Here is a 288,358-nt window from a genome sequence, read left to right as displayed (position 1 = left end):
CCCAAAGGAAATGAAATTGGCAAACAAAAAAAGCTGTCTGCGCATTAATGTTTATTGCAGCTCAATTCACAATAGCTAAGACCTGTTACCAACCCAAATGCCCATCAACAGTAGACTGGATAAAGAAATTATGGGACATGTACTCTATAGAATACTATACAGCAGTCAAAAACAACGAAACCCAGTCATTTGCAACAAGATGGAGGAATTTGGAAAACATCATGTTGAGTGAATTAAGCCAGTCCCATAGGGACAAATATCATATGTTCTCCCTTATTGGCGACAGCTAACTGAGCACCAAAGGGGAAACTTCTTGAAATGAAATGGACACTGTGAGAAACAGTGACTTGATCAGCTCTTGTCCTGACGGTTGATGTACAATGTAATACTTTATCCATTTTAGTATTTTTTTTTCTAGTACCATTGGTTGAACTCTGTAATTAACACACAATTATTCTTAGGTGTTTAAATTTAACTGAAAAGTGATCCCTGTTAGGAATTTGGAAAACATTATGCTGAGTGAAATAGCCAATCCCAAAGGGACAAATACCACATGTTCTCCTTGATAGGTGACAACTAACTGAGCACCAAAAAGGAAAACTGTTAAAGTGAAATGAACACTATGAGAAACGGTGACTTGATCAGCCCTTGCCCTGACTGTTGATGAGCAACTTGATATGTTATCCCTCTTATCGTTTGTTTGTTTGTTTGTTTGTTCTACTTAATACTTTTGGTTGAATACTGTAATCAATACACAATTCTTCTTAAGTGCTGAAACTTAACTGAAAAGTGATCACTGTTAAATGTAAGAGTGGGAGTAAGAGAGGGAAGAGATGTGCAATTCGGGACATGCTCAAACTGACTTATCTCAAACGGTAGAGTTAGAAACATACCAAGGGATTCCAATTCAATCCCATCAAGGTGGCATGTACCAATGCCATCTCACTAGTCCCAGTGATCAATTTCTGTTCACAATTGATCATAATGGTAGAACTAAGAACCAAAGGGATCACATAAACATGACTAGTGTCTGCAAATACTAGCTGATAGAATAAAAAAGGGAGAGAACGATCCAACATGGGAAGTGAGATACACAGCAGACCCATAGAATGGCAGATGTCCTAAACAGCACTCTGGCCTCAGAATCATCCGTTAAGGCATGTGGATCTGGCTGAAATGCCCATGAGAGTATTTTAGGCATGGAAAGCCAAGACACTCTGGGGGAAAAAAAAAAAAAAACTAAATAAAAGATCTCCATGAATGAGGTCCCAGTGGAAAGAACGGGTCATCAAAGAAGGAGGTACCTTTCTCTGAAGGGAGGAGAGAACTTCCACTTTGACCATGGCCTTGTCTAAATATGATCAGAGTCGGTGAGCTCAGGGGGCTTCCATAGCTTTGGCAGCTCATGACAAGAGCCTAGGGTGATTACTGATGCCATAAACAAGAGTGTCAATTTGTTAAGTCAACAACAGGAGTCACTGTGCACTTACTCCTCATGTAGGATCTTTGGCCTTAGTGTGCTGTACATTGAGATTTAATGCTATAACTAGTACTCAAACAGTATTTTTCACTTTATGTTTCTGTGTGGGAGCAAACTGTTGAAATCTTTACTTAATGTATGCTAAACTGATCTTCTGTATATAAAGAGAATTGAAAATGAATCATGATGTGAATGGAAGGGGAGATGGAGTGGGAAAGGGGAGGGTTGCGGGTGGGAGGAACGTTATGGGGGGAAGCCATTGTAATCCATAAATCGTACTTTGGAAATTTATATTCATTAAATAAAAAATTTTTAAAAATCCAAAAAAAAAGAAATGAAAGAATGAAAAAAAAAAAGAACCATTGTAGGAACTGGTGGAATCCTTAGGAACTGGTGGAATCCTTATTAGTCAACATTCTCCAGAGACCCAAAAATAATAGAATGTGTTTATGTGTGTGTGTGGAGACAGAGATTAAGAGAGAGGGAAAAGGAGGGAGAGAGAGAAAAAGAGAGAGAGAGAGAGAGATTTTATTGCTATTTGCTCAAGAAATTGTGATCACTAGAAAATCTGCAGTCTTTAGGGCAGGCAAGAATCAGAAAATTCCTGAAAAAACTGATGCTGCTGTCTTTAATACAAAAGTAGTCCAGAAGCACAATTCCTTTTAGTTCAAGTGACCTCAGATTTTTCTCTAAGGTTTACAGCTCATAGGATGAGCCCCTCCAGTATTATAGAGGGTAATCTGTTCTAGTCAAAGTCTAATGATTTAAATATTAATCACACTTGAGATTTACCATCACAGAAACATCTAGACTGATGTTTGACCAAAACACTGACTGTCCACCAGAATATAGTTAACACTAAAATTAATCATCATACCCGTTTAGAGATTCTGTTTAGAATGTTTAGTGTGCAAGTTATTGAGATGATAAATCAGTGATGAAGTAAAGCAGGCATGATTGAGTTGGAGAAGCTGGCTGGCAATGTGGTGACAACTTTTTTATTATTATTTTTTAATTTAATATTGAAGTTTTTGATTTTTTTTAATTTTACAATTTAACAAATTTTTAACATTTTTCATATTCATTTCTATATATCATATACATACACATATGTGCTATTTTTCTTGAAAACAGAGATATTAATATCACAAAATGTTGTGCCGGTGCCATGGCTCGCTTGGTTAATCCTCCACCTGCAGTGCTGGCATCCCATGTGAGCGCCGGATTCTAGTCCCGGTTGCTCTTCTTCCAGTCCAGCTCTCTGCTGTGGCCCAGCAGTGCAGTGGAGGATGGCCCAAGTGCTTGGGCCCCTGTGCCCACATGGGAGACGAGGAGGAAGCTTCTGGCTCCTGGGTTCGGATCGCCGCAGCTCCAGCCATGGCAGCCATTTGGGGAGTGAACCAATGGAAGGAAGACCTTTCTTTCTGTCTCTCTCTCTCTCACTGTCTGTAACTCTACCTGTCAAATAAATTAAAAAATTTTAAAGAAGAATTATAAAAAAATCACAAAATATGGGACTCATGACAATGATCATAAAGTGAGGATAGAAGGGTATGTTGTCATATGCATAGTTTAATTTAGTATAGACAATATTTATAATTTATATCAAATAATATGATACCCACATTCTAATTCTTTCTGTATATTAACTACCACATATGAGAGAAACATGATATTTGTGTTTCCAACAACCAATCTTATAAAGATTTGATGAGCTGAGAGGCTGCACTGGAGGTGTCTGAAATTGAAGAAAAGAGGCTGGATCTTTTAACCATTCTTTCCACTAATCATGTGACCCTGTTTGTGCAATAGTAACTGTGGGTGAGATCACTTTTCCTGTAACCAAAAGCAATTGTCCTTGATGAATGCAGATGTAAACATGGAAAATAAAAAGAATTTTCCCAACAGATAGTACATAAAGGTAAACGTTATGGAGAATCAAATTTCAAAACACAATATAAACTATAAAAGACAAAGGAAAATCTATTCAATGATTACATTGAAAAGAAAAGATGAAATTTTAAAAAACCTATTCCTAAGGAATGATTGTAGTCAAAATCTATAGAATCCATGTTTTTTTATATGATAGTCATCATTTAGCAATCTGTTTTTGGAAAACTTAGTCTGAAATGAAGGAGATACATTTTTTTATAATTTTGTGTTTCTAATTAACCTATTGTATCCACTAGGAATGTGGGAGACGTTTTAAATGATGAGCACTGCACTGGAAATTGTTTCAGGAATAACATTGCAATTAATTATAGTTATATTCCCTTAACATAATGTTTATGTGCAGCTGCTGACCATAATAGCAAGTTGGACAGATTCCTTGTCATCCCACACATTTCAGTCTCTTTAGAAAAGAAGTAGCAATGATATTTTCTGTTCCCTACATAGAAAATAGCAATGCTTCATCACAATTCCCTTTAATCATCATTGAAACATAAGGAGAAAAAAAGCTGGTGAAAAAAAAGATCAATGAATAACATCCAGTTAGAGAAAATTGAAGTCCACAAATATTCTTTCAGTGAATTTCTTTGAGTAAATATACTTTTCAAGTATTCACAATATAGAAATAGAATCAATATTCCGGAATTATCATATAACTCGGCCATTGAAAGTTTAGCCACACATTAGTTCTGGCTTGCAGTGAAGAGTTGTAATGTGGAGCACTTAAAGATATTTATAAGAACTCTAAGTTATTTAAGCAATCATTTTTTATAGCCAAATTCCTCACAATGAAGAGTCTCAGAAAAAGTGAGGTCCTTCCTCTAAAAGCGCTTTGGTTGCAGTTTTAGCATAATGGTTTTCTTTCATATGGATGTGCTTTCTAGATATACTTAGTTCACTATGAGTAAAGCATGCTGTAAACATATGTACAGTACTTATATTCTCTTTTTCTGTCCCTTACTTTCTACTATACGTCTTTATCATACTAACTCCCACTTTCAAGACATTTGCATTTTTAGCTATATGAATGAGTGAATGAATGATTAAGTGAATGAAAAATATGTATGTGTGTCAGATTTTGGTTAGTTTAATTAAATTATCTGATACATGTTACTTATGAAAGAAGAAAGTTTATTTGGGCACATAATTTTGAAGGTTCAAAGTCAAAGACTGAGTGGTTTCCTTGGTGAGTGTCTGCTAGGATAGTGGGTGGTAGAAGGAGAGAGTATCACACGGCAAGCCAGGAAGTAGAGAAAAAGGGAGCATGCTTCCTTAAATAACCCACTCTTGAGAACTATCTTCTGAGGGCAAGCCTTCAATGACTGAAATACTTCTATTACACTCAATTCCCAGCTATTATAATTGGATCAAGTCTCTACCCTTAATCTTTCAATTATTAGCATTAATCCATTACCCATTAATGTAAGACCTGGAGGTTTACATATCTGCCTCATGAGCCAAATTATAGTCAAATTATCATAGAATGAATGACTAATACATTTAGAATTTTGAGTGATCTTTGATTCTTCTTCTGGGTAGATTTAAATTTCAATAGAATAAAATATTGTAAACTTTATTGTGTAACAGTCAGAAGACACAGTGAGGAATTATATTAGAAAAAAATAGGTTATTGTCTTCTCCGTACCCCTTAAATAAAATGCACAATCAACTATCTATTAAGAGTTGAGGCCTACCTATGTGAAACAGAATACCCCCAATTTCTCAAATTTTTATGTTTTTGTTTAGCATTTAAGTGCAAACCACAGTATATAGAACTTTCTCTCATTGTCACTCATATTTATTTCAAACTCAGAAACGGAAGGATTACTCTGAAACAAAAGTATTGAGTAGAAAACCATCTATTTTCCATGTACTAAGAAGAGCAGAAACAAATTTAAGTCAGGATCTAGATCTTTTAAGAAATTTTACTATGGCATTGAAATATTCCCATTCATAAGGTTTGGCTTGACTTTATTTTATCACTTCTTGAAGTTCATTATATTACTTCTAGATTTATTATTTTTCAGAATAATTGAGTTATGCAGTCAGAACTCTAAATATATATATATATATAATATACATCACTCTATATTGAATTTTTCATGATCAATAAGCACATTCAGAGAAACATCTGATGTTTTGTATTCTGTTATACTTCACCTCGGTGGTATAATGTTATAAAACTTGTGTTCTTCATACTATTGAACACTCTTAATTACCCTGACATAAATTCTTCTATTGCTTGAAAAACTTCACATACAAACATGCACGCATGCACACATAAACACACAAGGGTACTTCAGAAAGTTTGTGGAAAATTTAGTTTGGTCAAAATTTTTGGAATCCATGCATAGTTTCTGTTCATAGTATGCATTTTCCATGAACTTGTTGATGTTCCTCCATACATATATACATAGAACTGGAACTGTTTTAAGTTGTATTTTTCCTTTATACACAATCAGCTGACTGTGTCACCTTAGCTATATTTTACTTATGTCTGTACATTCTCTTCTGTGTATGACTCTAGGTTAAATTTGATCATCAAAGAAATCTGACTGGTAAAACAGCAGCCACAAAACTAGTGGATGGCAACTACATTTATCCTTAGTTTTCCCCCTTCCACATCATTCTCTAATTCCAAACTGCTGGTATTATTGGTGAACAACAATTCAAGTTCACCGTTAGATATTTTGCAGAAAACTCACATAGTGAGTATGAAGATACAGCCAACAAATACAATAAACTTCTATAATGGTTTCCTTCACATTACCATTCCAGGAGCTATTGCTTCTTTTAATATTCCTTCATTTTATTTATTTTATGTGTTTGAGAAGTAGAGAAAGAGAAATCAAAAGAGAGCCCATATTAGCTGCTTCAATACTCCAATCAGCTCACCAGCTGTGGCTGGCAAGGCCAAAGCAAGCAGCACTGAACTCACCTTAGTGGCATGAACAGAATTACTTGAACCATTGCCTGCTGCCACTAGGGTGCACATTAGAAGGAACTAGTATCAGAAATAGGGACTGGACTTGATCCAGACTCTCATATGTGGGATGTCAGAGTTCCAACTGGCATCCCAGCCTGTAGGCAGTTGCCCACCCCAGCTGAAGCTTCTTGCAAGTTCCAAGCCTCTGAGGCTTTGCTCAGATCCTGCTCAGGGATTTAATTCTCTAGCATTTTTTTTTTTTACATGGAACTGAGTTTCAATTAAAAATTATCTTCCACTTAATATCCTGAGAAATTCACATTGTTTTATCTCATTCATTGAACTTTGACAGATTGAACCATTAACTAACATGAAGATTTGTTAAATATTAGTTAATATTTATTTCATTTCACATATTGAATATTACTTTCAAGGAGAACAGGAAGGAAAAGCAAGAACTTGTCAGGATTACCAGCCATCAGGGAAATGAAAATGAAAACCACAGGAGTGGTCATTTCACTCCAGTGAAAATTACCGTTATGCAAAAATAAAAAACAAATGCTGGAGAGATTGTGATGAAAAGAGTACCCTAATACACTGTTGGTGGGAATGCAGATTGTTCAAACCATTATAGAAAACTGTATGGTGATTCCTCAGAAAAGTAAAAATAGGTCTACTGTATGACCTGTCTTTCCCACTCCTGGGAATGTATACAAAGCTAATGAAGTACCTGCACTCCCATGCTTATATCAACTCAATTTGCAACATCAAAGATATGGAATAAACCTGGATATCTATCAACTGATGATGGGATACAGGAATTGTGGCAAATATATGAAATGGAATTCTCTTAATTATCCTGGAAAATGTAATTAAAATTGAGTTGGAATTTTTGAAATCCATGCATAGTTATTGTTCATAATGTGTTTGGCATCATCTTTAAAACTATGTGCCTGTATACTACATTTCTCATGCTAAAAATTTTCTCCAAGATGAATTTTTTAAAGATTAATTTATTTATTTGAAAGAGTTACACAGAAAGAGTAGATGCAGAGAGAGAAAGAGAGAGAGAGAGAGGTCTTCCATCCGATGGTTCACTCCCCAATTGACCACAATGGCCAGAGCTGCACATTTCTAAAGCCAGGAGCCAGGATTTTCTTCTGGGTCTCCCATGCGGGTGCAGGGGACTTGGGCCATCTTCTACTGCTTTCCCAGGCCATAGCAGAGAGCTGGATTGGAAGTGGAGCAGCCGAGTCTCAAACCGGTGCCCATCTAGGGTGCCGGCGCTTCAGGCCAGGGCATTAACCTTCTGTACCACAGTGCTGACACCCCCCAAAGTGAATTTTAAAACTCTATTCATCTTCTCTCTTTTCAATATCTATTATGTATGTGATCAGAGCTCCTTTTCTGAATGTTTTGAATGAATGATTAAGAGATATGTAGCTAAAATGCAAATAAATCCTCTAAGATAAAAAAAGATGCTTTGCCCACATCTTAAATATCACATGGATGGTTTTTAAGACAGCCATTCATACATTTTTTAAGGATCATTGGGAAATCACTGGAATCACATTTATAAACTATACTTACTAAGGTTTACCCTCTATGTATTCTATAGTACATTATAAATTAACTATGTTTTAAAATATTTGTGACTTTATTTCCAAAAGTAATTTGGCAAATTTTAATAAAATATTAAATTTTTTGGTCTGAAGGCACAGGATTTAAAATTAATGAAAACAGGCATTTCTGATTATATATGTAGATCATAAGCATTGTATGTTTTCCTATTTTCACTCATATTTGACGAAAAACAACACATTGTTATTATCAGTGTTGTAATGATAAATATTGAGCTTTTGCTTTATATTCAGTATCTTAATTTCCATAACTGAAAATTTGTAAGAAAAATATTCATTACCTACTCCTGTCAATTAGTTTTCAAATATTTTGTTTAAAAATATCATCTGTTAAACTGATTACTCTTGTGAGTATTTTATTTTTTTATAAATTTTTATTTTTTTGGATCCCAGAAATAATTTAACCCAATCCCAGACAATGCTGCATTGTCATTAATCTGTCGAAAAGGACTTCAGTTCCTACTACACATTCTTGAGTATAAATAATTATTTAGGGAATATATTCTGTCACCCAGTGCAGTGCTGAAGGATGTCGTTCTGCCAGACAACAAAATGAAGTAACATATCTTGGCCAACTCTGAAAGCAGAAAGAGATTCAAAAGTTTTGAACACATTTTATTATTTTAGAATACTTGACACCTGTCATTTTTGTATTATTTCTTTTCTTGTAGAAAAGAAAAAATTTCTTTTGTATCTGACAGCTTTTCTCAAGGTCAGTGGAGTGATTCTTTTTACAGTAAAACCTCACATATGAGAAGTCTTTAAGATGTTCATGAAGAATGTGTATTTTGAAAAATTATGGTTCAATTTTTGCACTAAAATGTTATTTTATTCCACTTTTGCACAAGCTTTTTGAATCATTCTCATATTTTTATTTCTAAAGGCAAAAAATAAAAAAAAATAAAATGGATTTTTAACTTTAATGTATATACCCAGAAATTTGATGTCAGACCTACTACATAGATCCACTTCTCAGTACACCTTAATTCTATTGCCCATAACTTTATTTAGTAATGACAATGATATCAGTAAATAGACCAGGGTAAAGAGAATTGAGCAAGGCTTGGAATTTCTGGAACTGTTTTCTAATGAAACTGTAAAGGTAGAGAGTAGCTTAAAGACATTTAGGCTGACATCAAAGCTTGAGTCCCAGAAAAGTCCTCTACAAAATGGCCTAGCTGTGGAAAACTATGTAACGATCTCTGAGATGGCACCAGGGTGAGGACCAGCTAAAGGAATGGAGGTACAAAGAGTGAAGTGAGAAGAAACATAATACATGGATTATGTTCAGGCCAGAGAAACACAAGTCTTCACGCAGACAAAATCCATGTCTGCAGGGTGGGAGGGAGCTTCATTTGATGTCAAATTTTTAGAAAAGCTACCTTATGGTTTGACCTTAATTCATACATATTTGCATAAAAAATAAGTGTCAATAATCTGTTTTGGATTTATGTTTTTATTAGGGCTTGGTTAATAAACTTAATTCTGTTCCCAAGTGACATATCTGTAATGACGTAAGATCCAAGGAATAAAATTATGAAAATGATGACTATTGGCTGCGCCGCAGATCAATAGGCTAATCCTCCGCCTTGCGGTGCCGGCACACCAGGTTCTAGTCCCGGTCGGAGCACCGGATTTTGTCCTGGTTGCCCTTCTTCCAGGCCAGCTCTCTGCTGTGGCCCAGGAGTGCAGTGGAGGATGGCTCAAGTGCTTGGGCCCTGCACCCCATGGGAGACCAGGAGAAGCACCTGGCTCCTGCCATAGGATCAGCGCGGTGCGCTGGAGGCAGTGCGCCAGCCGTGGCGGCCATTGGAGGGTGAACCAACGGCAAAAGAAAGACCTTTCTCTCTGTCTCTCTCTCTCACTGTCCACTCTGCCTGTCAAAAAAAATTTTTTAAATAATTAAAAAAAGAAAAAAGAAAATGATGACTATTAATTTTTCAGATTTTTTTCTACTATTAAGTTTAGAAAAAAAATCTAATTTTCTACCAATGAAATATGATTGCCACTTATAAGTAGTGAATAATAAGGCCCACCTGGTACTTTTATATATTAAGAAATATTTATTGGCCTTAAGATACATCCTCAAATGATGAAGGCATGATACATTTTTAATTTTTATAAACTTTAATTGAATAGAAACAAAAACACTTTTGTAAAATGCAGCGTATTAATCAACTTTTTATCACTAAATTAAATAGCTGAGGCAACTTCATAAAGAGAAAAGGCTTGTTTACCTCATAGTTTGGAGGTGCAAGTTCTGTAAACGTGGTGGATTAACAGTGGTGGAATGTGCACAGTAAAATAACCACACAGAGCCAGCAACCAGAGAAGACTGGGCTCCAACTCAGCTTTACTAATACTTTGCCACTGGAGAGTGATCTCCTAAGGACACACCTCGGATGACATCAGAACCTCCAACTAAGCCCCACATCCCCATAGTTTCACCACCTCCCAACAGAACCATTGTGGGGTCCAGACTTTTTAACACATAGGCCCGTGGGGGCTACTGATTCTGTCACATTCACATTCAAACCACAGAAGGCAGAAAAACAAATACATTAAAAGGGATTGATCTAAAACGATGATGTGCTTTAATAATTCAATCATTTAATCTGGTTAGGAATCTTTTATCTTGTGGTTTCTCAAAAATGTGTTGCTATAAACATTAATAGAATAAATATGGCTAGTATATTCAAAAATAAGAAGATATATTATGAATGGAATTCTTAGTGCCTTTCGAAGTTTGTGATTAAGAACTTACTCCATATCCAAATTACATGTAAGTGATCACTTAGACAATGTGAACATGACCATCACAAGGGTACAGTATTTATACTATAAAAATTGAAACTTGTTAAGAAGAAATCAATTACTGTGTGTGTATGTGTGTGTTAGATTTTAAAATTTGTTCAGTGTATGTTACTGAATACTTACCTGCGTAGCACTCAAATTAAATAGAGAGATTAAAGTCATAAAAATATTAGCATTCTTTAAAATCTGTTAAATATTGTACTTGTTGCTGCATAGGTGTAGGCATGTAAAACTACTTGCATTTTTTTAAAAGGTTTATTTATTTACTTGAAAGGCAGAGTTACAGATAGGCAGAGGCAAAGAGAGGGAGAGAGTTCTTCAGTCACTGGTTCGCTCCCCAGATGACTGGCAATGGCTGGAGCTGTGCCGATCCAAAGCCAGGAGCCAAGAGCTTCTTCTGGGTCTCGCACAGGAGTGCAGGGGCCCAAGGACTTGGGCCTCTTCAGCTGCTTTCCCAGGCCATAGCAGAGAGTTGGATGGGAAATGGAACAGCGAGGACTTGAACTGGTGCCCATATGGGATGCTGGCACTGCAGGCGGTGGCTTTACCCGTACCTACCTACCCCACTACTTTCATTTTAGTATTTATAATTGTCTACTGAAATGGAAAGCAAAAGGTTTATCAATTTGTCTAAAAAGTTGTGTTGAAAATGGATGGTTTTTGAGTTAAGAGGATAAAGAATGCACCTAATAGCCTTGTAGCAAAGGCTAGTGAAAATGGGAAGATAATTATGTCACAGCAAGCATCAGCTGTTTTCTTGATTTGCTTGGTATTTGTAATCTAAAGTTCAATTCAGACCTATTTGCTGTTTTCTTTTTTTAAAAGATTTATTTTATTTATTTGAAAGACAGTGTTACAGAGAGGTTGAGTTAGAGAGACAGAGAGAGGTCTTCCATTCCACTGGTTCACTCCCCAAATGACTGCAACAGCCAGAGCTGAGCTGATCCGAAGCCAGGAGCTTCTTCCAAGTCTCCCACGTGGGTGCAGGGGCCCAAGGACTTGGGCCATCTTCTACTGCTTTTCCAGGCCATAGCAGAGAGCTGGATTGGAAGTGGAGCAGCCAGGACTCGAACCGGTGCCCATATAGGATGCTGGCACTGCAGGCCACGGCTTTAACCTGCTGTGCTACAGCACCAGCCCCTGCTATTGTTTTCTAAATGCAATATGAATAAAATTTATTTTTAAACTTTGCTAGCTAGCATTGGGGGAACATTTAGGAAGCCAGAAAAGAAAGGTAAAATGGAGAATTCCTTTGCAGAACTTCTGGATAATTTCCCTCAGCGTTGGCTTTCTTTTCATGGCCTCACAGTCTGTTGGTTCCTTCCTGCTTTGCCCTATGAATTATAAGCACTTTTATCTGAAGTTGTCAGCCCAGTCCTTCACAGATAACTTCCAAACTAGTCAGACTTATCTATAGGGAGGAGCAGGGAGTGGCCTGGAGCACTAATAGATTTCTCAAGGGGCACTCAGAATACAGTGATAGTATAGAGGAATAATATAGAGGAAGTGAATCCTGTCAAATATGCTCCAATTAAATTGTACAGACTTGCCCCAGGAACAGCTTCTTTCTGTTAGGAATTTAGTAATGTTTGGTGACTTTATTCCTCAGGCTAATACTGGATTTTTTTTTCCAATATGCCAGAAGAAAGTAGATTTAGAACATATTTTTCCCTGTCGTGTCAAGATTCAGAAATTCATTGCCAACAGGAGTCATTTTGTACTCAAGCAAGCTTTCGTTAGTAAATGATCCTCAGAAGAGAAAGCTCAAATTTTTTCTTTAGCTTCAAGAGAGCTAGAGTCATTATACTGATTGAGTCATCTTCTTTGATATTACAGACCCCTTACTAGTGAGGGACTGCAGTCAAATTTATTTAAAATGACAAGTTTTACTCTAATGACTTTAAAATATCAAAATATACATAGAAGTTCTAACCTGAAACAATAACTGCTCCTAGAATTTCCAAAGATTTAAGTGAATTTCTCCTTACAGTTAAAAATGATTTAAAACTGTCTTTTAAACATGGGATCTTTCTTGTCTTTCATTTGCTCAGGATTTCATGTTGAAAGGAAAGCTAGTTTTCATCAAGCTTTTTCCCCTCCTTTCACTGCAAGCCAGTAGATGTTATACTATGTATCAATTGCAAAATTCGTTCATCTTAAAATACAGCTGATATGAAATATAACTTATTTTCTTAACTTCATCCAATGGCCCTAATAGAAATTGCAAACCAGATTTTATCAGAATGACATAATTTGGTAATGACCTTATAAAATCAAGAATTTACAAGAATCAATAATTCAGTTCAGATAAATATCAGAGTTCCAGTAACATGTTAAAACATTCTTGAAAGATGCTTAAACATTTAAATCATAGAAAGAATGCTTATGAAAACTTTTTGGTCCTCATTAGGGATGTCCTCTCTGTTCCATGTAGGCTGACACTGGGGCCAGATTTTCATGATGACTTCTTCACTCAGATATCTGTGCCTCCATTAGAATGACTGGGATAGCTGATAACAATGAGGCTTCTCTAACTCTTTCCTTCTTGCCCCACACATGGCCTCTCCACGAAACTAGCTTGAGCTTCCACTAGCACTGGTAAGCAATTTCTTACATGCTGCTATGCTTACTCTATGAGCCCAAATATGTACACTATAAAACTTTTTTAATGCTTGATCTAAAAGCCCCAGCCTGCCTTTCCTCTGAATTCAGTTGATCATAGCAGTCACGGGGCGGGGTAGGGGGGTAGGGGTGTGTGCTGACTTTCAAACACAGATTGAGTAGACTTCACCTCCTGATTGGGAAACATGTGGATCCCATGCAAAAGACCATGTGGAAGGTAATTACTGTTGTGCAATTTTAGGAACCGTAACCTGCCAAACCTTTGTGGGTCATTTTTTATGGAAGATGAAAATTTACTTCAGAACAAGAAAGTTAGGAAGACAAATGTGATTAGCAGACAAAGCTTCCATTGTTGGACATGAAATTGAGAGCACAACTTTGAATATATCATTAAGATTTCTTATATATATATTCATTCATATATGCATACACATATATGTATATATTTCATTTAATATATGAAATATTCAGTGGCAATTATTTTTAAAGGCTTTATTTATTTGGAAGGTAGAGTTATAGACAATGAGAAGGAGAGACAAAGATCTTCCATCTGCTGTTTTGAAAGTTAGAGTTACAGTGAGAGAAAGAAACAAAGAGAGGTCTTGCATCTGCTGGTTCACTCCCCAAATGACTATAACAGCTGGAGCTGGGCCAGTCTGAAGCCATGAGCCAGGAGCTTCTTCCTGGTCTCCCACGCAGGTGGAGGGGCCCAAGTGCTTGGGCCATCTTCTTCTGCTTTCCCAGGCCATATAGCAGAGAGCTGGATTGAAAGAGGAACAGCCAGGACTAGACCCAGAACCGATATGGGATGCCAGCACCACAGGCAGAGGATTAACCTACTGTGCCATAGCACTGACCCCATCAGTGGCGATTTTAAACAAGTGAGATCAAGATCCTGAAACTTCAAATAATTTTAACAGGTGATGAGACATTACTTTACCAGTATCATTTCTAAGACAAAATGAAATCAAAACAATTTCTACCAAGAAGTAGAACTGGTCCAGTCAAATCAAAAATGAACTGGTCAGCAGCAAAAGTCATGGCAAAAGATATTTGGGATACTCAATGTATTTTGTTTATCAGTTTTCAAGAGGGTCAAATCTGGTCACATTTGCTTATTATGAGAATCTTTTGAGAATGTTAGCCAAACTTTTAACAGAAACCTTCACTATAGTCCTTCTCTACACAATGATATTCTGCTACCCCTGCTCATTTCTCTCATCACACAAGGGCAGTTGTGTACAACGGGCAGTTATTAGGCGTCTACCTTTCAGTCATGATTTGGCTCTTTCTGGCTTCCTTTGTTTCCCGATCTTACAGAGTCTTGAAAGGTCTCCAATTTTTTTAGGTTAATAATGAAAAAAACTACTACATTTTCATTATTAAATTCTAAGGAGCCTGGTTCTTTAGGTATGAACTAAATGGCTAATATTATTACTTACAAAATATCTTTAACTTGATGAAGATTATGTTGAAAACTAATGTTTATATATTTTTATTTAATTTTTTCCACAAATATTTTGAAGTTCGTGTGTGTGTGTGTGTGTGTGTGTGTCAGAGAGAGAAAGAGAGAGAGAGAAAGAAAGGGAGAGAGAGAGAGAATTTGGAAATCTGAAAAGCAGAAGTGAGACAGAGCTCATCTTGCTGTACTTCTGTTTGTTCCTGCTGATTGTGTGGCATAAAGATTTGGGGAGGTTGCAGTAGCTGTCCTGTTCACAATCACTGACCCTGTTGGGATTGAGAGTCACAATAGTGATCCCTAGACGACAAGAGTGGGAATATTGGATTGAAGTGAAGAGTTCCAGTGATAGCCTCCTGATTCCAACTTTCTGTACAGAAAAACACCCTTAGAGGTTAACTGTTTTATGGATTCATTCTAGAATCCACTCTTCTAGTCCTCTTAATAATATCAGCAGCTAATACCTCAGTAGTAAATTTCTGTATGCTAAGATAGCTGGAATAATGTATTTTTCAGCAACCAAATTATTGAGACAGCCGGCATTTGGCAGATATCAATAGGGAATGGGCCAGCACCACTGCTAAATAGGCTAATCCTCCGCCTACGGCACCAGCACACCAGGTTCTAGTCCCAGTCGGGGCGCCGGACTCTGTCCCGGTTGCCCCTCTTCCAGCCCAGATCTCTGCTGTGGCCCGGGAGTGCAGTGGAGGATGGCCCAAGTGCTTGGGCCCTGCACCCGCATGGGAGAACAAGAGAAGCACCTGGCTCCTGCCATCAGATCAGCACAGTGCACCAGCCGCAGCGCGCTGGCCGCGGCAGCCATTGGAGGGTGAACCAACGGCAAAGGAAGACCTTTCTCTCTCTCTCTCTCACTGTCCACTCTGCCTGTCAAAATAAATAAATAAATAAATAAATAAATAAATAAATAAAATAGGGAATGGAGTTCTCTTAAGAATAGCCAGCCTGAAATGGCAGCACAGTGCCCAGTAGGGCATCCATCTTGTGGAGTAAGACAAAAACTAAAATTTGAAAAGAAAGCATTAGGAGCCTTTGTAGGGGAGGTCACCAGATTTACTTTTTAACAGCTCTGAGATACTATGAGAAGGTATGCAGAAACATTTGTTAAGGGAATATACAAACTACATCACCATCAGTTTTTGTTATAAAGGTTCTGCCTTTCTTGAATTAATTCTGAGAAGTGGGTGAAGAGTGTGGCAATGAGGCTTTATTCTGAAGATTTTGAAAGATATCGTCCTTATTGAAGTACTGGTAACACAATAAATTTGGTGTAAAGTCTATACTTGATAAATTGTTACATAAATGTACAGATGGAAATCATTACCAAGATCAAAATGATGAATGTATCCACCATATACAACAGATATTTTACCTTTTTGGGATCTGTTCTTCATGCCCTTCTCTATCTACTGTATCCTCCCTGTCAGCACCACTAACAACTAATCTGCTGTCCGTCACTATAGAAGAGTTTCCATTTCTAACTTTCTTATGTTAGAATCAGGCAGCACTTACTAATTCTCCTTGTTCTTCCACTCAGAATTATTTTGAAATTCATCAAGTTATTGCATGTGTCATTAGCTCATTTATTTCTTCTGTTGAGTAGTATTCCATTGTGCAGATATATAGTACTGTAGCAGCATAATTCACTTATTAATTCATATGTTGTATTTGGGTGATTTCCAGTTGCAGCTATCATCAATAATGTTGCTATGAATATTCCTGTCCAAGTCTTTGTATATGCATACACTTTCATTTCTCTAGTTGAATGACTGGATCATATAGTAGCTATTTGCAATCCTATACAGTTTACAACTTTTGCATTTCTATTAATTTCACTTGTACAGGTATATAAAATGAAATCTGCTAAAAGTAAGGCAAGATATTTCCATGTATGTGCTCATGCACATGCAAAATATGTATGTCTTTGTTTTGTTTTGTTTTGTTTTGACAGGCAGAGTTAGAGAGAGAGAGAGAGAGAGAGAGAGAAAAGTCTTCCTTCTGTTGGTTCACCCCTCAATGGCCACCACGGCCCACGCACTGTGCTGATCCGAAGCCAGGAGCCAGGTGCTTCCTCCTGGTCTCACATGCAGGTGCAGGGCCTAAGGACCTGGGCCATCCTCCACTGCACTCCTGGGCCACAGCAGAGAGCTGGACTGGAAGAGGAGCAACTGGGACAGAATCCGGTGCCCCAACTGGGACTAGAACCCAGGGTGCCAGCACCACAGGTGGAGGATTAGCCAAGTGAGCCACAGCACCGGCCAATGTCTTTATGATTAATCCTGCACATATTTTGCACAGATTTACCAATGTCTGTATACAATTTATTTGGTGATAAAGGTAAATTTATTATAATTTGATTTTATTTTATTGAGATTCTTATTAAACATTCTAGTTTAAAGCATTTCTATAGTTTTCTATAGTAGATGTATCATTTGTGATTCTATTTTTAAAAAAAGCTTACTTATGGCTTACTATACAGTGGCATATGAGAATTGGTACCAAACTGTCACTATGTTCACCTTCTTATCATATTTGCTTGGGTTCCCTGAATGGAAGACTTTGTTAGAGGTGGAACACATACATTACTGGCTATAGAATAGAGACTTAGGCATAAAAAAAATGGAAGGCTAAGAAAGAGCTTGTTGCTAGTATTCATTATTTAATGTAGCTCTGGTGGCCTATTTCCTTATTTTCAAAACAGATTTTTTAAATTATCACATTTTCACAGGAACTTCATTTTGTAGAGTTTAAATGGCTTTACTAGCTTCTTTAAAGATAAAAACAAGAGGCTGGCGCTGTGGCATTGCAGGTAAAGCTGCTGCCTGCAGTGCCAGCATCCCATTTGGGCACTGGTTCAAAATTCAGCTGCTCTACTTCCTATCCAGCTCTCTGCTGTGGCCTGGCAAAACAGTGGAAAATGGCCCAAGTCCTTGGGCTCCTGCACCATGTGGAAGACTCAGAGGAAGTTTCTGCCTGGGTCCTGGCTTCAGATCAGCGCAGCTCTGGCCATTTTAGCTACCTGGGGAGTGAACCAGTGGATTTAAGACCTTTCTCTCTCTATCTGCCTCTGCCTCTCCCTCTCTATAACTTGCCTTTCAAATAAATAAGTTAATGAAAAAATACTCCACACTTACTTTTAATCACTTTTGCAGATATTTAAAATTATTGAAAAAATTTAATCCTGTCATTAGGATGTCATTATATTAATATTTCAGTTATTTCAGTTGCTATTACCATATGATTTGGTTTTTTAAATATTAAACAATGAACATTAAACAAGGATAGGATGAAAACATCACAAAGGAGAAAATTAGTGTTTCTCCTTCTACCTTAAATAACAACACTGTCAAATACTTTTAATGAAAAACATTTAATCTCATGTAAAACAAAAGTAAAAATATTCTAAAAAATGCAGGGTATCAGTGGTACATTTTGATCATGCAGAAGCTTTTCTGCTTTTTATTTTTATTTTTTTATTTTTATTTTTTGACAGGCAGAGTGGACAGTGAGACAGAGAGACAGAGAGAAAGGTCTTCCTTTGCCGTTGGTTCACTCTCCACTGGCCGCCGCGGCCAGCGTGCAGCGGCCGGCGCACCGCGCTGATCCGATGGCAGGAGCCAGGTGCTTCTCCTGGTCTCCCATGGGGTGCAGGGACCAAGGACTTGGGCCATCCTCCACTGTACTCCCAGGCCACAGCAGAGAGCTGGCCTGGAAGAGAGGCAACCGGGACAGAATGCGGCGCCCCGACTGGGACTAGAACCGGGTGTGCCGGCGCCGCAAGGTGGAGGATTAGCCTAGTGAGCCATGGCGCCAGCGCTTTTCTGCTTTTAACATGATTTCTCAACTACTGAATTTGCTTACTACATCCGAATCGACAGTGTAACAGTACATTTACTTTATTGATTCGTTTCAGAGTTATGCTAAAGGAACACATGTGCCTTTTTCTTGGAGTAACTTTGTTGTGTTCTATTTACCAAAACCCTGGAGAACATACCTAAAAAGCACGGCACACTTGAGCAGTGTGCTGTTCTGTCATGAGTGGCAGGCACTGACACCTAGACCACTTTCCTCATCCTACTTACATAAAAGTAAGGGTCTATGAGATTTGACCCACCTGCTTGAAGTTTAGGTATCTCATTAGCACAAATAACAATAATAATGCCTTTGTCTACATTATAACAATAATCCAAGAATCTACTAAATGAGATCACTGAAGTCAAAGTGCTTGTTTTACTTCAGACTACTATAAAATATATTATGATTTAAGCACGAGGTCTGGATTTATGTATGGTTTCCTGCTTCAGCAAAGGCAAGGGTAAAGCTCCAATTTGATTTTTAGAATTGAATTATATGTACAGATAGAGATATAATATGGCATTCTCAGTACATCTCTTTTATTAGCTCTTTATTATAGTTGTCAGTTTTATCTTGATGTCCAGTAATAAATGTAATTTTTAAGAGACGTGCAATAGGAAGGAGCTTTATTATTACCAACAATTTTGCTTCACTCATTTTACTATCATTGTCCTTGCTCTAACTCTGATTCTGGGGCTTTGGTAATGTTTTCTAATCACAAAGTATTCTAAATGCAAAGAGCATTGTCTTGTTGCTGAAGAAGTTTGATAAAGAGAATATTGCATTTCATGACGAATTACAGAACAAGCCAACATTAAAGTTCAATCATTAGGAGAATATTGAGTTCATATTGGAAAACCTTAGATATTCAGAAAACTCAATGATATTGTTCACTTTTCACTCAGATTATGATATTAAGTAAGATTTTACTTACATTTAAAAAAATCAGGTATGTTAGGTATATAACTCAAGAAGAGTGAGCAAAATGCTTGTATTTTGCATATTTTTTGTGATATAATTTACCTAAAAACATTCTCATTAAAATATTACTGACAATAATTGTACATATTTATGGGTTACAATACATCATTCCAGTATGTATATAAAATGTGTAAAACTATATCTTGATTTATTTCCAAGTGCCTTCAAAGATCAATATGTTTTTAAAAAGTGTAAATTCATATCTAAATTCAAAAGAAAGTAGCAAAGTAGCTTACATTCAGGAAGAGAAAGGGAAAGAGGGAAGAACTGTGGGAGGGAGGAAGGTAGGGAGTCAGGCAGGAAAGGGAAGGGAGGGGAGGGGAGGGGAGGGGAGGGGAGGGAAGGAAGAGTATTCTGTCAGTCATTTATTCTTATTTGAAATAAATAGGCTTTAGTTAATAGTGCAAATAGGGATAAGAAAAAGATTTGAAACCATATGATCTGGGAGTTCAATCTGGGATAAATTTTAAGTTCAGGACTTTTGAAGCAGGCAGGCATACAGGTAAAATTGATTAGATTTCTGAGCTGGAAGACCACGCCTTCACCACACCCCTGTGTGACTTCAGGCTCTATCTGATACCTTCACCATGCCCCTGTGTGACCTCATCTCCCTACCTTGGCTTCCAGGCCTAGATGCTCCTCCACATGGCTGGTTCCTGGTGCTCGGTATAAACCTGTATTTATCTCTCTCTCTCAAATAAAGCTCTCTGCCTCTGCTTTGCTACCGGTGATAAGTGGTGGATAGCAGCTCAAGGTGCTCGCTGCACATGGCTTTTGGCCTGCTCTCTGTGTGGTATGGATGCTACCCTGGTTTCCAGACTTTCCCCTCTCTCCAACCTGAACTAAAACCCTCACTTTCTTAGATACCTCTCACACTAAATAAAAGCTTAAAACGTACCGTGCTGCCTCATTTATCTGTGCCGGTATTTAGAATTTTTCTCTAGGTATTAGGCAAGAACCCTCTTGGGCTCACTAATATTGGGGATTTATTAGTAAGCATATGGTGAAATTGTATGGCACCCCAAATTCCGGTAGCACATGTGGCACACCAGATAGCACTTCTGGGACTTTAAGGGGCCACATTTTTGTGTAAATTTAAGGGGGTCATGTCCGATTTCACTTTCAAAGAGTTTCAATTATTTAAGTTGTAGAATAGAAAAAAAAAAAGTGCAAAGTGTGATGGCATCAGTTGATTATTTGGGTAAAGATTAATGTATTTTCATGCAGGAAGGTATTTGATGCAGCACTTAAAATGCAACTTGTGATTCCTACAAAGCACATCAGAGTGCCTGGCTTTGAATCCTGGTTCCACTCCTAATTAAAGTTCCCTGCTAATGTGCACCCTGAGAGGCAGCTGGTGATGGCTTAAGTACTTGGCTCTCTGTGATTAACCGGGAGACCCAGACTGAGTTCCTGCTTAGGCTTGGCCCAGCCTCAGCAATTGCAGACTTTGGGTAGTAAACCACCAAATGAGAAATATTCTCTCGCTCGCTGGCTCTCTCTCTCTCTCTCTTTCCCTCTCCCTCTCTCCCTCTCTCCCTCTCCCTCTCTCTCTCTCTCCCCCTTCCCTCTTTCCCCCTCTCCCTCTCCTGCCTCTCATTCCCTCTCTGCCTTTCAAATAAAATAAAATAAAATAAAATAAAATAAATACAATGTTTGAATAAACTAAATAACAGTAAGTCTATTCTGAGGTGAACCTGAAATTGGTTTTAATGTTGCCTTAATAGTCTGTAAGACCTCAAATCAAGAAACCAACAAAAATAATATTTCAAGTAGGTAACATGCCTGGAATACCTGATAGTAACAAATTACAGGCTTCTCAAGAAAGCTACACTATTAACTAACACTAGTACTAGGAAATATGCCAGCCTGAAAAAGCATTAAAAATACATACAAATAAGCTGAATAAAGCCACAAGAACTGTAAATAAAATAATTAGGAGACACATAAGCACTATATGTGTATGTGTATATTTAGTTATTAAAGATGCGTTATATGGGACTGGTGCTGTGGCACAATGGGTAAAGCTGCTGCCTGCAGTACCAACATCCCATATGGGTGTGGGTTCAAGTCCTGGCTCTTCTAGTTCCAATCCAGTTCACTGATAATGTGCCTAGGAAAGCAGCAGAAGATGGCCTGAGTCCTTGGGCCCCTGCACCCATGTGGGAGACCCAGAAAAAGCTCCAGGCTCCTGGCTTCCGGTCACCCCAGCTCCAGTCGTTGCAGCAATCTGGGGAGTGAATCATTGTATGGAAGACCTCTCTCTGCCTCTGCCTCTCTATAACTCTTCCTTTCAAATAAATAGATAGATCTTTTAAAAAGTAAAGATACATTTGAAAAGAAGAGCAAAATCAATCTATTCGCTGGAATTTTAGCTGAGGATAAGACTTTTCATAAAGGATTTGAAAATATCACTACAATTTAAAACACAAAATTAGAAATCAACAGGAAAAAATGCAAACATAGAATAAAAATAAATGCTATCAAAAATAGTTCTACTCTTGAAAACACATCCAGAAATATATATACGTATATTTGATGTTCCTCTCCCAACCCCACTCTGTCACATATGTGTGTGTGTATAATCTGAGTATATATAAAATCTCCAGATCTTAAGTGGAAGATTAGGTAAAACAAAAAAATAATGAGTAAGTTAGAAAATAAATTTGAATAATTAATACTTGATTTGTATGCAGAGATAAATTGAAACTCTGAAAGTGATTTTGATTCATAGTTAGAAATTAGAAACAGCGAGATTATTAAGTACTATTATAAAAGATGTTAGGAGAAGGAATTTGAGATATTAGAAATAAATCAGAAATATAATATTAAAAATTCTAGGGTATGTGAAACACATAAATCTTCAGAGGAAGTGATCCTAGCGTATATAAAGTTGTATAAATGGTAGAAATATATACCAAGAGACATATTGCAAAAAATAGAATATCAGATATAAATAAAAAGATCTTAAAAATAGAAATAATATAGCTATTGCTCATTAACAACAAGTTCACTTAGATAAACTCCACAAGTCACAAATAGAACCTCCAAGATATCATCACATGTCTTTTATGTTTTAAGGAGAGAGTAATTATTGACTGAGAATTTTTTCACTGGAATTGTTCAGTATTGTAGTATTTCCAGACTACCTTCTAATCCTCTCAAAGCAATTGAAAGATTTTTGCTACCAGTGGATTCACACTCTAAGTCCTTTTGAAGATTATTTGTTAAAACAAGATAATTGAACTTCAGATTTAGATGACAGAGAAAAATGGAAGCAGAGAATCATGTTAAGTATGGAAAATATAAGTATTCATAAATTCTCTAACAATAATACTATTAATGATTAATTTAACAGGTTGGTTGTAGAGTAATAATTGAGAATCAGTGACATTTAAAATTCAAATGGGTGATTAAATTTCGAGATGCCAGAGTTTTTAAAAACATTTATAAGCAGGGTAAAGTTATTGATATAGGTGAAGTTTTTTATGTTTTAAGGGCAAAAAGATAATAAAAATTTGATGAATAACTATAAAAGAAACAACGCAGGAAACCAACATAAAAATTAATTTGCACAAAATAAGTTGAGGGACAAATTCATACAAAAAAACTAGAGGATATATTTATATATTTATTATATTAGAAAATGCTTTCAAAATTTTTAACAAGTTGTAAAACTCTACAAATGAAAGATCAAACTTGAAAATTAAAAATTATAAATTACATGCAAATATTAAAGGAATGCTATATAGTCATATTAATAGTAGGAAAAATTAAATTAGATTATAAATATTTATAGGAAAAAGTTTGCAAAATGAAATTATATTTTAATCCAACAAGAAACACAAGGATTCTAAAGGATTTTTCATTTAATATTATATTTCAAATTATTGGAAAAACAGAATCTTACAAATGTAGTCAAATGAATTTTTCCACACTTTTCTTGGTGGAATATAAAGTTTTAGAAAATAGGGAAACTGTGCTTATTTTATTAGAGGATGGAAGGCTTTCTTAAGTAGAAGGAACATATAAAACAAAAATAAATAATAATAAATGGCTTGAAAATAAGATTTTCTATACAATAATGTAATCATATACAAGCTGAGAAATAAATCATTTCACAGAAATTATTAATAATTTTATTCCAAAGCATAGAGTCCATCTAGTTTTACCAAATCTGTACAATAATGTTGTCAATATCCTACCTATTTCTATGAGCAAGTTACAGGGATAAAATAATTTCAGAGAAAATAAACTGTATGTATCTGATAGAGTAATTTGAAATACAAAGAAAATTATAGAGGAAAACAGCTTAATAATGGTAAATATTATATTGGCACAAACTTAATTCTTTAAATCAGTGATAAAATGTCATCAATAATAACAACAAAAGTGTAAGTTATCTGAGAATAAAGTCAGTAATACATGTGCATGACATTTGTGAAAAACTTTTAGTTGAATTAAAATGAAACAGATTAAAATGATCCATGGGAAAAAGATACAATATGATAAATCACTCTTTAGACTCACTGTATTTGTCCATCTTTCAGAAATCTCAGCATGTGTGTGTGTGTGTGTGTTTTGCTAATATTTGTCTTAGAAACCAGCAAGCAAACAAGTTCTTGAAAGAACAAAGGGCTAAACTATTGTTTTTAGTAAAGTTCTTCAAGTACCTCCACAGTAAGGATTCCTGTATAAATACTTAAAAAAAAAAATACATGCAGAAATTGCTAAGATGATGAGGAAAACAGGCCACAGACAAGGAGGGAAGCTAGCACGTCTGATTTCAGATAAAGTGTAGTAATGAGTACATTCAGGTTGGGTCCATTGGGAAATTCTGGAGTTAAACTGCTTGCAATTATTTTATTTCTTTTCAAGATAATCTATGTGGTCTCCTATGTATCTGCACTTTCTGAGTCTTTGGTTAGGGGCTGCTTCATGTTTCCTTTTATGAACAAAGTTGGACTTCAGCAATGCAAAGATGCTTGGAATGAAAAGCACACTGTAACTGAAGATATATATATATGAAATAGTTTTTAAAAGAAACTCCAAGATTAAATTCCACTAGTCAAAATAACTGTTAAAGAAGCATATGGCGGGTTTTTATTGTAAGTTACAAATAATTATTAAAGTAGTACAAATAATACCATGCAATATTTGTGCAAGAAAGGAAAAAATAGGCCAGAGGACCAGAAGCAAATAAATTAATATTGGGAAATTTAATATGTAAGAAAAATGGCTTTACAGAATCTGTAGAAACACAATATACTTTTGATTAAATGATGTTGAGAGAAATAAGTTCCATAAAGATCAAAATGAGGTTAGATGTCACTTTCATAATTATTTAGACATGGATCAAGCCATAAAATGGGAAATATAACAGAACTACTCTAGAAGACAATATATAATTTTTAGAATATTTCTAGGGTCGGTGCCGTGGCTCACTTGGTTAATCCTCCACCTGTGGTGCCAGCATCCCATATGGGTGCCGGGTTCTAGTCCTGGTTTCTCCTCTTCCAATCCAACTCTCTACTGTGGCCTGGGAGGGCAGTGGAGGATGGAACAAGTGCTTGGGACCCTGCACCCGCATGGGAGACCGGGAAGAATCACCTGGCTCCCGGCTTCAGAACAGCGCAGCACCGGCCTTTGTGGCCATTTGGGGAGTGAACCAACGGAAGGGAGGCCTTTTTCTCTTTCTCTCTCTCTCTCTCTCTCTTTCTCTCACTGTAACTCTACCTGTCAAATATATTAAAAAAATGAAAATAAAATAAAAATAAATAAAAAGTTACAAATCAGGGGCCAGCATTGTGGCTTAATAAAAAAAAAGAATATTTCTATAAATTAGAGTGGTATTTTTTGACTGTAAGAACAGACATTATAGTTACATCATTACATAGTGATTACAAATACACGTGTTTGTGTGTGTGTGTGTGTGTGTGAAGTTTGGGAGACTTATGTCAGCCTATGAGGTTATTATGTCTACCCAAAATACATATGTAACATTTTATAAGAGTTTCTTCAAAGACTAATAAACTTGCAAAACCAAGTTAAATTGACCATAATTTAGTATTTTTACACTTAAATTCATTATGAGCCCAAATAAAAATATGCATGGTCAAAACTTATTTCAAAATATCTCTTTTATAATGGGAAACTTTCTTTTTACTTAAAAGAAACATTACACTTTTGCATAAAATAATAAAATATATCCATGCATGAAAATTTTAAAGTTACTTTTTTAAAAAATATAACTGCATAATTTCTCTAACCTTTGACTTGAATGGTAAATAGAATTTTCCTTTAGATCATGCATGATCAAATAGGCAGTTATGGAAATGTGCCATCCCAAGGAGCAGGAAAAGATCATTTGATTTTTTTTATATCTAATTTGATTTTAGTGACATGTAATCATCTTAAAAGCTAAGACCCATGCATCAATCAGCCTTTCTTTAGCTTTCTTTTTTTTATTTTTTATTTTTTTATTTTTATTTTTTGACAGGCAGAGTGGACAGTGAGAGGATTAGCCTAGTGAGCCACTGCACTGGCCTTCTTTGGCTTTCACTGTGATAGTGTAATCTATTGAAACAAAGTAATTAAGGGATCTAAACAGAAGGAAAACAGTTTCTTCATCCATTTACTGTTTTCTATATAATATATAACAATATTTATGCTTACTAACTTTTGACAAAATAAATTTTAATCTAAAGCCACCATTTGTTTTATTCTTGTTATTAAAAAGTCTTAGATCAGTGATAACATGGGGTAATAATACTATAGTATTTACCAAGTATTAATATTATGCCAGATATGTTTGTAATAGCTTAAACATATAAATCCTCATAACAGTGGAATAGATAGGAAGAAATATTCACGTTTACAGGTAAAGATACTTGGCAGATATACAAATTCTCCTGTGTATTATGTATGCATTTTTCTCTCCTCTCAGTGGGTGAGTTATGGTGGCTTCAGCAACCCAGGGAGAATCAAACCCATTGCAATCAAACAATAAAAACTTGCACTGAGTTTAGTGCCACTTAAAAAAAAAAGCAAGAAATTTATCCAAGATCACACATCTAAAGGATTCATGATTCAGTCCCAAGGCAATCTGGCTTCTGTGCTTTTTCACTTAAATGTAACAGGATACTTACTACTTCTAGATAAGAAAGCCAAGAATCAGTCTCAGGAATCCAAATTGTCAAACCCCCTTTTATACATTTTACACTATATTGCCAGAAATCTGCTTCCCATCATGGCAGAATAAATTGTTTCTGACCAGCACTTCCACTGCAAATTTGAACCAAGATGCTTCTCAGAACCAGTTTAAATGTTTTGGGAAGTCACAAAAACAATAAGGAATTGGAGAGCAAGAAAGAGGAGAAAATACAAGGCAGAATGATAAGGACATTGGGGTCATCAACTTTTGAGGTATGTGCAGATTCAAAGGTATGATGCCTGAAAGGGTTTTCATAAAATTTTGTTATAGCCAGAACTATGTAAAAGTAAACAGGGCCAGTGCCGCGGCTCACTAGGCTAATCCTCCACCTTGCGGCAGCGGCACACTGGGTTCTAGTCCCGATAGGGGCACCGGATTCTGTCCCGGTTGCTCCTCTCCCAGGCCAGCTCTCTGCTGTGGCCAGGGAGTGCAGTGGAGGATGGCCCAAGTGCTTGGGCCCTGCACCCCATGGGAGACCAGGATAAGTACCTGGCTCCTGCCATCGGATCAGCGCAGTGCACCGGCCACAGCGCGCCGGCCGCGGCAGTCATTGGAGGGTGAACCAACGGCAAAGGAAGACCTTTCTCTCTGTCTGTCTCTCTCTCTCTCACTGTCCACTCTGCCTGTCAAAAAAAAAAAAAAAAAAAAAAAAGTAAACAGGTTGTTCAGGAACATAGGGTAGCCTTCTTTACAATTGTTTATGATTTGGAAAGTGGGGGACCTTAAAGTAAGGAGTAGGAACATCTGAGTGAGTACATTGAGATATTTTATATCCTCAGTTTCCAAGGAACATGTAAACTTCATAGGCCCTGTATGTGAATAGAAGCTAAAAGTAAATTTTGACTACCATATAGTCCAGATATGGGCAGGCCTAGAATATGCAGGAAGTATTTCTACTTCTTTTCTTTTTTTTTAAAGGTTTTATTGCCTTCTCCCCCCAATAATCCTAACCAGCAAGCATCTGAGACCAGCAGAGGTGATAACTGAGGATAATGGGAATCTTTCTGGAATGAATGTGAGAAGAGAGAAATGATAAATATTAGTTGCTCTCCCAAGACCGACTTCTGTGATATTAGACCAAACAAACCTGGAGGAACTTTTTCCAGAAGGAAATTTTAATCTAAGAAAGTAGATATGAGTTGCAAAACAGGTGGACTGCAGGTGGATGTCACCGTATGCAGTCCAGATTCTCCTAGACCTCTTTGTGGCTGAGACATTAAATCCAAACTGAGTCTGGGGGCTATTGGTAACTTCCGTTTGAGTCAGTGAGAATATCTGTCAGTCTAAGAGCATTACCTTAACAGACATCATGGTCCCCTTCTAGTTGGTGTGAGAGGTGAGCTATAAGGCCTATCTCAATTCAGATATCTTTGAAATGCCCTCCCACATTGCTGTTGTAACTGAATCACAGTTCAAATTTCTCTCTTTCTCCTAAGATTCCTCCTGGGTTCCCCCACAGTTGATATTCTTAACAGTGTTCCAAAATAATGTCAGAGTGAACAACACTGCCACATAACTTAACCCACAGTGGAAAACCTTCCACTGAGAAAATAATTAATATCTGGTAAATAGATAATAAGTCATATGGAGAAACATGAATATATTTGTGGCAGAATACATGCAGATAGTAGAGAATTAGCATTTGATACTTTTTAAAGATTAATTAAGAAACGGGATGGGGAAGAGAGAGAAAAAAAGAGATCTTCCAAACATTGATTCACTCCATAATCGGCTACAGTGTCCAGGATTGGACAGACCCACATCAAGGATCTGGAACTGTATCCAGGTTTCCCATGGGGATGGCAGGGCCCCACACCATTAGGCCATCATCCATTGTCTTGCCAGGTGCATTAGCAGGGAGAAGGATTGGAAGTGGAGCAGCTGAGACTCCAGCTGCCAGTCTAAGAAGGAATGCCAACATCCCAGGTGGCAGCTTAAGCCACTGTTGCATAGTGCCAAGTGATATTTAACTGGGCGTTTTGTTGGGGTGTGCATTGCAAGTGAAAGGAGAGACAGGGCGTAGTGACTGCTCCTCTGAAGAGTGTGCCGGAATGCTCTGGGTGCTGCCCCAGCATACATCAGCCATGTGTGCAGCACATGCGCGTGTTCTAACATTACTTGTACCATTACTTGATAATCTTCAGAACATGATTGTCAAGACATTGATGGGACACTTGTGACTTGGTTTACTGGAAATAAAAGCCTGGGAACGTAGCAGCATGTTACTCCTGGCAGTCTTGTCATTCCTGGCTCGTCCTTGAAGTATGATAAGGAGTTTTCTTTGAAGCAATACCTAATAATAACCCACACCTTCTGCTTACTGCATCCGCATTCCATTTAGGAAGATGTGCCTTCACAAGCCTGCTTAGGCAGAAGCAGGAGTGCAGCCATGGTCAATATTCAGGAGGCCGTGGTCGCACTGCAGTATCTTCACTTAAGCGATATCCTCTACAATTTGGAAAGAATGACTGGTTACCCCAGAGTTTCAGAAAGTTGGGTATCAGATCATACTCTATTTAATGTGAATCAAGAAGAAAGCAGAAATTGGGGAATTAATGAAATGACTAATTTTGGATATTATGAGTTTACTTGTTTTGAGACCTCTCAGCATGATTAGCAGTGTGTAGATGAGAACTCAACCCATGGAATTAGAAGGAATCATTTCAGAGGAATGTTTTATGAAATGAAGCAAACAGATTAGAGCCAAAGTAATGCAGACCTTGAAAAATAAGCAGAGGAATAGGGATCTGCTAAGGAGAGTGCATAAAAATAAATGTTGTGATAGAATAAAATGTGAGGAGGATGGGACTTTGGCATAAAGTTAAAAGGATATAGCTTCAAAGAGAGAAATGTTTCAAGATGATACTGTTAAGTGACAAAATAAGAAACAAACTGAGGATTCTCCACATTGTTTTAGCAACACATTTTAAAAAATTAGTAACTTTTTTGGAAAATTTTTGAAATATTTAGAAAACTATTGTTTGATGATACATAAAGAACTGAGAGAAGAGACTTAATGAAATAGTATGGATAATCCTAGTGAAAGCTAAAATTATTAACATAGTTTAGCATTGCTGAGGATAAATAAGTAACAGGAAGTTTTGGAGACTTGGAAAATAAAAGACGATCTACAAAACAAAGTCTCAGAGGAGGCAGGAGTAGGGGGATTCAGATCAGAAAATTAGCATTGGGGATTAGGAGATATACTTCCCCAGTTCTCACATTGCTCAAAGGAAAATGTGTAGATGAAATTACAATTTCACTAGTGATTTCATTGTATGACTCGGTTTACTCTTATAAGCTACGTAAGATATGAACATTATGAAGAATTTCTGAGGTGGGTGACTTGGCACAGCTGGATAACGTACTGATTAGGATCCCTGTATCCATATTGGAGTGTCAGAGTTCTAGCTAATTTGCTTCTGATTCATCTCCCTGTAATGCATTTCAGAAGCAATGGATTATGGCTCAAGTACTTGAATTCCTGCTACCTGCTTGAGATATCAGGATGGGATTCCTGGCTCATGGCTTTGGCCTGACCATGCCCAAACTTGTGATCATTTGGGGAGTGAACTAGAGGATGAAAGATCTCGGTGTGTGTGTGTGTGTGTGTGTGTCTCTTCTTTCTCTGTGTGTCATTCTACTTTCAAATAAATATAAAATCTTAAAAAATAATATCTAATATGCTATAATGATGCATTATGTGCAACTACTTGAGTTTCCAAAATATTTCTGAAGAAATTAATAAGTTAACCTTGAGTTTAATTCCATATTGAGGATTCATTTTGAGAATATATTGACTTTAATTACAGAATTCCATTGAGTTTATTACAAGTAAAGAATTATCAAGGGAAAAACAAAGTCTTCTATGTGAAGGAGGAAAAAAAAGCAAAAAGCAATCTAACAGTGAAAGAATTTTATACCACTTACTATAAACTTAATACAATGCTAGAGGTAGAAAGTAGAATAAAATACAGACACAATGATTAAAATTAAACAAGAGGTTCTATTCAATGTGAAAAAGTAAAAGTTAAATAAAAAGTCAAAGAGATTATGGGAATTGATACAATTTTTTGTAAATGACTTCAGCTTGGGGCAGCCTCAACTATTGTGGGCATTCCGGGAGTGAACCAGCACATGAAAGACCTCTGTTTCTCTCTCTGTTTATGTATCTCTCTGCTCTTCAAACAAATGAAAATAACGACATTTTGTAAATTTAATAAAACTTTAAAAATTAAAATAAATGAGTGTGAGGATTCAGATGTTAACATCTAGTTAATATACAATGCTATATGTTGTGCACTGGAATAAGAAATGTTAATATTTGGTGTTCATATAACTAAGTTTCTTTTTCTTCAGTAGACTCAAAATATTTCAACAATTTTGATTTATTTAAATAATTTACTAAGTCAATTCGTTAAAAATAAATTCAGAGTGATAAAAAGTATGCTTTTCAAATACATTGTTATGAATTATTAATAAAACAGTTAATATATACATTTAATTTACTTAATTTGCTCATTAAAGAGATTTCCATCCTCTAACATTAGACATTTCTTGCGAAACTTATTAACATTTGCTTATCTTTCAAAACAGATGATAATGGTATTTTAAAGTTCCTCTATTTAATTTATACCCCAATTTACACATCTTTGTATAACAAAGCCAAGTCCCTATCCTAATGGAGGGATGATAAGTTAGTGGAATAGCCAGGCGAAATACAGAAGATTAAAACGTAAAAACATAAGGAAAAAGATACAACAAAAACGTAATTTTAGGAGAGCTAGGTAAGCAGGAGAGAGATGTGATTGGAGGATGGTCAGGAGAGGCCTTTCTAGGCACTGACAGTGGAGCAGGGGGCTGAGTGATCAGAACAGAGGTATTCTGTGAGACCATGTGGAAGGACTTCCAGGAGGGAGGGCTGAATGTGGATGAGTCTAACTTGGTCTGACAACCAAGAAGATCACTATAGTCAGAGTCGGGGGTGCAAAAAGAAGAGGAACAGATGCAGTTGAGAGACAAAGGCCAGAAGATGATATACGAACTTTGGGTACAGCATAAGAGAAAAATAATTAGCTTCCACCTCTTATTTGATGGCAAATATTTTTCTTTTTGCAGTTTTCCTTTCTCACTTAAAAAAATAATTTTCATCAGGTTTTCCATTTTTCCTACTAGCTGGAGTACTAAATGAAAACGATTTATCAAAATAACTCCACAGTGAATATTTATCCCATATTTTCTCACTTAAAAACATGGTTTTATGAACTCAATATATCCTAATATAAAGTTAACTAGGTAATACTGAAAACAATTAAAATAAAAGGAAAAATTCCTCAGAGAAAATATCATGGTTTTTTTTTAAAGATTCTCATATCTTGTCCCTGATAGCCAAGGATCCAGTTATTTTATTTTCCTAGCAATATTGAAGACATTTTGGTAATCATAGATTTTTGTTGTAACTCTTGATTTCTTAAGTCTTTATATATGTTGTTTTACTGAGTTGAATATTACCCTCCTAAAATGCATGTCTACCCGAGTCCTTGTGAATAAGACTTTATTTGGAAATAGGGTCTTTATGCAATCAAATTCAGACAAGGTCCTCCTAGGTAAGTGTGGGTCCTAAATCCACTATGACTGGTGTCCTTATAAGGGAAATTTAGACCAGAGTATCACACAGAGAAGATGGTCATGGGAAAATGGAGGAAATAATTGGATGGATACAGCCCCAAATTGAGGAATACCAAGAACTACCAGCAACTTCTAGAAACAGTAAGAGGCAATGAAGGATTTTCCTTTAGAGCCTATAGAGAGAGTGAGAATATTTTTCTCCTGATGCCTCGATTTCAGACACCCAGCCTTCTGAGCTCTGAGAAACAAATTTCTGTTGTTTTGAGCCATCAATTTTGTGATAATTCGTTACTATTACCCTAGGGAATGAAAACAATCCTTTATACAAAGAGATATTTGAAAATACCCATGTTTTGGTTTTTACTCATATAACTCTGCATTTCACTGTCTTTAACTATTCTTTTAATATTAGAAAGTACCATTTGGAGTTGTGCCTGTGGTGTGTGTGTGTGCGTGTGTGTGTGTGTGTGCACAGTCTATAAACTAGGATATATGGTCTTCTTAAATATTGCTAAAATCATCACATATTCAACTGTGTGGACAGCTATGCATTTTTTCAGATTTCTTTTATTTATTTGAAAAACAGTGTTACAGAGAGAGGTGGAGCCAGAGAGAGAAGTCTTCTATCCTCTGATTCACCCCCAAAATGACTGCAACTGCCAGAGCTGAGCTGATCCAAAGCCAGGAGCTTCTTCCAGGTCTCCTCTGGGGGTACATGCACTGAAGGACTTGGGCCATCTTCTACTGCTTTTCCAGGCCATAGCAGAGAGCTGGATCAGAAGTGGAGCTGTCAGGTCTCAAACTGGTACCCATGTGGGATGTGGGCGCTGCAGGCTGGGCCTTTAACCCACTGCCCCACAGTGCTGGCCCCAGCTGTGCATTTTGAAATCTATGACATGTCACCAACTTTCCCATTCTTCTCAAAGATATTTTGTGTATTCTCTCTTTCATTATGCAAAAATGACCCTTCCATATGGTGATATATCATACCCAAGAAACACCTAATATAATACAATTTGTTTTTTGTTTGTTTTGTTTTTTAATAAGCCTCCTTCTGCTATTTCATTACTAGATGAGAAATAACACCAGGTTATTCTTTATAAGGAAGTTTTCCAAAAGTACAAGTATGAACACGTTAGTATGAGATGGTGAAGTCCTCATTCCCTTCCTCTTTTCTTTCCATTGAGTCTGAGCTAGATGGCCTTAGAGTCCTCAGTTTCCCTATTAGTCATTCCTGACTCTGGGCCCATGACTGCTCCTTTCTACTTTAGAGCACTTGTAATTAAAAATTCTTTCTGTTATCTTTTGAGGTATAAATCTTTTAAATATCTTCTTGCCAATCTTAAAACCCTGGATAGTCTTTCGCAAGAATTGGGGCTCACTCTTTGAACCCTAATCATAAAAGATTATAGAGTCCTTGCTGTCAGCTGCCTTTATCCTAGTTACAAAGCAGCCTCCTGTCATGAACATGTTAAAGTTCACGTTTTCTTTGGCTGACGCCAATTAGCAAACACAAATACCCTGTGATTCCCCAAACCCAGCTCTTAAACTTCTCCAATTATTTATTTCAGCACAGTTGAGTGCAGGCTGAGTTCTGGCCTAAATGCTATAGCACAATGGCCTTCAATAAAATCTCCCTGGTCTGTTTGACTTCTGCATTGAGAAGCCCATTTCATTGTATGTTCACAGCAATACCACTACTTCCTGGTCCCAACTTCTTTTCCAGTTAACAAACTTTCCTTTTTAATAATGTTACATTGAAATCAAAGTGTCCTAAATAGTGAGGAAGTATATTCTTATCACAAAGTCCACAAAAAAAGTAGTATTCATGATGAACCAACAGTTCAGTTGTGTAATCACAGTGTATAGGTATTTCTGGGTCTCAATATGAGGTCCAAAATGTTGGATCACTGATAAGGTTATATGAAGTCTTGGTTGCACAATGGTTCACTCCAAAAACTGAGGCTGAATACTCCTTTTTTAATGGGATGACAGAAAAAAAAAGAGAGAGAGAGACATGGAAGAGATTGAGATTTCCTTGTACCTGACTTGAAAATTGAGAACTAGCAAACTTTCAGCTACTTTCTGATGATACCTTTTGCTTATGTTTGGACATAATTTGATCATATGCATAAAACAAATACTGGCAGCCACATCAACATTATGTTATGATCATAGAATGAAATGGCTGTTAATATTTAAAAATAATGTCTGCTATATTATATCCCTAGATTTATAAATTATGTCTTAATCCAATTTTTAAAATTTAAATGAAGTTTAAAATTGTGATTTTTTTAATTCCTAAAGATTACTTGTATGCCTTTTTCCACAATATTCATATATTTCATTCTGAAAATGCTGTTTGAAAATAACAATGTACTGCTATACTTTGCTGGGTGCCTTATTTTTGAAGTTCTTCACTTCTGTCATTTTACTGGAAATATTGATTTGGTGTTTTATTTGATAAACTTTTAACATAATTGAATAACTTTAATTTTTTGTTTATTATGAATATGTTCCACAATTCTTCAAGCATGAAATTAATTAAAATGATTGTCATAATCATAAACTTGAATGTTGTTTACAAGGCAAATGGATATTTAACATTGGATTCATTGTCGCAGGACAATAACTATAAGGAAAAAAATTGATGACACATTAAAATCTTTATGATGTATCTGGCCATCACATCATGCTGAAAATACATATATTCAAATTAAGATATTAAATTTATATTAAAATTCAGTTTAAATGGTGAATAAATTTTGTTAGATTAAATCAGATGTTTTAAGTTTGATGTAAATGTTGATTATTATTTTGAATTTCCTATTTGCTCTTCTTTGTTATAGGATAATAACCTACGGATATAAATCTGTGGGTTTAGTCTCATAGAAAATACAGTTTTACGGTTACTAACCATGTAGTTTCTTCTGTACCACCAAATTAAGATATCTCCAGAGAGACAATCTAAGGATTCATATAGACAGGGGTTACATCATTTGCTTTAAAATTATATGATAGTGTTCTATTGTTTTCTTTAAATTTGAGAACAATCCATTTTAAATTTCTTAAAACTAGCATCACTGAGTATAATCCCATTCTTTGTTCATTTCTTATAGAATTTCTCAATCATGTGAGAAATTTTTTAACTCACTGCAAACAGTTGATCTGTTGTTGGCATCATTAATATCTGTACATCACTGATGACTGTTAGATCACCTGTAAACTTGTTGGCTTAATTCCAGTATATGTTAATGAGACTTACAACTGAAGTAAGAGAAAGATAGCAGGGGTGGGTGTTCATTCTATCTCACGTAGTTGTAACTTCCACCATTTAGCAGATATTTCTAATAGTTCAATTTAAAAAACATCAAAGATAAAATATATTTTAAATATGTAAATTGTCTATCTACTTGGAAGATATTTTAATTAGGCCTTCATAGTTTAATCAACTTTATTTATATACAATTAACATACAATAAACTATACAATTTTAGGTATCCATTTAAATGAATTTTGACAAGTTCAGACACCACAATTGAAATATGATGTTTTGTATTACTTACAAAAATTTTCACTATTCCTTTGAAATCTATCTTCTGGACCACTGTCCCATTTATTTTATTTTATGCAAACATAAAGTGAGTTGCATCTTCTAGATTTCCATAAAAATGAACAAAAGATTGTACCTTTTTGTGTCTGTGTCTGATTTCTTTTATTCTACATAATTACTTTGAGATTTATCCATGTTGAAGCATGAAACAGTTACCTTTTTTGTATCTGAATATCAAAAATTACAAATATGCTGCAATTTTTTATCTATGTATCTGCTGTTAAACTTTTGCGATGATAGTTTTATGAATTTTGTCACACAGTCTTTTTGTTTATATTTTCATATATCTAATTTTAATTTCATATTTCTAATTTTAATTTCATATATCTATTTAGATATATCATATATCTAAAAATAATTTATTTTTCAGAAAACCCATAGCAGTTTAAAATTATAGTCCCCAGAATTTTATTTTTACTTTGCATCTATCATCTATCTATCATCTATGTATCAATCCATTCATCCATCTACTATCTGTATCTATTTGTTTTTTAATTTTAATTAAGCTATAAAATTTCATGTATTTCATGTATACAGATTTAGAATTATAGTGATACTTCCCATGCTACCCTCTCTCCCACCCATGCTCCAACCCTTCCTCCTCCGTCTCCTATTCCCTCTCTGAATTTTTTACAATGATATACTTTCAATTTATTTTATACTCATAAGATCACCCCTACACCAAGTAAAGAGTTCAACAAATAGTAAGGAAAAAACAAACCTCTGTTGCTCAACAGAAGAGACAAGGGCAGTAAACAAGCATCAGATCTCATCAATCTCGTCATCTTCACATTCTAATATTAAAATGTTGCTGTGTTCCTATGGGGAACTCATGTTGTCTTCCTTGTTCTTGCTTCTTAAATTTCTGTGTTCATTTTTAGGCATTTGTGGAAATACTTGCTGGTTTTCTCCTTTGATGGATTTTATTTTTGAGCTATGCCTCTGTGGCTTAGGAGAGTCTTTCAGTGAATACCCAGAGACGTGTGCTGGGTATGGCCTGGAGCTCTGCTCAGTGCCCCAGGGTGGGCCTGTGCTATATTGAGAAGCTAGGAGCATCTCACAGTCATAACTGGGTGCCCAGCCCCCTGTCAGTACTCCCAGCCAAATCAAAGTCATTGGTAAACGTGGACTTTTCCCTCTGGTAATATCCCTAGATCACATATGTGCACAAGAGGGGCTGCAGCCACTATTCATTTCAAAAAGATGACTTCTCTCTGTCCATTGCTGGCTGCATACCCTCAAGCTGCTGCAGATGCTACTGGTGTCAAGATGGTGCCTTGTCCCCACCAGTTGCTGCTGCTGATGTCAAAATTGGGATCCCTCCCAGCCAGTTGCCATGCACCATTGTGGAGTGGTGGTGAGAGAAACTTTCCCTTTTTTCCTGGTTTAGGAGGGTACTCTGTTTCCATTAGGGCTCCAACCTAGGCTCAAAGAAACATACTCTGCCAGGCTGTCGTTCAGCTTTGAGCCCCTGCACCCATATGGGAGACCAGGAAGAAGCTCCTGGCTTCTGGCTTCGTATTGGCTCAGCTCCGGCCATTGTGGCCATTTTGGAAGTGACCAAGTGGATGGAAAATCTCTCTGTGTCTCTGTAACTCTGTCTTTCAAATACATAAAATATATCTTTGTAAAAAGATTATTCATGGGGCCAGCACTATGGCGCAGTAGGTTAATCCTTTTAGTCACATAATCTTAACTGTTGCTGTTTTAATGTAACTTTGCCTAACCTTTATTCATTCTTTTTATTTATTTAATTAATTTTTAAAATACTTTTTCTTTCTTTTTTTGTCATTTTATTTTATTGTTTTAAACTTTTATTTAATGAATATAAATTTCCAAAGTACGGCTTATGGATTACAATGGCTTCCCCCACATAACGTCCCTCCAGCCCGCAACCCTCCCCCTTTCCCATTCCCTCTCCCCTTCCATTCACATGAGGATTCATTTTCAATTCTCTTTATATACAGAAGATCAGTTTAGCATACATTAAGTAAAGATTTCAACAGTTTGCTCCCACACAGAAACATAAAGTGAAAAATAATAGATGATTTTTTAAATGATGATGAAATCAGATCAGACCTATTGTCATGTTTAATCCCAGTGAGAGTCAATTTGGGAATTGCTAATTTCTTCTCTTTTTTTTTAACAGAAGATCAGTTTAGTATACATTAAGTAAAGATTTCAACAGTTTGCACCCCCATAGAAACACAAAGTGAAATATACTGTTTGAGTACTCGTTATAGCATTAAGCCTCAATGTACAGCACATTAAGGACAGAGATCCTACATGAGGAGTAAGTGCACAGTGACTCCTGTTGTTGACTTTACAAATTGGCACTCCTGTTTATGGCATCAGTAGTCTCCCTATGCACCAGTCATGAGTTTCCAAGGCTATGGAAGCCCCTTGAGTTCTCTGACTCTTATCTTGTTTAGACAAGGTCATATTCAAAGTGGAGGTTCTCTCCTCCCTTCAGAGAAAGGTACCTCCTTCTTTGAAGACCTGTTCTTTCCACTGGGATCTCACTCACAGAGATCTTTCATTTAGTTTTTTTTTTTTTTTTTTCAGCCAGATCGGAATTCTGTAATTAATACACAGTTATTTTTAAGTGTTGAAATTTAACTGAAATGTGATCCCTGTTAAACATAAGAGTGGGAATAAGAGAGGGAAGAGATGTGCAATTCGGGACATGCTCAAGCTGACTTGCCCCAAATGGTAGAGTTAGAAACATACCAGGGGACTCCAATTTAATCCCATCCAGGTGGCATGTACCAATGCCATCTCACTAGTCCCAGTGATCAATTTCAGTTCACAATTGATCATAATGAAAGGACTAAGAGTCAAAGGGAGCACATAAACAAGTCTAGTACCTGCTAATACTAAGCGATAGAATAAATAAAGGGGAGAGTGATCCAACATGGGAAGCGAGACACTCAGCAGACTCATAGAATGGCAGATGTCCTAAACAGCACTCTGGCCTCAGAATTTTTAAAATACTTAAGATAAACAAATTCCATGTATTTTATTATATACCAATTTAGGAACATAATAATACTTTATTCAGTCTTCAAGCTAAATAAACTTGGAATTAAGAGGAGACTATTGTGTCTCATAAACTTGGTTTGAAATCTAATCACAATGCTAATGCTGGTGGTCAGACATAGTGGATGTTGCAATCATAAATACAACCAATGATCCATTAATCATGAGTGTATTGAATATTCACTAAATGCCATAAATGGCACTGCAAAATTAATTATGCTTCAGATGATCACATTCTAATGGCTTGTTGTGAGAAGCAAATAAGACAGTTGAGAAATTTAATATGGGGCTGGTGCTATGACATAGCAGGTTAAGCTACTGCTTGCAATGCCGGCATCCCATATATGTTCCCATATAGGTGTCGGCTGTTCCGCTTCCAATTTAGTTCCCTGCTAATGTGCCTGGGAAAGCAGTGAATGGTCCAAATGCTTGAGCCCTGCATTCATGTGAGAGACCTGGAAGAAGCTCCTGGCTTTAGCCTGCAGAGTCCCCAGCTTTTGTGACTATTTGGGGAGTGTTCCAGCAGATGAAAGATCCATCTCTCTCCCACTCAATCTCTCACTATATATAACTCTGCCTTTCAAATAAATAAAAATAATCTTTTAAAAAAGAAACTTAATGTATTAAAATTGAAAAAGATGTTTAAAAAGATGATGAGAAAAGCTAATACAGAAAATTCATAGTGCAGACAAGCTCACAGTGGTATACAAAATAAATGTACGTGTCCCTTACTTTCATGGAACACAAGTGAATATGGCTGAATATAAAAGTGGGAAAATTTGCAAATTCTGAATCTACAACTGCATCCAAAGGAGATCTTCTAGACTGTGTTGTTGACCACATGTGCAAAGTGGGGGAGGCTGGGTTTTATTCATTATTTAAACCGTTTTTTCCACTTTCAAACTGTTACATTACCGAGTTCTCACACATTCATCTGTTTAGAATTTTTAGTTAATTTTCACTTAATTTTACTAAATCATAAATAGCACTGATACATACATTTCTAATCCTGCTTTGCAATTAAAAATAAATTTATTTTTAAAACTCATTAAATATGAATGATCTGATTTCTATATGATAAACATTGTGCTAAGTATCAGAAAACTAAAAATGGGGAAAAGGTCCACTGTTCTTAATTTTTTCAACTAGGAATTCAAATTAAACAGAAACTTTCTCTTTTCAATTCTTTAATTATGAATTTTTAAATATTTATTTATTTATTTGAAAGGCTGAGCAACAGCACCATGGAATTATAGACAGAGAGAGACAGAGACAAAGAGAGTCAGAGATCTTCCATCCACTGCACTGGTTCACCACCAAATGGGGCCAAAGGTAGGGCTTGGCCAGGCAGAAGCCAGGAGCCAGGAACTCCATCAGTGTAGGGTCCTAAGTAATTGGGCCATTATCAGCTGCCTGTTCAGGCACATTAGCAGGACTCGGAATTGGAGGCAGAGCAGCCAGTACTCCAACCAGCATTCTGATACGTGATGGCAGCGTCCAAAACAATTACTTAATCCACTGTGCCATAACACTAGCTTCAGAAAAATGCCTTTTCAATAATGAATTGCTGAACCTTTGCTTGTGACTATTTGACAATTATGATTAACATTAATATAACATGAAAAATTATGAATCCTAAATATTAAAATGTATTAACACATGAAAGTTTTGAGTCACATGGTAAACTTTGCTAATGCAAAGTAATCATACTGTTAGGATAAACTTTAAAGCCATAAAGTAGGCTAAAATCCCAAGTATAGGTCAATACATTTTATATGAAATTCTGTCACTGAAAGAAATAAATGCCGCATACTATTTTAGAATTGTTTTTAAGCGTTTTCTGAAACTATCTACTTGCTAAGAAAGAAATAAAAGTCAAATGCAAAAGATAACCATAATGTATTCATGTCCTTCAGCACTCAGTAGATAAATCATTCTTATTCAAATGAAATCCTTGACTTATTTTTTTTCTGCTTCTATGTTCAAGAGATATGCTAAGGGTATATGAATTCTCAGAGAACACTCTGTTTCTTCAATTTTTTTCCCCTCTGAGGATGAAGAATGAAACTAATGGGAAGAATGCAACCTAAAATGAAACCTCAAAGGATAATTCATTGAAAAATGATGCAGGACATGGACTGTTTGGCAGAGAATTTTCACGTCTTGTTATTTCTATCCATAAACTCCTGTGGGATTTTTCTCCTTATCATACAGAATGTTCAATGTACTAACTAACTGTAAACTTAAGGAGAATTGAGACATTTTATAACTCCCCTATTACTGAAGAAATGTTATTTTCCTCTAAATTGGCTTAACAGTAATTGCCCAGGGACCAGTTTGAGGTATCAGGAAAAAAATTAACGAGAACTGATACCATGTACAAGTATATAGCTAAGACAGAATTATTCATCGTCAAAATGGAGACAAATTTAGTGGAAGCCAGGTATGGAAAGAGTCAAATGTGCCTTAGCATAATAAGGGTAGTGCTATTTTAATTTTAGAAACTGTGACAAGATTCTTAATAACAAAAGAAATATGCTTTTAGAATGAGTTATCGCTAGAAAAAATAGCAAGTCAAAATAGAATTAATCTCACCTTGTCAGTGTATATTTGCTTTTTAAGTAATTACTGATATCAATATAGTTCTTATTGCATTGACAACTAAAATAGCATTATAACATATACAACTAGCTGAAGCAAACATTCCGCCTCCAAGTCTGGAAACAAAGACAGAACGGTTCTCCCTGGCACCAGGTCAATTTCTGAGCGAGTTACCTTTGCAAGACAAAGGAGGTGAAACCATTTCCGCCATCCTATCCTGAGTGAAATCCCTGAAGGAGCAGAAACATCAAAGTGAGATTCTTGAGGAGCAGATCGCAAGAGTGCAGAGAGGAATTTAAGTCTATTAATACAATCTTTGACATGTGTCCATTTTATACTTGCACTAGTCATAATTTTTCCTTTCAGTAAATTACGGTGTGTTTTCTAAATCATTCGCAAGTACCTGAAAGCTCCAATATGATGTATTTCCAGAGAAGTGTACTTCATATCTGCTGGAATTCACTAATACCTTTTCGCAGCTCTCAGAGTAAAGCCTATTTGGTTTCATTTTCTCCATTTTCTTTTTCTTTCCCTTATCTACCGGAGGGTCTCATTTAATCAGTTCTGACAAGGATACTATTAAGGAAATGAACTGACTTTATAAGTGGAACCAATGCCTACAAAGTCCTCAAGAAAATTGATTTGATGTCTAGCTTGCAGGGATTCTGTCTATGCTAAAGCCATGGCAGGCCAAGAACTTCAACAGATGTTTAAAACCTCAATAAGAAATGAATTCACTCATATATATGGGTTCTAAAGTTAAAATCTGATTGGGAGATCATCAAAGGTATTTTCCTCCTATAAGGATAGAAGTGGTGATTGCAGAAAATAATTACAAAAATAACTGTTTATTTAAATTTAGTTTTCTCATATATATATATATAGAGAGAGAGAGAGAGAGAAGAGAATAGTTCTTTTACTATATCTAGGAAAATAAATAAGCAAACCTAATTAGAACAGACCTTTTGTAGTCATAATCATAGATTATTTATGAGTACATGTGGCTAGATTTCCAGGACACTCATCAGAACCTGGGGTTAGGCTAAGGAGTTTGCTATTTATGTACAATGTTATACTGGACTTGATCTTTTCATAGATTTACTAGGTAAGGAATTATCTCATTTTCTTATAGAAGCAGAATTAACTGGTCATTATTTGTTACAGAAGTAAATAATTTGTCTCCATTGGGAAAGATAACCCCCCAAATCATAATTTATTGTTCAGTTGTTATCTAACCAGTTTTGCATCTACTCTAATATTATTTTTATAAAATTCCATTTTTAAACACCTTATGAATATTCAGCTCTTAAATGCATGTAAAACTAGTTTTTAACATATCAGTAATTCCATTAGTTAATAAAATAATTGACACATAAAATATATATTAGTATAATATACATATTTGAAAATAGTCAATGGAAATTTGAGAAAAATGATGAAAACGAAATACTTCTTAAAGTAGTAAAAACAGTGTAGGCAATAGTGTCCTGAAATAGAAATAAATGGCTTAGTATGGTAGACTGAAATATCCTACACAAAATATATAAAGTGAGATATTTTTTAGTTTATGAGGTAAACTTTAAATTCAGATAGTTCAACATAAACAACCTATATGAAACATAAAATTATGAAATTATAAAAAAGTACACAATTTGACAAAAAACAGTTTGCTTCTACTGAGAATGTGCATGCTGGTGACTGATCAGACTGGGTGTATGCAGATCACATTGGTTCAGAATAGCTTTGGCTTTGAAAACTTTCTACTTCTATTGCCCCTAAATGGCACTTGTCTGACTGATTAAACCTGATCATTCATTATTCAACAACAATTTCCACAAGAAGTAGAGTTCTGGTACATGGTGAATATGGTCAGGATACCATTGCTCTTTGATCTAGGGGTATAAAATCATACAATTCTTGATCTAGTGTTATAAAAGGGATTCTACTTAAGGTCACATTTTCAACTGGAACCTAGAGAAAAGGCTACAGATTTCAAAGATGGTAATTTTTTCTTCCAGTGCATTAAATTATTTGGAACCTACTGACCATTAGATTTGTAAATGATCATTTAAATGACTATCTTTGATAGTCTATTTTTGATATTTTTTCATATTTATTCTTGGATCCTATTAAGATCCAATAGATTGTTATAATTTCACAATAAATATTTACTTTAAATGAATAGCTATTTGCTTTAAAAATTTTAATTTTTTGCATATATTTTTAAGAAAAAAGTATTCTCAAAGAAGCATGTATTTAGGACAGATAAATTTGTTAGACTTCACTAAAATTCACAGAGGAAAATGATTATATACACTATATTGACATGTCTTAATTATCATTTTAATAAGCAATAATTTGTTACTGCTTTAAATAGCAGAGAGACTCTGTTAATAATACTTTGAAAAGTGTTTTATGGAATGAAGAGAAACCACTGCCTTCATACCTACATATTTTTTCATGTATTTCATATATTTTCAATTTAACATGGTCAATTGATATGATTTTTTTTTTTTTTTTTGACAGGCAGAGTGGACAGTGAGAGAGAGAGAGAGAGAGAAAGGTCTTCCTTTGCCGTTGGTTCACCCTCCAATGGCCGCCGCGGCCGGCACATTGTGCTGATCCGATGGCAGGAGCCAGGTACTTATCTTGGTCTCCTATGCAGGTGCAGGGCCCAAGGACTTGGGCCATCCTCCACTGCACTCCCTGACAACAGCAGAGAGCTGGCCTGGAAGAGGGGCAACCGGGACAGAATCTGGAGCCCCGACCGGGACTAGAACCCGGTGTGCCGGCACCGCAAGGCAGAGGATTAGCCTAGTGAGCCGCGGCGCCAGCCCCAATTGATATGATTAACAATTGCTTCAACTGGGGCCAACGTTGTGACACTGTGGGTTAAGCCACTGCTTGCACCACCGGCATCCCAGATGGGCACTGATTCAAGCCCTGTCTGCTGCACGTTCCATCAAACTCCCTGCTAATGAGCCTGGGAAAGCAGCAGAGGATGGCCTAAGTATTTGGGCCCCTACATCCATGTGGAAGCCCGGATGAAGCTCCTTGTCTCTGGCTTGGCCTAGCCCAACTCTGACTGTCACGGACATCTGGGGAGTGGACCTGCAGATGGAAGATATCTTTATCTCTCTCCCACTCTGTCTCTCTCTCTTCCTCTCTTTGTAATACTGCCTTTCAAATAATAAATCTTTTAAAAAATAATTTCTACCAATCAATTGCATTGGTGTCTGTTTCAATATTGCAGAAGCACAGTGCTGTGGCATAGAAGGTTAAGCCTCCACCTGCAGTGCCCACATGGGCACCAGTTCCAATCTTGGCTACTCCACTTCTGATCTAGTTCCCTTCTAATGTGCCTGAGAAATCAGTGGAGGATGGCCAAGTACTTGGGCCCCGCACCCATGTGAGAGACTTGAAAGACCTGGCTTCTGCCTGGCCCAGCCCTGGGTGTTTTGCCCATTTGGGGAGTGAACCTGAGGTTGGAAGATATCTCTGTCTCTGTCTCTCTATCTCCTTATCTCTCTGTATTTCTAACTTTCAAATAAATAAAATCTTAAAAAATTATTTTAACAGCTTGTGCAAATACAAAGAAAAAGTGTTAATTTTATTAATTGTTAAAGTTAATTAAGGGATATTCCTCAGTCTCACACTTCACTTTTTAAAATTCAGTACTAGCCTTGGGGGTCTAAAACACCATTAATAGTTGACTTACTATTAGATTCTCCTAGCTGGAGAATCATGGGTCAGACCATAGGATTCTGGATCAAACCTAATCTCTTCTGTATAAAACTATTCTTTTGAAAAAAAAATATAGTATGGTGCATAACATGACTCATCATAAAACCTCAAATCTGTGTGACCTCATCCATGAGTCATAAAGTAGGGGCTCACAGTGTCACAATGCTAAGCTTTATGTGTATCACGTGGAAGTACTATTCTAGAAGATCCTGAATTCTAAGGTAGTTGGCTATATGATCAGATTCCAAGGATACACATAGCAAATATTTTTGCAAGATTTGTTTATTTGAAAGACAGAATGATAGAGAGAGGGAGACAGAGAGAGAAACAAAGACAGAGAGATCTTTCATCTGCTGGTTCAATCTCCAAATGGCTGCTACAGCCCAGGCTGGGACAGGCCAAATCTAGGAACCTAGAATTCCACCTGGGTGTCTCACGTGGGTGGGAGGGGCCCAGGTACGTAGAGCCATCTTCCATTGCCTTTCCAGGCAGATGAACAGGAAGAAGGATTGGAGGCAACTTAGCTGGGACTTGAACTGGCACTCTGACATGGTATGCCAACATCACAAGTGGTGGCTTAAACCATTGCACTACAATGCAATTGCTCCAATTCAAATATTTTGTTCTGTCTTTCCCCATCCCTATCTGTTGCCTCATTTGCTGTTTCTTAGGACCACCAAATATGGGAAATAAATTTTAGGCTGGATTTCTAAATGGTTTTTCACAATATGTTCTCACCAACCAGAATTACACTGCTGAAACCTCCATCCTCCATAGGAGTCACATCCAATGGCAGCAGAAAGGAAAAATCCTCCCAGTTAAGCAAAAGATGAAGGGGTACATTTGATGATTGATTGTGCCTCATTGCAGAGATAGCTGGAGGAATAATTTGAAACTGATTTGTGAGCAATTTAATAGCATAGAAACAGTTTAGTACAAAAATCAGAAAGAAAAAAATATTAAAAAGGAAGATGAGAAAGAGAAAAAATTGACCATTAATAATCACACACAGTGGAAGGGCGTTAGTATCTAATGTGAGTGCTCCCACAGGCATCCATTACAGAGAATGATCTGGATAATTTGTTAGTGACTCCAATTGTAGGTGCTATTCAAGCTGTGATCTCTTTATTGGAACAGATTAGCAGAACAAGGCACTGAATATTTGGCTACTGATGTGGAGAGAAGAAAATAGTCTGCTTTCTCTTATTTCCTTCCACCTCCCTTATGTCAATTAGCTAGGGCACCCCATGCAGGCATTTTTTTTTTTTTTTTTTTTGACAGGCAGAGCAGACAGTGAGAGAGAGAGACAGAGAGAAAGGTCTTCCTTCTTCGTTGGTTCACCCCCCAGTGGCCGCTGTGGCCAGCGCACTGCGGCTGGCACACCATGCTGATCCGAAGCTAGGAGCCAGGTGCTTCTCCTGGTCATGCGGGTGCAGGGCCCAAGTACTTGGGCCATCCTCCACTGCACTCCCGGGCCACAGCAGAGAGCTGGACTGGAAGAGGGGAAACCGAGACAGAATCCGGCGCCCCGACTGGGACTAGAACCCAGTGTGCCGGCACCGCAGGCGGAGGATTAGCCTAATGAGCTGTGGCGCTGGCCCATGTAGGCATTTTTAAACTTTCTGGTCAGCAGTCAGGCTACCTTTAGTATCTTTAACCCAAGTTTTACCATTATTCACTCTCCTCCATAATTATTACTCATGGACCTTCATCTCTTTCTGCACCCCATAGGCCCTGTGCAAATCTGCTACATTGCTGGCAGCTGTTTAGAATGGTGTGCTGAACGGAGCAAGTATCTCAGATTCCATTTCCCAAACTCATCCATTAACACTGAAAAACTGTACTCCTGACCAAAGGTAAATAAACTCCACTCTCTTTTCAAACAGAGAGAAAGGTCGATAGGTGGAATTGGTCACAAAGTTGCTGGAAGTACAAGGTCAACCAAGGAGTGAGAGAAGGACTACAGGAGTAGAAAAGCAGGGAATAAAGAAATCAGTCTGGCCCTGGTTCCTATAATTGTTTTCTGACATGTGGGTTTATTCTGGTTCCCACTGACCAAGGAAGAAGCAGAGCCGTTTCAGTGGTTCCAGGCTTGTTTGGGTTGCTCCCTATGGACAGGATCATAATTAAATACAACATCATTTTTACTGCAGTTTAGGTGTTGATTTGCATGTTCTGTTTCTTGAGTATCCTTTCTTCCTGTCGGGTTCTCTACCAGCAATGCCTCTTGCTACACTGTGGACTTTTCTAATGGCTGTGCAATAGATTTGCTATTTCCATTTCACTGAATGAAAATCTCAGACTGCTTTCTGTGCTTCTGTCCAGACCTGATTGAAACAATAATAATTAAATCGCTGAGCCACTAATGATATGTAACTTTAGTGAGGGCTTGTTAACTACTGACCACATGTTCTTGCTGTTTTATTGCCTTGCAAATACATCAACGTGCCATGAGAATCATCTTTCAGTTAAATTCCACTTTAGAGGCCTGGTTACCTGGCTCAGTATATCCATGCCATAACATGAATTCTTATGATTCTTTCTAATAACTGTGTTAAAAAAAATCTGGGTCAGATTTAGCTGGAAATTTAAATATGCTGAATCTGATGGGAAATTAGTGTCTCTCCAAGAGAAAGCTGTGCCCCAAAAGGTAAATTGAGTTTACAATATGTATTCTACAGTAGTATTAATTTCTTGGTTTCTCAGACATTTCTGTAAACTGAGACTCATTGTCAAATTTATAGCCCAATTTAATGCTAATTCGGAGATTGTCCTCCTTTTCATTTTTGTTGTCTTTTCTATAAGCATGATTTTATAACTTATAACTTAAGAGTAAACAGGATGAAATGATTATATAAGCCAGAACTTCAGTAGCACTGAATTGGCATTACAATAAGCAATAAATCAAGTAGGTTTCCTTCTGTGAAAGCAAGGGTAATATAAACGGCATACACCCTTGATAAGAAGAGAAAGAAAACTGCTGCTGCAAGCAGAGCCATAATCTTTAATTTATACAAAAACAACAAGAAGTAAATGATCTATTTTTCTTTATATATGCTTATTGTATATATTCTCCTCACTAAGTAATTTTATTATACATTCCTATCTTTGAGATTCCAACATGTGACAGAATCAAAAAGCTAAAAATCTGATCTGGAAGAGCTGGTATAATTGATTTAGAAGCAGTAATTGGAAAATGTTTAAATGTCAAGATTTAAAGTTGTTAAGTAAATTTTATTTTAATTTTATTTCAAATACATACAAACCAGGTCAGGAAAAATTCATGCCTATTTTTTTTTTAATTTTTATATTTGGGAAAGCAATATTTGAATTTAGATTACTACTCAGTCATTCCCCTAACTCAGCAGATGCCCACCAGCCTTTTCATGGAAATAGAGTTTTGCTTAGGTGGAGAGCGACACAATGCTGGATGATGACTGAGTCTTTTTGGCTCTTCTTCCTAGTCACAATGTTGTATTCCATCCCTCAACCTCATTGCAAATCAGTGTGACCATGTGACTATGTACTAGTTGCATGGAAGCAGTATGGATAACTTCTAGCCCTAGCCCAGGTCCCCTTATACTTTTTCAGTTGCAGATCAAGGATCTATAAGTGTCTTGTGTCCCTGAATTACTACCTCTATAAGGGAGACGACTGTTTCAGAATTAATACAGGGAAAAAAGTTCTGCTCTGACAAGGCATTGGGACACTTCTTTATTATTATTAATATCACCATAAACAGTAACAGGGATCAGAGAAATCAATTAACACATTTTAAAATAATTTGAAGTAATAAAGTACAGAAAAGGCTTGGGCATTTTAAAGTTTATTCTACCTAGCTTAAAATTTCTGTAAGTAATTTCAGTCTCATGATAATGACCTCAAAAAATGACCTATAACTTAACATCAGGTGCTTTCAAAAATGGTCATTTAGCTGATTACTCAGCCTGCCTGTCTAGCCAGCATCTTACCGGTCAGGAATGCTTTTTACTTTTTTCCATCAACTGACTTTCCTTTATCTATTATCACTCAAGAATGAGAAAAAACATGTTTTTTCATCCAATTTATGACATAGCAACTAAAGCTTCTGATATATTTTTTGAAGTTTAATTTATAGGAAAATAGTTTTTTTATTAATAAAATACCTCCAAAGGAACATTATAGAATCTTTTTTTTTTTTTTTTGACAGGCAGAGTTAGACAGTGAGAGAGAGAGAGACAGAGAGAAAGTTCCTCCCTCTGTTGGTTCACCCCCCAAATGGCCGCCGCACCCGGCATGCTGCACTGATCCAAAGCCAAGCACTTGGGCCATCCTCCCCTGCCCTCCCAGGCCACAGCAGAGAGCCGGACTGGAAGAGGAGCAACCGGGATACATATGTAAGACTCTATCTATCTATCCTTCTATCTATAGTTTTGATTATATATTACATTGGATATTTTCATTCATTTTAGGTCTAATATACTTCATAATATTGACAGGTCTTTAAATGACACTTCAAGAAGTCATAACATTTGAAAAGAGAGTCTCAATTCTGTTTTTAAAAATCGATCCAAATGCTTTGCTGAAAGAAAATGCACAAAAGTCCTGAAAGCACTTAATTATATGAAGCTACTTGTTTGCATTTGGTTATTCAAGGTAGGAGTTGATGGAATAAACAACATATTTGATGTGTTCTTTTAGCTTTGTGAGGCAAAATGGCACACTTGACCTTATATTTCAAAGAAAAAGACTGATTTGTTATAAAATCTTAGAGTCAACCAATTGGATTTTGTTAAGTATAAAATATTTTCATTTAGTTTAATATTTTGCTTTTTACAAAGAAAAATACCTAAGCATATGATAACTCCATGGGAAAAAGAAACCTGACACAATTCACAATTTCAAACATAAGGAAGAGACAACTGGGAACATTTTCATAGAGGCCATGGACCATTTATCTACTTGCTTTCACTCACTCAGAAATTTCAAGGTTTATTTTGAACAGATGCTGGAGGACTCAATATTAAATAAAGCACTCAGAAATCAGTTTCCTCTGATGTGTTAAGAGTTTTGACTTTCAATAATGCTTAGTATTTCAGTTTATCTCTGGATGGAAAAGCCAAAGTTGAATCAAAACCTGCAAAAGAATTTGATTAAACCTAAGATGTCAGTCCCAACAGATGAAGCCACTTTTGCTCAGGGAAGTCATTGGTGTACAGAACAGTTGCTATACAGAGGTTACATTAGCAAGAGGCCATGGGAGCAATCATCTTGACTACATGGTTTGAATTGACAATAAAAGATCTTAATATGCTGATGGTTTGTTAACTTAATTTAGTAGATAATGGTTATATTTTACTTGCTGCTGAATTATCAAACCTGTAACCAGATGCAAAGAAGAATGAATAAGGAAGTTTAAAAAGTCATATTTAAAAGTTCAGAACAAGCATGACTTTTTTATTTGCTTATCTTTATGGTTCAAATAAAATAAAAGAACTTTCCTAAGACAAAATCTTCAGGGATCTTACCACTGTGATCTCATAAAACTAAGTTATATCATCATACCTCCAAATTTATGGGTGGATCTCCTGTGCACATTTAAATCAACTAAATCTACATAGATCTAAGAATCAAGCTCATTATTATTATAGCAAAGGCACAAATAGGAAGCCAATACAAAATAGTCTAAATAAAGAGATAGATGGGGGGCCAGCACTGTCCCATAGCAGGTAAAGCCACCACCTGCAGTGCTGGCATCCTATATGGGCAACAATTTGATTCCCGATTGCTCCACTTCTGATCTGGCTCTCTGCTATGGCCTGGGAAAGCACTGGAAGATGGCCCAGGTTCTTGGGCTCCTGCACACACATGAGAGACCCAGAAGAAGCTCCTGGCTCCTGGCTTTAGATCGGCAGAGCGCCAGCTGTTGCAGCCATCTCTGGAGTGAACCAGCAGGCTGAAGACCTCTCTCTTTCTCTTTCTCTTTCTTTTTCTCTCTCTCTCTCTACCTCTCTACCTCTCTGTAACTCTGCCTTTCAAATAAATAAATGAATATTTAAAGAGAGAGAGAGAGATGGCTTATGTCAGCAGATGCTGCTGAAAATATAGCATACTCATTTTTAGAAACTGTTTAAGAAAAAAGAAGCTTCTGTCTTTTCCAGAATAGAAAATATTTTCAATTAAAGAAAAAAAAAGACAGTTTCTTTATATACAGGTGTGTGGATACATTTTATAAACTTTTTAAACAGCAAGTCAATTAAGATCATTTAAAAAGTGACATTAAGAAAGAAATCAGAAAGCAAGATTAACATGTAATAAAAATATCCCATATCACCTTTTGAAAGACATTAATATAGAGTGTATGTATTATATAAAAACAAGCATTTCCATAATAGGTTTATGAAGTTTGTCTTCAATACATGCAGACCATTTTAAATACATGCATACATGTATACATTTTGTCCTGATCTGACTGTAATATTTAGTATATTCCGAGAAGCTTTGTCAATGATAAAAATGTTTGGGTGAATGAACCAAAGAATCAATCATGCTGTATTTAAAGTGCCATTCTGGAAAATCCACTCATAAGCCTTTACAGTAATTCTGATACAATCTATAAACAATGTAATATAATTTGTTTAGACAATAAAGAAGTAAGCCCTTTCTATGGAGTGACTATTACTTAGAGGATCTGATAGCTAAGCCCTTAAGGGTTACCAGGAAGCTCTCTGGTCTTTGTTCTCTTTCTGTCCAGACAGAATTACTCTTCATACTTTCTAATACTTTCTTTCCTTTTCTGTCCTACATTATTAAAGTTGGTTTTAAACATGTCTGAGCTTAAATAATGAGACAATGTGAAAGAAATTATTCTCTCTGATAATTCTGAAACTAATGTAACTGATAACTTGGCATTTACAAAGATAGCAGAAAATTGTTTATCTCAGATCTGAAACTTGGAATGATAAATTTCTAGTGTAAGAGTGTCAAGCAACAAAAACTTACTTCTTTATCCCTTTGAAACTTTTCATTATGGGAAATCTCAAAGACATTCAGAAGTTGAAAGCATAGGATAGTGACTTTGATTTAGCCAGATTTCAGCTTCAACAAATGTCCATTTTATTTTGTTTCTGTTCCTACCATTGTTTTGTATCAAATAAAAATCTAAAAAAAAAAAACATTATCAACATAATTCCTTTGTATTCTCATACATCTAGTTAAAGTTCACAACTTATATTTGCATAAATTAGATTTTGAAATCAAATAAGGCCTATTATATTGCCTTAGATTAAAATATCTTCAGGCTGTCATTGTGGTGCAGTGAGTTAAGCCACCACCTGTGATGCCCACATCCCATATCAGAGCACCATTTTGAGTCCAAGCTACACTTATATCAATCAATCTTCCTGGTATTCTGCCCGAAAAAGCATCAGAAGATGGCCTTAGTGGGGCCAGCACTGTGGTATAGTGGATTAAGCCATTGCCTGCAATGCTGGCATCTATATGGGTGTGGTTTGATTCCCAGCTTGTCCACTTCTGATCCAGCTCCCTGCTAATAATGTGCCTGGGAAAGCAGAAGGTAGTCCATGTGTGGTAGACCCAGAAAAAGCTCCTGGTTCATGGTTTAGCCCTGCCCCAGCCATTGAGGCCATTTGGAGAGTGAACCAAGGAATGGAAGATCTCTCTCTTTCTCCCTCTCTCTGTAACTCTGACTCTCAAATAAATAAATCTTACAAAGAAAAAGGATGGCCCCCACATATGGGTCCCTGCCACTCAGGTAGGAAACACTGATGGAGCTCCAGCCATGTGGCTTAGCCTGGCCCAGCTCTAGCTGTCGTGGCAATTTGGAGAGTCAATCAGCAAATGGAAGATGTCTTTCTCTCTATGTGTCTCTCTGCCTCTCAAATAAGTACAGTAAATATCTTAAAAAATTAAAATTTCTTAAATTGTAGATACTACATCCCTTTCATTTCTTGCTACATTGAATTGAAGAAACAGCTTTAGTAATTCCTCATTTTCAGATGTCTCCCAGGGAGACAGCTCTCCATCTCCCCACACATACTGCATTAGCAGATATTATCAGAATAATTACAAATCACCATGGAATCAGCATGCACAGTTGCTGATAGGAGTAATTCCTAGATATAGCTCAGAGGAGAGAAATCAGTGGTGTTCACTCTGTCCTTCAACCTACAATTTTAAACACCTGAAAGTGAACAGAGGTAAAAAAACTATCATCTACTATTTGATATAATTCAATTATCATAGCATAAATATTAAATTTATTTTTTATTGTAGGCACAGTCATTGAACTCCAGTAAGATAGAAGTCATAAAAATGCCATGATTTGGTATCTTTAAGAGTTTTTCCTACCAATGGCAAATTCCTATCCATATAAAATACAAAACAAATACATTGACTGTATTAATGGGAAATTCTTGAACTGTTGTGTTTTATTGTGAAAATTTGTAGAATTGCAAGATCAAACATTACATCCTAAAGCCACACACACCATCACTATATTTTAAAACATGTAGAAAAAAATTTTAAATAACTTTGAAAAATTAACATTATATTTATAAATTCATTTTTAGAGAGCTGGATCAGAAGAGAAGCACCTGGGACTTGATCCGGTGCCCATATGGGATGTGAGCACTGCAGGGGGTGGTTTTGCCCCATAGGCCACAGTGCCAGCTCCTAGTCTCTTAATTTTTCGGTTTTTATTTTGTTAAACATGAAACAATTTGACAAATTAGGTTGTTCTGTCAGATACTGATCAACACTTCCAATAATGTATTCATTTCATACAAATTAAAGGTAAAAGTTTATTCCAATTGTATAATAATTATTACTACTATAATTCTCATTACTGGTATTACCCCGTTTATATAGATAGATAGATAGATAGATAGATAGATAGATAGATAGATATAGGTAGATAGATAGATAGATAAAAACCTGCACAATTTTACAAAAGTATTAAATGGCAAGTCAGCATTTCAACCCATTTTGAATTCCAGGTCCATATATTGACCATTGTATGGTCTCTCCATTCCACATTGTTTCCTGTTTTAATACATAAAAGTAAATAAAAAAATGGTTATTTATAAAGAACATCCTAAATTTCATGAAACATAAATCTTTCCTAAAAGGAATTACTAACATGAGTTTACTATTTAGATTTCAGGTCAATTTTAATCCACTTACATCCATATAAATCTGCATGAATAATCTGTGGTATGTTCTTCTATAGATATATTTTCATGGACGTAAAATACATGCTGTTTTGATTTCTTTGTAGCTTTGTTTTAATCAGTCATATTAATTTTATCTATCTCTGGTTACATTTAAATAATTCTTCTTAATTGGCATACCGTATTCCAGCCATTGAGTGTAGCATGATTGATTACTCTGTCTCCTGTTTTTGACTAGTAGATAGAATGCTGAAGTATTCATCCTTTGACATAGTTTTCTGCATATATGTGGAGAAGTTACTCTTACTAACATATTTCTGAGATGGTATTACCGAAATGCAGTACACACTTGTAATTTAATTAGACACTACATTTTTTTCCATAAAGATATTCATGAAATGTAATAAGAATTCTAAAGTAATCCAAGAGATTTATGTCTTGTTGTACCCAGGCTTTGTATATTTCCCTCTTGGGTTTGACAATGACTTGAAACCTCTCTCTAAACTACGGGATATGGCCGATGTGACAGGCTATCATTCCTGTGATGTTAGGCTAATTTGAAAAGGTGGAAGTATTTCTAAACATTTTTAGACCTCTACGCAGTTGAATGTGATCTATTCAAGGAGGAGATAATTCCTGCAGAGGTCGATGTAAACATTATACTATGTAGATGATCAGATTCTAAAAGCAAAGCCTTGAAACAGCAGAGATCTGCTCTGTTTTCATATAGTCTTTGGAAGAGGCAGTTGCCTGAATTCTACAGTAGCACAGACATAAGTGATGCCAACATGTTATCCATTTTGAGCCTCCACTTGCAAATGAACACAGCTGACGTCTTGATTTCAATCTTGTGAAACCATGAACAAAAAATTCAGGTAGGTCACTGTTATATTTAGACTTTCAAACCATTGATACTGTGAGAAAATAAGTGTATGCTTTTGTCTGTGAGTTTATGAAGATCAGCCCAAATAATGATAGAAAATTAATATACTTCAATTTCTGCTGCAGAACAGGAATTTTCAAATTTTACTATACCTTATGAGGAGCTGATTGTTCTATTTGTTTAAATTATTGCTAATCATGTAAGTAATGATGCATTATTTTAATTACCATTACTCAGAATATTAAACAAATTGAGAACTTTTTTAAATGTCAATTATTCATTTATATTTCTCATTTTGTAAATTTTTTCCTTGTTGTTGGATCAGTTGTTTTATTCTGATTGATTTGGATGAATTTTACATATTCTGAAAATATATAATTTCTATATAAGATTCACATGCCATCTCAGAGTTTGTCACTTTATACACTTTATTTATACATTCCTTTGAAATGAATCTGCTTGTATGTATTTGTATGTGTATATTAGTAATCTCATGTGTATATTTGTGTGTGTTATTTCATTTTATTTATTTTATATTTATTTGAAAGTCACAGAGGGAGAGAGAGAGAGAGAGAGAGATTTTCTATACGCTGATTCAATCCCCAAATAGCCTCAATGGCCAGGAGTTTCATCCGGGTCTCCCAAGTGAGTGCAGGAGTCCAGGCTCTTGAGCTATCTTCTTCTGCTTTCCCAGGCAGATTAATACTGAACTCAATCAGAAGTGCAGCATCTGGGACTTGAACCAGTGCCGATATGGGATGCCAGCTCTGTGAACTGCAGATTAACCCACCATGCCACAGTGCCAGCCCCACTTTCATTTCATTTCTAACAATGTTTTGAATTCTTATATATTACCATGGTATGACGAGATTTTCCTGTAGAATTTCAAGAATTTTGAGCCTTAATATTAGTATTACTATTTTGCTTTAAACCATTTGAGGATGTGTATTTATTTATTGTTTAAGTTACCCATGTAATATAAAGTAGAAATCTAGTATTCCCAATATTTATTTGATTATAAAAACAGTAATGCATATTATATACAGATGTCATATACATGTAAAAATTATTTCATAATAGATTATATTTGTCATTTTGTGGTTCCGAGAAAGAATTTAAATACTAAACTTAAAAGTGTAGAATATGTAGTGTATTGGCCGGCGCCGCAGCTCAATAGGCTAATTCTCCACCTGCGGCGCCGGCACACTGGGTTCTAGTCCCGGGCAGGGCACTGGATTCTGTCCCGGTTGCCCATCTTCCAGTCCAGCTCTCTGCTGTGGCCCAGGAGTGCAGTGGAGGATGGCCCAAGTGCTTGGGCCCTGCACCCGCATGGGAGACCAGGAGAAGCACCTGGATCCTGGCTTTGGATCAGCGCGATGCGCCGGCCGCAGCGGCCATTGGAGAGTGAATCAAAGGTAAGGGAAGACCTTTCTCTCTGTCTCTCTCTCTCACTTTCCACTCTGCCTGTCAAAAAAAAAAAAAAAAAAAAAAAGAATATATAGTGTGTACCACATAAGAGAGTTCAACATACAAAGCTCCTTTTATTTCTTAGTATACTGGCTATATTTTCATACAACACTATTTTAAAATTAGCTATAAAAGCTCCACAACTTGAACATCTGTGCTTTTATTGACCACTAAGATAGCATCCTTGTATTTCTTGCTTCCTACTTCCTGATTTAAAATTAATAAATCATACAATAGTTTACCCATATAAAGTGACTTTTAGAGAAAAATTCTTCTTGGATTATACTAACTAAAGAAGTTATTGCATGATGTAGGAAAGTACGTATGGTAAGTAACCAGTAAATAATGCGTATTTAAATATTCTTAGGAAAAAAGGCCCTTTTCTCTAAATCCAAGACAAACTGAGGTTTGACACTGAGACAATCTTATCATTTCTGTAGAGCAAGTCACACACAAGTAAGCATTCATTCTGCACCTTTGTCTTCTCTTTCTTCTTAACTGATTTTGTTCTCCGTGTTCTCAACTGGAAAATAGAATGGTCTGACACAGTGGAAATAAAGTGCAAACTATAAATTGACTCATGAAAAGTATTCAATAAAAAGTCATGTGCTTTAATTCTCTTGGAAAATGTTAAAATATCATATTACATATTTATGTACCATATTGGTTGATGCATGTAGTTGATATTTAGTTTTTAGCCTTATATCTGTTAGAACTAGGTTGCAATTTTAATTTCTGCAATTCTGAAAAATAATTCTTTGATAAGTATATTAACCAGGATTTCCCAGAGAGAATGAAAAGGTTATAGTTATGTAGATATATAAGTAAGGATATATTATAGAATATAGCTCACATAATTATAAAGAATGAGTAGTCCCACTATTGGCCATCTTAAAGTTAGAGAACCAGGAAAGTTTAGCCCAAATTCAAAGGTTTGAGAACCAGGGCACTGATGTATACCTCTCTGTCCAAGGCCAACAACCTGAGAACCCAGGGTTCTGCTGATGAAGGTCCAGGAGGCCAAAGGTTGGAGAACCTGAAGTTGTGATATCTAAGGAGAGAAGGATTTCCCATCTCCATAAAATGGAAAGAGAGAGCAGATTCATATGTTCTCTGTTTGTTGTTGTTGTTGTTGTTGTTGTTCAGGATGGTTTTGAACTGACTGGATGCCACTCACCCATATTGGATAAGGGTGCATATTCCTTACTCAGTCCACTGATTCAAATGTCAATCTTTTCTGGAAACATTCAGAAAGAATGCTTTACCAGTGAGGTGGACATCTGTTTTCCGAGTCAAGTTGGCACATGAAATTAATCACCACAAAAACATAGTAACATGAAAGCAATCTTACGCATCTTATTGTGGTAACACAAACACATATGCAGTTATAAGTTGGAATTCAGCCAGAAGATAAAGTGGATGGTTTCCAAATGAAAATTTGCAAATTTTGCCTATACTAGTTTTAAGAGATAATAAACCATGCAGAGAGCTCCATTTCTTTCCAGTAGTAGCAAGAGAAAATAAAATGAGAAGATGGATGGCAGAATGAAGTCAATTTTTTTGTTTTTATTTATTTTTAAATATTTATTTGATTAAAAGGAATAATGTTAGATAAAGAGAAAGAAACAGAAAGATATTCCATCCACTAATTCACTCTCCTAATAGTGACAACAGCCAGGGATAGGCTAAGCTGAAGTCAAGAGCCAGGAATTCCACCAGTGTCTGCTACGTGAATGACAAGAATTTAAGTTCTTGAACCATCATCTGTTGCTTCCCAGTTAGGGAACCGGATCAGAAGCATAGTAGCCAGGACTGCAAATGACAGCTTTATACGGTTTATGAATGTCCCAAGAGGTAGCTTAACCTGCTGTGCAATAACACATGCCCAGGAGTCAGATTTTTAGTTGGGCCCTGCTATGCTTTGCCATTGAGCTCTGCAGGATCCAGCTAACTTCGTGTAATTATGTGTACTCTTAAAGAAGGTAGAAGACATATATTAAATTTATCAGTGATGGTCAACTCAATAAATAATTTCTTGCCTCTGGAAATAAAAAGGACTTAGTCTAGCAAATTAGCTATACAGTTATGGGGAGCTAAAAGATGAAACAGGGAAAATACTAAACCTAGTGTTAGCAGTTTCAAGAAATTGTCATCACATTTATTGTCGACAAAATGAAAACTAACCTAAGAGCTCAGAAAAGAGTGCTGGAGAATGACTCACAAAGGAAGAATATCTTTGAGCAGGTTTCTGATGTTGATTCCAAAGGCCAAAACAATCTGGAAGCTGAAATCAGCTGGTGTTTCATTGTGAAAACAGGGCTGCTGGGCACACTGTGTCTATGAGGGCAATGCTAGCATAGATAGTAGGTACAAGGGTACACAGAAGTTCCATCTAATTGCTCTCTAGATGGAATTTTTCTGTAGTCAACTCTTGTTGCCAAGATCTAATGAAAAGCAAACTAGCAAAGAAGAATCTTAATGATGATTTTCAAACAGATTTCTGATGAATTGTTTGGAATTGAAAGATAAAAGCTAAATAAGCGGCATGATCAGCATCCATCCACACTTTACTAAACATTATTTATTTTATATAAAAATAATATGCTTTTCCTCAGTGAGACCCTTTGTCCTCTACATAAGCAAAATCACTGTCATCCTTCAACACAAAAGAGAGAAAGTATCGTTCCCACTTAAAGGCACATAATTAAGGTATATTTGAGGCATCCTGTTTTGTCTTTTATTTTAGCCATAATTCTCTTGGAATATTATTTCAGGTTAAGTACTAAATATAGAGTTATTTACAAAAAAATTACTACCTAAAAATAATGAGAAAGATGAGGAAGAAGTAAAACAAAATTAGTTGATGGTAGTTAAAACAAAGAACATTATAAGCAAGAAAGAAAATATAGCCATTATATTCCTCATTTTTGTAATTGGGCTCAATATTTGCTGTAGCTTCTTTCACTGTCCATTTTATATATTTTTTTTCCTTAGTAAAACCTCGTATGATTGGCATTCACTAGCAGAGAACGGATGGTCCAGTTCCCTAAGGAGTCCTATTTATTGTGCTCTGTAAAATTGCATGAACATTTAAGAGTGAGCCCTGGTCCTGTTATATATTTCCCCTTCTCACCTCAATTATGTATGAGCAACATCATATCATCATATCACCTTGATTATTGGATCAATAATTCCAGCCATAAACATTATCTCCTTTTTTGGCTACTGGTTCTGTGAAATAAGAAAAAAAAAAAAAAAAAAAAAAACCCAGATATCAATCTCCAATTGTTCTCTCCCTCTTACCCTCTCTCCCTCTTTCCCTCCCTCCTTCCCTCCCTCCCTTCCTTTTTTCCTTCCTTCCTTCTCTTTTTCTTTTTTATAAAAATATTTATTTATTTATTTGATTTATTTGAAAGGCTGAGTTACAGAGAGAGAGATTCCATCTGCTGCTTCAACTCCCTAAATGGCCACAATGGCTGGAGCTGCCTTTATCTGAAGCCAGGAGCCAAGACTTTCTTCTGGCTCTCCCACAGGGGTGCAGGGGCTCAAGCACTTGGGCCATCATGTGCTGCTTCCCCAGGAGCATTAGCAGGGAGCTGGATTGAAAGTGGAACAGCCAGGATTCCAACCAGTATCCAGAAGGTGGCTTAACTTGCTGCGCCACAGCACTGGCCCTGCTATCTCTATTTCTGATGTCATTTAGTTTGGAATCACTTGATGGAGGCATTCTTCTTATTAGGAATTAAGATTTCTAAACCAGTGGAGCCCAGTTATGGAGACAGGAAGCAAAAATTCTTCAGGGAATTCTATGTTAATAATGAGAAAAATATAATCAATCTATTGTTTCTCTTAAGTCCAAGCATTCTAGTTATGACAAAATATTGTAAACATCTATGCAATATACATCATTTCAACCTTAGAGATTATTCTACATATTATTAGGTCAGTTGCTTCTGTATAATGAGCTGCATGGTGAGACTATTATAACCCTCAGGAATGAACACATTGTCATATACCTTTTCAGTGCAATGCATTCCTACAATTAAAAAATATTGGATTGGGTACCATGGCACTGAATAAGGTTTGTAACTCTTCAGATGATGGTGTTAACAGACTACTGGGGAAGGGAAGGAAATCTGTATGTAACAGAAGGGTCAATTACAATGAGAATAGATCATTTGCCTTTTAAAGGAGGGCAACAATGCCCTTTTGTTTTGCTATCATGTGAGTGAATTCTAGCCTCTGGAAGAATGCTATATGAGAGGTTCAATAAATGGTGCCTACTTTTTTCAAGTTTTTCTATCAGTAATTGTGATAGTTACATTAGCCTTAGCAAGAAAAAACCCACAATGTTGTGCCCGTGCTTAGCCTTCATCCGTGTTGCCATTGCAATCATGCAATCAATGAACTAAAGATAATTTTTGGTGTACCTAGAATGTATCATTTTGTCCCTTGATTTTTATGAGCTGACTCTTCTTTTGATATACTTTGATAATCATTCATATTTGACACAAATACCTTTACTCTTGTACATTTTCTAAGAAGTGCATCTATGTACTTCTTTTTCTGGCCCTATTATTCATCAGTGCTCCAATATAATTCTTTCTAAGATGATGACCATCTAGTAAATTAGATGCTGACCATCTAGTAAATATTTCAATTATAATGTTAATCATCCAAGGAAAGTTTCACTGATGCTGGCATATTGACCTAGAATCAAATAGGTCCATTGTTGTGAAATGAGAAGAAGGAAATAATTTAGCAAGAATAGATCAGTGAGAGCTGTATGCATCTATAATTCATTTTCATCATGAAGAAGTAGTCGCACCTGCTCATTTGTACTTATTTCCACTTAATGATTAGTTACACTTGTCATGGCAAATTTTATCACACATTGGATCAGATATAATAAAATTTCTAATCATAAATTTGTTGGTTTTTGGGAGTAGATGTTGTGGCTCAAAGGGTTAAGTCTATGCTTGGGACACCATGTCTCTATTGGAGTGCCTGGGATCAACCATTGCTTCCATTTCCAATCCACTTTCCTGCTAATGCACCTGGGAGGCATCAGATGATGGTTCACATGCTTGGGTTCCTGCCACCTGCATGCAAGAGCTGGATAGAGATACTAGTTCCTGGCTCTGACTGACCCAGCCATGACTGTTGTGGACTCAAATAGTCCACAACTATCGAATGAAGACCCCCACCCCTCGACTCCATGTCTCTCTCTTTCTCACAAACATACACACACTCTGTCTTTCAAACAAATACCTTTTTAAAAAGCTTACAAATTCTATGATCAATACCTTTTTTATAGATAACAGTAATATGATAAGAGCTGTTTCTCACAACTGGAAGAAAAGGGCATGACATTTCTCTACCACTCTAAGATTTTACAATGGATCTATACAGCTTTCTCTTTTTCAGAAATGCTTACATTATATTTAGATCTGCTTGGTTATAAGACAAAAAATACCATAATAGGTTTTATAGGAGCATAAAATTGGTGCAGAACATTTACTTGCACCAAGCCCTAGCCAAAAGGGCAACTTTATGGTTACCTCATTAATAAGCCATACAAATGCACTCAAATGTGATTTCATTATTTCCAAGGTGGAAAAAAAGTTCCATTCAGTGTGTTTCCTCTTTTTCTGTAATAGTTCAGTAACAAAAGTAGCAAACTGTTTTTCCAGCCTCTATCCCACCTGTGTAAAGCAGCTGGACAGAAATGCTACCAAAAAAGTTTTTGAAACACATTTGATACTCCAATGTATCTCATAAGCGTGCTACTTCTTTTCCTTGCTTGGCCCAGTCAGCATGGTGGCATGAATTTAACTGTCCACTGTGATTGCTTACAGGTTATAATTAAGATTTTGGTGTACTTACTCAGTGATACTCAAAGCATTTCTCATGTTCTTGTACTGATTTAGAGTTTCTGGCTCACAATGTATTAAGTACATAAATTGAATGTAGGCTTTCACTTATCTCAATACAGACAGACATACTTTCATGGACTAGTCTAGTATTTGAAAAGATAATGCACAAGAGTAAGAAAGCTTTGAGGCCAGCACTGTGGCACAGTAGGATAATCCTCCACCTGCAGCGCCAACATCCAATATGGGCACCAGTTCTAGTCCTGGCTGCCCCTCTTCTTATCCAAATCTCTGCTATGGCCTGGAATAGCAGTAGTACATGGCCCAAGTCCTTGGGCCCCTGCACCCACCTGGGAGAAGCACCTGGCTCCTGGCTTTGGATCGGTGCAACTCTGGCTGCTGTGGCCATTTGGGGAGTGAACCAACGGAAGGAAGACCTTTCTCTCTGTCTCTCTCACTATCTGCAATCTACCTGTCAAATAAATAAACAAAATTAAAAAAAAGAATAGGAAAGCTATCCTAGCTCCAATTTGTGCATTGTGTCACTCAGATACTAGCAAACCATTTATGGTATTAAACACAATTTGGTATAAACAAGAAGGGTCATTTGCCAGATCAATACCTGCAAACCAAGAGTTGGACCCCATTTGCTCCAGGTGAAACCATTTATCTGGAAAAGCATTTTCTACTGGGTCTGCCATCTGTTTATGATTATTATAATCCATAATTTATTACTATAATTCATCAACCTTTTGAAAAAGAAAATAGGCAAAATAAATTTGAATGTGATAGTAATCCTCCTCTCTGCATCTTTCAAGTCTTTATTTGTGGCCCTAATTTCTGCAATTTCTTAAGATGTGTGCTATGATTTTATGCATTCACCATGCTGGTAAGAGTTATTTACAGCATGCTTCATACTATGGTAGTTTAGATGAAGATTTAATTTATTATACATATCAGGAGGATGCAATGATTACATTTTCTTAGATGTGTAAATTTAATTTGGCAAAAACATAAAGTAAATAAAATTGTCATTTAATTCATATGTTCATAGGCCAATGGTGAGAGTCTGGATGCCTTAGGCTATGTCTATTCCAACTATGCACTCAAAAATTTATAAAATAAGGCCCAATTGTTGTGGGGCAGTGGTTAAGCCTCTGCTTGGAAGGTCTATATCCCAATTGAAGTGCATAGATTCAAATCCTAGTTCATCTCTCTTTCTCTCTCTTCCTGTCCTTCGAAATACTATAGAGAGTACTGGGTTTGGTTCTTTAGAAATATCATTATATTAAAGTTAGTGTCTATTAATCTTAAAACATTCTGAATATTTCCCACTTGCCATTATTCTGTCAGATTTGTAAAAGTTTTCAGTTCCTTTTAGGATAATGTGCTCATAATTACAGTATATATCTCAGTTTTGGAGGCTTTTTCCATAAGGAAATCTACCTGCTTCTTGCATCCAAGGATTACAGAACTTTGACTAAGCTAAGGTCCATAAATTTCTTGAGAGGCTGTTAATCTCCAATGTAGCAATATAAGGTTTCACTCAACCAAAGGACATTTCACAAAAAATATATGTCAAGTGATTCTTGAGTATATTGACCTCATAGGTTGTTGCTAGTAATCCATCATTGAGTACTGTGAAGATGTTGTTAGCTTTCTGATTACTATTTCACTCCTGTTCCTTTTTGTGTTTAATCTTACTTTGTCTCTGATTATTAAGTACTCATGTTTAGATTCTGAAGCTATGGTAATAATGCCATGCAATCCACATTTTCCAACTCAGTGAGGCCATTCCCAACGTCAGCCACAGCAAAGTTTATGAGAATGATGTTGCTCCTCATTAATGCACCTAAGCTTGAATAAAGGTGAGGATATTCTTTATCTATTACAGAATGTATTATTCAGAGCGGTGTAGTGTGGGGAGCAGGGCCTGTCTCCCGCAACATGGCGAAATAAGTACTGAGACTACCGAGACTAGACTAGACCACTGAGACTATTAAGACTAACTCTATGCATCTGATCTCCCATCATATGGCGCTGAGAGAGAGTAAACAAATCTTACACAGCTGCTTCGTTAATTAGCTGATTCCTGACGCAACCCCTTAAAAGGGGGAGAGAGACAACATGCGCGGCCACGCCCCCCTGAGATAGCCAGTCGGAGAGCTCGCCGGTGCCGCTCCTCCACGGAGGTGGGGGAGCAGCAGCAAACCCGGGAAGGGCGGGGGAAAGAAAACAGCGCAGGGTCTGGTGTGTTCCTCTGCGAGTGGTGGAGCGACAGTGTAGCAGCAGCATGTGGTAAATACACTCCAGTATTATTCCTGTCTCACTAAAGCTTTGGATTTCCTCCTGTCTATTATTCTAGGCCATTTTTAGAATCTCATCCTAATTGAATCTAAGCTAGCACAATTTAAAGTCAAGCTTCAATCAATGTCTCAAACTGAGTCAAAATCCAACAATGCCAGCTAGCCTCTTAAATACAAAATCATTAAGTAGAGCCAAATCAATAAAGTCAACTACCCTTACATGAACGTTCTTAGAATCTATTCAGGTAATGTTCACCAGGTTTCACAAAATTCCCATTAGGTGATATTAATTTTTAAAATGCTCTGTTGATTTGCAGCATAAATTTTCTATACAGGTTCAGAAATCTGAAGTTGTTTCTCTGGTCTACACAGGAATTGACCATTCAAAAGGAAACATAGAGGGTGGTCTCACAAATCTAATATCATCCCTTCCTTTTAAACAATGAAATTTGCAAAGTTTTGACATTTTCAATTATTATTTTTCCTTTTTTCTCTCTTCTTTATGCCATCACAAGAGATCTCTGAAACTCTTTATTTTTGTTCATTCTTATTTCTTTGCGTTTTTAGGTTAATATTTCACCAGTTCTTATCTTGTGCTGAGCTTCTCTAGCAATAAGTATTAAATGTGTGATTGCAATTTCTAAACTATAGTTTCTATTTGGTGCTTTTTTAAAATTTTTATCTACTTGCTGTTCATTATTGTCATACTTTAATATGATTTTCATAGCATATTTTCTTTATGAACATATTTATGTCTTTGATTGTTAATATTTAAGCTTTAGTGATTGTTTTATTCCCCTAAATGAGTCACTTTCTTGTTTCTTTGCCTGTCTTAAAATTTTGCTGTTGTCATTGAAAACTTGACACTTTAGATAACATTTAGCAAATCTGAATTATGATGGCTGTGACGGGTGTTGCTGGTATTTGTAAATTTGTTCAATGACTTACAGGTTAATTCAGTCATATGCCCCTCCTGTTGTATGAGGCCAGGATGTAGCTGCTAGTCTTTTTAGATTTTCTTTTTTAAATTCTTATTTTTGTTTTTAAGCCTAAGGACCGTATTTGGTATAGTATAATTTAGTGATTGGAAAATATTTGGTCACAGGGTGTACTTCAGCGTATGGAGCCAGTGAGACTTCCACTCTTTGCAGTGTCTCAGTTGCTGCTCATTCAGGGGCTCTTGTGTGTACAGTGACTTTTAGGTGACTGGCGCCCTCTCCAGTCTCTCTGGAGCACAGGTGTTCTTACTTGCATATTTGCTCAGACTTTCAGAGCACTATGGATGTCCATTAATTTATTTTGGCTTGCCTAAATGTATACTCTGAAATTTACAAATGCTTGATTGAATGATGAGCATATTAGACAGCTGGGAAGTTGGCCTTCCAGATTGTTTGCACTAGGACTTCTGTTTTTTGCAAAGTTCCTTTCAATAAGGCCAGTCCTCCAGGCAACAAAACTGTCAGTTCATGTGGTTTGCACAGCCCTCATGTAACTGCTCTACAACACATCTCAACTGGATGATGGCAGGATACTCTACTAAAGTATCAAGGAACCCCACTCTTCTTACTGAGATTCAGCAGTATACCTCAGGTAACTATTAGTGAATTTGCTATATACCTTGGCTCTCTCCTTTGATGACTTTCTCCAGTTGATTATTATTTTTTGAGGAAAAGAAGTGTTGACATTCTGGAGGTTCTACTCATCTAGTTAATGCTTAATATACATAGTATAAATTTCAGTTGTAGAGGTGTAACAGTGATCTTTTTATGTCTTTTATGTTTCAATTGAACATTTTGACATGTAGGATGCAGTTATGATAAGTGTTTTAACATCCTTGCATTTGAGTATAAATTTGGGGTCAGGTTTGATTGATTCTTTCTCCTATTACATGCCATTTTTTCTATATTTCATGAAATTTTTAATGTAAAAATTCATGAATATTACCTTTGTGTCTGTTGTATAGGTTTTAATCTTATGTAAATTGTTGAAAATTTTTCCTGAGGTATAGTTAATTTACTTGGAAATATCTTGATACTTTCAGGTGTTGCTTTTGATATTTGATTTGAACTGGAATCATGCTCATTCTGGGACTAATTGCCTTTCAGTCTTAAAATAAGACAGCTCACTGTCCATCATTATTACTATTCTGTGATTTAGAATTCATTTCTAGCTCTGAGTGCCAGACACTGCCGGCATTAATGGATATTCATATGTGTTCCCTTGATAATCTACTCTACTGACTTGGTCTCTCCAAAATAAAAGCTCTGTGTCCTCATCTCCAGGAGTACATCAGACATTATATGAATTTCTCTACCCTGAACAATGAATTTGAAGTCTTCTAAGGATAATTAGCTGGGCTGTGCAAATGGGCTTTACATTCCATAAGGATCATGGTACTTCGTTGCCTTTGTCCAGTGTGTCAAAAATTATTTACTTTATCTTGCCCATTTTTGTTTGTACTCTGTGGGAGTAAGAAGGTCCTTTAATCATTTTCAAATCCAAAATACTTTTATTATATAAAGTTAATTTTGATAGATAAGGAATCTATTGAACACAAATTACACAAAGAGTGATGAAACAGTGTCAGCTAAAAAATGTTGACCTCTTCTTTTAAAACAGACCATATAATAATTCTCTTAATATACACATAGTTGTTCAGGCCCAAATTATCTATTAGACACAGTGCCCTGGCCTAAAGTGTCTTAGGTGTTAGAATCAGATGTGGAGCCAGGACTCAAACCCTGGTACTTCAGTACGCAATGTGGGTGTCGTAAGTATCATTTTTTTTTTAATAACATCTTAACTATTGTACCACACATCCACTCCAGTTTCTCCACTTTAAAAAAAGATTTATTTATTTATTTATTTATTTATTTGAAAGTCAGAGTTACAGAGAGAAAGGCAAAGAGATCTTCCATTCTCTGGTTCACTCCCCAAATGGCTGCAACAAGCAGAGCTGGACTAGGCCAAACCCAAGAACAGGAGATTCATCTGGGTCTCCCATGTGGGTGGCAGGGCTTCAAATACTTGGGCCATCTTCCCCTGCTTTCCCCAAGCCATTAACATGTTGCTGGATTAGAAGTGGATTACCTGGCACACGAACCAGTGCCCAAAAGGGATGCAAGGCGTTGAAGGAATCTGCTTTACCCACTGTTCACAACATTGGCCGCTAGATCTCTACTCTTTATATTTGAAAGGCAGAGTTACAGAGAGAGAGGGAGAAAGAGAAAAAGACATCTTCCATCCACTGGTTCACTCTCCAAATGGCCACAATAGCTGAGACTGGGTCAAGCCAAAACCAGAAACTTCATCTGGGTCTCCTACAGGGGGGGAAGGGGCCTAAGCACTTGAATCATCCTCTGCTATTTTCACTGGTGCATTAGTAGGGAGCTAGATAAAAAAAAAAGTAGAGCATCTAGGACTAGAACTGATACCCATGTGGGATGCTGGCCTTGTAGGTAGCGGCTTAATGTGCTACACCACAATGCTGGCCCCAATTTCTCCACTCTTGAAACAAGTATACCACACTTTTTTTTTTTTTAATGTTCAGCAGATGAGTAATATGATTTATACTGTTTAAAAAATGAAACTCTGAAGTTCTTTTTTTTTAAAGATTTATTTATTTGTTTGAAAGTCAGTGTTAGAGAAGGAGAGGCAGAGAGAGAGAGACAGAGACAGAGAGAGAGAGAGAGAGAGAGAGGTCTTCCATCCACTAGTTCACTCCCCAGTTAGCCCCAAAGGCTGGAGCTGCACCGATCCAGAGCCAGGAGCTGCTTCCGGGTCTCCCAATTGAGTGCAGGGGCCCAAGGACTTGGGCCACCTTCTACTGTTTTTCCAGGCCATAGCAGTGAGCCCGATCAGAAGTGGAGCAGCTGGGAGTAGAACCGGTGCCCATATGGGATGCTGGGTACTGCAAGCGGCAGCTTTGCCTGCTATGCTACAATACTGGCCCCAACTCTGCAGTTCTTGTTACATATCTGCCATTTTAAATAATATTCACACCTGTATTTCCTTTCCATGAACAAAGATAGAAGCATCCTTTCTCCTAATTAAGATGTGTGTCTCCTTGGCTGAATTCAATCAGGTTTTAAGGAACAACTATAGTAATGCTTATGAAACAGTAATTTTTTCTGTTTACTAGTTGTTGAATATTTAATGGAAGGTTAATTTTATGATTATAAAAGTATGTCATTTTAAAAATTAGAAGACTAAGAAAGGAAGAATAAGAAAGTTAGGCGGAAGGGTAGGGTGGGAAGCAGCATTTTGCTACTAAATTTGTATATATGAAATTTGTAAATCTTAGATAAATAAAATTAAAAAAATTAATGAGCATGCAAATTACTGGGGACTCTGCTAAGAATACTGATCTAAGATGAACTGTCAGACTCTATATCTGGTGAGTTTTTTGATGATACTGATATTTCTAGGCCACAGAACATGTTTTATGTAAAAATAACCTAACAAATTTCACCCTATAAATTACATGTTTTCTTCGTAACTCTTTTTTCTAAATTATTTTACATGTGAATTTCAGCTCAAGTCATCATCTTATACCTTGATAAAAAAGAAGTCCCTAGCTTCAGGGCAATTCTGTTTATTGTGATCTGTTTCCTCTCTTCTGCAAGCATTGTATAAATATGGTCTAAAATTAGCCTTCAGATTCCTTTCTTCCAAGTTATTTGTTTATGGTTTTGCAGTCTTTTTTTCATCTGCATGATTTTTCTAAAACAGGTAACCATCAACAGTTTTGAAAAGTTTAACTCAATGGATAATTTTCATTCTTTTTCTTATTTTTGTAACCTATGGTCATAAAGTTGCTGACTCTGACTCTTTCTGAATATTTTCTGCATTTTCCCTGATTTTATTTTGACCATGCTAATTGTTTTCCTCTCTCTCTGGTGATTTCCTTTCCTGTGCTGATTTTCTTGTGTTTAGCCCTTAGCATCTCTTCCCACTCTGAGCATCACTCCTAGCTGATGGACATAGCATGTCTTCAGAATCTATAGGTTGATTTTTCCCATATATTTATCTGTAGTCAATTTTCTTTACCTGAAAGCTGTAAATTAAATTGCTTATTCAAGAAAGACATTTTGAGACTTTCTAAAAATATACAACTTAACAAGTTCCAAATTGATCTCATCTTTTCTTGAGTTCATCCCTCAGTGATTTTATTTCACTGTTATTTCTATCCCAGAGGATGCCTACTTCATCTACAGTTACACAACCACAACTCCCTTTATGTACACATAGAAATCCTATAAATCATCAAATCCCATTGACTCTGTCTGCTAATTATCTGTTAAATGAATCCATTTCTGCCAGTATCAACCACCATTAGTACGTTTGCATCACCATTGCCATTTTTCATTTGGATTCCCACAACTGTTCCAAACTCTTCTAACTGCTGCTTTTTTGGTCCCATAATAGATATATATTTCTTAGTGAAGACATAAAAATGGTTCTAAAATGTAAATATCTCCATTCCATTTGTCTACCTAATAGTGTTTAAGAGTTTCCATTACCCTCAGGAAGAGGTCCAAACATTTTTATGTGCCATATATAAGCTTTCCTTTATAAACTTACCCACACTTATCTTTTTGGTTTTTATAGACCACTATTACTTTGTGTTAAAAGTATAGTGACTTTCTTCCTACTTCCCAATTGTGTCATTCTTTATCTTCTTTATAGTAATTATTTGTGTTCTCTACCAATAACTTTCTTTAATTCTCTTATGTCTATCACAGATTCCTTTCAACTTCAAGAGCCTTTGAGATTCTGATACAAACATTGTGTTGCATTGGCAATTCCTCACATGCTCTTCCATGTGACAAAGAATATACCTATTATAGTCTGTTTCACAATAATTTTCTTATATTACTTGAACTCCTACCTCTTGTAAGCTTTTTGAGGACAGAGATTAATATACCTTTTAAATAAAACCAGCAAACATAGAGATATACACATAATAAACATAGATTAAATGAAAAACATGACAAAAGGAAAGACCTTTTATTATTTAATTTAATGTTATATAATATCTATTGCGTTTATAGTTGAGTAGAAAACATTCAGCTAATGTGACTAGGTTACAATCAGTAGAGTCAAACGTAGAGTAGTTTAAACTTACTTTATATATTGGGATGTTTTTTCTTAACAAAAGTCAATTCACAATTGATCATAATGATAGGACTAAGAACCAAAGGGATCACATAAACAAGACTAGTATCTGCAAATACTAGCTGATAGAATAAAAAAGGGAGAGAATGATCCAACATGGGAAGTGAGATACACAGCAGACCCATAGAATGGCAGATGTCCTAAACAGCACTCTGGCCTCAGAATCAGCCCTTAAGGCATGCGGATCCGGCTGAAAAGCCCATGAGAGTATTTCAGGCATGGAAAGCCAAGACATTCTGGAAAAAACAAACAAACAAACAAACAAACAAACAAACAAAAAACCTAAATGAAAGATCTCCGCAAGTGAGATCCGAGTGGAAAGAACGGGTCATCAAAGAAGGAGGTACCTTTCTCTGAAGGGAGGAGAGAACTTCCACTTTGACCATGGCCTTGTCTAAATATGATCAGAGTCAGTGAACTCAGGGGGCTTCCATAGCCTTGGCAGCTCATGACAAGAGCCTAGGGTGATTACTGATGCCATAAACAAGAGTGTCAATTTGTTAAGTCAACAACAGGAGTCACTGTGCACTTACTCCTCATGTAGGATCTTTGTCCTTAGTGTGCTGTACATTGAGATTTAATGCTATAACTAGTACTCAAACAGTATTTTTCACTTTATGTTTCTGTGTGGGAGCAAACTGTTGAAATCTTTACTTAATGTATGCTAAACTGATCTTCTGTATATAAAGAGAATGGAAATTGAATCATGATGTGAATGGAAGGGGAAAGGGAGTGGGAAAGGGGAGGGTTGCGGGTGGGAGGGACGTTATGGGGGGAAGCCATTGTAATCCATAAGCTGCACTTTGGAAATTTATATTCATTAAATAAAAGTTAAAAAAAAAAAAAGATAATTGAACATGAAAAAAAAAAAGTCAATTCAGCTTGAACTAACTACATTATCACACTTTCCTATATTCAAGAAATTACCTTTCATGTAAATTCTTTGGGTGAATTATCATCAGTACAAAATTAATATATTTCTGGGTAAATAGTACCCTACGCTCCTTCCTTTGCCTCCCATTCAACCCTCACCGTGTCTTGTCTTCCTTCATTTCCTCTTCTCCTCTTCTTGCTCCTCCTGATCCTCAACCTCCTTTTTCTTTTCTTCTTCTACCCACTCCTCTTCCTCAGACTTTTCTATCTCCTTTTCTATTCCTTTTCCTTTCCTCTCTTTTCCTTCTTCTACTCCAACACCTCCTTTTCTTTGCTCTTCATCTTTCTCTTGTCCTTTTCTTCTCCTGTAATCCCTCCTCTTTTTGCTCTTCTCCTCCTTCATTTTCTCTTTGCTTCCTTTATCCTTTCCTCCCTTTCAGGTATTCTCCCCTATCCTTCTTCACCCCCCTTTCCATTTTATTCTTTTCCTTAGGTAAATACCTTTCCTTCATGGTTTAGGGTTACAGGGTTACACCTCTCTACTCAGACTCAAGACCCAATACAGATGTTTTATCAAAACTTTCACTTTACAGATCGGTATGTTTAACTTTCATTTGAAGGGCAGATGTTGGAATTTGTTGTACCAGAGCATAGGATTATGACTGTTGTTTTCCATGTAGTGATTTATCAATGACTGCTTTTTATGCTAATGTCTCCATTTATTCTAGTTGTTTTATTAAGGTTGAGCGGCATAATGTTTAAGAATACTGTTTTTGATACTCTGTTTATACAGTAAGCAGTTCATTTCACTATTGCATTTTGACAGTAATCTCTCCTCTACTTCTTTATATAATTTACTAGAGATTTTAGTTTTTCTGTGTGATGGTAGTATTTAGTCTAAATTTTGGGTGTTATGGATTTGTGCTGTTTGTGTACTTGTTTTTTTCTGTCATTATAGTATGCCTGTTTGTGTCAGTCATAGTGAACTAGAATTCATAGGAATATTTACAAAATATAAAAATGTCCATGGGAGGGCTGGCGCCATGGCGCACTGGGTTGATCCTCTGACTGCAGTGCCGGCATCCCATATGGGTACCAGTTCTAGTCCTGGTTGCTCTTTTTCCAGTCCAGCTCTCTGCTGTGACCCGAGAAGGCAGTGGAGGATGGCCCATGTGCTTGGGCCCCTGCACCCACATGGGGGACCGGAAGGAAGCATCTGGCTCCTGACTTCAGATTGACGCAGCTCGGGCTGTTGTAGCCACTTGGGGAGTGAACCAATGGAAGGAAGACCTTTCTCTCTGTCTCTCACACTGTCTGTAACTCTGCCTGTCAAATAAATAAATAAAATCTTAAAAAAAAAAAAGTGCATGGGTATTAAATATATCTGAGTTGATATATAATCAATACATATTCTCCTCTTGGTCATGATTTTACTGTGATTTTAAATTCATATAAATGATTTTTGATGTCTCTAATAATAAATTTTAGAGGATTCAGTTAAGTTCTTTCTATAGAGAAAGCAGATTTAAAATGAAGTGATGTGAGCTAATTTTCATTTGAATCTAAAAATGCAGAGGTACCGTATTAGATCCTTTGACTTTAAAATAACATACAATTAATTTATTGCAATTTTACTTGGATTTGACAACATAAAGGATGTTTTGAGAAATCATAGAAATTAATAAATAGACTAAATCAGTTTGATTAGTGAAAATAGGTTGATGAAAAATTGAATGACATGAGAATCATTACTGTTGATTATACATGCAGAGTTTGGATCTCTTTGAAAAGTTAAGAAAGCTCTATATGTAAGTAAATAAAGAGTAGAAATGTGATTTTTCCTCTGATGTGTCCTGGGATATATTGAATTACTTAAAATCCATGAATACTCTCTTATGTACCCAGCCAAAGGAGGAGGACTTTTAAAGTGAAGTTTTCACAAGACTTTTAAGGTAAGTATATATTATTAAACTAGTCCTTTTAATATTTTAACCTAAGGGAAAACTGTTTATGCATTTTAAGATGTCAATTTTCTTTAAAAGATAATATTTGTTTATTTGAAAGGCAGAGTTACAGAGAGAGGAGAGGGGAAAGAGATCTTATATTTAGATAACTTAGTGGAATGATAACTCAGCATATCCTTTAGAGTTCATATTTTTCCCTAGATATAATTGATTAAAAACATTTTAATTTTTAAAAGTGATATGTACAGGGGGCCAGCTCTGTGGTGTAGCTGGTAAAGCCACTGCCTGCAGTGCTGGCATCCCAGATGGGCACCAGTTCAAGTCCTGGCTGCTCCACTTCCAATCCAGCTCTCTGCTATGGCCTGGGAAAGCAGTATAAGATGGCCCAGCTCCTTGAGCCCCTGCACCCATGAGGGAGATCTGGATAAAGCTTCTGGCTCCTGGCTTCAGCCTGGCTCAGTCCTGGCCCTTATGGCCACTTGGGGAGTGAAAAAGATGATGGAAGACATTCTCTCTCTCTCTTTCTCTCTCTCCCTCTCACCCTCTTACCCTTCTTCTCTTCCTCTCTCCCTCCCTCCCTCCCTCCTCTCTGTAACTCCCTCTTTGAAATAAAATAAATCTAAATAAAAATATTCTAAATAAAAATAATCTAAACAAAACCTTCTGATAATTTTAATGAAACACTGCTATATTAATAGAGAGCTTCTTTTGGATCTGTGTCTTCATTACTGGACCTCATTTTCAAAGTGAAATGGAGAACAGTCCTCAGTTCTTAGCACATGGTACCTGGTGCGCCACTACATATTTCATGTCCTTCCTTGTTTTATGATGACATCCAGGTTGTTTCTACTCCTACCCCACAAAGAAATGACACACAACAAACATTCTTGAATGTGAGTACTGCAAATGTTTTTTTAATTTCCTTTTTTATTTGGATAAATATAACACACTTCATGTATTTCATATAAACTGTTTCAAGAGCATAATAATACTTGCACTGTACCCTCCCTCCCTCCTTCACTGCCACCATCTCTCCTCCTCCTTATTTTTCTTTTAACTTTTATAATGACCTAGTTTCAATTTTCTTTAAAATCGCAATTTTAACTCTTCACTAAATAAAGAATTCAACAAGCAGTAAGTAGAAAAACAGTTATTCCTCAAGCCTAAGGACAAGGGCTATAAACAATAATCAAATCTCAAAATGTCAATTTTACTCATCTGTGGGGAGCAATCCGGACTAGACTAGGTTGCTCGAATTAGGACTTGTTCTGTGCATCTGCTCTCCCACAATATGTCGCTGGGAGAGAAGTAAACAGCTTCCGCACAGCTGCCTCCAGTTCAACCAATTAACTGTAGGACTTGCTCCTGATTGGAGAGCAGCGTACTCAGCCGAGTTGGGATTGGCGGAGGAGGACTATAAAGGAGGAGAGAGACGGCATGCACCAGGAACATCTATGGGGAACATCTAAGGGAACCCGTGCAGCCCCCCAGAGAGCCGGCCGGCGGTGTGCCGCTCCCCTGCGGAAGTGGGGAATGCGGCCAGGGGGAACTGCCCTTCCACGGAGGTGGAAGGGATAGTAGCCAACCCGGGAAGAACCAGCAGAAAACCCGGGGAGGGCCGAGCAGACGAAAGAACAGCGCAGGGTTCAGTGTTGCTCCTCCACGAAGAGGGGGAGCGACATAATGGTGCCGTGACTCGGATATGAAGCCTAGGCAGGGTTTAGTGTCGTTCCTCCATGAAGAGGGGGAGCGACATAATGGTGCCGTGACTCGGATAGGAAACCTAGCTTGGATAGGAAACCTAGGATGGATAGCAAACTTAGGAGGGAAGAAACGGGAAGAATTGGGAAAATATCGGAGAGAGAGACTAGCAAACAGCCTAGGGAAAATACCGGAGAGAGAGACTAGCAAACAGCCTAGGGAAAAGCCGGACGAAAAGGGTGCCGGAAGAAGCTATTGAAAGCCTAGGCATAGACTCGGATACGGACTACGGGGGGAAGCTGGGAGGAATCTCTAAGGTCGAAAGCGAAAGTGAAAGCTAGAACAAACAGACTCGGACGCGGACTGTGGGGAGAGGCCAGGAGAAATGAGGGAGGAATATCGTTGGAGGAAAGCTTGGGGAAACATACCGGGTAGAGAAAAATGTTAGGGAAATTGAAGCCGCGGGGGGCAGGCCAAGGCGGAAACGAAAGCCACTTTGGGATTCTCAAGTTAGCCCGGGAATAGGGGGCGAAAAGTTAAAACCAGAAGCTGAGACGTAAGCCAGATTGGGATCCGTCTGATTAGCCCGGGGAGCAAAGGACGGGAAGCCAAATCGTGGGGCGGAGACGTACGCTGGGTTGAATTCGCCAGGCTAGCCCGGGGAACTTAGATTGAATCCTAGTGGCGGAGACGCAAGCTACGCTGTGTTACTCGCGGAAGCCGCCGCGTGCAGAGAGAGCACGGGGCGTGAATAGATAGGGAACGCTGGCGTAGGCCGTGGTTCAGACGCGAAAGGGTTAAGCGTGGAGACCGCGGAGCGCGCGAAGCCGGGAAGCCGCGCAAAGCCGGGAAGCTGCGCAGATGAGAGAGGCGCGCGGGCTGAAGCGGCGCAGAGCCGGGAACCCGCCGGCGGGGCGAGGTGCCGGGAAGCTGCGGGGATAAGAGAAACAGAAGTTTGGAAGTGAAGTAAAAGAGAAATGGGAATGCTGGAAGATAGAAGTGAAATGGGAGAAATAGGAATGCCCGGAGATAGAGAAATAGAGAGAAATAAGGCCTCCCCTCAACATGCCAATTAGGAGGCTTGGATTCGGTCTGCCTGATTTAAGGCGGTAAGCGCCAGCAAAGCTCGACCAGAGTATGAGCTGCAGGTCACCGAAGATAGGCACGAACCAACACTAATAAGTCTCCCCCACAATAAGGCAATGAGAAGGCTTGGATTCGGTTTGCCTGATAGGTTTTGTAAGCCCCTGCGGGCAGAGCAGAGCATGCGCTGCAGGGCACCGAACACAGGCATGCATCAGCGCCTAAAAACCTCCTCACAATGGCGAAGAGAGGACCCGGATTCGGTTTTCCTGATTGATAGGACTTGTAAGAGCCTGTGGCAACTCTAGCAAGTAGAGCAGAGTGTGTGCCGCGGGACACCGAAGACAGGCGCGTATCAACGCTAAAAAATAAAAAGAAAGGGGGATCTGTGGGGAGCAATCCGGACTAGACTAGGTTGCTCGAATTAGGACTTGTTCTGTGCATCTGCTCTCCCACAATATGTCGCTGGGAGAGAAGTAAACAGCTTCCGCACAGCTGCCTCCAGTTCAACCAATTAACTGTAGGACTTGCTCCTGATTGGAGAGCAGCGTACTCAGCCGAGTTGGGATTGGCGGAGGAGGACTATAAAGGAGGAGAGAGACGGCATGCACCAGGAACATCTATGGGGAACATCTAAGGGAACCCGTGCAGCCCCCCAGAGAGCCGGCCGGCGGTGTGCCGCTCCCCTGCGGAAGTGGGGAATGCGGCCAGGGGGAACTGCCCTTCCACGGAGGTGGAAGGGATAGTAGCCAACCCGGGAAGAACCAGCAGAAAACCCGGGGAGGGCCGAGCAGACGAAAGAACAGCGCAGGGTTCAGTGTTGCTCCTCCACGAAGAGGGGGAGCGACACTCATCTACATTACTTTTTCTATTCTGCATATTAATATACACACTTAGATGTAGGATTTCTGTGTACATGGGTTATACATATACTTATTTCCACAAAATATTGCTTGTTGTCCATTAAAAAATCAAATAATTTGCCCTACTATAATACCTATAGTGTAAAGTTATTTTCTTCTCACATTCATTGTAACACATTAAAATGAATTTTTCCAAGATTTATCATTTTATAAATATAATGTACTGAGTGTTTTCTCAGGCTTTCAATAGTCAGACTATTTCAGAGAAAATTTACTATTTCATTCTCCTATGGAATAGCCTGTATTTTCATATATAAAATAAGTCTTTTAAAAATATTCTTTAATTGTCTATATTTTTTTTCAATCACATTTATCATTTTAGATATCAGGATCTAATAGTGAGTATGATATCAGATAGTATATTTCGTGTTTTTTCACATGTAACACAATAATGTTTAGTAAATAACATGTCATTCCCATTACTTATTCCCTAAATTTCTTTGTTGTCCATCAATTCACCATAGAAATACGGCTTTAGTTTTGTTCAGTCTGAATCTATTAGTCCCATGATGTTTTATTATATTATACTTTAAAATATTAAAACAGCAAGTGAATACTCTTGCCTGGCTATACATTTGTTTAAGTGCCTAATTTGCTTGTACATCTATACACCTATGTAAATCATATATTGAATTTGAAACTTTCCTTACAAATTAAAATTAAGGGTTTAGCAAACATGCTGCCTGCCACTCTGCCTTCTTTTAATTGCATTGACTTGAGTTGTGGCTGTTCCACTTTTGATCCGATTGGGCCCTTCCATTTATGTGGGTGTTCAGGATGGAGTTGCTGTCTCCTGGCTTCAGCCTGGCCCAGACTCGGCCATTGCAGCCATTTGGGAAGTGAACCAGCAGATGAAGACCACCCCCCACCCCGCCTCTGTCTCTCTGCCTTTCAAATAAATAAATAGATCTTTAAACATATTAAAAAATGAAATTTTCTCATTTTATTGAATTGACAAATTTGAGGGGGACATTTAGTATTTTATTTAAAAATTATTAATATGAAAATAGGATTTATACATTCCATAGATACAGTTCCGAGAAGACAACCACACTTCCCTCAGTCTCCTACTCCCACCCTGCTCTGCTTCCTTCCATTCCCTTTCTTCATCAGTTTTTGCAAACCCATCATTTTAATCCACTATATATTCACAGGCTTAATTTGCCTCTAATCATTATATTCGACAAGTATAAATAGGAAGATGACAATTCCACAGGAATATAAACAAGAGCTAAAAACAACAGACATATCCCAAAAATGACCATTTCATTCCCATACATTTTTTGATATTTTATTTTAGCTACTATTTTAGCTACCACATATCAGAGACAACATACAATATTTGTCTTTTGAGACTGGCTTATTTCACTAAGTATGATGGTTTCCATTTTTATCCATTTTGTTGTGAAATAAAGCATTTCGTTTTTTATGGCTGAATAGTATTCCACAGTGTATATAGCACATTTTCTTTATCAAGTCATCAGTTGATGGAAATCTAGGTTGTTTCCATATCTTAGCTATTGCTAATTGAGATGCAATAAACATGTGTGTACAAAAATAACTCTTTCATATGCTGATTCCATTTCACTTGAGTGAATTCCAAGGAGTGGAATGGCTAGGTCAAATGGTAAGCCTATCTTTAGATCTCTGAGGTATCTCCACGTGTCTTCCATAATGGTTGTGTTAGTTTACATTCATACCTAACATGGTTTAGTATACCTCTTTCCCCACATCCTAGCTAGCATTTGTTGTTTCTTGATTTTTGAATGAGAGCTCTCCTAACTGGGGTAAGGTGATACCTCATTTTGATTTTTGTTTCATTTCCCTTGTGGCTCGTGATCCTGAGCATCTTTAATGTGTCTGTTGGCCATTTGTATTTATATTCCTGTTTATAGGGATTAAATATTTCTGTATTCAAATACTGATTTATGTAATTATATGCATTCTCAATTTTTCTACTTAGATATCGTATGCCTTCTTTTAGTTTGAATAGTATGTATTTTAGGTTTAAACTACTGCTTTGAATAGTATTTTCTATGATGTAGAGATAAATGTTGCTATTGATTTTTAAATTATAGATTTATACCTGACAGTAATGTTGAATTCTTTTGATTATGATAATCTTTTTGTTTTTATGGTATTTTTATGTCAGCAGTTCTGTTATATACAGATATTGGTATTTTGATTCTTTCTCTTCCAATTTCTTTTTCACTTAAAACACTGGGACATCAAGCATATGCCATGTCTTTGTCTTTTAAAGTGCAATGATAAATTTTTGCAGCAATATGTTTTGTCAGAGATGAATTGTCAGGTTTTCTGTCAAGAAAAACAAACAGGAAAAAAAGCACACTCAAAAAAAATTGGCAGCTTGTATTATCTGTTTTCTGTATACGTAATTCCTCTATTCGCTAATGAGGCCTCTTACACTGCCATTTAGCTATTTGTTTTTCTCTGGTTTCTCCATCATTCCCACTTCTGCAGAACCCGTCATCACCAAATACAATGGAGACATTTTGGGATTCGTTCAACTGGATCTTTTAATTTTCATTTCTTTCATTAACAAGTAAGATTTCTGATAGTGTTTAGAATACCTTCTTGATGCCTTTTAAAAAATAAATCCTCAATTTGCACATTCAGAAATCTACCAACAATAGATGCTGGAGAGGATGTGGGGAAAAAGGGACACTAACCCACTGTTGGTGGGAATGCAAACTGGTTAAGCCACTATGGAAGTCAGTCTGGAGATTCCTCAGAAACCTGAATATAACCCTACCATTCAACCCAGCCATCCAACTCCTTGGAATTTACCCAAAGGAAATGAAATTGGCAAACAAACAAGCTGTCTGCACCTTAATGTTTATTGCAGCTCGATTCACAATAGCTAAGACCTGGAACCAACCCAAATGCCCATCAACAGTAGACTGGATAAAGAAATTATGGGACATGTACTCTATCGAATACTATACAGCAGTCAAAAACAATGAAACCCGGTCATTTGCAACAAGATAGAGGAATTTGGAAAACATCATGCTGAGTGAATTAAGCCAGTCCCAAAGGGACAAATATCATATGTTCTCCCTGATTGGCGACAACTAACTGAGCACCAAAGGGGAAACTTGTTGAAATGAAATGGACACTATGAGAAACAGTGACTTGATCAGCTCTTGTCCTGAAGGTTGATGTACAATGTAATACTTTATCCATTTTAGTATTTTTTTGTTCTAGTACTATTGGTTGAACTCTGTAATTAACACACAATTATTCTTAGGTGTTTAAATTTTAACTGAAAAGTGATCCCTGTTAGGAATTTGGAAAACATTATGCTGAGTAAAATAAGCCAATCCCAAAGGGACAAATACCACTTGTTCTCCTTGATAGGTGACAACTAACTGAGCACCAAAAAGGAAACCTGTTACAGTGAAATGAACACTATGAGAAACGGTGACTTGATCAGCCCTCACCCTGACTGTTGATGAGCAACTTGATATGTTATCTCTCTTAGTATTTTTTTGTTTGTTTGTTCTACTTAATACTTTTGGTTGAATACTATAATCAATACACAATTCTTCTTAAGTGCTGAAACTTAACTGAAAAGTGATCACTGTTAAATATATATAGAGTGGGAATAAGAGAGGGAAGAGATGTGCAATTCGGGACATGCTCAAGCTGACTTACCTCAAACGGTAGAGTTAGAAACATACCAGGGGATACCAATTCAATCCCATCCAGGTGGCATGTACCAATGCCATCTCACTAGTCCCAGTGATCAATTTCTGTTCACAATTGATCATAATGATAGGACTAAGAACCAAATGGATCACATAAACAAGACTAGTGTCTGAAAATACTAGCTGATAGAATAAAAAAGGGAGAGAATGCTCCAACATGGGAAGTGAGATACACAGCAGACCTATAGAATGGCAGATGTCCTAAACAGCACTCTTGCCTCATAATCAGCCCTTAAGGCATGCGGATCTGGCTGGAAAGCCCATGAGAGTATTTCAGGCATGGAAAGCCAAGACACTCTGGAAAAAAAAAAAAAAAAAAAAAAACAAAAACAAAAACAAACAAACAAAAAAAAAAAACAAACTAAATGAAAGATCTCCACGAGTGAGATCCCAGTGGAAAGAACGGGTCATCAAAGAAGGAGGTACCTTTCTCTGAAGGGAGGAGAGAACTTCCACTTTGACCATGGCCTTGTCTAAAAATTATCAGAGTCAGTGAACTCAGGGGGCTTCCATAGCCTTGGCAGCTCATGACAAGAGCCTAGGGTGATTACTGATGCCATAAACAAGAGTGTCAATTTGTTAAGTCAACAGCAGGAGTCACTGTGCACTTACTCCTCATGTAGGATCTTTGTCCTTAGTGTGCTGTACGTTGAGATTTCATGCTATAACTAGTACTCAAACAGTATTTTTCACTTTATGTTTCTGTGTGGGAGCAAACTGTTGAAATCTTTACTTAATGTATGCTAATCTGATCTTCTGTATACAAAGAGAAATGAAAATGAATCTTGATGTGAATGGAAGGGGAGAGGGAGTGGGAAAGGGGAGGGTTGCGGGTTGGAGGGACGTTATGGGGGGAAGCCATTGTAATCTATAAGCTGTACTTTGGAAATTTATATTCATTAAATAAAAATTTAAAAAAATAAATAAATAAATCCTATTTGTTTACTTTCATGTTATTTGAAATGCAAAAGGACAGAGGTGGAGGGAGGGGTGAGAGCTCTTCTGTCTTTGGTTTACAACTCAAATGCTGGTTACAGCCAGGGATAGTTCAGGACAAAGCCAGGAGCCAGTATTTCTATTGCGATCTCCCACATGAGTGGCAGGGACTTGTGCCATCATCTGCTACATTACAAGGTGCACATTAGAAGGAAACTGGAATGGGAAGTAGAGCTGGGACTGGAACACAGACACTCTAATATGAGATGAGGGTATACTGAGTGGCAACTACATCACTGCACCAAAGGTTCACCCCTTTGATACCTGTAGTCACTACTATTTTAACTAATGGAACTGGCTTATGAAAAAATTTGTTGGTTTGTAGACTATTAATCTGAAGAAACATTATTTCAAAATCTTCTCCAATAACACATTTCTTTGAGAGCTGGTTTATAACTTAATTATGCTTCTAATAATTGAGTTTTTTTATTGTTTTAAGTTTCCATTAAGTGGGACCTCTATATCACTTGTGTTTGCAATTGAGTAATTCATTGCTTAGCTCATATATTTGGGATAGAATCACATGCTAGAGATGCTTATTAGAAGTACCAGTCTTGCCTGAAATTTATGTAAGTTAGAATGATCTAATCTTTTGGGAAGAGCTGTGCTGTTTAGTTTTCCCTGTTTTGCTTGAAAATTTGATTTATATCCTTATTTCCTGAGACTTTCCACATACTTTACTGGAAAAAATAAATACAGAAACTCAAGGAGGAAACTCTCTATGCTTTACTGAGATTTTGAAGCAAATTTGTATTCCTAGTGTAGATGATTTGTAACATTTAAAAAGTGGTAACATCACCATCATTATGTATTTAAAAATAGTTTGCAAGTTTTTAATATGGTACATATACTTTTTTTTAATCTTTCATAAGAAGTGTAGTATGCTTTATCTAAGAAAGCATAGCATAGTTTTGGCAACTCAAGACATTGCTAGGTATTGGTCTCTCAAGACAATAATTCAACTTTCATATTGTTTTCAAAGTAGAATATTGTATTTAAGTGCTATCATTAATATGAATTTTGGACACTAAAATTATTTATGAGAAAGGATGGAGCTCTCAATTATACATCTATGTTTTTAATGGAGATTTACTTCTTAAAATGTAAGTGAGTATCCAGGTTTAATTCACTTTCTACACATAACTAGCTGGTTCTTTTAAAACTTAAGATTGAAATGTGCTCCCAGAATATAGAAGTCATGGTTTAGATTTCTTATGAAATATAATGATTTTGACATTTCTATTTGAGATAAAAATAATGATTGTGTGTCATGAATATTTCCTATAATGTACATGGTTATGTCAGAGGAGAAAAACACCTGAAATAATCTCTAAATAGAAGCTTTTGGAAAAATAACTTTCTCTCCTGGAATTTAATACTAGATAGATTTTAATAGCAGCAAGAATCAATCACAACTATATAGTCATTAGAAGATAATAGTAATTTGCTATTTCTGTTTAATATATTGATTCTTTAATTATATTTGTTTAGCAATATAGTTTTCCTATTAAGAATTTGTTTCCCAGTGGAAAGAACAGGTCTTCAAAGAAGGAGGTACCTTTCTCTGAAGGGAGGAGAGAACCTCCACTTTGACTATGACCTTGTCTAAACAAGATAAGAATCGGAGAACTCAGAGGGATTCCATAGCCTTGGAAACTCATGACCGGAGCATAGGGAGACTACTGATGCCATAGACACGAGTGTCAATTGGTAAAGTCAACAACAGGAGTCACTGTGCACTTACTCCTCATGTAGGATCTCTGTCCTTAATGTGCTGTGTATTGAGATTTAATGCTATAACGAGTACTCAAACAATATATTTCACTTTGTGTTTTTATGGGGGTGCAAACTGTTGAAATCTTTACTTAATGTATACTAAACTGATCCTCTGTAAAAAAAAAAAAAAAAAAAAAAAAAAAAAAAAAAAGAAATTGTCAACTCCCAACTTGACTCTCACTGGGATTAAACATGACAATAGGTCTGATCTGATTTCATCATCATTTAAAAAAAATCATCTATTATTTTTCACTTTATGTTTCTGTGTGGGAGCAAACTGTTGAAATCCTTATTTAATGTATATTAAGATAATCAAAAATGAATCTTGATGTGAATGGAAGGGGAGAGGGAGTGGGAAAGGGAAGGGTAGTGGGTGGGAGGGACGGTATGTGGGGGAAGCCATTGTAATCCATAAATCGTACTTTGGAAATTTATATTCATTAAATAAAAGTTAAAAAAAAGAATTTGTTAATTATTCCAGAATATTTAATTTTGTTTCAAAAACAAAATTTTCTGAAATGTTCTGATACAACTTAAGGCATTTTACTATGGTCTACTGTTTAGAAGTAATGAGCACATTTATATGAGAAAGTGATACTAACAATTGATTAATGATAGCAAATGTAAGTAATAATGAACATCATTTTCTCCTTCATACGTATTCATAGAAGGGAATGATGATTAAAATACATACAGGCAGAAATAATTACATGCTTATCTGACTATATAGAAACTCTGAAAAAAGTGATTAAGGGATTATAAACAAATGCTTAAGAACACAGGATCCATCTAATTCAGAAAAAATATCTTTCCTTTGAGAATTTTATTGCTCCTTTTTGGTCACATTTCTGGCTACATAGCTCATTACTTTCACATTTTATTTCCAGGAATCTGGTATTTTTGATTCCTAAAATGTTTTGTGCTCTCTTAGATTAAAAATTTCCAGGATATCCCTTGAAAATTATCTATACAGTGTAATCTATTGTGGAAGTAGGTGAGTGCTAAGCAGATTCTTCTGAGGACTTGTAAGACATGCATTGCAATGGCTAACAAAATCTCACTGCTTCCGGGTACAACTAAGTACAATTCTAACTACCACTGTATGAGTATGTTCTGTTATTATTTTAAATTCTCCCCTGGTTCTTTTCTAGTTCTTTCCTAATCTCTCAATATCTCATATTTAAAAACACTGCTAAAATGTGAACAAGTTTAATTGTATTTAAATTCTTAGACTGAAACTTTTTTCCATTCCTGAGATTCCATTCCTGAGAGGCTATTTCTTTTGTAGTCTTAGTGCTTGGAGCTGTTTTTTGTTTGTTTTGTTTTGTTTTGTTTTTGAATAGTGTGCATCTGGCATGGTCTGCTTCTCCCACTGCTAGGTCACTGTTTTTCTACCTCCATGTTGAACCATTATTCCTTCAAGTTCCATGAAGTTAAAATTTCTCACCTTTGCACATTCTTACTACCATCTGAAAACCTCCTACCAGAATATTTAATAACAGAACAAGAGAATTATTTTCCAAACTCCAAATTATGCTATTAAAACACAAAAACTACGTTTTTCAAGATAATACAGTAAAAGTTGTCAATCCTTGATTCTTCAGTTTTCTTAACACCAAAATAATTTACTGTATCATTTCATGAACACCTCCTGTGCCTCGTCAGCTGCAAGTAACTGCTAGAATGCTGAAATTACTATCCAGTTAACACACTTTTTGATGAGAGCTTTCCATACCTCAGCTAGTTCTTGCAAGAATTCCCTATAATCACAATAACATACAAAATATAGCAATTTTTGTTTAGTCATAATTCTAAGTGTTTTGTGATATTTATTTTTCCAATTTCCATCATTGAGATAGATATTATTATGGCCATTTCAAACTCCGGGAACTGAAGCTCTGGAGATTAAATCACTATATTAGTAAAATACAGAGCCAAATTCCAAACCAATGGAGCAATGTTTAGTATTTCTGCCCTCAATTGCTACACTTACATCTGGAGAGTTATCAGTGTTTATCATCTTTTCATTCTAAATTATTCTATAGTTAATATCTTTGCAGTTTGGCTTTTACCTATATATTTCTATCAAAAGACTGACAGAAATTAGAACACGGCATCTATCAAATTGCATTTTCTTTGCAAGCCCCCAGATTGTACAGTGTTTCTGAAAAAAAAAAAAAAAACTTACAAAGTGAGACAGATTATTCATCCATAACTACTCTCAACCTGACACATTAGTCCTCCCATATTCCCTTATCCAATTTTTTCTCCCATTTTCCCCACTACTTAAAATAGACTTCATTCCATTCTTATATTTTAATTCTTCCTTTCCTTCTTTGTTTTGTCAATTGAACTTTTTTCACTAATTGAAAGCTTGCCAAACATATATAAATATTCTTACATTTTTTTCCTTTATTGCACTTATTTCAACACAGCTTTAAATGTTAATGAATGCCCAGAATTCATATCTTATTTTAGATATTTAATAAGTTAAATTTGTTTAGATTAGTGATATAAAGCAAATCTATCATTTTCCATAATTTTACACACAATAAAATTTTTAACTTTGCAGAAAACTGAGTTAATAATATAGAAAAACAAAGTAAAGTTAGTTAATGGTAGTCAATTATGCTTTTTGATTTACCTAATGACAGTCAATGATAACAAAAGGCAACAAATTGACTAATTATATTTAATACTTAGTTGAAATGTTGTTTTATGAACAAATGAATTTTTCATGTCTTTTCAACCTTTTTATTTGTTAAGGGTTGTATTCTTTATGACACATATTTTATAAGCATCTTTCCTTCAGATTTGCCTGCTTTTTTTGCTGTGTGTGATCATATAAATATATACAAGCTAAAAATTACAATTTTGCATTAATGTTTTCCTTTCTTATTTATTCCACTACTTTTACTAATAAATTCATCATCATTCATGGTGCAGCTATTCATCTATCTACTAATTTTCAAAACTGTAATTTAATTTTTGTAGAATATTAAAGGTTACCATGCATAAAATATCATTCATTAAATGTTGCTCTTCATTTTATTTTTAGTTGACATCATTTAGCATGTTTATGTAAAAAATATAGTCTGTTCAGGAATTCTATTCTTTTAATTTATTCATTCATATTACTTTCAACTTGAGAAAAGTTCTTCACTATACATCTTGATATTTATTCTTGTGATATTCGAGAAACAATTTCCTTATCAGGTATATAATTTGCAGACATTTTCTCTCATTTGATTATTTTTATAGTCCTTGTCTATTCTCCTACACAACAATGGTCTTTCTCCCTTCTACTTGTTGAATTCCTTATTTACTGTATGGTTAAGCCTGTGGGTATAAATTAAATTGAAAATATATTTATTATTGCAAAAATTAAAGGAAAAATAAGTAAGATGATGGAGGTATGAAATATCATTATGGGCTTGAAATTATATATATGGAATACAGAAAATCTGTTCTCTTTATAGAAATAAAATTATTTTCTCTCTTTATGCATTATTCTTAATGTCACATTTGAAGCATAAAAGTTTTCATTTTGATGAATTCCAGTGTACTTACCTTTAGAAATAGTTTATTATTTTTTTATTCGAAGAGTCAGAGAGAGAGATTTTCTACCTGCTGTTTTACTTCCCAAATATCCTTAACATCCAGGACTGTGAGAGTTAGGAGCCCAAACTCCATCAAGTTCTCCAACATGGATGGCAGGAATTGAAGGAATTGGGCTGTCATCTGTTGCCTTCTCAGGGGCATTAGCAAGAAATTATATCAGAGGTGGAGCAACTGAGACTCAAATCGGCACTGTGATTTGGGGTGTGGAAATTGCAAGCAGCAGCTTAACCTGCTGCACCATAACAGCCCCATAACTACCTTTTATTTTAAAAACTTCTATGCTAGAAATAGTCAATATTGAAATTAAGTAAAATACAATTAAGAAAAAATATGACAGAATATGTATAATACTTGCATACAAAACCTATGGAACAATGTGGCAAAATTTTGGGCACCTAAGTAAGTGTAAAGATGTTTCCTCTTCATGGACTGAAGGGCTCAGTGTCGTTAAAATGACAGCTTTTCCCAAAGTTATAGAGATAATCTTGGGGCCAATGCTGTAGCATAGCAGGCTGAGCCTCCACCTGTGGTGCCAACATCTCATAATGGTACCAGTTTGAGTCCTGTCCCACTCTCTGCTATGGCCTGGAAAAGCAGAGGTAGATACTCCAAGACCTTGGGCCCCTGCATCCGTGTGGGAGACTGGGAAGAAGCTCCTGGCTCCTGCCTTCGGATCGGCCCAACTCCAGACATTTTGGTCATTTGGGGAGTGAACAAATAGGTGAAAGACCTTTCTATCTATCTCTCCCTTTCTCTGTAAATCTACCTCTCAAATTAATCAATAAAATCTTAAAAAGAAAATCTTTAATTTTTAAGATAAATAACTAGGATATAAATATTCACAGCCTTTTCATAGAAATTGATATACTGATTCTAAAATTTTTAGACCAATTAAGGAAACAAATTTGCTCAAATAAAAAAAAAATTAGCTTGAAGGAAGAGAACCAAATGGTGTACTTACATTGCTTGATGTGAAGACATGCTATAAAACTACAGTAATAAAGAGAAAATAATAACATAATTCTTGATATATAGTTCAATGGAATGGAAAAGCAGGCCAGTGAATAAGTTGGCAGTGTATATAACAATTGATTTTGATAAGAGAGAAAAGGAACTTAGTGAAGAAGAGCACGTTTTAATTGTGGTGCCAAAACAATTGAATATCCATATGCAAAGAAATGAAACTTTCTTGATTCATGTTATAAACTTACATGAAATTAAATAAAAATACAACATGGACATAGAAGTGAAACCCAAAATTTCTGCATGAAAACTAATAATGGAATTTTCTGACTCATATTTAGTCAATAACTGTTTAAATATTATAACACCATCACAATGCATGCAGGAAAAATGATCCACTGAAGTTTATCAGTATTTAGAACATCTGTTCTGAAAAGATGTGCCAAAAGAATAAAAAGCTAAGCCAAAAATAAAGAACAATATTTTACAACCCATGTAAGAAGTAAAGTATTATTAATCAGAATATATGAAGAACCCTTAAAATTTAGCAAAAGAAAAATCATAAATTTTAAAAAGGAAAATAATTTTTTAAAGATTTTGTTTGAAAGGCCTATCATTTGCTGGTCACTCCCCAAATGATCACAACAGCTGGGGCTTGGACAGGCTGATGCCAGGCCCTGGAACTCCACCGAGTTTCTCATGTGGGTGGCAGGTCCCAACCACTGGGCTATTTGCTGCTGCTTTTCCAGGCACAGTAGCAGGGAGCTGGATTTGAAACAGAGCACAGATGCTCATATGGGATACTGTGTTGCAGGCAGTGGCTTTACCTGCTATGCAAAATTCCAGCGCTAAGAAGCAGGAGCCACTTTGTAATTTTAAAGTTGAAAATAGCCTTATGAATTGTTTAAGACCAACTTTCTCACAATAGTTATAAGAAATCCAGGAAGATTAGGAAACTTGCTTAAAGTTATACAAATAGTTAATGACAGAAATGTTCCTCAAAACAGCTTTTTTACTCAGTCCAGGAACATATCTCTTATCTCTTCTCTCAGTATTTGGTAGTCTTGACCTTGTTTAGAAAAATATTTTTGGGTATTTTGCACATATATGTGTGTGAAAATGTACAGTCTGCAAATAAATTTTAAAAATACTCTATCATTCATCTTTTGGAAAACATTAATTAAAGCTGTGATAATATACCCAGGGAAACCTATCAGATTGGCAAATGTAACTTGTCTATAATGCTGCTAGGTATGTAAAATATGCACTTATTTTTCAAATCACTTGAAAATTTCTTAAAAAGATAAATGTACATTTCCCATTTACTACATCAATATGGGAGCCCATGAATTGACTCTCCTGAAGAATGTAACCTCGCCATCATTAGACATCACTTGCTGAGTGAAATCTTAGTCTTTTTTTGTCTATTATATGCCAGCAGGTCAGGAAATACAATTAAAACTTCTCCAAGGTAACCGAACTTTACCACGCAAAAGCAACTGTCATGTTTCTATTATCAGTCTTTGCATCTTCAGTGAGCGTGTGTTCATAAATCTTTTTCAGGGTTTTAGAAATACATTTGTCATATTTTCCCAGTGTTTTTATATGCTTCCTGACAGACACTTAGTACGTCATATTACAAGAAATAGAGAACACTGTCAAAGTTTATCATTTTTTTAGCTAATTCACTTTGGCAGGCCCGTTATGAATGCATATAACATTTAATCTTATTTTACATATTTATGTTTAAGTTCATCAATTTCTTCTCATATATATATGTATGTATGTAGATATATCAATCTAATACTTTTTACTGCAGTTGTCAGAATATTATAGTATGTCCTAAATAGTTTTTAGAGAAACACTGTGATTTATCTGTTCTGAAATTATAACTATACCCAATTTCCAAAAAATTATTAGTTTACCTTAAAATAGCTATCCTGTGGTCTTTCTGTATGATTCTCAATGAAGTTTCTTTACATTAATATTCATGTGCTTGTTTTTTGTTGTTTGTTTAAAATACAACAAATAAATACCCAATTTGAGAGTTACTTTAAATTTTATGATAGGAAGGCAGAATTTTATCAAAACCACATAACTTTGTAAACCTATTTGTAAAGTTGACAAGTGATTTGAAGGGAAAAATCTAATTGCACTGCAAAAGTAAGAATAATTCACAAGTCATGAGATTTACGGCATGCAACATGAAGTAAACAAACTTTACGTGTCGAGAATACTTCACAAAATTGTAAGCATTTTCTTGAAAGCTAAATTTTCCTTAGATGATATGAAAGTTGTTCATCTTAAAGTAGTTAACTTGAAAGCATAAGTGTTCCATGAGTTACGGAACACCTCAAAAAGCTTATGGAAAATGTGTGTTATTGAAAAACTATGTGTAGACTTCAAAATTTTTTGCACTAAAACATTTTATATGAACATTTTGAAGTAGTCTTACACATAATACCATGTGTATACATTAAAGTTGGGGAAAAAAGGACATTCATTGTATCCTGAGTGCTACTGTATTTAAGAAAAATTTACCCCATATTTTTTTCCATTCTATTCTTTTAGGGTATGTAATTTTTTTTCTGCACATAAGAAAGCTAATAGCAAAGTAAAATACACTTAAAATATAGAAATCATGATCACTTTGTTTTATATTTAAACTAGAGCAGACTAAATGATATCGTTGCTTAGGGTAAAGGGAAAACAGCTGCTGTAAGTTGATTAGCTTGTCCTTCTTACTGAAGCCTTAATTAGGGCACCGCTAATTAATGTAGTGTTCTTCCAGAGGGCTAAATAGAATTGTTCTGAATTATTTGATTTTTAACCTGAAAGGATATGCCATGATCTCTACCCTTTTAAGAACTTAAGAGGTTCAAATTTTCAAATTCAGCATCTTTTAAATATATTCAGAAGATGTATAAATGCAAATTTCCAGTTTAAAAATTACTCTGCTTTCCCTTAGCTCAGATATATTTTGCTTTAATGACTAAAGTACATTCTTAGTAGTGATACTCTTTTTAGTGTTTGTAACCTCTGAGTACATGTAAATATATTGAAATTGGATAATACATAGCATGCGTTTGCATTAAAATATATAAATATGTTAAATAAATCATAGAAGATCGAGTTAAATTCATTTTTTTCTTTTATTTATTTGAAAGTCAGAGTTACACAAAGAGAGGCTAGGCAGAGAGAGCGAGCGAGCAAGTGAGAGAGAGGTCTTCCTTCCGTTGGTTCACCCCCTAAATGGCCACTATGGCTGGAGCTACGCTGATCCAAAGCTGGGAGTCAGATGCTTCCTCCTGGTCTCCCATGCAGGTGCAGGGGCCCAAGCTCTTGGGCCATCCTCCACTGCCTTCCCGGGCCACAGCAGAGAGCTGGACTGGAAGAGGAGCAACCAGGACTAGAACCAGGTGCCCATATGGGATGCCGGCACCGCAGGTGGATGATGAACCAAGTGAGCTACAGCATCAGCCCCTAAATTCATTTTTTAAAAGATTTATTTATTTATTTATTTGAAAGTCAGAGTTTCACAGAGAGAAAAGGAGAGGCAGAGCTAGAATGAGAGCGAGAGAGAGAGGTCTTCCATCTGCCAGAGCTGGGCCGATCCAAAGCCAGGAGCCCGGAGCTTCCTCTTAGGTCTCCCACATGGGTGCAGGGGCCCAAGGACTTGAGCTATCTTCTACTGCTGTGCCAAGCCATAGCAGAGAGCTGGATTGGAAGTTGAGCAGCCAGCACTCAAACTGGCTCCCATATGGTTTGCTAGCACTGCAGGTGGCCACTTTACCCGCTATGCCACAGCATCAAGTTAAATTCTAATTAAAGTTATTTTTTTTTAAATTTAGGTAGAAAATTGTAAAAAGTATTTTACCCATTATTTAAAAGTAGAAACATTATTTCTACATATTCTCTAATGAAACATTTAATAGGAAAGGAATCATATGTGCCTACATGCATCAGATTCACTATTCTTGGAATTCCATAGTCTTTCATAAAATATGGCATTTACAGTTAGGAGAAAATAAACTTTACTTTCAAAGGCTATATCTAGGTTTTTTTAAAGATGTGTTTATTTATTTGAAAGGCTGAATTATATAGAGAAGCAAAGAGAAAGAGGGAGGTCTTCCATCTGCTGGCTTACTCCCTAAATGGCCACAATGGCTGGAGCTGAGCCAATTCCAAGGCAGGAGCCTGGAGCTTCCTCTGGGTCTCCCATGAAGGTGCAGGGCCCAAGGACTTGGGCCATCCTCCACTGCTTTCCCAGGCCACAGCAGAGAGCTGAATCAGAACTGAAACAGCTAAGACTCAAACCAGCACCCATATTGGATGCTGGCATTGCAAGCAGTAACTTTACCTGCTACGCCACAGCACCAGCCCAGGAATATCTTTTTTCATCCTTTCATTTGTGTGTCTCTTTACCAGTGACATGAAATAGGAGCATATCAAGGATGTTTTGTGTGTGTGTGTGTTTAAAATCCATTCGGCCTGTCTTCATTTCTTCATTGAGGCAGTTGGTCCACTTATATTCAAGGATGCTATTGATGAGTAATAATTCGTCTCAATCTTTTTTTTGTTTGTTTTATCTCTTTGGTTTATTATGAATATTCTTTTTATATGGATTTGTAGTTTCCCATGTTTTCATGACTGTAGTTATGTGTTTTTGTTTCTTACTGCAAACTATTTCCCTTAGGTATCTTTTCATAGGCCAGTCTGGTGATGATGAATTCCTTTAGTTTTTGCTCATTTGTGTAAGATTTATTTCTCCCCTTTTATAAGGGATAGTTTTGCTGGGTGTAGCATTCCTGGTCGTCAATTATTTCAGAACTCCAAATGTCTCATTTCATTCTCTCCAGGGCTATTATATTTATGCAGGAAAAAAAATAATAAAACTTTGCTATTAATCAAATGGGGGTCTCCTTTAAGGTTACTTGAAATCTTTCTCATGCAGTTTCTTCTCACCTTACTTTGCTTTTCACATTTACCTCACCTTTCTCTTGTTTGTAATTTTGTCAGTTTTACTGTTTTGAGAAGCATCTTTTCTCATTACAGTTATTTCCCCACTGGGCTCCCTGTACTTGAAAGTCTATACATTTCAACAGATTGGGACATTTATCAGCTATTAGTCCATTGAATAAATTCTCTGTGCCATAAGTCCTCCATTTTCTCTCAGGAATTTCCATGATTATTTTTTCATTTAATGACATTCCAATGATATCAGACATTATTTTCATTTTTAAAATTCTCTATAATTTTTTTTGCTTGATAAGAATATTTCAAATATTATTTCTTATGCTTCATATAGGGTGCTGTTGACACTCTCAACTGTTTTTACTTGGTTTATTGAGCTCCTCATTCCCTAAATTTCCATTAGATTCTTTTTTTCCAGATCTCTGTCTCTTTGCTGAATTTCTCATTCATATTGTGCATTGATTCCCTAATTTTGTTTGTCTGTATTCTCTTGTGTATCTTTGCATATTCTTATAATTCTTCTTTGCAGTTCTTCCTCAAGCACTTAATCAACCTACCTTTCTTTGAGTTTAACACTAATGAATTATTGTATTCCTTTTCAACTGTCATATTGATTTGCCATTTCTCACTTTCTATGTCCCTGTGTTGATGCTTGTGCATCCAAAATATCAGTTGTCTCTAGCACTTTTAAAGAAAGATTTTATGGATTGAAGACCTCATCCTCCAGATACATGGATTTGATAAACTAAATCTGTGATATGAAACATATCCCGGCCGGCGCCGCGGCTCAGTGGGCTAATCCTCCACCTAGCAGCGCCGGCACACCGGGTTCTAGTCCCAGTTGGGGCGCCGGATTCTGTCCTGGTTGCCCTTCTTCCCGGCCAGCTCTCTGCTGTGGCCTGGGAGGGCAGTGCAGGATGGCCCAAGTGCTTGGGCCCCGCACCCCATGGGAGACCAGGAGAAGCACCTGGCTCCTGGCTTTGGATCAGCGCGGTACACCGGCCGCAGTGTGCCGGCAGTGGCGGCCATTGGAGGGTGAACCAATGGCAAAAGGAAGACCTTTCTCTCTGTCTCTCTCTCTCACTGTCCACTCTGCCTGTCAAAAAAAAAAAAAAAAAAGAAAAAAAGAAAAAAAAAGAAACATATCCCTGTGTCTTCTTTCTTTTTTTTTTTTTTTTTTTTTTTTTTTAATATGGCAGGTAGAGTTGTAGACAGTGAGAGAGAGAGAGACAGAGAGAAAGGTCTTCCCTCCGTTGGTTTACCCCCAAAATGACCGCTAGGGCCTGAACTGCACAGATCTGAAGCTAGGAGCCAGGTGCTTCCTCCTGGTCTCCCATGTGGGTACAGGGCCCAAGCACTTGGGCCATCCTCTACTGCCTTCCCAGGCCACAGAAGAGAGCTGGACTGGAAGAGGAGCAACCGGGACTAGAATCTGGCGCCCATATGGGATGCCAGCACCACAGGTGGATGATTAACCAAGTGAGTCACGGCGCTGGCCCCTCTCGTTTCTTTTTTTTTTTTTAAAGATATATTTATTTATTTGAAAGAGTTACACACACAGAGAGAAGGAGAAGCTGAGAGAGCGAGGTCTTCCACCAGCTGGTTCACTCCCCAATTGGCTGCAAAGGCCGGAGCTGTGCCAGTCTGAAGCCAGGAGCCAGGATCTTCCTTTGGGTCTTCCCACATGGGTGCAGGATCCCAGGGACTTAAGCCATCTTCTACTGCGTTCTCAGGTCATAGCAGAGAGCTGGATCAGAAGTGGAGCAGCTGGGACTCAAACTGGTACCCATATCGGATGCTGGCACTGCAGGCGGCAGCTTTACCTGCTATGCTACAGTGCCGGCCCCTTCTTTCAGTGTAATTAATGACAACTTGTTAAGGAAATAGAAGCGCCTCCTAGTTCCAGCATTATTAAGTATGTACCATTGACAAAGGCCAGGTGCATGGTATTGCCAGAGTGAAGACAGGTAGAAGTATGTGCATCTGCCCATGGTCATATACTTCACTCTGGCAAATACTCATCCAGATGTGAAAAAGGAACTGTTTTTGGTTTTTTGTTTGTTTAATGACTCATCTTAAAGTGTTTCATGGTGAATGTCCACTGATATATGTTCTCATTTAACAAAAGGTTATCCTTCTGCCTGAGAATGAAGTGTTTTTAAATGTCAAATAGGATTGATAATTTGATGTCAAATATTCTAGACCATCCCCAAGTTTCTATTTGTTCTATTGGCTACTAAAGGCAGGATATTAAAGTCACAAAGCAAGTGTAATTCGTTTTTAATAAATGTTTAAAATATTTAAAAAAATTTAACCCATTTTAAAGTGTGTAAATGTTTCAGATTTATACTTAGTCTTAGAAATGTTCACTCTGTTATATCATATTGCTATTTATCTCTGGATCTCCCACATGGACCATCCTTTACTGCTTTCCAAAGCCATAGCAGAGAGCTGGATTGGAAGTGGAGCAGCCGGGACTTGAACCCGCCCCTATATGGGACGCAGGCAGTGGCCTTATCTGCTAAGCCACAGCACCAGCCCCAGGCTATGTCGAGTACTAATCAGTTGTCTACTTTTACTATAAATTATTTAATACTATTAAATGCCTGACACAATGAACCAATTTTATCAATGTTTGCTGAATGAATAAATAAGGATAATAAATGTCTTTTACAGCACTCTCAGCAGGAGTGAGTGTGTGTGTGTGTGTAAATTCTATGAATGTCTCTTTGCTATCTTTTTATCTGGCTGGATATTAATTTTATGAAAGGCACTAAAATATAGTTTATCTTATGGTAAATACTGTTGATATCATTAATGAATTTGACCATGATCTTATAGCAGATACAGTTTTAGAGTTAGAACTATCATAATTATATGCTTTTGTAGAACCTTTCTTGTGAAATTCATATAATTCGGTCATGATATTTTACCTACCCTCACAAATGTTCCTATAAAGCTTTATGAACAACTTATTTGAAAGCCATAAAAAACACAAAATAACATTTATGAAAGTGTACATTATACCTCATAGCCTTAAGACAACGCATATATATCCATATTATAAGAAACTGGAACATAATTTTAAAGTTCCAGTTCCATTGAACTGATGGAAACATTTACATTGCTATAATTATTCAAGAGTATCTCCTATGAATAGACTCACAGAGCAATGAGGGTGAAAATAGACTTATAATGTGTACAGGATATGGCTTTGTAAAACTATTCTGTATGGAGTCCCAGTAAACAAATTGAATTATATGAACTTATTTCTCACAATGGAAATAGGATTATGTATTATATATTCTGTATTAGATACCAATTATACCATCATTGTTAAAAAGAACTTCATTATGTACAACATAGTATACTTGCATGACTTTTGAAATACTTGAAAATGTCAAATAATAAGCTATGTCTATCCCATAACCGAATAACAATTTAGTGTGATGTGGTATGATATAAAAAAGCCTCCTGGTTATTTTATCTTCTCAAAACATTGTCTAATATTTGATGGGAATTGATTAATTGTAGACAATAATAGAATTAGAATTCACCCCTTCATTGATATGCATGTTGTAAACACAGCAACTTTGAGGATAATATGGAGAAACAAGATTCTTTTAGGAAATAAATATATGCAAATAGTGGCTTTGAAAGGGTTTAATTAAGAAGTTGTTTACACAGTGGTGGGCTGGGTTAAGGAAAACAAACAAAAAATAGTTACTCAGAATCTCCCATTTCTACCTTTAGAATTGAAGGGAGCAGTAAGAGAATTTGCAATGACTTGTAGTTAATCTGGCCACCAGGTGATATGTCTTTGATTGGAAAAACACAACAGTTGGGGCACTCTGTCTCAAAAGGGGTAGAGTTTGTGGATGGCAATGACTAAAATGCCTTGTGAAGGTCACATAGCCTCCCTATCATGTTCTTACTGTATTTCTTTATTGTTTGACCCAGTTGAAAACCATAGATAAGGATCGGCTTTTTATGTAAATCATGGAGGTCTTGGAGCATAACATACAGTGAGGAAGAGTGCCATAGGAATCATTTGGAGAATATTTCAGTAAAACGTAGCATTGGTTAGTTATGTTCAAACTCTTTATCTTTTTGGACCAAAAGTGTGTATAGCAAGTTAAGCTGCCACCAGTAATGTGGACATTCCATATGCATGCCAGTTCGAGTCCTGAATGCTCCACTTCCAATCCAGCTCCCTGCTAGTGCACCTGTGAAAACAGCAGAAGATTGTACATATGCTTGGGGCCCTGCATCTATGTGGGAGTCACAGATGGTGTTCCAGGCTCCTGATTTTGATGTGGCCTAGCCCCGACAGTAGCAGCCATTTAGGGAGTGAAGCAGCAGATGAAAGATTCTCTCTCTCTCTCATTCTCCTCCCTCTCTCCTCTCCTCTTCTCTCTCTCTCTCTCTCTCTCTCTCTCTCTCTCTGTCTTTCCTTCTCGTAATGCTGCCTTTCAGATTAATCTTTTACAATTGTATTGTTTTCCTTTTTTAAGCAACAAAATAAAAAATAATACATGGAAATTAATGTTTATGTTTTGGACATTTTTGCGTCACATGGACTAGAGATCTACTCTTTTGCCTGTCTCTTTTATCTTTGTGATATCAAACTGGACAGTCTGAAAATAATGGAAACATTATTCTTCAAGAAATTCAGTTGAAAAGTTATCTTGAAAAAAAGATTTTTTTTATGGTTCTTCCTCCACAATTGCTTAGGACATAGTGGATCAAGGAGAATATATTCACAAGCATGATTCTTTTGATAAAGCAGCGTATACCAGAAGCTACAGCTTTCCTTGCCTGTTTCTCTTTACTGTCACATCCAATGCTCTACTGTAGAACATTGGATTGAGTGTATTGTTCTAAAAGAAATGCAAAACCCAGATTAATGTGGGAATCATGATATAAAAAATTAAAAAAAAAAAACAGAAAAGCATAGTGCTGAACAGATAAGTGTTACCTTATCACAGAAGCACTTTGGCATGATGTGTAAAATTCCAACAATTATTTCTTCTTAAGTTTAAATTATATGAGAATAATATTTTCTTTTTTTTTTTATTTTTTTTATTTTTTTATTTATTTTTTTTTTTTGACAGGCAGAGTGGACAGTGAGAGAGACAGAGAGAGAAAGGTCTTCCTTTGCCGCTGGTTCACCCTCCAATGGCCGCCGCTGCAGCCGGCGCACCGCGCTGATCCTGGCAGGAGCCAGGAGCCAGGTGCTTTTCCTGGTCTCCCATGGGGTGCAGGGCCCAAGCACCTGGGCCATCCTCCACTGCACTCCCTGGCCATAGCAGAGAGCTGGCCTGGAAGAGGGGCAACCGGGACAGAATCCGGCGCCCCAACCGGGACTAGAACCCGGTGTGCCGGCGCCGCAAGGTGGAGGATTAGCCTATTGAGCCACGGCGCCGGCTATAATATTTTCCTTAAAATAAGAGCCAATAGTTAGGTAAAGCATCTCAAAAAAGGTACAATAAGGCTTTAGATTTAATGCATGATGTAACCGAATACAAGAAAGAAAAAAAAAAAAAAAAAACAGAAATACACAGGAGAATAATAAAGAAGTGTTGGAGTAAGAGGTTAAGCCCCAGGCTGGCAATGTAGCATTGTGGGCTGAACCTCTGCCTGCGGTACCAGCACCCCACGTTGATACTGGTGTGAGTCCCGACTGCTTCTCTTCTGATCCAGCTCTCTGTATGGCCTGGGGAAGTGGAAGAAGATGGTCTAAGTTCTTGGGCCCCTGCACCCGAGTGGGAGATTTGTAGGAAGCTCCTGTCCCCTGGCTTCAGATCGGCGCAGTTCTGGCCACTATGGCCATTTGGGGACTGAACCAGTGGATGGAAGACTTTCCTCTCTGTTTCTCCCTCTCTTTGTCTGTAATTCTACCTCTCAAATAAAATAAAAAATCTTTTTTTAAACATTTATTTTATTTATTTGAAAGACAGAGTTACAGAGAGATGTAGAGCCAGAGAGAGAGAGAGAGAGAGAGAGAGGGAGAGAGAGGTCCTCCAACCATCAGTTCACTCCCCAAATGGCTGCAACGGCCAGAGCTTAAACTGATCTGAAGCCAGGAGCCAGGAGCTTCTTCCACGTCTCCCACGTGGGTGCAGGGACCCAAGGACTCTTGGACCATCTTCTGCTTTCCCAGGCCATAGCTGGATCGGAAGTGAAGCAGCCAGAAATCTAACCAGTGCCCATATGGGATTCCAATGCTGCAGGCCAGGGCTTAACCCGCTGTGCCACAGCGCCAGCCCCAAGAAATAAATCTTAAAGAAAAAAAAAAGAGGTTAAGACCAAGGCCTTTGAAGTCAGACTTCTTAAACTGAAATACCAAATTTGCCACTTGCCAGTCCTCTAATCTTAAACAAGTTACTTAATTTCCCTGTGTCTGTGTTCTCTTATTTTATTATGTGGAAAATAAAAACACTACTTAGTAGGGTTGCTTTGAAAATTAATTAGATTAATATATTTCAGGGCTTCAAATATTATCTTATGAGCTAGTGCTGCGGTGGAGCAGGTTAAACCATTGCCTGCAGTGCTGCCATTCTGAGTGAGGGCTAGTTCACACACGGGCTGCTCCATTTCCAATCTAGCTCCCTGCTGGTGTGCCTGGGAAAGCAGTGAAAGATGCTTGAGCCCCCGCCTCCATGTTGGAGAACTGGATGAAGTTACTGGCTCTGACTTTGGACAGAACTAGTGACTACCATTGTGGCCATTCGGGGAGTTAACCAGTGGGTGCAAGACCTCTCTCTCTCTCTAACTCTGCCTTTCAAATAAATAAGATAAATCTGTTAAAAATGAACCTATGTATGGCAAATTAAATGTGCTATTTATATTGTATTATAGATATAAGTGCTAAATTGAAGATGCAAAAAAATGAAACTAAAAATACCTAAAATGCTCCATATAAGGAGACCAACAAATAAATAAAACTCAGGGAATGTAGAACTAATGAGCTTTTCTTTTCAAAAATTTTACAATGACAAAAAACAACCTTCCAAAATGAGTCAAAATATTTTTATGGGATAAATAATTTCACATTAGAAATGCATTTGGGGTTCTGATAAAATTTAGATGAATACTGACCTAAATGAAGATAATTACATCCATTAATCCCTTAGGAAAATATGTTTCTCTCTCTCGCTGTCCACTCTGCCTGTCAAAAAATAAAAAAAAATTAAAAAAATGCTAAATATTACAAAGAAATTATTTAATAACTATCAAAACTAAGGAAGAGGGAATGGAAAATATTAGAAGTATGTTTACTTCTCCCTGTTTTGAACCTGTGACTCAACAATTATTTCAGCTACTTGTTTAATAAAAATCTGTGGAACCTGTGGAATTATTCATGTACATGTGGAAATAACTCTAAGTATTTGAAATACAGCACTGAGCAAGATAGACAAAACTCAAAATTTCATTTCAAGAAGTATATTTTCCAAAGGGAAAGATAAAATAAACAAATTCATAAGCAGGAAAACATCATCTTACGTTAATTGTATAAAGAGAAATAAAACAACTAGTGAATTGATCTTATAAAACAAAGCAGAATTAAACAAAGAGAGGTCAAGGATACATAGATACTGCATAAGATTGACAAATCTCTTACGGTCTTAGATAATGATTTTTTTTAATAAAAATATTTTATTTACTTGAAAGGCAGAATTACAGAGAGAAAGAGACAGAGAGGGAGAGATCTTCATCTGATGGTTCACTCCCAAAATGCCTGCAATGGCAGAAGCTGGACCAGGCTGGACCCAAGATATTTGTCCAGGTCTCCTACGAGGTTATAGGGGCCCAAGGACTTGGACCTTCTTCCACTGCTTTCCCAGAGGCAATAGCAAGGAGCTAGAATGGAAGTGGAGCAGCAGGGACTCAACCAGTGCCCATTTGGGATGCTGACAGGTTAACTTGCTGTACCACAGTGCTAGCCTGGAGAATGATAATCCTACCTCTGGCCCACCATAAGTACATCAACAAGGACAATAGTAATTTTAATGTTGTTAAATCTATTTTGGAGGCAGCGCCGTGGCTCCCTTGGCTAATCCTCCGCCTGCAGTGCCAGCACCCCAGGTTCTAGTCCCAGTTGGGGCACTGGATTCTGTCCTGGTTGCTCCTCTTCCAATCCAGGTCTCTTCTGTGGCCCGGGAGGGCAGTGGAGGATGGCCCAAGTGCTTGGGCCCTGCACCCGAATGGGAGACCAGGAGGAAGCACCAGGCTCCTGGCTTCGGATCTGCACAGTTCCAGCCGAAGCGGCCATTTTGAGGATGAACCAATGGAAAAGGAAGACCTTTCTCTCTGTCTCTCTCTCTCTCTCTCACTGTCTAACTCTGCCTGAAAAAAAAAATCTCCTTTGGAGATCTCAGCTGAGATCTGAAGACAAAACCTGTTGTTCTTTTACCTTTTATAATAGAAATATTTTAAAATAGCTGAATGTAAAACTGTGGTTTATTTCATACAATAAGGTTTAAACAGTCCTAAAGGTAGAGAGACACAGGATGCAGCTCCAGGTCTGGGCTTGAATCTCATCCAGGTGTTTTCAATCACATGGGAACAGTGCTGGAAGGATAATGCATGCATGTTGGTTCACCCAAAATAGGAGGCAGAAATTAATGACTCCCCTTGGTTAAATGTGAAAGAAGTAAATAGGGAAGTAAGAGAATAATTTGGGGTTTCAGACTCATTACTATCTAGTACAGAAGGTTCCTCTTTTTGACAAATATTTGAAAGCAAAATATTTTTACCTACTACCAATTATATATACACAGATATATTTAGAAGAATATTATATGCATGCAGTTTTTCTGAATTACTAGAATTGAAGTAAAATATAAATAAAATTAAGTCACATAGCAAAGAACAGATAATTATCAAAAATTGAAAGGAAAGCATAAAAAATGATAGAATTAGGCAAACCTTGATTTTTATGTAAATTTGCTAACACAGTGAAAAGCAACACAATGTATTTTGCCTGTCATTCTTTAGTGTCCATATAAATCAAAAGACCAAGAATATTTCAAAGTTCAGAAATGGCTTTGGTTTTAAAGTTTTTTTTTTTTTTTAAGATTTATGTATTTATTTGAAAGTTAGTGAGAGAACTTTCATGTACTAGTTTACTCACCTGGTGGCCAAGTGGCTGGGGCTGGGACTGGGCCAGGCTGGAACCAGGAGCAAAGAGCTTCTTCCAGGTCTCCCACCTGGGAGGCAGGGGCCCAAAACACTGGGCCATCTTCTGTAGGTGTTCCTAGGCCATTAGCAGGGAGCCAGATTGGATATGAAGTAGCCAAGACATGAACCAGGACCTAGATGGGATGCCAGCATTGAAGGCACTGGCTTTACCCACTATACTGCAACATTGGCCCTTGGTTCTATAGTTTTTTGTCATTTGCATCTATCATACTTTTTGTTTACAAAATTATTTTACAGTATTGTTTTGAATGAGATCATTATTCACTTAGCATTTAAGAATTTTATACAGATTTACGTGTATAAATTTATTTCATATTTCTTATTCTATCTCCATTTTGCTAATATGAGAAACCTTATGTATACATTTCCCTCTTGAATATACTTCTGGATAGTTTCTGGGTTTTGGCTGTGATATTTATGGACATACATGCTGTTATGCATGTGCATTAGCTCTGAGTGAACATTGAAAAGAAAAATACTAGTTTAGTGGACTCTGTAGCTTTACTTCTATCCTCAGAGATATTCAAAGACTTGATGAATGAATCCTTCATTAAACATTAATAGAAGCAATATATAAACCAATTTATGATGTATGAATTTCAAGTAGAAATTCCTGTGTACAGACCCATGGAACTCAAGATTGTTTCACTGAGTAATGACACTAATATTGGAGAGACATAACTGAATAGAGAAATAGGAACTAGTTCAATAATCTTGAGTGATATTTGAAACTAGGTAGGTATATAAGCTATTCAGACAGGAAGGATGATGATTTTCCTAAATTGAGTAATTTGTTTTGTGTGCATCTGTATTTTATCAGGGAGGAGTTTATAGGAGCATATACTACATCTAGAAATCTTTAGAACTCCTGTATTATTGCTGTACCTGATGCAGTTCCAACCCTAAGTCTTTTATTTAAAAATTCTGATTCAATCAGATTATTTTGTATGCATATTTTTGTTTTATGGGAGCATTTTATAGCAGCTGTACTGTATTATTTTTAAAAATTAAGTTTGCAAACACATCCACATACCTCAGGGTTTCTGGCCTAGACTATTGCAAAAACCTTCTAACTGGTCTTTATTCAATTATGAGAATATGTCTGATAGTCTTTCATTTACCTTGCTGTTTGAAAGATCTTTGGACATCAATACTTATAGCTATTATCAGTAGAATAGAATTAAAATACTATGTTTGCAAATGGAATTATAAAATTCTTACTATTTCAGGAAATGTCTCTGTGTAATTTCTCTGGTGAAAAAAGAAAATAAAGGAAGGAATGGACAAGAAGGGGGAATATTAAATGGCTAGGAGAAGTTAAGGAAAAGAGAAGACTTGGAAGATAAACTGCTGTGGATTTTTTTAAAGATTCATTTATGCATTTGAAATTCAGAGTTACAGAGAGCGAGGGAGAGACAGAGAGAGATTTTCCATCTGCTGGTTCACTCCCCAAAAGACCAGAACAGACAGGGCAAAGCCAGACCCATGCCAGGAGCTTCTTCCAGGTCTCCCATGTAGGTGTAGGGGCCTAAATATTTGGATCATCTTCTGCTGCCTTCCTAGGCACTACACCAGGGAGCTGGATGGGAAGTCAAATAGCTGAGGCTTGAACAAGTACCCATATGAGATGCAGGCATCACAGGCGGTGACTTAACCTTCCATGCCACAATGCCAAACCTCATTATAGATATTTTAAAAGATGTATTTATTTGAAAGGCAGGGCAACAGAGAGTGTGTGCCCAAGAGAGAGATCTTTCATCTACTAATTCAATCCTCAGTGGCTGTAACAATCAGGGCTGTGCCATGCGTTATCCAGTAGCCAGACATACCATCTCCTACATGGATGGCAGTAGTCCAGACACTTGGGCCATCTTTTGCTGCCTTCCCAGACACATTAGCAGGAGGCTGGATAAGAAATGAAGTAGCCAGGACTGGAACCAGCTCTCTGATGCCCGCATCACAAGCAAAAGTTTAACATGCTGTGCCACAACACCAGCCCTCCCAAAACCATGAATTTTATGATGCATGATGAGCATTATGTTTATAAACCAAAACTGCATACCATTTAAATGACAGAAAACTATTTAGAAATCATAGGAATTTGACAGAGAAAACAATGGAGAAAAACAGGAGGATGTCTTAAACACTCTTCTATCAGTTTGTACATAAACAATTTTCGAAATCAACTGAAAGTATGCCCTGTTTCCATATAAGCGGCAAAGGCAAACCATGCTCTTAGTCACGCAGTGTTGATAATATGGAATTTCTCTGAAAGTACAGAGTGGCTTCCTAAAACAATGTGGCATGTTGGCCAATTACTGTAGGAATAAATAGCTATTTCAAAACCAGAGTTGTTGATACTGGCAGTGTCCTTTGTCTCCAGATGGATAACACCAAACCAGTCTGCCCATCAGATTAATTCATTTCATGATCTGAGGTAACATTTTATGATTTTTCATCCTGAAAAGCACATCAAAATGCAATTTGACTTTAAAAATGAAATGATTTTCAGAAGTCATTCCTTTTTCTGTATTTATAGGTGCATTTGTTTTTGTTTTATGTATGCTGATGCTTGATCCTTAAAACTTCCAGTTCTTATCATTGACGCATGATTTCCATAGATTGTGATGCTGGGTTCCAAGGTTTGAATTTGGAACCAATGTGAACATTTGCGCTGCAAGCCTGAGTACTTCTCATCTGCTCTGGCCTGACTTGGCATCTGCAGAGCCTCTTGCACAGTTGAAGCATTCCATCCATCTGTTTCTATTTTTAACTGTATATGATTACAACAAATCATGCCTGCCTCATTCATCTCTCTATTTCTATCACCCATGATTTATTTGACTTTTATCCCTGTGTCTTTCCTGATTTTATTGTACCTGTACACACTTTTGAAAATTCACTGAAAGTCTTGTTTAGATGCAGTCAGTTCTACATGTAGCTAGACATTTATTCAGGTTCATGCTTTTAAATAGCCTCATGAATGAGGGGCAAAGGTATGATTTTAACAATTGAATTTCAGGGATGTGAAAATTGTGTTATTTCTTTGAGAGAAAAAAGCTGTATTTGTATGTAACACACTGTGAATATTTAGTGTTGAACAGGTTTTGTTTTAAAGATTAATTTTTTTTGAAAGTCAGAGTTACAGGAGAGAGGGAGATTCAGAGAGAGAGAGAGAAAAAGAGAGAGATCTTCCATCCACTGTCATTCCCCAGATGGCTGCAACAGCCAGGGCTGGGCCAAGCTAAAGCCAGGAACAAGAATCTTCTTCCAGGTCTCCCACCTGGGTAGCAGGGGCCCAAACACTTGGACCATCTTTCACTGCTTTCCCAGTCACGTTAGCAGGGAACTGGATTGGAAATATAGCATTGCAGGTAGCTGCCCTACCCATTGCACCACAATGCCAGCACCAAAATTGAGTTTTGTTTCATGAAACAAACTCAGTGAAGCTGAGTCATCTATTTCAGAGTTCTGTGGGCACATTAATTGACATATTAACACATTTTACTAAATAAAACAGCAAAACTTAAAATAACTTCATGCCCCCCTAATCTAATGTCTAAGTTATTTGTATGAGAATACATAAACTCCTTTAATATTGAAGGCAATTCTAGCTCATATCCTTATCCACTCTAAAAATCAAACACATTAACTGAGAATCATAAAATTAATTTTTCTATGAGGTATCATTATTAGCAATGATAATGCAAAGAAATAAGTTTTATTGAGCTCCACACAGGCCAGCCACATATTTCGCATGCTTTAATTAATTTAACATTCATAACAACTTAATTAAGTAGGTACTATTATCAAACTATTTTAATAAAACATGGTATGTCACATGGAGAAGTCATATAATTAACAAAATGTCAGGAAATTGCAAGCTTGTGCATTAAAATGTAAAATGAAATAGAAAAAAGGGAAGGCTTTGTAATACGAATTTCCAAAAGAGCCTTAGAGGCCTTTTTTGAACAATACTGAGTTGACTGGGCAAAAAATGGGAAAGGATGAGCTATCATTATCTCTTCATTAAACCAGGTCTATGGGACCTTGGCCAAAGTCACATAATGAGGTAGTAATAAAGAAAAGTTGTTCTGACCTTTTTCCTTGTTATACTTTGTTCTGAAAGTTTGCTACTACTCTTTCTATAGAAGCCTGTTTATAATCAGATAAATATCTTTTTTGAAAACACATGAAATAATTCCTTTTTTGTCATGTTTGTTTATATGATGGAGTATAATTTTACTCTTTTTCAATGAATAAATTTTTCACCAGTTATATTCATTTTATCAATACATAGGGGAAAGCAGAAAATGATCATATTTCCAAAGAGGGTGGCAGTGCTAAAAGTTGGATGATAAACAAGTAATATTCAGCCAGGAAAACTCTATTATCTTGAAGATATTAGCAATTATAAAGCATTTTAAATAAATTCACTGTTGAATACATAAAATATACATTTTGATATTTTTAAATATTTATGTATTTATTTGAAAGCCAGAGTTCACACAGAGAGAGAAGGAGAGGCAGAAAGAGAGAGAGGGGTCTTTCATCCACTGGTTCGTGCCCCAGTTGGCTGCAACAGCCAGAGTTGTGCTGATCCAAAGCAAGGAATTAGGAGCTTCTTCTGAGTCTCCCACACAGATGCAGGGGTCCAAGAACTTGGGCCATCTTCTGCTGCCTTCCCAGGCCATACCAGAGAGCTGGATCAGAAGAGCAGCTGGGACTCAAACCATATGAGCCCTGTGCGGCAGCTCAATAGGCTAATCCTCCGCCTTCAGTGCCGGCACACAGGGTTCTAGTCCCGGTCGGGGCGCCGGATTCTGTCCTGGTTGCCCCTCTTGCAGTCCAGCTCTCTGCTGTGGCCCGGGAGTGCAGTGGAGGATGGCCCAAGTACTTGGGCCCTGCACCTGCATGGGAGATCAGGAGAAGCACCTAGCTCCTGGCTTCAGATCAGCGCAGTGCGCCAGCAGCAGCGCGCCGGCCGCGGCAGCCATTGGAGGGTGAACCAACGGCAAAGGAAGACCTTTCTCTTTGTCTGTCTCTCTCACTGTCCACTCTGCCTGTTGAAAAAAAAAAAAAAAACATATATGGGATGCCAACACTGCAGGTGGTGGCTTTACCCACTATGCCATAGCACCTCAAATGTAGGTGATTAAAAATGAAATTCACATATTGCACACTTAAAAATCCTATTGAACACTGGCGTATTAAACAGGAATAGAGTTTTTTTGTTTGTTTGTTTGTTGTTTTTTTTTGTTTTTTTTTTTTTTTTTAAGGGAAGGGGTTTATTGGGGGAAACTCAACAGACCAGAGGGAAGGGGCAAATAGGGAAAAAGAGGGTGAAGGAGAATGTAAGAGAGAGAGCGAGAGAGAAAGATCAAGAGGCAGAGAGATCCGGAGACAGAGAGAAAGAGAGACATGTGTTCAGGAACAGGTCCTCTTAAAACTTTGCCAGGGGGTGGGCAGGGAAGTAAGAGCAGCAAATCTCATTAGGATGAGAGTGGAGCTTGACGGCAGTGGTTGGGCCATTTGGCCACCTGACTTTCAGCAATGGTGGCAAAGGCTAGAGACTAGGAGGGTGTCCGGGGTGTAGATCGTGCCATAGATAAGACTGTGCCATTTTACTAACATTCACCCTTTTTGTTTTTTATAAAGCAAGAGTTGTATGGGATTACATTAGCCCGACATGTCCAAGAAGGGTAGAGGGACGATGATCTGTCTTTAGAGCTACTTCCTGCTGAAGTGGGGTGACGAGGTACTCTTCGCTGGCATGGGGCGATGTCTCAAGCTGCTATCTCCTGGGTGGGGAGCTGAGTATATCCCTGTAGCAGCATTTAGTTGACCGCCTGGCTGGTGAAGGCCTTGATTCATTCCATTATCACCTCCTGTAAACACTTAAACAGATACGATAGTATAAAAGAATAGCAACCAATGGCCCTGGGAGTGGCATTAACCAAATAATGAGAGGATTTCATAGAGGAGAGGAAATTAGGGAGGGACTCTGGACCCTTATGAAGACTGTTTGATGGTCATGGTTTAAAGCTGACCCCAACCAAAACTGGGAGAAAGGACTGCTTGTCTCTTGTGGGTAGAGGGGTTTGAAAATTCATAATCATTCACTACACATCGCTTACACTCACTAGGATATCAAATATGAAAAAAGCATAAAACATAATTCAGTATAATCTGCCTATTTTTCTATTCAGCCTGTGTATTAAGTCCATTTAGACTTAGTGTACAGGGGCCCAGTCCTCGGCTGTTCATTATTAGAGGTAATGGAGATGAACCCCCTTCTCCAGCAGCTCCCATTCTAATACTTGTTTGAGTATTTCTCTTTAGTTTACATGTTAGACTGCCTCAATCTGTTTATGTTTCTGAAAGGAATTTCAGCATCTATTAATGCAATCATCTGTGTATAATTTTGAATAAAGCAAATTCTATTTTGAATAAAAGCAAAGTCTAATTGTTTGGACATAATACTAATACTCACTTTTGATATTTTCACTGTACTTCTTCAAAAACAATCTTAAGCTCATATTATTTGAATTTAAAAATATGACAAAAACATTTCTTCTGCTGTCTGTTCTCAGTCTATTCCTTCTATTTTGATAATCCAAACCTCTCACAGGAAGTATGTAAATTCTGGTGTTAGCAAAGTTCTGACTAATTATGCACATCCTTTCATTACAATTATGAATAAAGATTACTTTGTTTTGTAACAGTTTGAAAAAATTAAGCTAGCCAGATACCAAAACCTAGCTTGTTCAAAGCTCAAATGAGATACCAAAATTAAAATGATTTCTGCACATAAAGAAATCAGATAATATATATTTAGATTTGAACTCATAAAAAAGTCTTAAAAATGCATGCATTCATTCATTCATTCATAATAAATATTTGTCACACATTAACCGTGCACCTGGAACACATGTAGAAGCTGAGATACATCAGTGAAACTATCAAAAACAAAAACAGAGACCAGCGTTTTGGCATAGAGAATTAAGCTGCCTCCTACAAGGCTGGCATCCCATATGAACACTGACTTAGTCCCAGCTGTCCAACTTCTGATCCAGCTCCCTGCTAATGTGCCTGGGAAAGCAGCATGGGCTAGTGCATCTATGTGGGAGATCTGGAAGAAGCTCCTGGCTCCTAGTTTCAGCCTTGCCCAGCCCTGGCTTTTGTGGTTATTTAGGGAGTGAACCAGCCGATGGAAGATCTTTCTCTCTGTCTCTATCTCTCTCTGTCTATCTCTCTCTAATTCTGACTTTCAAATATATAAAAATAAATCTTAAAAAATGAAGATTGTTTTCCTATCAGAGAATAATAAACAAAAAGTATATATCAAATATTAAATCTGGGAAATAAATAAATTGTATAGTGTGTGAGAAGATAGTGAGTAGTACAGAAAAAAATGCAACAAAAAATGAATAAAGATAATCTGAATTTTTAACTCTGGTAGATGAGTGGTACAAGCTATTTATTAAATTTTTTGGACTTTATTTAATAAGATATTTGAGGGGCCAGCGCCGTGGTGCACTAGGTTGATCCTCTGCCTGTGGCGCCGGCATCCCATATGGGTGCTGGTTCTAGTCCTGGCTGCTCCTCTTCCAGTCCAGCTCCTCCTCTTCCAGTCCTCCTCTTTGCAATACCCTGGGAAGGCAGCGGAGGATGGCCTAAGCCCTTGGGCCCCTGCACCCACATGGGAGACTAGAAGGAGGCACCTGGCTTCTGCCTTCTGATCAGCGTAGCTCTGGCCATTGCGACCATTTGTGGAATAAATAAGCAGAGGGAAGACTTTTCTCTCTGTCTCTCTATCTCACTGTCTGTAACTCTACCTGTCAAATAAATAAATAAAAATCTTAAAAAAAAGATATTTGAAAAAAACATATGAAGTATTTTGGAGATTTGATTACAGTGTATCTAGGAATAGTTTGATCATAACTCTGCAATGAGAGCATACATGTTGTACTCAAGAATATTAATGCATCAAGTGCTAAGGAAACAAAAAAAATAGCAAGAGAACTCAGAATATAAGTGACAAATCCTATGGGATTTGATAAATCATTGCAATCACACAGGGAGGTACCAAAAATGAAATTTGGAGGTATTTTGAGATTTGAGATAAAAGAGTAATTACTTTGACATATTTGAGCAGCAATCTGTGTCTGTGATCGGTATGAAAGCAGTGGTTACTATTGGAGACTGTTTGAGGAAAGAGGATAGAAGCTGTTAGTTGCGATAGGAAAAAGTAGTGTGAATCCATGCTTTGCAGCCTGACAAAGTAGAAGAGGATCCATCAACTAAGATGGACTTTAATGGAAATCAAGTTTTCTACATGAAGAATTTGACACTTTTATTACATATCCAGAGGTGATTTCAAGTAAATATAGTTTTTTAATTTATTCATTAAAAATTTTGGAATTAACTTATGATAATGGTGCATTTTTAAGGGGTACAGTAACAATACTTCAATACAAAGAGAGGTTTAAGTAAGAGATATAAAGATGAAAGTTTTAGGTATATAGAATAGTACTTCAAAAATTTTGCAGTATGGTGGTATTAAAAGATAAGTTTAGTGGAAAAACATTTTTTAAAAATCATGCATAGCTATTAAATAGTATGTATTTTTTGTAAACTTTTTGTGACTGCTCATCTTTATGTGTATGAAATTATTACATAGGACCCATAAATATGTATAATTTTTATGTACCAGTTAACAATAAACATTAAAAATCTCATCCAATGTTAAGTACTTATCTGAAAGCTTTACCATTTTAAGAATTTCATATGCATTTCCAAATCTTCTATAGAGCAGCATAAAGTGCAACATAGTGTAAATACTTCTTTAGAAAATAGGTAAGTGCAAAATATTAAGCATCAAACAAGACACTATTAATAAATAATTTAGCATGGTCCAAGAGAGTGATGCTAGCATGATGATGAGATAGCAAGTACCAGCTCTTGTCCTCACATAGAAATTCTGATTTAATATCTTCATGAGCTCACTATGTTATAAGAAAATATCGATAGAAACTAAATTTTATTAGGAAAATGATACAGGAGTGAAATGAGAATATCAATAAAAAAGAAGAAAAATTAGGAAAGTAGGAAGGAAGAAAGGGAGTAAGGGAGGGAGGAAGGAAATAGGGAAGGAAATAGGTGGGAAGGAAACAGAAATTCTTGAGCTAAAAAATGCCATAACTGAAATAAAAATTTTAGGAGAGTGTTTCATATATATATACATATGTATATATATGCATATATATATATACATATATATATATACACATAGTACAGCAGTATTGGTCCTGAATTCCCAATTCTGAAAGTACTATCTGGATTATTGAAATTCAAATAGCTCCAAATAGATTGGACATAAATGTGTCTTTCCTGGGAAGAATATAACCAATAGATTTAAAAAAAATCAGTAACAATTGACTTGTTGGTATTGGTGTTGTGGCATTGTGAGTAGACTCACCCCCTGTGATGCCATCATCCTATATTAGTGCTGGTTCATGTTCCAGCTACTCCAGCTCTCTGCTGGTGGCCTGGGAAAAATAATGGAATATGGCATAATTTTTTGGGTCCCTTCCACCTATGTGGGAAAACTGGATGAAGCTTCTGGTTTCAGTCTGGCCCAGCTCTGGCTGTTGCAGCCTTTTAGGGAGTGAACCAGTGGATCAAAGACATCTCTTTCTCTCCTTCTGTGTCTTTCCTCCTGCCTCTGTAACTTTGACTTTCAATTAAATAAATAAATCTTTTAATAAATTGGCTTTTCATATGCAAAAGAATCCCTACTATCAGTAGTTTCGTAGGAGAAACTTCCCAAGCCAGAAGAGAGTGGGATGACACAAAGTGCTGAAAGACGACAACAAATCAATTTCAGTTCACAATTGATCACACTGATAGGTCTAAGAGTCAAAGGGATCACACAAACAAGACTAGTGTCTGCTAATACTAGCTGATAGAATAAAAAAGGGAGAGAACGATCCATCATGGGAAGCTGGATACACAGCAGACTCATAGAATGGCAGATGTCCTAAATAGCCCTCTGGCCTCAGAATCAGCCCTTAAGGCATTCGGATCTGGCTGAAGAGCCCATGAGAATATTTTAGGCGTGGAAAGCCAAGACACCCTGGGGGAAAAAAAAAAAAAAAAAAAAAAAAAAAAAAAAAAACTAAATGGAAGATCTCCATGAGTGAGATCCCAGTGGAAAGAATGGGTCATCAAAGAAGGAGGTACCTTTCTCTGAAGGGAGGAGAGAACTTCCACTTTGACCATGGCCTTGTCTAAATATGATCAGAGTCAGTGAACTCAGGGGGCTTCCATAGCCTTGGCAACTCATGACTAGAGCCTAGGGAGATTACTGACACCATAAACAAGAGTGTCAAATTGTTAAGTCAACAACAGGAGTCACTGTGTACTTACTTCTCATGTGGGATCTATCCTTAGTGTGTTGTCCAATGTGAAGTAATGCTATAACTAGTACTGAAACAGTATTTTACACTTTGTGTTTCTGTGTGGGTGCAAACTGATGAAATCTTTACTTAATATATATTGTATTGATTTTCTGTGTATAAAGATAATTAAAAATGAATCTTGATGTGAATGGAATGGGAGAGGAAGAGGGAGATGGGAGGGGTGTGAGTGGGAAGGAAATTATGGGGGGGGGGAGCCATTGTAATCCATTAACTGTACTTTAAAAATTTATATTTACTAAATAAAAAATTGAAAAAAATGGATGCACAATCTAAAACACAATTTTTTTTAAAAAATTAAAAAGCTTTTACTTTGAATTGAAAGAGAAAAGACTCAAATTAGTGAAATTTTAAATGAAAGAGGAGATGTTAAAGCTGGTGTCAAAGAAATGAAAAGAATCAGGAGAGATATTAATGAACAATAACACACAAGGATTAGGATTGCATAGGAAAAATAGATAGATTCCTGGAAACATGAAATCTAGCTATCCTGAATCATAAGATATACAAAGTATGAACACACCAATAACAATTAATGTGATAGAATTAGTAATCTGTAATCTCCCCACAAACAATACCAAGGACCAGATGAATTTATTGATTAATTCTACAAAACATTTAAAGAATAGTTAATAACAATGCTGCTGAATTCTTTCAAAAATTTTGAAAAGGAGAGAGCACAGAAAATTTGTTTTATGTGGCTAGGATTACCCTCATGCCAAAGCAGCCAAGTACAGCATACAAACAAAAAAGAAAGCTAGAAGCCAGTTTTCCTGGTGAACAAAGATGTACGGATCCTCAGCAAATACCAGGAAACTGAATTTAACTTCATATTAAAAGAATATGCATTGTGTCCTAGTGCAGTTTATCCTTGGGATGCAAAGATGGTTGCCCATATACATGTCAATTAATGTAATACAACATTTTAACAAAATGAATTATAAAAATCCCACGAGTATCTCAATAGGGGCAGAAAAAGAATTTTACCAATTTTAACACTCTTCTATGATAAAGCCTCTAAGCAAACTAGAATTAGAACAGAACTAATTCAACATAATTAAAGCCAAATCTCACAGCTGATATCACACTCATTGTTGATAATCTAAATGATTTTCCTCTAAGATCCGCATTAACACAAAGACATCCAACACTTGCAATTTGTATTCAACATAGCATGTGAATTATTCAGTTTTCTGTTACTACAAAAAAAACAGGGATTGAGTAATTTACAAATATAAGAGGTTTATTTTAGCTAACAGTTCTGAAAGTCTAAGGGTATGACACTGGCTAGTGGTTCGCTCTGATGAAAACCCCATTGGCTATAAATCTCATGACAATTACATCACAATGGTAGGAATGCACTGGTGCTTTTTAGGGATGATTATAAATGAAAAGGTGCCTAACAACGTTAATAATGAGACTAATCCACACCAGACCACAAGGAGTTAACCATTGTGTCCGTTAGAATGGCTATTACTAAAGAACAACTGACTACCTACTTTCCCATTAAAAAAAATTATTTGCTTCTCCTAATGCTTTTGGTGCTTATCAGCATGTTCAGATTTAGGTCTTCCTTCACTCACCTGATCTCTTTCACAGTCAGTTCAATAATGAGAAATTCTATTATTCCTGATAACCATAAGTCACATAAAATCAAAGCAAAACAGAAAATAAATATAGGAAAATGGAGTATGACTAAATTAAAGGGTTCAAAAAAAACCCTAAAACTTCTGTATCTTACTATGGGTAAAAATGACAGTAGAGTAACTTTAAAATATTTATTACAAAAATACAAATTGTGATTGTTTAGACTTTCCATTGCTTTTATTCTGCTTGGCTTTGGGATTTATAACTTGCAGAAATTGTAAATGCATCATGCAACGCGAAGTGTCTGATGTCCAGGTGCTGGTGAAGACTAGAATGTTATCCCCACAGAAGCCACTCTGTAGGACTCTATGAAACATACTAATAATGTCTGTATTTACACACACCTTCTTGTATTACAAGTTGAGCTCTGAGCCAGCCACAGGAAAAAAAATGTGAATACAAATCTTGCTAATATTGAGGAAGTTATTCTATAGCTTTGATTACAGAAAAGTAAACAAGCTATTCACATCTGGTCAGTGAAGGCAATGACATGGTAAAATAAAGTTCATGAACTCTGGCAGCCTAGATAAAGAAAAACCAACCCATGCAAGAGTTGGGGAATAATTGTCAAAGTATATACTATGCTAGAGGGTCTGGAGCAAAATAAACTTTAAATGTAAAGGCTCTTGAATTGATCTTTTAGTAAAAGTGGCCTGTGACAATTGTTGAAAGAATTGAGTATCTAGTATATTTTAGGAAATGAGCAGGCGAATATGTGTGTGTTGATATGGTGTGTTAAGTAACTGTCATTAACTGAAATCCAGAGGAGTTGAGAAATCTACCTACGATATACCCATGGCAAGATAGGAATTTAAAAATCTGGATTTAACTTAATCCAATGTTTGGGTTTCTCTACTACATCAGAGATTCTTTATGGTTGATGCTCTCCAACCCATAGCTCCAAGTAAATCTGGCAACAGAGGGAGATATTTTGGATTGTAACAGTTGAAAGAAGCATGTTACTGGCATTTAACTGATAGAGGCTAAGGATGCCACTAAACAGTAAAAAATGCACAGACTTGTCCTCACAACATTTTCCCAATGTCAAATGCTGATAGCACCAATATTGAGAAATTATGTACTACATTATGCAAAGCAGAAATAGCTGAAAATGTTATATTAAAGCATAAGAGATGATATTCTGAAGAGAAGTGAGAGAATCAAAATTTGTAGTTGAGTATCATATCATAGAATCTAAAATTTATCCTAATAGCCAATGTTTTTAGAGAAAATTTTAAGTTTATTATGCTTTTCTTGTGAATTCTGTTCAACTTACCTAAATAATTAGAATTGGCCATATTTCTGCTGTTAAAATGACACTGTCATCAAGAAACACATAATAAAAACAGTCGCATACATAGCATCAATTTAAAATGAATGCCAACATAGGAATTGAATGCTGAAATTGTTCCTGATAATTAACAACATTAAATACTTTATACATAGTAAAAGAAAGTGTCTTGGTATTTCTATACTCTCATAGTTAACATGTCAATTCCCATTCATGTAATGCAAAACCTTGGAAGCAATTCCACTTGTAAGTTCTCCACTTTCTTAGGAGAAATTTATAGAAGGACAGTGAGCTAAGATTTAACTATTCATTTCGATGCTACCAGAACACTTTGTCAGGATGGGGAAAGAGAGAAGGAAAAACAGAAACAAGGGAAATGAGGATAATAAAAATCTCAATCTGATTGTTACATACTGATCCCCCCCTCAAAAGAAAAGAAAAGAAAAACCAAAAATGGCCAATGAATCAGCCCTTAACGAAACATAGACTGACCTCTGAGACACTTCAACTGGCACCACATTAGCACATGGGAAGTTAAGAGAGTTGGCTTTTGGTAAGAAAAAGGAAAGTAAAAACAATGCATTCCTATAAATATAATAAATAGTCATCATTTTTCAAGAACAACTAATAGTATTCCCATAAAGAATGTTATATATTTGACCCTTATATCCTGTGATGATAATGACTATTATACCTTTATTATATAATTATAGTTTTTTGCTCAGGAATGCATTTCTTGATTTAAAGCAAATGCCTAGAGTCACAAAGAATTCAATACCTTAAGAAATCATAAATAAAAATGAAGATTGTGGGAAGGAATGAATGAGCAGAGCATAGAGGATTTTTAAAGCAGTGGAACTACTCACTATTATACAATAACATTGGATACCCATCATTACAAATTGACTGAAACAACAAACATACAACACCAAGAATGAACCACAAAGTAAACTGTGGATGCTTTGTTGTAATAATATGCTAATTCCTTGATATGTTCCCATGGTAGGCTCATCAGTTGCAATGAGTACACTGGGCTGATGGGAGATGTTGATAGTAGAGGAGGCTAAGAATGTGTGATGGTAGTGAATCTATGGGAGATCTTTGTATCGTCCTCTTAATTTTGCTGTGAACTTAAAATCTGCCTAAAATTAGTCTTAAAAATGGGTTAATCACCCAACTAATGAAATTATTCTCCCTTTCTTTTTCCTCCTACACCCCTATTTACCTTTCTTTTCAAGATTTATTTGAGAGTCAGAGTTACAAAGAGGGAGAGATAGACTGACTGATGGATTGATTGATCTTCTAGCCACTGGTTTACTCCCCAGATGGCCACAATGTCTGGGGCTGGGCCAGATGAAAGCTAGGAGCCAGGAACTTCTTCTGAGTGGGTGGCAGGCACCCAGGTACTTGGGCCATCTTCCACTGATTTTCCCTGGCCATTAGCAGAGAGCTGAGCAGAAATGGAGCAGCCAGCATCCCTTATGGGGTTTCAGCACTGGAGGCATCGGCTTTACTCCTTATAGCACAATGCTGCTGCCCCTCCCCCCATTTATCTTTCAACCAAAAATCTACTGGTGATCAAATACAAGTTACTGGGAGTTAAGGTTTCATCCAGTAATAATCTAATTTATTTAGTATTGACAAATATATAAATATTTCAGTAAATTTAGTATTTTTTCTATTTCCGATTATTATCTTATAGATGCATCTCCAAAATGTGTATAACCTTAATGGTACATGTATTTATTTTTATTCAAACTTTGAAGAGTCAATTCTCCCAAGTTATTTTTTGAGCAAGAATAGGTAAATCCATAGACTGCAAATTTTCTAATTAGGAGTTAATGTATGTCTATTTCACATGTGTAAGTTAAGCATTTTCCCATTAATCTTGTATTCTTATTTAAAGATCTCAGTGAACTGTAATGAACAAAAAATGTCAGATGCCCTTACCTTTTTTAAATGATTTTTTAATTAATTAATTAATTAATTAATTTTTTTGACAGGCAGAGTTAGTGAGAGAGAGAAAGGTCTTCCTTCCATTTTTTTTTAACTTTTATTTAATGAATGTAAATTTCAAAAGTACAGAATATGGGTTACAATGGCTTCCCCCCATAACGTCCCTCCCACCTGAAACCTTCCCCTTTCCCACTCCCTCTCCCCTTCCATTCACATCAAGATTCATTTTTGATTCTCTTTATATAAAGAAGATCAGTTTAGCATACATTAAGTAAAGATTTCAACAGTTTGCTCCCACACAGAAACATAAAGTGAAAAATACTGTTTGAGTACTAGTTATAGCATTAAATCTCAATATACAGCACACTAAGGACAAAGATCCTACATGAGGAGTAAGTGCACAGTGACTCCTGTTGTTGACTTAACAAATTGACACTCTTGTTTATGGCATCAGTAATCACCCTAGGCTCTTGTCATGAGCTGCCAAGGCTATGGAAGCCCCCTGAGTTCACCGACTCTGATCATATTTAGACAAGGCCATGGTCAAAGTGGAAGTTCTCTCCTCCCTTCAGAGAAAGGTACCTCCTTCTTTGATGACCCAACATGGGAAGTGAGATACACAGCAGACCCATAGAATGGCAGATGTCCTAAACAGCACTCTGGCCTCAGAATCAGCCCTTAAGGCATGCAGATCCGGCTGAAATGCCCATGAGAGTATTTCAGGCATGGAAAGCCAGGACACTCTGGGGGAAAAAAAAAATGAAAGATCTCCGCGAGTGAGATCCCAGTGGAAAGAATGGGTCATCAAAGGTCTTCCTTCCATTGGTTCACCCCCCCCCCCCCAAATGGACACTACAGCCAGCGCATTGCGTCTGTCTGAAACCAGGAGCCAGGTGCTTCTTCCTGGTCCCCCATGCAGGTGCAGGGCCCAAGCACTTGGGCCATCCTCCACTGCCTTCCCAGGCCCCAGCAGAGAGCTGGACTGGAAGAGGTGCAACCGGGACAGAATCCGGTGCCCCAACCAGGACTAGAACCCCAGGTACCAGCACTGTAGGCGGAGGATTAGCCTAGTGAGCCGTGGCGCTTGCCAGATGCCCTTACTTTTACAATAAGTTGTTTCTTAAGGATATAATAGTAATACATCTACTAATCACCTGGATTATTTATCAAACATTCCAATTTCAAGAATAATAAAAATTCCCCTAAAACATTAAATATAGAAAACCTCTGAAACATAAAATAGGTGTAAAATTGTGGTTTTTAAACCTTAGCATTATAATAGAGTGCAATATCACAACTAAAAACAGAAATGGGATGTCACAATAACATTTCAGTTATTAATGGACATATAAAGTGAAGAACAGCGTTTAAAATATCTATTTACTTTGAGTGCTAAGAGTTTGGGGTTTAAGCACAACCATTTGACATAGCAGATAAGATGTTGTTTGAGATGCCTGCATATGGAATACTTGGGTTTGACTTCTGGTTTCAACTCCCGATTGCAGCTTCCTGGTGATGTACACCGTGGGAGCAAAAAGGTGAGGGTCCCTATCACGTGGGAAATCTGGATTGAATACTTGGCTTCCTGTTTGCACCTGGCATGGACCTGGCTCCTCTGGTTATTTGGGCAGTGAACAAGTGAATGGGAGATCTGTGTGTGCCTAACTTTCAAATAAATTTCAAAAATCAAAGAAAAAGAATTTGGGATTTGTAACACTCATGAATATATATCACATCTTTGAAATGGGGATGGAAAAAATAAAATAATTCATGCTGAAAGGGCAGACAACTTTGTGCACCTAGAACTACAGCTGAGGGAGATTAAAGCACAATAACAGGACATGCCCCCAAATATCCAGGGGGTAAATACTGGTCTATGGGGAAATGCAGGGTTAAGAGTCAAGTTTTTTTGCAGAACTCACTCCTCAACTGACAGCCATATCTGTGGAAACAGCTGTAAATAATAACAGAGAGGTGGAGACAGATGTTCGCTGAGACTCCATGCAAAGAGAAGATTAAAAGCAAAGCAAAGAACAGATACTGAAAAAACATTTCTGCAAACCAGCTGCACTCTCAGCAGAAGATATTGCTGGAAGAATTTGAAACCTCTTGTGTGTGATGGTAAAAATTGCAAAACAAAACAAAACAAAATATAAAAACTCCACTCTGCATTTAAAACATAAAGCAGTGTATGTGTGATCTTTCTGTAGTAATCTGGATAATTTGTCCTACTGGATTGCATTTACTTCCTGCTTCTTCACAATCTCAAATGTTTTAGGTTTATATGATTAATGTGTTTCAGTTGACAGCCTTTGGAATGTGAGTCTATGTGCTATGAGAATCTCAGTCGTAAACAGTGTTTTGATGCAATCTATAACCATCAACTCGAGGTGTTGACCCCTTTTGTTTTTCTCATCTCCATTGTGTATACTAGCAGCACTGAAACAAATCAATAGTCTTCTTGGATCCATCATTCTCCTTCTGTAAATTCCATCTAAGTGGAATTCTAGGCAATTCTTTTAAGTGGAATTGCTTCCTGGATTTACAATATTAAACACATCAAACTTAAAACTCTTTCTAAAAAGACACCCTTAAGCAAATGAAAAGACAATTCAAAAGCAGTGAGAATATATTTGGCAAATAACCTTAACCTGTGACAAAAATCTTGCATACATGATAACTTTGTATTTTGCACTTTTCGGGGGGGTTTGAGATTTTGAGATAGAATTTACATTACCATTTGATATATTTACTCTTTGTATTTTATGATTTTCATGTATTTGAAAGAGGGGGGAGAGAGAGAAAGAGAGAGAGAAAGAGAAAGAGGAAGAGGAAGAAGAAGAGGAAAAGAATGAGAATCGTCCATCCACTAGTTCAATCCCCAAATGCTGAGGCTGGGTCGGGCTGAAGCCAGGAGACTAGATCTCAATCCAGGTCTCACAGGTTTGTGGCAGGGACCCAAATACATGAGCCATCAGCTTCTGTCTGTCGGGCTGCAGATTAGTTTGAAGCTGGAATGAGAAGAGCTGGGACCCAAGCCCACATCCTCTGATGTGGAATATGGGCAACCCATGGGGCATCTTAACCAGTGCCAAATGCCAGCCCCATTTTCTGTTTTCTAGTTCATGTTTCCAGTGTTGTAAATTTATTTTTGAGCATTGCATTGTCTGTGTCCTACAGACATTAAAATACTTTATTTCATTTTCATTCAGTTCAATATATTCTTTAACAATTGTTTTGAGACTTCATTTTTGACTTGTACATTTTTTAGAAATTTGTTGTTTAGTTTATGAGTGTTTGGGGATTTTTCTGTTATCCTTCTATTATTTATTTCTAGTTCAATTCCATTGTGGCTGGAGAACACATTCAGTATGATTTGAATTCTTATAAATATGTTGCAATTCTATTTATGGTTTATCTTAGTGAATATTCCTTGAATATTGAGAAAAGTGTTTTCTGTTCTTGTTAGATAGAATATTTTATACATGTCACTTTGGCCTGATTGTTAGATATAATAATTTATTTTATATCATTTCTGATTTTCTTGGAAGTTAAATCAATTGCTGAGAGAGAACAATTCAATTCTAGCTGTATTTGTGTATTTGTTTGCTTTTTGTTCTATGTTTTTTTCATGTTTTGTGGTTCAGTTTGCTGGTAAATGTACATCTTGAATGCTAGCTATTACTAAGGGATTGAACTTTTGTCATTATATGTTTTTATCTCATTTATGTATTTATTCATTTATTTAATTTGAAACATAGGAAGGTAGACAGAGGTCTCCCATATATACTCGTTCAGTACCCAAATGCGAATTCAACCCTCCACATGTGTGTCAGGGATCCAACTATTTGATCCATTATCTCCTGCTTCCCTGGATATGCATTAGCAAAAAGATGGAAGGGACAACTGAGCCAAGACTCAACCAGGCACTTTGATATGGGATGCGGCTGCTCCAAGGTAGCTTAACCACGCCACCAAATACCTGCTCTCATTACATATTTTTCTTTATCTTTGAAACTTTTCTTTATGTCTACTTAATCTTTTGTAAATATAACTACTCTTGTTTCTTTTAATTTTTGTTGTCATGGTATTATTTTTTTCTATCCTTTGTTACTATATTTGAGTGTTTCTTGGTAACAGCATCTGGTATGCTCTCCATTTTTATGTATATCTGTTTACCTATATCTTTTTTTTTTTTTTTTTTTTGACAGGCAGAGTGGACAGTGAGAGAGAGAGACAGAGAGAAAGGTCTTCCTTTGCCGTTGGTTCACTCTCCAATGGCCGCCGTGGCCGGCGCGCTGCAGCCGGTGCACAGCACTGATCCGAAGACAGGAGCCAGGTGCTTCCTCCTGGTCTCCCATGGGGTGCAGGGCCCAAGCACTTGGGCCATCCTCCACTGCACTCCCTGGCCACAGCAGAGAGCTGGCCTGGAAGAGGGGCAACCGGGACAGAATCCGGTGCCCCGATCAGGACTAGAACTTGGTGTGCCGGCGCTGCAAGGCGGAGGATTAGCCTAGTGAGCCGCGGCGCCGCCAGCCTATATCTGTTTTTAATCATAGATTTAGAACGTTACATCTAGAGTAATTGTATGTTCAGCTTTAAGATTAAATTCATGTTTCTTATTTATTTGCTCTGTGTATTTCTCTGATTAGCTTTCTGCCTTTCTGTGGAGAATATGACTGACTGTGTGATTTCATCTAGGTATATCATTAGTTTTGATAGTATATCTCTGCTAGTTTTTGTGTGCATGTGTGTGCACAGTTTTTCTGGTATTATCAACAATTTATCAGTATGAAGTTAGCCTTAAAAACTTGCCGCCTTTCATGTCCTTTATCTGCTTAACGTACATATTGTTCTTAAATGATTTTTTTTCTACAGGCATTTGTAAGAATATCAAGTGTGTGATAATCTTTGCCTCAACAGTCAAACATAACCTAGAAGGCTTAATGAACAAAGATCTATGATATTTACATATAACTTTAACCTTATCATATTCTTTCTTCTTTTCTTCTTTTTGATGCTCTTCTTCTATCATGTCTTTTCTATTGGTAGAAATTTCTCTGACCATTCATTTCAGGTAGATCCACTCATGATAAGTTCTCTTAGTTTTATATTCTCAGAAAATGTCTTTATTTCCTATCCTTTTTTGAAGGATCTTTCCACCAGATATACAGTTTCCTGACAGTTCTTTTTTTCTAGCATGTATAAGAAATGATACTTCCAACTGGTACCTGTGCTGTCTGATGCCAATTCTACTGCCTTTCAAACTGCTTGTCCCTGCTGTATATGCGTGTGTTTTTCTCACTGTTTTCAGATTTCTCCATGTTTTTAGTTTTCAAAAACTTGAAAGTAATGTGGAGTTTTTTTTTTTTTTTTTTTTTTTGCTTTCTCATTGGTTGGATGTCTTTTAACGCATTGACTCTTTTTAAAGATTTGTTTGTTTATTTGATAGTCAGAGTTACATAGAGAGAGAAGGAGAGGCAGAGAGAGAGAGAGAGAGAGAGAGAGGTCTTCTATCTGATGGTTCACTCCACAAATGGCCACAATGGCTGGAGCTGCGCACATTTGAAGCCAGGAGCCAGGAGCTTCTTCCAGGTCTCCCATGCAGGTGCAGGGGCCCAAGGACTTGGGTCATCTTCTGCTTTCTCAGGCCACAGCAGAGGCTGGATTGGAAGTGAAGCAGCCAGGACTCGAACCAGTGCCCATTTGGGATGCCAGAACTGTGGGTGGCAGCTTGATCCAGTATGCCACAGCATGGGCCCCAACTTACTGATTATTTACATTCATGTCTTAAGCAAAATTTTGGAAGTTTCAGTTATTATTTATATGAGTACTTTTCAATTCTTGTCACTTTCTCCCCTCCTCTGAAATTCCAGTGGTATGAATATTTAAAGTTTTGTTATACTCTGACAGGTTCCTGAAATTCTGTTCATTATATTTTTCAATTTTCTTCCTTCATTTAATTAGATAATTTTTGTTGTTCTAACTCTAGTTTAGTGCTTTTTCTGTCTGTCCCAGAGTTCTTATGTTGGGAACATTCATGGTTCTGAAAGTTTTATTGTTCTTTTTTTCAGTTACTGTGTTTTCCAATTCTAAAATTTCCAATGTTTCTTTGTTTTTTAAACCATCTTAAATGTTCTTGTTTGTTTAACATTATTTCTGAGTTGTTGTTCAGGTAAATATTTCTAGATCTGTAACCTTGTTATGTTCATATATTGTGTTTTTTTTTTTTTTTTTAAATTGACACATAGGGCCAGTGCTGTAGTGTGGTAGGTTAGGCACCTGCCTGTAGCACTGACATTCCATATAAGCACCAGTTTGAGTACTGGCTGCTCCATTTCCAATTCAGCTCTCTTTTATTCCCTAGTAAATCAGTAGAAGATGGACGGCTCAAGTCCTTAGGCCCCTGAACCTACATGGGACACTTGGAAGAAGCTCCTGGCCCCTGACTTTATATTGCTCCAGCTGAGGCTGTTATGGCCAGCTGGGGAGTGAACCACTGGATGGAAGACCTCTCTGTCTCTTCCACTTTCTCTCTGTAACTCTGCCTCTCAAGTAAATAAATGAATCTTTAAAAAAAATTGACACAAAAATACTGTACAGACTTATAGTATACCATTTTCTGTTTTGAAATAATTTATGCTTTTTAAAAAGATTTAAATATTTATTTGAAAGAGACTTACATAGAGGGAGAGAGGAAGAGAGAGGAAGAGGGAGGAACAGGGAGAGAGGGACAGACGGAGAGAGGGGGAGAGGGACAGATTGATCTTCTATCAGCTGGTTCACTCCCCAAATGGCTGCAATGACTGGGGCTGGGCGAAGCCCAAGCCAGGTACCTGAAACCTCATCAGATCTCCCATGTGGTGGCAGGGGCTCAAATACTTGGGTCATCTTCTGTTGTATTCCCAGTATCATTAACAGGGATCTGGATCAGAAGTGGAGTAGCTAGGACTCAAACTGGTGTCCATATAGGCTGCCAGCTTGGCTGTCAGTGGCTTAATCCATTGTGCCACAAAGCTGGCCCCAACATACTTAGAGGTTATGTAGTGTTCAAATCAGGGTAACCATATCTATGTCTTCAAATATTTATATTTTGAAAGTAAAAGTATTAAAATTCCTTTCTTCTAGCTATTTTGAAATATATAGTACCTTATTACTATTGATAGTCACCCTACTGTGTAATATAACACCAGAAATTACTGTTTTATTCTAACTGTAACTTAATATCTGTTGACCAACCATTGCACCTATTCACTCAGCTTCTATGAAATCCACATTTTTAGATTCCACATATGATGTAGATCATGCAGTATTTTTGTTTCTGTGTCTAGCTGATTTTACTTAACATAATGACCTCTACTTCTATCCCTGTTGTCCCAAATGACAACACTTCATTCATTTTTTAAGAAGGAATATTATTCTATTGTGTTATACTCTGCATTTTGTTTATCTCTCCACCTGGGTATGTTTTCCTACATTGTTTTCATTTCTTGGCTGTTTTGAAGAGTGCTGCAATAAACATGAGAGTGCAAGTATCTCTTCAACATGTTGATTTCCTTCCTTTATATTTAGATCCAGTTGTGAGATTGCTGAATCATATAATAACTTTAATTTTAGTTTTTTTTTTAGTGAATTCCATACTGTTTTTCACAGTGGTAAAATAATTTGCTTCCCAGTAGTAATTCTATGTGGGTCCCTTTTCTCTACAACCTCAGCAGCACTTGCTATTTTTATCTTCAGTAATAGCCATTCTGAGTGGAGTGCGGAACTGGGTAACGATTTCCCTCATGATTAGTTATATTGACAATTTTGTATGCTTATTGGCCATTTATATTGCCATTATATATTTTTTTAATTTTTAATATTTAATTTTAATTTTTAATTATCTTTAACAAACACAGTTTGATTTGTGAATATAATTCCAGGAACATAATGATATTCTCTTACTACCTCCCTCTCCCTCCCTCCCTTCTCCTACTTCTCCCTTTATTTGTCTGTTTTTTTTTTGTTTTGTTTTTTTGATAACATTTTAAAATTATATTACAGTAAAAAGGCTTAATACTTCACAAAATAAGAAGTTTACAAGTTAAAAGCAAAAATATCTTAGTTAATAGGAATATAGACAATGGCCATAAAAAAACAATTGGATGGAAAAATGACCATTTCACCCATACACAATACATTTTAGAGAATCACAGAAGTGGAATTATTGTAGTATAGAATTCTTAACCACTGGTTTCACAAAGGTATAAAACAAAGTTTAACAAAAGTATATTTACAGCAGTACTGATAGAGAAATGTCTATTTGAATACATTGGCCATTTCTAAATTTGAATATTTAGTTGCTTTTTTATTCCATTTTGTTTGCTATTGTTCTCTAGTGTGCACATCATTTGGTGTCCTAACGCAAATATTTAAATCACAAAGTCTTATTGGTACTAAAAGAGTAGAAACTATCCAATTAAGCTTCTGAAGGCAGAACTTTTGGGAAGTGGTTAGATTACATTAGTTTGTTAGAAAGGAGCCAATAATTGAATGCTAATGGCTTTCAAAGGAGAGACCTCATAGTTAAGTGTGTTCCCTCTGTTTCTCTGCTTGTTGGATTGTGATGTGATCTTTCCAAAGAACATGTTCTGCCATGTACCACCCTCATCAGAATGACCATTGGAGTCCCCAGTCATGGACTGGAACCTTCGGTGAGCTGAAAAACGTTTCTTCTTTCATAAGTATTTTTATAACAATAAAATGTTTACTAACACAAATTTTTTTCACATATTTTGGATAATAATCCTCCCTTCTGTGATGACTAGTTTACAAATATTGTCTCTCATTTTGTAGGTTTTTCACTTAGCTCTCTAGATTATTTCTCTTGCTGTGAACCTGCACAGTTCAGTTAAATCTCATTGGTTGATGTTTTGCTTTTGTTCTTTGTTCTTTATGAATCTTACCAAAAACTTGTTTCCATTACTGAAGTACTGAAACATTTATTCAATATTTTCTTTTAGTAGCTTCATAGTTTTAGGTCTTAAAGTCTGTTATCCATTTAGAGATGATTTTCATATACCATGAAATATGAGAATCCTGTTTCATCCTATTGAAAATTGGATTTTCAAATGGGAAAATTTTCCCATTCATTGAGGAGAGAGTATCATTTTTGCATGTATGTTTTTGTTGCAATTGTTGAATATCTGGTGGTTGTAGAAGTATAGATTTATTTCTAGGCTCTCTATTGCATTCTATTAGTCTGTGTGTCTGTTTTTCATCCCAATACCATGTTATTTTGATTATTACAGCTTTGTAGTTTTTTTAATGTGAGGTTTTAAGACATCTCTTGCTTTGTTTTTTTGTTCCAGATTGCTTTGGTTACTCAAGTTTTTAATAGTTCAATATGAATTTTAGGATTTTTTCTCTAGTTCTTTGAAGAATGTTATTCACATTTTGAAAGGGATTGTATTTGATCCACCTATTGCTTTGCAATATATGGACATTTTAACAATGTCAATTCTTTCAATCCAAGAATGGGCTATCATTCAAATAGTTATGTCCTCTTCAATTTCATTCATCAATTGTTTTATACATTTTATTGTAGAAATCTTTTATCTTTTTGACTACTTTTTAAGAGTCCTATGTGGTACTAAAATATGAATGTTTTCTGATTTCTTTCTCAGAAAATTTGGTATTGGCATATAGAAACACTACTGAATTTTTGTACGTTGATCTGCGATCAATGACATTGCTGAATTCATTTATTAGTTCTAATATTTTGGTGAAACTTTCAGTTTTCTATGTATTAGATAATGTCATATACAAACAGTGAGGATTTGATGTCCTCTTATTAACTTTGGATCTCCTTTATTACTTCTCTTTCCTGATTATTCTGATTAGGGACATCTTGAATAAAAATGGTAGATGTGAGCATTTTTGTCTTGTTCCACATCTTAAAGAAAGAGCTTTCTGCTTTCTCTCATTCAGTATGATCCAGGAGTAGGCTTTTTATGTGTATTCTTAATTATGTTGTACTATGTTCCTTCTGTAATTTGTCTAGGACTTTAACATGAAGAGCTATTGACTGTTGGTAGCTGCCAGATTTTTAGATTCACTGGCCCCACCCTGAATTGCAAGCAAACATACTGTGTTTACTTCCTTGTCTAGTCCCTCAGCAGACGCAGTCTTATACTGTGACACCCATGGTTTGAGCTGGAGTGGTCAAGGAAGTCCGTCGGTTACCTGGCTGACTTGCATCCAGAGGATGTGAATCCAGGTAGTGGCATGGGATTCTGGATAAAGATACTCAGCCTTGCTTGGTGTGGGTTTCCTGTGGTGGGTTTGATACTCAGTTTCATGTCTAAGGCCTGGATTTATCTCCCTTTCCCTCTGGCAAGCAGGTTTTGCTCTGTCTGCTGCATTGCTTGCAATGGGGGAGTGCTGATACGGGTAACTCTTTCTTGTTTTCTTTAATGATTCATATTATTATGCTAAAATAAGGTGCTATGATGAGCCACCTTGTTTCCTTAGCTCTTCTGATAGCAATTCCCTATGCTAATAGGTGAAAAAAAATGATGTTTCTATAGAAAAATAATCTCTGGAAGATTTTCCTTGTCATCTTGCTTTGCCTCTCTGATTCTTATTTGTGTCTTTACTGAGACATTCCATATTTCATTTGTTTCAATGTGTTTGTAAAAGTTTATTTAAGCATTTTTATGATGATGGCTTTAAATTTTATGATCTGATAATTGTTATCTACTGCTTACCAGTTTTATTTGGTCTGAATCTTTCTAGTTCAGAGTATGATAAATTATTTTATATAAAAATGTGGATATTTGAGGTATTATGTCTTGTGTACCTTGTTGAAATCATCTGCTAGAGCGAGTTTCCTCTGATAGCACTTCAGCAGTGGAACTGACTGAGGTGTGACTTTGTTATGGCCAAAGTCCATATTCCGTGTCCGTCCTCTGGTGACACCTGGTGGTGGGGGCATGTTATTATGTTATAATACATGTATTTCTGTTTATCCCCAGTTCCTGGCAACGTTTTTAAAACCTTGTAGTAATAACTGAGAGACTGGAGTGTAAGTTGTTATTCACAATGAGTTTTTGATCACACTGAAGTTTATACTAATGAAAGGCCCTGGGGTGCAGCCCCTTAGAAATGATCAAGATGGGACGTGGCCACCAAAAGACCTAGTAAATGAAAGGTTTGAAAGCTTATTCTCACCCAGAGAAGCTCATTCTCGTCAATATCCAGAAAGAATGGAGGAGCTGGAGACGCTCTTGTGATGTTTAACTTATATCAGTTAAAGGGATTCTAGATAGGGATAAGTCATTCACCTTCCCTGTACAGTAAGAATGTATTGATAAAGGGTCTTATGGACATTTTAGAGTTGTAACTCTTACAGAAAGTAAAGGGGAGGTTTCCCCTGGCTTGCTACTAACTCTGTGATAGAAACTACTGATGAGAGTGGAATAATCTTATTTTCAGAAAGGCAGCTCACCAATGCTTATTTCCTCTTATGCTAGAACTGAGAAAGAGGAACTACATTGGAAATATTTCCTTCTCTATCACAAGTTCAAAAAGTTAGGTATAACGGTTGTTCATTTTTGTAAAGAAAGATGCAAAAGCTTCCCACAGCTAATGCTATTATAAAATTCATTCCTCTACAACATGCCTAATTTCTTGGAATCACTACGGTGACTACCAGAATGACATAATTGATATTAGAAATGAATTTAATATTTGTTTAGAGACTTCTACTCAGTGCTGCTAATATTAGTATAATTCTACATTTATAGTCGTATATTCTACTACACATACAGATTCACACACACGCATTCAAGTTGATTCTTTCTAAAACCTTTTTTAGAAACTAGCTTAATGTAATTATTATTTTCCCTGAAGTAGATTCATTGAGAAGTCTGTTTAAATTTAGAAATATATTTAAAAAGATGGTCCATGAAGATTGAAATATGAGCTGAATAGTGGCATAAACTACATTGTTTCTAAATCAAAAGCAAAAGGCAAAAATAAATTTGTCATTCTGTGTTGTCAACAATTAGAAAACACTTAAGTATTTAATTTTCATATCTGAAGTAATGTATCTGGGTAGACACTGATGGATGTTACACAGAGTGAGAAAGCAATGGAATCATGAACGGTTATTGACTTCAGATATCCATTACTGTGGATATCAAGTTGAAACTTAGTTGCTTTGTACAGATGGATACATTATAAATTTTCCATGTTTTGGTTTGTTTTCCTTCAAACAATTAAGATTCTTGGAGGTTTTATTCCTTTTTCACACTGAGGAATTTCTTTATATTTTCTAAAAAGTGTCTTTCATAGAACAGAAGTAATGCAATTAGTAGTGTAGAACCAGCGGTTGCAGACATTGGTAAAATCACATTGGGAAGAGAGTTTCAACTGGAGAAGGAAATATTGAGAACAGCTCTGAGACAGTAAATTAGCAGTAATCACTGAATAAGTGAGCATATAGATTGTCAAAGCATGCATAACAGAAAAAATGGGATATATTTTGGAAAGGTACCGTTTTCTATAAGAAGGAGTCAATCTGGAAATGTAGACATTCTCTGGAAGTATGACAGGGAAAGGAATTAGCAGAGCAAATGGTAGAAGTTAAAAGTGCAACAGATGGGATTCCAAGATGGCAGAATGCAGAACAGCACACTGCTCTAGGCTAGAGGTAAACAGTAAAAAAAAAAAAAAAAAAAGGAATATCAGAAATGAAGAATATAATATGTTAAATAAAAAATATAGTGGAAAGCCCCTTAACATCAAGTGCAACAGAAAGAAGAGAAAGACTAAATCTGAAATTTGTCAGACCCTCTCCCAGATAGTTCACTGTCATGCTTATATAAGTTCACATATTACTGGAAGAGAAGTCAAAAATAAGATATTTTAAAAGGGAGACAAAAATGGCAGGAAACTTTTAAACAGAGAGATGATATAAATCAGGGAATAAAAGGCAGTATATTTCATCAGATTGGAATTCTCATTCATAACCTATGTTACATTTAAATGTTAATATAAAATTATTATCCAATATAGTTAACTAATTCTCCTGATAGCATTAGAAACATTTAATTATAAGTGATAAATATCACATGAAATTTTTGTTTATGTTTATTCATTTATTTAAATATATATTAAAATGAACATTTTCCAGTGATTATAAACCCGGGGTTTAGTTTTCATACTTACTTACATGTAATTTATTTAATTGGTTATTTTATCTGTAATGATTAGCAAATATTAACTAAATGAACTATTATTAAGATAATTGCCTTTTCGTTACATGTTTTGTAAATAATTTGCATCTATAGTTTATTTTACTTTATGGCATGTTTATATTATACTTATGTTTATCATTATAAATCTATACTTGTGAAAAATAATTGCACCATTTGTAAACATATATTCTCTTATATGGTGTACCGTTTTGACTATCTTAAATAATTCATTTGTATGACATTTATTTTGTTATTGAATATGAAAATAAGAATCTAGCCTTTTTGTTTAAAGCTGATCAAGGATTTGCTCTAACAACATTTTCCTGTGTTACACATAGACTTTATGACACTGTCTCTCAGGGGGCATTATCATAATTAACAGCTTATAAATACTCACTGCTTTTTTACTACAATAAAAAATGCTTTTTTCAAGTCAATTCAGGAGGAAAATGGCCCATGTCCCAGTAGAAGATATTCTAGGGCCTTGGTAATCAATTCACGTTAATCTTAAAGTACACACTAATACATGTAAACTATTTCATTTGTTCATGATTGATTAAAAAATCCAGAAATAAAAACAAGGAAACAAAGAATCCATAGAACCAAATATATGGCTTCCTTCTCCTAAAAGTTCATCATTTCAGCATATTTTTAAATTACGATAGCAACTATATCTTTGTTGTCTCTGTGAGTGTGTGTGTGTGTGTGTGTTTGTATGTGTGATCTTCACTTTTCCCCCAGGCACCTCATTAATGTATTTGAAATATTCTTAAGATGTATAATTGCAAGTAGATGAAAAAGTTGTCCAAAGTGACAACTTGGTAACAAAAAAGAAAATTAAATTTTCTCCCACATATTTTCAATTAGAATATCTGTCTTGAGGATCACTTACTGGAGTTACGGTTAGAGTCTTGGCTATGCTGTATCCTATCTAGCTTCCTGTGAGTATTCCTGGGAAGGCAGTAGAAGATAGCCCAAGCACTTGGGCCACTGCCTCTCACGTGGGAGACCAGTATGGTGTTCTAGGCTCCTGGCTTCAGCCTGAGCCAGTTTAGGCTATTGTGACCATTTAGGAAATGAACCAGCATTCAGGCTCTTTATCCCCACATCTGTTGTTCCTTCTCTCTGTCAGCCTGTCTTTCAAATAATTTTAATGGTAGGAGCAATATTATTTACCTTGTGTATGGCAATAGCAATAATTTGACCACATAATTAAACAGAAAATACTCTTTTTCCTGCTCTTGGTTCTGAATGTGTCAAGGTTTGCTTTGCTTTACTTTAGAAATGAAATGTGTATACAGAGATAATATGTTCAAAACAAAAGAAAACAAATATCAGGCATTGGACATAGAGGTTAAGACACCATTTGGGAGACCAATATCCCATGTAACAGTATCAACATTAGAGCTCTGGCTCTACTCCCAATTCCAGCTTCCTGTTGAAAGAAGTAGTTAATAGCTAAAGTAATATGTTGGCTGGCGCCACAGCTCAATAGGCTAATCCTCTGCTTGCTGTGCTGGCACACCGGGTTCTAGTCTCGGTCAGGGCACCGAATTCAGTCCTGGTTGCTCCTCTTCCAGTCCAGCTCTCTGGTGTGGCCTGGGAGTGCAGTGGAGCATGGCCCAAGTTCTTGGGCCCTGCACCAGCATGGGAGACCAGGAGAAGCACCCAACTCCTGGCTTCTGATCAGTGCAGTGCGCCGGCCACAGCAGCCATTGGGGAGTGAACCAATAGAAATGGAAGACTTTTCTTTCTGTCTCTCTCTCTCACTGTCCACTCTGCCTGTAAAAAAAAAAAAAAAAAGTGATATGTTCCCTGACACTCATGTGGAAGACCAAGATTGAGTTTTAGGCTCCTGGATTTAGCCTGGCCCCAGCACTAAAAGTTGCAGGCATTTGGGGAATGATCTAGTGAACGGGAGCTATTCATTCTTTCTATCATCTCTCTCTCTCTCTCTCTCTCTCTCAAATGAAGAAATGTAGTGCTTTAACTATACGAATTTTCCAGGTATGAAGTGTAACTCAATGCTAAAATGAATAGTGCTGAATATTTTTTAATTTTAATTTTTATCAGTATAAAGCAACAGAATACAAGCAGTTCATAGATACAATTCTAATAATATGTTGATACTTCCCTCCCTCCCTCTCTTTCTCCTTTCTTTTTGCCTTTCTTTATCTAACTTATGTGATACTTCTAATTCACATTACACTAACATTATTGTTCAATAGTTAAACAAATTAAAAACAGCAAGACTATTTTTACCAGATATATAGACAATGGCTATAAACAATTGTCAAGTCTGAAGATTTTAACTTACTTCATATCTATTGAGTTTTTCTTTTTGTACTCCATAGAAGAGCCACTACAAATTAGAGAAAAGATATGACATTTGTCATCTTAGGTATGGCTTATTTCACTAAGCCTAATGGTCTCCAAATGCATCCATTTTGTTGTGAAAGACAGGATTTCATTCTTTTTTATGACTGAGTAGTATTCTATAGTGTATATATACCATAATTTCTTTATCCAGTTATCAGTTGATAGAAATATGGATTGATTCCATAGCTTAGCTATTGTGAATTGAGCTGTAACAAACATGGGTGTACAGATAATACTTTAATATGCCGATTTTAATTCACATGGGTAAATTTCAGAAGTAGGATTGTCTGTTCGTATGGTGTATCTATTTTCTGTGGTATCTCCAGGCTGTCTTCCATGATGATTGCTTCATTTTACATTCCATCATCAATGTATTAAGATAACTTTTTCTCTCCACATAGTCTCCAGCTTTTTTTTATATTGTTGCATGATAGCCATTCTAACTGGGGTGAGGTAATAACTCATTATGGTTTTGTTTGTATTTATCTAATGGCTAGTGATTCCTAGCATGTTTTTTCATATATCAATTGGTCATTTGAATTTCATTTTTTTTTCTTTTTTTTAAAGATGTGTTTATTGGCCGGCACCATAGCTCAATAGGCTAATCCTCTGCCTGTGGCACCGGCACCCTGGGTTCTAGTCCTGGTCGAAGCACCGGATTCTGTCCCAGTTGCCCCTCTTCCAGTCCAGCTCTCTGCTGTGGCCCAGGAGTGCAGTGGAGGATTGCTCAAGTTCTTGAGCCCTGCACCGCATGGGAGACCAGGAGAAGCACCTGGCTCCTGGCTTCGGTTCAGCGTGGTGCACTGGCTGCATTGCGCCAGCTGCAGCAGCCATTGGAGGGTAAACCTATGGTAAAGGAAGACCTTTCTCTCTGTCTCTCTCTCACTGTCCACTCTGCCTGTCAAAAAAAAAGATGTGTTTATTTTACTTGAAAGACAGAGTTAGAGGAGAGGAAGATATATATGTATATATATATATATATATATACATACATATCAACATTAGAGCATCTATATATATATATATATATATATAGAGAGAGAGAGAGAGAGAGAGAGAGAGATCCAAAGCCAGGAGCCAGGAACCAGGAGCCTCCCTGGGTCTCCAACGTGCTTATAGGGGCCCAAGGGCCTGGGCCATCCTCTACTGCTTTCCCAGGCCACAGCAGACAGCTGGATTGGAAGTGGAGCAGCCAGGACTTGAACCAGTGCCCATATGGGATGCCAGCAGTGCAGGTGGTAGCTTTACCCGCTATGCCACAGCACTGGTCCCTGAATTTCATCTTTTGAAATCAATGCCTGTTAATGTCCTTTGCCCATTTCTTAACTGGATTGTTTGCTTTGTCATTGTTAAATTTCTTGAGTTCCTTGCATATTCTATAATTTATCCTTTATCAGTTGCGTAGTTTTCAAATATTTTCTCCTATTCCATTGCTTGCCTCTTTACTTTGTTTAGTGTTTCCTTTGTTGTGCAGAAGCTTCATAGCTTGATGTAATCCCATTTTTCTATTTTTTTGCCTTTATTGCCCATGCTTCTGGGTTTTATCCAAGAAGTCTTTGCCTATGTCAATGTCTTGCAACATTTCTCATATGTTTTCTTCTAGTAAATTGATGATATCAGGACTGAAGTTTAGATCCTGCATCCATTGTAAGTTGATTATTGTATAAAGTGTAATGTGATAGTCTTGTTTTTATGATTTTGCATATGGAGATCCAATTTTCCCAATACTATTTGTTGAAGACACTGTCCTTTCTCTAGGTATTGATTTTAGCTTGTCAAAGGTTAGTTGATTATAGACTCACATATTAATTTTAGGGGTTTCTATTCTGTTCTATTGGTCCACATGTATATTTTTTATTATAGTAACACTGTAGTGTGTCTTGAATTCTGGTATTGTGATTTCTGGCTTTTTTGTATTGTTTAGGATTCCTTTTGCTATGCAGGATCTCTTGTGTCTGAGAAGAATGATTTTGGTATTTTTATTGGGATTGAATTGAATCTATAAATTGTTTTGAGTAGCATATATGCCTTTAGTATTGCGTATGAAATATATTCATAAATATGTACCAAGAAATATACATTTGAAACTTTAAAATCTATTGATTATTCCTTATGTATCTTTTTCCATTATACTTATTTTAGTTTCCTATGCAACAAAAGAAATAAAATGATTTTAAAATAATTAAGTAATAATACTTACGTCTTTGAGTTTATAGTGATTATTTACCAAACGAAAATTCATTACATATTTGCAAGTCCTTTCAAATATTTGATGAACTTCATATTTGTACATATGGAAAGCTAAAGATAAAAGCTAAATGTTTCCTCAGCAAACATTAATGTTGACATTAATTTTTTATTCTGTTATAGTTTTTTATATGGCCTTATCTGTAAGAATGTACTTATCACCTTTTTCACCCTAAATATTTTTATAAATTATTTTGTTTCAGCTCAAGTTATGGTGCAGCTCGTAGGCTAGCAGGTAGGAGAACAGAAGTAACTGCATATTCCAATGTGCAAAAACAAAGAAAAAAAATTTTAAAAGCTTTTTATGCAAGTTCTAGCAAGATATTCTTCCATTAGTAACTGTGGCTTCTTTTTGCTCATACTGCAGTATAGATTCATTGCTTGGATTTATAACCTTACAAGCATAGAAGCATTTGACGAAATTATGGTTTGCATTTATACATTTCACATGAACATACTTGATCCAAGAATAGCAAGTCTTGCACATTCTTATAGATTCACATTTACTTATATTCCCTATAAAATTTCCTGCAGTTGGTGTTAATGGAAATGCCAGATATCTTCTTTTAAACAGACATGTTTATAAATAGAGTAGAAGTAGACATAGATACAGATGTCTGAATTAAAATAATTTTCCAACAGGTAGATTAAGATTTGGAAATAAGATTTAAAGAATATATTGATTAATTTATGTATTCATCCTGTATTCAATTGTGAATATTTCACTGTTAATTACTAAAAATAGTGAATAAAACAAATATTGTGCCTGGATACATTGTACTTTCTAATTCATTTTCTATGAACTTTTGTTGACAATGTGTAGTTTCTCATGAACTCAGAGAGATTTACAACTATGAGATGATATGACCACATGTAAGGGAACTTCAGAATGTTCATGGAAAATAGGATTATATAATGAATTTATTTTGGTGCAAAGTCAACTTTGGAATCCATACATACTCTTGCAAAATATGCATTTTCTAGTATTATGAAAAAATTATTAAATAAGCTAAACACTAACATAAACTCATTTTAATTTCATTTTCCACAAGGATGACTTTCTGAAATATTCTCATTTGAAAGACTCTATAACACCAAGAAAGAAGTAGCTGAGCAGAGTTAAACCACAGCACAATGTGATAGAAAACAGCAGGTAATTATATGGTTTGAGAAAGGGCTAAAAAATTTGGCATCAGGAGAGACCAAAGAAGGTGTAGATAAAAGTAAATCATGACATGGATTTTATGTCCCAGAGAAAATTGAACATTATTATATATGCAATTTGTTGCCCTGATTAGTGTCTTAATAGATGATAAATGCAATGGCATTTTAGAAGAGAAACATTTCAAAAAGTTCAGGATCAAAGTAGATAGAGTTTAAGATGTAATTCGAATCATTGATGGAAGTGATATTAAAGGCTGAAACACTGCAGAGAAAAATAGACGGATGTGGTGGCTGAAGAGAAAAATAAGTCAGCTGTTTTCAGTTTCAGGATGATGCAGAAATGGTGCCTGGTTTTAGAGACTGGGTGGATGGTAGAGATAACTTGAGAAATGGCAATTTTTGCGGTAGGGAATTTGTTTTCAATACAGAAGGATTGCATTGTCAGGGTAAATGATTCTAGAAATATGTGAGCACTCAACTTGAAACCACAGATTTGGTGGGCTGGATCGGTGATAGGGTATTGTGGAAAGGAAAGATGTTGGCCAGTGTTTACAAAGTTACAGTCAGATAGGAAGGACAAATTTGTGGTGTCCTATTATACAGCATGGTGATTATAGTTAATAATAGTATATTGTTTAACTCCAAATAACTAGAGAGTTATAAATGTTCTTATCACAAAGAAATGATGGATATTGTAGGTGATGGAGATTCTAATTACCCTCATTTGAACCTCTACAATGTGTAGATGTAGACATCACATCATACCCTATAAATACACACAATTATTATTTGTCAATTGAAAACTTTTGAAGAGCCAACTATTTTGTGAATACTGACTGGGAATGTTTTCATGGAGATGATAATATAACCATATGAATATATTAAATGGTTTTATCTGTTTCTGCTATGTACATGTGTTGCAATATGCTGAACCCCATAAAATTACATAGTGATTTTACATAGTGATCAAAGGTGTTTTTTAAAGATTTATTTATTTATTTGAAAGAGTTACACAGAGAGAGAAGAAAAGGCAGAGGCAGAGACAGAGAGAGAGAGAGAGAGAGAGAGGTCTTCCACCCACTGGTTCACTTCCCAATTGGCTGCAATGGCTGGAGCTGTGCCTATCTGAAGCCTGGGGCCAGGAGCTTCTTCTTGGTCTCCAATGTGGGTGAAGGGGCCCAAGGGCTTGGCCATCCTCTACTGCTTTCCCAGGCCAAAGCAGAGAGCTGGATTGGAAGTGGAGCAGCTGGGACTTGAAATGACGCCCATATGGGATGCTGGCACTGCAGGCGGCAGCTTTACCTGCTATGCCTTAGCACCAGCCTCCAAAAGTGGTTTTTAAAAATAAAGAAAACTAAATGGTGCGTCAATAACAAATAACCTTATAGGTAAAAGGCTCAAGGTGAGTTGTTTTCTAAGCCGCAGAAAGGGGAAGTGGGAGAAGAGACAACAAATAAAACAATTACTGACAGTGTCTCAGAGCCTTGCAGTGGGGAAATCAACTCAAAGGACCAAATGAGAAAATTAGGCCAAGTAAGATGATAGCCACAATAATGCAGCACAACTCCCAATTGAAATGTTAGTAATATTGTTAGTAACCCTTGCATGAACACAAGCAGAGACTGGAAATCAAACTGAAATAGACTGAGGAGAAATTAAGAGGTATTGATGTGGTCAGATAGATTTTTGAAACTTATTTTGAGAGTATTCAATATAAACACAAAGAAATTGGGAGTCGGATGGAGGAATGCTCTCTGTTGTTATTCCATTGAAAGTAGAGAGATTAGAGATTGTTTACACACAAAGAAAAATAAATGTAATATTTTCCCACATGTTTAGTTTCCACAATGTGTACAGCATAAACTAGGGGTACCTGTATGTATGAGTATTTCCAAATTCAGCTGCCCAATATGACAATCTCTATTCTACTGTGTCAATAAACTCACTAACACAAAAACACACACACAAATACACACACAGAGACTGATGTATATTGCTTGATACTTCAATTTTTTTCTGTCTGCCCATTTTGGGAGGAGTCAGGTGTTGCAAGTATAGTTCCTTCCTTTGTGTGTGTGTGTGTGTGTAAAGATTTATTTATCCATTGAAAGTCAGAGTTACAGAATTGGAGAGAGGGAGGGAGGGAGACATAAATAGAATGAGAGAGAGAGATCCTTCATCCACTGGTTTAATCCCAAGACTCACAAAAAGCAGGGCTGAACCAGGCCAAAGTCAATAGCCAGGAGCTTCATCCAGGTCTCTCACTTCTTTGACAGGGACACGGTCATTGGCCAGTCTTCCTGCTTCTTTTCACAGGCCACCAGCAGGGAGGGAGTTATATCAAAAAAGGAGCTGCATGACATCAGAGGTGTGGCATTCCTGATATGTCATAACGCCAAGCCTGAGTGTGTATGTGTTTGTGTGTGTTACTGAAAGTGAGAGCGTGAGCTATGGGTGGGTGAGTAGATGCATTTGAACGTGTGTAGCAAGTGTTTGTGAGAATAGATATTAACAAGCATATTTGAGTGTGAGAAGCAAGGAATGAGTGAAAGGCTAAGAGAGAAAGTTTCAATAGAAGACAGAATGAATAAGAGTTAGAAATGAGGAGGGGAGTCAGACTGAGAAAGAATGATAAACTAGCATGTATGTCAATGTACATGAATGTGTGTGAGTGAGAATGGGTATGTAAGTAACATAAATGTGAATGTGTCTCTGTGATTGTATGAAGTGTGTGAGATGTGAGGATTCTTGTGTCTGAAGGTGTATGTGACTGCGATGCTGTGTCAGCAGGTGAGAGAACCAGGTGAACCAGGAGAACATGATGTCTGCTGTCATCAAACTAGAATTATAGTTGGAAAACAATGAACAAAAATACAAATAAGCTGTTATGATTTATGAGATTAATCAAGTAAATTTTTTAAAATATGGAAAATAGGAAAAAGGGGACTGTTTATTGAAGAGGAACTGAAGGTTTCCTGTAAGTAGTCATACTTAGACTGGCCTACTAGAAATTTTCACATTATCTTGCTTCTTACAGTTTCTCAAAAATTCATTGTATTTTAAAACAGCTTTTTTTCTGTTGGTTCTCATTTTATGACAGAAATTTTAGATTTACCCATATGTGACTAACAATATCCATAACCAATCCTGCAGTTTAAAGCCTGTCCCTTTGTAGGAATGCTTGAACTGCACCATCATGATTGCCTGGGAATTTGTTACACAGAATGAGAAGTCTAAGGAGTAGTGACTTAGAAAACATGAGAATTCAGAATTTGTCTTTTGCTTCTGAAACAAATTAATACCCTTAGAATAATGATTTCCAATAGAAATAAAATTTGAGATGAAGATAAATTTTCTTACAGTCACAGAAAAAGTAATTTAAATAAATATGTAATTGTTTTAATTGCTTTTTTTTAACTTTTATTTAATGAATATAAATTTCCAAAGTACAGCTTATGGATTACAATGGCTTCCCCCCCCATAACGTCCCTCCCACCTGCAACCCTCCCCTTTCCCACTCCCTCTCCCCTTCCATTCACATCAAGATTCATTTTCGATTCTCTTTATATACAGAAGATCAGTTTAGCATACATTAAGTAAAGATTTCAACAGTTTGCTCCCACACAGAAACATAAAGTGAAAAATACTGTTTGAGTACTAGTTATAGCATTAAATCTCAATGTACAGCACACTAAGGACAAAGATCCTACATGGGGAGTAAGTGCACAGTGACTCCTGTTGTTGACTTAACAAATTGACACTCTTGTTTATGGCATCAGTAATCACCCTAGGCTCTAGTCATGAGTTGCCAAGGCTATGGAAGCCCCCTGAGTTCACCGACTCTGATCATATTTAGACCAGGCCATGGTCAAAGTGGAAGTTCTCTCCTCCCTTCAGAGAAAGGTACCTCCTTCTTTGATGACCCATTCTTTCCACTGGGATCTCACTCGTGGAGATCTTTCATTTAGGTTTTTTTTTTTTTTTTCCCCAGAGTGTCTTGGCTTTTCACGCCTGAAATACTCTCATAGGCATTTCAGCCAGATCCGCATGCCTTAAGGGCTGATTATGAGGCCAGAGTGCTTTTTTTAAAGAAGATTTATTTAGGGGTCAGCGCCATGGCTCACTTGGTTAATCCTCCACCTGTGGCACCAGCATCCCATATGGGCACCGTGTTCTAGTCCCAGTTGCTCCTCTTCCAGTCCAGCTCTCTGCTGTGGCCTGGGAAGGCAGTGGAGGATGGTCCAAGTGCTTAGGCCCTGCACCTGCATGGAAAACCAGGAGGAAGTATCTGGCTCCTGGCTTCGGATTGGCGCAGCGCCGGCTGTAGTGTCCATTTGGGGGGTGAACCAACGGAGGAAGACCTTTCTCTATTTCTCTCTCTCTCATTGTCTAACTCATATGTCTATAAAAAAAGATTTATTTATTCATTGTTACAGAGACAGAGGAGGAAGAGACAGAGAGAGAGAGTCCATTTGGGGGGTGAACCAATGGAGGAAGACCTTTCTCTATTTCTCTCTCTCTCATTGTCTAACTCATATGTCTATAAAAAAAGATTTATTTATTCACTGTTACAGAGACAGAGGAGGAAGAGACAGAGAGAGAGAGAGAGAGAGAGAGAGAGAGAGAGATCTTACATCTACTGGAGAGAGAGAGAGAGGGATCTTACATCTACTGGTCCACTCCCCAGATGCAAAGGCCAAGGATGGGCCAGGTTGAAGCCAAGAGTCAACAACTTCATCCCTTCATCCTGGTGTCATGTGAGGGTGGCTGGGGTCCAAACACTTGGACCATCTTCTGCTGCTTTTCAGGCCATTAGGAAGGAGCTGGATTGGTCACAGTTGGGATACAAATCAGTGCCATATGGGAGGCCAGATTCCCAGACAGTGGCTTTACCACCTATGCCACAACAGTGGCCCCATGTTCTAGCACTTTTTAAAAGCACATACAATTGGCCGGCGCAGCAACTCAATAAGCTAATCCTCTGCCTGCGGCACCCACACACCAGGTTCTAGTCCCAGTTGGGGAGCCAGTTCTCTCCCGCTTGCTCTTCTTCCAGCACGGTGCGCTGGCCACAGCGGCCATTGAGGGGTGAACAAACGGAAAAGGAAGACCTTTTTCTCTCTCTCTGTCTCTCTCTCTCTCTCACTGTCTAACTCTGCCTGTCAAAAATAAAAAAAAAATAAAAAAGCACATAAAATTAGTTGGTAAAGTCACCACCTGCTGTGGCATCTGATAAGGGCACTGATTTGAGTCCCTGCTGCTCCACCTCCAATCTAGCTCTCTGCTAATGTGTCTGGGAAAGCAGCAGAAGATGGCCCAAGTCCATGGGCCCCTGTACCCACATGGGAGGCCTAGATGACGCTTCTGACTCCTGGCTTCAGCTAGGCCCAGCCCTGGCCATTGCAGCCATTTGGGGAGTGATCCAACAGATGGAAAGTCTCTCCTTGTCTTTTTCTTTGTCTGCTTCTTCCTCTCTGTATCTTTTAAAATAAATAAATAAATAAATCAAAATAGCACATGTAATCTAAACAGGTAATCAATATAAAACTATAAAAAGATGTACATTCTTTTTACAGCACTAAATCCTTGAAACCAGTGTACATTTTGCAATTATACAATTATAGAATATATAAAATAGAATATAAATTACAATGGGCAATTCTTGATCTGTATTTTGCACTGCTTCAGATTTTCAATTTAAGTCATTTCCTAATGAAGAAATCAAAAAATGCAGTTCCTCAGTTGCATTGGCAAACCTTTAGGCACTCAGTGATCACATGTAGCTAGTGACTATACTAAGAGTGCTCTGCCACAATACTTTCTTACGTTGATCAGACGACAGTTCTGAATTTCCTGTGCTTTCTTACTGTGTCAAGATTCCTTGACTTCAATTGAAGAAGCCATCCTCTGGAAAATTCAATGGGTATAGACAAAAATAGCTAACCAGAAGCCTACCGTGTAGCTGAAGGACTAAGAAAGGAGGAAGAGGAAATGACAGAACATTGTTAGGTTAATAATCCTAAAAAAAACTCCTCTGGAAATATGGTGTCCCCACACCAGCCTCACAGGCAGAGGCTCAGCAGATAGCTTGAACTTCAGTTACACAGAATTCAATGCCTGCAGCTGAGTGGCTGATTTCAGATTTTTCTATTCATGGTTGGCACCCTTACCAAAAAGATGATTGTCAGTGATATCTACCACAACTCAGAATTTTTTTTTAATATATTCTTTTCTTTTCTTTTTTTTTTACAAGCAGAGTGGATAGTGAGAGAGAGAGACAGAGAGAAAGGTCTTCCTTTTTGCTGTTGGTTCACCCTCCAATGGCAGCTGAGGCCAGTGCTCTGCGGCCGGCGCACCGCACTAATCCGAGGCCAGGAGCCAGGTACTTCTCCTGGTCTCCCATGGGGTGCAGGACCCAAGAACTTGGGCCATCCTCCACTGCACTCCCGGGCCATAGCAGAGAGCTGGCCTGGAAGAGGGGCAACCGGGACAGAATTCGGCGCCCTGAACAGGACTAGAACCCGGTGTGCTGGAGCTGCAGGTGGAGGATTAGCCTATTGAGCCGTGGCACTGGCCCAGAATGTTTTTTGTTCTTCCACAAGTATTAATTTTATTAAAGTTATGGTACCAATTATTTTCTCAAAAGTTTTGAATGTGTAATAAAGATAATCTATTTTAGCTTGAAAGATAAATATTCTTTTAAGGAACTCTTAATGTAATTTATTTGTCTTTAGAAATTGATATAGAAATCAAAAGATTTCATGCAAGTTGAAAACTGTAAACAAATTTGTTTATCTGTTCATTTACACATTTTACACGCATTATTTTATTTTTAAGTAATTTATTATTATATTAGATTATCTGGGTCACAGCCCGTGCATGATAATTAATACAACACAATTCTCATAATAATGTGATACTATTAAAAAGAAAAGAAATGCATCCACTCAAAAATGCTTTTTTGCCTCTTTGTTACTATACCAGGAGTTCCTCTATGTGCTTGAACTTAAGCAAAATAGACAAAAACAAGCAATCAAATAAATCAAACAAAACACTTGCCCTATGGGCACTATGAATAAAAGATAATGTAAAGAAATTACCTGGAATCCTACAAGAAGGTAAATCCTAATTGAGGAAAAAGGTAGATTACTGTATGGAGATTATGGCTGAAGAATATGTGTAATATAAGGATACTTCAAAAAGTAGTAAAATGCATCTTATCAAAAAACTATGCATGAATTTCAAGTTTTGGCATAAAATAAACTGGTCTTTAAGTTCTACTTCCCATAACCTTTCTGAAGTATCACTCTAATTTCACTGTATTGAACTATTCCTGTATTTTTGACTACAAGGTGGTCAAAGTAAATATCAAATTGATCCTTGACAAGATATTTGAATTACGTGAGAAAAAATGAAAACTTTCGGTGAAATTTCTGATGTAAGTTGACTAACATTACTTCGTAAAACATCTTAATGCCCAACACAAACATATGCAAATTAAACTGTAGCATGGTGAAATTAGAATTTTCTCTCTTGCTAGAAATGTTAACCTACCTTACACACATATACATATATTTGATATAAATATGTAATATTATATGAAGGTGCTTCAATAAATTCATAGAAGTTAGAATTAACAGGTAAGTTGATTTTGGTGCAAAATACAATTTGAAATATATTCCAATGGGGAATCTTCGAAAAGTTCCTGGAAAATATACTATTAAAATTTCTGAATATACTCACCAATAGAATTCTAAGAGAAAAAAATACAAATTTTTGTAATAGTGCCAAACATTATGGAAGTACATTTTATATTTACCTAACTTGAACTGGATTTGAATATTCATTATGGATTTTATGATGAGCAAATCGCAGCTGCCAAATGCAAGCCAAAGCATACAAACAAAATATAGCTTTGGGACTCTTAGTTGGATCTGTGTAGTAAATGATGTGTTAATTGATATGAGCTAGATTAAAATATTCTCCACTTTTAAAAAAAAAAACCTAAAATACCTAAAGAATTAAAAAAAAAGCATGAATTGATTGAGCAATCTCTTTATGTTTAAGTAAATATGTTATTTTGAAAAACATTAAAACATTTAAATTTATAGATGTAATATGCTTGAAAACTGGACAAATAATCAGAGTTATAGTTTGATGCCAAGTTTGAAGTTTAGTGTCAGAGATGTAAAAGAGGATCTCAAAATATTGAAACCAAATTTAAGAGAAAAAAATTCATTGATTTTAGTAGAAAATATATATAGACTAATAACAACTTGAAATTGTTGTAGGCTGAATCAGAGATACAAGCATACTATTTTTGTATTGTTTCTAGTATATTTTATTATCTATGTAGCACATTCATCAATGAAACACTACATGTTCAATATATTCCAAGGGTATAATAAAGCATACTAAAGCTTTTTGGTTCAAGGTTTCAGGTATGCTGCATCAGGCTGTGAGGGCTATTCAAGCTGTGATTCAGTTTGTATTACCAATCAAAAGAAGTATTTATGAGCTCCTTCCCAATCAATTAGCATTTAGGCATTGCTTAATTCAACACATCACCTAGAGATCTCATTCATTCCAAAACATTGAGTGTAAGATTTCTTTGCAAATACTCCAAATTTTATCAGTAAACTGTCATTTCTTTTGATATCTTAAACTCACTTTAACTGCTGGGGATTTCTATGTTGCTCTCCTCAAATCAATTCAAATGCATTTTTTTTAAAGACACACATTAATGCATACCTACATATGCACACTAAAAATTAATTGTAATTTCCATCTCATCTATATTCCCTCAGTTTTGCTTCAGCATTATGCAAGGTAACCTTATTTCAATTTCTCTTTGTAAATAGAAACTATAAACAGTTTTCCTCACACATAACTTTCTCCCAATCTAAATAATTCACAGTTCTGCAGAGTGATCAATCTTTATAAACTTTCTGCAGCAGTTTTCCAGCGATTGTTTTTTTGTTTTGCCCTCAGCAAACTCGTTGCATCTGCTGTGACTTCTGTGCTTCCTTTGTGCCTGTTTTACAAGTAATCTTATTTAAGACTCATTTTAAATTAAACTTTTTATTACACCTTTTTATTGACTACCAAATGTGAAAGTAATTTCCCTTTACTCTAGAATCATAGAAAATGAAAAATAAGCAGTTCATTTTATTTGCACTTTTTAAGCCTCTGAAATTGGCAAGATTTAAATAGAACATATGGAAGAATGGTTGCTCATCACACTGTTGCAGCTATTCTGTGTCATAGAAGATGAAAACTCCGGTTGTTTCTCTGAGTTTTAAAAGAATCTGCACATCCAACTTCAAAGTGAATTATACAGTCAAATGGGTTCCCAGGTAGACTAAAAGATGCTTAATATTCAAACCAATAATCACAAACAATTACTTTAATGGCAGTAAGAAAAACTGTTTTCCTAATAATAACATTTCCTTTTTTCCCCTCATATCTTAATTAGCACTTTATAAGTGCATTTATTTTGTGATTTCTGAAGCAGGCAACTTGTTGGAGAAAGTGCATATGAAGCAACCTTGATATTTATGTAATAAATTTAAATCAACCTTTTCAAGTGAATTGCATGCTAATGTGCAATATTCAGATTCAGAAATACAACTTATTGTGATTATGTCTGGATTGTGATAAGAAGTGATTTTATTAATATGCTACATTTTAGAGCATTAGTAGATTTGCAGAAAATTGAGTGTTGAATCCACAGAATTCTCACATAGCATCTCCTCACACTTCTATTGACAGCCTGAAATACTAGAATTATTAGAAATAATAGAACACTACTTTTTAAAAGATTTTATAGAATGTTATTTATTATGGGCCTCAACAAATGGGTAAAGTCAGGCATCTACTCTTACAGCACCAAACTAGCTTCATTGCCTTAAAAGATGTCAGCGCTCCACTCGTTTTTCTGTTTATCCTCCTGTCTGAGACTTTGTGCTTTTTGATCAAAATCTCCCAATTTCCCCACCCCTAAGGCTCTGGTAACTGCCATTCTGCTCTCTGCTTCTATGAGTTTGATGGCTTAAGATTCCACATATTGAATCATTCATTTATCTGCTAGTGGACAATTAAGTTTTTAGTATTCTTTGTGTATTTTGAATGCATGATCCTTCACAGGCATGTGTTTTGCAGATGTTTATCTGTGACTTATCTTTCTTTCACAGAGCAAAATACTTTAAATTTAATGAGTTACATATTGTCTGTTATGTCTTCCATGTGTCACACTTTCAGTATTGTATCAAAAAAGACACCACGGAAACCAAGGGCACATAATGTTCTCCAAGTTGCCTTCTAGAAATTTTATTGTTTTGGGTTTTACATTTAGTTCTATGATATACTTTGAATTATTTGTAGAGTGATAAAGTGTCTGACTTTATTTTTAGTATTTTATAAGTACATTCTTATAATTTATGTATATTATTCCTGAAGGTACTTTTTCACTTGAATTTCAAGTTGTTACAACACTATTTGTTGAAAAAGCTATACTTTCTCTATTTAGTTCTCTTGATATTTTCTAATCTTAGTTAACTATGTTTCTGTAGGTCTCCATCACTGATCACTATTCTTTTCATTGATGTTTGTTCTTTTCAGATACTATACTATCTTCATTACTGTAACTCTATAGTAAGTCTTGAGGTAGAGTAATTTAAATAATTTTACTTTTCCTTTTTAAGTGTTGTGTTCTATATCTGGCATTTTGTCCAGAGTACTCCAAAAGCAGCTCAAAATAGATTAAAACCCTAAATGAATTACCTGCCACTGTGAAAGTCCTTGGTCTTAGCAGTGATTTCTTGGAAATGACACTATTCACAAGTAACTAAAGCAAACTTAGCCAAGGGATACTATGTTAAAAAAGAAAGCTTTTTCAAACTAAAGCAGCAACCAGTACAGTGAAAAGGCCACCGTCCGAGTGACTGAAAATATTTAGTATATTGTAAATCTAAAATAGAGTCAATATGCAAAACATGTTCCTACAACTGAATAGCAACACACACACACACACCACAAATAACCCACGTGAAAACAGCAATAGACTAGACTAGCCATTTCTCTAAGAAAGTAATAATAATGGCCAACAATAATCCCAAAAGTCATTCCTTATCTCTAATCAGCAGAAAAAATGCAAATTTATTTTTTAAAAGATTTATTTATTTATTTGAAAGTCAGAGTTACACAGAGAGAGGAGAGGCAGAGAGAGACAGAGAGAGGTCTTTCATCTGCTGGTTCACTTCCCAACTGGCTGCAACGGTCTGGAGCTGTGCCGATCTGAAGCCAGGAGCCAGGATACTCTTCCAGGTCTCCTGCGCAGGTTCAGGGGCACAAGGACTCTGGCCATCTTCCACTGCTATCCCAGGCCATAGCAGAGAGCTGGATCGGAAGTGGAGTATCTGGGTCTTGAACTGGCACCCATATGGGATGCCGGCGCTTCAGGCCAAGGCTTTAACCCACTGTGCCACAGCGCTGGCCCTGCAAATTTAAATTATAACATAATATTGCTTCACACATGTTAAAATGATTATTTTTTTGTCTGTTCTACTTAATATGACTGGTTTAATTCTGTAATTAATACACAGTTATTCTTAAGTGTTGAAATTTAACTGAAATGTGATCCTTGTTAAACATAAGAGTGGGAATAAGAGAGGGAAGAGATGTACAATTTGGGACATGCTCAAGCTGACTTGCCCCAAATGGTAGAGTTAGAAACATACCAGGGGACTCCAATTTATTCCCATCAAGGTGACATGTACCAATGCCATCTCACTAGTCCAAGTGATCAATTTCTGTTCACAATTGATCATAATGAAAGGACTAAGAGTCAAACGGAGCACATAAACAAGTCTAGTACCTGCTAATACTAACCGATAGAATAAATAAAGGGGAGAGTGATCCAACATGGGAAGCGAGATACTCAGCAGACTCATAGAATGGCAGATGTCCTAAACAGCACTCTGGCCTCAGAATCAGCCCTAAAGGCACTCGGATCTGGCTGAAAAGCCCATGAGAGTATTTCAGGCATGGAAAGCCAAGACACTCTGGCAAAAAAAAAAAACAAAAACAAAAACAAAAACAAAAAAACAAACAAACACAAAAACACCTAAATGAAAGATCTCTCTGAGTGAGATCCCAGTGGAAAAAACAGGTCATCAAAGAAGGAGGTACCTTTCTCTGAAGGGAGGAGAGAACCTCCACTTTGACTATGACCTTGTCTAAACAAGATAAGAGTCAGAGAACTCAGAGGGCTTCCATAGCCTTGGAAACTCATGACTGGAGCATGGGGAGATTACTGATGCCATAAACAGGAGTGTCAATTGGTAAAGTCAACAACAGGAGTCACCGTGCACTTACTCCTCATGTAGGATCTCTGTCCTTAATGTGCTATACATTGAGACTTAATGCTATAATGAGTACTCAAACAGTATATTTTACTTTGTGTTTCTATGGGGGTGCAAACTGTTGAAATCTTTACTTAATGTATACTAAACTGATCTTCTGTAAAAAAAAAAAAAAAAAAAAAAAAGAAGAAGAAGAAATTATCAATTCCCAACTTGACTCTCACTGGGATTAAACATGACAATAGGTCTGATCTGATTTCATCATCATTTAAAAAATCATCTATTATTTTTCACTTTATGTTTCTGTGTGGGAGCAAACTGTTGAAATCTTTACTTAATGTATGCTAAACTGATCTTCTGTATATAAAGAGAATCGAAAATGAATCTTGATGTGAATGGAAGGGGAGAGGGAGTGGGAAAGGGGAGGGTTGCGGGTAGGAGGGACGTTATGGGGGGGAAGCCATTGTAATCCATAAGCCGTACTTTGGAAATTTATATTCATTAAATAAAAGTTAAAAAATGATTATTATAACAAAAATTTTTTATCAAAATAACCTTTATTACCAACACATGAAAATGAAATGGTACAATAAGTCACACATTGCTATCAATCTTTTGAAAGTTTCATACGTTTACTTGGTATAAAGTCCTTATTTGCAAATCCCAGTTGAGCTATTCTAGTCACATTTTTATGTCGTCTGGTTATATTCATTAACAATCCATTTTGGGAAGATGGGTAATTTAATTTTTTTTAATTTTTAATTATTTTTTAACAGATTGGATGTGATATGTTGATACAGTTTAAGAACATAATGATATTTCCTTCCTCCCTACCCCCTTCTTTTCCTTCCACTCTCTTTCTTTCATCCTTCCCTTTATTTTTTTAGTTATTGAGGTAACATATTTTAAATTATATTACAGTAAAAAGGGTTATACTTTATCAAATAAAGAACTAATAACAAAAACAAAATATCAAGTGTTGTTAACAGTTTGTTTTACTTGAAACATTTAAGTTCTATTGCTGGAAGAGTCAAATGATACAGCTACTAGGGAATACTATATGGGGTCTCCTCAAAAATTCAAAATAGAATCACCTTAGGGCCCAGCAATCACACTTCCATATATTTGGTTAAAATATTTGAAATTATGATCAAAAGGAGAATGATAATCATGGTATTATTCACAGGTAGAGAAGATATGGAAATAAATGTCCACTGATGTATCATTTATTTGTATTATTTATTATTATGGATGTACAATAGAATATTATTCAGCCTTTTAAGTAAGGAGGTTCTTCCATCTTTGATAACATGAAAGACATTATCATTATTGAAATTAGGCGATCAGATAACAATAAATTCTATATTATGTCATTTAGCTAAAGTGTCTGAAATAATCAACACATATAAGCAAGGAGTAGAATGGTGGGAAAGAAAAAAGGAGTACAATGTGTAAGTTCTAGAAATCTCCAGAAAACATACCATGCCCATAGTTAATAATGTTGAATTGTGCATTTAGAAATTACTAAAGGGCTGATTTCCTATTAAATATTCTTACCACAAAAATATATATGTAATGAAACACAATTTATTTTACCACAGAGTTTGGGTAACGCTGTTCCAAGTTTCTTTCGCTTAATAGATTTATCTCATACAGTTTCCATTATGTACATTCTAATATGGAAATCCTGACACTAATAAAATGCTTGCATTTGCCTTTTTTTTAATGTGTAAAATGTTGAATTACTTTTGGCCATGCATTATTTTAAAAGCTGGCAAAATAAGTGAGCATGGTTTCTACATCAGTCTGTCTATCTGAAAGCTGTTTCCCTTGTTAATATGTACATTAATGGGAGGTGGCAGAAAGCACATAAGATATTCTTATGGTACAGTGGTGTTGTTATAAGTCAGCTACAAAAACTATCATGAGCTGGTGTCGCTCCCCCTCTTCGTGGAGGAACGACACTAAACCCTGCCTAGGCTTCATATCCGAGTCACGGCACCATTATGTCGCTCCCCGTCTTCGTGGAGGAACGACACTGAACCCTGCGCTGTTCTTTTTGTCTGCTCGGCCCTCCCCGGGTTTGCTGCTGGTTCTTCCCGGGTTGGCTACTATCCCTTCCACCTCCGTGGAAGGGCAGTTCCCCCTGGCCACATTCCCCACTTCCGCAGGGGAGCGGCACACCGCCGGCCGGCTCTCTCGGGGGCTGCACAGGTGTTCCTTCAGCTAGATGTTCCCCATAGATGTTCCTGGTGCGTGCCGTCTCTCTCCTCCTTTATAGTCCTCTTCCGCCAATCCTAACTCGGCTGCCCACACGCCGAGTACGCTGCTCTCCAATCAGGAGCAAGTCCTACAGTTTATTGGTTGAACTGGAGGCAGCTGTGTAGAAGCTGTTTTCTCCTCTCCCAGCGCCATATTGTAGGAGAGCAGATGCATAGAATAAGTCTTAATTCCAGTAACAGTCTAGTCCGAGCTGCTCCCCACAGCTGGGATGAAAGAGGAGCAGCTGGCACATGAACCGACACCCATATGTGATGTCAGCATTTCAGGTGGTGGCTTAACATGATAGGCAAACAATGCCGGCTCCATAACTTATTCAATACAATAACACTTTAGGAAATTTCTTATAATATTCAGATTTCATTGAACTTTTGATTAGTATTCTCTTTGGATATTTACATATATATATATATTAATCTGAGTTCCCACATATAAGGGAGAACATGCAGTATTTGTCTTTCTGTGTCCAGCTTATTACAACAACAAAATCAAAAAGCAAAACAAAATATGAGAAAGAAGTACATGTGTGTATCAATATTGTTGTGAATATAGTTTCGTCAAATGTTTTCTATGTCTTTGTCAAACCAATGGTTGAGAATGATATACTACTGTAATTGTTTTTTTTTTTAACTTTTATTTAATGAATATAAATTTCCAAAGTACAGAATATTGATTACAATGACTTCCCCCCCAGAACGTCCCTCCCACCCGCAACCCTCCCCTTATCCACTCCCTCTCCCCTTCCATTCATGTCAAGATTCATTTTCGATTCTCTTTATATACAGAAGATCAGTTTAGCATACATTAAGTAAAGATTTCAACAGTTTGCTCTCACACAGAAACATAAAGTGAAAAATACTGTTTGAGTACTAGTTCTAGCATTAAATCTCAATGTACAGCACACTAAGGACAAAGATCCTACATGAGGAATAAGTGCACAGTGACTCCTGTTGTTGACTTAACAAATTGACACTCTTGTTTATGGCATCAGTAATCACCCTAGGCTCTTGTCATGAGCTGCCAAGGCTATGGAAGCCCCCTGGGTTCACCGACTCTGATCATATTTAGACAAGGCCATGGTCAAAGTGGAGGTTATCTCCTCCCTTCAGAGAAAGGTACCTCCTTCTTTGAAGACCTGTTCTTTCCACTGGGATCTCACTCACAGACATCTTTCATTTAGGTTTTTTTTTTTTTTTTTTTTTCCCCAGAGTGTGTCTTGGCTTTCCATGCCTGAAATACTCTCATGTTTTAAAACTTTCAATGAATGAGTGAAATTCTCATATTTTTATTTGATTTTTGTTTATAGCCCTTGCTTATATTCGTGCTCAACTAGAATCTTTTTACTTATACTCATTGAAATCTTTTTTTAAAGATTTATTTATTTGAGAGGCAGAGTTACAGAAAGAGATAGGGAGAGAGAGAGAGCTCTTCCATCTGCTAGCAGTTCACTCTACAAATGGCCACAAAGGCCTGACTTGGGCTGATCATGAACCAGGAGCCAGGAGTTTCTTCTGGGTCTCCCATGTGGGTGCAGGAGCCCAAGCACTTGGGCCATCTTCCACTGCTTTCCCAGTCATTATCAGAGAGCTGGATGGGAAGAGGAGCAGCCGGGACTAGAATCTTTGCTCATGTGGGATGGCAGCACCGCAGGCGGAGGCTTAACCTACCATGCCAAAGTGCTGGCCGCTCACTGAAGTCTTTATTTACTGGAGCATTAAGCCTTTGCTTATAATGTAATTAAAATATATTATATCAAAAATTAAAAAACAAAAAGAATAAAGGAGGGAGGGAGGGAGGGAGGAAGGAAGGTGGGAAAGAGGGAGGAGGGGGGGAGGAAAGGAGCAAAAAAGGGTGAGGGAGAGGCAAGGATGATAGGAGTGAGGGAGGGAAGAAGGAAATACTGTATCCTTGGAATTTTATTTGCGAACTACATGGAATCTCATCTCTGTATTTCTATCGCATAAACATGACAAAAATAAAGTATTAAAAACATTTTGTGCATATCATACATACTAGACTTCATCTTTCTTCCTTTTTTTTTTTTTTCTTAACATATCCTCCACTATCCTCAATGATAGAGTTCAGATCTTTATTATCTTTGGAAAGAGGTTTCTAGATATATGTTTCACATCTATTGTTTATACAGCTTTAGGTGAAATCTTGAAAGTAACTCATATTGATCTACTAATATCAATGTGAAATGACTATAAAAGAAAAACACTCTATACATTTCTAAATTTTAACATTTTAGTTATAATATGCTAAATATTGAAATTAATTTAGTTCACAAAGAAAATGTTCAATTTTCCCTGATGGAAAGATGGTTTAGGAAATGTTTGCAAATAATGAAATTTATCAAGAAAAAAAGAGAAGCTACTCAGCTTTTCGGTGATTGGAGAATGAATTAGTTATTCTGAAATGTTATCAAAAATGATTTCATAGTGTAAAAAAGAGAATTCTGTAACATGCATCTATTTAAAGTAACTTCTTGGTGTGTGATATGAAAGGCCACCACAAAAAGGCCAAACACCAGAGTAAAGGAAAAATTTATTGTTGAAGGACAAGGCTCCCTCTCTGTGCACAAGAGAAGCAGCAGCCCATACAAGGAGAATAGGTGTTATATAGATTAGCAGAGGAAGTAAGAACAGTAAATTCCATTGGGTAGGGTGAAGGCAATGCATATGGTTAAGCCATTTGGTCACCTGATTTCTGGTAAATCAGGCTGGACTTAGGAAACTGAAACTTACTGTACAAGATGGTACCTCAGATAGGACTTGCCAGTTTCACTAACACGATATGTAAAGTCTGCTCTTTCCTGTCTTGGTTTATACATTTGAAAATATTTATTGAATTATGAAGAATAAACTCCTAGTGTATTTTTTTAAGATTTGTTTATTTATTTGAAAGTCAGAGTTACACAAAGAAAGGAGAGGCGGAGACAGAGAGAGTGGTCTTCCATCCGATGGGTCACTCCCTAATTGGCCACAACGGCCAGAGTTGAGCCAATCCAAAGCCAGGAGCCAGGAGCTTCTTCTGGGTCTCCCACGTGGGTCCAGGGGACCAAGCACTTGGGCCATCCTCCATTGCTTTCCCAGTCCACAGCAGAGAGCTGGATTGGAAGTGGAGCAGCCAGGACTAGAACTGGCGCGCCCATATGGGATGCTGGGCGCTTCAGGCCAGGGCGTTAACCCACTGCTCCAGCATGCTGGTCCCTCCTAGTGTATTTTTCTCTTAAGTTTCACTTAGGAGAAAAAACATGGCAAGCATATTTTTACTATTTCTGGGTTCACTTTAGACTGTTGATTTTCCATACAACAGTCTTACACTTCTGATCATATTTTAAACTGATATGAGAAAATGATATTGAAAATACAATTTATTAAAGGTAATACATATCTATGACTGTATTCATCACATATAATGGAGTAACAAGTGTATTCTAAATCTTTGGGATCTGAAGTTGTGTAAGATGTGTACTATTCGATATGAGTTTGAAAAAATTAATCAGGAAAATGCAATGTGATTGAAATAGTGTATGCTAAATATAAATGCATTCATCATTTCACTAGTTTTTGTGGATTGGGTTTTTAGACAAGGAGGTTACTGGCATTATTCTGGTCATAGTCTCTTACAGGATTACAGATAGTGGCTGGAGCTACAATGCATCAGGGCTTGCCAATATCTCCTTCTCTATTCTTGTAGCCTTGTGGATCCTGTGCATCTTTTTCTGCATGGGCTAGTTTCGCATTCCTCACCACAGGGGAGTTTCAGGAAAATAGTTTGTTTACATACCTGTTTGAGTTTCCAAATGAAAGTGACCCACTGAATGGCAGCACATAGAATCATCCTTTTTACCATAGGCATTTATTCATGCATATATGCATATGTACATATATATATATATGTTTGTATACACACAGAGAAAGATATGTAAATTCACACATATTAAGACATTTACAAGTTGAAGGCAAAAATTTTAGAGGAAATAGAACCATAGTCAAGTCTTAGGAAGTTTTTATACTCATTCCCTTCTTTGCAATTTTTTTAAAATATGAGATAACTGAAAATTTATATTCAGTTAGCTGTAAGAAACAATAGACATCCATGTATGCTGCATTCAATTATCCTGAAAGGTAATGTCATGCAAAACATTTGTAAAGTATCACACTCAGTATATAGGCATTGATGCAGCCAATATGTAGAACATTTCCATAAGGCAAAGATCCCTTATGCTGTCCTTTTGTAATCATAACAATGTGACTCCTGCCATCACCCCTTTCTTTGCCCCTGGCAACCACTAATCTATTCTCTATTTCTGTGATTGAATTATTCCAAGAATGACAAATAAATGCAATTATATAATATGCAAGCATTAATAATGTTAATAATGACTTATTTTTAGCTTAATTATCTGTAATTTCATTGAGATCATTAGCTATATCAATGTTTCCTTTAATTTTATTATTGAATAGTATTCTTTCTGGAGATGTACTACAGTTTTTTGAAATACTCACCCATTAAAGAACATGTGAGTTTTTTCCAATATTTAACTATTATGAATAAAGCTGCTCTAAAACTCCATTAAAGGTTTTTGTGTGAAAATCAGTCTTAATTTACCTAGGAGAGATGCTCAAGAATACATTTTCTGTACATGCTTTATTAAATATACACCCAGTATTTCACATTTTTGAGTAGTTGAAAATTGTGCTGCATTTAACATTTTACTGTCCAAATATTTATTCCTATAATATGGAAATACAACCGATTTTTACATGTTGTTTTGCAGCCTCACACCTTATGAACTCACTTGTCAGCCTTATAAATGTTGTACATACATTGGTTATTCTACATAGATAATCATTTCACCTCTAAACAATTTTTTTTCTTTTCTTTCACACATGTAAGAACTTTATTATCTGTCCTACCTAATTGTGGTAATTAGAACTTCCAACACTACCTTAAATAAGAATGCAGAGATTGCATGTTACCTATCTGATTTTAGGAGGGATTCTCTGTCTTTTATCATTAAATACAAAATGAGCACATGTTTCTGGTAGATATTCTTTATCAAGTTTAGGATATAACCCATGATTCCATTCCTTTTTCCTGTTGCTATCATGGATTTTTATAGTATCTTGCATTATCAGTATAGATTTAAATGAAAAAATGTGTGTTTTCTTTTTTAAGATCCTATTATGATGAACTACACTGATTTATTTTAGAATATTGAAACTTGTTTGTCTCCTTTGATAAATAACCCTTGCCCACATTAAATATTTCAAAGTATTTGTGATAAAATGAATCTGATAATATTTTATTAAGACTTTTAGAGTCCAAATTAATGGGAAATATTGGTTCATGGTTTAACCATACAAACATCGCATTGAATTTTATATCTGTTTTCTGTTTTTAATAATTTATTATTTATATAAAATGAACAAACTTCATGTATTTCATATATAAAGATTTAGGAGCATAATACTTCTCACCTTACCCTTCCTCCTGCCCACACTCCCACTCTTTGTTCTCCTTCCTTATTTTTTCTTTTGATTTTTACAAAGAAATACTTTTAGTTTCTTTTATAATAATAAGCTTAGCCCTCCACTAAGTAAAGAATTCAACAGATAGTAAGATGAAAAAACATTATGCCTCAACAGTGGAGACAAAGTCTGCAAAAAATAATCAAAGCTTAAAATGTCAAATTCACTCACTTACATTACATATTTTTGTACTCAGTTACCACAGATTCAGGAAAACCTGATATTTGTCTTTTTGGAACTGGCTTATTTCACTAAGTGTAATGGTTTTCAGTTGCATCTACTTTATTGCAAAAGATAGGATTTCATTCTTTTAACAGCTGAGTAGTATTCCATAGTGTATATATACCACATTTTCTTTATCCAGTCCTCAGTTGATGGACATCTAGGTTGATTCCATATCTTAGCTATTGTGAATTGAGCTACAATAAACATGGGGGTACAAATGTCTTTTAATATGCTGATTTCATTTCATTTGGGTAAATTTCCAGGAGTGGCATGGCTAGATTATATGGTAGATCTATTTTCAGAGTTCTGAGATATCTCCATACTTTCTTCCACAATGTCTGCACAAGTGCCTATTCAAGTCCTTTGCCCATTTCTTAACTGGATCATTTGTTGTTGAGTTTCTTGAGCTATTTATAGTTTCTGGATATTAATTTCTTATCAGTTATATAGTTTGCAGATTTGTGTCCCATTCTGTCAATTACCTTTTCATTTTGTCAAGTATTTCCTTTGTAGTATGGAAGCTGCTTAGTTTGATGTAATCCCATTAGTCTATTTTTACTTTCATTGCCTGTGTTTCTGGGGTCTTTTCCAAGAAGTCTTTGCCTATGCAAATGTCTTGCACAGTTTTCCCCCAACGTTCTCTAGTGATTTAATGGTATCAGGTCATAGATTCAGATGATTGATCCATTTTGAGTTGATTTTATATAAAGCGTAAGGTAGGGGTCTTTTTCCATACTTCTGCATATGGAAATCCAGTTTTCACAGCACCATTTGTTGAAGAGACTGTCCTTTATCCAAGGATGGATTTTAGCTCATTTTTCAAATATTAGTTGGTTTTAAATGTTGTATTATAGGAATTCTGTTCTATTTCATTGGTCTAAACGTCTATGTGCAACTACCAGACTGTTTTGATTATTACTGCTCTATAGCACACTTTGCTGCCTCCAACTTTGATTTTGTTGTTTAAGATTTCTTCAGATATTTGGAGGTCTCTTGTGTTTCTGTATGAATGTTAGTACCATCTTTTTCTAGATCTGTGTGAATATCATTGGCATTTTGATTGAGATTGCATTTAATCGCTAAATTACTTTCAGTAGTTTGGACATTTTGATGATATTAATTCTTCTAATCAAAGACCATGGAAGATTTTTCCATTTTTTGTGTCTTATATTTCTTTCTTTAATGTTTTGTAATTTTCATTGATCTTACAAGTTCTTTCTCAGCCAAGGCATTTTCTGTAATATAAAGGCTATTGATATGTGTGTGCTGATTTTATATACTGTAACTTTACCAAACTCTCTATGAGTTCCAATAGTCTCCTACTGGAGTATTTTACTTCCCTCATATATCAGATCATGCTATCTGGAAATAGGGATATTTTGATTTTTTCCTTTCCAATTTGTATTCTTCGATTTCTTTTTCTTGCCAAATGCTCTAGCTAAAACGTCCAGAAGTATATTGAATAGCAATGGTCAAAGTGGTCATCCTTGCCTTATTCCAGATCTTAGTGGAAATGCTTCCATTTCCCCCATTCAATATGTTGTTAGCTATGGGTTGCTTCTATATTGCCTTATTGTTTTGAGGGATGTTACTTCTATACCCAATGTGCTTATGGTTTTTTGTTATGAAAGGTTGTCATATTTTAGCTAATGCTTTTTCTGCATCTATTGAAATAATTATACTGCTTTTATTCTTCCTTTTGTTGACGTGATGTATCACATTTATGATTTGCATATGTTGAGCCATCCCTGTATACTCATATGGTCTGGGTGAATGATCTTTCTGATGTGTTGTTGAATTCAGTTAACTAATGTTTTGTTGAGGATTTTTGCATCTATATTCATCAGTGATATTTATAGTTCTCTTTCTTTGTAATTTCTTTATATGCTTTTGTACTTAAGGTGATGCTGACCTCATAGAAGATTGGGAAAATTGCTTCATTTTCAATTGTTTTGAATAGTTTGAGAAGAATTAGAAACAATTCTTTAAAAGTTTGGTAGAATTCAGCAATGATACCATTCAGTCTTGTGCTTTTCTTTTTTGGGAGGATGTTTATTAGTGATTCAATCTCCATCTTTATTATTGATCTGTTTAGGTTTTCTAAAAAAACCTAAACCTGCATGACTCAATTTTGGCAGACTGTATGTGTCCAAGAATGTATCCACTTATTTTAGATTTTCCAATTTGTTGGCATTTAGCTGTTTGTAGTCATTCCTGATGATTATTTTATTGTTGTGGTATCATTGTTACATTTCCTTTTTTCATCCCTGGTTTTATTGATTTGGGTCTTCTCCCTCTTTCTTTTGCTTAGTTGGTCCAATGGTGCAACAAATTTTTTGTGTTTTTTTTTTTTTTCAAAAAAGGCTTTTCATATCACTAATGTTTTTTGGTATGTTGTTTTTCTAGGTCCTACAGATGCTTTGACAGCTCATTCATTTGATTTATTTCCAAATTCTTGATATAAGAACTAATTTAGATAAACCTCCCTCTTAACACTGATTTAGCTGTGTCCCATAAGTTTTGATATGCTGTATTGTCATCTTAGTTCATTTCCAGCAAATTTTAGTTTTGCTTTTGATTTCTTCTGTGCCCCACTGTTCATTCAGGAGTATATAGTTCAGTCTCCATGTGTTTACATATATTCTAGAGTTTGTTTTTTTTTAAAGATGTATTTATTTGAGAGATTCTTAAGTTGTTAATTTCCAGCTTCAAACCACTGGGTCAGAAAGATATCTGATATAATTTCATTTTGTTTGAGTTTACTGAGATGTTGTACCTTACAGTCTATCCTAGAGAAAGGAACATGCACTGATGAAAGAATATGTATTCCTCAACTGTGGGATGAAATATTCTGTGAATATCAATTACTTCTATTTGGTCCTAAGTATAATTTAGCTGTGTTGTTTCTTTGTTGATTTTCTGTCTAATTGACCTGTCAATTGATTGAACCTAGGCACTCTCCTATGGGTTGTAGGCATCTCAATCAACGTCATAACCACCAGGTTCACACTTCCACACTTTTAGTTTCCTGTTGATGTGATCCAACAAAGCTTTGTTGTTTTATTAATACAGCTCTTGTATTTTAGAAGAAAAAAGTCCATGTGATTGTTGTTTATGTCTTTTATTTCTTTGCTGAGAATTTATTTAGTTATTTGCTTTCAATTTGGGTGTCCTATTTTTATTTTGTGTTTCATGTGGAGTTCTAATTTCTCATTAATGCATGATTTTCATTGTTGATTTTAAATTTTTGTGTTATTTAAAAGCACATCAGTTCTGTTCAGTGTTGGAACATATGGAGTATCTTTTTTTTCCTGTGATGTTCAGTCTTTCTGGATCTTGGTATGATGAGAGACTTTCAATTGTATCCTTAAAATTTTCATATCAATTATGAGACTCGGAGTCTTGTAAACCTCATTTTTCAGCAGATATTTCTGATACTACTTTTTTTAAACTTTTATTTAATGAATATAAATTTCCAAAGTATAGCTTATGGATTACAATGGCTTTCCCCTCCCCCATAACTTCCCTCCCACCCGCAACCCTCCCCTTTCACGCTCTCCCTCCCCTTCCATTCACATCAAGATTCATTTTCAATTCTCTATATACAGAAGGTCAATTTAGTATATATTAAGTAAAGATTTCAACAGTTTGCACCCACATAGGAACACAAAGTGAAAAACACTGTTTGAGTACTAGATATGTCATTAAATCACAATATACAGCACATTAAGGACAGAGATCCTACATGAGGAGTAAGTGCACAGTGACTCCTTTTGTTGACTTAACTAATTGACACTCTTGTTTATGGCATCAGTAATCACCCTAGGCTCTTGTCATGAGTTGCCAAGGCTATGAAAGCCTTTTGGGTTCACCAACTCTTATCTTATTTAAACAAGGTCATAGACAAAGTGGAAGTTCTCTCCTCCCTTCAGAGAAAGGTACCTCCTTCTTTGATGACCTGTTCTATCCACTGGGATCTCACTCATGGAGATCTTTCATTTAGGTCATTTTTTTTCCCAGAGTGTCTTGGCTTTCCATGCCTTAAATACTCTCATGGGCATTTCAGCCAGATCCGCGTGCCTTAAGGGCTGATTCTGAGACCAGAGTGCTGTTTAGGACATCTACCACTCTATGAGTCTACTGTGTATCCCGCTTTCCATGTTGGATCGTTCTCTCCCTTTTTTATTCTATAGGTTAGTATTTTCAGACACTAGTCTTGTTTATGTGATCCCTTTGACTCTTAGTCCTATCATTATGATCAATTGTGAACAGAAATTGATCACTTGGACTAGTGAGATGGCATTGGTACATGCCACTTTGATGGGATTGAATTGGAATCCCTTGGTATGATTCTAACTCTACCGTTTGGGGCAAGTCCGATTGAGCATTTCCCAAATTGTACATCTCTTCCCTCTCTTATTCCCACTCTTATATTTAACAGGGATCACTTTTTCAGTTAAGTATCAACACTTAAAAATAACTCTGTATTAATTACAGAATTCAACCAATAGTATTAAGTAGAACAAACAAACAAAAATACTAGGAGGGATAAAGTATTAAGTTGTTCATTAACAGTCAGGGCTATGCTGATCGAGTCACCGTTTCTCATAGTGTCCATTTCACTTCAACAGGTTTCCTTTTTGGTGCTCGGTTAATTGTCACCAATTAGGGAGAAGATATGATATTTGTCCCTTTGGGACTGGCTTATTTCACTCAGCATGTGTTCCAGATTCCTCCATTTTGTTGCAAATGACTGGATTTCATTGTTTTTGACTGCTGTATAGTATTCTAAAGAGTACATATCCCATAATTTCTTTATCCAGTCTACTGTTGATGGTCATTTGGGTTGGTTCCAGGTCTTAGCTATTGTGAATAGAGCAGCAATAAACATTAAGGTACAGACAGCTTGTTTGCCAATTTAATTTCCTTTGGGTAAATTCCAAGGAGTGGGATGGCTGGGTTGAATGGTAGGGTTATATTCAGGTTTCTGAGGAATCTCCAGACTGACTTCCATAGTGGCTTAACCAAATTGCATTCCCACCAACAGTGGGTTAGTGTCCCTTTTTCCCCACATCCTCTCCAGCATCCATTGTTGGTAGATTTCTGAATGTGAGCCATTCTCACCAGGGTGAGGTGAAACCTCATTGTGGTTTTGATTTGCATTTCCCTGATTGCTAGTGAACTTGAACATTTTTTCATGTGCTTGTTGGCCATTTGCATTTCCTCTTTTGAAAAATGTCTATTGAGGTCCTTGGCCCATCTCTTAAGTGGGTTGTTAGTTTTGTTGTTTTGGAGTTTCTTGATCTCTTTGTAGGTTCTTGTTATTAATCCTTCATCTGTAGCATAGTTTGCAAATATTTTTTCCCATTCTGTCGGTTGCCTCTTCACTCATCTGACTGTTTCTTTTGCAGTACAGAAACTTCTCAATTTGATGCAATCCCAATGGTTAATTTCGGCTTTGACTGTACAGTGCCACCTTGCCGGTGATAGAGGCAAATAGAAGCCTGTGTTCCCAACTCCATTTGTATTGATATCTTAAGTCCAGAGGGTTTTTCATTACTGTTGCTCTAAGGTTGGATACTGCTCCCCTCATGGTGTCACTAAAACTGTTTTAGGGTTATCTGATTGTCACTGACAGGTGACAGTCCTGACATTCCACTTTATGTCTTTTGATGCTGATCCATCTGGGAAGGGGATGGATGTCTTCTTATTGTCCAGTGAAGAGGAATGTTCAGGTTCTGCAATCACACCATCTCCACTTACAGTACAGAAGTCAGAATGAAAGGCTCAGCTCTCCATTTGGTCTTCTGTGATACCATTAAGCAGATAGGTGAGGTCATGACCAGTCTTTTCAGTGATCCTTATTTGGAGTAGAGCAGCTATTATCTGAATACTTCCTGTCCCATGAGGTTACCCTGTTCCTGGCCATTTACAAAAAAGCAGCAGGTTGTTGTTGGGACATTTTTATGTCTAGATATATCCATATGTCCACATTGCCAAATTCTGCAGTTCCAAGTCCTTGAAATCTGAGAGAAAAACAACACCTTGGAATTTACCTGTATGCAATTCCTTGGGTCCTGAGTTCCCCCGTAAATCTTTTCCAAGGTTTTCTGCTCACTATTCCTAGAAAAATAATTCATTCAGTCCCATTTTTGAACATATTGGAAATAAATAAAAAAGTTGTGTTATATTGTTTCCTTTAGTACTCCTTTGTTTTAAAAGACAGTTTGGAATAATTTATCACAGCTTTTGTGTGGCATTGTTTTTTGCTAACTGGCCTCAAACAGGAAAAGAATTTCTGGTAACACATTTGCTAATGAAAAAGGAAGTGATTCCACTGTTTCACCTTGAGTCAATTGAGTACATCTTTCCAGGAGATACAAAAACAAAGAAGCACATTTCTAAGCCAAAGATTGTATGGCTTTCTCTAAAATTGGATGTGTTCAGATAATTAAATATTATAATGGAATAGTTAACTACCATCGTTCAACAAAAGATCCTCTGACATGTATTTTCCTTAAAAGCGTAAAACAAAGCATTATTTTGTGTTTCTGGAGCAATAACCAAACTCTAAGGGAATTTGCTTTGGATCCAAAACAATGATCACATTCAGTAAAAATCATTGGAATTTTATGTCAAGCAGTCCTAAATGGAGAAGTCAAAATTAAATAGTTCATATAATTTTTACACATGCTTTTCCAAAATTTATTTATTTATTTGAAAGACAGAGTGATAGAGAGGCAATCTATCTCTATCTCACCTCTCTCTCTCTCTGTCTCACACACACACATACACACACACACACTTATACACACGTATACACACACACACGCAGAGAGAGAAAGAGAGAGAGAGAGAGAGAGAGAGAGAGAGAGAGAGAGAGAGATCTTTAATCTGCTAGTTCACTCTTCAAATGGCTGCAACAGGTTAGGTTTTGTTAAGCTGAAGTCAGGGGCCAGAAACTCCATCCTGGTCTCCTACATGGATAGCAATGGCCCAAGAACTTGGCCAATTTTCAACTGCCTCCCTAGGTACATTAGCAGGAAGCTGGATCAAATGAGAGGAAGCTGGATCAAATGAGGGCTATCTGGAACTGGAACTGGAACTGGCACTCTGAAGTGGAAGCAGACATGGCTAGTGATGACTTAATCCCCTCCACCATGATGTTGACCTCTCTTAAATATTCTTGACACCCTAAATTGAGGCTATCTTCATCTCCTTAGACAGTAGTTTTTTAGTGAATACATGTCAGTTTGAAGATGATTTTAGATATGCAAAATGGGAACTCTCATGCTATTTTGCAATGGTTTTATTGAGGTATACGTGATGTGCATGTACAAGAAACTGCACAGTTTTAGTAGGCAAAATTGGATGAATTTGGGCATTTGCTAACAGCTGTCATCTGGTCACTACAATCAAGGTAATGGGCATACCAATCCCTTCTCAGAGTGTCCTTGTTTCCCATTGTTTCTTGTTTGCTCATTTTTTGTTGTTGTTGTTCACTTGCTGATTTTGAGGTAAGAACACTTAATATGAGATAACTCTGTAAACCACATGTTAAGTGCATAATACCATGTTGTTCTGTTGTGGGGTGCACAGATTAAAAAGACAGCGGGACTTTTGAGGTCAAATTAGGAGTCTTCATTAGCCAGCAGGCAACTGCCCTCTCACGGAGCAAGTCTGGAGAAGACAGCCCCAAGGTGCAGTGGCGGGGGTTTTTAAAGACAGAAACTACATGCTGATGTCCTTGGCCATTATCAAGCCAGCAAGCAGAGTACAGAAGCCAGAAATACGCCAGTTACAGCCAGATAGGCAGACTGCTATCTATAACTTGTTTCTCTCAAAGGAACGGTCCCTGCTCTGAAGCAACCAAGCCAAGTTAACCTATAACCACGCGGACAGGCTATGTCCTGTGGTAAAACCTTAAACTTAAAGCCACCCTGTCACAGTCCACTGTCGGTACTATGCTATGTAGCACATCTCTAGAATGCATTCCTCTAACCAGACTGAAACATACCCATTGAAAAATAACCCATTTCCTCCACTCCTTCAACTCTGTCTCTGTACGTTTGACTCTTGTAAGTACTTCATATAAGTAGAATCATGTAATACTTATTTTCTGTGTATGGCTTATTTCACTAAATGTAACTCCCTGCAAACTGATTTATGTTGTCAAAAGGCACTTTCATTTTCTTAAACAGTTTTCAAAATTGAGCATTTGATCCTTCTCCAAAAACAGGATATTTTCTTAAGATATTTGAGATAAATTAAAGTTTTTTAAGGAAAAATATCTCCAGACAGAAAGAGAGACATAAATAGACACAAACAGAGATAATTCATCCACTGGTTTTCTCCTCAAATGCTTACAACAACTGGCGATGGACCATGCCAAGGTCAGGAGCTCAGAATTCCATCTGCGTATCCCACACAGGGCCAAGGGAACCAAAAACTCAACTACAAATCCATAATTTCAGTGAACTTGGCAACATCAACAGCAAAGCTTTCATTGTATGATATTAGTATGAAGGAACATTTTATATTAATTCCTATATTACTGTTACACATTCACCAGATATTCACTAAGCATCTCCTCTTTACTGTGTTGGTATTATCAACATTACAGATGATCTATTTTAATATATTAATCTTTACAAATAATCATTAAATTTAACATAGCTACTAAATAATATATCGTTGATTCTCAACATTTATATAATTTGTTTTCTTTGTTGACTGGTAAGCAAGAAGTCAGTGTGTTTACATATTTGCTCATCTGTCAAATTACATGAAAACATAAATCCTTGTCACATTTGGTAGAGTGTTATGAGTACTTCAAAAGGTAATATTTATGTAAAACTTGATCAATTTCATAATTGCAAAATGCAATTGCCCTAGATAAAACTCTTCTTCTTGGATTTGTATGTTCCAAAATATTAGTGAGATTATCTACATTTTTTTATTTGAGTTTGCATAATTTTTATTCTGAAGAAAGGATGAAGATAATTTATATGGGTTTAAGATTTTCAGATTTCATACATCTTTTATTTGCCAAAAGAAAGCCTGCAGTTCAGTAGGATGTGAGAAATGATCAAAACAAGCTAAGTGCCAAAATCATGTGGAACAAAATTGTTCCCATTAGACTTGCTATGTAGACACAGATTTAAGCTAGTCAGTCTGAATTTTGTGGAGAACCCTGCAAGGGTGCAGTGCTAAAAACATACAGACTCAAATTCCTTCCCAATAGGACAGATACCACAAATGTTTTGAAAAATAAAAACAGAGCAATTTGCAACACTATGAAAGCTATGAATTCAATGAATATGTTAGCCTATTACTTCATGATTTTGTTAACTCATTGTTAGTATGGTACTATGAATTATCTGATACTAAATTTTTCAGGTACTTCACTGATTAGTACACATGTGCCCCAATTTATCTGTTTTTCATTTAGAAGCTAGAACTTTCAATTTAACTTTGAAATATAATTTTGAACTTCTTACTTAAAGTGACTGAGTAAAATGTAGTAGGTTAAACTGGTGTATGACCGAGAACAAGTGACATCTGCTGTTTTATTTCCATAATTACTGAATTGTTATCATTTTTATTCATTTCCTTTAAACAACATTTCATTTCAGAATAGCTTTGCATTTACAAAAGTGAAAACTGTAAGATAACAATACTAGGAATTCCATATATCCCACACCCCATTTCCCTTACTAACATCTCATATTTAGTGTGGTAACTATAATTCTAGGAATTGTCCTTTAAGTTCAAAGGTGATAGGATTTCATTTTCTCTTTTACATTTTGCTACTTTCTTTAATAATAATAAATTTAGTGGAGGTTGTTAATCCACTAAATATCCTTCTTTCCCTTTAAGATGATGCTAGATTGAAGACTAACAGTATTTGAAATTGTTACAAACATTATTTTGAGACTCTGAAACATTTTCTTCTACTATATAACATTTCTATTTGACATTTTATTTTCCATGGATATCTTCAAAGTTAATGACATAATTAAATATTTTAAAATTTCTTCTGGATTAAAAAAGCAAGCACATTGTTCCATTTATCTTTATACACAATGAATGTATGCATTCTTATTAGTGATGCAGTTAACAAGTACATTGGTCCTTGTCATTTGAAATTCCTTCCTTCTTCATTTTTTTCCCAAAAGAATGGGCCTGTATAATGGCCTTATTCTTGTCCTCAGAGCCTGACATCATATGGGTGTGACTTTTTTGCATGTGTATATGTTTAACATAAATGAACTCAATTTGATTTGCATAGGTAATAGTTATTGATAGGTTTTGGGGAAAAATTAAGTAATTAAAAAGCACTGAGTTATATAAATTACTTTAAATCATTCAGTGAATATTACTGTGCACAACGTGAAGAATCGTGCTTTATTAAAAAATTTGAAATTTGAAGCATATGTAAGATATGTAGGTAAACAAAGTGACTCAGGTAGAGGGCAAATAACCTTCAAAGCTTTTAAATTTGCCTATTTACAATTGGGAATAGAACATAGAAACCTTAAAAATATTCTAGTAATGTTAGTGAGTAAAATATGTAAAATTTTACTAATAATGTTTGAGAATACTTAAGCAGCAGCTATTGTACAATTTATTTAATAAAATCAATTCACTTTCCATCTTAAGGAAATAATACTCTGTGTGTGTATGTGTGTGTGTATGTCTGTTTTACAGTGTGTGTGTGCCTTTACAATAAACACTATTAAAACGCTGCAATAAATATACACAATTGTTGTTGATAAAAAGTGTTTATAAATATTTAAGGAGATGGGAATGCTAACTAACCTGATTTTATCTTAACACATTGATTATGTGTGTCAAACTGTCACATTTTACTCCAAATGTATATGCAATAATATTTTTAAACACCTAATCCAGAAAACCTTACTCAACCAAAAAAGCAAAAGAAGTTCTTGTTCTTGGAGAGACAGTGCATGTGATTTGCTAAACAAGCAAACAAACAAGAAAACACTGTTACTGAAGCTCAGATAGTGAGGGTGATTATGAGGGAGATTTGAGTTTAAGATAAATAAGATGTCAGGAGTAGTATCTCAGGTTTTAGGATATTGATTTCTTTCTTTTTTCTTTTCTTTTTTTTTTTTTTTTTTTTTTTTTTGACAGGCAGAGTGGACAGTGAGAGAGACAGACAGAGAGAAAGGTCTTCCTTTGGCATTGGTTCACCCTCCAATGGCCACCGCGGCCAGCGTGCTACGGCCAGCACATCGCACTGATCCGAAGCCAGGAGCCAGGTGCTTCTGGTCTCCCATGGGGTGCAGGGCCCAAGCACTTGGGCCATCCTCCACTGCACTCCCGGGCCACAGCAGAGAGCTGGCCTGGAAGAGGGGCAACCAGGACAGAATCCAGCGCCCCGACCAGGACTAGAACCCGGTGTGCAGGCGCCGCAAGGCGGAGGATTAGCCTAGTGAGCCGCGGCGCCGGTCAGGACATTGATTTCTGTAATGAAAAAAGTATAAGAGATTTTATTTGAAAATAAATAGTACTTATTAGAAAGGACTTGTGTGGATGTTGAAAGCTCAGTTAGAGCCACTAGAACAGTTCAGCCAAGTAACATTGATATTTGAGAGGAAGAAACTGTAGGTGTTTACCATTGACTGAATAGTGTGTAAATAGGGAATAGCAAGGAAGAGGAAGATAATGAGGATGGATGCCACTTTTTTTTATAACTCACATGAAATTCACCAAAGACTTCTGTTAACTTTGCATGAAGATCCATCTAGAATGTACCTAATTGCAGTTCTGTACCGCTACTATCTTATTAAAAGCTCCATGATTTGTTGATTCCTCTTACTTCCCTTTTAAAATATTCCCCAAACATACTAATATGAACAATCTTTTAAAATATAAAGTAGATTACATTCTTCCTCTCTTCAAGGTGTTAAAATGACTTCTCATTTTATTCAAATTTAAAAAAGAAATATGTTTACAACGTACAAGGCATTGTTTTTAGACAACTACTTTAACCCATATCTTTCACCTCACACTTTGATTTCCTCCACTACAACTGCAGTAATGGTTTATTCCTTGCCCATGCAATATGGTTCTTACCTCATGGGGCCAAGTTGCTGAAGCAGCTGATCCTTAGACACCATTAGCATTGGTAAGTAGGGAAATAATGATGGACCAATATGTCACATGGTCAATAGTGACATCAAAGAGATGGGAAACACAGACATTTGTCTTTGTAGGGAGAGATATCTAATGTGATGAAAATAATATAAACTATCCAGACTCTAGGTATTGCTTTAGAATCTTAATTGTTGGCATTCCCTTTTATATCTTAAAGATGCGTCTACTTATTTGAAAAGCAGGGTGGCAGAAAGAGAAGAGACGGAAATAAAGAGAGCTCTTCCTTCCACTGGTTCACTCTCCCAATGGTCATTACAGCCATTTTTGTGCCAAGCTGAAGCCAAGAGCCAGGAATTCCATCCTGGTCTCCCACATGTTGACAAGAGCACAACACTTGGGCCATCTTCTACAGCCTTTCCAGGATTACCAGCAGGTAACTGGACAGAAACAAGATTTGCCAGGACTCAAAAAAGCTCTCTGATATGCAATGTGGTCCCCCTACAAGTAATGACTTATCATGCTGCACTACAACGCTGGCCCCAATCTGCAATGTATCTTATATCAATTTTAGTAATAGAACCCTTAAATATTATTAATCATTAAAAAACCTTAGTGGTTTTACATTCCTTTATTAATCTTAATCATTGTTAGTTATTTTGCTATTTTTTCTTTCATATTTCAGGAAAGACATTAAGTTTTAATATTTTGGCTGTTTTTTCTCACACCTCTCAGTACTTACTTATAATTCATATTTTTATATTTTAGCTGTAGGGCCAGAATTTAATTAATACAATCCCCTAAACATATTCATGTGATGGTTTTGATAGCAAAACATCACTAGATAATGTGATGCACACTCACAAACTTCAATTTGCTAATGTAAGGCATAAGTATTGATTTATCACCAACATTGAGTTTTCCTTTCCTGAAAAGTGGACTCTAAACTAGAGTAGGATTAAATTCTATTTCATGCTAGAAAAGCCCATTCCAAATTAAGAAATGTATAGAGGAGGAAATACTAGCTCTCCCAAAGAATCTCCCATAGAAAGCATGAGAAGAGGATAAATTATTACTAAAACTATCATAGATACTAATTTCTAGATATAATTTGGTAATTCATGCTTTAAAACTTGTGAACACCAGGCGTGAAGGATATTTTTGTAGAAACTTAAAATACACAGATAGAATTACATATAAAGAATATCTCTGTGAGCTAGAAATGGAACAGAAATGCAAAGCAATGAACTACATTGAAGTCTCAGCGTTTTGTATTTCAAGTCCTGAAGAATCATTAATGGAAATGTGGTTGTTGAGATAGAAAGGAAATCACCATGATTTGTAAACATATCATAACATGACTTTAATGGACACATGTAAATGTTTTAAGTTAAACAACAGGAAGGACTCTTAGGTGACGAATGAGGGACAGAATTCATTTATTCACAATCTTAGCAAAGGTCTTTAGAGTTTGAGGGAAGAGAAGTAGGAGCTCACAACACTACCTGGCTTTCTGGGATGGAGTCATAAACCCACAGAATTCATGATGAGTTTTGGCGTCCTGTCAGTGTGCCTTTTGGGAAATAATGCTTCAGAGAGATTTGAAACCTCATGCCAAAATATGAGCCCAGAGTGGGTGGCAACAGTAAACCTGATGAGAATTTAAGACAGAGGGAGAGTGAAAGCAGGAAACAAAGAAGCAATTCCATAATTTGAAAAAATTTCCGGGGCCGGTGCCATGGCTCACTTGGTTAATCCTCCGCCTGTGGCACCGGCATCTCATATGGGTGCCAGGTTCTAGTCCCGGTTGCTCCTCTTCCAGTCCAGCTCTCTGCTGTGGCCTGGGAGGGCAGTGGAGGATGGCCCAAGTGCTTGGGCCCCTGCACCCCCATGGGAGACCAGGAAGAAGCACCTGGCTCCTTTCTTCAGATCAGCACAGCGCCAGCTGCAGCAGCCATTCAGGAAGTGAACTAATAGAGGGAAGGCCTTTCTGTCTGTCTCTCTCTCTCACTGTCTACAACTCTACCTGTCAAATAAAAAAAAGGCAAATTCCCATCAAAAATGAGCTTATAGATCAAATTGAGAATGCTCATAAAGAAGCCCAATGCTAAAAAAATAGAAAATATAATCAACAATCAGAAAATTGATTTTTGATCTTTTTAGAAGAAATTCAGTGTAAATGTCAATCTAACAAAACATTTTTAAGATACAAATGTTAAGAATGCCTTAAAGTGGGGTCAGCATTGTGCGACAGTGGGTTAAGTCACAACCTGCAATGCCAGCATCCCACATTGGAACGCCAATTCACAACCTGGCAGCTCCACTTCCAATCAAGCTCCTTGCTAATGCTCATGGGCAAGCAGCAGAGGATGGTCCAAGTGCTTGTGACCCTGTCACCACATGGGATACCCATTTGTTATGGCCATCTGTGGAATGAATCAGCGGTTGGAAGATTTTCTCTCCTATCTCTCTGTCACTCTGCCTTTCAAATAAGTAAAAATAAAGCTTTAAAATAATTGGTACATTAGGCCGGCACTGCAGCTCACTAGGCTAATCCTCCTCCTTGCGGCACCGGCACACTGGGTTCTAGTCCCGGTCAGGACGCCAGATTCTATCCTGGTTGCCCCTCTACCAGGCCAGCTCTCTGCTGTGGCCAGGGAGTGCAGTGGAGGATGGCCCAAGTGCTTGGGCCCTGCACCCCATGGGAGACCAGGAGAAGTACCTGGCTCCTGCCATCGGATCAGCGTGGTGGGCTGGCCGCAGCCTGCTGGCCACGGCGGCCATTGGAGGGTGAACCAATGCCAAAGGAAGACCTTTCTCTCTGTCTGTCTCTCTCACTGTCCACTCTGCCTGTCAAAAAAAAATAATTGGTACATTAATAAAAATTTATAATAATAATATATTATTAATTGCATCAAATATAGTAAAATAGTGACTCATTGAATTTAATTTTAAATGTGAAACCAGAGTTTCTATGATTTATGCAAGCATGAACAGATGGTGAAAGGCTGAACTTGGATTAGACTCCTATTGCCGTATAATTCTCTGAACCACAAAGTTTAGGCTATATAAGCATCATACACAAAGCCAAAATTTAAAATGGAAATTCCCAGCTTCACTTCTCAGAGATGCTTATTTTGTATATCATTGTTTTGTAAAGTACATTATAACACGTACATCATGTGCTTCTGAGGCAGTTATAGTCCACTTTGAGAAACACTGAACAGATAAATGTCAAATTACAATCCTGTTTACTATAACGTTCTTTTCTTCTTTGTGTATTTGTGATGACCAAGAACTGTATTTTGCAATCCTACTTATGTATTAAATTCTGAGAGTATTACAGGGGTTCTGGTTTTGAAGTAAAATGAAATATGCAGACATAACCTTGCCTTACCCAAGGAATGTTGCTATTAAACTTGAGAATAATAAAATTTAAAGTTATTCAAGGATTCTGAAAAGTAAATAGTAATAAGCAGAATAGGAAAGAAGGCTAGAATATGAAAATTAGACTGAATTTACATTTCCCTTTTCTTTCTCCTGTGTAGAAGGAGTTTGCTTCAAAGGTTACATACTGTTTGATTCCTTTTGTATGACCTTGAAACAATAGAACTGTGTCAAGAGATAACAGATCAGTGGTTGTCATGAATTAAAAGGATATTTCTATAGCAGATAGCACAAAGTACTTTTTGGGGCTAGGTTATGAAACTTTTGTTTCCAGAATATGGCTGAGTTTTAACAAATCTATAAACATTACAACTCACAGAAATGTGCAAATAAAATTGGTATTTTTATTGCATTATCAATTAAAATAACAGAGTAAAATAATACTGATGCTCATTCTGTATCCAAAATAGTTTTTCCATTTGATTTAGGGATAGAGGTAATTTTTAAAAGGACCATATGCAATTTCAATAAGAAGGCAAGGATGGGAATTGCTGGGTGTATCTCTATTTTTTTTTTTTAATTTTATACCCATCATTCTTTTTTGCAAAAGTTGATTTAACTCTTCTGGAATTCAGTTACTTTTTTCATTCTTCATTTAATCTCTTGGAGAGTTATATGCTACAGTATTCTAAGATTTCCTTATCTGAACTACTTTAAAGGGTAAAATTTGACACTTTATTGCCTTTCCCAATTTGACTTTTTTTCCTGTCATGCATATTAACTACTATGCTTTTTAGTAATATGAAATCATAGGAGCTTCAGTTAAGTGCTCATGTTTTCTGCCATCACATAGCTGATTCATGGAATTAGAGCTGTAACACCTGTAAATGCTCAATACACTATCCCTTAGATTTTCCACTAAACTAGATATAAAACTAAAGTTCTTAAGAAAAAGTGAAAGAATTAATTGTCTACTTTTCTGGAATACACATTATGAGATCACTGAAAATTTTAATAAGGAGTCCAAGTAAGATAATTGTAAGAAAGAGATATTTAATTATCCTTCAATTCAGAATGTTTCATTATGCCGATGTCAACTTGGGGAATTTTTGTAATTTCACATTTCTTATCTAATGATTTAGAGATTCCTAGTTTGGGACATAAGGATTTGTGTTTTTCAAAACCCACAAGTGATGATGATTGATGCCAATTTTGGAAATTAATGACCTATATACCTCCATTCAAAATGTTGTTAAAGCTCTTAACTTTAACTTTTTATCTAATCACCCACAAAATTACACATTAGTATCATATTGTGTTGATAGTGCTGTTTGTACATTTCTATCATTAATTGCATTTTATGTGCTATGCCCTAGATGAAGACAATGCATGAAATTATTTCATGTCTACAGTTCACCACCATTATGTCCTAAATATCATCCATTAGGAACACTTGATGAGCCTACAGTGAAGAGGATTTATATGACTTCCTCAAGACCACAACCTACTAACTAGGTTGTTTTGACTCTTATGTTTATGAGTTAACTCACAAATCTCCTATGTTTTACATGATCAATACCACATGTCAATTTAAAAGGGGTTTATTTAACAAATTGGCAGTATCTCCTGACCATATTTCACTAAATATAGCTCTTCTAAAAGTGTTGCCTATAAGTATAAGAAGCCATGATAGCCAATGATATTATAAAACTCACTGTATATTTCTTCACATAAAGGCTGAAGAAGCAATGTGGAATATGAACAACCTGAACGAAAACATCCCTAGGAAATCATTCAGAAATGTATACTCCAGACTAAGGTATTTTTATATGTTTGTCTTTCACATATGATAATTATAGGGAACATATATATAGTTCTATATAATTATAGTGAACATATTGTAAATAAACATATAGAATATATTTAAAAGGAATTTAATACATGTTTAAATGCAAACTCATTATTAATATTATAATTAACCCAGTAATAATTTGTAATTAACTACAATAAGTTACTTTCATAATCAGCAATAATGGACAAATATTTACAAGTCTTTTCAACCTGGTACTGCTACTTTCCTTTTACAATTATGTAATATTATTGAGATGATAGCTTTGCATACTTCGGTTTGACATTTTTTCTAATTCTGAGAATATTTGGCTGTAGGTAATAAAATCAGAACAAAAACAAAGCAAGCACAGTGTCATAGTGAATGGTTGAGAAAGTGTTACAAACTCCTTTTTTCAGGTGGTTATAACTATTTTTAGAAAACATAACAAATTATAATAGCTCTGAATCAACTATAGGGTTCTATAAACTTATTTCATCTTTAAATTAATTAGATGAATTAGAACCCTTTCAATGCTGTACTTAAGTTTCTCTAAATAATGTTTGAAGCTGAAAATTTGACAAAAATGAAGACAAATCTTTTTATCTTAAAAATAACTTATTAAGATATTTTGCCCTTGAAAGAAAAACATGTAACTGAAACAGTGAGATATTTGCAGCTGAACAATTTGCCAATATTTTAACATCAGATTCTATTACTCTATTTCACATATACAATTGTATGGGATGTAAAATAAAAATCCTGTTCCAACAAATCACCATCTGGGTCAAAGGATAAATCTCAGAATTTTTATCCCAACGTAAATATAGCTTTTGTGACAATAGTAACTAACACTGTTCCCAGACCTTGAAGCATAGACTGATACATATTCAAAGATATCACAAATTGAATTAGACCAATATACATACAAGAACAAAAGGATTCTCTAGATCATACTAATTTTACAATACTGTGTATCAGTTCATTTCACTGATATATCTTTAAATTGATTGAGAAATGTTTTGTTGATATTGCAAGTGCAAAAAAATTACTCATAATATTCTTTAATATTCTTTTGCTTTTATTTCTTTGTTTTTGTATCTTGTTGGTTTATAAACAAGATATAAGATCAGCTACTATTATTAGATTTATTCGGAAGCACATTCACACTTTTTTCATATATTGAATATTTTATTATGAAATATTTAAAGTTAGTGAATTAACATTTCCTTTTTTACTTTGATCACACTAAATTTTAGGAAAACAAGATGATTTGAGATCAATTCCTAAGGAATATTTTATTATATTTCATATATCAAAAAACCTTGTTGGATTAGTGCCTTTGTACATAAATTCAAGCCAACTCATTGTGTTTGATGTTAAAGTTACATGTAGGAGCTGGCGCAGTTGCTCACTTGGTTAGTCTTCTGCCAGTGGCACCAGCATCCTATATGGGTGCCAGGTTCTAGTCCCAGTTGCTCCTCTTCCAGTCCAGCTCTCTGCTGTGGCCCGGGAGGGCAGTGGAGGATGGCCCAACTGCTTGAGCCCCTGTAGCTGCATGGGAGGCCAGGAAGAAGCACCTGACTCCTGGCTTCGGGTCGGCGCAGCGCTGACTGTGGCGGCTATTTGGGGGGGTGAACCAACAGAAGTAAGACCTTAAAAAAAGTTATGTGTAATATGTAAGAAAAACAGAAATTCTTATCTTTAAACAATAGTATGGTAAATGGAGACATGGTTTGTAATAAATTTTAAAATTAATATTCATTTAAAAGTGAAGTTAGGAATCCTCTCTTACATCTGTTTTTTGATGGCAATTGGTTTAGCAATTTTTTAAGCTTTTTTTCCTCTATCACTTTGAATTTTATATAACTGTTCTTTTTTTTTAATTTTTTTTTTTTTTTTTGACAGGCAGAGTGGACAGTGAGAAAGAGAGACAGAGAGAGAAAGGTCTTCCTTTGCAGTTGGTTCACCCTCCAATGGCCACCATGGCCGGTGCGCTGCAGCCAGCGCACCACGCTGATCCGATGGCAGGAGCCAGGTACTTCTCCTGGTCTCCCATGGGGTGCAGGGCCCAAGGACTTGGGCCATCCTCCACTGCCTTCCCGGGCCATAGCAGAGAACTGGCCTGGAAGAGGGGCAACCGGGACAGAATCCGGCGCTCCGACCGGGACTAGAACCTGGTGTGCCGGCACCGCAAGGCAGAGGATTAGCCTAGTGAGCCGCGGCGCCGGCCAGAATTTTATAGAACTGTTCTTAAAAGCTATGCTTTGAGATTCGATGATTGTTTACAGCCCTTGTCTCTACTATTGAGGAACAGTTTTCTTTTTTTCTTACTATTTGTTGAATTCTTTAAGTAGTGTAGGGTTACTCTTATGAGTATAAAATAACTGAAAGTGAGTCATTATAAAAATTAAGAGAGGGAATAAGAAAAGAATGGAAAGGAAGAGTAGGACCATGGGCAGGAGGGGAGGGAGGGTAGTGCGTTCACTATGTTCCTAAATCTGTATATATGAAACACAGGAAATTTGTATACCATAAATAAAATTATTGGGGAATAAAAAAGTTATGTAAGGCTCTTGTCCAATTTAGGGGCCAGAAACTTTTTTCTCAAGGAACAGCGACCATCTCTTTGAAATATTGACATCAACAAAGATTTTTTTCCTTACTTTCTGTGTTAAAGGGTAAGAATCTACCTTCATTTTGCTCTAAAATTATCCCCTGTCATAAAGATATGTGAAGTTTATTTACCTTTTGATAAAGTCAATTAGCTGCCACAGATGGTCACTCCTATTAAAAGGCAAATCTACGATAATGATGATGAAGGATATGTGACAAATAGGGCTGCCAAGTCCTCTTACTTGAAAACTAGTTACTGTTTATCTTGGTAGTATGTATGTAATGGATTGTATCTGTTTGACTATAAAAATGTGAGATTTTTTTCCTGTTTTTGCATTGTCTTAGTGATTGTGATATGTATCACATTCTGGCTTAAGGCTTACTTACATATGTGATAATAAAATAGTTTTCTTTCTTTCTTATTATATGGAGACTTTTTCAGAGTTGGGAATAAATCTTATTTATAATTACATGGTACCAGCAATTCCCAGACACATGCATACACATTCATACACACACATGTACATATCCCAGTCCTGGTTTCCTCTTATGGACAGGACCTTCTGAAGAAATCATAAGTTGATATGTTTGTTAATATTCAGTTGTTTAAAAGTGTCTATTGTAAGATGAGCAAATCCCATTTATTTTGGGTATGGAAATTTAAGATATGATCTCTGCTCCCAAGACACTTGATTATATTGAATGCGTTCTGAAATTTGGGTGTATAATATACAATTAATATACAATCCTGTGTGATGTTTTACATTTATCTGTTTCTAGGGAATCAAAATATTTTATTTTATGTTTGTAATTTTTGTAATTTGCTTTACCTACAATTCTACAATTGGGCAATGCATTCCATCAAGTACAACCAGTATTTACCCCAAAATTTCATCATTGATTGATGGTTCTAAATCCATCTATATCTAAACTGATTAGGGTAGATTTTAGTTATTGTTTCCAGACATTTGTTCTATCATTTCATGAAGCTAAGTACATTATTCATGGGCTCTCTGAGATTTGAATCTGTAAAATCACTCCCTTTCTGCATTAGGTAGTTTGAATGTATCATTTTTTCTTAAAATAAAACAATGCTAAGATAAAGTTTAAAAGCATCACATTAGAATGATTCATGGATACATTGGATGATATATAACTAACTGTAAAGAAGGTACAAAGTGCAGTGGATAATGCTATGGCCATTAGATAGAAACCAGACAACATAACCAAGTTGCATAAATAGTGAGGAGTATATACAGGAGATACAAGGGAGGTTTTAGGAAATCAATCAGTTTATGCTGTCTACTACAGAAATCACATTGGACAAATCTTGTCTTCAGTCAGGAAGAACTACAGGTTTTTGTTTGGTATTCAACATATGAATAGATTCAGTTCACACATATTCTTGAACCACTTTGGAATATTAATTGGATAATTGACTCATTCAACGTTACCCTTGGTTGTCTTTGTATTAGAAAGTCATATTTTGATTGCTTTATCATTGAAGTCCAATGATATACATACACAAAAATCATAACACCATTTACACCAAGAATGTGACCTGCACAATGCAATCAGTTAGTAAAAATGATCAAGAATGTTAAATCAGAAGTTCAGGATTTAACAACTACCACGTTTATGTTTAAACGACAATTGAGAAGATATTTCATTTGTAAAACAAAGATTTATGTCATTGTAAGATAATATTTTGACTATGTAGCTATTTTGAAGTATCCATATTAATATAATGGATGTACTAAAGAGAGAAATGGGTTGCAATAATGTTAATATTTGAAGATACAATTAGTACCCTTTCTGATTCACCTCTTCATTATAATAGAACCAATTAACAGTAAGCAACATTTTATATGAAACAGTTATATAGGGAGAAGTAGGAGAAGTAGGTATAAGAAGAAAAAATTAAATTGGATAAAGATAATTCAACTTTATTGTCATAGAAGCAGTATTTAATGAACGCAAAGACTCAGGTACAATGAAAGCATTTCCTGGAATATTCGGCCACTGTGAAAGACTTTGATGAATAGCAGAAGCCCAGGGGGTTCTTTTTATGGGCAAGATAACCTAGCTATTGCAACTCTCTGGGGCATTGTGTCCTAATGTATTGTTGATAGTGAGGCTGGGAGCATTCTGAGATGGTGTTCCTGTGGAAGATTAAGAATTAAGATATTGAATTACTGGAATAGGTATTTGGATTTAGGAAAACAAAAGTTTAAGTGAAGTCACTAACATACTTTGAACTCTTTAAATGTTTACAATAATGATTAAGTGTGTAAAATGGAAATGCAAATTAACTCAGAAATTTTAATGTAGATAAATATAAATTTAGGAAAGAAGGAGAACAATGTGCTCTATTCCAGGCATGAGAATTTTTCAAATAATATGTTGTCTAAAAAAAGCAGCATTGTTTCTTTAAACTTTTAATCAGGAGAAAGTCTGAAAAATGATAATGACTCTTACCTCTACCCAATTTAAAATCTTCATAAATGATAGAAATAATATGTTTTGTTCATATTTGTAGAATACTTCATGTAGTTACTAGAAATGATTAAAGAAGCTCCAAGTACAAGAAAAAATATAATTTAGGATAAGCATTATGTTTGCTATACTTTAGCACATTATGTGAAATTTTTGACTAATTATAAAAATATGAGATTATTTTCTAAATAAATATGATCCCTATTTATAAAATTTTGAGGGGTTGCATTTTTGAATTTAAGAAAATGCACTTAGTTGCTTATTTTAATTTAGTTATAGTAAAGTGTTTATACTATTTAAACAAAAACCTAGTATTTATACTGACAAAAATAAACATTTGAAAATGTTAAAAATTTAATGACTTTATAATATTTATTATTGTATACCTTTGAGACTCATTACTATCTCACTAAAAACATTTGTAGAGTTTATAAATAGTAGTAGTATTTTGATGCATTATTGACATCTAAAAATATTGAATTATAGCTTGACTTCATTTTCCTTTTGCTACATTGTGCAGGGAAACACCCACAATAATAAAACTATTTTTGCAGTGTGTATATCAATCAAATAGTAGAGGTAAATTGTAGTTTTGTAAATAGAGTTCCATATCAATATTTGTGGATACTATAGGCCACACCTTGCATTACATCGATCGATTACACCAAATGTGATTTTGGGGAAAGTGCTTTATGATCTATGGATTTTTTTTTTGAGATTAAACTCATGACATGATTAGAGTAATGAACTGTGGTCCCTACCTTTATAGTGATATTAGGACTGTGAACTGGAGCCCTCTTCCCTTTTCTCAACTATTTATTTGTTTGTTTATAATGCATCATCTTCATCTACATCTTTGGTAAGAGCTCAGTAAATCATACTATGAACAGCACAGAGCCTTCCTTGTGGCAACTTTTTGCCTGAGTTTGCCATACATTGAATTCAATTGCCAAGACCTATCTATTTTCAGATGGTGCAAAACTAGTGGATCAATCAAAAAATAAAAGTAACACCACCTTTGTATATTTCACAGGGGGTTAAAATATTTGTACACTTATCATATTTTAAAAACTTTCATGAAGATAACTTGTATTTTCTTTAAGATTCTTTGATTATCAGCAAAAGTATAACATTAAACATACTACTACATTTGGAAATATCATATTTATTCAACATCCTATGTTTATATTTACTCTTTCTGAGTGTGCTTTCCAAAAACAAAATAATTTTAAATAATTGTAGATTTGAAGCAAATTGTTAAATAATGCAAAATACACATTCCTATTTATTCTTCACTCAGTTTTCTCCAATGGATATAACATAGTTTTTAAACTGTTACCTGGGGGAAGGCCATGGAAGCCCTGGGGTTCTTGTCTTCACTCAAGAAAGAATTCAGGCATGAGACAGAGAGCAGAGTGATAAGGCGTTACTGGGGATAGGGCATCCCTCAGGATGGAAGGGACAGATAGAGAGCACACCCAGTCCAGTCACTCAGAATGGAGGAGCGCCAGGTTACCTGGTTGAATGCAGAGCACACCTGGGCAGACCAGGCAGGTGACTCAGCTGAGAGGCAGAGAGCTGACCCCACAGTGCCTTTGGACTCCCTAGGTTTTAAGGGAGTCTGTTTACCCCTCTCCTCCAGGACAAAGGATGGAGAGTCCTGGCTAAAGGGTTTGTTGGGTGAAAATTAGCAAATTCTTCCCAGATTTGCTGGCACCCAGGCAGAGTAGGGGAGCTTCCCTTAGGGCTTCTGAAAAGGTTTTATTGCCCCATGTTGTCAGGTAACCCATTTGGTCCTGAGGAGAGAATTCTCCTGGAGGCTTTCCCTGGGGGAAGGGCTGGGACCACCTGGGAGGTTATCAGGGTCTGAGCAGGACTTTGAAGTGTAAGATACTGGGCTTCTGGAGCTTCCACAGTAGGTGCTAGTCCTCAGGCCTTTCTCATACACAGATTGGCTCAATTTCTGACTTCCTATCTAACTAAACCAGTAAGTTAATATAAACAAAATACTTTTAAATATACTACAGTGCTCATTTGATTTTATCATTTTTATATGAAATAGTTTCTGTTGGTATAGTGCTATGCAATTTTATCCTATATACCAATGTTTCTCTGTGTAAGTATGTGTGTGTGCAAGTGAAGGAGATGTGTATAACCAACATCACCATCAGTACAAAGGAAATTCCTCATGATATTTTATTTTTGCACCTCTCATCTATGTTCCCTGGACACTGGAACTCTAGTCTGCATCTCTGTAGTTGAGTCATTTGGAGAAAGTTATAAAAATGAAATTGTATGGTATATAACTTTAGAGATTGTATTTTTCATCCAAGTTGTTGCATTTATCAAAAACATACTTTTCTCTCAATTAAGATTTAGTTCCATGAATGTACAAATTTGTTCACCTATTCATCTATGGAAATACATGCAGTTTAGTTCCAGTTTTTTTTTTTTTTGCTGTTGTTAAAGACAAAGCTGCTGGAAACACATATAGGTATATGCATGAATATTTTTCTCCCTTTATCCATCTGTTACCAGAGAACTGCAGGGTCCTTGTCTCCGCGCAAGAAAGAATTCAGGCATGAGACAGAGAATAAGTGGAATGCAAATAGCAAGGCTTATTAAGGCAGGGACATCCATAAAAACTGATGGGCACCTCTCCAGACAGAATCTGAGAGAGAGTGCACAGTCGCTCAGACTGGGGGAGAGCGGGGTTACATGGTTGAGTGGAGAGAGTACACCTGGCCAGGCCAGGCAGGCGGCTCAGCATAGAGGCAAAAGGCTGAGCACACAGTATGGTTGAGGCCAGGGGTTCTTAAGGTGATGGGTCTTGCATCCCCACCTCTGCTCCTCCTGGAACACAGGACTTTTTGGATGTAAATACGAAAAATTCCTATTTGAGTTTTCCCCCTGAAGTTATCAGACAGGAGGAAACCTGGCTGGCATCACCCTGGGAAGGATGGGCAGGACCCCCTGGAAGATCAGTAGGATGTTTGAAGTGAAGATACTGGGCTGTACCTGGAAGGTTATTGGGATGACTTTGAGCTGCATATGCTGGACTTAGATGTCAACTCTTTAGGCCTTTGTCACACACACATAAGCTCATTCTGACTTCTTACCTAACACATCCTAAGGCAAATGCTCAAGAATGTTATTGCTAGCTCATATTATAATTTGATGCGTGCTTAGAGACTTTTTTTTTAAGAAACACAATCTTTTTTTTTTTTTAAAGATTTATTTATTTAATTGAAAGGCCAACTTACATAGAGGCAGAGGCAGAGAGAAGTCTTCCATCCACTGGTTCATTCCCCAAATGGCCGCAATGGCCGGAGTTGCTCCAATCTGAAGCCAGGAGCCACAAGTTTCTTCCAGGTCTCCCATGTGAATACAGGGGCCCAAGGACTTGGGCCATCTTCTACTGCTTTCCCAGGCCATAGCAGAGAACTGGATCAGAAGTGGAGCAACCAGGACTCAAACCGGCACTCAAATGGAATGCTGACACTGTAGGCGGCAGTTTACCTACTACCACACAGCGCTGGCCCCTTATAGTAAATTTATATAAAATGACTACCAGTGGGGACTATGAGAGATCAAATTCCTCTGTACCTTCATTATCATTTTGCATTTATGTTATTTTTTATGGTTTCTCTACAGAGTTACCCAAAACTTAGTATTTTAAAATAGCACAAATTTGGGAGCCAGCTTTTTAGTATAGCAGGTTAAGCCAAAGACATTCACATTCCCAGATGGGCACCGGTTTGAGACCTGTCTACTCCACTTCCAATCCAGCTTCCTGCTAATGCTCCTGGGAAAGCAGCAGAAGACAGCTCAAGAATTTGGGCCCCTGCAGCCATGAGGTAGAGCCAAAAGAAGTTCCTAACTCCTGACTTCTGTCTGGCCCAGCTCTGGCTATAGCAGCCATTTGGGGAGTGAACCAAGGGATGGAAGATCTCTTTCTCTGTCTCTCTCTCTGTCTCTCTGCCTTGTAAATAAATAAATAAATCTTAAAAAAAAAACCACAATAGCACAAATTTGTCTTCCTGCAGATCTTTGGTGCAGAAGTCTGTGTCTCAGGTGTTTCTCAGGGTCGGACTACTGCATTCCATCCTGGAGGCTCTAGGAGAGAATCTGTTTTGTTTTTGACTTTGCCTTTTTAGTATCTAAGAGACTACCCTCACACCTTTGATTTGGCTGCTCTTCCTGCATCTTCAAAGACAGCAGTATCTCAGGCCTCTGACACTTATTCTTTCATCACATTTCTCCGTCTTACCCAGAACTGAATGATTTTCCACTTTAAAGACTCATAATAATATTGCACTGATACACATAATGCAGGCTAATCATCCCACCTCCAGGCCCATACCCTCAGTCTCATCTATGAAGTTCCCTACCCATGTGAAGTAATATATTATTATTATTATTATTATTATTTAATTTGACAGGTAAAGTTATAGACAGTGAGAGAGAGAGACAGAGAGAAAGGTTTTCCTTCTGTTGGTTTACCCCCTAAATGGCTGCCATGGCCTGCGCTGTGCCAATCCGAAGCTGGGAGCCAGGTGCTTCTTCCTGGTCTCCCATCCGGATGCAGGGGCCCAAGCACTTGGGCCATCCTCCACTGCCCTCCCAGGCCACAGCAGAGAGCTGGACTGGAAGAGGAGCCATTGGGACTAGAACCCGGTGCTCATATGGGATACCGGCGCTGCAGGTGGAGGATTAACAAAGTGAGCCACGGCACCGGCCCCATGAAGTAATAGATTATTTACAGGTTCAAGAGATCAAGACCTGAACATCTTTGAGGGCTGTTATTGCACTTATTAGACTTTTGTATCTTTTTTAAGGATCTGTTCTTATTAGATCCATAACTATTAGATTATTATCTAATAATTAAATTATTAGATCAATAATCAATAAAAATCTAGCTTTAAAATGCATTTCCTAAAGAGCTAAGGCTGCTAAATATATCTTATATACTAATTTAATATCCATATATAATCTGTGGTAAAATTTCTGTTCATGTTTTTTGCTGATTTTCTATTTGGGTAGTTTGTTTTTATACAGTTGTGTTTTCACAATCCCTTACATATTTCAGGTTGTTTTTTGTTAGAAAAAAAAAAGCTTTCTTCAAGGTAGTTACTTGTCATCAGCCATTCACAGTGCTATTTAAAAAATGAATAGATCATAATTTTAATGCATTATTATTATTATGTCATGGGTAAGATGCCTATGGCTATTCCTAGATCTTAAAATTATTCACCTGTATCATCTTTTAAAAGTCTTACTGATCTATGCTTTAGATTGAAATTTATGGCTCATTTTGAAGTAAATTTTCATGGTGTTTAGTTAAGGACAAGATTCTTTTTTATTTTTAACTGGTGGATATCCAATTGTTCCAGAATAGTTTGTTAAAAAGAAAACCCTTCCACTGAATTGTTTTTAACAATTTTCAAAATTCAGGGAGTGATTTTTGCTTGACCCACCAATTATAGTTTAAAATCTCATGATTATAGTTTATTACATTCATTTCTAGTCTACATGCTAAATTATTCTTTTTAATTTTTCCCCCAGAAACTTTTTATTTAAGGAAGACAAACTTCATGCATTTCATAAATACAACTTTAGGAACATGGTGATTCTTCCCACCATACCCACCCTCAGACACATACCCCCACCCTGCTTCCTCCTCTCTCTCCTATTCCCATTCTTATTATTTAGTAAGATCTATTTTCAGTTAACTTTATACACATGATTAACTTTATACTAAGTGGAGAGTTCAACAAACAGTATAAAAAAAACTGTTCCTCAGATGGGGGCTGTTCAAAGTCATTTCATGGTAAAGTGTCTATTTCATTTCTGTAGATCACATAAAAAGTGCTGCATTAGTTATCACAGGTAATGGAGAACATACGGTATTTGTCCTTTTGGGACTGGCTTATTTTACTAAGTATGATGTTTTCCAGCTTCATCCATTTTGTTGCAAATGACAGGCTTTCATTTTTTTTTTTTTTACTGCTGTTTGGTATTCCATGGTATACATATCCCATAATTTCTTTATCTAGTCTTCAGTTGAAAGACATTTGGTTTGATTCCACATCTTAGTTATTGTGAATTGAGCTTCAGTAAATGTGGGTATTGATAACTTTTTCATATGTTGATTTCATTTCCTTTGGGGAAAATCCCAGGAGTGGGCTGGCTGGGTCACATGGTAGATCTATATTCAGAATTCTGAGGTGTCTCCATTCTGCCCCAACACATTTTCTGTTTTCATTATTTTTAACCTGTAGAAAATCTTTTAGCCATTCTTTAGGATAGACCTACTAATGACAAACTTTTTTTTATATTTATTTATTTACTTAAAGTCAGAGTTAGAGAGAGAGAGAGAGAGAGAGAGAGAGAGAAATCTTCTATCACTGATTCGCTTCCCAAATGGCCAGGACTGGGACAGACTGAATCTAGGAGGCTAGACACACATCCGGGTCTGCCACATGGGTTCAGTGGCCCAAGTACTTGGCCATCCTCTGCTGCTTTTCCAGGCAGATTAACAGGGACCTGGATTGGTGGTGGAGCAGCTGGTACTTGAACTGACACCCATATGAGATGCCAAGATCAGAAGCTGGACAGCTTAAATTGCTATGCCACAATGCAGCCACAAATATTTTGAATTTTATACAGTTATTTATTCCTTCATGCAATTTTATATGCTATGTTATTAATAATAAATAATCATAATTGTTTATTATTGTGGGAAGTGTGATTTTAATTTTATGCATATTTTAAATTTTATTCATATTATATAGAAGATTATTTTATGACTTATACAAAGAAAATAGCCTCCTCACTATTTTAAAGTTTATTTTATTATCTCCTGATTGAAAAGCATGGAGCTACTTCAAAAAAAAGTTGCTGGGAGAAAGGAATTAAATATGTTTAATTCTGGGACTAGCCTTGTTGTTCAGTGAGTTAAGTCACTGCTTGAGAGGCTGGAATTCCTTGGCAAAATGCTGGTTGGGTCCCAGATGAACTACTTCTTACCTAACTTCCTGATAATGCGCCTACACAGGCAGCGGAAGATGGTCCAAGAACTTGGATCCTTCTAGTAGTCTAGGAGACGAGGGTGGAGTTATGGCTCCGCTCCATCCCAGTCCCAGCTGTTTCAGACATTTGGGGAATGAAACAGTAGATGGAAGATCTCTCTTGCTCTCTGTCTCTGTCTCAGGCTCTCTCTATCACTCTGTCTTTCAAATAAATAATGAAAATATCTACTTTGTTTCAAAACACTTTGAAATTCATGAATTTTCATAAAAAGTATTTTATGGACCTTTTTGAAAACTTTGTAGGCATAGAATTCATATTATTTTGAATTGTAATAAAATAAATTCTATTTGTGTGAGGTTTTTAAAGTACCCTCATGTTAATGGTGATATTTAATGCAAAAAAATGTGCCTTCTCTTTGAATTAGAGAAACTTCCTAAGTATTATTGCATACACAAGGAGTTCATTAGCTTGTACTGTCACCAAATAATCAGCTGCAATCAGGAGATGCTCAGAAAAAAAAAATTGTTTATTTACTTGAGACAAGTAAAGGAGAGAGTGGGAAGGTATAGCTCCCTAATGAAACCACTTCTTCAAGAAACAAGTTTCCAGGAATTTTATAGCAAGGTTTAGGAGAGCATCCAGGATATGGGAAAGAGAAAATAGGAAAGTGCTTGCTGCTTACACTATACAATGTAATATTAAAAATTTGACTCATACTAGTCTATTTCAGCATTCCTTGTTGGTTTTGGTTTGACTTCTTCTTCATACAATGTAGTAAGATAAGTTTTTCTGGAACAACCTCAGAAAAAACTAGCTCAAGTGAATAAAGTTTTAGAGTCTCTAACTCTATTCCAGTGTGTCCCTGTTGCCTTATTCCTTCAATCTTGGTTTCAACATTCCAGACTAAGTCTTTCTATGAAGAATGCAGTTTCAATGTGTATATTTTTATTTCACTGTGGCTGTTAGGCAGTTGGCTAGATATGTAAGTATTAAATAAATAAATAAAGCAAGTTAAAATAGTAGGTGTTGGGGCCAAAGCTGTGGCATAGCAGGTAAAGCTTTCGCCCATGGTGTCAACATACTATATGGGCACTGGTTCAAGTCCTGCTGCTCCACTTCCAATCCAGTTCTCTGCTATGGCCTGGGAAAGCAGCAGAAGATGTACCAGGAGCTTGGGCCCCTAAACCCATGTAGGAGACCTGGAAGAAGCTCCAGGCTCCTGGCTTCGGTTCAGCTCAGCTCTGGCCATTGCAGTCATTTGGGGAGTGAACCAGAGGTTGTAAGACTTCTCTTTCACTCTCTCTCTCTCTCTGGCTCTACCTCTCTCTATAACTCTGCCTTTCAAATAAATAAAAAAATAAGCATTTTTTAAAAAAAGATTAGGTGTTAATTTTGTTGAGTTTCACTAACTAGTAGTGACTTGCTTCCAGCTACAAAATACTATTAAAAAGGACAAAGCTGGCAAGTGTTTTGCTTACAGCATGTTGGTTTAAAAATTAAAATGACAAGTATCTTGCCTATGACAAGATACTGCCCTCAATCTATTAGGCATACTAAAGCATTTACAAAACCTTGAATACATTTCATTGCTCCTTTAGGATGAAATACTTACCTTGGTTAAAAGCCCATAACATCTGTTATATTATTAAAGTCAATCGATATATGTAGGTATTTTATCACCTAGATTTTGAAATGTGTGATTGTATATCACAATTTACAGAAAAATTAGTGGAAGCATGCCACCTTCAATGTTTATTTCATTTTCAAAAGTGTTCATAAGTATGGGCAGACAAACATATGTACAGTAAGATTAACTCCAGAAGTTTTAAATCCCTGTTAATAATTTATTTAAATTGCAAATTTTTCTACTTTACTTTTTTGATTTGACTTTGGAGGTATCTCTTCTCCAACTCTTTGTGTATGGGGATATTTATTTAAAGAAATAGACAAATCTATAATCTCCAGGTTGCTCTCTATGTAAGTTGTATATTATATTGCATTAATTATTCTGTTTTTATTTATTATTTCATTTTCTTTCCCTTTCTTATTCTATATGAAATAGTATAGAAGTATATCCAGATCTCTAGGAAAAAATTCACTGAAATCTCAGAAGTAAATATATTTATACCATGTGTTACAGTTTTTAGCAAGGACTTCTGTATGACTTTTCATTTTAAAGTCAATGACATTTGCTACTTAAATAGAATTAATCTGTAAAATACACATCTAAGTTTCCATGATAATTAATACTCATGGGTAAAGGCTTTCAAGTAAGAAGTTTTTCTAGTCTCTTGGTTTCATTTTAGGTCACACTGCCCTTAACAGAAATGAATAGTGGCAAAAACTTAAAATATAACAAAGAATTTGTTTGTAACACTATATTTAGCAGATGTTTAATGTAAACTACAATATGACTAGGTTAGTCAGTGCATTTCTAAATTGATGGCATACTGTTTTTTAATTCTTTTCTTTGTATGGGGTTAACTTTATTATTTTTAAGTAACTAAGAATAGATCTTTGTAAAAATTAAGAATGAAGAACTGCTGCCCATGAATACACCTGATCCTGGAGATGAGACAGTTACTGTGCTAAGTCATTAATTTCTTCTTGAGGCTGAGAGATAAATCTTCAATTTTATTTCCCTTGTCTACTGAAATGTCCAGTCCAGTCATTCCTGTTCCAATTCCTATCAAGATACCCAGTGAGATTGGCAAGGGGATGAGTCTTAAATCCCTCTTGACATGCTGGTTTAGAGGGGCAGAAAATAGAGATTTGTCCAGGGTATAGGACAATGGAGGAAATAGAAAGGTGAGTGTACAAGTCCCTGTCCAGTTGGTGGGGAGGCAGATGTATGCCTTGTTACCACAGAGAAAGAATACCCCTTTTTTTGGTCCTATACATGTGATCATATAGTAAGATATATCCTACATGCTTCCTGTGGCAGGGGAATATGTTCAGTAAATGCCATTACAGCCACTTCCACTGGGTGTAAGGATTAGTGGTGACCAGTAGGGGGTGGGCCTGGAAAAATGACAATTAGGGCACAGGTGTCATGGGGGAATGAACTCACATTATGAGAAGAGGGGAAGGAAGCACACATGGTGCATAAAGGGGCTTGACTAATTAGCAAGGCCACAGCAAAAAATGCATTGGACAGGTACAACAGATGGATCATCCAGTGTTTTTTCCCTATACAATGTTGATGCTTCTTCCCCTAGCCATGTCAGTGTTTCTTCCTGAGAACTCAGGAGAGATATATCTCCAGGGGTTCTGCCAGGAGGATTCTGGTCCTTGTAATATAAACAAGTCTATGGGCCCTTTCCCAGATCTAGGCAGGGTAGGGAGGGCTTGCTAGCTCGTAGGGGAGGAGAATGTACAGATTCAACATGAAGAGACATTGGCATTATCTTTAAAAAATACACTAGAAGTTGCCGCAGCTCAATAGGCTAATCCTCCACCTGTGGCGCTGGCACCCCAGATTCTCTCCTGGTTGCTCCTCTTTCAGTCCAGCTCTCTGCTGTGGTCCAGGAGTGCAGTGGAGGATGGCCCAGGTCCTTGGGCCCTGCACCCGCATGGGAGACCAGGAGAGGTATCTGGCTCCTTGCTTTGGATCGGCGCGGTGCGCCGGCCACAACACGCCAGCTGCAGTGGCCATTGGGGGGTGAACCAACAGAAAAGGAAGACCTTTCTCTCTGTCTCTCCCTCTCTCTCTCTCTCTCACTGTCCACTCTGCCTGTCAAAAAAAAAAAATACGCCAGAAGAAATATTGATGAGAGGTATGTAAAAATGTAGAGACGAAATGTGAGTGACTGGTATATGGGGGCTTGGAACCACATAAGGGAACCAGGTTAGAAGCTGGAGATAGCATAAAAACATCCTACCCCGAAGAGATAAAAGAGTGCTAAGATAAGTTTTTTTTAAATATATGTCCAACAACTGGGGGTGATTGCATCAAGCCTATGGCAAAGGTTAGGGCCAGGACTACAGCTGTAGATAATAACAGAGAGTGACAGTGCATTACAATATTAAGTATAAACAAAAGGTTAAAAAGGATATCTCTGTATAGGTGTGAAATCAGAGCGATCTCCTGGGAGCCAGGGAAGGCATAGTCGTAGAGATGAGTACCAACAGCTTTCCTATAGAATTATTTGGAGAAATCTGTGGAATTCAGGAATTGTCAGAGACATGAGACAGTTCATCTGGTATTACAGGGAGTCATGTCAAACTGAGAGTGGTGGGTCCACTGTTCTTGAATTTTTCTTTGCTAGCTCTGCCAAATATATTACTAGGGATGGCTGTAAAGGAGATTTGTTTTCATGCAAGAGAGAATTTCTTTGTGAGACAGAGTAGCAGTGCCAGATGCATCTCCATTATGTTAGGTTTTAGAATTTTAGGGTTTGTAGGAGGAGAGGAGGTAGCTAGTTAGAGAAGACTTTATTTTAGCGAGGACAGAATGGGGAGTGGTAAAAAGAGTGTATGGTCTGAGCTTTCCTGGACAGAGGCCTGGGGTGGGGGTGGGTCTGTTGATGTCAGGCCTCATTGCCTAAATATCTGAGCTTTGGTTAGGGAAATATTGTATCCTGATTCCCATAAAACACTAAAATCTAATTGATGTTTCATCCAAATGCTCTATCATGGACTCCAGATGATGATATAACCTACGTATTTTAAAATGGCTTCAGTCTATAATTTGAGCTCTCTAAGCTCTTCCTGGAGATCTTACCAAACAAATGAGGGATATCCTTAAAACTTTGAGGAAGTACACCTGCTAACCAGGTATACTGCTAGGCCACACTTGAGGATTTAACAGTCCATTCAGAAAATGTATATATTGGGATTCTGGGAATAAGGGTATACAGAAAAAGGAATCTTTCAAGTCTAGGCATGTGAGTGGTGCTTTCAGTTGTATGGATTAAGAAGCTACAGGGATTTGGTAAAGTAGCATGTAGTGGCATTCCAGCCTCATTTATGTCCTGGAAGTTCTGAACCATTGAATATTCACCAGTTGGCTTGAAAATTGCCTAAAGGGGGACTGTTTTTAAGGGGACTGACAAGAACCCAGGGTTCCATGTTCAAGAAATCTATTAAACAAAGTTTGTAGTCCCTACTGGGTTTCTGGTTTGAAAGGGTGTTGGCCTCACTGAGGAAACCTTCCCTTGCCATTTGGGAGGAAAATGACAGGGGGAGTCTGTGTAGTCCATCAGGTGTGTTCTGATCCAATACCAGAGGACCTACTCTATTTTGGATTTCAACAGGGTGTTAATCCAAGCAATGTCTTATCTCAATACTAATCAGCATCTTAAAAATTTAGGGGCAATGAACCTGAGACAAGAACCCTAGTAGGGTAGCAAAACCCTGCCAAATAAAAGCAATAGACAGTCTAGCATTAGGGGAAACTGATGGGACAGGAGGACATCTTTTATCTGGTAAACCAGAGACAAGGTAAATTATCAAAAGGGGGACTTGTCATCACCTCCTGTGAAAACACACCCCTCTCTGAGGATAAAGATCCCACAATGGAGTTCAGAACAGGGTAAATGGCCTCCATATAAGTCAGAACATTCATATTCTGCCCTGTGACATCCTCCAGGCACTGCACAGTTTGGCAGTAAGTCTAATCCTTCTTAACAAAGGATCCAGTGGTATCAGAGCTGTATAGTGTCAGTTCTAGGCCTACGCACCTGCAATACTAATTGGAGGTAGCAGACATGATTAGGTTAAGAGGAGCTAGTCCACAGTGATTCAGAACATAGTGAAGAAGGAAAGAAAGGCAAACAACTGAGACTTAAATTTAAGGGAAGAAAGAGTCAGTAGAAAGACTCACCCACTGATTTCTGGGAGGGCCTTTACCATATGGTTTGCTTGCCAACAATGTTGTCGAAGGCTGGGTCTAGGCTCTTGTGTTTGATGCAAGAGAGAATTCAAGGACAAAATGTTTAAAGTTTAGTGAAAGATATTTATTATTAGCAAAATAAAAGTACACACTCAAGAGTGAGTGTGGGCATGCTGCAGAGTGGGTAGCACAAAATTAATTTCAAAGTTATCTCTTTATATGATCTGGAGGAGTTGAATATTCATACTGGATGGTGTTTATTTAGGGGTTTAATTTAACATTCACAGAACGTGGTGTTTGGGGCAAGGTTTGAGTAGTACCTATTTTTTGCCTGTTTTGGAAGTCTCAACAGTGTCATAGCATCAGGGAAGTAGGAGTAGTAGTAGTAGCAGTAAAACTAGGAATCAGTGGAAGTTATGAATATGTTATTATAATTATCTATAGATCATCCTGGAATGTGGTTAGCAACATTGTTAGGAATATTCAGTTAGCAACATTGTTAGGAATATTCAGCTAGCATCAGTAGCAGTTTAACAGAAATACCAGGTTTCTGCAGCACAAATTGTTGTGGGGGGTATAGTAGTTGGGTGGAGTAAATGAGGTTAGGAAAGGCTAGTGACCTCAGCTCTGTCTTTGCTAGCTACTACCTTGCTGGTATCAGATGTAAAAACAAAACAAAACAAAACAAAGCAAACAAACAAACAAAAACAAAACAAAAACCACAAAAGCAGAAGAAAAAAGCAGGTTGGGTAGAGAAACACCAGCAATTCCTTGGGCACCTGGATTGCTACAGGCTGGATAGCAATTGTCTTATAAATAAAGGGATTAGATAACAGAAATGTGAAGGAAGCAACTTTGGAAAACAAAAGAGGACAGAGAATGACATTCTAGAAGGAAGATTAGGGTTGAAAAAGTTTCGAGTATTTACAAGATTGGAATTTGCTTTGTTTTTTTTTTTTTTTTGTTTGTTTGTTTTTGTTTTGTTTTGTTTTGACAGGCAGAGTGGACAGTGAGAGAGAGAGACAGAGAGAAAGGTCTTCCGTTGCTGTTGGTTCACCCTCCAATGGCCGCCGCGGCCAGTGTGCTGCAGCTGGCACACCGCGCTGATCGGATGGCAGGAGCCAGGTACTTATTCTGGTCTCCCATGGGGTGCAGGGCCCAAGCACTTGGGCCATCCTCCACTGCACTCTCTGGCCACAGCAGAGAGCTGGCCTGGAAAAGGGGCAACTGGGACAGAATCCAGTGCCTTGACCGGAACTAGAACCCGGTGTGCTGGCGCTGCAAGGCGGAGGATTAGCCTAGTGAGCTGCGGCGACAGCCAGAATTTGCTTTGTAATAATTGCCATTGAACTCAGCACATAGATTACTGGAAGTGATAGGTTTCAGCATGGCCAGGTTTAACATATGCTGGAAAAGATAATCTTTATATATGCCTATGTTTATAAACATATAGTAGGATTTGTGGTTTCCAGTTTATAAGCCAATTGACATATATTTGTGGATTAAATGGTTTCTTGCTATGATTGTCTCAGTGTATGCTGCAACTGTAATTTATAAATTACCATTTGGTAAGCAATCACAAAATATTTTGTAATTGATAGAGTTTTGAAATTTTGTCAACATAATTATGCTAAAATAATATATTGAGTTAGTATAATTTTTATTTCTCTAATTATTGCCAGGGTTGAAAATATGCAGCCTTTGGGCCATATAAATCTCACAAAATCATTTGGTCTGGCCCTGCCAGGCAATTATAGGAGGTACATGTGTTAGGGTCCAAACGCATCCGCCGCCCAAGGAATGACTCCAAGAGACACTCTCTCATGCAATCGGCAAGGGGTTTATTTTTCCAGCATGCTGGGGCTCTCTGAACATGCAAGAACAGAGTAGCCCCGAGAAGTCAAGGGCCAAGGTTTTTATAGGGTTTTTAGAGACATTTTACATCACAGTAAATCATCTCATTCGGTGGGAAATTCAAAGGACATCTCCTAGATTTGATTGGCACATCCAGTGGCGGGAACGGACCCACTAAGGTGGTTGGATGGCTCTTGGGGTTGATGCCCTTTGAATTGATTGGCTGAGGCATAGGGTCCAGGCCGTTGGGGTGTACGTGCCAGACTGCAGGGTCTCACACAAGGTCATACAAGATCACGAGAAGGTTTGTGGCTTATCTAGGAACTCAGGGACAGGGAACTGGTCTGGTGAGGCAAGATACAAGAAAGGGGTAGGGAGGGGCTCTGTGCAGCCCGGTGGGTGAGGCAAAGGCCACATAGCTTTGGTCCCTTATCTTTACAGCTACACCTGGAGCACCTAATTTCAGCTTTGGGGAAAAAAGTTTAGGGCTGTAATTTTAAACTTAATTTTTCACATGAAATTCAATAAAACTACAGTTGGTTAATTTTTAAGTTGTTAATTTTGTATGCTCTATGAATGATGTTTTATATATATAATAAAAATAACCTTTGCATAAAAAATGGTTCCCTACCCCTATAGAAGTTGAGCACATTTTCATGAGTATTGGAGCTATGTAGTGTTTTCACTAAAATATTTAACAATATATTTTGCTCATGTTATCTTTTCAATTGGTTTTCCTTTTACCAATTTTGAGTAAAACTTTGAAAATAAAATATTTTAAAGTATCTTCTCAATTTTTTGGTTTGTATTTTGAACACATGATATATATATATGTGTGTGTGTGTGTGTGTGTGTGTGTGTGTATATATATATCTGTTTTAAAGATTTATTTATTTATTTGACAGTCAGATTACACACAAAGAGAAGGAGAGGCAGATAGAGAGGGGTCTTCCATCTGCTGGTTCAGTTCCCAGTTGGTCCCAATGGCCGGAGCTGTGCCAATCCAAAGCCAGGAGCCACGAGCTTCCTCCAGGTCTTCCCATGTGGGTGCAGGGGCCCAAGGACTTGGGCCATCTTCTCCTGCTTTCCCAGGACATAACAGAGAGCTGGGTTGGAAGTGGAGCAGCCGGGACTCGAACTAGCACCCATGTGGGATGTCATTACTGAAGGCAGTGGCTTTACCAGCTATGTGACAGGGTCAACCCCACTTATTTTTAACAAAATTAAATTTCCAGTTTAAATGAGTTAATTTAACAATATTATTATAATGCTTGTATTATTTGTGTCAAAAAAGTAATTATAACCTAGAATGGCATATCCAGAAAATATAAGACCAAAGACACTCATTTCATACAAGACTTCATTAAAGGGTTTATAAAAAATGTACTTCAGCAAAAGCAAATATAAGTGTGAAAGCAAACAGAAATAGTGAACTAAAATTGCATATGGATATTAATTTTTATTGGATTAATTAATTAATTACTAAGTGACTTTTTAAAATTCTGACAATCTCTTTATTATTTATTCCATCAAAAATAGTATATCAAGTTATGAAGATCTTTGTGTGTTGTGAAAAATGACAGGTAGATTATCTAAATTAAAAGCTTCTCAACTTATTGTGGTTTTCAGGAGACTAAAGATCTCAATGTATCATATATTTTAGTAGTTGAAATATGAAAGCTAAAATCTGTAGTGGAATTGTTAGGTACCAAGTCAGAAATTGAGCCTATGTGTGTATGAGAAAGGCCTGAAGACCAGCACCTGCTGTGGAAGCTCCAGAAGCCCAGCATCTTGCACTTCAAAGTCCTGCTCAGACCCTGATAACCTCTCAGGGGGTCCCAGCCCTTCCCCCAGGGAAAGCTCCCAGGAGAATTCTTTCCTCAGGACCAAATGAGCTACCTGACCTGACAACATAGGGCAATAAAACCTTCTCAGAAACCCTAAGGGAAGCCCCCTACTCTGCCCAGGGGCCAGCTAATCTGGGGAGGAATTTGCTGATTTTCACACAATAAACCCTTTAGCCAGGACTCTCCATCCTTTGTCCTGGAGTAAGGGGGGAGGTGGGTAAACAGACTCCCTTAAAACCTAGGGAGTCCCAAGGGACTGAGGACACAGCTCTCTGTCTCTCCACTAAGCTGCCTGCCTGGTCTGCCCAGGTGTATTCTCTCCACTCAACCAGGTAACCTTGCTCTCCCCCAGTCTGAGTGAGTGGACTGGGTGCACTCTGTATCTGTCCCTTCCCTTCCATCCTGAGGGATGCCCTATCCCCAGTAAAGCCTTATCAATCTACTCTCTGTCTCACTACTGAATTCTTTCTTGCATGAAGACAAGAACCCCATAATCACTAAAGTACAGATACATTCTAAACTCATGAGGTGGGGGAAAGATAAATATGGAAAAAATCCACTTCCAGAAAAAGAAAACACAGGGAGATATAAAAAAGTACCATAATTAGGCAAAAATAGGAAATATAAAAATAGATAGCAAAAGCAAATCTAAGTTCTTTTTCTTAAAAAAAAGTCTCTATTTGAATTTTATAATTTAAAACTTAACCTTTCAGTTACTTCTTCTTGTCATTAATCTCGAAAAGAGAAATCACTGGAATGAATTCACAGGTGCGTCATTGGATAATTCGAATCATTATAATAAACCACCAGCTTCCCAGTATTCAGCAACTGCTTCTCATCCTCAGCAGAGCTCTCAAGAACTGAATGAGCATTAAACTGAGTAACAGCTACTCCTAGAATTGGTCCCTCAGGTTTAGGGTTGACTGAGCTTTAAATTGCCTGAGTTTTATTGACTATTCAATTCTCTCAGTCAATTGATAAATAAAACACTTTAGTCATCAGAGTTGTTAATCCACTTTCATGACACTTGCTTTTCTTGAACATTAGATTAGCTTGTTTTGTTTTCTGAATTTAGGATTCAGGTCAAATCAAAGGGGGTTTATGTCATTAAAATTGTCAGGCATGACTCCTCCTGGGAAATTTGAACATGTTTGAGTGATATACAGTGCTTTAAAAACAACAGAGAACAATAGGATTTATGACATCTTGCGGAAATATTTATTTCCTATGGAAGGTAATCATATAAAAAAGTATTTGACAGTTGCTGTTTCATAAATTCCAGTAATTAGTTAAACTTACTAAGACTGAACTATATTTTTCTAGTGATCACTAGCTAGGGTATCTATATCATATTTATACTTATGTGGATTTATGCTTATTCATTTGATGTTAATAGTTTAAGTGGATTTTTTAGGTCTCATTTGTTTGTATTTTCCTCCAATAGTTTAATATGGAAAAATCTTTAAAAAAAAACAAAAATTTAAAAATATAGATTGTTTTTCTTATGCTAATGCATACATATGATACTTTAATATGATAAAAGTAATATAAAACAGAATTTAAAAATATTGTGGAAAAGTTAATTAAAAGGTGGGTTAATTTTGGTTCAAAATACTTTGAAACCCATGCATATTTTTTATAACACCACATTTTTCCACAAACTTTTTGAAGATCCTTTGTATAGATTTCAAATTTTTCATCAAAATAAACATATTTCCATTTCTTTTTTTTTTCTTGAGAGAGAAAAGCAAGATTTATTTAAGTCAGAGGCCTTCTGCCAAATCGGCCAGGATGGGGGCTCCAAGATAGGCAAACCCCGAAGAAGCTTGTGGTAATGGAGTTTTTAAGCACAACTTTGGGAGGAAAAAAATGACACACAGCTAACAATCAGTTACAAGGTGGGGACAAAACGCATCAGAAGACCTGATTTGTAATCATTACCCTTTCTGGCTTGCTCATGATAAAACATAAGAGGCATGGGAGGAGTAGGCCAATCAACTTCTCTCTATTCTCATGGTAAAGCTAGCCTTGCTGAAGGCAACTTTTGGGGAGAAACATGCAGTGGGATTTGGCACCTTGATCTTGGTAAAGATAACTTTTAGGGGAAGCAGGCATTTTATACTCTCTAAGAGGGCCTCTACTTTTCCTCACTTTGCACTGGGACCAATCTAACTGCCTACTGGCCCATCTGACTCCACATAATCCCTCCCCTAGAGTATGGACCCTAACTTCTGCTAGGGTATGGGATAATGACCCACCACCCTGGCTTCTTCAAGCTGAGTAAGGACTGGCAGTCAAGGCAGGATTCCAGCAGTAGGTGGCCCCTCCAGGGAGATGCAATGCCAGCTTGAAGGAACATCGAGGCTTCCATTGAGGTTTCATGAGCATGGCCATCTGGAATTTAATGTCTGGAGAAAATGACTCTAACAAGCAGGTTAGATACACAGGGTCTAATAGGAGAGAGTTATTAGAGGACCTAAGAAATGTGCTGTCCAAAGCATGAAGTTTTCTCATTGACAGGCAAATAGAAACTTACAGGAAGAGCTTGATAATAATCAGGTGGGTGATTTTGATTCTATCAGTTAGTATTAGCAGACATTAGTCTTGTTTGTGTGATCCCTTTGACTCTTAGATCTATCAGTGTGACCAATTGTGAACTGAAATTGATCACTTGGACTAGTGAGATGGTATTGGTACATGCCACCTTGATGGGATTGTATTGGAATCCCCTGACACGTTTCTAACTGCACCATTTGGGGCAAGTCCGATTGAGCATGTCCCAAATTGTACATCTCTTCTCTCTCTTATTCCCACTCTTATATTTAACAGGGATCACTTTTTCAGTTAAAATTTAAACACCTAAGAATAACTATGTGTTAATTACAGAGTTCAACCAATAGTACTAGAACAAAACAAACAAAAAAATACTAAAATGGATAAAGTATTACATTGTACATCAACAATCAGGACAAGAGCTGATCAAGTCGCTGTTTCTCATAGTGTCCATTTCACTTTGACAGGTTTCCCCTTTGGTGCTCAGCTAGTTGTCGCCGATCAGGGAGAACATATATTTGTCCCTTTGGGACTGGCTTATTTCACTCAGCATAATGTTTTCCAAATTCCTACATCTTGTTGCAAATGACCAGATTTCATTGTTTTTGACTGCTGTGTAGTATTCTATAGAGTACATGTCCCATAATTTCTTTATCCAGTCTACTGTTGATAGGCATTTGGGTTGGTTCCAGGTCTTAGCTATTCTGAATTGAGCTGCAATAAACATTAGGGTGCAGACAGCTTTTTGTTTGCCAATTTAATTTCCTTTGGGTAAATTCCAAGGAGTGGGATGGCTGGTTTGAATGGTAGGGTTATATTCAGATTTCTGAGGACTCTCCAGACTGACTTCCATAGTGGCTTAACCAATTTGCATTCCCACCAACAGTGGGTTAGTGTCCCTTTTTCACCACATCCTCGAAGCATCTGTTGTTGGTAGATTTCTGAATGTGAGCCATTCTCACTGGGGTGAGGTGAAACCTCATTGTGGTTTTGATTTGCATTTCCCTGATTGCTAGTGATCTTGAACATTTTTTCATGTGCCTGTTGGCCATTTGCATTACCTCTTTTGAAAAATGTCTATTGAGGTCCTTGGCCCATCTCTTAAGTGGGTTGTTTGTTTTGATGTTGTGGAGTTTCTTGATTTCTTTGTAGATTCTGGTTATCAACCCTTTATCTGTTGCATAGTTTGCAAATATATTTTCCCATTCTGTTGGTTGCCTCTTCACTCTCCTGACTGTTTCTTTTGAAGTAAAGAAACTTCTCAATTTGATGCAATCCCAAATGTTAATTTTGGCTTTGACTGTCTGCGCCTCGAGGGTTTTTTCTAAGAAGTCTTTGCCGGTACCTATATCTTGCAGGGTTTCTCCAATGCTATCTAATAATTTGATGGTGTCAGGTCATAGATTTAAGTCTTTAATACATGTTGAGTGAATCTTTGTGTAAGGTGAAAGGTAGGGGTCTTGCTTCATGATTCTTCATGTGGAAATCCAATTTTCCCAGCACCATTTATTGAATAGACTTTCCTTACTCCAGGGATTGGTTCTGGATCCTTGATCAAATATAAGTTGGCTCTAGATGTTTGGGCTGATTTCTGGTGTTTCTATTCTGTTCCATTGGTCTATCCATCTGTTTCTGTACCAGTACCATGCTGTTTTGATTACAACTGCCCTGTAGTATGTCCTGAAATCTGGTATTGTGATGCCTCCAGCTTTGTTTTTGTTGTACAAGATTGCTTTTGCTATTCAAGGTCTCCTGCATCTCCATATGAATTTCAGCATGATTTTTTCCAGATCTGAGAAGAATGTCTTCGGTATTTTGATTGTTATTGCATTGAATCTGTAAATTGCTTTTGGGAGGATGGACATTTTGATGATTTTGATGATATTGATTCTTCCAATCCATGAGCATGGAAGATTTTTCCATTTTTTGGTATCCTCTTCTATTTCCTTCTTTAAGGTTTTGTAATTTTCATCGTGGAGATCTTTAACGTCCTTGGTTAAGTTTATTCCAAGGTATTTGATCGTTTTTGTAGCTATTATGAATGGAATTGATCTTAGGAGTTCTTCCTCAGCCGTGGCATTGCCTGTGTACACAAAGGCTGTTGATTTTTTGCATTGATTTTATATCCTGCTACTTTGCCAAACTCTTCCATGAGTTCCAATAGTCTCTCTCTTTCTCTCTTTTTTTTTTTTTTTTTTTTGACAGGCAGTGTGGATAGTGAGAGAGAAAGACAGAAAGAAAGGTCTTCCTTTTTTGCCATTGGTTCACCCTCCAATGCCAACCACGGCCGATGTGCTGCGGCAGGCGCACCGTACTGATCCGATGGCAGGAGCCAGGTGCTTCTCCTGGTCTCCCATGGGGTGCAGGGCACAAGCACTTGGGCCATCCTCCACTGCACTCCCAGGCCACAGCAGAGAGCTGGCCTGGAAGAGGGGCAATTGGGACCAAATCCGGCACCACAACCTGGACTACAACCTGGGGTGCCGGCTATGCTAGGTGGAGGATTAGCCTATTGAACCGCGGTGCCGGCCACCAATATCTCTTAGTAGAATTCTTTGGATCCCCTAAATAAAGAATCATATCATCTGCAAAGAGGGATAGTTTGACTTCTTCCTTCCCAGTTTGTATCCCTTTAATTCTTTTTCTTGCCTAATAGCTCTGGCTAAAACTTCCAGAACTATATTGAATAGCAGTGGTGAGACTGGGCATCCCTGTCTGGTACCAGATCTCAGTGGAAATGCTTCCAACTTTTTCCCATTCAATAGGATGTTGGCCATGGGTTTTTCATAGATTGCTTTGATTGTGTTGAGGAATTTTCCTTCCATACCCAGTTTGCTTAGAGTTTTCAACATGAAAGTGTGTTGTATTTTATCAAATGCTTTCTCGGCATCTATTGAGATAATCATATTGTTTTTCTTCTGCAGTCTGTTAATGTGGTGTATCACATTGATTGTCTTGCGCACATTAAACCATGCCTGCATACCAGGGATAAATCCCACTTAGTCTGGGTTGAGGATCTTTCTGATGTGTTGTTGCATTCGATTGGTGAGAATTTTATTGAGGATTTTTGCATCTATGTTCATCAGGGATATTGGTCTGTAATTCTCTTTCAATGCTGCATCTCTTTCCGGCTTAGGAATTAAGGTGATGCTGGCTTCATAGAAAGAATTTGGGATGATTCCCTCTTCTTCGATTGTTCTAAATAGTTTGAGAAGAATTGGAGTTAGTTCTTCTTTAAATGTCTGGTAGAATTCAGCAGTGAATCCATCTGGTCCTGGGCTTTTCTTTGTTGGGAGGGCCTTTATTACTCTTTCAATTTCTGTCTCAGTTATGGGTCTGTTCAGGTTTTCTATGTCTTCCTGGTTCAATTTAGGTAGGTTGCATGTGTCCAGGAATCTATCCATTTCTGATAGGTTTCCCTGTTTGCTGGCATACAAGCCCTTGTAGTAGTTTCTGATGATTCTTTTTATTTCTGTGGTGTCTGTTGTTACGTTTCCTTTTTCATCTCTGATTTTATTGATTTGGGTCTTTTCTCTTCTTTTTTTAGTTAGTTGGGCCAATGGGGTGTCAATTTTGTTTATTTTTTCAAAAAACCAGCTCCTCGTTTGGCTGATTTTTAGTAATGTTGTTTTGGATTCAATCCTGTTGATTTCTTCTCTGATTTTAATTATTTCTCTTCTCCTACTAGATTTTGGGTCTGGTTTGCTGCAGATTTTCTATATCCTTGAGATGAATTGAAAGCTCATTTATTTGGTGCCTTTCCAATTTCTTGATGTAGGCACCTATTGATATAAACTTTCCTCTTAACACTGCTTTTGCTGTATCCCATAAGTTTTGGTATGTTGTGCATACAGACTGAAAGTGAAAGGCTGGAAAAAGATATTCCATGCCAACAGAAATGAAAAAAAGTGGGCATAGCCATTTAATATCAGACAACATAAACTTTAACACAAAAACTGTTAAGATAGACAAAGAGGGGCACTATATAATGATTAAGGGATCAATTCAACAGGAAGATATAACAATTATCAATGTATATGCACCTAATTACAGGGCACCGGTTTATTTAAAAGATTTGTTAAGGGACTTAAAGGGAGACTTAAAATCTCCAATACAATAGTACTGGGGGACTTCAATACTCCACTCTCAGAAATAGACGGATCAAGAGGACAGAAGATCAACAAGGAGACAGTAGATTTAAATGACACTATAGCCCAAATGGATCTAACAGATATCTACAGAACTTTTCATCCTACACATAAAGCATTTACATTCTTCTCAGCAGTGCATGGAACCTTCTCTAGGATTGACCACATACTAGGCCATAAAGCAAGTCTCAGCAAATTCAAAAGAATTAGAATCATACCATGCAGCTTCTCAGAGCATAAAGGAATGAAGTTGGAAATTAGCAACTCAGGAATCCCTAGAGCATACGCAAACACATGGAGATTGAACAACATGCTCCTGAATGAACAATGGGTCATAGAAGAAATCAAAAGAGAAATCAAAAACTTCTGTATTTGGATGTTTCATTATGATGTGGTTTGCTGTACATATCTTTGGGCTTCTTCTTCTGATAATATAATGCATTTTTAATTTTAATTATTTTTAACAATTTATTTGAAAGGCAGAGTACACAAAGAGTGAGAGATCTGGTAGCTGCTGGTTCACTCCCCAAATGGCCACAATAGTCACGGCTGGTTCAGGTCAAATCCAGAAGCCAGGAGCTTCATCCAGGTCTCCAAATGGGTGCAGGACCCAAGTAATTGGTTCATCTTCTACTGCTTTTCCTGCTAATATGAATGTGCATTAAAAGAGAGCTTGATTGGAAGGGGAGCATCCGGAAGAAGAGCCAGCATCCATTTGGTATTCTAGCATTGTAGTCAGTAGTTTAACCTGGTATACCACAAAGCCAGCCATTTAATCCATTTTCAGACTCACTCAGCTACGTGAAGTTGTGTTTATCTTCAAATTTAGGAAAATTTTTCAGTTTTTAAAAAAGATTTATTTATTTGAAAGTGGAGACAGAGAGAGAGAGAGAATAAGAATCTTCCATTCTCTGGTTCACTTTCCAGTGGCCACAAAGGCCACTGTTGTGCCAGGCAGAATCCAGGGCCAAGAGGTTCATCTGGGTCTCCTACGTTGGTGAAATGTGTCCCAGCTTTTGGGCCATCTTCTGCTGCTTTTTCCAGGTCATTAGCAGGGGAGCTGGCATCACAGGTGGTGGCTATACCCGCTAAGCCACAATGCTGGCCCTAAATCTGGAAAATATTTTTAACCAATACTGCATGGAACATTTTTCAGTCTTGCTGTTTTTCCTCTTCCTCTTTGGGAATAAATATGATAAAGCTTTTTGATATTTTGTTATTTCCTCAAAGATGCCATAAGCTCTGCTTATTAGGTTGTTTATAAATCTATTTTTAATTTGTCTTTTCCAGATAGGGTTATTCTATCCGTTGTCAAGCACCATGACTTTATCTTTGTTACCTCCACTCTATTATTAAGACCATGTAGTGAGATTTTTAAAATACTTATTGTTGTTATTTTTGAGTTCCATAATTTTCAGAGAGCTTCTAAATATTTAAATCATGTTATTTATGCTCAGATAGTTACAAATTCAAATTCACTTATAGACAAAAGAGTGAAAATGCTACAAATAAATCTTATGTGCCTTTTCCTCAAGTTCTACAATGTTTAAACTTTGAAAAACCATGTTACATTATCAGATCCAAGATACTAAATTTGGTCAGAGTTGAGATATATACATTTTCATTTCCACAATTGTCCTAAGATTACCCTTTTTATGTATAGCTACTTTTTTCTTACCCTCTCACAAACTCCTTAAATCTTTGCAATTACTAGACTTTTCTATGTTTTATAATTTTGTGATTTTCATTTCTCATTTTTTCATCAAGTATGTGATCTTATGGAATTAGCTTTTACACACAGCATAATTTCCTAGATATCTACTGTGTCTTCATATCATTGGTTCATGGTCCTTGTATAGATTAATGTTTGGTTTTTTAATCTTACTTGTTAAAGATTTATTTATTTAAAAAGGGGGGGGGAGTGGGAGGGAGGGAGAAAGGGGAACAGATGATATATACAGAGAGACAGAGAGATTTTCCACTTGCTGGTTCAGTACACAATGGCCCCAATCACAATAGACAGGTTTGGGGCATGAAAAAGCCAGGAGCCAGGATATCCATCTGGGGCTTCCACATGGATAGCAAGGACTCTTGGACTTGGGCTATCTTCTGCTGCTTACCTAGGAGCATTAAGCAGGGAGCTGGATTGGAAGCTGAGCAACAAGGACTTAAACCAGCACTGTGATATGGGATGCTGGTGTCTCAAGTAACAGTTTAACCACTGCGTCACAATGCTGGCTTTAATATTTGTTTTTCTTTTTCAACTGCTGAGAAGTACTACATGTTGTGTATGTACCAGGATATGCTTAATAATTTGGCCATTGAAAGACATCTGGAATGTATTTCATTTTTTGGCAGCTGTGAATAAAGCTGCTATAAACATTTTTATGTGATTTTTGTAAATATAAGTCTCTATTTCTCTGGGATAAGTGCCCAGGAAAGCAAATACTGTGATGTATGGAAGAAGTGTGTCTAGTTTCCTGGGAAGCTGCCAAAATGTTTTCCAGATTATCAAACCAGTTTAATATTACATCAGTTATCTATAAATGATCCTCTGTTCCTGTTCAGTATTTTATGTTATCACTATTATGCTATTCGGATTAGCATATTGTGATATTTTATAATAATTGCATTTCAGTTATCTGAAATTCTAATGACACGGAACATTTTTATGTGTTCGTGTGTGTGTGTGTGTGTGCATTCTCTTTGCTATAATGTCTCTTTTGCATATATTCTCTAGATTCTTTTATATTTTTGAGAGTAGAAGAAGTGAGTTTTATTTAATTAAGAACAAAAAAAAAAAAAAAAAACCTCCAAACAGTATGATTGGAGGGATTTGTAGAAAAAGAGACCAAGCCTCTGGGTCTCCCAGTCTAGGGGTGTTTGTATGTTCTTAACATGTTATCTCAAAGGAACAAAGGTAGTAGTTGTACATTAGCTGCTGTGAAGGCTGGGGGCAGTCTTAATGGACCCCTTTCTAGCTTGTTTTATGTAAGCCTAGATCTTGCCATCATGATAAGTATCTGTTACAAGAGGCTTCCACCCTGTTCTGTTTGTAGTTGGGATGGCGCTGTGGAATGGCGTTTGGCCTACATTTCGTCCTGAGCTCCCTCATTCCCCTTCTCTACTTAAGGAAACCCTGGCTGCTGACAGGGGTGAGGGGGACACCTGCTCTGGATGCTTCGAGCTGAGCAGGGGCTCAGTAGGGACCAACAGTTGAGACAGGGTTCCAGCAGGAGGTGGCCTCTCAGGGGGACCAGGTGCCAGATTGCAGAAATTTACCCCTATTGACTGTTGAGTTTTGAGAGTTGTCCACATACTTCTTTTCATGAGAAATACTGTTGAGGTTCATCCATTTATCTCTTAAGGGAGCCAGCTGTTTGCTACATGGATTTTGCTTGTTTGTTGCTTTTTATGAATTTTTGCTCTTTTCATTGTTTTGTTTTACTTCAGTTTGCTGTGGATTAATTGTGTTCTTATTTTTCTAGTTTATAGAGGAGAAAGTGTAAGAATTTTCTTTTAATATGCTTTTCTAATACTTGTAGTGCTATAAATTTCTTTCTCAACATTGTGTCATTTGCATGCAACAAGTGTAGCGTGCTTTTCATTTCTCTTCACTCGGTTCAATATTTTGGGTTGTTTATCAATGATATTTTCTCTGTAACTTTTGGCTTATTTAAATTTAAGTGTGTCCTACCTATTTGATCTATTGATTGTTCAGTTGATATTTCTGTTTCTCATTATAGATTTTTATGTCTCTTATCAGTTCTATTGTTTTTCCTTTTCATTTAAAAAAACATTTATTTAATTTTAAAGGCAGAGTGATAGAGACAGATAGAAAGAGAAAAATCTTCCACCCTCCAGTTTACTCTCTAAATAGCCACAATGGTTGAGGCCTGTCCAAGCTGAAGACAGCTGCTTGGAACTCTGTCTCTTTCTCTCATTTGGATGGCTGGTACTCAAGCACTTAGGTCATTTCTGCTGCCTTCCAAGACACATTAGCAGGAAGCTGGTTCAGAGTGAAGTATCTGGGATTCTAACTGGTACTCCAGTGTAGGATGCCAGCATCACAAATGACAGCTTAACCTACTGCACCACAATAGCAGCAGTTCCTTTACATTTTTGTACCTTTATTGTTAGGTACATGCAAGTTAGTATTGCCATGCCTTATCATTTATTGAAAATTATATCACTATTTTATATCCCTCTCTTTACCTGGTAATATTCTTTTCTCTTATTCTCCCTACTGTGATATCAATAAAGACATATTCCTGCTTTTACCTGATTAATGTATATAATATAACTGGTCATCTTTTTACTTTCAATCTTCCCGTTCTTGTGTATTTCAAGGCCATTCATTGGCAACAGCATGTACTTGGGTCCTTTTTGTTAATTTATTCTTCTCGTCTGAATTTTAATGTTATGATTATTTATGTTTTGCAATGTTAATGATATAAGGGTTCAAATTTGCCATTTTAAAAAAACGTTTTAGATATTTATTTATTGAAAAGACAGAGTGAGGGGCAGACAGAAAGATCTTCTATCAGTGGGTTGAATCTCCAAATGGCTGCAAAATCCAAGTCTGGGCCAGACCTAAGTCAACATCAAGAAACTCCATCCTGCGTTCCTACATGGGTGACAGGGGGCCATCATTTGCTGTATTTCCAGTCACTTTTAGCAAGAAGACAGATTGGAAGCTGAAAAGCAAGAACTCGAACTGGCACTTTGATAAGGGATGCCATTATCACAAGTGGCCTCTTAACCTGACACACAATAATGCCATCTCATTCCAATTTAAATTTTGACTTACCCTTTTTTTTTTTTTTTTTTTTTTTTTGGACAGGCAGATTGGACAGTGAGAGAGAGAGAGAGAGAGCGAGAAAGGTCTTCCTTTACCATTGGTTCACCCTCCAATGACCACCGCGGCCAGCGCGCTGCAGCCGGCGCATCGCGCTGATCCAAAGCCAGGAGCCAGGTGCTTCTCCTGGTCTCCCATGGGGTGCAGGGCCCAAGAACCTGGGCCATCCTCCACTGCACTCCAGGGCCACAGCAGAGAGCTGGCCTGGAAGAGGGGCAACCAGGACAGAATCCGGCGCCCCAACCGGGACTAGAACCCGGTGTGCTGGTGCCGCAAGGCGGAGGATTAGCCTAGTGAGTCGTGGCGCTGGCCCTAAATTTTGAGTTACCTTTGATTTCACTGATCTACATTTCTGTTTTTATTTTCTTGCATTTTTCTCTTTAGTCAGAACATTTTACAAATATTTTATTTCTAGGTTTTTAACTGTATCTTTTTAAAAGCACAATCTGTGGGACTTGCTTTTGACCTCAAGAAGGATTTCTTATGTGAAATCTATTGCGGTTTTAATTTATTTCCCATATTTGAGGGATTTCCTTTATTATTTATCTGAATGTTTTAAAGATTGCTATTTCCTTCTTTTGAATTATTATGGCACAATGTTAATTCTTTGTTATATTCCAATGGAGTCTTGAAGCTCTGTTATTTTTATTCTATTTATTTAACTTTTAATACAGGAGGAACACTCATGAGTTCCCCTTCCCTGCCAAATTTTTAAGTGCAAAGTATCATATTGTTAACCATATACACAATATTGTACAGCAGATCTCTAGAACATATTCTGCTGCTTACAATTGGAACGTTGTCAGTAGAATTGCTACACCTCATTCCATTCATAGTTAAAATCTGTTTGCTCCTTGTTGTTCAGATTTGAGCATTTTTATTGTTCAATCTTCAGTTTCACTGATTTTTCTATCCTCCGTATAATGGAGGAGCTCAGCTCCTGGAAAATCAGATTCAGATTCATTGAGGCCAAAGAACAACGTTAGAGCATTCTCTATATTTTCTGGAGCAGGTGAAAGTACACAGGGAATACATCTGCTTTGCTCATGGTGGTTGTTGAGCTACAAAGAGGTCCAAACCCAGTTGTTCCCCCAATCTCTTATACAAGCTTACAGACAATAGTGGCACAATGCCAAGCAGTTATGTAACAGAGTTTCAGCAATTATAGGTCATAGTACTTCTGGGTCTGCCAGTTGTCATGATAGCCATAGAACCCGATTAAATTTGTTTTTTCCATTACTGAACCCTTTCAGGATTTCTTGTCTCACAATTTAGGCATGTGTTATCTTCCAGGAGAGTCTCCATGTGAAGAGTGTGCAAGACGTGTGTAACAGCATCCAGAGGGCACAACAATATGAGCGATAGCAACAAACTGTAAGTAAGCATGGAGCACCAAATAGAATAAGTAAGGCTCATTCTATTGGTTATTCTATTGATTAGTTATCCAAAGGTTACAAAAGCCCATAAGGCACCCAAAATTTGGACCCATTCCATGTTGTTTTATGCATTTTGACATGTGTGGAAAGCAATTTTCTTGTCTCTATAAAAAAAAAACTGTTCAAATAATTCCACACAAAATATCCCAACCTGAGCTGGATTTTATTATACTTCTCCACAACTAATGTCTTTATAGGCGCTCAGGTGTTGCCCCATAATGGGTCAGAGTAACTCCATTTTTCCAACTAAGTCCGGTTTTGGTCAGTGGCTGCAGTTGTCTTCTAAGGCATTCCAGCTGCAAAGCTGACAGTCAACTCAGTGCACGTCCAGCATGCTGACTGGCTCGCCACTGTTGAGAATGAGTTCATCTAGTCCATTAGGGTGTTTGTAGCCACATGGCTGTAACTGTCTGTCTGGGTCAAAGGTCCAGTAAAATTTGTGTACATCTTTCAAAGGGTGACGTTAGACAGTTAAGCCTGGTGGATACAGCTGCTTTGTAATCTACAAGAGAGTCACAGGTTGACATATATATAATGGAATAAAAGGACTCTTTTTGGAATTTTGCTGAATTTGCACAGAAAATTGAGCTGGCGGTTCCCCTGGCCCCAGCAGTGGGGCAAGTGGTATGAATCCAGGGGAGCGTGCAGGCATGGCAGTGCTATGGACCTTACTGAGTGGAGATACCTGGTTGAGGCACAGTAGCTGACATATCAATACAGAGCTCCATTTCCTGCACAGGCTTGAGTCTGAGTATACCGGTATAACACTGAATGTTTTACCTCTAGGGTGGGGAGCTGTGCTAGCTTGTTTCTGATATTGAATGTAGCTCAGAAGGTGGCAACTTGTCCTTCCAGGGCATGAATGAGATTTTCCTCCATCTTCTGATCCTCTCTCAGCTCCTCAAAGTCACAATGCAGCCCCTGTTCTTGGGTCTTCACTTGTAATCTAGCAGTATTTTCTGTCTACAAGGTAGTTAAAAACACCTACCTCATGGCTCCAGCTGCTATCCAGCTGCATCCAGGTTTCTCCAAGGGCAGTCAATGCCTTCTCTACACTAGTAGGCAAACCAGTGCACTTTGATCCACTTGTGGGGAGTCTGTGTACTTAGGCAGACAAGGCAATAGCAACCTAGTACCACACTCTCAGGACTGGCCATCCCTGAGTCCTACATTGCAGTGGGGCAGAAGGCTCCATCCTGGCCTGAGACAAAACCTTCTGGCTAAACTAACTGTTGCAGAAGAACTCTGCTCCAGGAAAATCAAATTGAAATTGAAACAATCCAAAGCACAGCTTCAAACCATTTTGTAAGTTTATACCTCTTTGTATTTGCAGTGGCAGAGGAGAGTACACAGAAAACAAATTGTTTGCTCATGGCCAAAGAGCTGCAAAGAGGTCCACTCCTAACTGTGTTCTCAGTTCCTTATATAGGCTTACACAAAATGGTGACACATACCCAAGCAGTTACATAACAGTTGCATCAGCTCCAGGTTGTAGCAGTTGGGGATCTTCCAGTTGTCATGACAGCAAGGGAGCCTGATTAATTTTACTTTGCTGACACTTCCATTATCCTGTTGTGCCTTCTATTAAAATGTTTAATGTCAGTCAAAGTATTTTCCAGCTGTGAAATTTCCTTGAGATTCCTTATGTTTTATATTTCTTGGCTGAGATTCTACTTTTTCATTTATTTCAAGAATGCTCATTGGAGCAGATTAATGATGGCTACCTTAAAGTTTGCTTCAGATGATTATAACATTCTGTCATCTCTCAAATATCTTTTTTTATTCAAATTGAAATCTTTCTGGTTATTGGTATATTGCAATTTTTCATTTAAACATGCACATTTTGTATATTATGTAGTAAGACTAAATGTTAAGTTTTCTGTTTAGTTTTTTATGACATGATTTCATCATTTAAGCTACCTATTAGATCTAGAAGTTCAGTTTATCTATGGAATCTCCATTGACATGTGCATGGGTATGTGTGTGTATGTGTGTGGAGTAGGAGTGTACTTTATTACTGTGGGCCAACTTCTGGTTCCCTAGTAGGCCTCCTGTTATACATCTCTGAAGATAGGGATAGAAGTACCTACTAATTGCCCTCCACTTTCAATGCAACATTACTAGCCCAAGGGTATCCTTGATATCACTGTGTGGTGGAAAACATTTAGTTTTTCCACTAAGCCTCTACTAATATATTAGAACTAGTAAAGTAAGTGGTGGCTAAGTCCTGCTATATGCCTCATGTAGTCTCCAATAACACTACAGCATTAAAAAGCTCCTGACATTTTCTTTATTTTCATTTTTGCAAGTATAAATTACCTCCTTTTTAATTTGTATATTTATAATACTTGTGTAAATATTTTCCTTTATATAAATACATATTTCTATTCTACACATGATTTTCTGTTTCTGATCTTTGGTATCAGGAAGGTGAGAATTTTCTTAGCATGTACAAATCATGCAAAGTTATATTCACACTCACATGGCAATATGTAAAAATTACATTTGGTCAGTTCTAAGATGGTGGAATGGAGAGGGAGCTTACTACTTTAGTCCAGGAGAAGATAGTTTTTAAAAAGGGGAGAGTGTGTAGTCTCAGGGAAGAGTTAGGAAGAAAACAGCAGAGGAAACTCTACTGAAATTAGAGGGACATGGTGGACCTATGTGGAGGGCATGGAGACTCACAATTCAGGAATCCAGCAGCTGAGAGCCTATGCAGAGAAGTGAGGCCAAACTGCAGCAGCCCAAGCCACTGGTGAAAAAGCTACAGGAAGAGTCCAGGGAACCTGATTTGGAGCCCCATGGGGGATGGTGTACCTGCCAAACTAGAGGAGAAAAAAAAAAAAAAGGACAGGACTCAGATACATTTTTCTTTCCCCTATCAATTTACAACAGTGTCCTATAACAAGCCAATAGAGCAGGCACCTTTTTGGGCGTATGTAGCAGCTGCACCAGCTCGTGTCCATGCTACTCGGCCAATTGATGGAGGCTCCTGACTATGGTGGGGAGAACTAACAGGGGGCTAGGAGCTTGTGACTGTGTGAGGCTTCTGTACTGGAGCAGTGAAAAAAACTGAGGGTGTGTGGGAGGACTCACGGTGTGGCTGGGACTTTGGGCAGTCACAGTGGAAAACTACACACATTCAGTGCTTCCTGGTTAGCTGGTGAGAAACATTGCTGGGAAATCTGAACTTACACTGAGGACTGCATAGATCCTTTGTGTGATCCTTGGAACAGTGCAGACAAATATTATACCCATTGGGGCTAGCGCTCAGGCACTGGTCTCCTTTGAGGAGAGGAGCTCAGCTGAGCAGAAAATTTTCCTTCTGTTTAAAAAAGAGAGAGAGAAGATTTACCATGCTAAACCTGGGTATTTTACCTTAGGCATGCCCTTCACCCCGGAGAACTGAACAGAGCTCCCTAGCCACACCCACTACAAGCCTCTAGATATTCACTTAAAGGATAGATTCCATTTATTTACAAAGTCATAGTACAAAGATAAAAGCTGCCACAGCAAAAAAAAAAAAAAAAAAAAAAAAGGAAAAGAAAAAAAAAAAAAGGATAGCCCATGAGTATCTCCACAAATGCTGAACAAATGCACCAATTCAAGAAACAAGAATAAGGAGGATAACACAATGCTCTCAAAAGAACAAAACAATTCAATAATAGATTGTGGAGATGATGAGATGGAAGAAAGGCAAGAAATGGAATTCAAAAAATTGATCATCGATTATATATAAGTAATCAGAAGCAAATGCACAAAATACTGAACTCCATACAGAATATGAAAGAAAATTTCTCCCATGAAATTGAAATCTTAAAGAAAAATAAAAATGAAATGAAAAATTCAATGTAACAAATAAAAAAAATGCAGTGGAGAGCCTTAACAGAATCAGTGAAGCAGAAAAAAAGAGAAAGGATTATAAGGAATTTTAGTGAAATAACAACAGAAATCTTCCCTAATCTGGAGAAAGAAATGGACACCCAAGTGCAGGAAGCACATAGTACTCCTAATAGACATGATCAGAAAAGACCTTTGCCATGACACATTGCAATCAAAGTCATCACAGTAAAACATAAAGAGAAGATTCTAAATTGTTGCACCAGAGAAATTCCAGATTACTTTCAGAGGATCTCCAATTAGACTCACAGTGGACTTCTCATCAGAAAACCCACAGGCTAGGAGAGAATGGTGAGATATAGTACAAGTCTTAAGAGAAAAAAAACTCTCAATTGAGAATATTATACCCTGCAAAGCTCTCATTTATGAATGAATGTGAAATAAAGACCTTCCATAACAAACAGAAATTAAAAGAATTTGTCACCACCTGTCTAGCCCTACAAAAGATGCTTAAGGATGTGTTGCACACAGAAACACAGAAACATAGTAATCACTATGAAAGAAGGTAAAGAAAGAAAATCTCTCAGTAAAAGTTCAAAGGAAATTCAAAGTAAAAAACAAGACTATTTTTGGAAAAATGGCAGGGCAAAATGGTTACTTATCAATAGTCACCTTGAGTGTAAATGACCTCAACTTTCGAGTTAAGAGACACAGACTGGCTGAATGCGTTAAAAAAAAAACAAAATCCATCTATTGGCTGCCAACAAGAAACATCTCACTAACAAAGATGCACACAGATTGAAAGTGAAAGGATAGAAAAAGTTATTCCATGCCAACAGAAAGGAACAGCTGGTGTAGCCACTTTAACATAAAAATTGTTAAAAGAGACAAAGAAGGGCACTGTGTAATGATTAAATGATCAATTCAACAAGAAGATATAACTATTATATAAATGTATATTCACCTAATTACAGGGCACATGGCTATTTAAAAGAAATGTTAAGAGATTTAAAGGGAAACTTTGACTCCAATACAATAGTAATGGGGATTTCAATACTCTAATTTCAGCAATGATAGATCAACCAGACAGAAAATAAGCAAGAAAACAGTAGATTTAATTGACATTATAGACCAAATGGACCTAACAGATATCCACAGAACTATTCACCCTATAGTTGCAGAATATACATCCTCTCAGAAGTGCATGGAACTTCCTCTAGGATTGCCCTCATTCCGGGCCATAAAGCAAATCTCAGCAAATTCAAAAAATAGAAATCATATCATCTTCCCAGACCACAATGCATTGAAGCTGGAAATCAGCAACTCAGGAATCTCTAGAACATATGCAAACACTTGGAGACTGACAACATGCTTTCACTGTCTAACTCTGCCTGTCAAAAAAAAAAAAAAAAAAAAAAAAGTAAAAACGTGAAACATGCTCCTGAATGAACAGTGGGTCATAGAAGAAATTGAAAGAGAAATCAAAAAATTTCTGCAAGTGAAGACAACAACACAACACATCAAAATTCATGGGTACAGAAAAGGCAGTGCTGAGGAAAGTTTATAGCAATAGGTCCATACATCAAGAAATTCGAAAGGCACCAAATAAATAAGCTGTCAGTGCATCTCAAGGATCTAGAAAAACAACAGCAAGCCAAACCCCAAAAATAGTAGGATAAAAGAAATAATTAAAATCAGAGAAGAAATCAACAGAATTGAATCCAAAAAAAAAAAAAAAAAACACACACACACACACAAAAAAAAACACAATACAAAAGATCAGCCAAAAGAAGAGCTGGTATTTGAAAAAATTAACAAAATTGAAACACCATTGGCCCAACTACCAAAAAAAGGAGAGAGAAAACCCAAATCAGTAAAATCAGAGATGAAAAAGGAAATTTAACAACATACACCACAGAAATTTAAAGAATCATTAAAAATTACTACAAAGAGCTGTATGCCAACAAACTGAGAAACCTAGAAGTATTGGATAGATTCCTGGATGATACAACTTACATAACTTGAGCCAATGAAGACATGGAAACCTAAACAGATCCATATCAAAGACAGAAATTAAATCAGTAATAAAGGCCCTCCCAACAAAGAAAAGCCCAGACTGGATGGCTTCAATGCTCAATTCTACCAGACATTTAAAAAACAACTATCTCCAGTTCTTCTCAAGTTATTCAAAACAATTGAAAGGTAGGGCATCCTCCCAAATTCTTTCTATGAACCAGCATCATCTTAATTACTAAACCTGTTGAAGATGCAGCAGAAAAAGAGAACTACAGACAAATTTCCCTGATGAACATAGATGCAAAATTCTACCCAATTGAATCCAACAACACATCAGAAAGATCATCCACCCAGTCCAAGTGAGATTTATCCCTAGTCTGCAGGAATGGTTCAACATTCAAAAATCAATCAGTGTGACATATCACATTAAAAAACTACTGACAAAAATCATAAAATCATATCTCAATAGATGCAGACAAAGTATTTGGTAAAAAAATACCCTTTCATGATGAAAACTTTAAGCAAATTGGGTATAGAAGGAACATTTCTCACTACAATCAAACAGTTTATGAAAAACCCATGGCCAGCATCATATTGAATGGGGAAAAGTTGGAAGCGTTTCCACTGAGATCTGGTACCAGACAGGGATGCCCACTCTCTCCATTGCTATTCAATATAGTCCTAGAATTTTTAGCCAGAGCCATTAGGCAAGAAAAAGAAATCAAAGGGATACAAATTGGGAAGGATGACATGATTCTATATATAGGGAATCCTAAAGACTCCAGTAAGAGACTACTGGAACTCATAGAAGAATTTGGTAAGGTAGCAGCATATAAAGTTAATACACAAAAATCAACAGCCTTTGTATACACAGACGATGCCACGGCATCTGGAAAACATGATGCTGAAATTCATATAGAGGCACAGGAGACTTTGAAAAGGTAAAGTAATCTAATCTAACAAAAACAAAGCTGGAAGCATCACAATACCATATTTCTAGACATACTACAAGGCAATTATAATCAAAACAGCCTGGTACTGGTACAAAAATAGACAGATAGACTAATGGAACAGTATAGAAACACCGGAAATTAACCCAAAGATCTACAACCAACTTATATTTGACCAAGGAGCTAAAACTAATCCCTGGAGCAAAGACAGGCTCTTCAACAAATGGAAGACTGGATTTCCACCTGCAAAAATATGAAGCAAGACCCCTACCTTACACCTTAAACAAAAATCCACTCAACATGGAGTAAAGATTTAAGTCTACAACCCAACACCATTGAATTATTAGAGAACATTGGGGAAGTCTTGAAAGACATTGACACAGGCAAAGAGTTCTTGGAAAAGACCCCAGAGGCACAGGCAGTCAAAGCCAAAATTAACAAATAGGATTACTTCAAACTGAGATGTTTCTGTATGGCAAAAGAAACAGTAAAGTGAAGGGGCAACCAACTGAATAGGAGAAATTATTTGCAAACTGTGTAACTGATAAAGAATTAATATCCAGTGTTTACAAGGTAATCAAGAAACTCCACAACAACAAAACAAACAATCCAGTTAAGAGATGAGCCAAGGGCTTAAACAGACATTTTTCAAAAGAGGAAATACAAATGGCCAACAGAGAAGGAGGAGGAAGTTTGTAACTGTAAAGCTATCTAATTCTACAGACTTACTTCTATGGGTATGGTTTAAAAACTTGTCATGGGGCAACAAATCCCATTAAACTTGGTGGTAAAAATGCCTTCTTATTTGTTAAAGTGATCATATTAAGTGTTAAAGTGACCATATCGATAGGATTGAGTGTCAAAGAGATCATATAAATAGGATTAAGTGCCTGGCAGTAATAATAGATAAAATTAAAAAGGAGAGAATGTCAAACATGGGAAGCAGTCTGCACAGAAGACTCATATACTGACAATTGCTTTAAGTAACACTTGAAGTAACAGTTTGACCTCAGAATCAGCCCTTATGGCTTCCTGGTCTGGCTGAGAGCATTTCAAGCATGGAAAGTCAAGATACTGTAGCAAAAAAAATCCTACTTGAAGGATCTCTGTAAGTGAGACCCCAATGGAAAGAAGTGGTCATCAAAAAAGGATGTATAGGGGCTGGCACCGAGGCTCATTTGGTTAATCCTCCGCCTTTGGCACCACCATCCCATATGGGTGTTGGGTTCTAGTCCCGGTTGCCCCTCTTCCAGTCTAGCTCTCTGCTGTGGCCTGGGAAGGCAGTGGAGGATGGCCCAAGTGCTTGGGCCCCTGCACCAGCATGGGAGACCAGGAAGAAGCACCTGGCTCCTGGCTTCAGATCAGCGCAGCGCCGGCAGTGTTGGCCATTTGTGGGGTGAACCAATGGAAGGAAGACCTTTCTCTCTGTCTCTCTCTCTCACTGTCTGTAACTCTACCTGTCAAGTAAATAAAAAAAAAATTTAAAAAGTAAATTAAATAAAAAAAAAGAAAAACAATGATGTGCTTTCCTCTAAAGGAAGGATAGAACTTCAACTTTGCTTTTGGTCTTGTCCAAATACTGATGGAGTTTGTGGACTCAAAATTCTTTCATAACCTATGCAGCTCATTTCAAGAGTCTTGGGTGGTCACTGATGTCATACATAAGCGTGTTAATTGTTAAGTTAACAATAGTCACTGTGTACTAACTCCCCATGCAGAACTTATGTCCTCAATGAGTTTTATTGAGAGTTAACTGTAAAACTAGTTCTCAAACAGGTTGTGTGTGTGTGTGTGTGTGTGCAAACTGTTGAAATCTTTACCTACTATAGAGTTGGTCTTCTGAGTACAGAGTTAATTAAAAATGAATCTAAATGGAGAATGGGAGTGGCAAGGGGAGGGGGAACAGGTGGAGGGGTGAGAGTGTGGTTGGGAGTGCTGATATGTCAGGAAGAATAACTATAATCCTAAAGTTGTACTTATGAAATTTATATTCCTTAAAAAATAAATTAAAAAAGTTTTAAAAAAGTGCCTTCATATTCATCAGTAATCTGTGATGTTACAATCATTAAAGATACAGTCTGGGAATGGATATTCAGCCTAGCAGTTACAATGCTTTCATCCCACTATGGAGTACCTACTTTTGATTCCTGGCTCTGGCTCCTGATTCCAGTTTCCTGCCAATGCAGACTCTAGAAAGCAGCAGTGTTACCAGTGTAACTGAGTTCTGCCGCCCATTTGGAGACCTGAATTATACTCCTGGTTCTTGGCTGTGGCTTGTCCTGCAAGGCCACACTATCAGGCGGTGTGGTCCACTGCCCAGTGAGACAGTAGGGCAGTGGTGTTCTTTCCCACAAAGAAAACACCCACCAGGGAAAGGCTTTGGTGAACATATCTGTTTATTAACAGCCACGTAGGCTTTTTAAAGAGCAGGAAGAAGGGGTGTAACTAACTCAGGGGAACACTTTCCTATAGGATAGAACTGACACTGGCACCAATATGCCTCTCCAATCAGCTTGAAGGTCACGTAACTTTTCAGGTGGGCCTAATGGGCCTGGGCCACACTGGAAGCAGTTTACCGAATTGGCAAGAGGCAGGGGTGGGGCAAGATGTGCCTGGCCTTGGGCTAACTGCTGGGATCGCTCACACCTGTCTCTGCACGCAGTCCAATTCTGGTACCTAGGGGCATTTGGGGAGAGAACTAGTGCATGAGAACTCTATCTCCCTGTTTTCTCTTTGTCACTCCTCTTTGTCTCTCATATAAATGAATTTCAAATCTAAATAATGAAACAATTATTTGGGAAAGGAATGTACCAACTAAGAAATTAAAAAGCATATTGTAATTAATTACTCAAATCACCATTTGGTTAGGGTGATAAATAATTGAGAAAGATATCAGCTTTAAGAAGAAAATAGAAAACCTCTGGGGTGGGTGATATCTGAGTGCAAAATGTGTGGTATGATTTGAGTGTGCACATAAAATTTCATATGTTACAAAGCTTGATCCCCCAATGTGGCTGTATTAGGAGATGGAAAAAATTAAGAGCTGGGGCCTAATGGGGGTGTCCGTAGGTTGCTAGTAGCAAGTCCTCATGAATATATTAGTGCTGTCCCTTAGTTTCCATGAGAGCACATTACTAAACAAAGAGCAAGTGTCACCCCAGAATGTTTCTGGCTGTTGCTGCTGCGCATGTCCCCACCATTGTGATGCCATCTTTCCCAAGGTGCTCAACAGAGACCAAACAGAAGATGCAATTCAATCTTGGGCTTAAAATTTCAAAAAGTGTGACCTCAATATACATAATTATTTTCTTTATAAAGAACCAAATTTGATGCATTTTGCTAAAGCAACCTAAAATAGGCTAATGCTGTACACATTTAGTTTGTGAAGATATAAGTAGCGGAAGCTGGTATTGTGTGCAAAGTCTTGATACTGGGAAAGACAATAGCTGATGACAGGATCAAAATGAGTATCACAAAGGAGTAAGGCAATGGAGCACTCAGGGCAATACAGTGGTGTTGTTTTTTTTTTTTTTTTTTTTTTTTTTTTTTTTTTTCAGGCAGAGTGGACAGTGAGAGAGAGAGAAAGGTCTTCCTTTGCCATTGGTTCACCCTCCAATGGCCGCCGTGGCCGGTGCACTGTGGCCGGTGCACTGTGCTGATCTGATGGCAGGAGCCAGGTGCTTCTCCTGGTCTCCCATGGGGTGCAGGGCCCAAGCACTTGGGCCATCCTTCACTGCCTTCCCCGGGTCACAGCAGAGAGCTGGCCTGGAGGAGGGGAAACCGGGACAGAATATGATGCCCTGACCAGGACTAGAACCTGGTGTGCCGGCGCCGCTAGGCGGAGGATTGGTCTACTGAGCCGCGGCGCCAGCTGGAAATAGTTTTTTTTTTTTTTTTTTAACTTTTATTTAATGAATATAAATTTCCAAAGTACGGCTTATGGATTACAATGGCTTCCCCCCCATAACTTCCCTCCCACCCACAACCTTCCCTTTTCCCTCTCCCTCCCCCCTTCCATTCACATCAAGATTCATTTTCAATTCTCTTTATATACAGAAGATTAGTTTAGCATATATTAAGTAAAGATTTCAACAGTTTGCACCCACATAGAAACACAAAGTGAAAAATACTGTTTGAGTACTAGTTATAGCATTAAATCACAATGTACAGCACATTAAGGACAGAGATCCTACATGAGGAGTAAGTGCACAGTGACTCCTGTGGTTGACTTAACAAATTGACACTCTTGTTTATGGCATCAGTAATCACCCTAGGCTCTTGTCATTAGTTGCCAAGGCTATGGAAGACTTTTGAGTTCACCAACTCTGATCATATTTAGACAAGGTCGTAGTCAGAGTGGAAGTTGTCTCCTCCCTTCAGAGAAAGGTACCTCCTTCTTTGATGACCTGTTCTTTTCACTGGGATCTCAAAAAGATAGCCATGCCAGAACATAGAGTGCCATGTAGATTCTGGAAAAAAAATGGATTTATTTGACCAGAAATCCCAATATGTTTATTTATTTTTGTGTACTTTTATGCCATACTTCATGAGATATGTGATTGCATTAAAATATTTCCTGAAAGCAGAATTTTAAAAATTATTAAACCACTAGTTAAGATTAATTTCCTTTATTGTATTTAATTGTGCATAGTGTATTTTTCTTACCAAATAAACATTTTCTTCAGTACAATTATGTCATATTACAGAGCTTAGTATATTGCCAATATGGTCATATCAGGAAAATTAAGATACTTTGAATATCAATAAAATACTCACCAAAAATTAATAACATATTTATCATTAGATGCTGTGGTAAATAGATATTATTTTATCTGCACAAAAATCTGTACTATGATTTAGATGCAGTGTTTCTATTCCTAGCAGTATGGATTGAATATCTGTTGGAAACAAATATAAATGCAAAACAAAATATTTTAAAAAGAATTTTTTGAATGAATTTTTGTACTGACCACAAAAACAAAAAGGAAAAAAAGAGTGCCAAGGCCATAATCTTAAAGAAAGCTGTAACTCAGAGATATAAAAGAAGTGATGAAACTGATGTTCACCTTGAAGACATTTGTCAAATTTAGCAAACCCATAAATTGTTTCTCTGTGTCTTATGTCTTTGAGGCTGGCAGACAAAGCCCAGGGCTCATACACAGTGAGAAGATTAATAGGAGACCCTGAAACCCTGGAACCCCAAAGATTACTTCTGCTACTTGCCTTCACTCACTGAACCATCGTTGGATTACTAGAATTCTTTGTCACTGATTGAGACATAAAGATAAATTAACTTACTCTAAGAAATGTTCAACAGAACCCAGGTATAACACACATTGTTACCCTAGGTTCATTTAATATATGTGACCCAACAAAACAGATACATATAAAAATAAAGTAACTACCAAAATAATATATATATGTATACATAGTGACTTAAACAAAGAAAAATAGCTAAAACTGAAAGTATAGATATATCACCAAGTCATATAAAAACTCACTATAAAGTAAAACATTTAATTAATTTCTTAGTAGTCAGGTCAATAATATTAAACAACCAAAAACAATAGATATATGGCAAATTTAAAAAAAATGGAATTAAATTTTTTATCTCTAAGTATATATAAGCCTTTAAATCTAACACCAACAAAAGTCTCCATGGAATACTTGTGAAAATTATTTGAGAAATTTTTAGATTTATATGTCGTAGAGGACTTTTCTTTCCTTTTATGAAATTAAATTGTATGTTAAAATATACTGTTATGCAAAGTATGAATTATATTTCTCAATTGTGAGTTGAATAACAAAGCATAATAGAAATTAGTAGATATTTAACACTAAGCAACCTATCACATATTTCAATTTTTGAGAACCAATACAAATCTAGAAATGTTTGTCATAAATTTTCAAATTTAAAAAGGAATAGGAAATGCTGACCATTAATTAGAAGTTCGAAAGTGAAACAGTAAGATAAATTTCTTAGGTAAAAAACAATATGCAGTTATCTATCTGGCATTTGCTTTAGAAAATGAGTTCCTTCTTGGCAGTAGACATCCTGCTAGATAGTGGCTCCAGAATTCCCTTGGTCCAGGTATTGTCAGTCAGTGCATGGGAAATAAGGGAGGGAACAGGTTGTCCTTGTATGGACAGCTACTTAAAAGTGTTTGTAAACTCTGTATTTCAATATTTTCACTCGAGATATGCCATATTTTACAAATGCAAGGTTTGTTTCCCATCACAAACTCAATTAAAAGAAGGAAAATTTTCATAAATTTCAAAACTCTGGATTATGAAATAAATAATGTGGAAGCTTACAGAAAAGAGAAAGCTTTTATCCTAGACTCATTTTAAGTGACAGGTGCTTATCCAGAGAATTCACAGTCCTAGGATTGAACAGGAGTGAATGCTTCACTGAGACATCAAATTAAAGGTAATTTTGTTGAGGTGGATTGGTTCAGAGAGGAGGAGTGTGGTGGGGGCAAGAGGCGTGGAGTCACCATACAGACCTTGGGAGTCAGGTGAAAGCAGGCCTGAGGCAAGCAGCCCGCAGACTCATTTATTTCAGTTGGTACAGCAGCTTAAATAGCCAAGGCAGCCAATTAGGTTGAGGGGCAGTCTATGCCCTAAAAATCATAGCCTGTTGCCAGGTAGTTTCCAAAGCCAACCAATCACAGCCTGTTGCCAAGCAGTTTCTGTTGCCAGTGGGCATCTTGTCATGGCCTTCTCATTCCACCACAAAATTTTAGTTCTTAATGAATTAAGTACTGTGAGATGGGGTGGTAGGAGAGTGGCAGCATTGTGGCATAGCAGATTAAACTGCAGTTTGCAATGCCAGCATGTCATATCAGAGTGCCAGTTCCAAGTCCAAGTTCTTGGCCTGGGAAGTCAGAAGATAATGACCCAAGTGGTTGGGACCCTGAAACCCATGTGGGAGACCCAGATGGTGTTCCAGGCTTCTGGCTTTGGTCAGGAACAGCCCCAGCTGTTGAGCTCATCTGGGGAGTGAAGCAGTGATTTGAAGATCTTGCTCTCTCTCTGTCTTTCCCTCTGTCTCTGTCTCCCCATCTCTCACTGTTTCTTTCAAATAAGTAAATGTTTTTAAAAATTCAGTCCTGGGATGGGAAACAATCTAGATATATTTTTTCTGATCTACAAATTTATTGAAATTGAACACATACTTAATGACCAGGAAAACTGATAATTTTATCTTACTGAATATTGAGACATCATGCTTTATGATTGTTAAAATTGATTAAGGCTAGGGCAATATTGAAAACAAAGGAGGCAAAGAAAATAATAGAGTAGAATAGAGCTCACATAGACTGGTCCAAATGAAGATACTTTATTTATTACAAAGGTGAATTGCAAAGCAAAAAGAAAAAAATAACCTGTTCAGTGAAAGTGCTAAATCAGTTGAATATTCAAGTAGGTGAAAAACAAACAACAGGAAACAGCAACAAAAACAACATTCACCCTATATCACATTATTTGCAAAAAATGGTTTTACTAAGACTGAGGGCTGAGAAAAGTAAAGCAATGATCCTTTTTAGAGATAATTTTGAAAAATATCTTTGTAAACTCAGAGTAAAGAGAAATTATAAAAGGTCCTAAGAGACTAATAAAAACCAATACATTAGATTGTTTTTAAAATTCTGAACAGTGACATTCATAGGAAAAAGGTAAAGAATAGAAAAATAAACCTACTTAGCCATGGGAATGTATATATTATTGATATATATGTTAATAAAGATTTATCAACAGATGGGCAATAGAATGGATAAATAAGTCTGAACAAGCGGATGTGGAATATAGTATGAAAAATGAATGAGTTACAGCTACCTGCAGTTTCCTCTTTAAAAAAAAAAAATTATTTGAAAGAGCAGCAGATAGAGAGGCAGAGACTGAGAAACAGATTTTCCATTCACTGATTCACTCCCAAAATAGCCACAACAGCCATTTATAGGATGTTTAAAAACCAGTAGCCAGAAACTCCATCCTGATCTCCCGCATGGATGGCAGGGCCCAAGTACTTAGGCCATCATTCATTGCCTTCCCCGGCACATCAGGAGGAAGTTTGTTGGAAGAAAAGCCATCAAAACTTAAGCCAGCACTCCAATATCAAATGTGAGCATCACTAGTGGCTTTTCAACCTGTTGCAACACACTAATATATTTAAAGTAAGTATTTGAAAGGTGGAGAGTCAGAGAGAGAAACTTCCCATAATCTGGATCAAATGCCTATGAGTGCTGGGCTGTGGCAGGCTGATATTTGGTACCAGGATCTCAATCTAGCTTTTCCACAATAGCTGTAGGAACCCAATTACTGGACTGACCACTCCTGCCTCTCACTGGCAAGAAGCTGGTGTCAACAGCCAGAGCAAGGGATGGAAATTAGGTAACTGATATGAGATGTGGACATCTTAATTATAGGCTAAACATCTGCTCCTATTTTATAAATACAACTTTACAATGTAGAAGGCAGGCAAAAAATGAAGATGAAGGTGTTCTTCACTTTTCACTCTGCTTAATTCTTCAGAAATATTGCAGTTCTTTTATGTTACAGCCCTTTATCTCCACTAGGTTCTTTGTCTTACAAAGAATAATTAGCAAAGTGAAGGCAGTTTGCTGAGTGAAAGAGAAAGTTCCAGCATGTGGTGCAGATCCAGAAAGGAGTTGCTGAAGAAGAGGTTGTATCTAGGGGTTTTTAAATGTTTTTTTTTTTTTTTTTTTTTTTTTTTTTTTTTTTGGTTTTTAAATGTTTTTAAAAGGGAACTTCCCCTGATTGTGTTTATAAATGCTAATAAGGTAAAAATCACTAGCCCTGGATGTGAGTCAATCAGAGAGCCATCTGCCAGAATCACTTCTTTTGCATACATGTACTAACAAGGTGAAACTGAAGTGCTCCTCACCATCCACTCAGAAGTCAGAGCCAGAGAAACTTGTTTTACATAGGGAAGTTGATACAGTGCCTAAACAGCACTGCCATGGCCAGAACCATTGGTTGATGAAACCTCATCTAGTGATTGCATCATTTTTCCTTAGGGGGGTCCCTTGTCCCCCTCCACCTTGTATAAAGAACCTGTCTGTTTCATGTCTCTATCAAACCTGAGTGTATGAGTTAGGGATTTACAGTTCCAAATCAAGAAAAATCAATCACTTGTGTGAAAATCCAGTATATTGTTGGCCTGTGAATGAGCAGGAAGTAAAGAACAGTGATTGACAGGGGACATCAATACACTTTTAGAAATGTTTCTATTAATTTAAATTTTAAAGATGCATTTTCTTGAAAGCAGAGTCACAGAGGCCAGCTCTGTGGCATGGTGGGTAAAGCCTGTATCTGGTGTGCTGTGCCGGCATCCCATATGGGTCCCAGTTTGAGTCCTGGCTGCTCTACTTCTGATCCAGCTCTCTGTTATGGCCTGGAAAAGCAGTAGAATAGCCCATGTAGGAGACTCATAGGAAGCTCCTGGCTCCTGGCTTCAGACTGGTGCAGTTCCAGCCATTGCGGCCATCTGGGGAGTAAACCAACAGATGGAAGATTCTCTCTCTCTCTTTCTCTCTCTTTATCTGTCTCTCTGCCTCTGCCTTTCCGTAACTCTGCCTTTCGACAAAATAAATCTTAAAAAAAAAAAAGAATCAGCCGCAAACAGACACACACACACACGCACACACACACACACACTGACACACACAAACATCTTCTATCCATTGGTTCACTCCCCAAATGCCCCCAGTAGTCAGGATTGGGTAAAGCTGAAGCAAAGAGTCTGGAATTCCATTGAGGACTCCCACATGGATGGCAGCAACTGAAGTACTTGAGCCATCATCTGCTGCCTTCCAAACACATCAGAATAAAGCTGGATTGGAAGTGTGGTGTAGCCAGAAATCTAACCTGGCACTCTGAAAAGGAATGCAGGCATCTCAGATAGTTTAACCTCATTGTCACAGCATCCTCTATCTATCTATCTATCTATCTATCTATCTATCTATCTATCTATCTATTATTCATTTGAAAGACAGAGATAGAAAGAGAGAAAGAGAGATAGAGGGAGAGAGAGAGGGAGAGGGAAAGTATTTTACCCACTGATTCATTCCTTAAATGCTTGTAATAACAGGAGACACTAAGCTAGGTTGAAGCCAGGAGCTTGCAACACAATCTGGGTTACGTATGTGGGTGGCAGAGACCCAAATACTTGGACCATCACCTGCTGCCCCTCAGGGTATGCATTAGCAGGAAGCCATCACTGGAAGCAGAGCTGGGAGTCAAACCCAAGCACTCTGATACGGTATGTGGGTGCCCTCAGTATGGCATCATAATTATTGGCCAAACACCCACCCTATCAAAGAACTTTGAGGGTGCTCATTATATGTTTATTGACATGGAAGTTTTTCTATGGATGGTAATTTATTGTGTCACGCATTTATGCTTTGCAAACTTTCTATATGAAGTATGAGGGCATTTGTAAAATTTTGGAAAAATTGAAATCAGTATAATGAATTTATTCTGATATAAAATGGAAATGTATGCATAATTTTTCAATAGTACACATTTCCCTAAACTCCTTTATATTTCTTATATACATGGATATATATCATACTTAATAAAACTGTTATTGATTTGCTTTATGTAATTGAAAATTAGGTAAATTTCGATGGCAGGCAACTCCTAATTATTAAATCAACAGAGCTAAGAAAGAATATAGTTCTTTCCTTTTTATTTTCCACCTATTAATGCTATATTTTGAGAATCCATCCATGTATCTAATATTTTTTAAACAGCTCATAGAATTGTGTGATTTGCTTGACAGAATAAGAGTATATTTATCCTAGCTTATACAGGAATAAAAAAACCTCCTGAGATTCAGAGTAATCATTTATTTTATCTCAACTGTCCTCCTATGAACCATAATATGTTCTATGTCTAGGTGCATAATTAGCTTCAACTCAATCACCTGAAGCTTTGTTATGACTAGTGGGAAAGGGTGATGGGATGAATAATTGCTAGAATTCAACTAACAAATAACCTCTCTAGAAATTATAAGCAAGACAATAAAATGTCTCTAGATTGCAATGATTATATTCTCAAAACCAGCATAGATCAAATAACAATTATTAAATAATATGAAGGGTGGGAGCACAGGAGGGAGAGAGGGTAGGGTGAAAACAATCAGAATGTTCCTAAATCTATTTATATGAAATGCATGAAATGTAAATGCCTTAAATAAAATTTAAAAAAATAAATAAAATATTAAAAATAACATGATGATCTCATCCACTTAAAATGATGTATATCCTAGGTAAATACAAAATGCAAAGAGGGATAGGCATCGTACTGCAAAGTACTAAGCTAACACTTATGACACTGACATACCATACTAAAGCACCCTTTCAAGACCTTGCTGCTTTGCTTTCCTATGTGGCTTCTTGCTAGTGTGCTTGGAAAAGTAGCAGAAAATGGTCCAAGTCCTTGGGCCTCTGCCACCCATATAGGAGACCCAAACTCATTTCCAGGCTCCTGCCTTCCACCTGGCCCAGCCATGGTTGTTACAGACATTTGGGGAGTGAACTACTGAATGAACATCCTCTTTCTCTCCTTCTTTCTCTCTCTGTCATTCTGCCTTCAAGTTAATAAACAAATCTTAAAAAATTAAAATTCAAAATGGGTTAAACTGATCCACTCTAGAAATAATTCTATCATGCTCTTAAATGACTCTTAGAAAATATATCACGGTATTTATCTATGCACAATGCCATTAAATGGAAACTACTGCTAAAGAAAAATTAAATGTGAGGTTAACAAAGTTAATTTACATATAGAGCACTTAGACTATGCCAGGTTAATGCAAGATTCAACTCTGGTTCAAAGAAGTAACCACATTAGTGGCATTAATGAACTGTATGTAACTAAGCTCCCTTTTTACACTAGAAAGTACTTCTAATTTATTTAGGTATTCTGGAATTAACCAGGAGTCACAATCTGGGTAAATAGGTAAGAATAAGTTGTTTGTATTATTAAATTTTAAGATTCTGCTTTTAAAAGTGACTAGAGGAGCCACTACCATGGCTCAGCGGTTAAAGCCGTTGGCTGCCATGCCAGCATCCCATGTGAGCACTGGTTCAGGTGCTAGCTGCTGCACTTCCAATCCTGTTCCCTGCTAGTGTGTCTGGGAAAAGAAGCAGAGGATAGCCCAAGTGTTTGGGCCCCTGCCACCCATTTGGGAGACCTGGAGGAAGCTCTTGGCTTTTGGCTTCTGCTTGGTTCAGCCCTGCCTGTTGAGGCCATCTGAGGAGTGAACCAGCAGATGGTCGATCTCTCTCTCTCTGTCTCTCCTGTCTTTGTAATTCTGCCTTCTAAATAAAATCATTTCTTTTTAAGAAATAGGGATTATTGATGGTTTCTCTCTTATGAAAAGAACAACTATACATTGTACATCAACCTGGGTTTTTGAGGAAATATGGGTAGTACTAATTTAAACACATTTTTGATATTTAAATATGTCTTCAAAATAGCAAGTAAGAGTAGTCCATGCACAATTTCCACTTAATTGAGAAGCAATTACTGCAACAATTATTTTTGTTCAGCTTTATTGACACCTAATTAGCAAACAAATTACTTACATATATATTTACAGGTTATAATATGATGATTTAATAAACATTTAGGTTGTGAAATGATTACCACAGTCAAGTTAATTAATACCTCCTTACGTCACCTTCATGTAGTTATTTTATTCTTGTTTTGTTTTTTGATGAGAACATTTAAGATATACTCTCCTAGAAAATGTCAAGTTTACAATAATGTGTTATTAACTACAGGAGCCAGAGTGTATTTTACATTTTCAGAATATATTCCTTTATGTAACTGGAAGTTTGCACCCTTTGATTAGGGTCTCCTCTTTTCATGTCCTCCAGTTTCCAGCCCCTGGAAACCACCATTCTACTCCCCATTACCGTGTGTTCCATTTTAAAAAAACAATCATATAAAGGTGTTACCATTCATGTAATATTTGTGTTTCTGTTTTGTTTTATTTGACTTAGTATAAGGCTCTCACCATTGATATGGTGGAAAATCTCTTAATATATGTGTTGTCCAATTATGTTCCTTGTTTGGAGAAAAATGTCTATTTATGTTGTGTGTGTATATTACTTATTCAAATATTTTTGCTATTGAGTATGCATTACATTTGCTGGCTTACTCCCCAGATGTTACCAATAGCCAGGATTGGATCAGGCTACAGCCAGGAATTAGAAACTCCTTCTGGGTCTCTCATTTGAGTGTCAAGAACACACGTTCTGGGACATCATCTGTTTCTTGCCAGATGCGTTAGCTAGAACCTGGATCAGATGTGCAGATGGGACTCGATCCCATGAGCATCCTATATCCACTTTAGCTCTTCTTCTAAAATCAGAAACAAAACACTGATTCTCACACTCAGAAACTCTTTTCATTATAATAATGCAAGTCCTAGCTAGAACAATTACACAAGAAAAAATTCAAATTTTAAAGGAAGAAGTGAAATTATCTCACTTTTTGATGACATGATATAGAGAAAACCCAGAAGACTATGCCAAAACATTACCAGAATTAATACATAAATTTAATAAAGTTGTAGAATACAATATCAATATGGTGAAATCAGTTGTGCTTCTTGACATTAATGATAAACATGTGAAGGAGAAATTAGATAAGCATCCTATTTACAGCAGCATTACAAGCTAAGATAATTTAGAGTAAATTTTTCCAAGGAAGTGAAGGGTAGCTACACTGAAATCTATGAAAGATTGACAAAAGAACTTGAAGATGATACAAATATATGGGAAGATACCCCATCTGTTCAAATGGAAAAATTATTTTTTAAAAAGATTCAAATCATGCAAAAAAATCTACAGATTCACTGAATTGCATATTGAAATTAAAAAGGCATATTTTTACAGAAATAGAAAAACACAGTACTTAAATTCACATGGAACCACAAAAATGCTTAATAGCCAAAGTAATTTTGTGAATGAACAAAAATTTCCTTATTTCAAACCATATCACAAAGTAATCAAAACAATACAGTCCTCTTGTAAAAACATACACATAGAACAATGGAGCGGGAGATGGGAGGGTTGCGGGTGGGAGGGAAGTTATGGGGGGAAAAGCCATTGTAATCCATAAACTGTACTTTGGAAATTATATTTACTAAATAAAAGTTTAAAATAAAAACAAAAACAAAAACAAGCAAACAAAAAAGAACAATGAAGCAAGGAAGCACAATAGGGAGTCCAGAAATAAACCCAATATTATAAAAGCTACTAATTTTTCCCCAGAGCACCAAAAAGTCTAAATGGGGAAAGTATATTCTCGTAAATAACTTGTGCTGGGGAGACTGAAGAGCCCCATGCAGAAAGCATTTACAAAACTTAACTCTAATGAGTTGCATATTTAAATATAAAATCTAAAACACTATAGTTTCTGAAAGAAATCATAGGAAAAGCTCTTTAAATCAGTCTTGGCCAAAGAAATAAATCAGCGTATAAAAGAGATACCTGTACTCCAGTATTGATTGCAGCACTATTCACCATAGGAAAGGCATGAAATCAACTTTGATGATGGATAAATGGATAAATAAAATGTTATAAACCTATGCAAAGAGAATCACTGAAATACTACTTAGACCTAAAAAATGGATGCTTTACATCTGTAACAAAATGAGTAGAATTGGAGATCATCATGTTAGGTCAACTAAATCAGGCACAGAAAGACAAATACTATATACATTTTCTCTTTCTCTCACATGATGAATTTAATATGTATATGTGTATACAGTAAAAATGTATTTCATATTATTTAATATATTGATACTTATAAATCTTGTCTTCACTGAAGTATATCACTTGAAACATTTTCTTTTCTCTTCATTTTGTTTGATTAATATATCCACCCTTGCTTTCTTTGTGTTTTTATTTCCTTGGTGTTTGCTCAATTTTGAAACTTCCAAGTATTTTTGCTTAGATGTGTCTCTTACATACAGCATACAGTTGGGTTTGCTATGTGACCCATTCTGAAAAAAATTTATCTTAATAATATTTAATTTTATTAAAATCAAAAACAACAAAAAATAAATAAGACCTGAATTTTGGATATGACACCCTACATACAGAAAGCATAAGCAAGATTAAGGCATGGGGCTCTATTAAGCTAAAATTATTCTTTTTTTTTTTAAATTTCACAGGTAGAGTCATAGACAGTGAGGGAGAGAGACAGAGAGAAAGGTCTTCCTTCCATTGGTTCACTCCACAAATGGCCGCTACAACCAGCGAAGTGACCAGCACTGTGCCAATCTGAAGCCAGGAGCCAGGTGCTTCTTCCTGGTCTCCCATGCGGGTGAAGGGGCCAAAGCACTTGGGCCATCCTCCACTGCCCTCCCGGGCCACAGCAGCGAGCTGGACTGGAAGAGGAGCAACCGGGATTAGAACCTGGCGCCCATGTGGGATGCCGGCGCCAAAGGCAGAGGATTAACCAAGTGAGACACAGCACCGGCCCCGCTAAAACTATTCTATACACAAAGGGGAATACTCAATGGAATGGAAAGGCAGACTATGAAATAGAAAAATAATACTTATTGTGCCAAATGATCTTTTATTTTCTTACATCTGATCATAAGAAAAATCAATAAAGCCAGAGCAATTAGGAACTTAATAATGAAGTACATAATAAGCCAGTGTATTTATAATAAACTTAAATATTCATCAAGGTGGAATGTCATGAAATTTTCTAATATTTTCTCCTTTGGACTAAAGCTTTAGTTGTGAGAAAGATGAAGAAAATGAACACATCATAATTGAATCTGCTGTAAGATAGAAAAGCAAAATTATAAATGTATTTTTCAGATAATTCATAAAACTGGAGAGTGACTTATCATTTAATATCATTCTTGTATTTTTCATTTTTCTAGTTCAGATCATATTTTCCCCATGGCATAGCCCTGACATAATTTCTCATATAAACCAACAGTGCAGGACTACTTTTTTCTTACGTGGCATTTGGAATACAATATGACTTATATTTAATTCATCATGCAGTTGTTGGTAACTGGTTTTGTTAATTATGAGAAATACACAACATTTTTATAAAATGGTATTTCATGTAATGTGGGCAAAATCATTTGGACCAACTAAAAATAGCTAAATTAGGCAATTGAAGAACTGTTTGCATGAGAAATTATCAGAATAGAATTTGAGGAGCAAAATCTAAGAAAATTGAGTCACAGAGAGTACACACAGGCAAACACACATACACATACACAAGAGAGAAAAGAAAAGCATATTTGACAAAAAGAAAATAAGTATTTAGTTTCTCAAAACTACTCTCAAAACTTTTTCAAAAATAAATTTATATAGTTCCATCTCCCAACAGAATAAAATGTATAATGTTCTTTCTCGATGTTTACTTATTTATTTCATATCACTAAAAGTGATGGAGTGATGGAGGGCAGGGGGCAGAGGGAGAGAAAGAGAGACAGAGACACACACACACACACAGAGAGAGAGAGAGAGAGAGAGAGAGAGAGAGAGAGAAATGTTCCATCCCCAAAATTCCACAATAGGAGCCTGCATATCCATGCATATCTCCCATGTGTGGCAGGAACCCAATTATTGGCCACCATCTGCTGTCTTCCAGAGCGAATTAGCAGTAACATGAATCAGTAGCAGAGCAGCTGGGACTTGAAATACACACTGGTATAGGATGAGGACATCTCAGACGTGGTTAAAATGCCCTCCTCAAACACACTACTTTTTTAAAAAGGTTTTTATTTATTTGACAAATTGTTTCTTTCTTTATTTAAAAGATGTATTTATTTATTTGAAAGTTAGAATTACACACAGAGAGGAGGAGGAGGAGGAGGAATGAAGAGAGAGAGAGAGAGAGAGAGAGAGAGATAGAGAGAGAGAGTTTTTCATTTACTGGTTCACTCTCCAGTTGGGCACAGTGGCCAGAACTGTGCTGATCTGAAGCCAGGAGCCAGAACGTTCTTCTGGGTCTCCCTCACGTGCAGGGGCCCAAAGACTTAGGCCATCCTTCACTGCTTTCCCAGGCTATTGCAGGGAGCTGGATCAGAAATGGAGCAGCCAGAACTTGAATCAGTGCCCATATGGGATGCCGGCACAGCAGGCAGTGGCTTTACCCACTACACCACAGCACTGGCCCCTTGACAAGTTCCTTCAATCTCTGTTTGTTATGGAAGGTATTTATTTCACCTTCATTTATAAAGGAGAACTTTGCATGTGTTGCATGGGTTGCCTCTTGCCTTTTTTTCTTTTGAAGAATTGGACTGTGTCCATTCTCTCCTAGCCTGTAGGGTTTTTGATGAGAAGTCAGCTGTGGAGATCCTCTGAAAGTAATCTGGCAATTCTCTCATGCACATTTTAGAATAATTATATTAGCTGTTGAAAGCTTGACTACAGTATGTCGTGGTGAAGATCTTTTCTCATCATGTCTATTAGGAGTTTTAAGTGTACTTAGACTTCATTTTCTTTCTCCAAATTAGGGAAGTTTTCTATAATTATGTCACCAAATAGGCCTTCTAATCCATTCTCCTTTCTACACCTTCTGGAGCTCCTAAGACCTGTATATTGGGTCAATTTATAGTATACCATAAATCTCCAACACTGTTTTTAATTAGTCTAATTTCTTTTTTTTGTCTGATTGCAAAATTTCCAGGGATTTGTCTTTTAACTTCAATATTCTTTCTTCTGCATCACTGACTCTGTTAAGGCTTTCACCCCATTTTTTTATTTTATCAATTGAATTCTTCATATCTAACATTTCATTTTGGTTTCTTTAAAATCTCAATTTCATGGGAAAATTTTTCATTCATGTCATGTATGGATTTCTTTAACTTGTGGATTTGTTTCTCATTGTTTCTGAGTAATCCTATGATCAATCTTTTGAATTCATTTTCAGGTATTTCATCAATCTCTTCATCTTCACATTCTAATATTGTGTCCCTTTGGTGGAGTCAGGTTGTCTTCCTTATTCTTGTTTCTTGAATTTTCATATTTATTTTTAGGTATTTGTGGACCTACTTGGTTTTCTCCTCTGATGGCTTTTATCTTTTAACTATGCCTCTGTGGCTTAGTGAAGTGTCTGCTCCTTCAGTGACTACCCAGACTTGAGTGCTGGATGTGGCCAGGCCATTACTCTAGGGTGTCACCCAAGTTGGGCATGGTAGATCTCTATTGTCAGCATAGGGAAGGGTATGATCACTTCTGTTGTTGTAAACACACCCTTACCTCCTCTCTTCAAATCATCCAGCCTTACAAATGATGCTTAAGGATGTGCCACCCACAGAAACACAGAATAATAGTCACCATTAGGAAAGATAGTGAAAGCAGAAATTCTCCCAGTAAAAGCACAAAGGAAATCCTAAGAAAACAATATGGATATTTATAGAATAATAACAGAACCAAGTTGTTACTTTTCAATAAAAATCTTGAATGTAAATGGCCTAAATTCTCTGCTGTCAAGATGTCGTCTTCTTGCCAGCTGGGTGTGTGCACAAGATCTATGCAGCTGCTACTAGTGTCCACCACAGTCTGATCTCACCTGGCTCTCCAACGTTGGCACTTTCTCCAGCTCTCCTCTGCTTGTGCCTTGTGCTGTGTCCGTACTCCTTGCTGCGTATCTGCACCTTCAGCAAAGGCCCATGCCGTCCCTACTTCCTTCTATTGAATCTCTACTGCAGGTTTCTTTGTAACTCTCTTCTGAGAATGTAGTTTCTCCACTTTTTTAAAACTATTTTCCCCTTGCCTAGAGCAATACGCCCACTTTTTCCCTATTCTGCCATCCTGGGAATGAGTTTTCAAGGTCAGTCTTATTCTCTGTCATATATAGAGATCACCCTGATGTTTTGCAGTTTTTTATTTTTAAAAGATTATTTGTCTGACAGTCAGAGTTACACAGAGAGAGGAAAAGACAGATGGAGAGTGAGAGATTCTCCATCCACTGGTTCACTCCCCAAATGGCCACAAATGCCAGGGCTGGCCAGGCCAAAGCCAGCAGTCAAAAACCTCATCCAAATCTCCCACGTGGATGGCAGAGTCCCAAGCACTTGTGCCATCCTCCTCTGCTTTCCCAGACACGCTAGCAGGGATCTGGATCAGAATAGAGCAACTGGGTCTTGAACCAAAGCTCATGGGATGCTGGCATCGCAGGTGGCGGCTTTACCCACTTTACAACACCAGCCCTGATATTTTTCACTCTTTAAATTTATCACTCTGCTAACATTCCTTATATCTTCCAACCTTATATTTTAAATATGTTTTGTCTCCTCTATTGCCATATAGAATGCCAAGCCTACTCTGCTGTCACTTCTTAACTATTAACTACTGAGAAATTGCAGGTGTGCAGAACAGGAGTTTCCTGAGCTTCCAAAGAGGATGTGTAGCTACCTTAGAAGAATTTTTCTGTATTAGCATCCATCCACCTACCACATCAATGTCCCCTCCGTTTTGGTGTTTCACCATAGGGCCATGACATGGAAAAGCTGCCTGGCAGGACCTCGCTGAGAAAGACATTCTCAAGACTTCAAGTGAAATCAGAGAATCAGCCACTCTCACAATAATAAACAACCCAGCCTTTTGGTTTGAACATTTGAAGGGTGGACTCTAGTGCCATACCTAGGAGAAACCAATTGCAAGTGGTCTACCCACCACACTGCATCTGATCCTCCTGAAAAATAACTTATTCAGATGCTGTGTGTATATGACTGCTCTGAGTATATTCTGCTAAAATTAGGGAAGTTTCATATGCTGAAGAGACAAGATAAGGATAGACTGACAATATCCAGCAGCTGCACTGTACTTCAGTCTTCTGTGTCCCCTGTGTGTGCAGGGATGCTGACGGTGGAGATGTTTGGCACAGAATATAGAAGTTGACACAAGTAAGGAGATAAGTAATTCATTCATGTTTCAGTCTGACAGAAGCTTTTGGAGAGCAGAAAGTCATGTACAAGGTCATTGTTCTAGTCTGTTCATGCTGCTGCAAGACAATACCTTGAGCAATAGCTAAACTATAGATGTTTATTACTCATAGTTGTGGAGGGTAAGAGGTACAAAATCATGGACCCAGAAAACTTGAGTTTGTTGAAGCCTCACTCTCTGCTTCAAAGATGGCATCTGGAGTGGGCTTCTAGGGTAGTGGCTGAGTAGCTGTTTGGGACCCCAGTGCCTGGGTTCAAGTCGCACCTCTGCTTCTGATTCAAACTTCTTGTTAAGGTGCACAGTGAGAGGTACTTGGGGATTTGCTATGCATGTGGATTCCTGCCACCCAAGAGGGAGACCCAAACTGATTTCCCAGCCCCTGGATTCAGCCTGGCCAAGCCCTGGCGATTGCAGACACTTGGGAAGTGAACCAGCGATGGAAAATATCTTTTTGTCTGTCTCTATCTTTCTCTGACTTTCAACTAGAAAAAGCAAATTTTATAAAGAGGGCATCTTCTTGCTGAGTCTTAAAATGACAGGAGAGACAAACAAGATCCTTCAGGCTTCTTTAATTTGATTTGGAGCAACACAAAATTTGGTAACGTATCCTATATCTATAGCTCCTTTTTCTCCTGTTTCTCTAAGGTTTGTGACTAAACCAACGAAATTGAAATATTGTGTGTGTGTGTGTGTGTGTGTGTATGTATGTATGTGGTATATTAGCATTGTTTTCAAGAACTATATTAAACATGGCAGACAGTATCACCATTCCTCTTGGCAAGGTGTTATTCTTGTCCTCTAGTATTTATTTTTCAATTTTGTATTAATATGTAATACTTGGACTTTTTAAAAGATACAATAATGTATTTAAAAACATACACAGCATAAACTGATCATATAGGGCCATTAGCCTTTTCATATCCTTATCTTTTCTCTGGGTTTGGAACCTTCCAGTTCATCTGTTCCAGTTCATTATACAGAATATAATGCATTATCATGAACTATAGTCACAGTACTATTGCTGCAAAACCCTAGTACCCATTACATTCATTGTATCATGTTTTGATACCCATCATCCAACTTCCATATCCCCCATCAGTTCACCCTACCCAGCCTCTATAAGTTAAAATTTTAAATTGATAGAATTTATTTTAATTTCCACACATGCTGTGCAACTTTCAATATTTGTCTTTGTGTGTCTGGCTCTATTTCACTTAATGAAATATGCCAAGTTCTATCCATTTTGCTGCAAATGTCGGGATTTCATTCTTTCATTCTTTTTATGGCTGAATAATCTACTATTTTCTCCTTTATTTCTAAAATTGCTTTGACTCCTAGTGCCATAGGAACTCATGCGATGTATTTGGTTTATAGAGTTAAATTGCATACATATCGTGCTCGCTTCGGCAGCACATATACTAAAATTGGAACGATACAGAGAAGATTAGCATGGCCCCTGCGCAAGGATGACACGCAAATTCGTGAAGCGTTCCATATTTTTTAACTAGTACTCAAATAGTATTTTACACTTTATGTTTCTGTGTGGGAGCAAAATGTGGTAATCTTTACTTAACATACGCTAAATTGATCTTCTGTATATAAAGATAATTGAAAATTAAAAAAAAATAAATTGCATACATATTGAGGTTGCCATTGTGATGCATTGATTTAAGCCATTGCTTGTGATGCCCATCTCATATTGGAGTGCTAGTTTGAGTGCTGGTTGCTCCATTTCTGATCATGCTCTCTGCTAATGCTCCTGAGAAGGCAAAGGAGAGTGTCCCAGGTTCGTGGAATCCTTGCTACCCATGTGGAGACCAGAATGGAGTTTCTGGACCGAGCTTCGATGTGGCCAGACCAGCTGTTGTGGCTGTTTAGGAAGTGAACCAGTGAATGGAAGCTCTCTCTCACTCTCTCTGCCTCTCTATGTCTATCTCTGTGTGTGTGTGTCTCTCTCCCTGTGTCTCTCCCTCCCTCTCTCTGTCTCTCTTGCTCTCTGTCACTCTGCCTTTCAAATACTTAAGCAATCTTTAAAAATGTGCATATATATTTATAAATTATGCAACTCCATGTTTCTGAGTCCTGGTGTTTTAAGTTAAGTGATTAGACTTAGCTATATATCTATATTCCTAAGTTTATTCAAAATGACATTGTAAGTAGCCATTAGATTTTTAAAAACTAATATCCATAAAGTCCTAATTTTTCAAGAAATCAAATTTTAAAATGTTAGGCAAATAATAAATATCCAAGCCCTTTACAATCATGCTCTACCTCCACAGCTTTCATGAAAGTTATCAGTAATAATGATTTTATGATTTTTTATATGTGTCCTTTTATTTACTCTTATATTTCACAGGTTGTCTTTGGTATTTGACAATGTTGACAGTTACTGAAGACAATTCTCAAAATGAAATTCTCATTGATAACATAGCGTGATTGATACAAATGCATGTTGACAGATAAAAACACAAGTGTTCAAATTCACAATAATCACAAAAGTGTTAGAGCTTTAATGAATCTACCTATGACATGTGAACCAAAAGGGCTATGTAACTGGAGCGAGAGCTTGAGGGAGGAGGGAGAGATGGCTGAGGAGGATTTCTTTGGCTCTTCTGAAAGTCCTCCCCACTCTCCCTTATGAAGGAATTGCAGACTCCTACATCTCAAAATGTATTTGTTCTCTAGAGTCTGGAGTCTGATTCATATCTCAAGAAATCTGAATAATGGAATTTAATAGCTCAATGAAATTCTTAGAAATTAGAGTTAAGCTTAGCTGCCACTCTTAGAGTTGGCCAATAGATGCAATGAAGATTTTCTTTTTTGGAACAATGAATGGATCAGAAAAAAAGAGGGATGATGAGAACTATATCAAATTCTGCTCAAAAAGGCCTCCCTAAAGGCAAGAGAGCTCAAGCACTTAATAGCCTGAGGTTTGATCTTCAGGAGACCAGGAGCCAAGGAGAAGTGACTGGCTGAAAGGGGCTATTTTTCTGTCATTTGCACCAAGTGCTCACTACAGAAAGCTGGGAGGGTCCCACAAAAGGCCAAAGAGGGAGGCAGCAAATATCCAGAACCTGACGTCAAATGATTGCTACTTCCTTCTTGTGGAACTAAGACCTTCTGTTAGTCACTTGTCCCTTTAGGCTCTTTTCTGAAGACCAACATTAAACAGCAAATGATGGAGCTTTGAGGAAAAATGAGACTGTGAGTACAATGATCCTTTTTTGTTAACAGATGAAACGTTCTGGATACAGGCTAAGGCTGGGAAGAAAAATTTAGAATTTTCATTGTAGCAAAATAGATGGGCATTTATTTTGAGATTCTATTTCTGTAGCTTCTTGAAAGAGCAGGAAAATTATTGACCTGCCCAGTACATTTCCCACTGGCTTTTTTTCCACAGAAGAAAAGATATAATTAATGATAAAATAAAGAGCAAGAAGTAAATATAAATTTGCATTTTTAGTTCATGAAGAGGCATTGATTCAAAATGATTGCATTTATTGTTTTGAAATTCTATTTCTTTTTACACATGAATCACCCTATCTTGTTTCTGTGTGTTAATATTATTTTTTAAAAATATCTTCTTAGTCTAATTTATTACGTACTCTGCTAAATATAACTACTCTAAACTTTCTTACTGTGGCTTTTTTCTTTTAAATTTCTCATACATCATTTCTGTCAATAAGATTGCTTCAATTATCATGGTTATGTGTGGTAAAAATATACAAAACTGCCCATATCTACATTATTTTAGATGCCTAGTGTAATTCCTATTGCATTGCTCAGTAGATACCCACATGTATTTAATTTCATCTGCTTGTATATTTTCACTTAGGTTTTCCTCTGGTTTGCCAAATATATGAAATTAGTAGATTACATATATATATATATATACACACACACAAATATATTCTTCAACATATATGCATCTTTTTTACATATAGATATATACTTCTACATATACTATATATGTACACATACTCTATATATACATAAGTATAATTCAACATATAGACATACTGTTATATACATATGTATACTTCTACATATAATATACATATATTACATATTTATTTCTAGCAAAGTGTTTATGGAAAAATACAATTAAAAGTATGAATTTATTTTGATGCTAAATATTTTTCTCATGGAAAATGTATACTTTGTAAAAGCTGTGTATAAATTTCATGTGTATAATTTTTGCAGGCATATCAACTCATATTTAATTACATTTTCCATGGACTTTTTGAGGAACACTTATATACTTTATAGTAGAACTCTGCATCAGTGAACTATTCTTTATGGGATGTTTAAGTTTTCCTTTAAAACTCTCACACTTTTAATCAGTTTAAAAGATTTTGAACTATATCTTGGCAATGACTTTGGAAGTCTATCACTTTAATTTCTAATTCATTATATTAAAGTCACTTAGGTGAATTGATTCTTTTATCTTACAGCAGGGTCTTTGCTTTAGTCATAAAACATGCATCTCTTGGCTCAATCTTTGAAAATCTGTCACCATTTGCATTTTAAACACAATTTTTAAAAATTTCATTTCTTTTATTTATATGCACATCCAATGATATGTTTAACTTTCTGTGTCATGTTTTACTTACTTATAAATGGAAGTATATGAGTATAGTGCAAAATACATTTTACTGTAGGAAATGTTGGAAACTAGAATATGATCTGTGGAACATGTTGGTTGTCAAGGTTGATAGGTGCTATGCATTGCAGATGATGCAGCCATACAATGCAGAATTGTTCTGCAACCTGCATAAATTTCCAGTGATCAAAGACCACACAATGTGGATAAAACTTGCATTTAGTACTACATAACATTCTAGACTAGTTCAGTTTTACACATTGTTGAAATATTTTTCAAATAATTTTATAGACAAATACTACATGTTCTCCCTGATATGTGAGAGCTGAAAAAAAAAGCATGAAAATATACTGGTGATTATTAGAGACTTGAAGGGATGGGATGGAGGAACAAAGCAAGTGTGGATTAAAAAAACAGGGGATTCTGGGTGAGGTTTATATGACAAATCTATCACACTAATATCTTAATAATAAGGAAAGGTGGGTGTGGGTTACATGGGAACCCTTTGTACTACTTTACAACTTTTGTTTTCTAAAATTTATACTTCAATGTTGAGCATTGCCTAAAATCTCCATTGCAATATGGCTCCTGGAGGATGTTCCAGGGAGGGGTGTGTTTGTCGCTGCTGTGGTTAAGATACATAAGATCAGACCACCGGCAGGGGTAGGTCCGCTTTAGTTCCGGACACATGGACAGTGCATGATCCCTATACTTTGCTTAAGATGCCCCTGTGTGTGCTCCACCCACGCCTGCATGACCTTTTCACTGATTGGCTCCCCTACAGTGCATGTCTTTCGTAAGCTTTATAAGCCTGCACATTTCTTCAATAAAGCGGTTCCTGCTTCGACAGAACTCACGGGTGCTTGTGGTGTGTTGATCACCCATCGACCTTACCTCTCCCATTTGCCTTATTGGGGAGTGCTAGGGGCTAGCATTGGGCTTCAGACCCCAACACTTCAATTTATCAGAAAAGGATATTTGTATAAACTGATGGAAGACTTATTTTCACTTGTATTATGAGCAAAGTAACAAGAACATATTATAAAGCTATACACAATAACGCTTCTAATGCACTTTTGATAATTAGCTTTATTGATTAAAAAGTCTCTATTTAAAATTCAAATTAATTTAAAATACAATTTTGATGTTTTAAATAATTAACATTTCTAGAACCTTTTAAACATGCTGTCTTGCCAAAACTGGTATACTTTCCTTCAATTACAGCATAATTGAGTTATTGAAAAATAACAAGATAGCAAAAATAAAGCATTGGGGGCTGGGAATCAGATTGATGCTTTTACCTAGTTTTGTTTCTTCCTTACCTACTTCTTTCATAAGTACATCTAATCAAATCCTTTAATACATGTTTAAATATAAGAAAAAAACAGCGATATCAGAACATTTGCAGAACATATTTAACATATAACCAAGACAAGAAACAGCTACAAAAATAGAAAGAATTTTGGAAAAATAGAGACAAGAAAGGGATGAGAAAACTTTTGGAGTCTGTAACTATTATCCATTAGAGATAAAGCACTACTGTTAAACCATGATGTAGGAATAATATGATGTAATACATTACTGTTAAGGGAAAAATAGTTAATGGAAATTAAGGTATGCTTGCAAAAATTAAAGGGAACCTAACATAATAATGGACAAAGTTTGATTAATTTGAAAATAGTTTCTGTTAATTAAACAAATTTCAATATATTACATAGGAATAATAGTAAAAGCTAAATAAGGCAGAAATACAAAAATTTAAATGAGAAAAATATTAATTTCAAAGAAAGCAATGATATGCTGTTATGAAATACTACTTGGCTGTCACTAACATACCTATTTACAAAAACAGAAGTTAAAAATTTTGATTGAACTGAAATTTTTCATGGATAGTTGACACATGTAAATATATTGATAGCATTTGATGAAAGTCTAAATAACCTTAAAATCAATAATAAAAAATAAATAAACAATGCTTAAAACTCAAAAAATAAAAGTAAAAACTACCTCTTTGAAACTGTGACTCAGAAAAAATGGTAGTAAATATCTGAGTAACAACTAAGTTATTTAAAAAGGATATTTCCAGGGATTTCAAATGGTAATGGCAAAAGCTTATCATTTTTTGGTACATAACTTTAGGGAAAATATTTAAAATTCAATCTTCATATAATTTTAAAAATAAATTTTATATTTTATACAGCTTTTTAAAAAAAACCTAAAGAAAATTAACATTGCTTTGAAGCTTGTATGTTATTTAACCATAAGTTCTTACAATGTATTCATAGACTTTTGGGTAATAAATATATATGTGTGGGTGTACATGTGTGTATGTGCACCTGTGTGTGCATTATGATATCCAAGAGTTCCATGCTCCCTAATCAAAACTTTGGTCACTTGGATTTAACTTTGGCAAAAATTATGGTTATGTTTTACCCTGTGATTAGCAATTACACTTAATAATCCACGGGAAACTAGATAATGCACTCAAGAAATCTGGAAAATAATATGTACTAGATTTTTTAATTTAATTTAATTTAATTTTTTTAAAGATTTATTTATTTGAAAGGCAAAGTTACAGAGAGGCAGAGGCAGACACACACACACACACACACAGAAAGAGAAAGAGAGAGAGGTCTTCCATTCACTGATTCACTCCCCAGATGGCCACAATGGCCAGAGCTGTGCCAATCCAAAGCCAGGAGCCAGGAGTTTCTTCCTGTTCTCCCAAATGGGGGCAGGAGCCCAAGGACTTGGGCCGTCCGTCTTCTGCTGCTTTCCCAGGTCATAGCAGAGAGCTGGATCAGAAGTGGAGCCATATGGGATGCCGGCACTGCAGGAGGCGGCTTTACCCTCTATGCCACAACGCCGGCCCCTACTAGATTTTTTTTTAAAAAACTGCTTTTTGAAATTGAGAGGGATTAGAGAATATTTGAATACTTGCTATTAAAAGCAGTACTTACATAAAAATATAATTTAAAAGATGTATTTGAAAGGCAGAGCAACAGGGAGAGATGGAGCTTGAGAGAATTTCCATCCACTATTTCACTCACCAAATAGCCACAACATCCATGGATGGACCATGCTGAACCCAGGAGTCAGGAACTCCATCCAGGTTTCCTACAGGTGCAGCAGATACATAAGCCCTTACAGTATCTTCTGCTGCCTTCCCAAGCACATTAGTAGGGACCTGCATTAGAAACAGAGCAGCTGAGACTCAGACTGGCACTCTGATATGGATGCTACTGCCGCAAGAAGCAGCTTAACTGGCTATTCCACAATGCCAGCCCCCAAAAATCTAAATTTTGAGTTTTATTCCCTAAATATTGCTTTTGTTTGTCATTTACCAAAAACTTATGAACATTATTCTATAAGATTTGGAGTAATTCCCTTAGCATTCATCAGAACATCTAGAAAATCTGATACATATATATTTTATGAGCAATAGAATTAAAAGTTAACACTTCTTCCATAGATTTTTGATGTACCCCTATATATTACACATATTTAGGGGATTATTTGAATGCATCAGATGATTATGAATACAGGCAAAAAACTGGATATAAGTCTCAGGAATGAAGGTGGTCAGAGAATTATCTGACATTCAAAACTAATTGCTCAGAAACCTGCTCTTTTTCAAGAAGCAACCTAGAAATCTGAGAGCTGATCAGACACTTGGAAAGCCTTAAGGCATTCTTAGGAAAATAAACATGCTTTTTAGTAAACAAAATAAGGAGAGGACTTGGGTAATGTTCAGTGAATGTCAATGTAGATTCATGGACCAAGGTGAAATTTCAGCAAGGTGAAATTACAAATATAACAGCACTCACAAATTCTAGATACTGGACAAAATTTGCTCTAGTATTAGGCAAGTAAAAGGTTCTTCTATGGAGCAAAGTGGCTTTATAACAAATGAATCATGTGACCTTAGATTTGGGTATGATATTGGCTGTGTTTGAATACGATGTGTTGGTGTTTACTATGGTTGGTGGTTCTATCTCTAGGTCTTTTCATTTTGTCATTGCTTGTGATTGCTTTCTGAATATTCATCAGGCTGTGTACTTACGACTTTGGACTTTTCATATGTGTGCAATATTTCAATAACAGTTTAATTTTGAAACAATGAAATTTAAAGTTCTAAGATATTCTGTATGTTTGTAATAGGACATTATATTTATTAGACTATTGCTTAGTGATATATTTGGTGATTAATATTTTTATAATAAAAACAATAACTTGCTCTATTATTTGTCCTTTTGTAGTTATAGCTACTAGTATATCAGATTTATGTTTTTAGAGTTAAAATAGTGCTCATACAATTAAAAAATATTAGATTGTTTATTACATAAAATTTAAAAACAAAATTTTGTTCTTCTAATCCATTTTATTTTACCTATTTATAAATTTACTTGAGAAATATATTGAATATCTTTATTCATTTTCTAAGATTCTTTTGTCAAGGAAAATATGTCACTGGATAAGCTAAACATGAATGATGACTTTACTTAAATTATTGCTGTTAAAGAGATATTAATAAATAAGTTTGTCCAATATCCCTTTCTGACAACTCTAGTACCCCATTTATTACTAAGTCTTCCTTCTTTGGCTATTTGAAAACATTAATTATTTCTAGCTCCTTTGTAATTTCCAAGATATTTGTTCTGCTTTCTGAGTGTTCCTTCCATACCTTATAATAATTTCCTTTTACACAAGTGAAGGTCAGTATTCTCCCAAACATGTAAGGAAACCTTGCAGTCTCTTTCTACATAGTTTTCAATTCTCCAATCTTAAGCCACACACATTTTAGCTTCCATAGCCTATATTAACTCGATAAACTCATCAACACTGCTGGTCTCTGTTTATGTTTCCTTTCCTCTACTATTGCTTGGAGATCAGCTGTAGGTACTAAGTTGAGACATTCTTCAGTATACTCTCATTTTTTATTTTGCTTCAGGATTCACAGGGATGTGACACCTATTATCCAATGTCCCAAAACTAATTCCTAATATACCCAATTTTAATTTTTTAAAACAAGAAGGTGAAGCTATTTTTAATTGCATCTTGGCTTGTAGAAAGCACTCAAAATTCTATTTTGTTTTCATAATGTTAACACCGAGTTTATTTTAGAGTCCAACGTATTCCCAGTATAATTTTTTTAAGATTTCAGAGTTACAGAGGGAAAAGGGCGGGGGGAGGGAGAGGGAGAGGGAGAGAAAGAGAGAGGGAGAGGGAGAGATGGCCACAAATTCCAGGGCTGTGTCAGGCTGAACTTTGGAGCCAGGAGCTTCATCTAGGTCTCCCACATGGATGGCAGGAGCTTAAAACACCTGGGCCATCTTCCTCTACTTTTCTCAGGTCATTGGTAGGATCTGGGTCAGAAGTGAAGCAGCCAGGGCATGAACTGGCACCTTTACGGGATGTGAGCATCACAGGTCCAAATGTTACCAGCTACTCCACAAGTCAGCCCACTCTAGTAGACATTTTGATCATCTGATTCCTGTCTTTCAAAATATAAAGGAAAACCACCTATTAATCTAATTTTTCATATTTATATTCATATATAATTAAAAACTCACAATAAATTAAATGCATTTTAGCATTAGGTAATATTTCATTTTCTAGTAAGAAGGGTTTTTAAGCTCTGTAATTTTTTTTCATTTTAATTATCTTTATATACAGAAGATCAACTTAGTATATACTAAGTAAAGATTTCAACAGACCGCACCAACAGAGACACAAAAAGTATAAAGTACTGTTTCAATACTAGTTTTACCATTAATTCACATAGCACAACACATTAAGGACAGAGATCCTACATGGGGAGTAAATGCACAGTGACTCTCGTTGTTGATTTAACAATTGACACTCTTGTTTATGATGTCAGTAATCACCTGAGGCTCTTGTCATGAGCTGCCAAGGCTATGGAAGCCTCTTGAGTTCACAAACTCCAACCTTATTTAGACAAGGCCATAATCAAAGTGGAAGGTCTCTCCTCCCTTCAGAGAAAGTTACCTCCTTCTTTGATGGCCCATTCTTTTTACTGGGAATCTCACTCACAGAAATCTTTCATTTAGGTTATTCTTTGCCACAGTGTCTTGGTTTCCATGCCTGAGAAACTCTCATGGGCTTTTTAGCCAGATCCAAATGCCTTAAGGGCTGATTCTGAGGCCAGAGTGCTGTAAATCTTATTTAATAATATAGTAAGTTGGAAAAAGCCTAGTAATTGTAATATTTTCAACAATAATAATGAATACTTCTAACATCATGCAGAATAGCAGAAGCACAAAGAACAAATGTATAATAATTATTTTAGGTCAAATTAATTTGCATGCCTTCATTCAGTCTCCTTCAAGAATGCCAAGCAAATGAGAGAGTTTGGGCAGAGCTTAAAAGTGGCCTCTTCTGTATCATAAAATGTAAATACTAAGTACTTCACAGTTTTTCCTGAGTGTAGTTTTATGATTTTAGAGTATTTTTTCATCATTTTCTGTATGAAGTGTATCAAGTAAAGTTTTATAGTTCTGCATATAATCCTACAGACTTACTTCTAAGGATACAGTTCAAAATCTTGCCATGGGACCACAAATCCCCTTAAGCCAGGTGGCAAAAATATCATTTTAAGTGTTAAAGTGATCACATCGATAGGATTAAGTGTTAAAGTTATCATATAAATAGGATTAAGTGACTGGTAATAATAGTAGATAGAATATAAAGGAATGAATGCTCCAACATGGGAAGTAGTCCTTATAGCCAATTCAGAATGACAATCACTTTAAGTAGTACTCTGACCTCAGAATCAGCACTTCAGGCATTCTGGTCTGGGTAAAAAGCCCACGAAAGCATTTCAGACATGGAAAGTCAAGACACTGTGGCAAAACATTTCCTACATGAAGACTTCTGTGGATGAGACCCCATTGGAAAGAAGTGGTCATTAAAGAAAGAGGCACTTTTCTCTGAAGGGAGGAGAGAACTACTTTGCTTATGGCTTTGTCTAAATACTGAAAGAGTTTGTGTATTCAAAAGGATTCCATAGCTTAGGCAACTCATGTCAAGAGCCTTGGGTGATCACTGACATCATACCTGAGTGTGTTTATTGTTAAATTAACAGCAGGAGTCACTGTGTACTAACATCCCATGTAGGACCTCTGTCCTCAAAGAGTTATATTATGAGAATGAACACTAAAACTTGTTCTCAAAGATTTATTTCATTTTAGTGTATTAAATGGAGGATATTCTGATTTCTCATAAATTTTTGTTTTGCGTAAGTGTCCAACTCCATTGCTTGTTTTCTTAGGTGCTTCCCTAATTAATGATAAAACTTGTTCTCAAGGATTCTCAAGGACTACTTTCTTTTAATGTATAAAGTGGAGGATATTCGTATGTCTCAAAAGTTATAGATGGGCCAGCGCCATGTCTCACTTGGTTAATCCTCCACCTGCGGTGCTGGCCTCCCATATGGGCGCGGACTTCTAGTCCCAGTTACAATCTTCCAGTCCAATTCTCTGCTGTGGCCCAGGAGGGAAGTGGAGGATGGCCCAGATGCTTGGGCCCCTGCACCTGAGTGGGAGACCGAGAGGAAGTGCCTGGCTCCTGGCTTAGGATAGGCACAGCACCAGCAGTGTCAGCCATTTGTGGAGTCAACCAGTGGAGGGAAGACCTTTCTCTCTGTCTCTTTCTCTCTCACTATCTGTAACTCTACTTGTCAAATAAATTAAAAAAAAAAAAAAACAGAAGTTATAGTTATGTCTAAGTGCTCACAAAAGATATATCATTCTTGGGTGCTTCCTTAAAATTAGAGTTTCTAAAAAAAAGTGAAATTAACTTTGAGATACAATGACTTTGAATATGACAAATGCTATTTATCTTGATTATTGAGGAACAGTTTTTTTTTTTTTTTCGTGGAAATGGTTGAACTCTTTACTTAGTATGGAGTTGGCCCTATGTGTATAAAGTTAATTGAAAATGGATCTTCATGGAGAATGGGTCTGGGAATGGGAGTAAGAGTGGGAGGAGGGGTAGGAATGTGAGTGATAGGGGGATATAGTAGCAAGAATCACTATATTCCTAAAGTTACATTTATGAAATTCATGGAGCTTGTATTACTTAAATAAAAATTTATATGGAAAAATATATTAAACATTTAAACACCTCAGTTTTTAGTGAAATTTTTCATTATATATTTGTGCACTTTACAGTGAAGTCCATGAGACTCCCTCATGTTCGTGAAGTTATATATACCATGAAAAACATATGAAAGCTCAAAAACACTATTTTTTATTCTTCTATAACAGATGTACCACCATATAATACTTTGTTTGGTATTTAAAGATATATTTATTTATCTGAAAGGCATAGCAACAAAAAGAGGGGGTGAGAGAGAAGGAGAGAGAGAGAGACAGAGACAGAGACAGACTTTCATCTCCTGTTTCTCTGGATGGTTGCAATACCCAGGACTGGACCAGACTGAATCCAGGATCCAGGAATTCCATCTAGGTCCCCGACATGGGTGGCATGGACCCAAGTACTGGAGCCATCATCCACTGTATCCTCTGTTGCCTTCCAGGGTACATTAGAAGGAATCTGGGTCAGCAGTTCAGCCACTAAGACTTGCATAGACACTCTGATATTGGATGTTGTAGAACCAAGCAGCAGCTTAACAACTGTGCCCCAACACCAGCCCCAGTACCATATTTTAAATCTGTCCTGTTTGATTTAAGGATATCCCATAGTCTTTAAGTTTAGCTAATTTTGAATATAATCCAATAAAAGTAACAAGAATGATTATAATAATTAAGCTGTCATTATTAATGCAGTAATTATTGAATTAATGTGTTAAAATAATTTTTTCCAGAGAAAGAGAAATTTGGGAAAAGAGGAGAATCAGCCATTTTAACTTGCTAGTCATTGTTTAATACTTGAGAGACATCATTTACCTTTGGATATACACTTACTCAATTGTAATTTTACTATCAAATTAGGTATAAATGATTTCTACACTCATTTATTGAGCCAGGTCAAAGCCTGGAGACTGAAGGCTCATCTGGGTCTCCCAAGTGGGTACAGGGACCTAAGCACCTGGGTCAGATTCTGCTGCTCTTCAAAGCAGATTAGCAGGGAGCTGGAACTGGATTGGAGGAGCTGCAACATGAAACCACACCCATACGGGATGCAGGTGTGGCAGGCCTCAATCTCTTAATGACATTAGAGCATTAATCAGATCTGTTTATATGTTATCTATTGCCTAATATCTACTTTCTGCTTTCCTTCCTGTTATTTAATTAGCCTATCCTCTGTTGTAATAGTCATTTGCCATTTAAAGCAATTTCAGGATGTTCCTCTTTCTTTTATACAAATAACAAATCCATACAGTGTTCCTATGCCTTTGGCTGATTTTAGAATAGCCTGGTTCATGGTTCTTTTTGTTCCCAAAGTACTGACAATATTATAGCTTGCTGAAGCTTGAAAAAAAGAAATACAGTGACAAGGACTGTTGCTTGAGAAAACCCAAATGTTCTCACTGCCAGCGCCTTAAGAGTCACCTTCTCTAGACTATTCAGACTATTGCGTTCATCTCAGAATGCCACATCAGTCCTTTTTTTTTTTTTAAGAAAAAAGATTTATTAATTCATTTGTAAGGCAGAGTTACACAGTTAGAGGCTTAGAGAGAGAGAGAGAGAGAGAGAGGTGTCTTCCATCTTCTGGTTTACACCCCAAGATGGTCACAACGGCTGGAGTTGCGCCGATCCAAAGCCAGGGGCCAGGAGCGTCTTCCTGGTCTCCCACGTGGGTGCAGGGGCCCAAGGACTTGGGCCATCTACTACTGCTTTCCCAGGCTATAACAGAGAGCCGAATTGGAAGTGGAGCAGCTGGGACTTGAACTGGCGCCCATATGAGGTCCTGGCACTGCAGGTGGTGTCATTATCTGCATTGCCACAGCACTGGCCCTGTCCACAGGACTCTTGAGATTAGCTTGTTAGGGTAGATTTTTAATAAGTCCCTACAATAAAAACTTATAAGTAAATAGAGAAAGTAAGTTATATGTTAATGTTAATAAATAGCCATATACCTGGATGTAAAGTATGTGTTACCTGCGCAGAACACCCTCTCTTTAATTCAAATACAGTTACCAAATAAAATGCATAGTGAGTATACTACAAGAATTGACACATTGATTATTTGACTGACACATTATCTCTCTCTAGGCTGGTAAAGATGAAAGGAAAGTACACTAAAACATGGCATCTGGTTGGGAAACACAATGGCACAGCTAGATTTTTAAATTTAATAATTTTGGTTATATATTGCTATCTTCAGACATAGCATTCCAGTAGGCCACAGATACTGGTTTTTCTATTAGAAAAACTTTTTTTGATGGTTTTTAAAGTAGTATGAAATTCTTTTTTTTCTCTCATCCTCCTATTTTATGATCCTTTTTGCTGAGGACTCAGCATTCTGATTCGTTTGTTTATCTATCATCATTAGGGCTTGTGCTGTGAACTCATTACTTCATTACTCTGTTCCAATTCACAAAGTGTCTTTCCCTCCCTCCCTCCCTCCCTCCCTCCCTTCCTCTCTTCCCCCCTCTCTCCTTTCCCCCTTTCCTTCCTTCCCCCATTCCTTCCTTCCCCCTTCCTTCCTTCCTTCCTTCCTTCCTTCCTTCCTTCCTTCCTTCCTTCCCCCCTTTCTTCCTTCATCCTATACAGAGAAAGAGATAATTTTTAAGGTAATTAAATATATTTCTTAGCTGAATAGAATGTTAATATTTGAGGGGTGGGTGTTGCACAGTGGTTAAATCCCCTACTTTAGATGCCCACACCCCATATCAGAATACCTGTATTCAAGTCCTACTTCTACTTCCAATGCAGCTTCCAGCTAATGTGCCTTGGAAACAGTGCATGATGGCTAAAGTACTTGAGTCATTGCCACTCATGTAGGCATCCAGATGAAATTCCTGCCTCCCAATTTCTGCCTGGCCCCGGCCCAGCGATTGTAGGCATTTGAGGAGTGAACCAGTGCATGGAAGATCTCTTTCAGTCTGCTTTTCTCTCTCTCTCTCTCTGCCTTTAAAATAAAAGAAAAATAAATAATGCTTTTATTTAAAACAGTTTTGTTTGAACAAAAGACAGATTTATAAAGTAATACTTTTGTAAGGACATTATTATCATGAACAAATACTTAAAGAAAATTACAAATATACATTAATATTATAATTCCATTCTTAAGATGTTTGAAAAGCTGATGATCAAACTTACAGGGGCCAATGCAAGTTCTGAAATTGATTTTTTTTTCTTTTTTTTTTTAAAGCAGTATCGTTATTTATTGATGACAACTGGGTCCTGTTCCAAAACTCTAAAGACTTGCACTGCAATTCACCTGTGGGGGTTTACCAAAAGGTCTAAACAACATTTTTTTCTGCATCTGCTTTGTTTTGTTTTTTGATTTGTTTTAAAAAATTATTCATGAGAAACTCAGGCAAAGTTCCCTCTCAAATGAATTAGTTATGTTACAACTGTGTGGAGGAGTTTTAATGCATTATTTCTTATACAGTATACACACAGTTTATGATCAGTAGTATCTGACTATGCCTGATTATTATTTTATTTCATTTGAAAGAGATAAACAGAGAAATGTCTTTCATCTGCTTATTTACCCTCCAAATACCCATAACAATCAAGGCTGAGCCAGGTTGAAGCCAGGAGCTGGGAACTCATTTGGGTTTCCCGTGTGGTTGACAGGGACCCAAGCACTTGAGGCATCACTACTGCCTCCATGGTTGCATATTAGCAGAAAACTGGAATCAGAAGTTGAAATGAGACTCACACCCAGACATTCTGATGTGGCATGCAGACATACTAACTTCTGACCAGATGCCCACTCCCTCCATCATATTTTAAAGTAACACTAACACAAATAACCAAGTCAAACAGATATTGCATCTTTCACCAAAGTAATTATTTATATAGTGACTAAATTCTTTTGGTGTAATATGTTAGAATAAACAGTGGCTTCTCTGTCACATTACTTTCAATGTAATTGTGTTAAAAATTATCACGTTTAATGATTTTTTTTTTTAAATACTGGACCAAACCACGCAAGAGCAGTTATGGCAGGTAATGATTTCATTCACTGGGCTGGATTCAAATCTGTATATTTATTCCAGTTATTCCCAGGGCATGACCTGTGTGCACACTTATTTTCTTCCTTTTATAAAAAAATGTTGCTATCAATTAAAAATGGACATGAAACTATAATACAAAAAATAATTTTTGGATAAAACCCCACAAGCAGAAATGCAGCCAATCTATTTTTATCCTGTGCTTGTGTTGGATGACATTCAGTAATTTGGAAAGCTGCATTAAGTGTTTTAGGATTTGTGAGTCCCACACTAATGCTGTAATGTGCCCAGGAGCACTTCAGTGACCTGGAACATGTGATGTGACTGCTCAAATTGAGATGCAGACCTCACAGATCTGGCAGAAGAGGTTTTCTTAATTTCACTTTTTAAAAGGATATACAATTTTTCTGCATAGTGGCCCAGTAGTCTATTTTGGGTAGAAACAGATATGAAGAAAGTTTATCGTTATTAGTAGTGTTTAGGAAAGAGAAGCAGAAAACTTATTTATTTTTAATACAGTAATATGTGTTTTGATCTCTTAGGGAAAAAACATAAACTCTGAATATTTTTCATGGAAGTCAGTATATTTCATCAATTTAGTTTATATTGATTTTATATAAAATATAATATGTTTTTGGCCAGCACCACGGCTCACTAGGCTCACATACTGCCTGCGGCGCCAGCACTACGGGTTCTAGTCCCAGTTGGGGCACCAGTTCTGTCCCAGTTGCTCCTCTTCCAGTCCAGCTCTCTGCAGTGGCCCGGGAAGGCAGTGGAGGATGGCCCAAGTGCTTGGGCCCTTGCACTCACATGTGAGACCAGGAGGAAGCACCTGGCTCCTGGCTTCAGATCAGTGCAGCATGCTGGCCGTGGCGGCCATTTGTGGGGTGAGCCAACAGAAGGAAGACCTTTCTCTCTGTCTCTCTCTCTCACTGTCTAACTCTGCCTGTCAAATATATATATATATAATATATAAAATATGTTTTTAGATATAATATTTAAAGAATATATATGCTATCTGTAGAATTTTGTACAACTTAAGTTTTTGAAAGCAGATTGATAGAAAGCGGGGGAGGAGAAAGAGAGATCAAGAGATCTTCCATCTTCTGATTCTTTCCCCAAATGCCTACAGTAACTGAGGCTGGACAAGGAAGAATTCAAGAGCCAGAAACTCCATCTGCATTTCCTACATGGAAGTCAGAGACCCAAGCACCTGGACTGTCATAGCCACCCTTGTTTAACAGCAATCTTATTTACTAGTGTACATCATAATGCATAATATGCTTTTGATGTCTATGCATGCTGAAACCCTGCTATTAATGTTTTTGATAATGGAACATGCAAATATTATTTTAAAAAAGAGTAATTTTCAATGAAGTATATACAAATTCATTATATTTAATACAAACTGGAATGCACTCAATTTAATATATTGAATGCTATTTAATGATTCTGAAATTACAAAAATTGATATTTGAAACATATAAAAGACAAAATTGTTATCCATTTCCTGTTATTTGTAAGCACAAATTATGTTTACATATTGAATAAAGGGTTATTCTGTAAAAGCAACCAAAATAGTATATCATTCAACTACCAATAATGAAACAGATTTGTTTTAATTAATTAGACTGTAAGTATATAATTATGCACTTATTTATGTGTGTGTATATACAATTATGTCAACATAAATATCTGTGTCAAATTAACATTTAAGTTAACATCATTAAGTTTTGGGTTCAAACCAATATGCAGTGGTGAGCATTATGGTGTATCAGGTCAAGCTTCCCCTTGAGACTCCTATATCCCCTTTATGGGTGCCAGTTCAAGAAGATGGGAGAAGAGAGGGTTGGGAGGAAACAGAGAAGGAGAAAGAAAGAGAGGGAGGTGTGGGGAATGAGCGAGAATGCTTCCACCTACTGGTTCAATCCCCAAATACCCACAACAGCCAGGGCTGAGTCAGGCTGAAGCTAGGAGTCCATATTGCATTCAGGTCTCCTATGTGGATGATAGGGGCCCAAGCATTAAGCCATTCCAAGTGGTTACTGATGTTAGGAAACTGGCGCAGTTTTAGCCAGGTGGCCACCTGGCCCAGCTACCTGAGCTAGGCTCCACCCCTATTCTAATGGGATTCTCTGCTCCTGCTTCCCTGCCCGCCCTCAGGCAAAGTTTTGGTTTTGTTTTTTGTTTTTTTTTTGACAGGCAGAGTGGACAGTGAGAGAGAGAAACAGACAGAAAGGTCTTCCTTTTGCCATTGGATCACCCTCCAATGGCTGCCACGGCTGGCGCGCTGTGGCCGGCGCACCGCGCTGATCCGATGGCAGGAGCCAGGTACTTATCCTGGTCTCCCATGGGGTGCAGGGCCCAAGAACCTGGGCCATCCTCCACTGCACTCCCTGGCCACAGCAGAGAGTTGGCCCGGAAGAGGGGAAACTGGGACAGAATCCGGCGCCCCAACTGGGACTAGAACCCGGTGTGCTGGCGCAGCAAGGCGGAGAATTAGCCTAGTGAGCCAAATTCTGTCACTGGGGGAAAGGCCATGAAAGCCTTGTCTTCACTCAAGAAAGAATTCAGGCTTGAGACAGAGCAGAGTGATGAGGCTTTATTGGGGATAGAACATCCATCAGGATAGAAGGGACGAGGGACAGAGAGAGAGAGCGCCTAGTCGCTCAGACTAGGGGAGAGAGAGGTTACATGGTTGACTGGAGAGAATACACCTGGGCAGGCCATGCAGGCAACTCAACAGAGAGGCAGAGAGCTGAGCTCACAGTCTGTATGGACTCCGTAGGTTTTTAAGGGAGTCTGTTTACCCCCTCCCCTCTCCTCCAGGACAAAGGATGGAGAGTCCTGGCAGAAGGGTTTGTTATGTGAAAATCAGCAAATTCCTCCCCAGATTAGCTGGCCCCTGGGCAGAGTAGGGGGGCTTCCCTTAGAGTTTCTGAGAAGGTTTTATTACCCTATGTTATCAGGTCAGGTAGCCCATTTGGTCCTGAGGAGAGAATTCTCCTGGGAGCTTTCCCTGGGGGAAGGCTGGGACCACCTGGGAGGTTATCAGGGTCTGAGCAGGACTTTGAAGTGCAAGATGCTGGGCTTCTGGAGTTTCCACAGCAGGTGCTGGTCTTCAGGCCTGTCTCCACACACACACACACACACACACACACACAGGCTCAAGTTCTGACTTGTACTTAACAATTCCACTTAACACCAATAATAAGATCTTCATAGCCAGGAGAATCATTGAGAGTGTCAATTTCATAATCTCATTTATGGGTCTGGTATCAAAAATACTACTTTCCTGGGAAACAGATACATAGAAGAGAATTTCAGGCCAAAAAAAAATTATACAGGCATGTCTTCCAAATCTTCAAGATTGGGCAGATGACAAAAATGGCCTGAAACTTGGTGCCCAATGAGCACTTGGCTTAATCATTTGGGGCCACAGAGCAAGGAAGGCTTAGAGTTGTATCAAAATGAAGTAGTATCCCATGCTATTTTGCTCAAGGTCATGCTGTTGATACATATATTCAGGAAAAAGAGGGGGGAAAGTAGAGATTTGTATGGCCAGTTTTAAGCTAATAACAATTTAATAACAGATGAGAAAAAATTCTCAATATTAAACAATTCAATCTTAGTGATTAAGAAATGACTGCAGCTCACCAGCAGTCCCTATGATATCGGAATGTACCCCCTAAAATCTATATGAAAATGTGGCCCCTTAAAGTTCCCCAGAAGTCCCATCTGGGGTGCCACAAATGTTATTGAAATTTGGGTGCCGTACGATATCACCATATGTTTATTAATAAATCCCAAATATTAATAAGCCTGACAGGGTTCTTGCCTAATATTTAGAGAAGAATTCTAAATGCCAGCATAAATAAATGAGGCAGTATGGTACATTTTAGGCTTTTATTTAGTGAGAAAGATGCATAGGAGAGTGAGAGCTTTGAGAGAGAGAGGGGTAAATCTGGGTTCATACCAAGTACCAGGAACCAACCGCATGAAGGAGCATCTAGGCCAGGAAGCCTTGGACACGTGGCCCAAAGGCCACAAGCTCTGGAGGTGCAGGGCTACAGCCAGCCCCCTTCTGGCAAAAAGCCAAGGCAAGGGAAATGAAGGAAAGGGCTGGACATACCAGTCCCAGGCTTTTAATCCACTCTCAAAGAGGAGTGGTTAATTAACCTGATTGGCTGATGGGTGCTAAGGTGTGCCCAGGTAAGGGCATGAGGTCACACAGGGGCATAGTGAATGCGTGCTGAAAACCTAATCTATTTTAACCTGTTTGCCTGCCTACTTTACCAACCTTCAGCAAGGTAGACCCTTGTGACCTGGGGCAAATCTCGATTTGGGAGATGTGACTATGAGCCATTTGCCTGCAGTTTTTGCAGCAGCTGATAGACAGGTGTATCAGCACCCTGATTCTCCTACCACAGCCACCCTCCACCCCCACTCTTCACATTCACATTTCATATCTCTACCTACTGATAAACAAACCAGATGAACACATCACAGTGGGCAGAGTTCCATGTAAAAATTATGGGAGAAAAGTAAACATAATAAATCTTAGGCAACTGAAGATTTATAATGGATAAAAAGACAATATTGCAAGGTAGTAAGCTTAAGTGTTGTACATGACATTATTGCAAGTTTTCAAGTCGTGACTGACTTACAACTTTGTGGGCTATTGTTTTTGTGAGAGCTGATAATCTCTAGGGAAGCTACCATGAAGTAAAGTAGCACAATGGCTGTAATACGTTCTCTCTGTTGCTTATTATTCCTGTGTCACCTATTCTGCAAAAAAGAAAAAAGTAACTATTTATACTTAATTTGGCTGAATAGAAAGAGTACAGGGAAAGTTAACATCTGCTTCTTCTGAGATAAACAACAGTGCAAAATCAAACGATATGAAAGTTACAGGGGTTTTATATAAAAATCTAAGTACTTTTTGCCTTTTACTTTCTTCAACTGTAATTTTTATGGTCGATTATAGAATTTTTATATCAAATAATATATATCAAAAATTATTAGACTTATGTTTTATCTTGTTTAATTTATTATCAAGTTTAATTTATTAATCAACATCATCAGACACATTAAGAGCTAGTAAATAAATCATAAATTAAATCTTTAAATTTGCTGTGTTTGGTAAAAGTGTTATCAGAAATTACCTGTCATGGGGGCCGGCGCCATGGCTCATTTGGCTAATCCTCCATCTGCAGCGCCGGCATCCCATTTGGGCACCAGGTTCTAGTCCCAGTTGCTCCTCTTCCAGTCCAGCTCTCTGCTGTGGCCTGGAAAGGCAGCGGAGGATGGCTCAGGTGCTTGGGCCCTGCACCTGCATGGGAGACCAGGAGGAAGCACCTGGCTCCTGGCTTTGGATTGCCACAGTGCGCCAGCCGTGGCGGCCATTTGGGGGTGAAGCAACGGAGGCGAGACCTTTCTCTCTGTCTCTCTCTCTCTCTCACTGTCTAACTCTATCTGTCAAATAAAAAAAAAAAAAAAAGAGTAAACAAGTAAATCTAATGAATAAATTCCTATTTATTATCCTGTAAGTTTTCTGTTATTTCTCCAATAATGACTGAAATCATAAGTAACAAAATTCTATAGATATTATCTAGTTCATTCTCTGACCATGCAACTACTTGGATCTCTGTGTATTTATTCCCATGATAAGTTAATTAATCTCTTACTTCTATTATTTGTATAGTGAACAAACAAGTTTCTGGGACTGATTTAAGTCCTGGACTCCTCTTCTGATGCAGCTCTCTGCTGATATGCCAAGGAAGGCAGCAGATGGTTGTCCAAGTACTTAAGTGCCTGCCACCCATGCCTGTGAGAGAGCCAGGTAGAGTCCAGTCTCCTGGCTTCGACCAGCCCAGTCCTAGCTATTGTGGCCATTTGGGGGGCTGAAGCAGCAAATGTAACCTCTCTCTCTCGCTCTCTTTTTTATCAAGTAGTTGAAAATTAAAAAGTAAACATTTAAAAAGTCATTATTTTCAATTGATAATACAAGTTTTGAGTCACAATCTATAATAAGAGAATTAGTTAAATATTGTAAGAAAGGATAAAAACGGGCACATAAATATACCCTCGGGTATTCTGTTGCTTTTACGTGGATTCACAGTAGAGTTGAGCCATTTGCAATTATCATGCATTAGCCAATTTTCTGGATAGTGAACAACAAATAACAGGTAATAGAACATGGTAAATGAAGGAAAATGATAAGATTACATTCTCTTCAGTAAACATATTTTACACTGGCAAATTGAAGTGGAAAGCAGAGGAATCATATGTCAAATGTAATCAATACAGAAAATAAATCTATGTAATTATAGTATAGCATCTAACATTTACCAAATGATCAGTGTATTCCTTTTTCTGTTGAATTGCCTAGATGATTGCATAAAATCCTCAATTTAATTCACCTCCTTAGAAACTCTGAAGTATACCCTTACAATCATTTATTTACCCCCAATCAAAATATTTAAAGTTATTGTTCCTCCATAGTTAAAAACCATAAACTCACATATATTCATATTGAATTATAATTTTTAAAATTTTATTTAAGTTATACAAGTTTCTTATATTTCATATTTAGGAACATAGTGATATTATCCACACAACCCTCCCTACCACCCATGCTTTAACTCTTCTTCCTCTTCCTTCTCCTATTCGCACTCTTAATTTTTCAAAGATCTGTTTTCAGTTTACTTAATGATAGTATTGAATTTTAAACCTTAGATTATTGCGGAAACATAAACTTGACACCAAACTTCTGTAGAATTTCAGTTAAACTGTTTTCTTTAGTTTAAAATACTCTTTATCTAAAATAATTAATGGTGTATAAATCTTATTCTGAACATTAAAATGATAGAATAATTTCAGAGAGAATATATAGCAAAGTAAATCAAGAACTTTGTAAATATTAATATATTTATTTTAAAAGTAGGATTATTTATTTATTTATTTATTGGGGGGGGTGAAGGTTTGAGAGAGAGAGAGAGAGAGAGGAAAGGAGAGATCATCTCGCATTTCACTCCCTCATTGTTCACAATAGCTGGGCCAGGACAAGCAGAAGCCATGAGCTGGGAATTCAACGCAGTTCTATGTGATTGGCAGGACCCAATTACTTGAGCCATCATCACTGCCCTCAGGGATTTCATTAGCAGGAAGCTGGAGTAAGAAACATGAATCAAGAATCAGACCAGGTATCCTGATGTTGGACACAGACTTCTTAACTGCTAGGCTAAATGCTTGCTCACATAATCTCTTATTTTTACATACAGAAATCGTTTTTTAAATTTTATTCAAGGTATACAAACTTCATGCATTTCATATATGCACATTTAGGAACATAGTGATTATTTCCACCCTACCCTGCCTCCCCCCTCACTCCCACTCTTCTTCCTTCTCCCTCTCCTATTCCTATTCTTATTTTTTACAAAGATCTATTTTCAGTTAACTTTATACTCATAGGGTTAACCCTACAGTAAGTAAAGAGTTCAACAATTAGTAAAAAGAAGAAGAAGAAAAAAAACTGTTCGTCAACTGTAGAGAAAGGGGTCTCAAAAATCATCACATCTCAAAGTGTCAATTTCACACCTACAGATTTACCTTTTAAGTACTCTATTAGTTACCATAGATCAGGGAGAACATACAGTAATTGTCTTTTTGGGAGTGACTTATTTCACTAAGTATAATGGTCTCCATTTGCATCCATTTTGTTGCAAACAACAACAGGATTTCTTTTGTTTTCTTATTTATTATTCTTTTTTTTTGGCTCTGTGATGTATTCCATAGTGTATATATATCACAGTTTCTTTATCCAGTCTTCAGTTGGTGGACATCAGGTTGATTCTGTATCTTAGCTATTGTGAACTGAACTACTATAAACATGGACATACACATCTCTTTTCATATGCAGATTCTTTTCTGTTGGGTAAATTCCCAGAAGTGGGATGACTGGGTCATATGGTAGGTCTATATTGAGATTTCTGAGATAGCTCCATGCTGTCTTCCACAGTGGCTACCCCAGGTTGCATTCCCAACAATCATGGATTAAGCTCTCTCTTTCCCCACATCCTCACCAGCATTTGTTTGTTGATTTCTGACATACGGAAATCACTTTTTCTACTTTCCTTCACTAGGGAAACACCAAAGTAATTGAGACATTACTACTTTGAAGATTTTTCAATATTGCTTATATTGGAGAAAAAATTATTAAATTACTTCTAAATAGTATATAATGAGTATAATTTTGTATAAAATATATTTTTGCAATAGCAGGAAAAAGTTTAAGGAATGGACACAAGTTAGTGAAAAAAAAATCAAAATGAAAGCAGGCGTAGATGTGGACTCAATGTTTCAGTCATTTTGTTTTATGTTGACAGTGAGCTATGTAGATGTTTAACACACCCCACCAAGGTAATGCTTTACAGGTACTAAATATGTGCCTTTTTCCTTGAAGGAAATAAATTAATAATGATTAAAATTCACTCAATTATTTTATTTTAAATTCACATGGATTACCATAATGTAAGGTGCTGATTTTTTTTTTTTAGAGATTTTATTATTTATTTGAGAGGTAGAGTTACAGACCGTGAGAAGGAGAGACAGAGAGAAAGGTCTTCTTTCCATTGATTCACTCCCCAGATGGCTGCAACAGCTGGAGCTGCGCTGATTCAAAGTCAGGAGTCAGGTGCTTCTTCCCAGTCTCCCATGTGGGTGCAGGGGCCCAAGCACTTGGGCCATATTCTTTTTTTTTTTTTTTTTTTTTTTTTGACAGGCAGAGTGGACAGTGAGAGAGAGAAACAGAGAGAAAGGTCTTCTTTGCCGTTGGTTCACCCTCCAATGGCTGCTGCGCACCACGCTGATCTGATGGCAGGAGCCAGGTACTTATCCTGGTCCCCATGGGAGACCGGGACAGAATCCGGTGCCCCGACTGGGACTAGAGCCTGGTGTGCCGGCGCCGCAAGGCGGAGGATTAGCCTAGTGAGCCACAGCGCTGGCGGGGCCATATTCTACTGCTTTCCCAAACCATAGCAGAAAGCTGGATTGGAAGAGGGGCAACTGGGACTAGAACCAGTGCTCATATGGGATGCCACAGGCAGAGGATTAATCTACTATACCACGGAGCTGGCCCCAAGGTGCTGATTTTTAAGGAGGCAATAATTTGTTTTGTTTTGTTTTCAGTGTATTTCTACTTCTATATGCATTACTGAAATATTTGTGTACTACATCAAAGCTTACAGTGTTGGGATACATCAATGACAAAATTAATGAGTTGACAAAAATTAAAAAATAATAAATCCATTCATCTTTCTTTCACCATATAAGTGGCAAGGAAAATCTTTAGTTGTTCAGTATTTATTTAGGTAATTTAACCTAAAGTTAGACAATTATTGTCGCAAGCACTTCATCTCTCTGAGTATTATGAGAAACAGGTTGTCAGTCTTGAGTCTCGATTGCCCCACTTTCTATCCAGCTCCCTCCTAAATTCCTGGGACAGCAGCAGATGATGACTTAAGTGCTCTGACAACCCATGTGGGAGACCAGAATGGGGTTCCTGGCCCCTGGCTTCAGGTCCAGTTCTATAGGTATAGTCTTTTTCATTCAATTCTTTCTGAATATGTGACAATTATTTAGGCAATGTGGATTCCTGTCATGATCTTCTCTGGAAATATGTTAAATTGTAGTTGGAATTATATTACAAGGAGCGGACTAATTCCACCATGAATCTCATTGCCCCATGGAAGATGGAGATGAGAAGTCTCATGGCTGAGAGATTCCCTAGATCTTTTGGAAATTTCAGGGGGAAATGGTAAACTCAGCATCTTTATCAGTTAAATCACTTCCCTAGGTTTCATCAAAGCCAGTACTATTATGGCCCCTTGTTCTTGAATAGAACAAGCTGTAATCCTGTGGCAGTACCTCCAAGAGCTCTGCTATCCAGTGTTCATGTTTAGTTGTGGTATCAGCTGCCATCAGTAAGCCTCTCTGTTTCCATATTTTCCAAAATTATGTGCCATCCCCAATGTACAGTGAATATCTGTGTAGATAGTAACATTCATTCTGTCTGCTTTTACACAAGCCAAATTAAGGTGACTTATTGGTCTCCCTTGCTGATCTGATCTTATTAAAGTCTGATAGTTAAAAGATCTGTGCTTTACAATATCCAATCTGGAAGTTTCTATCTTCCCTGTAGAGGTTGGCTCTGACAATATAAGGCATAAATTCAGCCTGTGGTAGAGGGTATTCCAATAGATCTGACCTAAGATGAGACAGAATTTGCTTCAATGACACAATCATGGGTGTTGCCATCATAAGACAAAGAGAACAAGACAGCAGATTTGAGACTGTGGTAAGAGATAGATTTTGGTATGAAAAAGGCAGAATTGTAGGATTTCATAAGAGGAAAATCAAGAAGGTGGAAAATGCTGAGTGTTTCAATAAGTAGCCCAGTTTGCACAGCATCAGCAACATAAACTTATAAGCAGAATCCTAAAGCTCGGTAGGAGGTTGGCCATTTCACTTAATTCTCAGAGACAGTGAGGGGAGACCTTAACTACTGGTTCTAAAGTTAAACTACAGTAGTCTAAAGGACTTTTGGTGTCATTTGTATTTTTGAGAAAAAAGCTCCTAGAGTATACCCTTTTATTTGTTGCATGAAGAAAGAAAAGGTTAGGGTATAATTGCATGGTCCAAGGATGGGATGTTATATGGAAGAGTGACATTGAGGTTCTCAGAGGCCTCCTTTGATCACAAATCCCAGACTAGGGGTCTGGAGGATGAATTTTTAGTGATAAAATATGTAGTTGAAGAAATCATGGAGAAATTGGGATTTCACAGGCCTGGAAATTCTCTCAATAATATCATTGCAGGGAGAGAAAAATGTTTAAATATAGAGGCTCAATGTGGAAAAACCATCTTCCCGTTAGCCAAAGTATCATGGACCAAATATTGGACATACAGAGAATATGGCTGGATATTATCTTTGGTTTTCCTCTGTGCTAGTGCCCTGAGCACTTTATTTTGTGTCTAAGAGGGAACTATTGTAACATCCCGGGGGAATTCATTTTAAGTTGAAAAGTGACCTAGAATTCTTGGTGAAGAAGACCATTCATATTTTGGATTGAAGTAGAATATCTTGAAAAATGAAAGTAATTTGGGTTAGCATTTAAAATGTGAGAAAAATAGCTAGATACCCCAGTGAATCCTTGTAGTAAAATCATTCAGGTGGATTATTAGCTTTTCCACATGAAAATGAACAAATATCAAGGATTACTTCAAAAGGGAAATACTGAAAATTATAGAATATATATCAGTAACAGAGAAATACTAGATATTGAATGGGGTATCAGAAAGAATAGTTATAGAATTAAATGCTACAGACAATTTAGATTTAACAATTTTATCAACATTTCTCAGGTCTTGGGTTAGCCAGTATTCTTTTCTATTTTGCTTCTTAAGAGTAAAATGGGAGAGTTTTGTGTACTAGAAATAGGAAAAAGATATCATTTCTGGTAATTCTTGAATTGTTGTGTCCCTAAAGTCCCTTTGATTTTAAATGACATTGTGAAATCTCACAGAGCCATATTAGAAGCACTTATCTCTACCTTAAGAGTTTCCATTTCCTTGCCACAATGAGGGAAGCATCTTGTCTAATAATTGACTTAAGTCTTAAATACAATGTATGCTGGGTTGAAGATGTTGGGAAAGAAAATCTTCTGCATGCAATCTCTAAATACCCACAGGGGCCACATAAGAATGGGACTTGGACATGGAGAACTTTCTTACAAAGTGTTAAGGAGCTCTCAATATTTCCCTATTTCAGGCTGATTGTAGATTCTTTGTGCTTCTTAAGTTCATGTAGCAATTGCCTGCATGTTTGCCTCCATGCCAGCCTACAGCTTTCTGAGTTTCATATCTCCTTGGAGATATCCTTAGTCTGTAGCACAAGTTGGAGTGCGTGCAGTCACACTACCCATGAAAGCTGCAGAGAGGATCCTCTGGTCATGGGGGACTGACATGGACTTAGCAACAAGTGAGAATTTTCATCTTTCAAATTTAGCAGTTATTGAGAGCTGATATATCAGGAAATTGCACAAAGTAAGCAGTAAAATGACCTTGAATTTCTAAATAAATTTCTCCCTTTTACAGCATTTGGACTGAAATAAAGGTTTTTTAAAGACTTATTTTACTTATTTGAAAGAGTTACAAAGAGAGGGAGAAACAGGGAGAGAGAGAGAGGTCTTCCATCCGCTGGTTTACTCCCCAAATGGCCACAATTGCCAGAGCTGGACCGATCCAAAGCCATCAGCTAACAGCCTCCTGCAGGTCTCCCATGTGGGTAAGGATTCAAGGGCTTGGACCATCTTCTACTGTCCTCCCAGGCCATAGCAGAAAGCTAGATAGAAATGGAGCAGCCGGCACTCGAACTGGTGCCCACATGGGATGCCAGCACTGCAGGTTATGGCTTTAATCCACTGTACTACAGTACCAGCCCTAAAATATGAGTTTTAATGTGACTCCTTTAGTTAATGGTCTTGGCTAAGAATGGATAACAGAAATGACTTTACCATCATTTGTAGAAGATAGAGGTCCAACAGTTTAGTAATCAAGGGAAACTGTGTCTCTGGAAAGATTTCTTAATAACAAGGCAACATGGGAGGTTGAAGGGAAGACAGGAGCACTTTAGGACGGATTGTAAGTCATTGTATTTGCAAAGGTCAAGACAGGCCTTGGAAACAAAAGTTCTAAGAATTTTGAAATCTGGTGGAAAGTTTGGGTTTATGAACTTCTTTTTGGCTTCCTCATGATTGCTAAAACCAGCAGCACATTGTGAAGCTGACATGTTAGAATCCCTTTGTTCTAGTGTTTTCTAAGTAGCATGAGTTCTAAAATTTCCTAGGAACTCCAGTGAAGTTGTTATAATTCATGTCTTTAGTACTTTCATGCCAACAAGTCAGAAAGTAAACAAGATTGGTGCCATATTAGCAAAGAAAGTATAGTCAGCAGCAATTCAAGAATGGGGTTTTTCAGTCGATTGAGATGCTATCAAGATCTAATCCAATGACACCCTTCAAACCTAGTACCTGGAACTCTAACCCAGGCTTAGGGATATGCTCAGAATCATAAGATTCAGTATCTGTCCTTATCAGACTAGTGATCAGGACTCAGTACTGGATTCCCAAATGAACCATCACAGTGGAGACAGGAGGATTTGATGCCAGCTGAGAGGCCTGATTGTCACATCCCAGGGTTGTGTTGTGGTACCAGAACATCCAAAAAGAAATTACTCTGGGTTCCTATTTAAAACAGCTACATTGGGCTCACCAGGAGGATTCCTGGATGAGAAGAGGACAAGGAGAAGTGGGGAAAGTGTTCAAGGAAGACCATATTACCTATATGCTAACATTAAAACAAATTATGAAGATAGTCACTCTTAGAGTGATATTATGATTGATTTAAAGTATGAAAAGTGTGAGTGGTATTAGATGATTTTGTGTTTTAAATCTGAATAATAAGCCTTGAGAATAATTAAAATGGGACTCATAGCACTTTTTTCCCCAGCTTTGTGCCTGCTCTAGGCCATTTCCTTGGAGTAAACAGGAATAAATTACCATGAATTTTGAGAATACCTACTTTTCTGTTCAAAATTAAGTCAATAAAATGAAATCCAACTTACTCTTACTGTTACTTAAGTATAATTTGCTAACCATTTGAAGTTTGACGTCCTTAAATATTTGTTTCACATATCCCCAGACAGTTTCTCTTCTTTTTCAAGTACTCATTGAGAATTGCATTTGCACTTTATAAGTGTTAATTCATCTTTCACCAGAGCATACAATTCTTTCCTGTTTTTTTCCTACCTTTGGAAACCTGATTTTCTACCCAGTACCTTAAGGAATGTGTGACAGATGAGGGTTTAGAGAAATATTTTTTGCCTCATTATTCGTTAAATGGAATAATAATACTTTTGCTTTGACCAAGTGCCTTTAACCTCTGACAATTCTTTAGACATAAAACTTTAAACTGAGTCTTTTCTTAATTTTGCTCAATAAATATAAATTCCCAAAGTACAGCATTTGGATTAAGTGGCTTCCCCCGCCCCATAACTTCCCTCCCACCCACAACCCTCCAATCTCCCGCTCGTGCTCCCATTCCATTCACATCAAGATTCATTTTCAATTATCTTTATGTACAGAAGATCAATTTAGTATATATTAAGGAAAGATTTCAACAGTTTGCACACACACCGAAACACAAACTATAAAATACTGATTGAATACTAATTAATTGAGCATTAATTCACACAGTACAACACATTAAGCACAAAGATCCCACATGGGGAGTAAGTGCACAGTGACTCCTGTTGTTGATTTAACAATTGACACTCTTGTTTATGGCGTCAGTAATCACCCTAGGCTCTTGTCATGATTATCTCAATAGATGCAGAGAAAGCATTTGATAAAATACAATACCCTTTCATGATGAAAACTCTAAGAAAATTGGGTATGGAAGGAACATCCCTCAATACAATCAAAGCAATTGATGAAAAATCCACAGCCAGCATCTTATTGAATGGGGGAAAGTTGGAAGCATTTCCACTGAGATCTGGTACCAGACAGGGGTACCCACTCTCACCACTACTATTCAATATAGTTCTAGAAGTTTTAGCCAGAACCATCAGGCAAGAAAAAGAAATTAAAGGGATACAAATTGGGAAGGAAAAAGTCAAACTATCCCTCTTTGCAGATAAGATGATTCTTTATTTAGGGGATCAAAAGAACTCTACTAAGAGACTATTGGAACTCATAGAAGAGTTTGGCAAAGTAGCAGGATATAAAATCAATGCACAAAAATCAACAGCCTTTGTATACACAAGCAATGCCACGGCTGAGGAACTGCTAGGATCAATCCCATTCACAATAGCTACAAAAACAATCAAATACCTTGGAATAAACTTAACCAAGGACGTTAAAGATCTCTGCGATGAGAATTACAAAATCTTAAAGAAAAAAATAGAACAGGATACCAAAAAATGGAAAAATCTTCCATGCTCATGGATTGGAAGAATCAATATCATCAAAATGTCCATTCTCCCAAAAGCAATTTACAGATTCAATGCGATACCAATCAAAATACCGAAGACATTCTTCTCAGATCTTGAAAAAATGATGCTGAAATTCATATGGAGGCACAAGAGACCTCGAATAGCTAAAGCAATCTTGTACCACAAAAACAAAGCCAGAGGCATCACAATACCAGATTTCAGGACATACTACAGGGCAGTTGTAATCAAAACAGCATGGTACTGGTACAGAAACAGATGGATAGACCAATGGAACAGAATAGAAACACCAGAAATCAACCCAAACATCTACAGCCAACTTATATTTGATCAAGGATCTAAAACCAATTCCTGGAGCAAGGACAGTCTATTCAATAAATGGTTAGGGTAAACTAGATTTCCACATGCAGAAGCATGAAGCAAGACCCCTACCTTACACAAAATCCACTTAACATGGATTAAGGATTTAAATCTACAACCAGACACCATCAAATTTTTAGAGAACACTGGAGAAACCCTGAAAGATATAGGCGCAGGCAGATACTTCTTGGAAAAGACCCTGGAGACACAGGCAGTCAAAGCCAAAATTAACAATTGGGATTACATCAAATTGAGAAGTTTCTGTATTGCAAAATAAACAGGAAAGTGAAGAGGCAAACCACAGAATGGGAAAAAATATTTGCAAACTATACAACCAATAAAGGATTAATAGTCAGAATCTACAAAGAGATCAAGAAACTCCACAAAAACAAAACAAACAACCCACTTAAGAGATGGGCCAGGGCCGGCGTTGCAGCTCAATAGGCTAATTCTCTGCCTATGGCGCCGGCACCCCAGGTTCTAGTCCCAGTCTTGGCACTGGATTCTGTCCCAGTTGCTCCTCTTCCAGTCCAGCTCTCTGCAGTGGCCCAGGAGTGCAGTGAAGGATGGCTCAGGTCTTTGGGCCCTGCAACCGCATGGGAGACCAGGAGAAGCACCTGGCTCCTGGCTTCAGATCAGCATAGTGCGCCGGCCTCAGCACACCAGCTGCAGCGGCCATTGTGGGGTGAACCAACGGAAAAAGGAAGATCTTTCTCTCTATCTCTCTCTCTCTCACTGTCCACTCTGCCTGCCAAATTAAATAAATAAATAAATAAATAAGATGGGCCAAGGACTTCAATAAACATTTTTCAAAAGAAGAAATCCAAATGGCCAACAGGCACATGAAAAAATGTTCAAGATCACTAGCAATCAGGGAAATTCAAATCAAAACCATAATGAGGTTTCACCTCACCCCGGTTAGAATGGCTCACCTACAGAAATCTACCAACAACAGATGCTGGAGAGGATGTGGGGAAAAAGGGACACTAACCCACTGTTGGTGGGAATGCAAATTGTTTAAGCCACTATGGAAGTCAGTCTGGAGATTCCTCAGAAACCTGAATATAACCCTACCATTCAACCCAGCCATCCCACTCCTTGGAATTTATCCAAAGGAAATGAAATTGGCAAACAAACAAGCTGTCTGCACCTTAATGTTTATTGCAGCTCAATTCACAATAGCTAAGAGCTGGAATCTACCCAAATGCCCATCAACAGTAGACTAGATAAAGAAATTATGGGATTTGTACTCTATAGAATACTATACAGCAGTCAAAAACAATGAAATCTGGTTATTTGCAACAAGATGGAGGAATTTGGAAAACATCATGCTGAGTGAAATAAGCCAGTCCCAAAGGGACAAATATCATATGTTCTCCCTGATTGGTGACAACTAACCGAGCACCTAAAAGGAAACCTGTTGTAGTGAAATTGACACTATGAGAAACAGTGACTTGATCAGCCTTTGTCCTGACTTGATAAACTGAGTCTTTTGAACTTGAGGTTTTCTAGTTGGATCTCTGGAACTCTTAGAAGATAACGCTCACAATTGGGAAAGAGAAAAAAACATCTTTTAGTTAATTTCAAATGATCTAAACTCATGGTATGCTTATGGTAAGATCTGCTTTTTTTATGCTCTGGGGTCAATGAGACATGGTTCCAGAGATGACCCATTTTCCATGTATTTATATCAGATAGCCTGACCTGCATGTTATGTTGATTGTGAGATGATGGGTGATAGTGGGAATGTATGCTCTCTCCTCCACCCTTGGTCCCAATTGGTGCTGATGCAGGGAGCTGGCTCGCTCCTTCCATGCCCTCCTATCCTTGTTCCCAACACTTTCCTGCCTTGCAACACCTTACTCTAAGGTTGAAAACCGCTAGCGTGTATATCATCTTCAACTTAGGGGTAGAGGCTTTGCGTGCATAGGGAGTTTCTACTCCTGGGTTGGGCACCCACACTGGGGAAAGAGAACTGCCTGGTAGACATGATACAGGCATGCACACATGTCATTCAAGCTACATGGCTGCAGCTGGCTATAGAAAGTGAGGGGGAAAAAAGGATAAATAATGCTTAAGTCCTGAACAAGATGCCAGGCTTGGCGAGCTGAATGGATTCTTTAAAGGAGGACTGAGAAAGTCACAGTCATCCCACTAAATCAAAAAAGAAGATCCAGACTATCAGAAGGATGAGAAATTTGGTCCCAGGATGCTCAAAGAGCAATTAGGCCATGGTATATGGTGTAAAAGATGTAAGCCTAGCCTACAAGAAGATATAGTCCTGAGGATAATCACCTGCCAGCTCCTCCACGAAGCCCACTTTCAGATAGGGGCTTGTGCTGGCTGTATATGAGCGTATGTCTGCAGTAAAGTCTAGAGGAAAGGCAGGGTGATAGAATCGAGGTTCAGATTTGGAACAGCTTAACCCTCCTTGATTGTGAGTGCTGGGTCAAACATGCACCATGATCTATAGAATCATGGGTCTCAGGGAATCAAGGGCAAGGGTGGAGGTCAGATAATGGCATCTACTCCTGTTCTCTGAAATTTCCCTGCTGTGGGCTCCAGGACATACGTGTTCACAGTCCCAGAACTTGAGGGATGCCTCAAGTGGGAAGTGGCAGAAAATAAGGGATGCCTTTATTTCTTGTCCTCTTATTTCAGATGAATAAAAAACCATCTTCAACATGTGCCACCTCGGAGTCATCATCAGGGTGTAGGTTCCTTTGACCTCCACACTGAGAAGATAGAACAGCTGGTCTTTTACTGTCCCATGGTGTGGCTAATATATAAACTAGAGGTTGGAGATATTTGGCAAGCAGAGGAAGTGTTAGCTCTAATACTATCCTCCCAATAGATCTCTTCTGTCCAAGAGCAGGGGAATGATCCCTTATGTCCAGTATTTTTCCCCGTGACATAAGCCAAACTTTTGTCAACTTTGTAAGATAAACATGGCATTTTTAGCTGTAGTTACCCTCAAGGCCCCAGCTGTCCCTCTTCCCCCACCCACTGTGGAGCCTGCCTCCCAATCTACACTGATCCGTCTGCTACTTCTCCTTTTCCCTCATGTCCCCATCTGGAAATGCAAGTTATCATGCAGAGCACACAACTGTCAAGTTTTCTTTTACCCCTCCAGGAGGTTCGTGGAGGCATTGGTGCTCTTACGAGTGTTCAGGTGCTTGTTTCCTGCAAAATGTTAGACAGATATAGGGGGACTTGGGATGATTTCTACATGACCTCAGTGTATATACTGAGACCTTACAGAGTTTGTCCTAGACCTGTGTTCTCACCTTAAAGAAAGTAATGTTACTTATAAGTCAGATTCTAACAGGGTTTGAGAAACAGGCTTCTCTCCAAGCTGAAGAAATGTTCAGGGTTGAACTTTTTATGACATTTACATCCTCACCTGATACAGGAGGCCAAGAACATGTGTATCCTATAGGAAAACAGGATTTTATTTAGGAAGAGCCTCACCCTTAATAGACATCAGAAGACCTTTTAGATGAATGGAAATGAAAACATTTCATTGTCTGTGTTCTGCAGGGATTGAGGAGTACCAGGATTAAGTTCCTAAACTATTTCAAGCTATCCATTTTAGGTCAAGATCAAGAGGAAAACCCTCCAACTTCCTAGAAAAATTGAGGGAGGCATTAGTCAAGCATACTTACTTATCTCCTGATTGGATAGAATAAGACAGACAATCTTGAAGGAGAAGTTCATTACTCAATCAGCTTCAGATAATAGAAGAAAGTTTCAGTAACTGGCTATTGGACTGAGAGTACCGCAGGAAAGCTCCTGAGGGACTCACTTCAGTCTTCCACAATCAGGAGGAGGAAATCCAGTCTTTCTCTTGAGAATGGTGGATCCAACAGTCTGAGCCTTGCTCAACTCAAGGGCTCTTGTCAGAACTTCCAATTCTTCCAATTGATCACTCATGCCAGGAAGAAAATGAGAGCTCGTGATGCCTTCAGTACAGGTGACTATAGCATATCCGGACTAGGGGGATTCTTGATCAACAAAGGAACGTCTCTCTATAAAAAGAACCCATCATGGCCCTTCAGAGAGGTATCCATGGGTCCCCTCTAGTTGCATCAGTATGTAGAACTGCCTGTTCAACCTCATATTCTGGGCTATCCATCTCCTCTAGGAGAAAATTAGTGGGATTAAGAGAAGAGCAAATCTTTAATTGGATTGCAGGACCCTCTAGAATTAATGCCTGATAATTTTAAAGTTGATTATTAATTAAAAGCTTCCTTTTGAGACTACCAACTCTGTCACATCAAGGGGAGTATACATTATTAGATTTTATTACAGGGTCAGTTGGCTTCAGGGTGATATCTGCCACCTCTTGGAGACAACTGGCCATCTTTTGGCCACTAGGTCAAGTTCTTTGCTGTGATCGTCTACAGGCTGCTGAGCTATTTCCTTAAGCTGAGTTAAAACCCTCAAAGCCATCCCCTTTCTCTCTGTTATATATAGATTGGGGACTTCTCTCTCTGGGAGGCTTAAAGCCAGGCCCTTGAGTAAGAGGAATTTAAATTAGATAATTGGTGGGCCTCTGGGCCCAACAAAATGTGGGTCTCTCCGTTTAAGTATCTTTTATCATTTTGAATAAGCTATTTCCCCATATCTGGTGATCCAGATTCAATACAATCCTGTGACTCCCTAGGAAGCCTGTAAGCTGTTTAAGGTTTTAGGAAGTGGAAAGGTAGATATGGATTTAATTCTATTTTCACACAATGCCCGAGTTCCTTCAGATAAGGTTAAGCCTAGGTACTTTATGGGAGGCTGGCAGGGTTGTGCTTTGGATCTTGAGATTTTAAAGCTTCTGTTTGCCAGAAAGTTGATAAAGGCCTTATTGCTCTCCTGGGGACCCTCTTTTGTCTAAAAACAGAGAATATCATCAACCTACTGTAGAACAATTCCTTGTGGATGGGGAAACCATGACAGATCCTTGGACAAGGCTTGCCTGAATAACGGGGGTGGGGGTGGGGCTCTCCTAGGGTCCTTCCGGCAATACAGGTCAAGTTAGCTGAGTGGACTCAGTTGAGAGGTCCCCCAAATCAAACAAATGCAGTAATTTGAGTATGGTCATGTTAGGTAGGAAGTCAGAAATGAGCTTATGTGTGTGTGACAAAGGCCTAAGGAATTCACATCTACAGGGGTCCAGCATCTGCATCTCAAAGTCATCCCAATGACCCTTCAGGTACAGCCCAGTATCTGCACTTCAAACATCCTGCCCTGATCCTGATCTTTGAGGGGATCCTGCCCCTTCTACCTGATAACCATCCTTCCTCTAAGGCTCCTCTAAGGCAGGGCAATGCCAGCCAGGCTTCCCCTGAGAAACTGAGAAAGGAATTTTTCGTATTTATGTCCAAAAAGTCCTTTGTTGGGAGGAGGAGAAGGAGGGGGAGGGAAGGCAGGACCCATCCCCTTAAAAACCCCAGCCTAAATGTAAACTGCGCGCTCAGCCCTCTGCCTCTGTGCTGAGCTGCCCGCCTGGTCTGCCCAAGTGTATTCTCTCCACTCAACCATGTAACCTCACTCTCCCCCGAGTCTGAGCGACTGGGCACTCTCAGGTTCTGTCTGGAGAGGTGCCCATCCGTTCTTACCCTAATAAACCTTGCTATTTTACTTTCCACTTACTCTGTCTCACGCCTGAATTCTTGCGCAAAGATAAGAACCCTTGCTTCTCTGATAACAGTCATATTTAAGGAAAAACATCCCTTGAGCCTAAAACTGTGAACCATATAACCTTTCCCAGACTTAGGATAGTAAAGTTTAAGGGTTCAGAACTACTGGGTGAATAGTGATCATGACTTGATTAATGAGATGGAGATCCTGTACTAGTTTCCATTCCCCATTTGGTTTTTTGGATTCTAAGGGTTGGAGTATTACAGGAAATATTGCATGGTTTTTACAGTCTCTGTGACTTTAAGATACATTGTTTTTGGGATCCACATTGTGGCATAATAGGCTAAGACTCCACCTGCAGCACCAGAATCTCATGTTGGCATGGGATCATGTCCTGGCTGTTCCTCCTCTTATCCAGCTCTCTGCTATGGCCTGGTAAAACAGTAGAAGGTGGCTCAAGTACTTGCCCCTCTGCATCCACATGGGAGACCCAGAAGAAGCTTCTGGCTCCTGGCTATTGATAGAATCAGCTCCAGATGTTTTGGCCATTGCGGGAGTGAACCAGCAGATGGATGATCTTTCTCTCTGTCCCTCTCTCTGTCTGTAACTCTACCTCTCAAATAAATAAATAAAATCTTTTTTTAAAAGATACAGTGTTTTTTGATAGGGAAAATATAAGATTCTTAAGATGAATGCATACTGGTTGGGTACTTAGAGTTCAGCAAGTCTTCCCCTGGGTTGCTCAAACCTCTGGATTAATAACTGTCTCGATTATGGGAAGGCATAAAGATTATTCTTGAGCCTTGAGGATGGTGGTTTCCATTTGGGCTAGGAGATCTCTCCTCAAAATGGGTGTTAGACTCTCTGGTATGAAGAAGGCAGGTGAAATAACACATTATCCCAGATACAGCTTATGGACTGGGTGAAATATTTACTAAAAGCTTTCCTGAGCTGCTTCTCACAGTCATACTGAGGAAAGATGAGAGACCCAAAATTGAGAGGACAGAAACGGCGGCTGTAGTGTCTAAGTGGAAGTAAACTACCTTCCCTTCAGCAGTTAGGACCACCTAAGTCTCCTGACTGTTAATGGTCTGGGTGGTAGGAGCTATGGGAGAAGCACCTGGCCTCTTCAGTCCTGTTAAATCAACTGAAGAAAAGAGCCCCAAGCCAGTGGCCTTAGAGTCTGGAGTTAGACAAACCTCCAATGATCCCCATTGCAAGCAGGACAAGACCTATTGCTTTTTTTTTTTTTTTTTTTTTTCAGGCAACAGAAATGTGGACATTCCTTCTTGAAGTGCCTCACCTGACCACAGCCACCACACTTTGAAGACTCCTAGGGACGCTCTGATTGGTATGATCACCCATGAGGGTGCCTTAGATACCTCCAAGGAGGATGAATACTGCTGCCAGGCCACTGAGGGACTCAAAATTCCTCTTTAAAAGAGTGAAGCAAATCTCTCATACGCACTCCTTTGCAGATTTCACCCCTTAATCATATCATCCCTCAAATACCATCATTAACCTGGAGTTATCTTGGAACTAGCCTTGCTAATCTGGCTGCTTGTTCTTTTGTTCTTATTTTTCACCTACATCTCTCCACTAGTAGTACGGGTTAACCCTGTTGACTGTATGCAATGCAATGTGGGATTATAAACATCCCCATTATTTCAGGTGACGTGCCAGCCCCCTCCTACCTTCTTGTACAGTTTGTCTCATTTCATCTGGAGGCAATCAAACTCCAATGGTTCCACAGACCTCTGAATGAAGAATTTTGCTGTCTCCAAAATCTCTCTTCTCCAGCTTAAAGTAGCCAGAGCTGTCATTGAACCTTCTCCCTAACAGCAGTTTGGCTTACTCCTCCAGAGAGAAGACTGATAAGAGATAGTTGAACAGGGAACAGGGTCTGCTCTATCACCATATGGAAATGAGTCTCAGAGAAGCTAAGGAAAGTCAAGCAAGTGGCTTCTGTGAAGGAAGGACGTTCATGTCATGTGCTGATTCTTGTAGTCATGACTTTTCTGTGCTGTTGTAATTGAATAAGTAATGAATATTTATGTCTTTTAATAGTTTCATGTGTTTTCTGTTTCTCTATTGAATCTCCATTGAAAACTTCACCCAATAATTTAATCAAAACCATCCCTCTACCAGACCAATCACAAGAACTTCCAGTTTTATAGCTTATAAAAACCCTAGACAAGCATCCTGCAATGGCTCCCATCTTCAAGAACCCCTCTCATTACAGTTGTCTTTCAACCAATTAATTCACTTTATGCACTCTTCCTTGTCTATGCTACGCATTCTTTTTTTTTTTTTTTGACAGGCAGAGTGGACAGTGAGAGAGAGAGAGAGACAGAGAGAAAGGTCTTCCTTTGCTGTTGGTTCACCCTCCAATGGCCGCCGCAGACGGCGCACTGCGGCGGGCGCACCGTGTTGATCCAATGGCAGGAGCCAGGTGCTTCTCCTGGTCTCCCATGGGGTGCAGGGCCCAAGCACTTGGGCCATCCTCCACTGCACTTCCCTGGCCACAGCAGAGAGCTGGCCTGGAAGAGGGGCAACCGGGAAAGAATCCGGTGCCCCGACCTGGACTAGAACTTGGTGTGCTGGCACCACAAGGCGGAGGATTAGCCTATTGAGCTGTGGTGCCAGCCAAATGCTGCACATTCTTAATGGAGATATGAACCCTGTGGGGAAAAATAATTGTAACCTCAGACTCCTGAAACAACAATGGGGATTCTGGACAGAACATTAACAAAAAATCAAATTTGAATCAACATATTGTGTAAAACTTTTAGCCCTCACTCTGTATTGTTGCATAATTATACAAATGTTGGTTTCTAGCTTCTACTTGTTGTTGTTTTTCTCTTATCACACAGAGTCATATTTTGGTAATCACTCTTTAGTGAAGTGAGTATGCCCTTTCTGCTACTTAAAATCTGATCAAGAACATGAACAGTCAAGTCCATTAAAATTATGTTAAAAAAAGAGTTAATGATGAAAGACCATGGATACCAAAATCAAATGAAAACCTAGAAATGATGTTTAGTGTGACAAGCTATATGCTGTTTTTATATCAGTTTTTAATTGATTAAAAAATTGAGATAATTAGGACTATAACCTCATATTTCAAAATACATTGTTATATTAAATTCTACACTTTGAAAATAATGAAAAAAAAACATAAAGGTATATAATGTGTTTTTATTCCCTCCACCTTCCTCTAATAATGTATTTTTCAAAAGTAAAAATTTTGTAGCTTATTAAGGAAATAGTTTATCTTCTATCATATTCTTATATTACATGTAAGAGTAGCATAGTTTAAGTCATAATTAGTTAGCTATGTGTTGCCAGTGTGTGTTAATCTATTTTGTGTTACTATAAAAAATACATAAGACTTTGATAATTTTATAAAGCAGAAGGGTTTATCCAGCTCACAGTTTCAGAGGTTTGATGTTCATGATTTGGTGGCCCTGTCCATTTGGTCTCTGGAGAAGATCTCATTTAAGATACATCACAACCATAAGAGGTTTTGTGGGGGAAGAGTTCACACCTCAAGACAGAGAGCCAGAGAATATGTTCTGGGGGGGGGGGGGGGTCAAGCGAACTGTTATAACAACTTACTTCTAAGGGAATTTTGACATCCCCTGAGTCTTACAGACCTCCCACAAGAATCCACCTCTTAATATTACCACAGAGAGACCAAGCAACAAACTTGACTCTTTCAAAGATGCAATTTACATCCAGACCATAGCACAACCCAATATCTTTTTCTCTTTGGAAGCTTCAGTTTGAAAGTGAAAATTGCAAGTTGTCTGAAATTAGAGATAATTTTAAAGTACAAAATTTAGTTGCTTTTTTTTAATTTTTTTTGTAGACAGTGCTTTTGATAACTATAAATTCTGTTTTTATTTTGATTTATGCTTTAGAAATTTAGAAAGCAATGAGTAGTAGTATTTAATAGACACCCATAAAATTCTATCCCAGACATCCTACCATCTTTCACAATTTGTAAAACTTGTGTATATTTCTTTCAATGATTCAAAAAATTAAATTATAGCTATTGATTTAAAATATTAAATGTTATTGACTAAAGTTAGACTTCATAAGTTAATAAACAATATGTTTCCTAGATAGAAATAAAAATGTAAAATTAAGTATGAAAATTATGAGTTTTGAAGAACAGGGAAAAACAATGCCTGCGAGATTGAATTAGAACAGTTGTAAATGCTAAGGATCTGCAAAAGTTAATGGTATAATGAAAGTAAAATTATGAGGTTATTTCGAGGCAGTTTTTTAAATCTGCAAAGCTTTTATAGTATCCTCTTCCCACATATAAAAATGTTGCTCTAAATTAAATTCATATAATTAATTCCATTTTCTACATAGTTTTGGCGTAGTTTTGGATGTACCATCATAGTTATAACCCCCTTTTGAGACCATAGAATTTTATAGATTGAGAATCAGTTGAAATACATATTTGAAATATTCTAAATCTGAAATTATATTTTCAATCATGGTTATATCGTTCACATAAAGTATATTTGTTATGAATAAATCATAAACAGGATATCCTGTTATATGTATAGAACTAATTTTTGATATTTTGCATTTTGTACCTTTACCACTATCATTTCCTATACATTAGGATTTCTTTTTTTTTTTTTTTTTTTTTTTTTATTTTTTTGACAGGCAGAGTGGACAGTGAGAGAGAGACAGAGAGAAAGGTCTTCCTTTGCCGTTGGTTCACCCTCCAATGGCCGCCGCGGCCGGCGCACCACGCTGATCCGATGGCAGGAGCCAGGTGCTTCTCCTGGTCTCCCATGGGGTGCAGGGCCCAAGCACCTGGGTCATCCTCCACTGCACTCCCGGGCCACAGCAGAGAGCTGGCCTGGAAGAGGGGCAACCGGGACAGAATCCGGCGCCCCAACCGGGACTAGAACCCAGTGTGCCGGCGCCGCTAGGCGGAGGATTAGCCTAGTGAGCCGCGGCGCCAGCCAAGATTTCTTTAAAACTTTGATTAGATTCTGTTTTGGCAGGAGAGTTTTATAGGAGTTGCAGTTTACATTACATAACCTAAAAACACCATAATATCTGCCCTGTTTTTAGTAATGTTAAATTAAACCTTAGACTAAGATGATTAGATATTGATTTCTTCACTGTAAATTTTAAATTGGTTGATTTATCAAATTTGAATTTCATTGAATTACAGAATTGTGATTTTTCTGCTTCAATCTTCCTTCCAAACTGATTCTATCACGTTTATTTCAAGACATTTTTCTAAATCTCAAGAGATTATTTAATTCCAAGGAAACTCATGCTTTACTGAAAAGAGAAGATGCAAGCTTATTTTTTTTCCTGTTTTCATTGTCAGTGTTACTAGCAGAATTGAATCAGCTTAGTATCAAGTTTCCATTGAAGTTTTTGTTTTGACTTTTTTTTTTAAAGATTTATTTTATTTATTTGAAAGACAGAATTACAGAGAGAGGTAGAGACAGAGAGAGATAGGACTTCCATCCGCTGATTGACTCCCGAGATGGCCACAATGGCCGGAGCTGCACCAGGAGCTGGGAGCTTCTCCCGGGTCTCCCACATGGGTGCAGGGGCCCATGGACTTGGGCCATCTTCTACTGCTTTCCCAGGCCACAACAGAGAGCTGGATCAGAAGAGGAGCAGCTGGGACTGGAACCAGCACCCATATGGGATGTTGGCGCTTCAGGCCAGGGCTTTAACCCACTGCACCACAGCACCGGCCCCTTGACTTCTTTTTAGTATTTTTGTTGGTCATAGTGCATCAGCATAAGCCTACAGAGTTTTACAGTTAATATATTTTAATACATTGATGTAGGTTTTTCAGCAATTAATTCATATAATTGCTTGAGGAAGTACCCTTTCATTGTTAGCTCACTGAGGGATTTTCTTGGGAATTGAAACTGCAGTTAATGAAATGACATTGAAATATTTCCTTTTCAATTTACTGATACGTTGTATTATATTGATTGATTTTCAGTATTAAAGCAAAATTGTATTTCTTGGATTTGCTTCATTGGTAATGATATTTCACCATCTTATAAGTTATTCATATTTAAATCACTATAAATGTATTTAAGACTTTTGTATATGTATACCTATGTATATTTTTGTATATGTTACATGAGGTATATTGGTCTTTAGGTTTCTTATAATGGTGTTGTCTACTTATGGTATTAGGCAAATAAACCCTGACAGTGTGGGAAAGGATTTGTTTCCTATTATTACATTTTCTGGACGTCCTTTTTATAATTTATATAGTCACAGATAGCTTTGCTTGGGGTTTCTAACAAACATTTTAGCACATATGTATAGATAGATAGATAGATATGACTATAGTTCTTTTAAATGTAGTTTTTTATATAGGTAGAAATATATATATATGTGAATATTTAAATTGTCTATTTCAGGACAATGGTACATTTCAGCTCAATTATCAAATTTATTAACGTGATATTGGTAATATACACTTTTCCCCCTTTTTATGGGAGCAGGTAGTAAGGATCTGAATAGCCACTGATGGGTAAAATTTGGAAGCTGATACACTTTTCATTATAGATGGTTGTTTCCACTGGTTGTCATTTTCCTTCTACTTCAAGACATTTCTCATGATATGGTCCTGCTTATGATGAATCTATTCACTTCCATTCTCTGAAAAAGTTTATATATATATATATATATATATATATATAATTTTTTTTGACAGGCAGAGTTAGAGAGAGAGAGACAGAGAGAAAGGTCTTCCTTTTCCATTGGTTCACTCCCCAAATGGCCACTAAGGCCGGCGCACTGTGGACTGCGCGAATCCGAAGCCAGGAGCCAGGTGCTTCCTCCTGGTCTCCCATGCGGGTGTAGGGACCCAAGCACTTGGGCCATCCTCCACTGCCTTCCTGGGCTACAGCAGAGAGCTGGACTGGAAGAGGAGCAACCGGGACAGAATCCGGCGGCCCAACCAGGACTAGAACCCGGGGTGCCAGCACCGCAGGCGGAGGATTAGCCAAGTGAGCCGGGGTACCAGCCAAAAGTTTATATTTTTAATCTTTGTTTTTTAATATATATATTCTCTGAGTAGAGAACTCTGGATATACTTACACATTTTCTTTCAGTTCCTTAACATGTAACATCTTTGTATTTTTTTCCTTTTCTTTTTGCATTACTTTGCACAAGAATGTTACTAATATTCCTTCTCCTTTATGTAAAGTATGACTTTCTAAAAATGTATCTTTATCTTTGGATTCAGCATATATAATTAGGATTCCTCTTAAATACCTCTGTGTGTGTGTGTGTGCATGTGTCTTTTTGTTGATGTTTTTGGATATGTGTGTTATATTTGTCATCAAATATTTGGAATTTACTTTTACAATTATTTTTAATTCCTCCACCTATTATTTTATGCAACATATTTTAGACTGTTGGATATTTTGTTATTTTTTAAAAGATTTATTTTATTTTAAGAGTTACAGAGAGAGGTAGAGACAGAGAGAGAGGTCTTCCATCCACTGGTTCACTCCCCAAATGTCTGCAACGGCTGGAGTTGAGCCAATCCGAAGCCAGGAGCCAGGAGCCTCTTCGGGGTTTTCAACGCAGATGCAGGGGCCCTAGGACTTAAGCCATCTTCCACTGCTTTCCCAGGCCACAACAGAGAGCTGGACTGAAGAGGAACAGCTGGGACTAGAAAAAGCGCCCATATGGGATGCCGGGGCTTCAGGCCAGGGTTTTAATCCACTGTGCCACAGCACCGGCTGCAATCTTTTTTTTTCTCTATTCATTTTGGAGAGTTGTACTGCTGTGTCTTTAAGTTCACTAATTTTTCTTCTTCAATATCTAATATTCAAATAAGCCTATTTTATAAAACTTAACTCTTTAAGAATCATGACTTTTATACATGATTTTTAAAGATTTATTTATTTGTCAAGCATGGTGACAGAGCGGGGGAGAGACAAAGGAGGATCTTCCATCCCCTGGTTCTTTGCCTAGATAGTCCCAACTGCTGCTCTTGGGCCAGGCCATAGCTGGATTGAAATTGGAGCGTCCTGGCCTGAACTGGTGCTCTGATGTGGGATGCCAGTGTTGCAGGCAACAACTTAATTTGACATGCCACAATACTGGCCTCTGTATATGACTTTTATTTCTGTGGGTATTTTGATATTTATACACACAGGAAAAATCATGATATGTAGCTAACAGAGAATTAGAAAAAATAAGTAGCTTCTCTAATGTGCTATCTGGGAAACCATAGGTGAATTCAAAGAAATGTTTATAGCTTAATTATATTTCATACTCATTTTGGATGTCACTTTCATATTTCAAAATATTCAGATATTGCTTCACCAAGCTTAATCTAGAACTACATTGCATATTTAGAACATAACTTAAATATATAGTGGTATGTAAGAAAAGTGGAAATTTAAAAATAAGTGAGCTGATGTAATTTAGGGCCTGACTACATCTAAGTTGCTGTTTTTACACCACTAATCTAAGAACTTGCTCCATTTTCTCACAATGTCTCAGAGTATATGACATTTGAATATGGGAAGTTACACAAATGATCACATATAAGTATGCTATTCTTTTAAGGTCAAATGATTCTATAGTACTTACTATATGCATGACTGGAGCTATTCAGAAACAACCTGTCCAGGAATGTTCTCTTACATAAATTCACTTCACCTGTCATTGGCAGAGCACTACTTGGGAGCTTCCATAGAACCAACTCATACAGTTTTATTTTCCATCAAAACCTAAAATTAAGTGAGAAGTATTTTCACACAAAATACTATTTTCTGAAGATAGTTTTTAACAATATTTGTTGAAAAGTCTATTGAAAGCTAGATTATAAGCTGTTCTTATGCCAAAAATCTCACTGCTTGGTTCATGTCATTTATATTGCTTCACTGTAGGAGAAGAGTAGGATTTACTAGCTGGACACCAAGTGAATACAGCGTTGAAACTAAAAATAGTCCTATACTGAAAACTCATGGAATATTTATAAGCTCTTTAAAGAAAAAAAGGCTGCAAACCTTATCTAAAAGAAAAAAAAAGAAAGCAAAAGATACCATAAATGTTTTTATTAGTGAATATTGCAGTTAGGGTTTATAAATATCAAAGTTTTGCTTTCCATTCCCATTTTCCTTCATATGGCATATGATATTAAACCTTTATTTTCTTGAGTTTTAATGAATATATTCTCCTTTATCTTAGCTTGTGTAACTAGATTCTTTACTAGTCACCCAGGAAAGGACTATTGCTTAACCCATGGCAGAAGAAGGAACTGAACTATGCTTATGGATATCAACTACAATAAAATGCAAGAAGTACTCCAGAGTGTACATGGAGATGTAGAATAGTGGAGGTGCAGATGAAGTCTAGACGAAATGCTTGTATGTTTCAGAAATTTCTGAGTATTAAGGTCATCAATATGTATATGATTTTCAAAACGATCTATGTGTTTTTGTTTTTACCATTATTTTTATAATAATAAATGTTAATTACCATCCTTGAACTATTGCATTTGATACCAAACTGCTTTTAAAATTTTCTTTAATCTTCTTAAATTTGTTTTTCACATAGCATAAGTAACCTGCTTCAAAGACCAGCAATATGTAACTCCTTTTGTTCAACATGCCCCAACAAGAGCATTTCCATCACTGGTAAAATAAAATAAGAATCCCCTGTGATATTCCATTATGTCCATGAATAAACCTCTTGTCATCTCCCAAATTCTTCTGCATGCTTATGCTGGCCCTGATTCCTAGTCTCCCTTCCATTCCTTTTCTTCCTCTCTTGTCCACCCTCTCTCCTCCTCTCCCCCCCGCCCCGCTTTCCTCGTCTCTCCACTTCCCTCCTCTCCCCTTCTCTCCCCTCCTCTCCCCTTCCCTCCCCTCCTCTCCTTTTCTCTCTCCCCCTTCCCCTTCTCTCCTTTCCTTTCATTTTGTTCTTTTCTCTTCTCTCCTTCCTTCCTTCCTTCCTTCCTTCCTTCCTTCCTTCCTTCCTTCCTTCCTTCATGAAGTAGCAGAGTTTAGTGAAGTTCAAAATGATTGAGCAGGGCAGAATCGCAGGAAAGAACTGAGGGCCCAGTCTGTATTCAGACTGGTAATGAAGAGACACAAGACAAGAGGTGAGCATCTCATAAAGGAATGAGAGCCTTGTCTGCATTCAGACTGGAGTTTTTACAGAAATTGCATGTGGCCCAATTTCCACCCCTGTACTGAGTGGATGATTTTCTAGGCATGGAATTCACAAAATGCATCCCAGAACTTCATAATGGCCTAATACCCCTCTTCATGCATGGCAGGGAAGGTCCCCTAAGTTGTCCTGTGGAGAGCATTGGGATCCACCAACAAGGGTTTGGGGAAAAGGTAACATTTTGATGTGCAGATTCTGGTCTGCTTCCAAGACTTGCTTTACATTTCTTTCTTCATTAAATCACACAAAAAAGATTTTTGTTTTCTTTCAGCCCCTCTCATACACATGGGCTAATGTCTACCTACTTACCTTAACATTGCCCTCCTGAAGAGATGTAACCCATGGGGGCCAGCATTGTGGTGCAGTAGGTTAAGTTGCTACTTGCAATGTCAGCTTCCTTTATGGGCAACGGTTCAAGCTCTGGCTGCTCCACTTCTGATCCAGCTCCCTGCTAATGTGCTTGGACCCTTGCTACCCACTTAAGAGACCCAAAAGAAGCTCCTGACTCCCAGGTTTAGCCTGGTCCAACTCAAGCTATTGCAGCCATTTGGGGAGTGAACCAGAGGATGGAAGGTTTGGCTCTCTCTCTCTCCTTCTTTCCCTCTGTGTCTTTCAAATACATAAACTTTTTTAAAAGAAACATAACTCATATATTTTGGGGGGTAGAATGGGTGAAGTTCTGTCCTCTCTTTTGTTCAAGCTAACATATGGGCCTAGAGCTAGTTATGGGCATTCTTTTATTGCTGATTTGTCCTTTGGTGTTTGAGGGTGGCTTTGGAAAATATTGTCCTGCATGGTCCAGAGGTCTGGTCCCATTGCCCAATGCAGTAGCCTGGAAGTACTGCCTCATAACCATCTGGACCTAGATGGCTTGTATTCTATTAGATACAAAAATGAATGAGTGCATTTTTCACTTTTATAATTGTTCCTTATTTATTTATTTTCATTTATTTATATAAAGTGAATGAATTTCATATATTCAGATTTAGGTTCACAGTGATTCTTCCCACCATACCTTCCCTCCCTCCCTAGCTCCCAACCTCCCTTGTCTTTCCTTTCTTATTCTTTCTTTTAATTTTTACAATGGCATACATTCGGTCGATTTATAATCATAAGATGAACCTGCACTAAGTAAAGAATTCAGCAAATAGTAGTAAGCAAAAAGCACTGAATGAATTTTGTTAAAGATACACAGTATCTTTAACAGTAAGAATATGGTAGCTATGGAGCCAAGCAGAAGCAACAGCCAGGATTTCAGTGAACCAACGTGGAGTCAGAAATTCCAACCTTGTTCGTTTGGGTCCTGGAGTTTTCTGGCCTCATCTGAGAAATGGCAACTATGGCTTTGTACCTGCCTAGTATGCTTGACCTGCCTAGTATGCTTGACCCAATAACAGCATTCTTGAAGCATGTCACAGATGTCTCCTGGGCAGTAGGTAGCTTGAATAAGTGATGCCTATTTTGAAGGAATTTTTTTTAACAACTCTAGTGCAGGTGCCCTAACCATGACAGCCTTTAACTGAGAAAAGGTGGTGTTTTGTTCTGTCTCCAAGGAAGGGGCCCTGTTGGGCATTGCCTAAAACCTCCATTACAATATGGCGCCTGGCGGATGTTCTAGGGGCCTGTCTGTGGCTGCTGTGTTTAAGTTATGTAAGATCAGACCACCAGCAGGGATAGGTCTGCTTTAGTTCCGGACAAATGGACAGTGCGTGATCCCTATACTTTGCTTAAAATGCCCCTGTGTGTGGTCCACCCACACCTGCATGACCTTTTCGCTGATTGGCTCCCCTACTGTGCATGTCTTTTGTAAGCCCTATAAGCCTGTATACTTCCTCAATAAAGTAGTTCCTGTTTCCACAGAACTCGCGGGTGCTTGCTGTGTTCTTGACCCATCGACCTTACCTCTTCCATTAGCCTTGTCAGGGAGTGCTTGTGCTGTCCCCTGCTGGTCAGGGGCTAGCCTCACACTTAAGACTCCAACAGGGCCGTTTCTGCTGTGTTCTTTACACCCTTTTCTAGGAGATTTGCTATTTCCTCATACTGACGGTCTATAACCTGTTAGTACAAGAAGTGCTTAGAGCTGTCTTAGGGTTTCAGGAGTAGGAATTTGCTGCATGGCCCATTACCACTCTGGGGCAAGTCTTTGTTCTCTGGGGGTGAGGATAAGCCCTCAATAATTAACTTCCTGGCAGATAAGTTGTGCTTTACCCTTGGATACCCTATAGCAACATTTTCTAGGAAGATAAGAGTATTAGTTAAGTGTCCAAGACCAGTGTCTCAGGTGGATGAACAGATAAGCAAGCCATCTACATATTTCCTTATCTTCTCACTCCCATCAAGAGAAAGGTCATTTAAGCTCTCATCTTCTGGCTTTGCTATTTGGTTCTCTATACTGTGAGAGATTTTAACAGAAAAAGATTAATCATCTTTTTCTTTTTTCAAGATTTGGAGATCAAACTGTGCATCCTAGGGGAGAGTTGCATGGTGTAGAGAGTCGACGTCCCATCTGAGAGAGAATAGAGGAGAAATCAAATAACAAGTCAGACTTCACTGTTTCCTCACTTAGAAAATAACCGGTATCTATCCTTGTGGTTCTCACAACATAACTGGACTTTCTGGGCTTTCAGACTTAATCAGTGTTAACTAAGTAGCCCAAACTCAATTATCTCTGAGTCTCTTCTCATGGGCTTCCCCTAATGTGGAAGGGGGAAGGGTCAGCTCTGGAAACTGGTTCCAAAAGCAGTGGTTGATGCCAATGCTTTTTAAAGTCAGGGGGTCAAGCCATTTGGTCAAAATAGGGTATCATCTTGTAGATAGTAATCAATTTAAATTGAGCATAAACAATCAAACATTTTAAAAAAAGATAGATAATGTTAACTCTTGAAGACTAAGTTTTGGGGGCCAGTGTTGTGGCATAGCACATAAAGCCACTGCCTGTGAGGCTGGCATTACATATAGGCCCTGGTTCCTGTCCCCACTACACTCCACTTCTGATCCAGCTCCCTGCTGATGGCCTGGGAAGAGCAGCAGAAGATGGCCCAAGTGTTTGGGCTCCTGCCACCCACATGGAAGACCCAGGTGAAGCTCCTGACCTCAGCCTGTATTACAGGTCACAGAGGGGAGGGCGGTTGCCAGAGCGAGTTTCGTGGGTTCTTTTCCTCAGCTTAGTATAGAAATACAAAGCTGGGAAACAATTTTCAAAAAGGCAGAAACTTTTATTAGACAGAAAAGAAACTTTTATTTGATTGGCAAATGACAGAGAAAGCGTTTGGTCCAAGAGGAGACCAGGCAGAGTGCCCCAGCGGGGCACTGGCTTTGAGGAAGTGGCCCAGCATTACTATCTATTCATTAGGTTATCCTATTGGGAGTGCCCATTGGACAGAGGTTTCACATATGTATGTTGATTTCCTTGGAGCTTATGGAGATAGTGGGGGGGGTCTCCTGGAGACTGTCTCCTTAGGGGCTCAGCCGTACCTCCCCCCAATAGCTCTGGGTGAAAAATTGCAGCCAC

The 288,358-nt window shown here is 37.1% G+C and overlaps 1 long non-coding RNA gene and 1 other non-coding gene across 2 annotated transcripts; both read left to right on the top strand.

Annotated features, from left to right (window-relative positions):
• Window positions 1-55,297: 55,297 nt before the first annotated feature.
• On the top strand, window positions 55,298-277,362 carry LOC138843681 (uncharacterized). Its single transcript, XR_011378610.1, has 4 exons — window positions 55,298-55,628; window positions 175,325-175,407; window positions 209,947-210,027; window positions 275,903-277,362. It is a non-coding gene; the product is annotated as an uncharacterized lncRNA (long non-coding RNA).
• On the top strand, window positions 238,257-238,363 carry LOC138843920 (U6 spliceosomal RNA). Its single transcript, XR_011379130.1, has one exon. It is a non-coding gene; the product is annotated as a U6 spliceosomal RNA (small nuclear RNA).
• Window positions 277,363-288,358: the final 10,996 nt, after the last annotated feature.

The sequence above is a fragment of the Oryctolagus cuniculus genome, chromosome 9, assembly GCF_964237555.1.
Source record: "Oryctolagus cuniculus chromosome 9, mOryCun1.1, whole genome shotgun sequence".
NCBI lineage: Eukaryota > Metazoa > Chordata > Mammalia > Lagomorpha > Leporidae > Oryctolagus > Oryctolagus cuniculus.
This window is presented reverse-complemented; position numbering and strand designations above follow the sequence as displayed.